Source organism: Esox lucius, chromosome 14 (genome assembly GCF_011004845.1).
Source record: "Esox lucius isolate fEsoLuc1 chromosome 14, fEsoLuc1.pri, whole genome shotgun sequence".
NCBI classification, from domain to species: Eukaryota; Metazoa; Chordata; class Actinopteri; order Esociformes; family Esocidae; genus Esox; species Esox lucius.
This window is the reverse complement of record NC_047582.1, coordinates 32,458,009-32,714,109: the sequence shown is the minus strand read 5'-3', so window position 1 is coordinate 32,714,109 and position 256,101 is coordinate 32,458,009. Positions and strand designations below refer to the sequence as shown.

At 44.2% G+C, this 256,101-nt stretch overlaps 7 protein-coding genes and 1 long non-coding RNA gene across 21 annotated transcripts; 1 reads left to right on the top strand and 7 right to left on the bottom strand.

Annotated features, from left to right (window-relative positions):
* Positions 1-1,607: 1,607 nt before the first annotated feature.
* Positions 1,608-44,802, bottom strand: LOC105021675 (rho-associated protein kinase 2). Of its 7 annotated transcripts, XR_003782849.2 has the most exons (35): positions 43,902-44,802; positions 36,782-36,863; positions 33,372-33,472; positions 31,435-31,572; positions 31,043-31,303; positions 29,974-30,118; positions 29,439-29,577; positions 27,673-27,764; positions 22,569-22,728; positions 21,871-21,964; positions 20,155-20,234; positions 19,909-19,957; positions 19,678-19,813; positions 19,193-19,284; positions 18,789-19,035; positions 17,518-17,624; positions 14,981-15,140; positions 14,413-14,573; positions 13,766-13,950; positions 13,518-13,587; positions 12,728-12,831; positions 11,360-11,546; positions 10,070-10,163; positions 9,280-9,374; positions 8,497-8,688; positions 7,801-7,975; positions 7,256-7,501; positions 6,610-6,677; positions 6,180-6,268; positions 5,876-5,954; positions 5,461-5,725; positions 4,610-4,886; positions 4,037-4,100; positions 3,611-3,716; positions 1,608-2,598 (listed from the first exon to the last, which is right to left on the bottom strand). XR_003782849.2 is itself a non-coding variant. In XM_029125016.2 (34 exons), the coding sequence occupies exons 1-33, from the start codon at positions 43,998-44,000 to the stop codon at positions 4,067-4,069; spliced, it is 4,503 nt and encodes a 1,500-aa protein (XP_028980849.2). In that variant the 5' UTR covers positions 44,001-44,802; the 3' UTR covers positions 1,608-2,598; positions 4,037-4,066. The 7 variants fall into 7 exon arrangements, 4 of the variants coding, with proteins under 4 accessions (XP_028980849.2, XP_028980848.2, XP_028980850.2 ...); XR_003782848.2 differs by lacking the exon at positions 4,037-4,100; XR_003782850.2 differs by lacking the exon at positions 4,037-4,100 and having other exon boundaries at positions 3,627-3,716.
* A 3,867-nt stretch (positions 44,803-48,669) lies between these two features.
* LOC105021676 (sine oculis-binding protein homolog B) lies at positions 48,670-60,919 on the bottom strand. Of its 2 annotated transcripts, none has more exons than XM_010889484.5 (7): positions 60,617-60,919; positions 57,791-57,929; positions 56,862-57,053; positions 56,370-56,521; positions 54,267-54,368; positions 52,110-54,146; positions 48,670-49,382 (listed from the first exon to the last, which is right to left on the bottom strand). In XM_010889484.5, the coding sequence occupies exons 1-6, from the start codon at positions 60,707-60,709 to the stop codon at positions 52,119-52,121; spliced, it is 2,706 nt and encodes a 901-aa protein (XP_010887786.4). In that variant the 5' UTR covers positions 60,710-60,919; the 3' UTR covers positions 48,670-49,382; positions 52,110-52,118. The 2 variants fall into 2 exon arrangements, with proteins under 2 accessions (XP_010887786.4, XP_019908654.3); XM_020053095.3 differs by having other exon boundaries at positions 52,110-54,125.
* A 28,898-nt stretch (positions 60,920-89,817) lies between these two features.
* On the bottom strand, positions 89,818-97,565 carry LOC109616609. Its single transcript, XR_002197811.3, has 3 exons — positions 97,338-97,565; positions 93,020-93,717; positions 89,818-92,784 (listed from the first exon to the last, which is right to left on the bottom strand). It is a non-coding gene; the product is annotated as an uncharacterized LOC109616609 (long non-coding RNA).
* A 37-nt stretch (positions 97,566-97,602) lies between these two features.
* On the top strand, positions 97,603-112,308 carry LOC105021677 (reticulon-4-interacting protein 1 homolog, mitochondrial). 2 transcript variants are annotated; one of them, XM_029125179.2, is made up of 9 exons: positions 97,603-98,258; positions 98,413-98,564; positions 98,903-98,971; positions 102,412-102,536; positions 103,024-103,072; positions 104,055-104,191; positions 106,070-106,253; positions 107,894-107,986; positions 111,862-112,308. In XM_029125179.2, the coding sequence occupies exons 1-9, from the start codon at positions 97,967-97,969 to the stop codon at positions 112,054-112,056; spliced, it is 1,296 nt and encodes a 431-aa protein (XP_028981012.2). In that variant the 5' UTR covers positions 97,603-97,966; the 3' UTR covers positions 112,057-112,308. The 2 variants fall into 2 exon arrangements, with proteins under 2 accessions (XP_028981012.2, XP_028981013.2); XM_029125180.2 differs by lacking the exons at positions 107,894-107,986; positions 111,862-112,308 and adding an exon at positions 107,146-107,353.
* A 108-nt stretch (positions 112,309-112,416) lies between these two features.
* On the bottom strand, positions 112,417-159,991 carry LOC105021679. Of its 3 annotated transcripts, none has more exons than XM_034297090.1 (23): positions 159,987-159,991; positions 150,465-150,469; positions 144,591-145,181; positions 138,306-144,204; positions 137,399-137,548; positions 137,242-137,280; positions 134,847-134,965; positions 134,049-134,208; positions 133,528-133,667; positions 130,762-130,888; positions 128,122-128,157; positions 127,233-127,384; positions 126,386-126,512; positions 125,533-125,678; positions 121,903-122,029; positions 121,690-121,719; positions 121,445-121,557; positions 120,628-120,760; positions 119,430-119,569; positions 115,775-115,898; positions 114,873-115,031; positions 113,419-113,581; positions 112,417-112,938 (listed from the first exon to the last, which is right to left on the bottom strand). In XM_034297090.1, the coding sequence occupies exons 3-23, from the start codon at positions 145,130-145,132 to the stop codon at positions 112,850-112,852; spliced, it is 8,715 nt and encodes a 2,904-aa protein (XP_034152981.1). In that variant the 5' UTR covers positions 145,133-145,181; positions 150,465-150,469; positions 159,987-159,991; the 3' UTR covers positions 112,417-112,849. The 3 variants fall into 3 exon arrangements, with proteins under 3 accessions (XP_034152981.1, XP_028981011.2, XP_010887790.4); XM_029125178.2 differs by lacking the exons at positions 150,465-150,469; positions 159,987-159,991 and adding exons at positions 147,021-147,096; positions 147,333-147,575 and having other exon boundaries at positions 144,591-146,014; XM_010889488.5 differs by lacking the exons at positions 150,465-150,469; positions 159,987-159,991 and adding an exon at positions 148,320-148,580 and having other exon boundaries at positions 144,591-146,014.
* A 4,379-nt stretch (positions 159,992-164,370) lies between these two features.
* On the bottom strand, positions 164,371-177,766 carry LOC105021796 (melanocortin-2 receptor accessory protein 2). The gene is made up of 4 exons (XM_010889721.4): positions 177,700-177,766; positions 177,213-177,371; positions 176,078-176,177; positions 164,371-165,128 (listed from the first exon to the last, which is right to left on the bottom strand). The coding sequence occupies exons 2-4, from the start codon at positions 177,337-177,339 to the stop codon at positions 164,621-164,623; spliced, it is 735 nt and encodes a 244-aa protein (XP_010888023.2). The 5' UTR covers positions 177,340-177,371; positions 177,700-177,766; the 3' UTR covers positions 164,371-164,620.
* A 22,788-nt stretch (positions 177,767-200,554) lies between these two features.
* Positions 200,555-201,392, bottom strand: LOC105021680 (protein ripply2). The gene is made up of 3 exons (XM_010889489.3): positions 201,180-201,392; positions 200,961-201,034; positions 200,555-200,829 (listed from the first exon to the last, which is right to left on the bottom strand). Exons 1-3 carry the CDS (start codon positions 201,315-201,317, stop codon positions 200,661-200,663), a joined length of 381 nt encoding a protein of 126 aa, XP_010887791.1. The 5' UTR covers positions 201,318-201,392; the 3' UTR covers positions 200,555-200,660.
* Positions 201,393-233,490: 32,098 nt separating this feature from the next.
* Positions 233,491-254,812, bottom strand: LOC105021681 (single-minded homolog 1). 4 transcript variants are annotated; one of them, XM_034296751.1, is made up of 13 exons: positions 254,620-254,812; positions 253,720-254,275; positions 249,919-250,001; positions 249,762-249,782; positions 249,446-249,535; positions 245,896-246,004; positions 245,709-245,794; positions 245,287-245,486; positions 244,720-244,826; positions 243,077-243,224; positions 239,736-239,901; positions 238,861-239,254; positions 233,491-234,356 (listed from the first exon to the last, which is right to left on the bottom strand). In XM_034296751.1, the coding sequence occupies exons 2-13, from the start codon at positions 253,892-253,894 to the stop codon at positions 233,557-233,559; spliced, it is 2,379 nt and encodes a 792-aa protein (XP_034152642.1). In that variant the 5' UTR covers positions 253,895-254,275; positions 254,620-254,812; the 3' UTR covers positions 233,491-233,556. The 4 variants fall into 4 exon arrangements, with proteins under 4 accessions (XP_034152642.1, XP_010887793.3, XP_034152643.1 ...); XM_010889491.4 differs by lacking the exon at positions 249,762-249,782; XM_034296752.1 differs by lacking the exons at positions 249,762-249,782; positions 253,720-254,275.
* Positions 254,813-256,101: the final 1,289 nt, after the last annotated feature.

Below are 256,101 nucleotides of genomic sequence, written 5' to 3'. Positions count from 1 at the left end.
TATGTTGACAATTAACTTTTGGCATGATGATATTCTATTAAATCAACTGTTGGCATGGTAATATTCCACTAATTTAATGTTGCCATGATGATATTCTACTAATTTACTGTTGACACAATGATATTCCACTAATTTAACGTTGACATGATGATATTCCACAAATTTACTGTTGACATGGTGAGATTCCACAAATTTACTGTTGACATGGTGAAATTCCACAAATTTACTGTTGACATGGTGAAATTCCACAAATTTACTGTTGACATGGTGATATTCCACAAATTTACTGTTGACATGGTGATATTCCACAAATTGACAGTTGACATGGTGATATTCCACAAATTGACAGTTGACATGATGATATTCCACCACAGAGGAGGTAGCAAAGAAAGGTGTAAAGAGCTCGGTAGAGGTGCAGTTGTAGAAGTATAAACTTCTTCCAGAGCAAATTGAAGAGCAACACCAGTAAAGCCACAACGACACCCAATAACACACGTGGTCTTTTTTTGTATTTATGTTTCTATTTAGATTTTCAACAAGCCGGGCCTTCATACAGGTCAACACAGAACATAAATATAAAATTCACTGTTACCGTCCTGCCTGAGTGCATTGTTAACTGGGGCAACTTTTGTTGTTCACCTTAGACCGCCACAATGACTAACACTATAGCCTGCTTCCAGGTTCATTTGTGCAATCCAGCCCCTATGGGCACCTGTGTTTCACTGGCCCACACAGACACACCTGGAACCAATCGGGATAATATAACAACATCTGAATCAATCAAGTAATACACTAAAATGACTAATTCATGGCTTGAAACTCAAATGTCAGTCTTTAAAATAACTGCAGACTGCTTTAGCAATATGTATATATCTTGTAACATGACAGGGTAGTATGCTGTATATTTATATATCATTCACTCACAGGCCATTTTATTAGGTACAGCGGCTTGTTTACATAAATGACCCAACAGCAAGTCACGAGGCTTCAGCTCAACAGGTAAAGCATGCTGACGTGGTCACGAGTTGTTCGGAAGACATGTGATCTAGGACAGTGGTTCTAAAACCTGTCCTCGTGGACTGGCAGACATCTCACATTTTTGTTGTAGCCCTCAACTAGCTCATCTGATTCACCTAATCAAAAGAATGATAGTTCAAAAATTAAATCTGGCGTGTTGGCTGTGGAAAAGTTTAAAACCATGGAATGGCTGTGGGAGCTAGAGGAGAGGTCTGACAACCACTGACCTAAGACTTTGGCCACGGTTTGACCGACATGTCGGTCAGACAAGTGGTTCTAGCGTCAGGAACAGTCCTCCGATTTTTACACACCACAGTCTTGAGTTTACAGAGAATGGTGAGAGAAACAAAAAATAATCCAGTGATTTTCGATATTACCAATCTTCACAACAGTGACTGCCTAACATGTCGAACCTTGAAGTGGCTGGAGGCAAAATGGGGTCCTGCTTTGTACCAGACAGGAGAATCTGATAAAGTGGCCAATGAACGGATGTATGTAGATTTGCAATGAAATATTTTCACAAAAATAAAAACTGTAACGTAACTGTGTGACAAAACATTTACAGTATTCCATATGTGTATATATATACACACACACACACACACACACACACACATACACACACACATACACACACACATACACACACACACACTCAATCACTCACTCACATATCTAATACTTAACACCAAATCATCTCATAGCAAAGGTTAGCAAGGCCTCAGGCTCGTGCTACACACCCACTGAATGCAGTCCATCCAGGAAGTGACCAGAAATTCCAATAATTACTGAAAAAAAGTGGGGGGCTTTTTTTTGTTGTCAGTTAACGAAAAGGAGATTTTGTATGTTGAAAACACCTTTTAATTTCCGAAATCACTTCCTAAATTGAACTGCCTTCAATCTGAATTTAACAAAACACCGGCAGGCATGTAAAGACGAAGGTAGCCGATATGGCTTGGTCTGTATGCTTTTCACCATTATATTTAACATGTAAAATATACAAAAACATGTTGTATTAGAGCAACCTTAAAAATTGTTTTTCTTCAAGACATTAAATCATGGAAATATACAAAAGTTAGTACAACACGAATACTGTTCAAAGCCTGGTTCCAGGTATTTTGTTTCCCATATTTCCATTGGTATGACAGTGAACCATCAGCTGAGCTGGAAAGAGAGCCCTAACAGCTCTGGAACCAGGTTTGCATGTGTAAGGCCAAAGGTGAAGACTCTACAATGTAACTTAACGAGAAGGCATCAGAGAAACACCAGTGTGTTCCACATCTGGTCACTGGTGACGTGAATGCAAAGTTAACCTGACCCTTGTCCCGTAAAGGCTCTATCCCAACCTAGTCAATAGATCACATCTCAAACGTCACCCTATTTACTTTATGGTGCCCTACTTTAGATCCTAGCCTGGTGCCTGGCCAAAGGTAGTGTAGTACAGATCTGATGCCATTTGAGACAGTGCCTTTGTGTCTCTGAACGGGGCAAGTAGATGAGGGCGTCCCCCAGGGTGTTCCGTCTCCAGTCTGAATCCACACGACGCGAGGAGACCAACCTCATCGGTACTGCAGACGTTAGCTACGACAGCGGGAGAGAAGAAAATCAATTAAGGCGATCCGCTTGATTAAGTTGGATTACTCACAAGCACATGCACACACACACACAAACACAAATACACATGCACACACACACACAAACACAAATACACATGCACACACACAGCAAATACAAATTAACACCACAAAGAGGCAGCATGCATTTGCCAAGGTCTTGTTGGACATTGGGTCCCCATGAGTATAGTTAGACCTAAAACACACATACACACACAAACACAAATACACACACACAGTCTCTTTATTTGGATCTTCTTCTGATGTCTTCAAACTCAGTCTTTAGATGGTACAAAGCGCCTCACTGCTTATCCATTAGTCAATGTGTATAAAACCTGTTCAGGAATCACACAGAGCATTATATAAATGTTCATGCTATTTAGTAGGGGACTGTCCAAAGTGACCTACAGTATGTAGACGACCTCCCACCCACGACCCCGGGGTCACGCTCCTACCAGCAGAGCCACACATGCATCAGGCCTCAAACTGAAAATCCCAGCAGCCACTGCGGATGTTACCCATTTCCCGCTTCCTCAGAAGCCAAACACATCGTCATCAACCGCATCATCATCATCATCATCATCATCATCGACATCGTCCAATGACAAACTCCAGTCCTTCAGGCTGTCAAAGTCAACAATCCACCTGAAACGGTGAGTCGACGGGAAGTCAGACGCTGTTTTGAATTGGACACCACAGTGACCCGGCGCCCCAGTTCTCCACCCATCTGCCCTAACTGGATTCACAGGGGGAAGCCTGGTGGAAGAAACCCGAACCCAGTCCAGCCCACAAACACACACCATGCGCCAGAGCAACGCTTCAAAATCTGTGGGGTGGAGACCTAGATGAAAAGAATCATGGAGCAAAGGGCAGGGAACTGGGAGGTGGGGTCAGCCCTGTGGAGTTAGGTCACATGCACAACATGAGGCGGGTGGGGGTTAGCGGATGTTAGCAGAGACGTCGTCAGACAGAACACTTACAGGCTATGCTACTCACAGTCTACCAGAGTAATGCTAGTATGAACGAGGGGGTCAAAGGTGAGGAGTCGGGGGTCAGTGGAGGATGATTCTGAGCATGGGACCAGTGCTAAGGGGAGTGGCCGAGGAAAAAGCACCAGTTAGCTGCCAGTTGGACATGTCAGTCAAAGAATTCTGCTGCAGTAAGTCTGTCTTTGGGGACAGACATTTCCCGAGGGATGTTACTAATTAACACCAACCTGACCCTGAAAGTCATGTACGCTGCCTGTCTCTAAATGTTAAAATATTAACTTAAACCCAGCCGTCCCCATGAACACACTGCAGCTAACCCTAACCCTGACCCGTACCAAGAATTAACCAACAAAATAGTACATGTTTAAGGTACGTCTTGACTTTGTGGCTCTTGTATCTGGTAGGAATTGATCTCACATTATTGACAACATTGATTTGGTGTCTTGATTAGATCAGGTATCCTGTTGAGTTGTCAGCACATCTGTAAACCAAAGAGCAGTTTGGGATAGAAAGTATTGTCCATATTAAACTCAAGCAGCACCAACAACAAAAAGCCAACACTGCAGATTAGTTTAAAACTCGTTAGCTCAGTTACCTATTACAAACTTAGATGAAGCAAAGCAAGATACTGTAGCTGTGGTATAAAAAAAAAAAGCTCCTGACTTGAATATGTGGATAAGTTCACTCTTACACCAGCAACACGTTTAAAAAGAACAAGATAAGGATATTATAAATGTCTAATGAACATGGTTTGAGAAAGGCGCTACACCTGAACCTGCCAAACGAAGCGATCACATGTTGCTTTGCGTAAAAACAAAATCTGAACGCTGTTCAGTACGTCACAGAACAAACCCGTCGGACCATTAAATAAAACACATCTATTACATGACCAATCAGTGCTTGATTGAGTGTGCCTGGCACCATGGAGCCAATAGAATAGTCCCAAATGTGCAAATGCGGCCAATCAGGCGAGGAGGACTGCGGCCTCACCTCTGTTTCCCCCCAGGCTGGGTCTGCTGGCGGCTGGGCTGGACCTTGATGGCTCTGCGGTGATGGGACAGGGTGGGGGAGTTGCGGGGGGAGCCGTTGGGCGAGAGTCGCGGGGACGGGCGAGCGGGCGGCTCAGGGGCTGGGGCCGTGGAGGGTAAGGCGGGGGCGGGGCCTCTCCGCGGGATCCGTTTGATTAGCCGGCTGACCCAGTGTTGCTGCTCCTCCTGAGAACCGGCCAATAGGAGCAGGTCTTTGGCCATTGACATGTCGTAGTTCACTGCATAGAGGGGGGTTGAGGATAGTGAATTACACAGTGTTATATGGGGGGAAAAGTATTGTACTATTACAAAGACCAGTAGGTACTGCTGTGAAATGAGCTTTACAATGTGAAAATACCAAACAAGGGACACTATGCAACAGGGCTATTTAACATTCTGGCTTTATCCTCTACTATTAATACGGGGACTGATTCAGACCTGAGATGCCAGGTGAAGCCAATCAACTAGCAGGTAGAACCAAAAACCAGAAGTGTTTCGGCCCTCCAGGACCGGATTTGAATAGACTTGATGTAAATTTTTTAGGAAATTCCTGCGAAGGGCGAAATCAGCACTTCCCTCATGAATCTCTAGCAGAACAGGGTTAAAACCGTACATCATATCTTGGTTTGTTTTCGAGAACATCTGGGACGAATGAAGAAGTCCCAAAAGGGCAAACCACACCCATTAGGCCCTTAACACAGGCTCCAACAAATGCCAGAGACTCTTCTAGTTTTTCCCTCTTCTTTCCCTGCAAGATTTCACATGGTATTCGAATCCCCGCCTCCCCGCCGTGACCTCTGCCCTCCCACTGACCCCTGCATGGAGCGATGACCTCCTCTTTCCGGTCCAGGTGGTCCTTGTGGCACTTGGTGTGGCAGCGGCGGCACTCTAATGCCGGCGGCGGCTTGAAGACGTTCCACAGGGGCCTGGTGCACGCCTCGCAGCTGGACGGCAGGTGGTAGAGTGTCGGGATGAACTCGTGACCCTTGTGCGAGACGTAGGACGAGTCCGACAGGGGCAGGAGCTCCGCCGCAAACTCCTGCTCCCGCTTGCTCTCGCCCTCGTTGGCGTACAGAATCTGGAAGGGGGGGGGTAGGAGGGGCATGAGTGGTCAGGGAACAGTTTGACAGGCGGGAGGGAGATCTCACCCCGGTTTCACTTGGTGGTGGGGCCTTTTCTGGCCAAATGCATTTTAAAGAGTTCGAAAACAAATCTAAAAGAGTGTCACCTGGAATATCCGCGGGATATCTCTGATGTCTGCCCGATACACGTCTGTCTGAGTGACCGGTCGGACGTGGAACAGCTTGCTGCAAAGCGGGAGACACATTTTATTAACGCTCTGCATCTGAATTAACTGGAAGAAGAGAGATTCAGATGTTTGGGACCTCAACCCAAACTCAGGATCACATCTCAAGTGGATCTCTATTCCCTGCATAGTACACTACTGTAGAGCAGAGTCCTGTGGGCTCAAGCCAAAAGTAGCGCTCAATAAGTAAGCATTTGGGACACGGGGACAACCGAGGTCTACTCACTCGATGTCGAGGATCATGAAGGGGTTGGACTGCTCCCGGTCGACGTCGCTGTTGTAGAAAAGGATCTTCTTACTGCTCACCACCACAAACTGGGAGAAGGAGAGAGGAGGAGTGAGTGTCAGAGACGGTGAGTGAGAGAGAGAGAGAGAGGCAGTGAGAGAGCGATGGCAGTGAGAGAGCGAGGCAGTGAGAGAGCGAGGCAGTGAGAGATGGTAAAAGCGAGTGAGTCTGAGGGACATTATTGTTGTTGCATAATTGTAGTCAGTCTGACTGGTGATGTAAAATCTATAGTTTTATTTATAATTCTTCTATGCGGGTTATTTATTTCTCTTGCCACGTCAATAAATATATAAAATATATTGGATTCAATTTAAATGAGTCAGAGAGCAAGACAGGGAGAGATGGAGGGAAGAGAACAAAAGAGACACACCTTTCGGTCCCAGCCAAACCTCTTGGTGTTCTTGGCAGGAAGTGACAACCAGCCCTCCAGCCGGCTATCTGTTTTGCATACAGGAAACAGGAAGTACATTAGTATCACATAACAAGAGCTTCTTAACAGCTGTTACATACATAGAAGAGGTTAGGAGCCAATCCATGGAGCCAACACACTGTGCTCATCATATACATTATACCTGCCCCAAGCCAAGAGGCCTTTTATACACGTGTTCCTTGGTAGGTGTTCTCAATATTATTCACAGATGGTGATTAAAACAAACCAGGCTGTTTCTGAACTCCCATCCCTTTTTTATTGGACACATTTCATTAGTCGAGTAATCAGAGACACAGCCCCAGACCCTGGATCCATTCCAGACAGACAGTAAAAAAAAAAAAACACGTTTGGACGTAGTTAGAGTAAACTCCACTCCAAGGTTACGCGGGGCCACAACATGTTAAGACTTTGTGCACACAGCTGTGAGACAGCCCCGCTGTGAGACAGCACAGCAAGTTGGACAGACAGACAGACGGACAGACAGACAGACAGACAGGGCAAGGCAGGGCAAGGCAGGGGACAGGTGGCGCGCATTGTGGCGACTAGCAGCGGTGCGTTTCAACTCCGAACCAACGTGCGGGTTCACCTCCACCGTGGCGGACTGGCTCCGGGGACGGCTGCTCATAGGTGAGCGCCAAAGGTCGTCGGCCGTGTTCTAACAGCCCGCCATTTCCTTCACAACCTTCCTCGTCCCGCTCCTCGTCCTCGGAGTCGGAGCCAAAGAGAGGTTGAGAGGCCCTGAAGGAGGGCCTGGTGGCAATGTTGACGGACTTCTGCGTGCGCTGATAATGGAAGGACATGGACTCTGAGGTGTGGGAGTGAGTGATGTGCACTGCACCGTCACATGAGAGGAGGGTGAAAGAGAAAGAGAAAGGGGCAAGGGAGTGGATAGTGAAGGAAAAGTGTAAGAAAGGGGTGGGTGTGGAGCAGGGAAAAGGAATATAAGATGATTTCAGAGCTGAGTGTTTAGGAATAGTGAGAGAGGGTGGTAAGAGGCCATAAATGGGGGACACAAACACGGAACACGATAGAAAATGACAGCGAGGAGAAGAGAGAGAACTAGGGCTGCAACACTCTGTGAACCTTCAGTAAATTCCCCGGCGTAACCGGGGACCGCCGAAGAGTTGCTACCTGGGAAACTGCTGTCGTCCAGGTCCAGGTCGTTGGCGCCACTGCTGACGCTGGTGGAGTCCATGGAGTGCATGCTGAGGGTGGTCAGCTGACAGCGGAGCTGCTCGATGTCGCTGTCTTTACTGTCCAGGGCCATCTGCAGCTCCAGGCGCACCTGGCTCTCCTCGGACAACACCTGCAGACGCACGCAAACCAGCTCAAACTTAACCCAAGTTGGCTGGATTCACCGGGGCCTTTATGCCGCTACCAATCGGCGAGGTCACTGCAGGGAACTTAGACTGGCACTAACTGACGGCATGTTGAAGGGGTTATGTTTCATTTATTTTGATGGACTATATATATACACAAGGTTGCATTCGTGTGATGGTTAGTAAACATCGTAGTTGTGTGATGGTTAGTAAACATCGTAGTTGTGTGATGGTTAGTAAACATCGTAGTTGTGTGATGGTTAGTAAACATCGTAGTTGTGTGATGGTTAGTACAAGGTTGCAGTTGTTGTTTGATGTTAGTTAAAGGTTTTATGATTGTTAGTATTAGGTTATGTGATTACTAGTATATGGTTGTAGTTATATGAGGGGTTAGTATATGATTATAGTTGTGTGATGGTTAGTTGAAGGTTGTGGTTATGTGACGGTTTGTACGAGGTTGCGGTTACGTGATGAATAGTAGAAGGCTGATGTGGTGTTTTTGACTGACCGCTTGCATGTCGTTGATCTCTCTCTGATACTTGAAGATGGTGGAGTTGAGTTTGTCCCTCTCAGACTTCAGTTCCAACTGTAGCTTCCGGTTCTCCTTCTCCTTCCTGCGCATATCCAGCGTGTCGTCGCGGCTGTGACCAACACGCATTGTCTCCCTCCGGTTCATGACTTCAGCCAGCTTGTTAACGGCCTGGTGGTGAGGAAATGAACGGGTGAGGAAATTAACGGATGAGGAAATGGACACCACACCGCAACACAGTATATTTCCAATTACTGGCTGGTTTCCTGAACACACAGATCAGACCGATTCAGATAAATAAATTACTATTCTGCACTGAATATGCTTTATTGTCCAGCGAAAGCCAATTTTGCGTTATAATGTATACTCCACATACAGTAGATGGAATATGCATATAGATGTATAATCTGTACCGTGTCTGTGACTTGCTGGAACCTGGACATAAACCCAACAATGTTGTAATCAGGGAGGCCGGAGGTAATGTTGCAAACAGGGAGGCCGGAGGTAATGTTGCAAACAGGGAGGCCGGAGGTAATGTTGCAAACAGGGAGGCCGGAGGTAATGTTGCAAACAGGGAGGCCGGAGGTAATGTTGCAAACAGGGAGGTAATGTTACATGTTGACTATCACCCTTCATAAGATGGTCTTGGTTGGGTGAGTGAGACACTACTTTGTGTTTCAGGGCAAGCCAGGTCAGCCTGCAAGACCCCAGCTATATTTCACTAGACAGGCTGTGCCTGCGTGATAACCTCTGACCTCTCACCTGGATCTTCAGCGTTCTCTCCGTCTGCAGCTGTTTCTCAAAGGACGTCTTCATGGAATTCATCTCCATCACATCCTCCCTGGCCCTCTGAAGCACTGTGAACGAAACCAGAAGCAAGCATCTCTCAAAACATCCACGGAATGTTCTGGACAAGAAACAACATTGACCAACCAAAATACTAAGAAGCAGGGGTCTTCAGACAGATAGAGGGGGTTTCTAGACAGGTAGAGGGGGTTTCTAGACATGGACAGGGGGTCTTCAGACAGGTAGAGGGGGTCTTCAAACAGGTAGAGGGGGTCTTCAAACAGGTAGAGGGGGTCTTCAAACAGGTAGAGGGGGTCTTTGGACAGGTAGAGGGGGTCTTTAGACAGGTAGAGGGGGTTTCTAGACATGGACAGGGGGTCTTCAGACAGGTAGCGGGGGTTTCTAGACAGGTAGAAGGGGTTTATAGACAGGTAGAGGGGGTTTCTAGACATGGACAGGGGGTCTTTAGACAGGTAGAGGGGGTTTCCAGGCATGGATAGGGGGTCTTTAGACAGGTAGAGGGGGTCTTTAGACAGGTAGAGGGGGTCTTCAGACAGGTAGAGGGGGTTTCTAGACATGGACAGGGGGTCTTTAGACAGGTAGAGGGGGTCTTCAGACAGGTAGAGGGGGTTTCTAGACATGGACAGGGGGTCTTTAGACAGGTAGAGGGGGTTTCTAGACAGGTAGAGGGGGTTTCCATACATGGACAGGGGGTCTTTAGACAGGTAGAGGGGGTCTTTGAAGTAGGGCAGTGGGTACTACTCACGTTGCTGTGTCTCCTTCAGCTGATCATTGAGTTCCTCCTTCTCATTGGCCAAATTGGCTACGTCCGCTGTCAGGGTGCGGTTGGATTCCTCTAGCTACAGGGGGCAGCAGAGGACAAAACAGACATTCCATTCAGAACAAGTACTGGACACTGTGTGTGGGGGGGGGGGGGGGGTTGATACTCCTAAAACACCAGACCCTCCTGTCAACCCTAAACTGCCCTGTTATAAGCTGAGACCTGAAGGTCTGGCATTTAGGAGTATCAGGCCACGCCCACTGGATGACAGCACGAGACCTTCCGGTTGCAGGTCTGTCTGAATCTCAGTCACCAGCAGGATACGGCTCTCTGTCAGTGGTCACGTGACACCTGACAGCGTGAAGCAGGGGCTTCCTGTGCCCTTATAGTTGTAGCTGGCGACCTTCAAAACACAAAAACCTTAGACTATAATGTGATTTGTGGATTTAAATTAACCATGTAGTGTGTGTGTGTGTGTGTGTATGCGCATCACTCCCTTTCTCTGTCCATCTGTCCCTCCATCTCTCTACCTCATCTTTGTCATCCCCTCTCCCTCCATCTCTCTACCTCATCTTTGTCATCCCCTCTCCCTCCATCTCTCTACCTCATCTTTGTCATCCCCTCTCCCTCCCTCCCTCTACCTCATCTTTGTCATCCCCTCTCCCTCCCTCTCTCTACCTCATCTTTGTCATCCCCTCTCCCTCCATCTCTCTACCTCATCTTTGTCATCCCCTCTCCCTCCCTCTCTCTACCTCATCTTTGTCATCCCCTCTCCCTCCCTCCCTCTACCTCATCTTTGTCATCCCCTCTCCCTCCCTCTCTCTACCTCATCTTTGTCATCCCCTCTCCCTCCCTCTCTCTACCTCATCTTTGTCATCCCCTCTCCCTCCATCTCTCTACCTCATCTTTGTCATCCCCTCTCCCTCCATCTCTCTACCTCATCTTTGTCATCCCCTCTCCCTCCATCTCTCTACCTCATCTTTGTCATCCCCTCTCCCTCCATCTCTCTACCTCATCTTTGTCATCCCCTCTCCCTCCATCTCTCTACCTCATCTTTGTCATCCCCTCTCCCTCCCTCTCTCTACCTCATCTTTGTCATCCCCTCTCCCTCCATCTCTCTACCTCATCTTTGTCATCCCCTCTCCCTCCCTCCCTCTACCTCATCTTTGTCATCCCCTCTCCCTCCCTCTCTCTACCTCATCTTTGTCATCCCCTCTCCCTCCATCTCTCTACCTCATCTTTGTCATCCCCTCTCCCTCCCTCCCTCTAACTTACGGAGCTGATGGTGGCCTCCTTGTCTTCCAAGTCCTGTTTGTGTCTAGCGATCATGTCTTTGATCTCCAACTCCTTCATGATCTTCTCCTTCTCCAGGTCAGAGAACTGCTCCTCCGCGATGGAGCGCGCCAGCTGCTCAGAGTCGGCCTTGGTCAGGCTCATCTCTAGCTGGGCCGCCAGTGAATCCCTGACGGAAAGAAAACCCGGAATAGCAGAATGTGGGAATGTTTGGGAATTGGATACTTAACTGGAAAATGTTTATAAAGACCAAAGTTAATGATCAGAAATAAGAACATCAGGGAATTTGGGATTTCTGGGAAATTCTCAAAATACCATTTGGGGAAATTAAGTTAACGTAATCAAATGTAGTCTATAAACTGAAGGCCAGGCAGCTCTGAAGGATGGACATAAATCCCAGAATACCAGTAAAATCAGCTTTGTGGGACATTTTTAAACTGAAATAATGTAGAAAACTAAAGCTAATGACATTAGAGTCTTGTAATCTATTTCAGGGCCATCACCTGACCAAGACCTTTATTGCATTGCCAAAGGGGGTAATGCGAGAAGCCTGATCTGAGGTCAGGACTAAGTACATCAATGAGCACCACATCCACTGTTATTAAACCCTTATCCTGTCCCAGTTCAGAAAACCTACGGACCCGTCCTCTGTACCGGACGCTGAAGGACTTTAAAGTCAAGCTGTGGATCTTTACAGTGTGTGCTGACCTTGCTTCACGCTGAACTAAAAACCTGACATAGTTAGGTCAGACCCTGATAGCTTGGTGGTGGTATAAGGGTGTTATGACTGAGACGGCGCCACCTGTAGGACAAGCGTCACGACAGGCAAGCTGGATCGTACAACCTGCAGTATTGTCAGGCCACTGGGATCACCTACAGCATCAATGAACTGAGATTAGGGGATTACCTCATGTTTACATCAACATGCAGCTAATCACAATTTCTGTCTTCTACTAGTTAGTCTACAAGAGATAATGTGTGAGCAATTTACACTAATCTCCAAATACTTGCTTGAGCTGCTTATAAAAGGTTTAAGGTAATGCTTTCCTTTTAAAATGGTCCTTCTCTGCTTGACTCCAGGAACTGTAGGAGATCTAAAACTAAGCCAGCGCAGTAAAGCTCGGCTCAGTTTGTCTCGGCTCAGTTTGGCTCGGGAACAATTGTTGTCTTCTTGTATCATGTAAAGTTGCTAAAAGGCATTAACCTAACTCACAAAGACCCCCACAGATTTTCCTAATGTTCTGGTGGACAATGTGTGGTTTCCTGAGAAACCTGGGGAAATTGGGAAATGTTCCAGGAATTGTACAACACAGGTTTCAAGGCACAGTAGGACTTGATCATAGTAGCTACCTCTCTTCCTGATACTCTTCCAGTCTCTGGTGAACTTCCTTATACAGCTTGTTCCGTTCGTCACACTCCTCCTTCAGCTCCCGGATCTGGGTCTTGTACAGGGTCTGTCAGACAGGAACCGGGCCAACACTCAACACACAACTACTGGACATCCCAAACGGCAACCCTGCTCCATATGTGGCAAACTGCATTTGGCAGGGCTGATCGGGGTCAGCCACAAACTAGTGTACATTTGGAACAGACACTGTTAAAGGGACAAGGGGCCATTTGGAACATACCCTGTTAAGGGAACAAACCCTGTTAAGGGGACAAGGGGCCATTTGGAACAGACCCTGTTAAGGGGACAAGGGGCCATTTGGAACAAACAAGGTGGTGCGATCGGGGTCAGCCACAAACTAGTGTACATTTGGAACAGAAACTATTAAGGGGACAGGGGGCCATTTGGAACATACCGTGTTAAGGGGACGGGGCATTTGGAACAGACCCTGTTAAGGGAACAAGGGGCCATTTGGAACAGACCCTGTTAAGGGGACAAGGGGCAATTTGGAACAGACCCTGTTAAGGGGACAAGGGGCCATTTGGAACAAACAAGGTGGTGCGATTGGACAAACAGGCCGTCGTGGTCTTTCTTAGGAAGTAAATGTCCAGTCAGTCACCGTCCCAAAATAGCCAGGAGTATTCCTAACAGGAATATCTGGAAAGCCTGTACACTTGACGGAATGCTGAAGGGTCCCGTGCAACCCCCCCAGTCTTTCCAGACATTTTGAAAGTGATTATATCATTATAGTACCGTAAAATACTGCTCCGCCTCCAGCTGCTCCTTCAACTCCTTGAGCTGTCCATCAGCCTCCTGTCTCTCCCTGTGATTGGGCAAAATCTCTGTCAATCACTGTTAAGACAAATAGCATCTCAATCTAAAACAGGCGATGCACAGGTCCCACCATGGTCCCACCATGTAGGCCATTGCCTTTACATCCTCATATCTAATAATGGGTAACATCCACAGGCCTTCACATCTTCTAGACATTCGTGTCCTACCTGCGCAACTCCTTGTTCTGTTTCTCCAGGCTCTGCTTCATGTCCAGCAGGTGGTTGAGCTCCTGTTTCAGCTGCTTCTCTGAGGAGCGCAGGGTGGTCACCTGCTGGGCCTGGGCCTTCAAGTCGTTCTGGCTAAGTCGGCGTACCTGCACCTCCTGCTCCACGCATAGACGCAGGTTGTTCACCTAGAGCGTTGGAAAATACAGAGAGAGATAGAGGGAGAAAGGAGACAGAGGCAGGGATAGTGGGTACAGAGAGAGACAGAGGGAGAAAGGAGACAGAGGCAGGGATAGTGGGTACAGAGAGAGAGGGAGAAAGGAGACAGAGGCAGGGATAGTGGGTACAGAGAGAGACAGAGGGAGAAAGGCGACAGAGGCAGGGATAGTGGGTACAGAGAGAGACAGAGGGAGAAAGGAGACAGAGGCAGGGATAGTGGGTACAGAGAGAGACAGAGGGAGAAAGGAGACAGAGGCAGGGATAGTGGGTACAGAGAGAGACAGAGGGAGAAAGGGGACAGAGGCAGGGATAGCGGGTGATGTTAATTGTAAAACCCTACATTTGCAGTCCTCACTCAAATGAACCAGTGTGTGTTTGTGCGCACACACGTACACACACACACAAACACACACACACACACACACACACACCTCCTCTAGGTGTTTGTCTCTTTGCATAACTAGCTCGTCCAGTTTCTGCTGGGCCTGCTTGAAGTCACAGTCCAGCATAGAGTGATCCTTCTCCAATTGCAACAGTCGGGACTCCAGCTGCACCTTGGAGCTTCGCTCCTCCTGCAACGTCCGTTCCATTCCTGACAAGACAGGGAGATTATGTTATAATAGTCATTACTACAATGGAGAGTAAAATAATGTTATGATAGCTATTACTATAATGGAGAGTAAAATAATGTTATGATAGTTATTACTATAATGGAGAGTTAAATAATGTTATAATAGTCATTACTACAATGGAGAGTTAAATAATGTTATGATAGTCATTACTACAATGGAGAGTTAAATAATGTTATGATAGTTATTACTATAATGGAGAGTAAAATAATGTTATGATAGTCTTGACTATAATGGAGAGTTAAATATGGTCATGATAGTCATTACTATAATGGAGAGTTAAATGTTATAAAATGGTCATTTAGGCCCAAACACCCATTTCCTTCCGACCATGGTTTCTACCTCGCCTCCACCTGGCTCCCCTGCTCACCTTTCAGGGCCTCAGACTTGGCCTCCTCGATGGACTCGTAGATCTTGTTCTCGTCTGCGAGGCGTGCCTTGGAGGCCCTGTGTGCTGCCTCCTCAGTGTCCAAACTCTGTTGCAACGACTTGAGTTTGAACGTCAGATCGATCTCCTGATTGCTCTTCTCCTGTGGACCAATCAGAGGTCAAAGGTCAGTTGATGGGACCGTTCAGTGAAAGAGCGCCTACACTTAGGTCCTTCAGGACAGTGGAGTGAACGGGTATTAGGTATCAGCAACATACAGTGGGGCAAAAAAGTATTTAGTCAGCCACCAATTGTGCAAGTTCTCCCACTTAAAAAGATGATTTTCATCATAGGTACACTTCAACTATGAGAGACAAAATGAGAAAAAAAATCCCGAAAATCCCATTGTAGGATTTTTTATGAATTTATTGGTAAATTATGGTGGAAAATAAGTATTTGGTCAATAACAAAAGTTAATCGCAATATTTTGTTATATATCCTTTGTTGGCAATGACAGAGGTCAAACATTTTCTGTAAGTCTTCACAAGGTTTTCACACACTGTTGCTGGTATTTTGGCAGACCTCTTCTACAGCAGTGATGTTTTGGGGCTGTCGCTGGGCAACACAGACTTTCAACTCCCTCCAAAGATTTTCTATGGGGTTGAGATCTGGTGACTGGCTAGGCCACTCCAGGACCTTGAAATGCTTCTTACGAAGCCACTCCTTCGTTGCCCGGGCGGTGTATTTGGGATCATTGTCATGTTGAAAGACCCAGCCACGTTTCATCTTCAATACCCTTGCTGATGGAAGGAGGTTTTTACTCAAAATCTCACAATACATGGCCCCATTCATTCTTTCCTCAGTCGTCCTGGTCCCTTTGCAGAAAAACAGCCCCAAAGCATGATGTTTCCACCCCCATGCTTCACAGTAGGTATGGTGTTCTTTGGATGCAACTCAGCATTCTTTCTCCTCCAAACACGACAAGTTGAGTTTTTACCAAAAAGTTATATTTTGGTTTCATCTGACCATATGACATTCTCCCAATCCTCTTCTGGACCATCCAAATGCTCCCTAGCAAACCTCAGATGGGCCAGGACATGTACTGGCTTAAGCAGGGGGACACGTCTGGCACTGCAGGATTTGAGTCCCTGGCGGCGTAGTGTGTTACTGAAGGTAGCCTTTGTTACTTTGGTCCCAGCTCTCTGCAGGTCATTCAATAGGTCCCCCCGTGTGGTTCTGGGATTTTTGCTCACCATTCTTGTGATCATTTTGACCCCACAGGGTGAGATCTTTCATGGAGCCCCGGATCGAGGGAGATTATCAGTGGTCCTGTATGTCTTCCATTTTCTTATAATTGCTCCCACAGGTGATTTCTTCACACCAAGCTGCTTACCTATTGCAGATTTAGTCTTCCCGGCCTGTTGCAGGTCTACAATTTTGTTTCTAGTGTCCTTTGACAGCTCTTTGGTCTTGGCCATAGTGGAGTTTGGAGTGTGACTGTTTGAGGTTGTGGACAGGTGTCTTTTATACTGATAACAAGTTCAAACAGGTGCCATTAATACAGGTAACGAGTGGAGGACAGAGGAGCCTCTTAAAGAAGTTGTTACAGGTCTGTGAGAGCCAGAAATCTTGCTTGTTTGTAGGTGACCAAATACTTACTTTACCAAGGAATTTACCAATAAATTCATTAAAAATCATAATGTGTTTTTCTGGATTTTTTTTTCTCATTTTGTCTCTCATAGTTGAAGTGTACCTATGATGAAAATTACAGGCCTCTCTAATCTTTTTAAGTGGGAGAACTTGCACAATTGGTGGCTGACTAAATAGTTTTTTGCCCCACTGTATATATAAAGTGCTTTAATATATTGGCAGCTGTCCTGAAATTGCCTTATAGATATAAATCAGGCCACAGTCACAGTCACCTTACAGTTGAGTAAGGTAATCCTGCTAACTGATATACGGTACAGTGATGTATGGTGTTGGTTACAAATCTAAGAGAAGTTGATAGAGTCCTGGTAAGACAATGGGACATGCATGTACTGAACACAGCCATAATCCCCAAAAAATGCTAAATTTGTTTTGTAGTTTGAAAAAACAACAACAACAAAAACAGACTTGTTCCTGGAGAAAAATTATTTCCTGCTTCAGTTTAGAATTTCTTTAGCAATTTTGTTGTACAGTTTTAACTAGTTCTTACTAATATAATATTCTTGTACAGAGTTTTAAATAGTTTTTACTAACAATTTTGTTGTACAGAGTTTATTTGTTTTTAATAACAATTTTGAAGAGCTTCAAACCCATTGAAACCCATGCTGCAGCAGAACATGCACGCAGGAGGCAATGGCTTGGACCGCTGGGCCACCGTAGCCCCAAACCAATCAGATGGAAGTAAACACAATGGAATGGGATTCATTTAAATGTGTCCCATATAAAATCTTGTTTTAATAACAAAACATTTTGACTAAAGGGTTGCCGGAACGAAAACAAAACGAGGCCGTTCCATTCAGTGTAATGAACCCTACCCAGGTTTCTCACAGTACCTTCTCCATGTCAGTGAGTCTCTGCTGGAGTTGGCTCTTCTCCGTCTGCATTTCAGACAGTGAGCCCTTCACCTGCTTCACCTCCTCTTCCAGACCCTGGATACAACCTGAGAGTGTGTGTGAGAGGAGGAGAGATGGGAGAGAGAGAATGAGTGAGAAGAGGATAAGTGAGTGTGTGTGAGAGGAAGAGGATAAGCGAGTGTGTGTGAGCAGGAAGAGGATAAGTGAGTGTGTGTGAGAGGAAGAGGATAAGCGAGTGTGTGTGAGCAGGAAGAGGCAATAGGGATTAGTCACTGAGGAGAGGAAACGCCTGCTCAGGCCCACTACACACTAGGAAAGAAATGAGATCATCATTTACAGGTTTCATCCATTCACATGTTCCCTCCTTTAAATAACAGAACAGAATGGGCTCCAACATGTCTTTTCCTTTTTGCTGATGACGATGCCAGAGAGAAGACCTTACAGGGAAAACTATGATGCATCACAGCAAACAAGTGACTGGCCTGTTCTGTCCCAAACTGTTCCGAATGTACAGGCAACGGGCTTCCACAAATTATTCCAAGGTCAGCGTGGGTCCTAGTTGTGCTTGGTTAAGCTTCCCGTAAGTACATTTAATTGTTCCAAAGTGCAAACTCTGCCACTCTAACAGGTTAAACCTCTGCAATGGAACCAGCTAAACCTCTGCAATGGAACCAGCTAAACCTCTGCAATGGAACCAGCTAAACCTCTGCAATGGAACCAGCTAAACCTCTGCAATGGAACCAGCTAAACCTCTGCAATGGAACCAGCTAAACCTCTGCAATGGAACCAGCTAAACCTCTGCAATGGAACCAGCTAAACCTCTGCAATGGAACCAGCTAAACCTCTGCAATGGAACCAGCTAAACCTCTGCAATGGAACCAGCTAAACCTCTGCAATGGAACCAGCTAAACCTCTGCAATGGAACCAGCTAAACCTCAGCAATGGAACCAGCTAAACCTCTGCAATGGAACCAGCTAAACCTCTGCAATGGAACCAGCTAAACCTCTGCAATGGAACCAGCTAAACCTCTGCAATGGAACCAGCTAAACCTCTAATGGAACCAGCTAAAGCTCTGCAATGGAACCAGCTAAAGCTCTGCAATGGAACCAACTAAACCTCTGTAATGGAACCAGCTAAACCTTGAATGCCAACATCTAAACCTCTGTAATACAACCGATTGAACCACTGTAACAGAACCAATTAAACCTCTGGCGTCTTGTTTCACCAGACAACGTGTGTTCCAGCCTCACCCTGCAGGTCCACTATGGTCTCTGCCCCCGAGCTACGCTCCCTCCGCTCAACCTCCAGGTCAGCCTGCAGGCCCATCAGCTGCTGCTCCAGGCTCATCTTGGTGTTCTCCAGCTGGGTGCACTTGTCCCCCAGCTCCCTGAGGCTGAGCTCCAGGGCCTGGGCTTGCTTCTGGGCCTCAGCCTGGCTCTTCCGCAGGCGCCCAGCGGCCTCCTGCTCCTCCACTAGTAGGGCTGTGGCCTCCTCCACCTGGGCGGGAGTGATGGGCGGTGGGGGTTAGCACACATTTAGTGGTGATTCAGCAGTCGTTTTAAAGTAGCGGGAGAGAGAGAGAGACAGACAGCTAGAGGAGGAGAAAGGGCAAAAAAGAGAGACAGAGCGTGTGCATAAGTAGACACTGACTCACCTGTCGCTGTAGATGGATGTTCTTTTCATTGGACACCTGACTGTTCTGGTTTCTCCTCTTCAGCTCTTCTAGTTGGTCCCGTAGTCCATTCACTAGACAAGAACAACCAGGTGCGTCGGTCAATCAGCGAACAGGTGTGTAGGACAGTAACAAATGTACAGGTGAGGAAATGGGAAAAGGCCATTAAATCTATCTGGATAATCCTATAAAACAGGAATACATTTATAGAAATTCAATTACTGGAATAGCTGACTTCTGTTCATTGTACATGTATATACGTAATCATATGCGCTACCCAAAATATGGACAAACTCTCAATGCAGCAACAGCTAGAAGTTGATTTGGGAAATAGTTCAGACGTAGTGACAAGAAAAAGGTTCTACGCATAGAAATATAACCAATAGACGGAGCTTGAAACCACTAACCCTGGTCCAGGCATCTATTTCTATGGTTCTCCATGCGTGAATCATACAGCATGGGCTTACGTTCGTTCTCCAGACTGCGTTTCCTCTCGGCCTCCAGCTCCGCCCTGCGGAGGCTGTCTGCGCTCTGGTGCTGCAACAGGGCCCGGTCCTTCTCCATCTGCCTCAGGGAGGACTCCACCCTCTGCCTGCTGCTCATCTGCATAAGGGTGGGGAAGGACGGAGGTGAGCGTCCGTCACAACATTACAGAGTCTGACCGAAACGTCACGTGTGGCCCCAATGATCGTCCTCACCTCTTCGTCCAGTTCCTTGACCAGTTTCTCTAGACTGCTAGCCGTGGTCCTGGGAAGAGAAGACCACGTGTGAGAGCGTGTCCGTGAATCTACATGTATCTGTGTGTTTGTGAGAGCGTGTGCGTGAAAGTACGTGTATGTGTGTGTTTGTGAGAGCGTGTGCGTGCATGCAGGCCCTGGGCAGTAGAGTATTTTTCGTTCTGATGTGATTACAGCCAATCAAATCAGTTCAGTGGTGAGCCATACCTGTACTTGAGCTCCAGTTCGTTTTTGGCCTGCCTCTCATGGCGGAACTGCTCCTCCAGTTGACGGATCTTCAGGTCGGACTAAAGAAAGGCACGGAGTGTTAACTAGGACTCTCACAAACCTACCAGCTGTACCAATACCTCCTCGAGTTTGAGCATGGCAATCACAAAGAGCCCAGTCCTGTCAGTCTGAGGGGTTTGTCTGTCAAACACAGTTGTATGTCCAATGTGTGAGAGCGTTTCAGCGTTTTTCTTTGGTCCATCTTTGCCCCTAGGATAATGTCTCAGCTACCTTGCCAGACGACTCCTGGCTCTCCCTGGTCACCGGTACATATTTGCCATGTACTTGTGATCCTCGGTGAGCAAAGCCAGCTGGGTTCGGTTACGTTTTTGAGGCCGGCTTCTCTCTAGGTTCAAACCAGCACGGTTTGTGTTTTCCTTGGTTGTTTTGTCTTAGACGCTGTGCTTCATCGTCTAGAAGTCTCTTTAAGGGTGAGGTTGGGTATGTGTACAGGCACTGTTATACTGCTGATGTAAAAAGGGCTTTATGAAATGCATCTGATTGATTGGCCAATCTGATGGCTCTGGTCAAATGCAACAACCTACCATTTGTACGCTGTTCTGTTTTACCTTAACGGGCCAATCCACCCAAAAATAGACATTCCCGTTTGTTGTTAAATAATATACAACAACAATATAAAAGTATAAATCTTTTCTGTATTTTTGTGTATTTCTTAAAAGGAGCATGTGAAAAATTGTCAAAATCAATTCGTTAGGACTCAGGTTTACTATAAATCCCACAATGCAATGCTCTCTCAAAAGGCTGGTTGGCTAGGTGAATTAATACCCCAGTAGCTAGCTTAGCTAAACAAAAATGTCCATAAAAGAACGTGAAGTGATAAAGTTATAAAATCTCACACACAAACAGTACCACATTCAAATTGGCAGACATTCCAAATGTGCTGGAAGTTACGGGAATCTCATGCATTTTAATAAAATCATCCTGAGGCCCGCGAGTTATCTACAATATCACGGAATATTTCGTCACAAAATAGCAGTAGACGTTGAAGCAACCTCCCTGAAATGAGTTGTTGCAGGTTAGGATGTCTGAATTGGTAACAACACAATCTGTATAAAGCAGCTAGCTATGACAACGAGCAAGTGGGTCTGCAGGAAGGTGGGACACAACTGCTTAGCGTTACAGTGGCCCCCCCAAAAAAAACTGTGACAGAATATGTAACTTTGCGTTATAGCAAGATTTACTGACTTTCGCCAGACAGATGAGTTAAGATTTGTGGATTACCTCCAGCTATCCGAGGAGTCGGATTTATTTTAAGCCTGACAGAATTATACAATTCTAAATCCTCTGACCATTATACTTCAAAAAGTCTGTCCCATGTGGAGTCGAGGTCCAGCAACACTCCCGACTCATTGCACATACGGGTCTCCCCCCGCCAGAGACCAGGGTTCGATACCCACCTGCCTATTTCAGCCTTGCAAAACACTACCAAAATAAGTAAGGAGAGGGTGTGTCCAGAATCTGCTTAATCCATTTTATTCAGTCGGTCTTTCTTAGCGTTTACATTTACATTTGACCTTTTGAACCCAAAAGGTCGTCCTTGTGCCTTTCGAGAACACGCCATCCTCTGTGCTGCCAACAGCGCTTTAAAAAGAAGAAAACAAACCCACAAACACACGCACGCACGCGACAACCCACCTCTCCTTTGATGCTGTCCTTTTTTTCCTCAGTGCTCTCCACACAGCCGTCCAGTTCCTCCACAGACAGCTCTTTATTCGCTCCCCTTAGCAGTCTGGTAGAGGAGAGAAGGAAGGACAGGGGAGAGGGCGTCTTGGGGTCTTTAAACTGGTTTCACCCGAGGTACCCTGCCATGCCAACCACGCCAACCTCCCCTACCCTCGGAGTACCCCTGCCCCTGGCGAGCCCCATACGGTCCTCATTCAGGGACCACGGTGGTGTGGATGAGACCAGACTCCATTACAAACCCATTGGAGTTACTGGAAGGGTTCCTGGAACAAGGATGTAGTGTAAAGCAGTAACAAACTCTCCCTCCCTGACTCCTTCCTTCCTTCTCTCTCCCTCCCTCCCTCCCTCCCTCCCTCCCTCCCTCCCTCCCTCCCTCCCTCCCTCACTCCCTCCCTCCCTCCCTCCCTCCCTCCCTCCTTCTCCCTCCCTCTATTTCTCTTACTCCCTCCATCCCTCCTTCTGTCTCTCTCTCTCTCCCTCCCCTGCCTTTTTTCCTCTCCCTCTCCAAAACTGCCTTAAAACACACGGCACACATTTAAAATCCAGAAAAAACACGACGACTGGCCTGCTAGATGAAGTTATATAAATAGCCTGCATGTGCACAGACGCACAGCAAAAGCCAGTTAAACTGGAGAAACAATGTGTCTTACTGGTCCTCCTTGAAGTAGGTGAAGCCCACAAACGGCAGTTGGTTGCCCACAAACGCCTTTGGTGTGGGAAAAGTCTCCGCGGCGCCTTTGTCATCCTCGATCTCGTCAAAGTTCCTGGTGTCTATGTCACTGCTCAGCTCAGGCACTACTGGGGCCACGGCTGAAGAAAGGAGAGAGAGGGAGGGAGTGTGTGTGAGAGAGGGAGGCAGAGCTGGGAAGTGTGTGTGTGTGTGTGTGTGTGTGTGTGTGTGTGTGTGTTTCGTAGACCAAGCCATCCCAGGCACAGGAGTGACGCCAGACCCAACAACCCTCTCCCCCTACAGTAGACGCTTTGTGCCCCAACACACTGTTACCTTTCACACACACAGCCTGAACACACTCTGGGAGAGAAGAGGACTACCCCCCCCCCCCCCCACACCACACACACACACACACACACACACACACACACACACACCTCTTCAACAATGTAGGAGGATGTAGCTACTGGTGTAGCACATGGGGGCGTGTGTGTAGCACATTCTCAGCCCCTAGAAGTCCACGTTTCCATCCTTCTCAGTGGCACCTAGAATACAGCCGCTTTAAGATGAGGGCCACATGTGTTTGTGAATCAGAGGTCCCCGGTTCAAACCAGTTATGTCCAGAATCGGAAAACGATGTTCGCTACACAAGCGGCTTGACGTCGTTAACACTAGCCAGTAAACTGTGATTCTATTTCTACAACTGGATCCATTTTGGCTTCAGGACCGAATCCAGACAGAACCCTCAATTGAAAAAGATCAGGACATCCAGACATGGATGAAAAAGATGAGAAAAGAGAGGGAATGACAGACAGAGAGAGAAAAGTCTGAGTGGTGTGGTGAGATTTTGGGGGGGGGACAGATGTCTCTCCCGCTCATGCACGGCAGTTGCTGAGCGGCTTTCCCAGCATGCCCTCTGATAGCGGGTGGGTTAATGACAGGCAGCTGTGGCCACAGTGAGCTGAGGGAGCAGGGAGTGACCGCCCTCAAATCTGATCTGGGGCCCGGTGAAGCGGCTTTGGGACACCCCCTCTCATTACTCCCATTCCAAGGCAGCCCCGCCCGTCCCCAGGGGGGGCCTCCCTCCACATGGTCCCTTCATCCACCCATCTCGTAGCCCTTTGTGTCTTCACGGGGAACAGTGCTTGCTAGCACCCAGACTGAACATCAAATCACTCCTATCTAGTGCGCTGTCCTTTGACCGGGGACTGCTGCGCTGCCCTTTGACCGGGGACCCTAGGGGGACCGCTGCGCTGCCCTTTGACCGAGGACCCTAGGGGTACCGCTGCGCTGCCCTTTGACCGGGGACCGCTGCGCTGCCCTTTGACCGGGGACCCTAGGGGGACCGCTGCGCTGCCCTTTGAACGGGGACCCTAGGGGGACCGCTGCGCTGCCCTTTGACCGAGGACCCTAGGGGTACCGCTGCGCTGCCCTTTGACCGGGGACCGCTGCGCTGCCCTTTGACCGGGGACCCTAGGGGGACCGCTGCGCTGCCCTTTGAACGGGGACCCTAGGGGGACCGCTGCGCTGCCCTTTGAACGGGGACCCTAGGGGGACCGCTGCGCTGCCCTTTGACCGGGGACCGCTGTGCTGCCCTTTGACCGGGGACCCTAGGGGGACCACTGCGCTGCCCTTTGACCGGGTACCCTAGGGGGACCGCTGCGCTGCCCTTTGACCGGGGACCCTAGGGGGACCGCTGCGCTGCCCTTTGAACGGGGACCCTAGGGGGACCGCTGCGCTGCCCTTTGAATGGGGACCCTAGGGGGACCGCTGCGCTGCCCTTTGAACGGGGACCCTAGGGGGACCGCTGCGCTGCCCTTTGACCGGGGACCGTTGCGCTGCCCTTTGACCGGGGACCCTAGGGGGACCGCTGCGCTGCCCTTTGACCGGGGACCGCTGCGCTGCCCTTTGACCGGGGACCCTAGGGGGACAACTGCGCTGCCCTTTGACCGGGGACCCTAGGGGGACCGCTGCGCTGCCCTTTGAACGGGGACCCTAGGGGGACCGCTGCGCTGCCCTTTGAACGGGGACCCTAGGGGGACCACTGCGCTGCCCTTTGAACGGGGACCCTAGGGGGACCACTGCGCTGCCCTTTGACCGGGGACCCTAGGGGGACCGCTGCGCTGCCCTTTGACCGGGGACCGCTGCGCTGCCCTTTGACCGGGGGCCGCTGCGCTGCCCTTTGACCGGGGACCGCTGCGCTGCCCTTTGACCGGGGACCCTAGGGGGACCGCTGCGCTGCCCTTTGACCGGGGACCCTAGGGGGACCGCTGCGCTGCCCTTTGACCGGGGACCGCTGCGCTGCCCTTTGACCGGGGACCCTAGGGGGACCACTGCGCTGCCCTTTGACCGGGGACCCTAGGGGGACCGCTGCGCTGCCCTTTGACCGGGGACCGCTGCGCTGCCCTTTGACCGGGGGCCGCTGCGCTGCCCTTTGACCGGGGACCGCTGCGCTGCCCTTTGACCGGGGACCCTAGGGGGACCGCTGCGCTGCCCTTTGAATGGGGACCCTAGGGGGACCGCTGCGCTGCCCTTTGAACGGGGACCCTAGGGGGACCGCTGCGCTGCCCTTTGACCGGGGACCGTTGCGCTGCCCTTTGACCGGGGACCCTAGGGGGACCGCTGCGCTGCCCTTTGACCGGGGACCGCTGCGCTGCCCTTTGACCGGGGACCCTAGGGGGACAACTGCGCTGCCCTTTGACCGGGGACCCTAGGGGGACCGCTGCGCTGCCCTTTGAACGGGGACCCTAGGGGGACCGCTGCGCTGCCCTTTGAACGGGGACCCTAGGGGGACCACTGCGCTGCCCTTTGAACGGGGACCCTAGGGGGACCGCTGCGCTGCCCTTTGACCGGGGACCCTAGGGGGACCGCTGCGCTGCCCTTTGACCGGGGACCGCTGCGCTGCCCTTTGACCGGGGGCCGCTGCGCTGCCCTTTGACCGGGGACCGCTGCGCTGCCCTTTGACCGGGGACCCTAGGGGGACCGCTGCGCTGCCCTTTGACCGGGGACCCTAGGGGGACCGCTGCGCTGCCCTTTGACCGGGGACCGCTGCGCTGCCCTTTGACCGGGGACCCTAGGGGGACCACTGCGCTGCCCTTTGACCGGGGACCCTAGGGGGACCACTGCGCTGCCCTTTGACCGGGGACCCTAGGGGGACCGCTGCGCTGCCCTTTGACCGGGGACCGCTGCGCTGCCCTTTGACCGGGGACCCTAGGGGGACCACTGCGCTGCCCTTTGAACGGGGACCCTAGGGGGACCACTGCGCTGCCCTTTGACCGGGGACCGCTGCGCTGCCCTTTGACCGGGGGCCGCTGCGCTGCCCTTTGACCGGGGACCGCTGCGCTGCCCTTTGACCGGGGACCCTAGGGGGACCGCTGCGCTGCCCTTTGAACGGGGACCCTAGGGGGACCGCTGCGCTGCCCTTTGAATGGGGACCCTAGGGGGACCACTGCGCTGCCCTTTGAACGGGGACCCTAGGGGGACCACTGCGCTGCCCTTTGACCGGGGACCCTAGGGGGACCGCTGCGCTGCCCTTTGACCGGGGACCGCTGCGCTGCCCTTTGACCGGGGGCCGCTGCGCTGCCCTTTGACCGGGGACCGCTGCGCTGCCCTTTGACCGGGGACCCTAGGGGGACCGCTGCGCTGCCCTTTGACCGGGGACCCTAGGGGGACCGCTGCGCTGCCCTTTGACCGGGGACCGCTGCGCTGCCCTTTGACCGGGGACCCTAGGGGGACAACTGCGCTGCCCTTTGACCGGGGACCCTAGGAGGACCGCTGCGCTGCCGCCAAATCAACTTTGGGGCCTAACCGGCCGACCAGAGCAAGGGAGGCTGCATTCCAGTTCTCCACATGCCCAGAAATGGTGGAAAACCAGCCGATGAGTGCACCAGTCGTCCACATGGGGAGTGTGATGGTACAGCCCTCTGAAGAAAGGTGGATTATTGCTGGATTGGAGACTTGCGAGGTCAATAGCGACAGACAGGCGGACAAACTCTTAATCGGTCAGGTCAAACTGACAGAGAGAGATGGAGAGCAATAAATACTATGGACCAACGCTTCCTTCTCCTTCCCCCTTGATGTCATGTGAGATAAAATTGCCTTTTTACGGTGCTCTTATTAGATCAGTGTCACATGAAATCGCCGTCAGAGAGAATGAATGGAAGAGCCCACGTAATGCAAGCGCACGTCCCAGAACAAAAGGACAACAGGAAGTGACTGAAATCCCATCACTAAGCATTCAACCCCCGGGCGCCATACTCATCCAGAGAGGCTCTGCTGACTTAGTGTCTGTTACACCTTTTCGGATTGAATCACATTTCATATTGAGAAGACAATCGTCTTCACTGTGATTGGCAGGATCACATGGACATCAGGAAGTTTCCCCGCCTCAGGCACAACAGCAATTCCCAGACTTCAGATGCAGCACATACCAAGGCTGAGGTCAAGTCCAATCAAATGTACAGTCAACTTAGGGAACCCACACGGATTCCAATTCCCTCCAGTATTTCCCATAGAGGAGCATGTCCAAGGTTTAGTCAACTTTCGTAAAGGACTGAAGCGTAGTTCAGCCCCAAAACCCCCCTGGTTGTAGGGATGTCATGCTGAAGTGCACCATGGGAAGGTTCAGTTAGAGGAGTGATAAGAGTGCAGTGTTTATTACGCCTGGTTCCCCACATGGGAATGAACTGTACTATGTGGTGTGAGAGACCTCCCATTATGAGACCCAAACAGGAGCAGACAGACTGGTACACAGTTACAGCCAGACAGGTACAGCCAGGTGCAGACCGACAGGTGCAGACAGACAGGTACAGCCAGGTGCAGACCGACAGGTGCAGACAGACAGGTACACAGGTACAGCCAGACAGGTACACAGGTACAGCCAGACAGGTACACAGGTACAGCCAGACAGGTACAGCCAGGTGCAGACAGACACAGCCAGGTGCAGACAGACAGGTACACACAGACAGACAGATACAGACAGGTGCAAACACACAGACAAGCACACACGGGTAAGCACAGACACAGGTGGTCAAAACATGCAAGAATGTCAGAACAAATGCGCACACACACACACACACACTTACTCTCGCGGATGGTGCAGAAGGTCCAGTGGTCATTCTTGAAAAAGGGGTGTCTCTTGATCTCCTCCACGCCGTTCCTTCCCAGGCGCACATCCCTGTACACAGCCAATAGGACAGGGTGGTCACACACACACACACACACACACACACACTCAACCTGAACACGAGCATATGACCTGCACCTCCCCCACTCTCCATCCCTCCTCCTCTCCGCTCCGCCGCCACACGGGCCAGAGGGGCGTGGCCGTTTGGGCTGCCACGTGTGGGACATTCCAGCCCCGGTGAAGCGGAAGGGAGGGAGCAGCAGAGAGGGGCGTGTCTAGGCCCCACCAGAGACCGCGGCACGGCAGACACACGGAGCATGTCCCGGAGACGGGGGGGGGGGTGGAGTAGAAACAGAGAGAGAGGGAGCTCTCTTCAACACTACACATCTGTTACCACAATGTTACTTATTTAACCCTCCTTTGACTGAGAACACATTCTGATTTTTCGTCAGTGATCTGGGGAACGATTACAGTAATTACAGGGATGAATGAAAGCTGAAAGCTGGGGGTGAATAGATGGCGTGAGGTTATAGCCAGGACAACAAGGTCAGTACCCCTTAAGTGTCATGGGCTGTTTATTGAGTCATATGTCAACTTCCTGTCTCCAAGGCCGAAGGCGTCATAGGGCAACGTCCCCGTCACCTGAGGCATTTAGATCTCCCGTCTCTTAAAAGGTAGGACAGCAAACCCCCGGACAATGTTTAGAAACCTTCTGAAACCCAAGTGTTTTGAAGAGCATGAAAACTAACGAGAAAAGAGAACGAAAAAATTCAAAGCGAAAGAATGCAAACGCTAGCAAATCAAATCACCATTAAGGCCAACAGCTGAAACGACAAAATAAACATCAGGCCCGGCATAGAAAGGGACACGGTAAAGTCATCAACGTGGGACAGCGAAGGCGGGCCCGATTGTGACAGACTGATCCGCTGAATGAGGCAGTGAACAACAGAGGGACCGGCGGGGAACGAACAGGTTACTGAGCTGGTCTCAGCGAGGCGGCAGAGAAAAATAACCTGAGGTGAAACGAGAGTGAAAGGCAGGCGTTGTACTTCAGCAGGATGAAAGGACTAGTGTTTGACATGGCCCCCGAAGAGCAGCCTGCTAACGTCAACAGGAAGTGGGTCACACCCTAGGGGATGACGGGTTGGCCGGAAGGGCCAGGCCTAAACCAGCTAATACCGCTTTAATACCGCCTTTGTGTGGGAGAGGAATGGGGTGTATGATAGAATGTTTATATATGTTATGTGTTGTATCAGTTAATTCTGTAGTCAGGCGCTAGTTAGCATGCTATCCTTATCTAGCCTGCAATCTTTGTCTAGCCTGGTTAGTTGCTAACTGCATTTTGTCGTGCTGTACTTGTACTGTTCAATGACAATAAAGCTGAATCAAAATCGAATCCTTATCTAGCATGCAATCTTTATCTAGGCCTGCAATTATTATGTAGCCAGGTGCTGTTGCAGCTGCTATATTTTCATATATTTACATTGCAAAAGACTAGCCAACTGGTGAAACACAGTGTTGACAGACAGTGTTGACAAAATGTGAAGTTACCACTTGTACAACACCATGGGAAGTCCCTGAAAAACGTTTTCAGCCCTGAAAAGTGCATTTTTGCTGTTGTGGGAGGGTTCAAGGGTTATGGAGGCTTCAGGAAGCCACTTTCACTTCAGAGCAAAACGGGTAAAGGTCATGGGGTGGTGTTTTCATCACAGGTCACAAACATACCGGTCTGACAGGAAGGCACAAATTAGGTCCTTGACGTCGTTGGACAACTCCATATCGTCTGGGAAGTGGAGATTATTCCTGTGATCCATTATCTTCCCATACGTTCCCACAAGTGACTCTGCATAAAACGGGGTTTCCCCTGCAATGGAACATGACGTGTTAAAAAAAATGGACGTTTTTGGGGCAGTTTGTGTTTTTGATGATAGAGAAGGTAGCAGTGGGTTAGAACATGACTTTGCCAGGTGAACTGACATTCTCAGAACATTTACAGCAACCACCAGCGGAATGGTCACACGTGGAGGAGTGATTGATGGAAAATGTGGCCATGACACCAGTGTTAACAGCCCTTCTAAATGCTGAATGCAATGTAGTGACCACAGGGAGTCAGGACATCCATTTAACATCCCTATGTAGGGCAATGTCCCCCTCATTACTGATCTTTAGACCAGAGGGAACTGTAACCTCTACAGGCTGACCAATTCTTAACATGGAAATGTGAAATGGGAGGGTGGGGCGGCCGACAAACATGACTCACCAACCAGCATCTCATAGATGAAGACCCCCACAGACCACCAGTCACACTCGCGGCCATAGTAGCCGGCACCCCCCTGGGACATGAGCACCTCAGGGGAGATGTAGTCAGGAGTCCCCACCGCCGTGTCACATTTCACCATGCCCTTCTGGAATGACAGACAGACCAATGGACATGTGGGGAGGCGGACGGGAAGAGACACGCAGTGGGAAAGACAGGCAGTTGGAGAAACAGATAGCATGTTGACAAGCAGACAGACGGACGGGCGGGGAAGCAGACAGACAGACAGGCGGGGGAAGCAGACAGACAGACGGGCGGGGGAAGCAGACAGACAGACGGGCGGGGGAAGCAGACAGACAGACGGGCGGGGGAAGCAGACAGACAGACGGGCGGGGGAAGCAGACAGACAGACGGGCGGGGGAAGCAGACAGACAGAAAGAGCGAGAAGTGACATTGTTAATATTACCAGGGGAACATATTGGGCTGGTGTCCCAGACACAAATTAAGCATCATCATGGAGCAAAACTCTAGGTCTAGGCCTACTTGGTGTCTGTGAAATGGGCTATAATGTTTATCTTACAGCTTTTAGCCTATCCAATAAGACATTTTTCAGCAAATAAAACTGATGCTATTGCTCTGAGAAATATGATACTTCAGAATCTGACCACACGGTGGTGCAGTCAAGCAGGGATATTCTCTTGACCCCGGATTTCAGACAGACACAGGTAATTAATTGGCTCGGAAATACATTTTAGTGTTTCCAAATCCTTGTCCTGGGAACCTGAGGTACAGATCAGGTACCTGATGTAAAGCATCTTTTGGTCCCAGAAAAGCGTTATGTAAGTTTAATGTATTATTATTTTTTATAGATTTTTTAATTCCTTCCAAATCAGCACAAGTGACAAGCCAATCAATTGCACTAGCAAACAATCCATAAGAGCAGATGACCAATCACCAATCTTGCCTAGTACAAGGAACATATACTACTTCAAAATGGAACAAAGCCTCACCGGAGTTGGGCAGGCACACCTTTTGCACTGCCCTGGAGCACTGACCGAGACCAAAAACTCACCGAGTCCATCTTCATGCAGGTGCCGAAGTCCGCCAGCTTGAGGTGGCCGCTGTGGTCCAGGAGGATGTTGTCCGGTTTCACGTCACGGTGGATGAAGCCCATGGCATGGATGGCATCCAGGGCTAGCACCAACTCGGCGGTGTAGAAACGGACCCACTTCTCCGGCATGTCATAGTTCATGGTGAGGGTGACCAGGTCTCCGCCTGCCATGTACTCCATCACCATGTAGAGGTGGCGGTTGTCTTGGAACGCACAACACAGCTGCGGAGCACACCGATTGGATGATTCCCCACAACAATGACCTGTTATGCACGTGTCTTATGCACGTTTTCTGTAAGTTACGAGCGTGTGCTGTTCATGTTTGTATACGTGCGGCTCTCAGCCCCTCCCACCTGAACGACCCAGGGGCTGTCGGAGAAGGCCATGATGTCTCGCTCCTCCCAGAAGAAGGCGGAGTCAGAACGTTTGAGCATCTCGAACTTGCTCAGCTTTTTCATGGCGTACACCTTCTGAGACACCTTGTGACGAACCTGGGGGGGCACAGTTATATGATGAGGGACAGAGTCACACTGACACACGCACAGCCTGGCACAGTTACGCACGGCCTGGCACAGTCACGCACGGCCTGGCACAGTCACGCACGGCCTGGCACAGTCCCGCACGGCCTGGCACAGTCCCGCACGGCCTGGCACAGTCCCGCACGGCCTGGCACAGTCCCGCACGGCCTGGCACAGTCACGCACGGCCTGGCACAGTCACGCACGGCCTGGCACAGTCCCGCACGGCCTGGCACAGTCACGCACAGCCTGGCACAGTTACGCACAGCCTGGCACAGTCACGCACAGCCTGGCACAGTCCTGCACAGCCTGGCACAGTCCTGCACAGCCTGGCACTATTTACTTTATTCAAAAACTGCAATCTGGTGTTGGTGTACCTATTTTCAGTAAGTTCCTTAAAAACTTAAAAATGAGTTTTAGTACAACATCACTGGTGGATGAAGGGGTGGGGCCAGTGGGGCACTTGCCCCGCCTGAAAACTGGTTGGCCCTTTTAGTGCCCATCCCAGAATAGCCACGGACTACCATAACCCACATAACTAAAACAAGATGCCACACTCCAATGGTTGGCAGGAATGTAAACAAACAAACAAACATGTTGATATCAAGGACGGTCAGACTACGATGCAGAGCTCTGGTACACATAGTGGTTCTGTTTGTTCTGGAGGGTCCCTCAGGCCTTTACCAAAACAAGGGTGGGGAAAAACTGACAACTGATTTAACTGCTGATTGCTATTTCAGGTTAAAAATATTGGGATGCAATATCTCTACAGATAATGCTCGATTACATAAGGGTTACACTTCCTTTTTAGTCATAATTTCCATCTGTAGATGTTCTATGGACTTTCAACAAACCTCTCTGTTGATATGCAACTACTTGCTAAGGTTAGGTTTAGGTTTGGTTTATAAAAGGCTTAGGGTTAAGGTTAGGATTAAGATAAAGGCCAAGGTTAGAGTAAGGATAAGGGTTAGTAGCTTAGCAGAAAATATTCACGCTCCAGGGACTCTCAAAATAATGTTACCGCATAAGGTTCCGCAAAGAACAGAGTAACACCTTAACATCATAATGAGACAACACACTCGTGAAAAATACCAAATGTGTGAAATATTACAGAATTGCCAAATAATAATATATTATTACCAATATATCATGAACAAATGTACAGCATGTGCTAGCAAAGTAAGGCCTTTAAAACACATTTGTAAACACTCCCACTTAAAGGTCTTCAGAGATGAGACGAAGTGCCAGAGCACACACCTACAGGAGGACATGTAAGCACATGACTATTTTACAACATACAGACCCCCCAGTTCCCCCCTATTCACAGACACCAACACACACAGAAAGAGATACACACACACACACACACACATACATACACAGAGACACATACACAGAGACACACACACACACACACACAGAGACACACACACACACACACAGAGACACACAACATGTCTAAACATGCCCTTATTAGGATGCATACAAGGCATCAAAGCAGAGGAAAACCAGGTGAACACAGCTGGATGTACAGACAGGGAGACAGACAGGCAGACAGACAGACAGGGAGACAGACAGGCAGACAGACAGGGAGACAGACAGGGAGACAGACAGGCAGACAGACAGGGGGATAGACAGGGGGATAGACAGGGAGACAGACAGGGAGACAGACAGGCAGACAGACAGGGAGACAGACAGGGAGACAGACAGGGGGATAGACAGGCAGACAGACAGGGGGATAGACAGGGGGACAGGCAGACAGGGGGTTCTCACCAGCTGCACCTCTCCGTAGGCCCCTCTGCCAATCATCTTTATTCGGTCAAAGTCCTCCAGCTTGACCTGCAGGTCCCGCATCTTCACCATGGCCTGCTCATCTGCATGTCAGGCACAAAGGTCGGAGGTCATGCTGGTTACCATGACATCAGAGGACAAGAGCCAACCGTGTTGAAAAGGGAAGTGTGGCTAGGGTCATCCTGAGGTCAGACACCGTAGGAACTAGTGGTGCAACGGTGTGAAGAAGTCACGGTTCCGTTCGTATCGAAACGTTTATGTCACGTTCACTATGATTTGGGTGAAGTGGAAAAAAAACATGCAAAACACAACATGTATTTTAATTGATTTCGAAGTTATAAACTTTGCCCATTGACACTGCATTTGAAGCATGCAGTAGGCACCAATGCCCGATAAAGAATGACGTTCTGTATAATAATATGGAAAATAGAATTACCTGTTCCAGAAAGAGTTTGACATTATTCTTAGTCTTTCTAACGTTACCTTTGGGTTCCTGCTAGGTAATAGTTTTGCCTGTTTTTTTCCACTGTTCTGAGATCGCGCTGAACGTGACTTCAAAGTTTTGGTACGTACCGAACCGTACCGTTACACCTCTAGTAGGGACACCGGCAGTCGTAATGGTGGGCAGTTACAGATTTAGAAAGTCAGTAATACTTCATGTGACATTGCTGTTTGAACCCATTGTGGCGTCAAATACCACCGCTGGTAAGGTGATCTATTGTGTTACGTCTCGGCTTCCAGACTGGTTCTGATACATACTAGAGGGATGATACTAAACTGATCCTCTGGTTGTCATAAACCTGTACATTTCCACTGGCAAATAAACATTTCACTGTGGTCAAGGTGACAGAGTGTCTTGGTTTTCAGAGTGTCAAGGTGTCAGAATGTCGTGTTTTCAGAGTGTCGTGTTTTCAGAGTGTCTTGGTTTCAGAGTGCACCAGATAGGAATTTTGAACAGTAAACTCAGTTTTGGTAAGTGAGGAGAAACACGATACTCGACGGCAGTTAACTTGTGCAACTGACAGCTCATTGTGAGAATGGTCAGAGCCGTGCGCGTAACTATCGGGGGTGTAGGAGGTGCGGTTGCACCAGGGTTCGCGGTGGGTGGGGGTCCGAGCTTGGCCTCTGTCATAAAAGGATATAGTATTTTACATTTACAGCAGGATCACAAGCGTATATATACACCGGCCCATAAGTCTCGTTGTTGGGGGGCGGGGGCCTGTAAGGATATCTTGCACCCAGGCTCGGCGTCACCACGATACGCCAGTGTTCAGAATGTTTGGTGTAAACTGGTTCGGTCTGACCTAGTCCCCTCGGTCAGTGTCCATGCATCCGTTCTGAACGCTCCGTGAGCAAAACACTCTGGATGGAACTCTGACAAGGCTCAGAATGAACGGACGACACAAGGTCAGGGTAGGGTAGGTTAGGTCAGGGTAGGTTAGGTCAGGGTAGGGTAGGTTAGGTCAGGGTAGGTCAGGGTAGGTTAGGTCAGGGTAGGTTAGGTCAGGGTAGGGTAGGGTAGGTCAGGGTAGGTTAGGTCAGGGTAGGTTAGGTCAGGGTAGGGTAGGTTAGGTCAGGGTAGGTTAGGTCAGGGTAGGTTAGGTCAGGGTAGGTTAGGTCAGGGTAGGGTAGGTCAGGGTAGGGTAGGTCAGGGTAGGGTAGGTCAGGTCAGGGTAGGTTAGGTCAGGGTAGGTTAGGTCAGGGTAGGGTAGGTCAGGGTAGGTTAGGTCAGGGTAGGTTAGGTCAGGGTAGGGTAGGTTAGGTCAGGGTAGGTTAGGTCAGGGTAGGTTAGGTCAGGGTAGGTTAGGTCAGGGTAGGGTAGGTCAGGGTAGGGTAGGTCAGGGTAGGGTAGGTCAGGGTAGGGTAGGTCAGGTCAGGGTAGGTTAGGTCAGGGTAGGGTAGGTCAGGGTATGGTAGGTCAGGTCAGAGTAGGGTAGGTCAGGGTAGGGTAGGTCAGTTACATATTCTGGACAATACTCAAAGGAGTAGATTAGATTCTACTTTATTGTCATTCAACAGTACAAGTGCAGTACAACGAAATGCAGTAAGCATCTAACCAGAAGTGCAAATAGAGGAGGGCAAAAAATGTACAAGTATTAAGAAGTATTAAGTATATTACCAGTGGAATGTGTAGATATGCATTGAAGGCAAATGCAGTACAAATGGTAATACTAGATGTGCAATAAGGCACATAGAGGAGGGTGGAATATTTACAAGTATTAAGTATATGTATATTACCAGTGGAATGTGTACATGAGCAATACTTATGGAATATACCAACTCAGTAATGGAATCAGGTTAATATACCAGGCAACAGGAACTCATCACATTCATTTGTGGGGCTTTCATAGTTGTGTCATAGTTGTCTCAGAGTGGCTCAGATGGAACAAATTTAAACATTCCTTTTTAAATGACTGAATCTAACGTCATTGAGAAACCATGAAGTATTTTTCTCACATACTTCATTTTGAAGTCATCAGTAATCATGTAGTAGGAAGTAAAGGCTTCCTCAATCTACATACCACATTGGCTCTGTAGTAGGTGCTCATGAGCATGAGACTACAGAACGACATTCACTCCCCCAGCTATTCATTATTTAGTTGGGGGGGGGGGGGGCAGTTCAGCGGAATAATTGTAATTACAGGTCATCATAAAATGTTTCTTGCATACTTGTACTCCAATCTTCGTTTTCTCTTTACTTTCTCCTTATGCTTTCTGTTTTTGTGACTGCATAAACATCCCCCCCCCCCCCCCCCCCCCCCCCCCCCACTCAGCCGGAGAAAACCAGAAAACAACCTCTCGAGCCATTCGTCTCCCCCTGGGACGCTGTCAGTAGAATCACCATCATAACATGACATTCCACGTATAGAAGCGACTGGTTACGATCACATGGGGCACATTCAGTATGGGATGGTACACATGTTCTGGAGGATACATTTTGGCCCAACAGCGCCACTTAAACAACCGCTGGTCAGAAATCCTGAAAGGGGAAAACATCTTACCTTCATAGGACAGTGTTTTATCATGATGCCTTTACTCCCCATTCCTCACAGGGGTCTTGAACCTACCTACCGGATCATCATTTGACCAGCAACCAAAAGGTTGTTAGGTCTTTTCCCAAGGTTGTTACTGCAGGTAGAACCCACATTGCTCCCAGGTCGTTGCTATAAATGACTTCTCTGTCAACTAGCCTTGTAAAATCAGGCTTACAAATAATTATAAAACAAGAAACATTTATCTTTGTGACACATATAGCTACATTCATGTGCCCTGGATATATCCACACCTTATTTTGGCACAAACACAGGTATCTCTCAAATATCAGCAGTAAATCAACAAGACATCTGACTTTACCACGCATTAACCTTAGAGAATGCAAAGGAACCACTTACATCTGTTTAAGAAAGCGTCTATGTTTTTGTTTTTCCTTAGGGCTGGATAGTTGAGATCCAGTGCCAAGGCATTCATGGAATCCTGTGAAAAAGGGCAAAGATGAACTTGATTAATATTTTTGCTTTTTAAAATTGTTTTTATGTGTTGTTACAATCCTTTGAAGCCAATAGCTGTTACCCTTCTAAATACAAGCTGAAAGGGCACTGTTCAGTGACGTCCACACGTCTTGACTATGAAAGCTCATTATATGAGCAAAATGGGTGTAATTGCAGAACTCCCTCTTTAAACAACGAATGTTTGACCACAACTGTTCCTCTAACTAATCCACACAGGCAGAGCAGATTTAATAAGAACTAAGCAATGCACTGGGCAGGGCTTCCAAGTAAATTACAACATCGCCTCTGTCTGCCTCATGATCTCAGGCAAACACCCAATGATCCACACCGCACAATTACTATGAATGATTAATAATCAACACTTCTGGAATAGGTCCACAACCAACCCTCTGCCTTGTATTGACCTCCAGAGCAAAGTTAATCAAATCATCCCTTATTAAGCTCCAACACAGCGCGGATGGATAATGAGAGCTCATTGAGGATGGAAGCGTACAACTGTGTCCTGCCTCCAGAGAATGACTGACAAGGCAGTAAAACATGAAAAGAAAATTGCATTTCAATTTCATTTCTCATTAAGTTAGGAAAATTGCATTATGCTACGTGCATACTGTCCACTTGCTCAACACGCAAATCGCTCAATCTCTAGTGAGCTGTCGCTGAGCCTTCCCTAACCTGCACAAGGCCCGCTCAGGTATTTAGTATTTTGCGTGACTCCATTATTAAAAACGTATTACGACGATGCCAAGTCAATGATTTGTGAATGTTCAAATAGCAATTTACTTAGTTTTCCATAATGCATGTATCACTCACCCGTGATCCCAATGACCTCTGAAACCTCTTATGCATCTATTTATAGAATAATATATCTGTATAAAGCCAGGGAAGCATAATAAATAATGGGGAAACCGGACAACGCAATTACAAATTTTTTTGGCCGGACCATGTAAGCGGAACCGGCTGAGAGCGAATGTCTCTTTCTTACTGACTGACTGACTGAGTAGCTAAACTGACAGTCCTTTGTTAAATAGCGTGGTGGTCAGAGATGCAGACTTGTGAACTAAAGGTCCCGGGTTAATATCTCCTCGCAGGCGCAATACGCATTATGAATTATTCCGCTGACTAAAACCTGAAACTGTACACGGTTTTATTGCGACTGTTTCTGGCATGGAATAGTTCATCTTCAGTCTCAATAGAAATTTCTAAATTCTTATGATCATTCCTAGGAAGTTTATAGATACTAGTAAGCCTATTATTGGCTGATAAGCTGTCAAAACGGCCAGTGGCAAAAGCAATACAGTTCATAGACACTATTTGAGGTAGAGGTAAACTTAATAAGAAACGTAAGTCAGTTTCACACAATCCTCAATGGAGTCTTGTGACTGCTAAAACGTGCAATTCTATGGTGCAGTGGTTAATGCCACAGCCTTGCATGTGGGCGACCAGGGTTCCAGTCTCGAGGTGGCAACATTTCCTATTGCGGCCCGACTGAACTAGGCTTTCCTGGTTTCTTGTTTTAGCTAGAGAGTGAGTTTTTAGCTCCAACCTAGGTCACTTCCCGCTGGAAATTAGCATAAAGTTGAACATTTCTTAACTCTCTACTGTCTCAAGATTTTGTCTCAGAGAGTAGTTCTGCCCACTGTAGTTCGCCGTAATTCACTGGCTCTCGTAGGAAATTAATGAGCATGCCTCCTTGTAGCTCTAGCGAGGGGACAGTGTGCATGCAGGGTTCATTTAAAATGTCTCTTCGATTTCTCTGTTCAGGAAAACTGGATCGCGAACTAGCCGTTAGCAATGTTAGCTAGCAATATTAACTATAGCTGAAATTTACATTTTCATTTGCTCATATTATCAACAGAAGCCAGGTGTTAGGTCGCTAACCTTTATAGTTTGGTTAGTGTGGAAATTCAGTTGCAAAGGGTGGCTCTTTTCTCACTTTTCACATTTGAATTAACATTTGAATTTTGTTAACCACAAAGCAGATGTGTATACCAACACATGAAAATACACATGTAAATCACATTACTGCATTACATTTTCTTATCAACTCAAATAATCCAACACCAATGCTATTTTGGGATTGCATTTCATTTTTCAATGTGCATTAACATTTGAATTAAGTTAAGCACAAAGCGGGGCATGACTTTGAAAACGAAATGCCATATGGCTTTTCAATAACATTTTAATATTGACAGTGAATGTGCATACTAGTACATGAAAATGAAAATCACATGCTTGCATTTAATTTTCATATTGACTGAAATAACACAGGCAAAAATGGAAAATGAAAATGCAATGTGGGCTTGCATTAACATTTTAATTAAGTTAACAAAATGTTTCCATAATTGAAAGGTAACAAAAACTGAATTACACAATGACCACTGCAGCTCTGCCTCTGTACCAGGACATGAATGATCCCCTGGAAATTATCATCTTATAACCGTCCCATGGGGAGGGTCTCCTGGACATTATCATCCTATAACCTTCCCATGGGGAGGGTCTCCTGGACATTATCTTCCTATAACCTTCCCATGGGGAGGGTCTCCTGGACATTATCATCCTATAACCTTCCCAAAGGGAGGGTCTCCTGGACATTATCATCCTATAACCTTCCCATGGGGAGGGTCTCCTGGACATTATCTTCCTATAACCTTCCCATGGGGAGGGTCTCCTGGACATTATCTTCCTATAACCTTCCCATGGGGAGGGTCTCCTGGACATTATCATCCTATAACCTTCCCATGGGGAGGGTTTCCTGGACATTATCTTCCTATAACCTTCCCATGGGGAGGGTCTCCTGGACATTATCTTCCGAAAACCTTCCCATGGGCAGGGTCTCCTGGACATTATCATCCTATAACCTTCCCAAAGGGAGGGTCTCCTGGACATTATCATCCTATAACCTTCCCATGGGGAGGGTCTCCTGGACATTATCTTCCTATAACCTTCCCATGGGGAGGGTCTCCTGGACATTATCTTCCTATAACCTTCCCATGGGCAGGGTCTCCTGGACATTATCATCCTATAACCTTCCCAAAGGGAGGGTCTCCTGGACATTATCATCCTATAACCTTCCCAAAGGGTCATTTTACAGAATCTTTCCAAATCAAGTTACAGTCCTGTGTAGCTCTGGTCTACAACTCCATGTAAGTCTGTACACTTCGTTGTAAGATACTTTGGTTCATTGCGCGTTTGACAGCCAACCACATCACTGTTGTCTAGACCCGCCCAATGCAGATATGGGGTGGGGGCGGGGCAAATTCTCTGTCCTGTCACAACGTCATCAGCCCCCACTCCCCTTAACCCCAGCCAGGTCAAACTGGAACTGTTCTCCCTGGCGTGTGGAACAATTCTTAGGGGGGTCGGGGGCGACAGAGCAGTGGCTGCAGTTCCCCTGGTGTCGGTGTGAAAATAGACTGGGGCTCACAAGCTATAATCGGCACACACAGCTTATCGGACACAAGTTCCTGGACTTTAACAAGCACTTATAAGGAAAGCTCATGGTCCATGTAGTATGTAGGACTGTGTGCGCGCACGTGTGTGTGCGCGTGTGTTTGCGCGTGCGACTGGTTCCATGTTGACATTGACCGCATATGTTGCTTTTTTAACAGGGCTGAATCCTCGCATTACATCAACATGATTTAGTTTATTTTTCCGAGCAAAAAAGTGTCTTCCTTACAGGACAGTATTCACATTCATCCAGAAAACAAGAGGCTAATTTGTGGTAAACACACTCAGTACATCTCATTGAAATGTGAATTCCTGTTTCATTAACCTCACAAAAGATGAGTGCAAGAGGCTACACCAAAACAAGCGTGAACAAACAGGAAATACTACTGAGAGGTCCCAGTGGGTTATCTCCGTGCTCAATGCCAGGATGTGATCTCAGCTTCCTGAGGGCCGGTGCCAACATGCCTGATTGTGAAGCCCACTATCGGACCCGGGTGCTGTTTAGTGGGTCTCAGGGAAACAGAAGTAAGAAACGCACAGTAAGCTCCCTACGCAGCTACCACAGCTTGAAATGTCTCAGAGGGGGCTGTCCAACTGGTACTTTCGGGACAGCGCAAATGATGTCAAGGTGGAACAATTTTCAAAGGCTTGGGAATACCCAAAATAGCTGCACAATTCCCCTATGCAAGTATTCTGTGGTCCATAATTTAAACCAAAGACCACTGGTTGTCTGAGTCTCAACCGTCTAACGAAGATCCTTCTCTTAATGTCCTTTTTCGCAACAGCCATTAGGATGTGATCAAAAACTGTGATCAAAACCAGCAAGTTTTATAGAGGACGTCTACCTGGAATGGGCCAATCCTGTTTGGATCATGACAGAGCTGGCGAGGAGACGAGGAGAGGGAAAGAAAACGTAGTACTAATGTAGATGCACCCGGATTTAAACTCATGAAAATTCAGATTTGACATAGTTGTTAAAAAATGTTCATCCTACCAATCCCATCCTGCCCTAGCTTACTGGACAAAAATCTAAAGGCCACAGAATTCAGGTATCTGTCCTGGTTTAACCTTACCTAACACAAATCAGCCCACCCTCCTCAGGGCTGAATACTCAGGAGTTTGTAAAGTTATAAACTATTCTCTAATGCCTCTTTAACCCCCAATGCAACACACTGTACATGGAATACAAATCGCCTCATTAGAAGCTTTTATTAGAAGTCTGAGAGTCGATTCATGAACAGTTTTAGAGAATGAGTGGGAGTACTTTGGTTATTATTATGGAACAATGATAAAAGAGTATTATCAAATAATGTTAAGAAAATAAAGTTCAAAAGCAAGAGAGACAGGGGTACAGGGTGGGCATTTTAGCATTTCACGCATCGAGCCTTTTGTGTCGTTGATGCTGGCATGTTGGTCCGCAACCCCGCCACTGTTGGGGGAAAAAGTAGGGGAAACACTGCAACTGCTTCCTCTTCAGTCTGGGAACTTCCCATTAGTATAATGTTCCCACAATCCCCAGATCTTCCAGGATTTCTGGTTGTAGGGCACCTGATTCCCTAATTATTTCCTTATTCCTTATTCAGGGAATCTTCCAACTGTAGTTTCTGGTAAGCCAAACCACAATAAACAAAAAATGCATCAACCTGCATTATCCTGAAACTGTGGGTTTGTTTCTTTGGCATTAGTGAGACGTCTCTCACGACCAACCTTTACCAACGTCTCCAAGCGTAGGTCTTCCGTAGGTCAGATTCCCTACCTGAATTTAAATATTACAGTTACACATTAGCGGACCACCTAGTGGGAAAAAAATATCAGAATTTGCAGGGATTGTGATCCAAAGAGCTAAATTTATCCTAAAATCAGCCATCTTACTCCGAGCCCCCTAAAACATACGACATTTAAATTTGACCAATGAATCACTTATTTAGAGCAACTGAAAGTAGCACAACTGAAAGTAGTGAGTGCACACTTTCAGTAATTTTTCATCCTGTAATAACGAGCAAATCGAACTCAGAACTCTAGCGTTGCGAAAGCCATGCAACAACCAGCTGAGTTGAACAACACCAACTACCCCAGATGTGAGTCACAGCCAGTCTAGAGACTTAGCTGATACATTCATTCGAAGATCCCATAATGATCTACCCAACAACAATCCAGCAACATGATAATCTGTTTATTCCAAACCTGTTAGACCCACTCCTGGGTGACATTAAGGCCTAGGATTGACAGAGATTAAATATGTCAGTCTACTGACTTGACTTGCCAGATCCAAAGCCTGTTTGTAATCCTGAACCATTCCGTAAAGCAGGAAAGGCCCTTCGTTACTGCTTAACTAAAATAGTTGGTACCCTAAATACAGTACTAAGCACATGCTCGTCTGGAAAAACATGTTAAGCCAGTCTAGACATTTTTGTCATGCTTTCTATTCTAAATGACGTCACAGGTAAACACACAGTGTGCCTCTACAATGTCCGAATGCCGTAGGCTAATTACAGTTGAACTCTCTGTGATCCAAATTTTAGAGGTTCCACTGAGCGTCAGAGTGTTAGGTCACTGGTTCCAAGCCTTATTTTTGTTGCTGTACGACCAACAGAACCTTGCCATGCCCAGGCGCCCACTGAAACCAATTTGTGCCATTTCACTAACAACCCTCTTCTCTTGTGAGACCTCTCCATGTGGACTGGACAGGTATGTCACTGCCCGAGGCTTAAGGGCGTGTACTGAAATGTACTCAAGGAATGCCCTGATTACCCTCCGGAAACAAAGAAAGTGACATTCCCATTGTCTGTATTATCAGCTAACAGTGTGTCTGGTGAGTGCCATGGTTACTCACACACACACACGTGCGCACACACACACACACACACACACAGCTTTTAGAAAGACCAGCAGCACATTCCCGGACGGGTCTGGACCTAAAATGGCCACCGGCCAGGATATCACAAAGGGGCTGTCCAAGCCTCAGTGGTCCCTGGCTTTAAGGGAGATCAGTGTGTGTCTGGTCAATCTTGAATTCAAACCTGAGCCTTCTTCCTGGTGCCTCACAGTGCTTGGGTTGGACTGAAATAGGCGCTCAGTTTGGATGCGGGGGACTATTTATGTTGTTGCAGTAGTCTGACTCATGAGCTAATATTCCATAAGAAGAACACGAGCTCAAACAGAGTTACGTGAGGCTAGGGGGATCTCGTGACCAAAAGCACAGGTGACTTATCAAATGCTTTCTGAGATTCCTTTGCGAAACATCTGGGTCCCACAGAACTGGCCCATAGGCAGCCTATGAGAGCGTATTTTAGCACTTCAATCGTCCCCTCCGGATTTTGTGAAAAGATGGGAAGCCTATCTAAACCATAAAAATGTAAAAGCCACACATTTCTCTATTCATTGTGAATTAGTGTTTTATACATCCCTTTAATCTATCAGTGTGATTTGGAGTCAAATTGTCTAAATAGACGAGACAACGCATTGACCATCATGATAAGGCTATCATAACCATTTATGCGCTAATACACCATACTAATCCTCTCTCTGGTGTCACTGAGGTCCTTTACAAACTTACCAGTAAACTCTCCAAGTTTAACGCCGATTTCGGGTCTCTGATCATGGACTCCAGCTTTTTAAGCCGGTTGTCCAGCCTCTTCTCCGCTCCGGACGACATGATAATAACGTTACCAATCCAGGTCCGTCAGTGGTATGTGATGCAAAGCTGGAATGTACAGGCAACGAACTTGTCAATACCTGCCGTTTGCCCTTTAACGAGGGCGGGCAGCTCTGGAGACTCCGTTATTTCGCGTCTGGTTGGTAAAACGCTCAATAAACTGACAGCTCGATGAACACCGCAAGGCAGTTCTGTCTGTAGGTTATACTGTAAATTGGTCAATAATGTTTTGCACGCGTTCTTCAGCGTAGTATGTTAGTTGAGGTAAATGGTGTTTCACAACTCGAATTGCGGCGAAATGTAGCTTATTCGTCCAGGTCGGCCCACGTTTAAAATTATATTGGCGCACACCTTAAGTGGAGTCGAAAACATTTGTACCCCCCCCAACTCTACGTCGACGCGAAGTTTCTAAACAGGTTCACTGAGATCTTCCTTTCGGCGTCTTCACCGGACACATACTTTTAGACCTAGGAACAAGCCAGAAACTCGTTACCCACAAGCCCTCGCTGAAACAGGAATTCCTCTTCAGTTATCTCACTGATCTTTTTTACCGTCACCGCTCTGTGCTCGCGGCACTGGCCCCACGCAACTTCTAATTATTTTCGGAACGCTGAATAGTCGCTCTCTGGCCCATGCAAAACTTGCCAATGAGTATTGGTTGACTTCACTATAGCCGATTACGTATTTGCGCTATCGGTGACTATATATCTAATTAATCTTTTAGCTCGGTCTTAAGGGATCCGTTTGGATGATGAGATCATGGCCTAATCCATACAGAGAGATTACTTCGGAGTGCTCTAGACAATCTGTCTTTTCAAAGCATGATACGGTTGAGCTACTTAATTATGTAGGTTATCTCTCTCTCGCACGCTCGCGTCATACTCCGTACGCCATGAAACCTTAGTTTCAGTGCAGTGGCTCTGTCTGTATTCAAAACAGAGACCATTAAAAAAAAAACTAAAACGCTGACAGCAGCATCGCCAGTGAGCCATTGGGTCAGGTAATGTGTTAAATTGTAAGAGTTTCATTAACTGAGATGAGGAGTGCATCCTAAATGGCAACCTGTCCCCTTCTCACTAGTGATTCACGTCAAAAGCATTGCACTATTTAGGGGAATTTGTCAGTGTTTCAATGTAGTGCGCTTGGGAATAGGGTGACTTTTGGGGATACACAATACAAGGGATTGCGGAAACCGGAGGGACTGTTATCTATCCCAATTCCTGCGAGGTTACAACGTTTCTGTGTGTAGTTTTGACCTTGGCTTCTATACTTGTAACATTTTCCATGAAAACTTGTATAGGCCTTGTGTTAAGAAGTGACATCAGACGCATTTGATAAAAATATGAATGACCACATCCATTGACTTCTGTAACCTGCTCTCCATCGCCGCCACTTGATTGTTCCGTGTGTTGTAATGATTTCCGCTTCCGTTTTGGCCAGTCTTCCCTTGAAAAATAGACTGTCAATGCGAGGTTTTCACCCGGATAAATTAAGCCAAAAACTTTAGACAAAAAAACACGCGGTAGTAATTGATCTTAGAATAGCCTTTATTTACTTTAAAAATGGGTCTCTGTCACACAGCTCCCAGTTTTTAATTTTCATTTACATATACTCTGTGAATTGTCAACTATACAGTACCTACATATCCTAAGAAAATTCATATATCCATATAGTCTGCAGTCGCTGGGTTTCGGTGCGTTCAAGACGTCTGAGACCTCCGCTAGCATGAACCAACAGCCATCCAATTTCTACAGCTCAAAATTCTCAGTCAGTGGAGCCGATTTTTTGGAAGGTAACCAACTCGATTTCACCTATCGGATATATTAAATTAATAAAAAGAAAATTAATAGAACATGAGTTCCCATTGAATTGAAGGATTCGTCATGCCACAGGCAAAATCCAGATCAGTAAATTTAGAAAATCCAACCTATAAGTATCACTGACATCACGATTTGACAATCTTGCAGAGTTGTCTTGAAAACACATGTACAATTGTTGATGAGAGTCCCTTCGGCAGATTAGGCCGACTGACAATAGGGAATTAGTATGTAGACTGGAATGAGCTTCTTTTCACTCCGCTGACACACACGCTGATTGACATATGCTTTTTGGAATGCAGTTTCAGATGGCAGAGGTGCACGTGTGTATGAGAAAGAGGTGTTTGTGTGTATGTATGGGAGGGGGTGACGTGCCTACAGACACACCCTGGAAGACCAGCGTGGTCACTCCCTCAGAGTAATGAGTCCGCCTTCTAAACAATGATTCAGCACTTTCAGGCAAGGTCACTTCTGCCATAGAAATAGAATGACCCATTATGGCCGCGTTAACTTGAATGGGGACGTCCCTTCTAGTAATTCTATTTATGTTGATCTGGCAATGGTCTACTTTTGGCTATGTGATGGCAACAGGTGATGTTCTGTAGCTGGATCGTGGCATAAATCGAGCCCTTGCTGAAACTGGCTCGACAAAAAGGACAGACTTGTATTGGCACTAAATGTTTTTCACTGAATGAAGGTGACAGATTTTTATATGTAGCCTATACTAATAAAAAATAGCCTATGTATGTACAGATGTGTTGGAGAAAGGCTAAGCCGTGTTTACACATGGAAGTGAATTCTATATACACTGTTTATTACAATTTTATATCCAATTATATATTTTTACATCGGAAATTTGATTGTGCTAATCTTATTGGTCAAAATACAAATGAGTGGTGAAAAGTTCAGAATTGCCCTTCTCATGACCTTTCCAAAGGGAGACACTGCCCTCTAGTGGACAAATTCGGAAAAGAACGCAGGCAAGAGTCTCAGCACTCGCAAAATACAGTATAATAATCATTCAAAATAGAAATCAATAAAGCACTTTTTGAAGATCTACAGAGGCATCATTCATAAGTTAATAAAGACAAAGTAATATCTATTCATAGCAACAACAACAAAAAAATTAATGAAATCTCGTGATGACAAGGGTTGGCAAGACCTTCAGGACCCAGCTTTTTTGATTTTCTCGACCTTGTTGACAACATATCCACTAGATGCTGTTTTAGGCTGATCCCAGATCCGTTTGCGCTGTTTGTCATGACGGCGACCGTACGACTTGGCAAGAAAACATTAACCAAGTCCGGCTTATGGCATCTCATCATTATAAACCCTCAGACTAGAGGCATAAGGTAATACTGATAGCTGCTTTTTGCAGCCTTTGACAGTTCAAAACAATACATTGGCTAGATGCGTGACTACCCTGTGGTCTCTATCGCAGGATGGGGCCCACTTCACATTATCTGAGCGAGATACTGAGCGTTGACAGGCTGTGGGTTTGGAGACCCAAAATACAGATGCTCCATCTTAATTTGATTGCCACGTATTTGCAGGAAATGTCCTGCACAGCAGGAAATGCAACCTTGTACTCTGTTCAAGGTTTGAAAATTATGCTCAAGTTTGTCATATCCATTTTAAAATATCAGACTTGATTTGCCCCAACAAAAATATAAACCCCTACAAAAATGATCCATTATGGTCCCCATAAGGTACCTTTCCTATTGTCGCAGAAATATTGTCCTGTTGTGCGTAGTTGGGGCAAATTAAGATACCGCATCTGTATCTACCTGTCAATGAGTGACTGGTTAGAAACCTGCGACGCTCCATAAGACGTGTTAGCCCCTTGAGCCAAAGTCTTGCCCAAGTCTCTTCAACTCTGCTCCTGGAGGGCTAATACAGTTTTGGGTTTTGCTTCTACCTAGTAAATTTAAATCTTCAAGGGTCCAATCAGAGTAGAAGGACATGCTGAAAGCAGGAAGTGTTTTGGACCTCTACGACTGGAGTTGAAATGCCCTGGCTTTGGCATTATTTCAGGGAGCTAACACGTCTTCATGGGTATATTCATTACGCCGGACCAACTATTTTCATGACCAAACCAAGATAGCCTGAAAGCTGTGGGATCGTTTTGTGATTCTAGTGAAGCAAAGGGAGCAGAACCTGTGGACGGAGGCTGGCAGAGCTAATGTTGCATGTTCAACTTTTTGCAACAGGAAACTGTATCGAGATCAGGTGTTTCATCTCTGAGAAAACTGTCAGAATGTAGGCCGGTTTCATCTCCCTTCTTGGTCTTCCGCAGCCTGGTGTCTGGCCGTCCTCTTGTCGTGTGGACCGGCGATGACAACCGGATGTTTCAGATTAACATGTCTGGTGGACATGTGTCCAATATGGCCAGACTTTCTCAATGCAACTGAAAGGAGTGTTTCTATTGGACACATTTTGGAAGGCCCCCCTCCGTTTCGTTTGCTTTTGCGTCAGAATCTGCGTAATGAATGCCCCCGAGGTCTCACTCAGTCAGCTCACGAGTAACGTCATCATCCTCCCCCTCCATTAATGGCATGTTATAAGTGGATTTCATTATACGACACTGTCTTTATCATATTACAGCGTTTCAAACATCATCCACATTTATTTCCATCCCTCTTCAGAAACTGCCCTCATCCCTCTTCAGAAACTGCCCTCATCCCTCTTCAGGAACTGTTGAGAAAACCCCTCCGGAGGATGACATTTTGAACTGGGTCTGCACTGCCCTCATCCCTCTGGGGCGAAGTACAGAGGAGAGAGGAAGTTAACCTCGGTGTCCGAAGTCACACTGTATTTGGGTGTGTGTGTGTGGGGGGGGGGGGGGGGGGGGGGTGCGGGGTGCAGAGGAGGGCTGGGGAAAGGAGGCGCACATCATATTCCCGGCCCCTCCGTCAGACAAAAAAAACAACAAGACGAACCCCTCCTGAAGCCTGAGCCCCCGCCGGCCAGGTAACCCAACCCCGGAGTGGGGGAGTCGGTTGTGGGATAAGGGGAAGAGGAACAATGTGGCTCTTTGTGTGGAGCCGGCTGGGGAAAACAAACCGCTTCCCCTGGAAAGGGATCGTGTTCGGGCCCCGTCGACGGAGACCACACATGGCTGACGCTCGGAGGGGCAGCTCAGCCGCCGTCCAGCCCCGGTGGCCCCCGGAGTCACTGGGCCACCGGGTCGGGTGTTGCATCTGGCCGCCGTGCCCGTCGGCGCCGTCCCGCGGGGCTACGGCACGGCAGGGATCGCGGACGGAGTTCTCTGGCCATTACGGAGGGTCCGGACGTGTCGTACAAAGGCGTGTATGGTTCACTTGCTCTCTCTCTCACACACGCACACACACACACACACACACACACCGCCATACTGCCAAGGTGGTGGAAGACCACATTGACCGGTGGTCAGAAGAAGGGGAGGGCGATCTCCCAGGTTGGCTGCTTGATTGGCTGCATGATTGGCTGCGTATTGGGTTGGGAGGGAAGGCGTTGGTTCTGGGTTTGTCCAGTAGAGAGCGGGGTCGCTGGGTCTGGCGGCGCTGTGCTGTGTAAAACACTGAGCCTGTTCATGAGAGAGAGAGAGAGAGAGAGAAGGGGTGATGAGAGAGAGATGGAGAAAGAAGAGGGACGAAAGAAGAGACAGAGAATAATAATTTCCTTTTAATTTACATCTATTGATATTCGTCAAAGTGCAAAAACATTGTGAAAATTAGGCTTTAAGATATGTCGACACCCAGATAAATGTCACATGGGGCACTATCAAACCATGAACATCTGTGCTAAATACACACAGCACACATGCACAGACGCGCACACACACACACACACGAACAAGAGGCCAAGAAGCATGGCTCTGTCTCTGGCTCTCTATTCCCAGTGTCCCTCTCCGTTTTAGTTTCAAACACTCTGTGAATACCCATGTGGAGGGGTCGAGTTACACAGGGCAATAAAATAGCCCAAATAAAGGCAGGGAAAAGTGAGACGAAACCGGGCTATTTCCTGAGGTAAATTCTCCGATCCTCCAGTTGGACTGTTGTTTCTGTCAGAGCTTACATACTTCATAGTGTTTTTTTTTTTTTACAAGGCTTTTAGCAGGGAACACAATGAGACTGGACAGCCATGTTCACCTCTGCACATAGAGGTGCTAAACTAAAGTCAGTTGACTCTGAATGCGGCCTGGCTCCCATTACACACACAAACTCACACACACACACAGCGGTTCCCCTTACACAGAACACCGAGCAATAAATCCGTCTGCACAACGCTGGCAACACGCTGTGATTTTCATATGTATTGGTTACTAAGGGGACCGGTCGACAGCTCGAAACCACAACAAAGAGTAAACTGGGACCTGGTTCCCTGTGTAAGGGGATCATTTAATACCTCTGGCAACATTAAACCAGGCAAAAAAGAATAATAATAAATTTTAGGGGTTGTGTTACCCGGCCAATAGCCATGTATTTTTTAACTTTCATACACAACTATTAAGATGACCTTTGACCTTGCAATGTTTTTGACATGAGGTAAGTGGAGGCAACCGGGAATTGAAAACCTCTGTCATGTGTACATTAGAGCTCAGGATGTATCATCGAAACACGAGAACATAACCACACACAGTTCTGGGTGGCAACAGGACCGTTTGAATGAACAATCAGTAAGAGGGGAAACCGGAGACCAGCCGGAAAGTAAGAAGGGATCTGATTGGTCAACTGGGCTGTTGCTGCAATGTACAGTTTGTCTTAAAACATCTGGTCAGCAGCAGAAACCTGGGAACTGAGGGAGGGAAAGGAGAAAACTAACGTAAGGAATAGGAGGACGAGGAGAAGGAGGGCTGGCGGAGAATGAGAAGGAGGAGGGGAAGAGGAGAGGAGGATGAGGATAGAGAGAAAGACGAGATGGAGGAGAAGAGCATGCACACGAGAGGAACGGGGGGGAGATGGAGGGGAGGAGGAGGAGGAGAGGAAAAGGTGATGAAGAATGAGGAAGAAGAGATGGAGAAGAAGTGCATGTGTAGGAGAGGAAAAGGAGATGGAGGAGAGGATGAGGAGGAGATGGAGGATGAGAGGAATAGGATATGAGGGAGGAGGATGAAGAGTAGAGGAAAAGGAGGCGACTGAGGAGAGGAGGAGGATGAGGACGATACGGAGAAGTGGAAAGTTAACAGAGAACGCCACTCGAGGGGGAGAGAGGACTGCACAGCCCCCGGACCTCCTACACGTAGCGAGAGGGAGTGACGAGGCCCGGCCCGGTATAACGTGTCATTATGGCATATGTAACCGGATCGCTCCCGTTCTGCTGCTCCGTGTTCTGATGAAGCTTCCAAGCTCCATCACTGAGCGCTGGCTCTCATACTCACAGTAGACACACACACACATTCGTATGCATGGGCTCTCGTTTTCGCAGCGCCGCCGAGTCTGCCCAATGGCCGCCGTCTCCACGGCAACGCCAGAAAGACGGCTGGTGTGAGGGTTCATGGGACTAATGAGTAGAGCACACATATGCTGGCACTTTGGCAGCACTCAACACTCGATCAACCTTGATCAACTGACCTTGCCCACATCCAGACAAAATGCTACACTCTCGCTCACAAACAGACACGTACAGAATGTTCCTCAAAGTGGGTTAGCTTGCACGGTGCACGGTAAATATAATAAATCATTTAATATACAATTGTGGAGGCAAATTACCATTTACAAAAGCAAGAAAACATTCGTAAATCTAAATGAAGTTGCGTCAGCACAGAATCCAAACGCAGCTGGACGCCTTTAGAAATGTACTGTTGAATCACCATATACTTGCTTTTTCACACAGTGAATAATTGGGCCAGCGGAATAGCACCAAAACATGCGACACACACACACACACACACACACACACACAACACAGGTCACATGACATGTGCATGGCAACAGAACGGCGCCAGAGAGAGAATCCCAGAAACCTGGCCCTCCACACAGCTCTAGAGTTACAGCACAGCCCGGCTGAGGACCGGAGCACAGAGACACCCGGAGCCACTCTGAAAAGACATCAGCTCACCAAGCCAGGCCTGCTACACAGTGACAATGCTAGGTTCGGATGTCGACCTGTTTCCCGCGCGCCTCTGCTCAGGGCACGCAACTGTATGTGTGTATGTGTGTGTGTCGGTGTCGGTGTGTTTCTGTGTGTGCAAGTGCTGGCAACGGACATAGAGTCGACTGTTCACCGTATTTCTTTTTCAAAGGCCCATTTCCATCAGAACATTTAATCTGTCTTTGTCCTTCATATTCCTCCTGACAACCTGAAAACTCACCTCTCTCCTCTACTTGTTCTGATCACGGATGCGGAGGCATCGCCTCTTCGCGGCAGGCTCCGTGTCGCCGATGCTAGCAACCCCTGGTGGGCTACGCAGGGCCCCCTTGTCCCTGAGCTTGGGCAGTAGGAGGGTGGTGGGGCTGCTGGTCAAGACACTGTCTGTCCTGGGGGGCGTAGGAGTGGGGGTAGGCAGGGCATAAGCGTGGTCCTCATCAAGGACATGGGGGTCCTCAGGGTCGCCGCTGGCCAAGGGCTCTTCTGATTGGCTGCTGGGGATAGGAGGGACCTGGCCCCGGTCTCGCCCCAGAACCTGGCCATTAGAGCAGTTTGTTTTTACTGCCTCCAGCTTGCTGAGGGCAGATTCAGGGCCATGGGGCGGGGCTTCTCTCTGAGACCCGTAGGATTCTAGGCTCGGGGATGTGATCTTTTGGTCAGGGACGTCTGGGGAGGTTGGCGTGGAGGAGGTGGCATTATTGCATGGGCTGCTGCCTCCCTCTCTGGGACTTAATGGGGGATGAGAGGGGGGGTACACATTTGGGCTCTGGGGGTGGGCGGTGTCATGTGGAGGAGTTTGGGAGGGTGGAGGAGTGGGTTTTTTGATAATGTCATGGGGATGGTGGTGCTGGTCCCCTTTCATACCGACCACCCAGGTGCCTTGGCCCACTCCAGGCTCTGCCGGACCCAGCGGAACCACAACTGCGAGGGGGTTGGGCTCCAGTTTGACTGGGGTCCTCTGGAGAACCCTCTGGATGACCTGTCTTTCCAGCTTAAAGTCTGTCAGGCCCTCGATCACGGAGGCGGACGAGGGGGAAGCATCGCAGCGAGCCCTGGGAGAGGACGCCGCACTGTGTGGGGTGGACAGGGGTGATGGAGCCTTCCTCTCCCTCTTCACCCAGTCGTTGATGTCCCTTCTGGTGGGGTCAGAGGGCACGCAAAGACCCTGGACGGTAGCTCCGCCCAACCTGTTGGCCACTGAACACCCGGGAGAGGGAAGTCTCACCCCACAGGAACGCCCCCTTTCTATCCCATCCGGCACAGGCTGGATGACACCGCTGTGAGGGGCCCCAGATGGGTCAGGGGGGGGCACCTTGGGATGCACTAGTATAGGGATGGGGACGGGGATGGGTATGGGGATGATGACGGGGTACGGCACCAGGACCGTGGGCTGAGGAAAGAAGGGGCCCATGGACGGCCAACCCATGAAGTTCACCATGGGAGGCATTGGAACAGGGCCCCGGGGCCCCATCACGTTGAGGGGCGGGGAGTGCAGGCCAGGGTAGTACGCACCTGGGTACGGGTGCATTCCGGGTGGGTTCATGGAGGATGCCGACGGTGGCTGGAGGTGGGGGTGGCGCGGGGAGTGAGGCGGCGGCCGGTGGATTGGGCTGGAAGGAGGCACGGGGTGCGCCCTCGGGGGGTTGGCCAGGGGGCTCTTGAGGCTCTGGGCATGGAGTGGGGGACGGATGAAGGGCAGCGGGAACTGGGTCGTGGCCTGGTGGTGCGGGTGGTGGTGCTCTGCTGGGGGACGATGATGAGGAGGTGGAGGGGGTGGGGGAGGGGGAGGAGGAGGAGGAGGCGCGGGATGGCTTGCCACCTCCATGGGCGGCGGGGGAGGCAGAATGTGCCTCTCCAGGTGCCTCAGCCCTGAAGCGTTGACCTTTGACGATGAAGATGACACTGCAGCCGGGGAAACGCTCCTCGGAGCCGCCGTGCCGTGGGTGGGCGTAGGCCCCTTGGGTGACCTGGTCCTCCCTCGCAACTCCCCCACACCACTGCTCCACGACTCAGGGGTTAGGAGCTTCTGGTTCTGAGCCCCCCTGCTGGACTCGGGTCTCCCCTCCTGAGCGGGTCTGCCTGGACTGGAGCTGGTGAGAGCGGCCCTGGCCTCTCTGTAGAACACATCCATCTTGTACTGGTTCAGGCACTTGGTGCTGCAAAACTGGAGCCGCTCCTCCCCAGTGCCAAAATCCAGGTATTCTTTGGTGTGGCGGACGTGTTTGCACCAGTCGCACACCTGCGGTATGGGCGACAGAGACTATGGAGGGTTACCATGGTTCAGAACATCTTCCTAAGGACACATGTTGCATGATGGGTGCTGTAGTGCATCACCCTTTAGTCATGTTCCTGTGAAGTGATATGTGTTCTGTGTTCTTACTCTGGCCCCACCGCTGTTTGCCTCTGGCACCAGTCGGGGTGAGTCCTCGGCATGAGTGTGCTGTGGAGACCTCTCGCCCCCAACGAGGTTCTCATCACGCGCCTGATGGAAGGAGGTAAACCCAATCATTACACACTCAACAACTCCCAAGATGTGTTCAATAATACTTATTTGGTACCAGGGACAGACTACCAGGATTTCCTATTTGTCCAATGAGAAATATTCATTTTATGTTGGAAAATGTTTTAAAACATTGTGTCTCCAAATGAACATGTCCCTAGATGGACTCAGAGCCCTTTTAGAGGAGAGCCTCAAGTTACCCTGTATGAGATTCAAGTGTTGACTAAGTAGTAGTTGATTTAAAGCATGAAATAACAAACTTACATAACAAATCCCAATTAACTACAGTGGGGTTTCGCTTGTTATATGGTTTCAAAGCCCCTGTTGAGAGGAATATGAATATGAAGAACAAAGGCAGGTGATTTACATTGACCTCTGGGCGTTAGCATGCATAAACAAAGGGGAACATCATAAACTTTTTTGTTAATAGTTTTGGTAACTTGGTATGGCAAAGGCCAACCTGAACTCCCATATCACTCTAAATGAATGCTTCCTACGGACAACGCAAAGGGCTGTCAGTGTCTACAAAAGTGACATTTAAATCCAGTTAATTATTATTTACAAATTATTATCATTAACATGCGACGTTTCTGTGCGGATCCGAGATCTGTAATCAATCCTGCCTCTCTGTGACCCATGGAGGCGTGTTGAGTTACGAAACACGAGGCAGCTGCAGGTATGGTATGCACTGAAAGTGGACACCTAACCCCCAGGCCCCCTGCCCTTCTTCCATACAGAGAAACAAGCAGGGACAGGCTGATGGGCCGCCACAGTTCCATCCCAACCTACCCCAGGACTACAGGTCTGTGCAACTCGGCAGCAGACAGCGCTCGCCTCCCCCTCCTGAACCGTCCCTGTGTCTGGGGTAACTACGGCCCTGAAGGAGCCTAACACAGCCTCACATTAACAGATGCTCTTATCCGCCGCAGCCTTACAATAGTCTGCGCGCACCATTTTCATTTGTTCGCTTCCTGCAACCCCCCCAGTCGGAATCAAACCCACAACCCACTCTCTTACCCGACGGAGAGCATTTCAGAATGGGCACATCAGAGAAGGGCAATTTACTAGGTGGAAATTTAAAAACCAAACGTGTGATTTGGCCATCCAGGACTGACGTTGCTTACTCCTGCCCTATCTGTTGTTGTGTGAAAAAGACAGAGTGCAGAATAAACAACAGGAATGGTGAAAGGGGATAGCCCTGGCGGAAACCCCCGCGCCTCTTACAGGGGGTATCCATGTCTCAGATGGAGGGTGAAATATGGTGGTAATATGAATGTGAAAAGAGATGTGTATGTGCAACGGCTCCGAGTCCTCCGGTCGCAGGCCGAATGATGACTGGCTCTTCCACCATTTAGGTGAAATTGATACTATGTGTCCCCAATGAACTTTAACCTCTTTCCACACTCAAAACACTGGTCTGTCTGTTAGAAAAGCAGCATGTGCGTGAGTGTGTGCTTGGAGAAGACCCTACAACACACACATATACTGCACACACACACACATGTCGGTTTTACTATCAAAGTGACCATTAAAAAATTTTATTTTACTCAACCGCAACCGTAACTCTTTTTCTGACCTTAACCTCAATAACCTAACATCTATGCCCAACCTTATCCTAACCCTGACTCCTTAACCTAACCCTTAACGCCTAACCCTGACCCTAACTGTAAACCAGATGGTAAAACAAAAACACAAAAACATACTGTATATTCACACAAATTTTTTTAATTATTGTTGTTTGTAAACCATATATATGGCAAGATGACCTCACTAAAAAGAACAGGGATATTCAATTCCCGGAAATCTGTACACTCGCCAGAGATCTATTTTCAAGTGTGCCGGAGTGAGTGTGAGCCAGCCTTAATGTGTCAGTGTTTCCACCAGAACTACAGCAGTCGACCGGTCAGTTTAGTCAGACATCAAAGTGTCCTGTTGACCACTCATTGAAGCAAAGTTGACCCAAGGTTAAAGCCGACCCCTCACCTTGTTGCGTTTGAAGTATGCCCGTCGGCAGGCGGCGAAGCACTTCTCGCTGCAGAAGCTCTTCAGCTCGGCGCCCATGCAGAGAGAGTAACGCTTCACGCCCTCCTTTTGACACCACACGCAGACTATCTGCACGTTCTGCGCGTCTTCCACTGCGGACGCAGAGACTGACGTCAATGACAGGCAAAGAGGGTGACTGAGATGAGCATGCAAGGGTTTGACCAGCTGTGCATCAAAACCATGGTCTACGTGTGGCACTTGTGGTGAGGATGTTTGAGTGTAGCAGAGGTCGTTGGATGGTGTGTGACGAGGTGGAAGTTAAGGAGCCGTGTCAGAGACCTGAAGACCCCTGTGTGGTTCTCTGAGCAATGCCTAGGCTTTAGCTCGATGTGTTATGAAACGCTTTCGCGGCGTGCAGAAGACCTAGGCTCTCATCCAGCTTGTCTCACTAAGTGTGTGTGTGTGTGTGTTTGTGTCCAGGCCTGTGCCTACCTGCTGATGGCTTTATAAGTGGGACAATAACAGGCGCACTCTTGTGCTCCTTATGGCTGATCTGAGAGGAGGAGCTGGGGGAGGATGAGGAGGAAGAGGGGACGCTGGACAATTCCCGCTCTCCGCTCCTCATGGCCAGGGCCGACGGGCCGACTCGGTTGTTCAGGCTCTTGGGTTTGGGCACTGAGTTTTCTGGAAGTTACATGATAGGCAGGGTCATTTTATTACAGTGTATACATGACCCAACGAGTTTTGTAAGCAACACACCTTTTAGCTGAATGAAATCAGTTGGAGTTTCTCAAGCAGCCCGTTTACCGTTGACAAAACAATGGCACTAGCAATCGAAGAAACAGAATCCTCCTATAATGACTATGTGAAACGTAAGAAGGGCAAAGTAGAGACTATGTCAAGCAAATGCTGAGAATGATACTGAGTTTGGATTGAAAAACCTGAATGCTTTGTAACTGGATCACCGGTGAATTATTTCTGAACCCTGGTGAGTATGGTACCTGTGTTGTACAAATACTTTGGTCCGGTTCATTATGAGGAAAACACTTTGAAAAGTGAAGCCGTGACACGACCTGAGCTAACGTGCTCTGTAGGCAGAAATGTTTTCAATAAAATGTTTATGTGAGGGCCGCCCAACCCTGTTCCTAGAGATCTACTGTCCCGTAGGTTTTCTCTTCAACACCTTTTGTGACTAACTTTGATTTAGCTTTTCATTGAGCTAACTATTAGTATAATTTTTGCTAAATTAGAGTTGGAGAGAAAACCTGCATGACAGTAGATCTCCGAGAACAGGGCAGCCCTGGACTACATACACTACATGCTCTTGGCAAATTCAAATAGAGATTTCCACTCTGTTTTTGCAAGATGTTTTGTGTTTTGCCACGGTGCATATATTAAACAGGCCCCTGGCCTTCTCTTACCTTTAAGCACGGAGACATGCTGCTGGAAATGCTCCCGGTTGGGGTAGTTACGTATCTCGGTGGCCTCTGAGTCCCTGAGTTCCACTTTGTCGTAGCCGTACCAGCCGAGGAGCTCATTCATGGTGCTCTCGGCAAAAGTCTACAAGAAGGGGGGACATTTTTTTTTATCACTGTGCAACTTTATAGTTTATGTATAGCTAATGCTTAGCCAATGTGACGTTAGGGTGTAAGTGATCTAGCGTTGAAGGCTTGTTTGTGGAACTTTTTATCCCACTCTGAGTCAAAGTGCTGGATTCTCCTGACTTCCAGGCCGGCTCTGACTGGGTGAAATGAATAGGGGACACATAGGAGTACAGTGCAGCTCTTTTTTCCATGATGTGTTCCAGTTTGTTTACACTTGCTAAATTGGTGATGGAAACATTTTTTGTACCTAATACCAGTGTGAAATCTATGAATCATCCTTTGTTCGTCTTTTTTAATTGTGGGTAGAAAAGAGACAACGATGAAAGGAAGTGTTCAGTAGATGGTTTGTGAGGCGAACATCTCGGGTTCTTTTATTCCAAACATATGAAGAAGAGAAAACACAAAGGTCTCTCTTTCTCTCCCTACATCCGCCCACCTCTCCTCCTCTGAGGTTTTGGGGGCGAGCAAAGAAGGGATTGGAGCAGAAATCCGATCTGGAATGGGCAGAAATCCGAGCGGGACACCCTACACCACAGCTAGGTCCCACGGTTCTCGGAAATGCCCACGCTCCTTTCCCCCTCTCCCCCCAGTCATCGAGCACTCTCCAGCCCCCTCACTGTGTCCCCTCCCTCCCCTGCCCTCCTCTCTCTCTCTGCCCCCGGCCCCCTCCACCCGAGCACCTTCCAGTCCTGTTACCCGACACTGCACTCCCTCTCCGGTTTCAGCCTTTTCCAGCGTGGACGGTCTTCCTGTGGTAGAGCTGCACTAGAACCACACTACTGACTGCACATTCTTTCCCCCTGCCTTCCACTTCACTCCGACCGACCTCTGCTCTGCACCAGGACTTCGAAGAAACACAGCTTTGTGGCGTGTGTGTTTGTGGTGCGTGGACGCGCGCGCACATAGGTATCATATCCTGCTAAATATCCCTAACGACGATTAAAGTCAAGTATCCAGTGTCCGAAGCTCTGCCGTGGTCTGGCGCGAACGGAACGGACCTAACTGTGCTGAAATAGATACCTTAGCTAAGACAACACTAGACTGGAGCACAACAGCTCACAGACAGACATCCCCTGAAATTGCCGTCTGTCTTTACCCCCTCCCCTTTCCTATTTCATAACGGGACACTTATACCTGTTCAACTGCTTCAAGCCCAACAGCCCAGTTTCATTGCCGAGGTAACCCAAGGACTATTTTGTAGCTCCACGTGCCTCCTTGTACATGTCTGAGAATGACAACGTATAGTCTACTGCCCAGCAGGGGACTAGTCATATCCACACCAACGATTACGTCAGCACAAGCCGTCGTATATTAGGTAGAATTTGATGTCGTTTTGTCTCACTATTTCCTCATTAGGGGTAGACTGTATTTTTTTCTTACCCCTCCCCGTGCTTTACTTCCCACAATATTGTTTTTGTTTCTTCTTGGCAGTTAAGACAAACATCTGCTTTGTGAGAGTGACAAGCCACATCCCGAAACCACAAAGAGAGCTCCGGCCAAAGGCAACAACACAGTACCGACCCCGAGATCCAGGCCGCGCTGACTTAAATCACGCGCGGATAGCGTTTCACGTGTTTTGATTAGAATTAGTTAAGTTGTAATTCTACACCCTTCACTCGATATAAAAAGCCATGCTCCAAACCACCTACGCAAAAAAAACGAATTTCTTCTCTCACGAAAAGTGCTGAATAAAAAAAGATATTGTCCTTTTGGGGTTTAGATTATTCAAACGTCTCAAATAGCCAAGATTAGAACTAATAGTCCTTGAGTACAACTTTTTTTTCCCAGACTAGGCGTGTAACCTAACATGATATATGGTACAGTCACAGGTACTCCAAACCGAAGGCATTATTTTTATTGTCACCGAAAGCATTATTTTCAGTGTCATCGAAAGCATATATTCACGGTAAGAATCGCTTAATGAAACTGTATACATAGTTTCCATGAAGCTGTTTACGAGTAACTTTCCAAGGACACGCACATATTAGCCTACGGACTGCTTAAGACCCCGTCCCGGCCTTAAACAGTTTGTCTCAAGTAATGCAACTAGGTTTTCTCGATTCTTGTTTTGTTTTGATACTGTTGTATCGTAAACATGTACTGTTGCCTACTACAACAAGTGCGCGCGTAAGAGTGGAAGAAGTGATGTGTTCTAGCAGTCTGGTGTGGACCCACATCTGGAACATCTGGACATTTTTGCGCGCGACCACAGCTGAACTGAAATGGCGCGTCACTAAAGAGGGGCGACCATTCAGTGGACACAACTGAATGAAACTTTAATGAAACACTATTCTTTCTCACCTCAAGTAAATTTCCCGACTGTTGGTTTATTGTGGCAAGGACATGTTGGCTAATCAATTGGCTGTAATGTCACCAATAAGTGACTAATGTAGGACTAATGTTAAACATTGGATCACCGCGTTAACTTTGAATGGCAGTTAAAAATACACAACTTTGAAAGGAGATGCGCTATCATTTGAATAAAAACAAATCAAAGTTTGCATCGCGTCGCTATGTACCTCTCCAACTGTCATTTGTGCGCACGAAGCTTCTCGCACTGTTCCAGTGGTCCCAAACTGCCCTTCACACATTTCACAAACAGCATTCTGCACAAACGTAGTCAACAACCACATTTTCCCTCACCTTCATCTCTTGGTTGATCTCTCTCTTGACGGGGTGCGCGGGTTTCCTACTGCGTTTATTTTCCGGCGGTCGTCCTTTCTCCATCTCTGGCATAATTCTGACTCGCTCCGTGTCTCTACTTTGGCGGACGACAGAGAGCGCGTCACGCGGTACTAGTCGAGGTGCGGCAGCAGAGAGCGAAAGCTGTCACTCTCGGTGACAGCGGCTGTCATTCCAAGGCGTCTGGGTCCGTCATCTGGGGACTCTATCCATTGCGTGTCGCGCACTGTGGGCTGCTGCTGCCGCGGTACCGACGCTGACGAACAATCCCCTCTCTCTCTCGGTCCCGAAGAGCAGGGAGGGGCCTCAGCGCAGTAACCCAACACCTGGCGCCCACCCTCCCAAATCTCAACAGATACATTTCATGAGGAATGCGAGGACTGTGCTTTATCTGCGGGGAACACAGTACCAACACTGTCTGCTATATTCCAGTCTTTAAATAAAGAGATGAAAAGCCCTTCTGGGTAAACCATACCACGGCAGAATGTTTGGGGCTTTCTCAAATGACATCTGTTTGATCAAAGCGAGGGGGTAGAGTGAGAGAAAGAGCAAGAGAGAATACTTTCTGATACCAATTTCCCACTTTATTGTGAAATGAGCCTGTATATCAAATCCCACAGCCTGCTAAACTGTCTATTAAATACACGTTTAAAGCTGCGTTGTTACCATTACATGATACCATTATAGTCCTTTTGATGGATGACAGCTGAGCTCCAACACGGACACCTAAAATCTTGGTCCACTGCTTCCCAAGGGTATTGTCTGAAGGAGGGGGCTATAAATGTTAGGTTACTGAGGTTAAGGTTCGTGTTAGGGTTTTGTGGAGGGCATGGTTACGATTAGGGTTAGCGTAAAGGTTCGGGTTACGTTAACGATTGGGCTTTGTACGGTAGGATTTTAAAGTAGACGAACTTTGGTGTCCGTGTGTGTTTTTGAGAGAGAGAGAGAGAGGGACACACTGAAAGAGAAAGAGAGTGTGTGAAAGGCAGAAAGAGAGAGATCTACGAAGCCTGTGATCGGTGTATAACTAAACGGGATAAGATGGTGGTGGAACTTGACTCCTTGTTATTGCTGATGTAAAGGGCAGACTCAGAGGTGTCATGTGACATGTGATGATATTATACTCTGTTATGATTCGTTGGGTCTCTTAGTGATATTGTACTCTGTTATGATTCTTTGGGTCTCTTATTGGTATTATACTCCGTTATGATTCGTTGGGTCTCTAGCTTTCTGCCGCTGCTGCCGCCGAGCGTTTCTGGCCACCGGTGGGCCGCTTTCATTACAATGCCTTCCAACAAAACCCTGATCAGCGGCTCACAAGAGGCTCGGCGGCGGCTGGCCACTTTTATGCACTAAACCCAGCGGGATGTCCCACGCCCCAATATTAGGTTTTATTTATAACAATCCTTTACAATAATTTTGGTCATATCACAAATGACAATGAACTGAATAAAATCTAAACCATTTATTTCAAATAGTGCAGGATGCATACAAAAAAACATGTATTATACAGCAAGCATACAAAATAAACATGTGCAAATGAATTGAAATATATTTTAAACAAATCAAATAGTGCAAGAAAACGTGTCCAGCAACAGATATAGTAAAACTACAGTATTTGAAGGTGAAAAAGTACATAATAAACATAATACAATACAAAATAAACAAGGGCTAGAATGGCAGTAATATGCATAAGTGTGACCTAGCAGCAATCAATAGTTATTGAATATTCTAGATACATCAGTGCAAAAAGCTTATGAATGGTGGCATAGCACACTACAACTAGTCCGAATTAAAAACATTCACACACAGCTTTAAATATATTAAGAGGATAATGCAATCATATATATAACACTGTACATAGCAGCAGTTAAAGATGAAGTACTGTAGATTAGCAGCAATATTGGTTGTGCTGGAGATGTCATTCATATTCACGACAGGTCCCTTGTACAGCCGCAATGTCTTCTCCCACCTGCACGGTCAGCTGCCCCTTTCTGGTACCTGGGGACCTGGTTCTGGACAGCCTCGTCAGTGGCATCCCGGTTGGAAGGATTCTTCCTTATGGCTCCTGTGATACCGTAATCAGATATTGTACTTCAATGGTCTGACATGATTTTGAGAATTGCATGACGTTCAAGAAAAATGAAATGTTTCATGAAGGCAACATGCTAGCGCAACTATAGTCCTGTTTTTACCTGATCGGAGAGCCAGCTGTGCCCTCAGCTCTACCTTCTATTAAGTCAGCCGCTCGATCTTCTCCAAATGTTCTGAAAGTAAAGACAGACAGTTCGAATAGTTCGACAGACTCAAATCGCATAATGTTCATTCTTACCTTAATGTGCAGAGCTAAAACTTCCCCAACCTCTGCCTTCTTGCGCTTAAAATTAAATTGAAAATGACAAATAAAATTGGAAGCAACATGCTTTAATAACAAGTTAAGCATCTGGGTTAAGTGAATGAACCCACACATACCTATGTAGCAGTCCTCCACATGGTGGCGTGGAGTACCTCTCTGGTGTCTTGGGAGTACTGTGCCAGCTCCATCCTAAAAATAAACATAAAAGTTGGTGAACAGGTAAATATGGTGAAACCAAGTTAACATTTCAGCAATATACCTCCAGGCCTGCAATCCATAGGGTTTTGTGGTGTAGATGTGCATCCTTGGGGTGGTAGGGGCCCTCGCTGGAACGATTTTCGCTCCTCTGGCGATACACACGTCCAGTCTCTCACGTGTCTAGGAGACGTTAAGGTTTTGTAAGCATTTACCATGCAAAATATTTTCATTCCAAATTTCAAATTGTTATTACGTTTTCAAATTCACCTGCATGCTTGATGAGCTTATAAGGGACAGCCTCCCAGGTGTCTTCAGGTGGTGAACAAGTTCTGGCAAACTTGTCTTGGCTGAAGGACTTCCTGCTGGTGATGCTGTGTGGTGGCCAGTAGCAAAGTCCCCCTTTGAGCCACAGGCGTGGAACTGCTGCCACACAGTCATCCTCCTCCAGGAACAAACCTACAGAAAACATCATCACCTGAAAGCAATGTTTAGAAAAGCGGTTTAAAAAACCAGCAGCATTTGACACACACAAGCTAGCTAAGAACAATGTGGATACACAAAGACACCTCAGTAACGGAATTGTAACAAGTGCAGGTTTAGTTAGTTTAGCCAAATGTTACTGCCAAGAGTAACATTATCCACATGATGTGTACAACGTTACACAAAGAAACACGATTTAGCTAACGTTACGTATTAGTTGATAAAAGTTACAAGGAATAAAGACATATATTATAACATTGTAACTTGTTGGTACACAAAGAAACACGATTTAGACAAGTTAGCTAAAGATGTTACCACACCTGTTCAACCGTTGATATGCGAAGAAGCACAAAATATGCAAACTTGTGGACACACAAAGAAACACAAGGGTTACTGTAGGTGTTTTATCTCAGGACAACGCTGTTTTTTTCAAGCTCAGTTTCTGTAACTTGTTTTCCCGCCAATAGTTTAGAACTTACGTTCAGTGACTTGACTAAATAATTTTAATGTTAATAGAATATCGCAAACAGTCATTGTTTAATACAAAACAGTCATAACGTTCTTACTCAGTAATCTAACAACACTTAGTTATTTATAATAACGCAGGACAGAACTCACCACAGCTATGTCGGTTACTCCGCGTTCAATAATGTTCAGTCTGATGTCCCAAAAAATCTTGAACTTAGTTTGTTTCGGGAGTTCATCAAATTGTAGTAAAACAATGTCATAATCCACATGTTGTATTGTCCAATTCAGAGCATATAGCTTATACCTTACAATGAAGAGTTCTTCATTTTTCTGAACGAGACTTAAAGAACCAAGTCACTAAAATGACATTACTAGAAAGTGGTATTCCTAGCTACCAAAAATGGCAATTGTTTTGCCTTACGTGCAATTCACATACGCTACAGCGCCATCTATGGGCACGGCGGTGTTTAAACACAATAAAGAACTGTCCCCCATGAAGCGATTAAAGTCGAGGCTATAGGCGAGTAGTTGAGCAGGTACCAAGCAGTGGAAAATGGCCATTAGTTCGTGGAAAAAGTGATGGTAAGCAATGGTGAGAGACGGCTGTTTCCATGAGTTTACTGTACATGTCTACACAAAGGTCCTTTACACAAGCAATAGTGCAAAAGTCAAAGTCTATTTTATTTATAAACTAACAATGTTGACCAAAATTCTTTACACTAAGATTTAAGAATATTAAAATAAAGTCAATACAAATAATCAGTACAAGAATAAAAGGGGTACAATAGCATCTCTGCTGGCAACACAGCAGATACAGCAGATCACAGCGCACGCCCTCTCTTTGGCAGCAAGCCGCCAGCGTAAAGCAGTCGGGCCGCTGGTGGAAAGCCGCTTGAGATGCAAGTTAGCTTACGCAAATTGAGATCAGGAGAAAAACGGCAAAAGCTGGTGGCCCGCTGGCTGTAGGACATTATAGCCTCCTGTGGCCCACCAGCAGCAAAACGCCAAGCGGCCCGCCAACAATTGCTCACTGGGATATTGGTATTATACTCTGTCATGATTTGTTGAGTCTCTTAGTGATATTGTCCTCTGTTATGATTCGCTGGGTCTCTTAGTGATATTATACTCCGTTATGATTTGTTGGGTCTCTTAGTGATATTATACTCCGTTATGATTTGTTGGGTCTCTTAGTGATATTATACTCTGTTATGATTTGTTGGGTCTCTTAGTGATATTATACTCCGTTATGATTTGTTGGGTCTCTTAGTGATATTGTACTCTGTTATGATTGGCTGGGTCTTTTAGTGATGTTATACTCCGTTATGATTTGTTGGGTCTCTTAGGGATATTGTACTCTGTTTTGATTCGCTGGGTCTCTTAGTGATATTATACTACGTTATGATTTGTTGGGTCTCTTAGTGATATTGTACACTGTTATGATTCGCTGGGTCTCTTAGTGATATTACACTCCGTTATGATTTGTCGGGTCTCTTAGTGATATTATATTCTGGTAATAAGAAGTTAGGTCTCTCATCGGTTGGTCTGATTACAGATCTGTCTTCACATCCATTTCTCTATCTTCCATTTGTTATTTTTCTTTCCATGGGATTTTTTTTTTACCAGAGACAGACAGGCATGCAGAGAGACAGAGACCGATAGTCTTCCAGACAGATAGAGACAGGCAGTCAGGCTGATAGTCATGTCATTAGACAGTTAGACAGACAGACAGACAGACAGGCAAGCAGTCATTAGAAATATAGACAGACAGACAGGTTGTCATTTGACAAATAGACAGACAGGCGGAAAGACAGATAGACAGGCAAGCAATCATTAGGCTGGCAGTCATTAGACAGACAGGCATGCAGTCATTAGACAGATAGGCAGACAGACAGGACAAACAGTCAGAAAGTCAGACAGACAAGTAGTCATTAGACAGGCAGGCAGACAGATAAACAGTCAGACAGTAGGACCGGCAAGGGGGCATTTTACAGACAGACAAAACAGACAGACAGGACAGAGGGGCGTTTTAAAATCCTCTTCTACCGCCCCAATCTGCGCTGCTCTGTTTCTGAGGAACCACAGCCCGTGTAAACAGGAACTTGATCCTGTTGCTCTGGCTCAGGTTTCACTCCTCTCGTAGACCCTCTGGTGAAACCAGATCTGCCAGGGCTTTGGGAGCGGGGCTTATCAGATGCCCCAGAAAAGGCCCCACTCTCTTCCCTTCTCAATAACACAGCACATCTGGTGCCTCTGCAGGGAACGCGGGCGGCCCTGTCCCCTTGGGTTCCCTCTGGAGGGGATCAGACCGTCTCATTATTCCCCCAGAAATCCACTTACCAAAATGGCAGGGGACTAGGGCGGTATTTATAGGCCTAAAGTTACAATTCCACACATCTGGATCCTATCATAAAAATGGTAATTTGGTGTAACCCTAATGTATCATTATTTGCATTACTGTCCATGGATGAATGATTATAGAGTATTCGCCCTGCCAATTTTGAAATGTGATTGAAAACGTCGGTGCAATGCTGACAGGTTTCCTCAATTAGTTTGCAACGTAACACAATCCGTCTTTCATTTTGCGTTATTTTTACTCGCCAGCAGCGGGCGACACTACCCTGTTCTTGGATGTAGAAACAGTCCGGTTTCACCAGTTGGATGGTTCTATTCCGCACAAAGTATGTCTCTTCCTCTGATGATACCCATAATTTGGCTCATGAGATGTCTAAGCAGTCATGGCTTGGACAGAAAATGCAGGTATTTCTTTATTGTTGTTTGGAATCTATCCATAGCCCACCATGGTTAAAAAAAAAGTCCCAAAAGACACATTTAGCCTCACTGCCAAGTGTAGCCGGAAGATGTCGCTGTAGGTCAGAATACTGGAAAGTTAAAAACAAGTAAAAAAAAAAAATGCTTAATTTGGAAAGCATAAAATATCCTACCTGTAATGAAACAGGTCGGCTTAGCATACCATGTCATCCAATGAAATGGAACATGAAATGTAACCATTTTAACGACGCATTTAAAAACACATTAAACGTCATGATTTTACTTTTGTTGATGGGTTGTTTCGGTAGACCATGTGACAGTGTCAGAAAGAGAATCACCTTATTTCCCCGCGTACATTTACATCTGCATTAGCTTACATAGTGCTAGATATAGTACAGACAATAAACAACAAAAATAAATAAATAAATCAATATATAAATTTTAATTCCGAATTCTACGCAACCCAGCTTACTAACCAGCCTACACGATTAGGGCTCCATACAGGCTCCACTAAACAGTACAAGACAGTTTTCACAATGTGACAGAAATAATTTAAAAGGATAATATGCTATTTGGAAAACAGATGGGCGTGCAATCGAGGCTACCCGAGGAAAGTGTACGGTTGTGTGTACGAGCAGTGTGTTGTGCTAAGTCTGAGTGATCAGACGTCAGTCATGATGCTGGTATAAAAAGGTACGTCCGACAATTTCAGGGATCACATTTACTGGAGGCACTGTTGGCTGCTCGTTGTGTCTGTGCTTGAAATTCTGGCCAAATCATCACCAGGATGTCAAAAATGACAGTTGTTCATCTCGGAGTGATTGTGTTCGCCATATGTTTGTCTACACAGGTATGAAGAATACATTCATTATTTAAACGTTTATCGTAAAGGAAATGTTTAATCGGCTTTGGTAATTCGATTGTTATTTATGTGCGCTGGTTCGTTTGTGGTTAATCTTTTTACGTAGTAAAGCCTTATTGTCTAGAATGCTGTTTTTATACGGCATGCGTAGATTGGACTATAATTAACGTATTGGCTGGATATTATTTAAAGTATCTTAATGATTATAAGTGAAATGATCTGATACAAATCATATGCCCATATTATGTTTTCAATCACCTTTTTTACTATTATGCACCTTTTTTTACTAGTACGCACCTATCTGTCTTGCCCGTCGAAGATAATTCTAATAGTTGTAATGCATGTTTCTTCTTTTTTATTAATAACATCTAGGTAAATTAATTATTTAAAGCCACAGTACACCGAAGTCTACCTAAGGGGTAAAGTTTCGTTTAGTGCTGTGCGATGAATGAAACCTGAAACAATACATGTCCCCTTTTGTATCCATTCTCTATATAGTGTGACATGATCTGGCCTACTGGCCAATTACTGGGTGTGACCCGAGCGCAATATATCTTCAGGAATTTAAACCCCAGACATTTTTCTTGTGTTTATATTCTTTCTGGCGTAGCTTTATTTGCTTTATTTGGTTGCGTGATTTGCTATTTTGAAAATTAGTAGGATTGTTTTTTGGAAGACGATAATTCAGTGAGAATGTGCATTGCTTTGGACATGCCTTCTGATTTTGGCTGGTCTACAATTCCAGCTAGGGAATTCAGTTATTTTACTACATCCCGGCAGTCACATAACACCCGCACCAATTCCAGATCATATTGTACCAGTCTGCCTTGTCTGACATGTGCTTCGTCATAGATGAGGGACCAGATTTAGTTGAGTGCTCCAGATGTTACTCAACCCAATCTCTTCCTGTGCATCGGCAGGTGTTCTGCATGAACTCAACGGTACCCAACAACGTCACCATTGCAGGTTCCAAGACCAACTCCACCACCATGGCCACCAACGCCTACAGCAGCTCGGTCAACTCCACCTCGCCCTCGGGCCAGGGAGTGTCACTCCAGTCCGGCCTCTTAACCCTCCTGCTCCCCTTTGTCATGACAACCTCCCTCCTGCGCCGCTCCTGTTGAACCCTGAACCCCTCTATCCACTCCCCCCTCCAACCCCCCCACAACACCACCGCCTCCGCTCCTTTTCAGCCACGCTGGACCAAGACCGCAAGACTAACATCTAGCAGCCAAGATGGACACTGCATCGACCCCGCCCCAGTGTTCGCCCCCCACCAACAGCAAGTCCTGGTGATTATATTATTTTCGTGGGTGGGGTTAACCTTTGTTGAAGAGGAAGCTGCTCTACCAAGAAGCTGCCAGACACCTCCCCAGCTGCCCCCCTTATACACGCCCCCTGGAAGCCCCTCGTGGAGAATCAATGGAATGTTTCTCTTTAACATGGCTCCTCGCTTAAGCATCACATTCCGCCATTCCTCAATGCCGTGTTTCCATAGTTACGCCAGCAAAACATCCTGGTTGTCTGTCCGGAGTGTTCTGGGGGGATGTAGGCCTACAGGAAGGTGGTTGTCATGTCACATGTCTCTCTAAAAAAAAAGTAAAAAAAAAAAAAAACTGGACCATTTGAGTGTACAGAAGTTCTTATTGTAGTTTTAATTTCACCTGGGAAAATAATCGGACATCTGTTTTGTATTTCCTCAAAGTGAAGGTTGCACATAGGAGGTTATGAAAGAGCGCCTCTGTTAATAAAAAAATGTAAACTAGGGGTTTTCACGATTTGGCTCCTTTTGAGTTTTCGGTTTTGGAAATGTACCAGATGCTGTGTTGCATGTAAAGAGAAAAGGTTTGACACTGGGCTTGCAGGCCTTGTGATTTCTGAAGAGTTTCTAGTCTTTACACTGAGGGTATGACAGGCATTTCCTTTTCAGTGCCCAGGTTGGCCATACATAAAGTGACGACTTGTTACCCCGTGGAAAGGTTAATGTTACATTTATACCCCGCCCCCCCACCCCCACCACCATATAGTTTATATTTTGTATAAATGGAACTGTTACAATGTTTGTTCGTTTTGGTTGTTTAGCTCTTCCAAAGTAATGGGGAGGAATGAAAATGTATAATAAATTATAAAATGGGTTTATCTCGTTTGTGTCCCCTTTGGTTTATTATTCCATGCTAACCTGTATGTCGTTTGGTGTCACGGAACTGGCTCACTGGATTAAATTACTTGCCTCCCTACGCTATTGAAGGGTCATTCAAATACTACTGTAAACCCTTTTGAAACAGCCAAATCTTGTTTCAAGAATCAGGCTCGCTCGTTGTTTATTGATCCAGCCTTATAAACCCCTCCACCCCTAGGTCACCTGTATTGATCGGTCATCTTCTTCGAATTTCACATTGATCTGTCTTCATGACATCATCCTACTGTAGTTGATCCAATGCAGTAGCAGGCTGATTCGTCTGCATTGAACTGCCACCACGTCTAGACAAACAGCAGCTGCTGAGCTGGCCGCATGGAGCAGAGCTGGACATGGCATTCTTCCATAGCTCCTAGATCTCCTCTGGCTCTTGTCCAGTGACTGTCTGTCTCTCTTTGTCTCTGTCTGTCTCTCTCTGTCTCTCTCTCACACACGGACGATGGTCTGAAGCTGCGTGGTTGTATCTTTTGTGTCCTATATCTTTTTCAATTTAAAGAAAAATACAAAATAAAATCAGATTTTAACTGTAAGGCAATGATTTTCACTCCGCAAAAATAATTCTGTTTTTCACAACTGCTAAAACACATTTCCTGAATGCGTACTACATTTTTCTCAAAACTGTGAACAAATTTTTGCAAAAGTCAAACCATACTGATCCAGAATTCTCATGCTAAATTAAACATAATACTCAAAACCATATCTGTCATATAAATAAAACTTTGAAGTCAGATGCCACACAAATGCCTCAGATACAATGACATCACTGAACACCCTTTGCACAATTGCTGTGAGAAATTTAGAGAACATTTTAAAAGGTAACGGCAGAGGCGACGCTAGGATCACAATACATTCAGGGCTTAGCCCACCCTCAAGCCCCGCCCGGGACAGAAAGTACAGGGTGTTGAATGTACATGCGGAAAATGTCGATGTACACACTAGCGGGCAACACGTCCACATTGTCATAATGCGCAATCGGAATTATAGATGAATAGATCAGGGGGTATTTGAAAAATATATATATTTGGTCTATTTGAGATCCGCGGCTATTCATAAAAGATCTGTGGCTATAGCCTCGGACACCCAGAGCTAACAACGCCACTGGGTAACGGTATTTGAATTGGTGAATCAATGAGCACAATCAGTAGTTCCCCTATGAATTCTGCTCTATACATGGTGTTGTAGACTATAAATTATCTCTAGAGAGTATGCTGAAGTGTTCAGAAGATACAAAATTGCCATGATTTGTCCTTTTTGGCAGGGTTTTGCACAGTTATTCACGGACACTTGACATTTAGCCCAAGAAGACAATTAGCAAAAAAGTGTTTTTAGGCAGGTATATGGTTGTATTCATAAAAATAAATGTTTATTTTGCCTCAACCTCAGCATCTTGTGTCTGACCTGGGCCAGAGATTTTCTCCTTACACCTCAGGTTATATTTTCTGGGGGTCACTATAACTTCACTGGATTTCCCTAAACATATCCATTTGTTTCAACAACCTTGTTTGCAATGGCTAGTACTTGGGCTTCAGAGTACAACAAATTGGATGGTCACTAGTCAGATAGGTTTATAGTAAAGTAACCTGATTTTATTTCTGGAAGTCCAAAACAAGTGATTCAACAGAGAAACGGCTCAGGTTTGGCTATACTTTTTACTTAGCTTCCCTCATTGTACAAGAACATGGTCTTGTTGTTCTACTTCTTCCTTTTCCATCTACTTTCATTCCTCCTCTTCATCTTCTCTCTGATGTTGTCCAAAACACAGTTGAGCACACGTGTGGCCATTTTTATTAATTCCAACATTCCGATTGCTTGTTGATTAGATATGTTAGTGTTTACACCTGGTCAACTGTGTGTTAAGAGTGTTAGAATTGTGATGATTTGAGTTTGGTATATTGAATGGCAGTGTTTTCTACACAACAACATGTTGACAATTGTGCTTTACAAAGAGGGTTGTGTGTAGTGTTTTGCAGAAAACTTTGAAGGGAAGAGAGATTTGTGAATACAGGTAAGTAGTAGTTATGGGTTTAGGTAAGTGGTTCTCTTTGAATTTAGCGAAATGGTTTTGTGTATATTGGTCATAGAACAGGTCTTAGTGTGTTAGCCACTTGCCAAGAGTTGCAGGGGAGGTCCTTCTTAAGGATCCTCTCCAAGTGTTTTAAAGTCTTCATACTCACAAGGACTGCTGCGGAGTTAAAGAAAAAAAATAGTTTTTCAGAGCAACTCACAGGAGCAATTAAGGGTTAACTTCTTGCTCAGAGAAAGACGATGGTATGAATAAAATACAGCAAACAAATGCTTTACATTTTTATAGATAGGTCCTTAGAAATCCTATCAGGTTATTGAAGTCTTTTTCTGTAGCATCTTCGAAAGTGTCTTCTTTTTCAGTTACTTTTTGAAAAGGGTTTGAAAAAACGGTTGCTTCAGTCCTGGAAAAGACACAGAAAAGGTTTTATGGATGTGTATGTCTGAATAAGCTGGGGAGGGGGGCATTTTAAAGACTAATAACTCAGTTTGGAAAATGTAATATCTTATAAATGGAGTAATCATTAATAATTCAAAGGTATTTAGGAAAGAAATGGGTCAGTACGTTGAGTAATTATTAAGTGCTAACAAATGTTTTGAAACTCACTTAGTTGTGCTCCCGTCGTTTCCATTATTTGCTAGGTTCATTTGAAGCATTTTGCTTTGCAAATACCCCACCTATTCTCTCTTTTGGATTGATTCCAAAGGGTCATGCAAAAATATGGGACTGGCACCGTGGAAGATCATGCTGCCTGTTTGTCCCGAAGACACTCTCGAGTCACAAAAACACACCACACACTAAAGACTAAACGTTATTAAAATCTTCTACTCAAATCCTGTTCCATGCATTTACACAATGACATGATTGTAAGGCAGAGGTGGGGGACCTAAGGCCCCCACCTCTGATGAAACGCCTATTAGAACAGGGCAGTACAAATCCCTGACATTAAATCCTTTGAAATGCCAACTATAGATTGGGAACAAAATGAGCAGAAGTGTTAATGTTACTTTGTAGCCTGTTGCAGTGAATAAATGAATGTAAGTAGGGAAGTGGTTCATACACTGGGGGGATACTGTGGCCGGGCCAGAGAAGTAAAAGGACATGCAATGCGGAAGTTCCTTTCAGCTAGAGAAAAGCCGCGGTTTATAAGCCAGTATATCTGCCTACTGTCCCCCTCTCTCTTTCCAAACTACTAACTCGTCACTGCCCTGCTTCTCTAGTCAAATAAGAATCTATATTTGGTCCACTCTACGCCTGTATGTTTTTAAAATTTTGAATTTATTGCAGTTGCGTTATCCAACAGCTGCGCCAACAGCCCTATACTCACCAGGGCTGTCATCGGAAAATGTCTGTCAACACTAACACTAGTAACAACATGATATCTCTCTGGTCTTACTCCCATACATATGCATCATCTAACACTAGTAACAACATGATATCTCTCTGGTCTTACTCCCATACATATGCATCATCTAACACTAGTAACAACATGATATCTCTCTGGTCTTACTCCCATACATATGCATCATCTAACACTAGTAACGACATGATATCTCTCTGGTCTTACTGGTCACTGGTCACCCCTCTGAGCCTGGGTCCTCTCTAGGTTTCTTCCTAAAATTCGACCTTAGGGAGTTTTTCCTAGCCACTGAAATTCAACACTACTGTTCTTTGCTCCTTGGGGTTTAAGGCCGGGTGTCTCTGTAAAGCACTTTGTGACAACTGCTGTTGTAAAAAGGGCTTTATAAATAAAATTGATCTTACTCCCATATGCATCATCCAACACTAGTAACAACATGATATCTCTCTGGTCTTACTCCCATCCATATGCATCATCCAACACTAGTAACAACATGATATCTCTCTGGTCTTACTCCCATCCATATGCATCATCCAACACTAGTAACAACATGATATCTCTCTGGTCTTACTCCCATATGCATCATCTAACACTAGTAACAACATGATATCTCTCTGGTCTTACTCCCATATGCATCATCTAACACTAGTAACGACATGATATCTCTCTGGTCTTACTCCCATCCATATGCATCATCTAACACTAGTAACGACATGATATCTCTCTGGTCTTACTCCCATACATATGCATCATCTAACACTAGTAACGACATGATATCTCTCTGGTCTTACTGGTCACTGGTCACCCCTCTGAGCCTGGGTCCTCTCTAGGTTTCTTCCTAAAATTCGACCTTAGGGAGTTTTTCCTAGCCACTGAAATTCAACACTACTGTTCTTTGCTCCTTGGGGTTTAAGGCCGGGTGTCTCTGTAAAGCACTTTGTGACAACTGCTGTTGTAAAAAGGGCTTTATAAATAAAATTGATCTTACTCCCATATGCATCATCCAACACTAGTAACAACATGATATCTCTCTGGTCTTACTCCCATCCATATGCATCATCCAACACTAGTAACAACATGATATCTCTCTGGTCTTACTCCCATCCATATGCATCATCTAACACTAGTAACGACATGATATCTCTCTGGTCTTACTCCTATCCATATCCATCATCTCGACCTGTCAATCTCAGCTGCATTTGCCATCTCCAATCTACCACTTTCCTCAGAATCCAGCTACTCTCCCTGGTTTTAGCTACCTGTGCCTCAACAGAAACACCTGTCAATCAAACTGTCCCGATATTTTTGGTGCATTGAAAAAGGGAGAACTACACTGCCGTTCAAAAGTTTGTGGTCACTTAGAAATGTCCTTGTTTTCCTTGAAAATTTACATGAACCTAGTTTGAATAGGAAATACAGCAAAATGAAGGCAAAGAGAATGGAGATACTGTCTTCTTCATTCTGGTGGTGCAGGTGGACGGAGAAGGGGGCGGAGAGGGGGGCGGGGAAGGGGGCGGGGGTAAATAGACCTCAAACCAGTGACAATATTGTTTGTTTTTCTTGAAATATTTAAGCACTTTCAGATTATTTACAAAAGCAGGTGTCCTAAGACTTGCACAGTCATGGATATTAACTTTTTTACGACATTGCAAATGGGCAAAGACGCAGCTTTTATGTAATCTTGTATCACTCATGACTCATGATCTCCAACACCGCGACCTTGTATAACAGAGCATTGCTTTGGTGTGGTTTGAGGACAATGCATTCATGTCTTCAAATGGATTTCCCTAGTCACATGTGGTAAATCTCCATTTCCCACTTGGTTATGAACACATTGTTAGGCACACTGGGATAGAGCCATGATCTAGCTCTTTGTCTTTCACTGGTACGGCAGAAGACTGCTGACACCAGTGGAATTCACTCAGAGCTGTAGCCAAAGCTGAGATAGAGAATTAATGACCGACACACACTGTCAATCCTGTCTCAACCACTGGCCGGGTGTACGCTTAACATCCTGTCATCCACAGAGCGTGTTCTGAGGGACCAGAGACAGGATGTATGTCTGTGTGTGGGCGTGTTTTTTTTCCGTTTTACACATGTGGAAAATGGTTTTGGGTTATGTCCCGGCAAGCATTTTGCATACGGGCAATGAGATTGGGCGATGTTGGACCCGCAGGGAGGTGTTAGCCAATCAGAATAGTTGTTTCAGATATGTCAGGATCACGTTCATGAGGAGATTAATAACAGCAAGCCAAGTTAACTGTGGCTTACACCTGCTGTACACTATGGCACTGTACCTCCCCAATAGAGGTGGAAAGTATTTTGATTTGTTTGATTTGCATGCGGTGGCGTGATGCATGATTGAGTAGACAACCCTTCTTGGGCTGGAGAGCACAAGCACAAGCACAAGCATGCAAAATCTGCCTGCTGCAGTGGATGTCCACACATTCCTTTTGAAAGATGAGTTCCATAAGTATGCACACCCTGTGTAATGGGGCGTTGTCGCAATGCAGAGTTTAAATTGCGTATAGGGGTAATTTCCCAGCGCCTTAAAGGGATTAGTTAAAGGGATTTTGGTCAGCCCATCACAAAATCTCCTCCAATCACGCAGGAGTATCTTGAAGGTTTCAATCAATCAATCAGATTTATTTATAAAGCCCTTTTTACATCAGCAGTTGTCACAAAGTGCTTTTACAAAACACCCAGCCTAAATACCCAAGCAAACAACATTAGTGTTGAATTTCAGTGGCTAGGATAAACTCCCTAAGAGGGCCGAAATTTAGGAAGAAACCTAGAGAGGACCCAGGCTCAGAAGGGTGACCAGTCCTCTTCTGGCTGTGCCGGGTGAACATATTAAGAGTACAAATTGTAATAATTAAGAAATGCATGTGGGCTGAATATAAACGTGTAAGACCATGGGGCTGAGACAGGGAGGCCCAGGGACAGGGCCCAACAAGGAAAGGAAATCAGGAAGGAAATCAGTCCACCCACATTGCCAAGCGTTAGCCAAAGGGAAACCCACCAACCGCAACCACCCTGAATGAGGTTTCCTGGTTTCACACGTAGCTGAGATAGCAGATGACATAGTGGAGGATACTATGTATGTAGTGTCAAAGCCTGATGCCCTCAAGGCTGTTCTGGCCCGGCAAGGTGGGAGCCAAATTGAAAGCAAGACCTCCTGGAAACGATTGGAGTGGAGGCCGCTGGAATGCCGACCACACTTACCAATTTCCCAGAAAGCACCACAGTAAGGTCGCCCCAGATACATCGTGGCCTCCCGTCCTTAGCGATGTGCCTTTTGGGTTTTATTTACAGTGCTTTCAGAAATTATTCAGACGCCTTCACATCCTCAAAATTTTGTCATGTTAAAAAATGTTTTGCAGTCAAATCATCAACACAATACCCAATAATTACTAAGTGAAAATACTTCTTTTTATTGAGTGTTGGTAAATACAAACTTCTTCCATTTAAGAATGTTGGCCACTGTGTTCTTCAGAAACTTCAATGCTGCAGAAATTGTTTAGTAGCCTTCTACAAACCTGAGCTCAATTTCCAGGGTCATAGTTTCTGCATACTTTAGTAATATTGATATTTCAGTTTTTATTTTTTTATTCATTTCTACAAAAAAAAATGTTAAACCTGTTTCTGCTTGGTCATTATTGGGTGATGAAGAACATTTTGGAATAAATCTGTAACATAACAAAATGTGGAAAAAGTGAAGGTTCCTGAATAATTTCTGAATGCACCATTCTGCACAATTTCACCTCTATGTTAGTATAACACCCTCCTGGGCCATGAACACCAGCACTCTGTCAGTTTCCTGTGTCTCTCCACAATACAGCAGTCAAAGGTTTGGACATATCCATTCACTTGAATGGTTAGGTGTGTCCATACTTGTACTATACATTTTCATAATTCTAAACTAAACCTACTGTATTTAGGCTGAACAAAATCACAAGTTAGCTCTGTCCATCATCTGTCCACTTGTTCAAGACATCAAACAGCATCTTAGTTTTGTCTTTGTGACCAGTGCCAGCTCTAGTTTTTTGGGGGCCCTAAGCAAAACTTCATTTTGGGCCCCCTCTCCCCCTTTGGTAGGAGGTTTCCTAGCAGTCAGAGGCCCTAATTGTCAGGGGCCCTAAGCGACCACTTCTGTCGTATATGCCTGGAGCCGGCCCTCTCAGTGACACATACACTTGTTTATGAAACAAGGAGGTAACAATAGGCCAGCCGGTAATCAGGTGAGGTTTGGGCTCATGAATAATCTAGAACACATTTCAGACTGCCCGGTATCTCTGTCACACACCTGCCCAACACATAGATGGTTGCCTAGTACCCAGAAGCTCTGCCTCTGTCAGTAGGTTCCCAGTAATGGATGCGGCATACGGCGTCTGAAAGGTCTGTCAAAGGTCAGACAATCACAGTGAAGAACAGCTGCTGGCATACAGCATTTCAGGCTTTCCAAATGACGCACCTTTCTCTTTAGAGTGCACTACAGGGCGTGCGCTGGTCAAAAGTAGTGTACTATATAGGGAAGAAGGTGTCATTTGGGATTATGGAAGTGTAGAAGTGTGGACAAATGGTTATTTGTCAGGATGTTTGTAAGGAGCTGGTACTTTGCTTTGGAATTTAAATGAGGTTGAGATCTTAAATTGTGTGATGTTTAGAAGTTTGTAGGAATGTGTTACATTGAGAAAATAGACTAAAATGGTAAGGCTGTTATAGATATAAAAGCCTCATTCTCTAGTTTGTATCAATATTGTCCACATTCTTTTTGGAACAATTATGTTCAAAACAGGGTTCTAAAGACACAGAACAAAGTGGGATTTAGCGAAAAACGTTTCCTATTTATCTTCAAAACTCTTATCTATGAGGGGAAAATTATTGTGTGCAAGAAAAGCAGAACAAAATATAGGAAGTCACTGTAACGATGAATGACCCTAACCATAAATTGTAAATCAACAGATGTTCTTTGCAGTAAAAAAAATCAAGATTCACACGTTATTTACAGTTCTCAAAAAGTACTCATGTATGGGAAATTACACCTTAGTACACACAGTTCCCACCAGAATGATTGGAAGCTTTAGTAAATATTAACACAACATGTTGTCATTGTTTGCCCATCAGCCTGATTTTCATATGAATCTAACCTTTAGTGTGAAAATTATGCAAATAAAAAATTATCATCATGACATTTTGTTAAAAAACAGGTTTCAAATGTATTTCTAGCCCTGCATTTTATACTTTGTGCACCTTCCCTTTGGCAAGATAACAGCTGAGTCGTCTCCTATAATGTTTCATGAGGTAGGGATTTGAGACCATTCCTCCTAACAGAAATCCTCCTGATCCTTTATAGTGAGGGAAAAAAGTATTTGATCCTCTGCTGATTTTGCATGTTTGCCCACTGACAAACAAATTATCAGTCTATCATTTTAATGGTAGGTTTATTTGAACAGTGAGAGACAGAATAACAACAACAAAATCCAGAATTATTTTTTTTTTTAATAAATTGATTTCCTTTTAATGAGTGAAATAAGTATTTGATCCCCTCTCAATCAAAGAGATTTCTGGCTCCCAGGTGACTTTTATAGATCTCACCTTGTGGAGTTGCAATGATCATGAGAATGGTGAGGAATCAACCCAGAACTACACAGGAGGATCTTTTCAATGATCTCAAGGAAGCTGGGACCATAGTCACCAAGAAATCAATTGGTAACACCCTATGCCATGAAGAACTGAAATCCTGCAGCGTCTGCAAGGTCCCCCTGCTCAAGAAAGCCTGTCTGAAGTTTGCCAGTGAACATTTGAATGATTCAGAGGAGAACTGGGTGAAAGTGCTGTGGTCAGATGAGACCAAAATCGAGCTCCCTGGCATCAACTCAACTCGCCTTGTTTGGAGGAGGAGGAATGCTGCCTATGACCCCAAGAACACCCTCCCCACCGTCAAACATGGAGGTGGAAACATTATGCTTTGGGGGTGTTTTTCAGCTAAAGGGACAGGACAACTTTACTGCATCAAAGGGACGATGGGCGGGGTCATGTACCGTCCAATCGGAACCTCCTTCTATCAACCAGGGGATTGAAAATGGGTCTTGGATGGATATTCCAGCATGACAATGACCCAAAATACACGGCCAAGGCAACAAAGGTGTAGCTCAAAAAGAAGCATATTAAGGTCCTGGAGTGGCCCAGCCAGTCTCCAGACCTTAATCCCATAGAAAATCTGTGGAGGGAGCTGAAGGTTCAAATTGCCAAATGTCAGCCTCGAAACTGTGGGAAATGTTGGCGATTTTTACAAGTAAAAACTTCTCAGAGTCTGGAATAACAGTTGATTATTTCAAGTTTAATTATCTGGATCCATGGGAACAATCGCTTTCACAAAACAGAGTATAAGTACAGAGACCAACAGAGTAGTGTCATAACAATTGTTCTGACTACATATTATGGCTTCAAGCTCTTTATACTCACCCTGTCAGCCCCCAAAATATTATCTGAAATGCTATGAGATACATACAAAACAAGTTGTCATACTTAATAGGAAAACAAGATAGAACCCTATACTGCCATGGCAACCATAGTTCTAGGTTATAGTTACTAGGCCTCCTGGTCTGAGCTACCCCTAGTGTCCCACACGAAAGGAAGAATATAAAGGAGATACAGACAGCTTTACCTTGGCGCCAACTGAACAGGGTCATTGATAAGATAGGGTTGAGGCCTGGCGCCTTGAATGTGGCCCTAATCACTTCTAAGAACAGGGCATGCTGACCTAGGTCTTCTTCTATATGTGGCAACAAATGAACAGTCCAAAGCAATCTAAGCCCTAATCTAAAACAATCCATCTATTACAGTTAATTTGAAGAATAATGGATAAAATTTAATATTTTACAAAACCATAATGACTTGGAGAAAATCTGCAATGAGGAGTGGGACAAAATCCCTCCTGAGATGTGTGCAAACCTGCTGGCCAACTACAGGAAACTTCTGACCTCTGTGATTGCTAACCAAGTACTAAGTCATGTTTTGCAGAGGTGTCAAATACTTATTTCACTCATTAAAATGCAAATCAATGTATACATTTTTGTACATGCATTTTTTTGTTGTTATTCTGTCTAAACACTTTTCAGATAAACCTACCATTAAAATTATAGACTGATAATTTCTTTGTCAGTGGGCAAACGTATAAAATCAGCAGGGGATCAAATACTTTTTTCCCTCACTGTATAATCCTTCCTCCTTGCTTGTGGACTCTCCTCTTCAGCTCACCCCACAAGTTTTCAAAATAAATTTGGCCAGGGTATTATGATGGCCATCGCAAAAGCTTGACTCTATGGTCAGTGAATCCTTTTCATGTGGATTTGGAGGTATACTTTGTGTCATTGTTGTACCAGAAAATCTAACAATGACCCAGTGTTTAGCCTTCTGTCAGAAGTAGACAGATTTAGCCGAAACTCTCCCTGGACTTGATGAGTCCATGCTGCCATGTATCCAAACAAGATTCCATGACCTTTGGAAGTAAAAATGCCCCAAAACTTGATAGATCCACAGATCCACTTCATTCAGTATTAAGTCATTTTTTTTTACTGTTGCTCTTTTTACAACATGTCCACCACTGGTGTTTGTTACCAAAAATCTACAATTTAGTCTCATCAGACCATAGAACCTGGTTCCAATCAAAGTTCATATGACATTTTGCACACTGCAGGTGCTTTTGTTTGCGGTTTGGTGGCAGCAGAAGCTTTCTTCTGCCAACCCTTCCAAATTTGTTGGCATAGAAGTATTATCTAAGCATAGTTTCATAGTTGGTAAGCCCAATATGTAACCAATTTATGCAATTATCCAACTGGAGATTGACTTGCCATTTAAACCATCCTTCTCACTGTGCAAAGTTACTATGTCCTCCTCCAGACAGGTTCATCACAGCTGCAATTGTTTTACATCCCTTAAGGTATATTAATTTACACCTAAACACAACTGAATTATGACTCTAACAGTGGAGCCTCTAGGCATCTCTGCGTTTTTGTTTGGGTTGTTCGCAAAAGAGGCAGCTGCCCTGCGTTGCCTCTAACTGGCAGTGCCGTGCACAGATCTTCTGAGGGGCACGCGATGAATCTGATAAAGCGGGCGGAGTTGTTGGCTCACACGGATGTACGATGTGTGGTAAAAGAGACGGACGACGCATTCCCCGTCGGTGTGTGTGACCCACGTCACAGAGGCAGGGGGGCGCATGTCAGCTGGGAGGAGCACTAGGATAGTAAAGGGGCGTGTGCTCTGCACTGGTTGAGCCTAACCTGTGCACGTGCCTGCTAATTGGGGATGCTACTGCTTATAAGTTCTGTTTCTCCCCGCGATCGTGTGGACCGTCGTTTGTGCTATGTGCCTCCAAGTTCTTGGCTGGTACCGGTCCTTTTGTTTCTGTCACTTTGAAAGACTAATGAAAGGAATGTCTCAGCCTTGCTCTGTGCCTTCTCCCCTGCCATCTGGCAGTGACACGATGCAACATGTGAGAAAAGCAGTGACTGCGCCAAACAAAGTAAATTTCCCTCAAACGGGATGTTTAAAACATTATTCTACATTTTGCTACGGAAATTTTGACTTGTAGGTTTGTCTTCTCACACAAGCCCATGGTATCAGGTGAGGTTGGAGCTCATGAATAATCTAGAACATATCTCGGACTGCCCCGGTATCTCTGTCACACACCTGCTCAACAAAGATGGTTGCCTAGTACCCAGAAGCCCTGCCTCTGTCAGTGAGTTCCTGGTGATGGGAGGAGAGACCCAAGGATGCTGGATACAGAGGCTGAAATGTTTTTCAGTGGTCGCACAATCACAGTGAAGAACAGCGCCTGACCTGAGTGTTTATTGATGTGATTCATTTTTGTAAATACAACTTGGTTGTGTAAAATAAAAATATGTTCTCAGTGTAAAAACCTTTTCAATATAAAAATGATATAAATAATGTACCATGCCATGGAAATTTATTTACCCTGTCCGGATTTTCCCATTTTCTTTTCCACATTTTGATGATTTTAAATGTTGTCAGATCTTCAACCAAATGTTAAGACCAGTTCACTTGTTTGGGCGGTTATGGACTTCGTAACATTTTTGATCACATTTTTCTTTTTTACAAACCATCTACACAATAATGACAAGGTGAAAATATGTTTATAGAAATGGGTGCTTATTTATTGAAAACAACCAACTAATATATCTCAGATTCATAAGTATTCAGACTCTTTGGCATGACACTCCAAATTGATCAAGGATGTATCTTGTGTCCTTCAATCATCCTTGAGATGTTTCCAGAAGTTGATTGGAGTCCAACTGTGGCATATTCAAGAGCATTTCAGAGAAAAATCAAGCCAGGAAGTCCAAGGAACTCTCCGTAGCCCTCTAGAGAGAAAGAATTGAGGTGCCATATGTTGTAATCCGGTGTCAAAACAGGTGTTATCGAGTCTCATCAAGTGCCACCAAGTATCTCAGGGGTCATCAGGTGTCTTTCCTTAAGGTGATGAACAGAGAAGAGCTGGAGCTTGTCCTAGATATGGTGTTGCTAGAACAACGCTCTCTAAGGACAGGTCTGGAGCAGAGCTATATTCAAATACTATTTAAGATCTTTTAAAATACTGTGAGCATTTGCACTGGCCTAGCTTATGTGCCATGGGTTTCATCACAGTGGTCATTTTCAACAGGTCAGTATAATATGACAGTGTATGTCTGTGTGCGTTTGTGTGTGTGTATGCTTGTGTGTTGTGCTATTCATCTTAACATTACAGCCTCGTTAAATCTGAAATATAAAACCACAGTGTGAAAACAGTAGAATATTTTTTTAATTGAGAACAGTCTTCTGTAGTTACATGGAAGGTTTATGGGTAATGATATCTGAGATGCTCTGGACTGAGCTGAGGCAAGATACCCAGAATTCCTCATCGGTTTCACCCAGGGACACACAGCCCACAGACAGCTTTCTAGGAGGTACGCCCGCTAATATTTCTCCGGTCTCCATGGTGATAGTGGCTGCCTGAAGTGAATTGACAAAATGGTATACATGTGAGTCAAAGATAGTATTTAAGCAGCATAGAGTATTTAGAAAATATGGGATTTCTATGGAATTAGGGAATTACCTTTTGCATGTTTTTGTTGTTGTTGATGAACCATTTTTAATACACTGTAATAAGTCACTTCCCTCAGACAAGAATGACTTGAGCAGTAGTTGTAATTAAATTAAAATTGAGATTCACAGGACTGTGTCGTGCTCCAGGAAGGCCCCCAGATTCAGACAACGCATAAGTGATGAATGACCTTTCGTGTGGTGAGACTGAACATGTCGCCGGGGACAGGACTAAGTGGAGGGGCGGACTAAGTGGAGGGGTGGACTAAGTGGAGGGGCGGACTAAGTGGAGGGGCGGACTAAGGGGAGGGGCGGACTAAGTGGAGGGGCGGACTAAGTGGAGGGGCGGACTAAGGGGAGGGGCGGACTAAGGGGAGGGGCGGACTAAGTGGAGGGGCGGACTAAGTGGAGGGGCGGACTAAGTGGAGGGGCGGACTAAGGGGAGGGGCGGACCAAGGGGAGGGGCGGACTAAGGGGAGGGGCGGACTAAGTGGAGGGGCGGACTAAGTGGAGGGGCGGACTAAGTGGAGGGGCGGACTAAGTGGAGGGGCGGACTAAGTGGAGGGGCGGACTAAGTGGAGGGGTGGACTAAGTGGAGGGGCGGACTAAGTGGAGGGGCGGACTAAGTGGAGGGGCGGACTAAGTGGAGGGGCGTCATGGTGGAGGAACTCACTGAAGATGGCTGGTCTTCATAAATGTTCATGTTTCTAACATATCCATATAGGACTATGCAAATGCATTCACAAGGACTATTAAATTGTTTCTTACTCCTGAAAGAAAAACAGTCTGGCAGAAGTTTATTTCACTGAATGTATTCCGCAGCTCAACGGCAACCCAAAGAAGATGAAAATATGTAGCTTTTTGTCAACAGGCTCTTCATTTCCAATGAACTGAAATCTAATTCCAGAAAATATCATATTTGGGGCATTTTATTGACAGGCCACATGGCCTTAAAGGAAACCTCATACGTCCAACAGCCTCAGTTTTTTAAACAGGACAGTAGACATAAAACAGATCAGATCAAGGAAAAAAGTTTCAGCCATCTTGGACAAAGTCCCCTTTAGCAATGCAATAACTGACATAGCCTTGTTAAGAGCAGTACAGGCTTACACCAATAGGGCCCCTTTTATGTAATTTCTGGTAGATTCCACGATTCTCTCGTCTTTTCACTTGATGAAAAAGTTTGTTATTGTGGCCTTTATTGATAGTTACTGTATACATTTCATTCACAAATGAAAGATAAAAGTATGTTGTTTTGCCATGAAAGAGAAAAATACGTTATCATGCCATGAAATGAAATAGCTTTGGCAGACTCGCTAGCAATTGCTCAATTCTTATGACTATTCCAGTAAGTTAATAGATACTGGTCAAGCTTATTACTGGGTAATACGGTGTTAAAACGGCCAGTGGCAAACGCTATACATAGACGCTATTCTTAGTAAGAAACGTTAGTCAGTTTAACAGTACCAATGTCATTCATGAATGGCCAATTAACTATTACAACAGCCAGTGGCAAAAGAGGAATAGAGACAAGAGGCTATACTGACACCCAACATTTCCTATTGCGGTCCGGCTAAACTAGGCTTGCCTGGTATCTTGTTTTTATAACCTTGCCCTGGGATATGCCTTGAGAGTCAGAAAAAATGTCTTTTAGGGTTTTTGTTGATATTGTTATTAAATATAGTTCCATTTATTAAAATACAGACATTGACTCCAGACAACTCCCTGCTATAAATCCACCACTGTCATAACTATCAAAACAACCCTTGTCCTTGCAGATGTTAGAATATAGATGTAGGAACACCTCTAAGAACCTGAATGAGTCTGAGGACCGAGGCAGATACCCTGCCCTATTCTCCATACCTGCTCGCATTGTAGACGTCCAGGCCAGGATGTCATGCTCCATTGGCTGGTCCATGTGACATTCTGCAGGGACGCGTGGCCAGTGGGTGGCAATTGAACCAGACCTAAGGCTGCCTCATATTCATTCCTCATACATATGAAACCCACCAGACAAGTGTTGGAGTAGGCTCCAAATGTATTTTGCCTGAGGTAATAACTGGATAGCAAATTGGAGGTTTCATCAGGCAGGGCCAGCGTGGTTCTCCAACCCAATCATGTTTTTGTATGGAATGCACCACTGAACAAGCTATTTTGGGTTAATTAAATGAATGAATACAGGACACGTTTAAAAATGGTCATTCTCAGTTATATCTCTAGTGTCAATCGAATTTGGAATTTCGAAAACGCTCTTAAACTTCAGAATGTTGTTTAAATTTATGACATTTATGTTATTGTAATACCAATTTTGCTAATTTAGAAGTGTATTTTACTTTTTGTGGATATCCTGCAGCTTATGCATAGAGACATTCCTGCATTTAACTAAAATTTTAATTTAGATTTTATTTATGTATCAGATCTCAATTATTGTTGGTATACACTGTACAGATTGATAGGGATTAAACAAAAACAATGCACTCACCGCTACAGTGTATGCACTACAAGCAGTTCAACCTGAAGAGAGACTTGAAGAGATGATTTGTCTTGTTCTCAGACATTAATCATTTTGGTACCAGGATTTAAATAATATACATTGCCTTCAGAAAGTATTAGAGATCCATTTCTCCATATTTTGTTGTGTTATATGAATTGTTATATATATTAACATATTTCAGAACATTTCTTGAAAATTATGAGCTGAAATATCTCATGTACATAAATAATCAGACCCTTTGCCATGACACACAAAATTGCGCTCAGATTCGTCCTGTGTCCTTTGATCTTTCTTCAGATGTCTCTAACTTGAGTGGAGTTCTCCTGCATCAAATTCAATTGATATATATATTTAGAAAGGAACACACATTATGTCAGCACTAATAACAAATCATGAAGTCCGAGGAACTCTCCGTAGACCTCAGAAGTAGAATTGTGTTGAGGCGTAGATCTGACATGTGACATGCCAGGTTCTGGGGTTCGCCAAATGTTACTTAAAGGACATAAGCAAGAGGAAATAGATTCTCTGACCTGAATGGCAAATCTTAGCGAAAACATGGTAGTGTTCATCACTTGACTAACGCCATCCCTACAGTGTAGCGCGCTGGTGGAAGCATCATGCTTTGGGGATGCTTCTCTGCGGCAAGAACTGGGAGACTGTTCAGTGTTGAGGAAAGGATGTACAGAGAGGTCCTTGAAGAAAATCTGATTCAGAGCGGTCAGGACCAAGTCCGAACTTGAACCCCACTGAACACCTGAAGATAAAATGTACCTATACTCTACATACATATTTTAACGAGCCAGTCCTATCAATGTGGCGTGCTGACTGATGAGTTTTTCAACTCCGGAGAGAGTGCACTAGCGGCTGTGCTGGGAGCAGTCAATAAAATTATGGAACGAGGAGAGAATGCAAGGAGCTGGAACATTCGAGAGGCAGCTGGGAGCTCCACCCTTCCGCACCAGTCTCTCACGTAAGACGATCTGGACTGAGAGACGCCAAAAGGGTGAGAACGTAGCGAAGTAGTGGCTCACTAATGGCCTGTGGTTTGTTTCCATCCCAACAAGCTTTACCTCTGAGTAACTGGGACCGCAGCCTTGAACCTGAGGACAAATTCCATTAGCCACGGAACTGCTTGCCCAAGTTTATTCGTGTTATTCTTTCTTCGGGACAGATTTAGTTGTTGGTGATTATTTTGCATTTTTCTTTAGTGTTGACTACAACTCCCTTGGGGTTTGTACCACCACATTTCACTGTGTTGTTGCTCTGCTCCTCGAGGAGAAAAGCTTGACCCTGACTGTTATACGCCAATCTTGATCCTGCTTTTAGGGGCTTAAGATTTTTAAATGCCTGGTTAACAAACACATTACACACCATGTGGAGTCCAACAGTGTTCTCTCCATGGTTCGTTCGGGATTCAGAGTTGGCCATTGGTGTATCTCAGCACCTTTTTTAAATCCAAAATGCCTTCTGTGACCTCCATCTTACCTATCCAAACATCCTCATCTTAAATGGGTGTAAGTGATGGCCTTCTTCCACCTTGGTATAAGGCATGATTGCTTGACTTAGACTTACCATCCACATAATCACCACTGTCTCTCTGGTTAACAGACCCAGGCTACAGACACAACGCTAGACTCAATGGTAGCAACTGACAACGAACATTAACAACTGGCATTTTAAGTATATGCCCACTCTAAAACAACCTGCTCCATAACATAACATCTGCTCCATAACATAACATCTGCTCCATAACATAGATATCTCACACTCATAAAGCCTATGAATTTCTTTGGTCGACTCTCATTTCAATTTGCTGCTGTCAATGACTGGAACGAATTCCAAAAGACCTTTAAGCTTGACATTTTCATCACTCCTGCAAAAACATATTAAACAAACTATTGGATCAGTGCACCTGCCAAATCGGTCAAATCGTATATGTGTCTTGCTCTTTTTAGAGTAATTGCATGTTTACTGTTTCTTCCTTTGTTTTAGTATTTGTTTTTCATGCACAAGTTATGTTTCTGGTTGGTCATGGCTGTGTGTGTGTTGTCTTGTCCTCTTGCCACTTAATGTCTTTAGCCAGGTTGTCATTGAAAATTAGCATTTGTTCTCACCAGTCTTAAAAATGGTCTAGACCAATTTGTAATGACAACAAGCATCAAAATAAATCCTAAAACGCTTAAGAAAATGCCTTGTTAGTAACAGAACTTGGTTCTGACGAAGTTCAAAGACATTACGTCCCAATTAACATATTAAAACTGTTTGCATGTGAACTCGCACAAATACACACACACACACACACACACACTCGCACAGACACAATTTAAATATTTGAAATCCACATTTCACGTAACAGTCCTAGGGATTCCTACAGTTGAATCATAAATATATACACACCTATGTGTACAGGAAACAGGTTGTCCATAACCTCTGACACAAAGGACCGCTTAGTGTTAGAAAAGCTTACAATCTGAATGCCATGTACTGTCACCTACACACAAGCACAAACCCACACACACACACACACACACAAAGTGCACTCACACGGATGTGAGGTCTGACTGGTGAAGTCTCATTAGCCGTCCACCAGCCACCCTCACTCCTTCCCCAGAGAGCACAACACTGACGTTACATTTTGCATAACGAATGTGGCGTATTTTCTAATGGGCTCCCAATTAACTGGAAGATGCTGGATGTTATAATGTGTTTTCAACAGGAATATAAGTGGAAGTCAGTTGGTCTGGAGTGTGTTCATGTGTATAACCAGACTTTTTCGCGTAGGAAATAAAAGTGCAAATAACCCCCCCAACCCCCAACTCCAAAACAAGGAACGTACAATCAGAACGAATGTGGCGTATTTTCTAATGGGCTCCCAGTTAACTGGAAGATGCTGGATGTTATAATGTGTTTTCAACAGGAATATAAGTGGAAGTCAGTTGGTCTGGAGTGTGTTCATGTGTATAACCCCATACGCCCGCCAGTCTAGGGGTTTATGTCTTCCCCCCACTAGTGTCACCCCACTGTGAAGTGAGTGAGGCGTAGCGGGGGTCCATGGGGAGGGGTCCATGGGGAGGGGTCCATGGGGGTGAGTCTATGGTTGGGATCTGTGGTGGGGGGGTCTGTGGTGGGGGGTCCGTGGGGGTGGGTTCGTGGCGGGGGGTCCGTGGCGTGGGGTCCGAGGCGGTGGTCCTTGGCGGGGGGGCCGTGGGGTTGGTCCGTGGTTGGGGTCTGTGGCAGGGGGTCTGTGGGGGGGGATCCACGGAGGTGGGTCTGTGGCAGAGGTCCGTGGGGGGTAGCCCGGGCTGGACACCTCCATTCCTCATACCCCGATGAACTGGCAGACGGTGCGCTGTAGCTAGCGGGACTATGCAGGAACAGAGCACTGGGCTGCCCCACAGAAACCTCCAGGTCTCTGAGAGTATGTAGAACTTGTAGGGTGTGTGAAGAAGAGAAGAGGGACTCAAAGTCACGGTGTACCAGACTTTTTCGCGTAGGAAATAAAAGTGCAAATAACCCCCCCAACCCCCAACTCCAAAACAAGGAACGTACAATCAGAGAAAATAAATGAATCAGGCAAACTAAAAAGACAGATAATAATAACTGGATACTTTCCATTTGTACATTGAATAAACCATCTGGTTCCTTATTCTATCTTCAGTTTGAGAAAAAAGCAATTAAGCTGCTGGAGACTTCCAGTCATTGTTCTAACATTAGTTAACGATGGCTCCAGGATGTACCTCAGAGGCCTAGTGCTGTAAAGAAAGAACTGTCACATTCCAATTTCTTTTAATGACATTTCCACACTATAAGGTCAAAGTAACAATTTTATAGTGAACATAATTGTAATGACCTTTTCCTTGAAAGAGGTGTTAAACATTTCTGGAATTTCAGCCTGTTTATTTGAGGCGGTACTTTGGCCAACAGCACAATGTCACAAGGATAATTTGATTATAATTGACCAGTGACTGTTCATGGGTAAGGCGATGGTCTCCAGAGCATCCAATCAGGTCTGTGTGTTGAGAGACAGTTTCTTCTCTCTTTTATTTCTAACGCCCGCACAGCTAGGCCTTTGCATTTCATGGGCAGCAGAAAGAACACAAAATTAAATTTTAATAAATGATTACAAATACATGTTGTAGTCACAGTATATAAAAAATAAACACACACACACACATTAATCTCACATTAATAGTTAATTTAAACATCATATCAGAATGACAGCATGGGAACAGTACTGAAAAATGTAGTCTGTTTTTGAAGTAAACAGCATTATTTTTGTGTTTGTTACTGAGCTGAAATAAAAACTAATGAATGTGCCTCACATATACTGCGTTCTTCAATCCTGCAATTTCTAAGAAGCTGCTTGCATTCGTTTGACAGTTACCCATGTGCAGATGACAGATCGCAAACAGATGTGGCAGTTTCACTGTTATGTGGCCGTTTCCTCTCTTATCTAGCATTAAACATTACATGGGAGGACACACCAAAATCTCAAAATATGAGTGAAAGGGACAACAGTTGGGTGGGCTAGCACTTTGAGGACAACTGCGTTGGTTCCAATATCGGATCGCTCTACAGGTTCCGTTGCACAGGCAGTGAGGCAGGTGCAGTCGGGAGCAGCTACAGTTTTGGATCACAAACGTGGCTGGTTTGTCGGCTTGCGCTGTCTCTGTAATGACCCCGTTGCTTCTATTTGTCCTCTGCGAACCCAGGATGCAGTAGCTCACGCGTCAGTACAAACAGCCTGCTAATTCGTAGGACAAACAGAGGCCGGATCATGTATTGTATTGCAGATAAGATGCTATCTGGCTTTGGATGAATGACTGACAGTCCTCACTGAGGAGCGGTGACAATGACGACAGAGCTGTGTGGTGAGAGGTTGTCTCTGTCAGAGTTGGGGGTCAATACCAATTATTTTCTCCAAGAAAGAATTTGAATGTGGGCTACTTTTTAAATGAATTCAATTGAAATGGAATTGACACACTTGACATTAGAGAGACACTATTTCACTGCATTCTTTCCCTTTTTTTCTTGCTCTTATTCCTCCTCTTCCTTTCGGGCAAAGTAAATGCAGGCTTAAAAAATGGGTCTGTGTGATGTTAAATGTAGCGTAGTCTACTGTTAATGTATTTGACTGAATTATCCGAAAGCGTGGAAAATGAGTTGCCAGATAAAATGGATGAGCGAACGGAAGTGCTCGTAGCGTTCCTCGCCATTCTGTGAGAGCCAAGAACCTCTCGCGGTCCACCGTTGAACCGGGTCCAGCGCCGCTGTAAAGGAGGAACAGAAACCACTGCAGTGATCACAGAGGGGGTACACAAGCAACCGTCACGTCCAATCCAGCTCTCCACATCAATGGTAGAGTCGGTCCACTTCGCCTCCCCCTGGTCGGCGCCAGCCCGCTCCGGAAGGAAACTGCAACACATTGTTCCACGGCTCCCTCTGCTACGTTCTAGGTGGTTGAAGACTCCAGAGAAATGAGGCGTGCTGGATAGATCATCGCCTACCCATCCCACCTCAGTCACCACGTTCCAAAAATTCTCCTCCGGTAGGTGGAGGGGAGTTCAGATCCAGGATGACTAATAACGTGCAGTTCAGATCCAGGATGACTAATAACATGCCACCTGAACATTTTCTTTCGTCATGCTGAAGCTCTCAGCATCGAGACCACTATTGATAAGACAGCATATAAGGTCTGTATGAATTATAAATGTGACTCACAAATCTCATTGTCTAGTATTCACTTTTGTGCTCAAGATGCCTATACAATTTTTACAAATTTTAACACGTGAAAACTATGTTCTATGAACAATATACAGGAAACCATTTTGTTAAGTTCCAGAAAGGAGTCCATTCACCCAGAAAAACCATTTCGCGAAACTACAATTCTCACCATTGTTGTCTAGAAAACACTGTAAAATTGACCGGTCAAATTATCACACTTCTGACACAGTTACACACAGTTGTTGAGGTGTACTCATGATCACATTTTAGAGAGAAGTAGCAGAACAAGAACAACGAGAGGAGATGCACGAGTTAAAGAAAGCGGAAGAAACACAATGACCTGTTTTCTGTCCTCTAAATCTGTATGTATTAGCATACACAAGACAGTACAGGTAAACTACATAAACCTTAGATATTCTACAAAATGTAGGAACTCAATACAGCATGTATGGCAGCTATACACTTTTTCTTATTTTTGTAGAACTGAGAGACACCAGCTGACAGTGGTTGAGTGTGCGTGATCGGTGCTTTTGTCTTAAAATAGCTCAGCTATTAGGTTGAACTAGACACAGAAGCAGCGGTAAAACCTTCCCTCCACCAACTGTGTAGGGCCGACCCTGCCTGCCGGGCATGATGGTTCAACAGCATGATTGTTATGCCACACAAACAATCCTGGCGATCCACCCACCTGCCTTTGTGTCACCAACAAAGGGGACGGGGTAAGTCTTGGCTGCACTACTACCTGATCAGCGTGCCCCTCCCTATGCCATAGTGGAACACAGAGACTGACCCTGGTTCAGCCTGGCTACATCCAGCTACACTAGCACAGTGTCAGCCTGACCTACTAATGCTGACAGGGGCTGACCCTGCCTAAAGGGGACTTTGTGGCTGCGTTAAATAACTGGCGCGGCTAAACTCCCGTTATCATTACCCCTTACCAAATCACTGGAGGCCAACCAGCCTCCATATGAGGCCCTTTCTTCCCTCCCCGGAGCCTCTAGTAACACAGCAGTGGCCGATCCTGGCTCTCTCTCCTCTGGTTCCCCACTCAGTTAGGTCTTGATGTTTCCTCCGGCTTTAGTACCAGTAGCCTGAAATTAAATATTATATAGTAGCATTGAAGAGTCAAATTGGGTACAAATTATTTCCTAAACTAAATTATAATAGCCGCAACCATGGCTACTCCAGGTATTACAAGAGTCTATCCGCATTCTCTTTAAAATTAGGTTTCATTTGATGACATAATATGGGCAAAAATGCATCAGCGCTTGAAGCTAACAAGAGCTTGGTAAGAAGGCAAAACTAAACATAAAAGCAGTGGCATACATTCACACAGTCACCACCTGTGTGGCATTGTTCCAGTCATCCCCTGCCTGTTGGTCTGGTTGTTCATCAAACAAAAGGTCCCGCAAGACAAAGAATCCTGGAGTTCTACCCTCAGATCATCGCATCCAGGTAAGATCTGCCTCCAGGTCATGTTTGTGAAACTCGCACATTCGGTCCGATCCATTTAGACACATGGGGATCAGTGAAGGACAGCATAGATAATTGAGATACAACCACAGTGTTTTTTCCTCGATCAGTCTGAATATAGTATCTTCATCCGGACCTTTCCAGATTCACAAGGCTTTCTGTGGAAACTCTGCACCTTTCTCAGCACATTATGGCAAGGCATCCACAGATATGATGATTAACAGGGCCGCTCGTCAGCGTTTCTGTGGAGATCCAAACTCATTAGGAATATTGGTCGTCAGTTGACATTCTGAGTGGGACGAGACAGAAATGCGGGGGCAGGGTGAAAAGGATAAAAAGGAAGTGGAGATACTTGAGAGGAGAGAAAAAAAAAAAGGAGAAAAATAAAGACGGATTCACAACGAGAAGAAGTGAAGTGTGGCTAACCCTGGAGGAGGGATCATAAATCACTCTGTGGCTGAACGGTCAGCACAGGTCCAGTCCTCAGAAGTCTTCGCCTCGATCTCCCTGGTAAAGCAGTGTCAGAGCACAACAACCAGCCCCTCTGCACCCTGAAATAAAACAGTAAATGGGATCAATTACAAGCGAGTCCATTTAAGCGGTAGTTCAACACGACCAAGTGATATGGGTTATCAGTCCCTGGGTGACTGATAGCCCAGATAAAGAGCTATACCAGGCTGGTATAAGATTAAGAATCAGGACACCCCCCCCCCCCCGCCACAGTCCAAACGCATTTGGACTGTGGCGCACAAACGCATTTTTAAAGGGACACTAGCGAGTTTGACCCATTTGTGTACTCATAGGTCTCAGAGGGAAAGCCATATTTATTCAGTTCATGCATCAAATAGTGAAGAAAGTACAAAATGATGCCGCCACAAACAACAAAGGGAGCGTTCCAATGAGGAAACAAATCAATCGCATAGCCATTTATTTCTAACCGTCCGGACAAGTCGAATGGAGGGACCTCTGACTTCTTCATTCACTGTGTTTTGACACTATCACAGGGGACACACAGAGGAGATCTTTCCATTACCCTTATCTCAGTTTTGTCTTATATCACCTTGGGACTTCTTCCCACAAATCTAAATGCATTGGATTGGAGCCATGCTACTGGGAATTTCCGCCGTATCTCTAAAGCCAGACCAACCATTGGAGAACATACAACGAATCACTATGGAATACTTATTATATGGTTCCTGTTGATGTTTCCTAATTGGTCTGTGCACGTGCTGCCCTTTTCTGATTCTACTGGGTTTTTTAACTTGTGACGTCGGCCTGTGGAAAGTTCAACTAGTCTGAACCTGCCGTCTGTAAACATGGATGTACATTTTCTAGACAGTCATCGCCAACATACAGCTCCTGTCGAGAAAGCATTGAATAGCACCCATACCCAGTCATTTACTTTCAAATCAATGAATGGACAAGTGCACACTTCAGGAGATGGCGCTAATTGGGACACACTGCTTTTTTATAACGAGTCTTGCCCCCTCACACTTCGTTAGGCAGCCTTTACTGTAATGAGGCGGTCTGAAACGAAGCATCCAGTATGCATTCTCCTTCTGTTCCCCTCAGATTGATTATAATTCAAGCTCCGTTTGTTGCTCTGGTGTTATGCTGGATCACAGGCAATGTCCTAAATGATATCCTGTTTCCAGTCCTTCACTACATTTGACAAATGTTCCAATTGGATCTGGCCAAAAGGAGTGCTCCACATAAATAGTGCAAAAGGATATGGCAACTGAACCATGGTTCTTCTGCTTTAGGGGCTCTGAGCACACTTCTGGAGCTCGCACTAGCACTCATTTGAGGCAATGTTTTAATTAAAAATTCTATGGGCCTATCTGCTGACTAAATTTGAAGCAACGCCAAGGGTTTTGTTCACTGCTGCTGGTGAGCTCATTAGTGATATAAATTTGGCAACCGCATTTTTCTGACTAAGTTTTTTTTCACTGCAAACAGGGAAGCAGACCAATTTTTTTTACTTACAAATGGTATATTGAGATTTCAGTTTGGTCGATATTTTATTTTAAAACACTGAAAGTCAAAATCAGTGATGGCATGGTGAAGTTGTTTATATTGGAAAATATTTGTAACAAAAATAAAAAAGAGAAATATGTAATCTCCGCCTACTGTGTAAACAGCTAACACCAAGTTGACCCTAAAGGGTGGTTATGTAGGAGTTTGTTGTAGTTTTGTGGACTACAGAGCCAGAGACGGGATGTCCTTCAGGAATTGCTGCCATAACCTGCACAGAAATACCATCCGAAGACCACAGAAATCACTCGGTTTACTGAATCTTGCTCAGTGGACAGCCAGTGCATATTCAGAGCAAGGTGAACAGGTTCCAAAAGATGCCATGCCAATGGGGACCAGGGTAAATCACATTTTTAGGGGTGGGCAAACTTTTGACTCCATACTCAAACATACTGTGGGCCAGGTTGAATTGGCTGGTGGTGCTTCCAGAGAGGTCAGGCATCGGTGAATGAGTTGTCTATCTCGACTTTTCACTTGGATCCACTTAAAAAGATACAAATCTTTTATGGAAATCACACAAACAAAGCATTATAACAAGCTACATTTACAGGGCATTTGGCTTCAAATTGCAACAAGTATGAATGGCATGTAAGCCTAGCATGTTGCAAGTGTTGTCTTTCTGTGGATATTGCACTTCCGTTGTTTTATTCTTATTAATGTTGCTACATGAGTGTCAAGTTCATGTAGTCACTGCTGTCTAGGGTCGGATTTCTAGATAATTTTGACACCCAGGGAAAAAAGCTGTAGCTCAGGCTGCATATCGCATTCAGAATAAGACGAACAGTAATCTGTTGTATTAGATTTTACAACTACACATATTTTATTTGCTGTTTATAATTGTATACAATCAGATCATGAATTAACCTGTGTACACTTGTTTCTTTAAAAAAAGACTTCGGTGTCATGGTTAAAAAGAGCAGGAAATGTTCTTAAAAAAATATATATATCTCGATCTTAAAGTAATTGTGACAGTCACACTGGACAACGTCCATATCACGTCTGGTTAAACATTTTACAAAACTAAATTGATCACTGCATGAGTTCACTGCACCATCTGATAAAGCTCAGTATCCCTGCGTGCCTCAAAGATCTGGCTCCAGTTCAGGTCTCTTCAACCCGTTCATGCCAAGCCTCTATCCTGTAGGTTTTCACTCCAAGCCTCATCCATCAGACCTTATTCTAATACCTAGCCAATGAATTGAATCCGGTAAATTAAGACTGGAGTCTTGGGGCGAAAACAACCAGGGAGGGTAACACTCCATTAACAGTGTTTTAGAGCCTTGGCCTAGTTAATTTGATGAATTAGTTGCCTTTAATTAGCTTGCATGACTCTGAGGTTTAACTACATGTCAAGTGTCTGACACCAAACAGTTGCTGTTTGCAACATCTGTGTCAGCAGATGGATGAGGCCATCCAACAGGTGTACGTGTGAGCAGGGGTGTAGCACAAAAGTCTTGGCCCTGTGCACAGGTGGTCTCTGAGGGCCCCTCCCCTCTTTACTCAAGAGTCAAACATTTCTTAAGGGCCCCTCTAAACATCAGGGCCCTATATACTTCATACCCCTTTTCCCCAGTCCCAGGGCACTGCGTGTGAGACCGGATAGAACATGGGCACGCCCTAACCACTCAAACGGTAAGCAATTTTCAAAAGCTTACCAGCAGAAGCCTGAAGCCATCCATGACAACATTTCTTTGGCAATTCACACAAGCTCAAAGTAATTATAGAGACAATTTGATAAATAATATTTTCAAAACTGGATTCACTAAGGTGATTTGATTAACTTGGCTCGGGTTGGGATGTTATGAAGAGGGTGAAACTTGGCAGACAATGAACCATGCTGAACAAGACTGAGCGGCGAGTCGGCGATAAGGTTTCTGATTTGAGATTTGCATGTCTGCTTTTGCCCGTTCAATTCATCGCCAGAAGACCAATTCACCGTGGCTCAGCAGAATCGAATCCGCCCATTGGCTTGAAGTCAGAAATGCGCACATTAACATAAAAAACACGGATCAATATATTCTATTGTTAGGTATTGTAGCAGGTGCTTGAGGTACACAAATGTGATACTTCTCTGAATATTACATTACAAGAAAGATCAATTAAGAAACTGTAAAACGTTCCGTTTTTCCATTTGTACCTTTGCTGCATTGTTTACAAACTTCGAAATTGTAGAACTCATAACACTATCGTCGCGAACATAGATAACGTCTTCGTTCATTCTTTCATTAAATATTGGGGTATCCTCTAAATAATTTACCATATATGTAAATAGAAACGTTTCGATTGGTTTCAAAACAACCTTTGCAGAAGGGCGCATCCATCTTGCTTCTAACACAGGGTAAGTTTTTTGCGCAATCCTATTGGTCAAAAGATTCAGACAAAGCTTCCTTATTGGTTAGTGACGAAGAGGTCGAAGGTAACTAGTACATTATTGTGTTATGTAGCTGGGGCGAGGATAGTAACGCATTTACTGCTAGTTATTAAATTCAGTAATTTTAGGGAGATTCGCTCCTGCATATTGTCGGGTACCTTTATCGTTATCTTATGTTAAGTTAGTGAAGCTATAAAGTTGAGCTATATGTGCATGCATATAGTTGTTGAAGCAAGTGCTGTCAGCTTGACACTCGTTATTGTTGTGTACAGTTCTGTATAGAAACATGTAGACATCCTTAAGTCACCGTATCATTTTAGAAAATTGTATAATAGAGCCTAGTTTTCAACACGGTTTACTAAATTGACACAACAGGTAGATAATAACTAGACGCCATGAGCTCTTTCAAAGTCATTGCCTGCGGCAGACAGCTATTTTTACCTCATGCAAGAGGACGTGCTTTGTCTAGTTCTGGACACACCATACTTATGGGACGCCTCAAAGGAAGTCTCAGCGCCTTTTCGAGACTGCAGTCCAACATGTCAGCTTGGGTGATTGACGAGTATGGCAACAATGGCGTGCTGAGGTTTACTGAAGAGGCCACCGCTCCCAGTATCAGTTCTGGAGATGATGTTTTAATCCGTGTCCACGCCGCAAGCCTCAACCCCATAGACATAGCCATGAGGGGTGAGTATATGTCGAAACTGTCATGCTTCAGGACCCAGTTCGTAGGATGTCCATCAACTGGACATGATCCTTGTTTTTAATAACATACGATCCAAATATATTTTTTACTAATCTGTGATCTATTTTGGTCTCTCTTTGGTCTCTGGTTTCTCAGCTGGGTATGGGTCAATACTTCTGAAACTGAGACGGGACCTGATGTCTTTGGGTCAAAACGCCAGTGAATTTCCCATCATATTAGGTCGTGATGTCTCAGGTGTAGTGGTGGATTGTGGATCTGGAGTGACCCATTTCACACCAGGAGATGAGGTGACAGTTATCTATAACATTTGAAACAATATTATAGCACAAGGTTTTGATTCATTCCAAAAATATTCTGACTACATTCAGACCAGTGGCTCCAAACATTGTCAGTTGCTAAACCACCAGCTGAATTTGGCCCTGTTCAGAGTACCCTTTTAGTACCCCCACTTGTGCATTTTACCGGTAAAACAATGGTCTCATTCCATGGCAAGGGGTCCGCAAAGGGTTCTGCAAACGTGTCCATTTCACTCTTATTCATCTGATACCTTGTCTATTACCTAGTTAATGAGTGAATTCACGGGATGACACTAAATTATGGTGTTCTTTGAATCTCTTCTCCTCAGGTGTGGGCGGCCGTCCCTCCGTGGAAGCAGGGCAGCCTTGCAGAGTTGGTGTCTCTGTCTGAGTACGAGGTAATTCTCTGTTTATTTGCGTCCCCATTAGCTATAGAGATACAGCCTGCAAACATTCTCACATTTCCTCTTGGGTGGTAGGAATGATTATTGTCTGGGACAACATGTTTACTCTGGCCCTCTTAGTTAATGAAAATATTATCCAATTTATTTAATCAGTTCATCTAAGCATTTTTTTTTTTGTTGTTGAAATGTGAACAGCATTATTCACGGCAAGTGGGTTTTTATTCAACTATTTCATGCAGATTAATTATCTGGGAAAGTAAAGCAATGACATGCCTGATGGGACAAGCTAATTTGTCAGTGAAATGTTTAAGTGTTGCCGACAAAATGTGAGATGAGTTGGGACCTTCTCTTTCTCCATTGGTGAACATAGATTATACGGAAAGTCATTCATGAATCACACGATTACGCATTGTATTGACGTCAAATACAGGCGCCGATAACAACTCGTCGTGATATTCTCCGGTGTTTACCGAACAACCGCTGCTGTTATATTTGGATACCAGGACCTGCTTAGACACGCAATTGAAACTGATTGCAGTGTATGAGGTACAGGAATGGCTGCAGTGAATGTTGATGATGATTCACGTGAGGCCAGTACCAACAGAACAAAACACAAGCAGGAAAAAAGTATGCGCTTACTAATGCCAGTTGTTCTGGATAAGTCTTTTGCTTCTGCTAAATTACTGAAATGTAAATGTAGCCCAATTCCACCTCAATGTGGAGAAGCGGGCACTTTAGATTGATGAATTCATAAATTATGGCTGATTCCCAATGATGAAAGTAATGCATATTTGTAATAAATTGAGAATTCAAGGTATTATTTGACTGTTGGTTACATAATGTTCGGTATTTGGTTGTGAGCCTGGAATAATTAGGGCGAAGTTGCTTAAGGGTAAAAAAACTACAAAAAAACAGCCTTTTCAACTGGTTGGCTTTCGTGTCTCTTTGCTAACACACACACACATAGGCATACTGCCTTCTTACTCACATTGGGCTTAGGTTTTGGTGGGAATCCCCATTGGGGACGTGTGTGTACTTTTAATGCATGTTGTATAACATTTGCATGAAATGCTGCTGCAGATTTGTTGGACACCTAGCAATTAAGGTGGACCTAACTTCCATTGGTCACTTCTCCGTACAACAGTGGAGTGTTGGCTGTTTCTGATTTTAATGGTCTAGGGGACATTGCTTCCAACCAGCACTGGCACACATCTTATGTAACCAGAAAATCAGGTTGCCACAATGAGTGCATAAGTAATGAAGTTCCATGGTAACACTGTCCCTGAGAACAATTAGGCTCCCCAGACAAGCTGGTCTCTGTGTGTTTGTTGTGTGAGTGGTTGGGTTCATCGCTGGCTTTGCTCCTCCAGCATGCTGCGCAGTCCTGTTGTGCTGTTCCTCTTTCCCATCGTGGCCAAAATTCAATGAAAAGGCACCGAAACAGTTAAATATTTGTGTGTTTGTCTTTGAGAGTGGGAGAATGTGTGATGGAGAGACAGAAAGAGAGAGTGGGAGAGCATGTCGGTAAGCGAGCATCACGGAGTGTGAAACTGTGTGTGTGTGTGTGTGTGTGTGTGTGTGTGTGTGTGTGTGTGTGTGTGTGTGTGTGTGTGTGTGTGTGTGTGTGTGTGTGTGTGTGTGTGTGTGTGTGTGTGTGTGTGTGTGTGTGTGTGTGTGTGTGTGTGAGATAGCATGTCTGTAAGAAAGAGAGCGCCTATGTGAGGAAGGGAGAGGATGTCTGTGAGGGTTTATTAAAATTATTACATTATTGACTACATTATTGATTATTTCCCATTTTTAAATGGAAAATAACAAGAAATATCAAACATTTAATATCAAACAAAAATGTCAAACATTTAAACCTATGCTGATAATCTGATTCTATACTAAAATCATGATATTCACATTTTGTTTATCAGCTGTCAAGCGTGTCACTTCCTTATTTGCTGACCCTTACTGTGGTTATGTCTATCAAAAAGCTGGTCAGATTACCACAACAAACCTGGATCTTGAGTCTTAGCCCTAATAGGCAACACACACCCACACAAAGACAATGTGCAGCCATAAGGACGTGAGTATACTGTTAACACACTTATTTGAGAGAGAGCGATGGAGAGTCAGTCAGTCAGGCCGTGAGCGAGGGAGTGGACCACAGCCAGAGGAGATCTAGGGGCCATCAGGGAATAGTGAGTCCAGCTCTGGGCCATTAAAAGATTGTAGGAAATCCCACTAACAGTAACAACGGAACAACAGAAGTCTGTTGTCTTTATGTATTATGTTGGGAGAGAAAATGTCTTAAATATTTATTTTATAAGGAAATATCTAACTTCATGCAATTAGACTCAGTGTTGAATGTTGTCATCTGAGCATTCTCTTTTTTACTTCAAAGACTCAAGAAATGATGTATTATTATATTTTGTTTTCAAAGTTATTTTCTAATTAATGGTGTTTGTTGGGAAAATGCAATGGACTGTATCTGGATTATGAAACAACCAAACTAAGCCAGTACAACTCCTTTACAGGTTTAATATGGGCTGTAATTTATATTATTTTATTTTAAAAGTATATTTTCTAAGAAATTCCGGCTTTGGGGAGGAGGACATATACCTCCGTAAGATAGACTGACATGGGGGGTGTACTAAACACTAAGCATGATTGATCAATACAACTGAGCTTGTTTCAGTTATTTAAGGTGAAGTCCTACCCTGGACAGCAGTATGTCTACTTATTCCAGAAAGAGACACATAGAAAAGTCAGCCCACATGTTATTATGTAAACCAAAAATGGATCATTTTCACGTCTCACAAACAAGTGGGAGTAATACAACAAATGAATAGCTTATTTTCTCTCTCTCTCTCTGCTCTCTCTCTCTCTCTCTCTCTCTCTCTCTCTGCTCTCTCTCCTTCACTCGGCTGAATAGAAATATGTGTTTGTGTATGTTGCTAGTCTGGGCTAACATTCAGGAGGCCGATTTGGTGTACTAATCTGAACAGCATTTTGACACTTATATTAAGCGTCAGTGTTATGGAAGTGTAAAACCTGATAGCCAATAAACTTTTATACAATAATTTCATTGTATTTATACATTATCACTCCCTAAGTTGTTAATGTCTTTTACAGCATTATTATGTAATAATCAATCATTATTTTAGTACCTTAGTACATCATGTGCAAAAATGTAGGAGTCATTTTACACATTACTGTTGAGTTTTGGCATTATCAGCAGTTACTGCATAAACTATGTTTATAACATTACAAAATGTGTGTGTGTGTGTGTGTGTGCGTGTGTGCGTGTGTGCGTGTGTGTGCGTGTGTGCGTGTGTATGTATGTGTGTATGTGTGTATGTGTGTATGTGTGTATGTGTGTGTGTGTGTGTGTGTGTGTGTGTGTGTGCGTGTGTATGTGTGTGTGTGCGTGTGTGCCTCTGCACCAGGTCTCTCACAAACCCAGCTCTCTGAGTCACACGGAGGCGGCGTCTGTTCCATACGTGGCCTCTACGGCCCTGTCTGCTCTGGTCAATGCCGGCGGCCTGGGCAGAGACAACTGTGCTGACAAACGGCAAGTAACTCCCAGACGTCATGTCCCGGGCCACAGCTCAGCAACGGGACTTCAGACCATGACAACAAAAACACACTTTACACTTCCTGAATTACATTCTATCCAGTCAACGTAAAACAGTGGATTGAGTGCTGCATGATGGTTGCTGTTGTGCTTGACTGACCAGCCTGAACATGTCTGCCTCAAGTGCTGCTCTAGAAATGGATGGGCCTTCTCTGTGGATCCTGACCTGTGTGTCTGATCTCCCCCCCACCCCTCCTCTCTCCCCCACCTGCACCCCTCCTCCTCTCTCCCCCACCTGCACCCCTCCTCCTCTCTCCCCCACCTGCACCCCTCCTCTCTCCCCCCCACACCTCCTCTCTCCCCCACCTGCACCCCTCCTCTCTCCCCCACCTGCACCCCTCCTCTCTCCCCCACCTGCACCTCTCCTCTCTCTCCCCCACCCCTCCCCTCTCTCCCCCACCCGCACCACTCCTCTCTCTCTCAGAGTTCTGATCATTGGGGCCTCAGGTGGTGTTGGAACATTTTCCATCCAGGTGAGAACACTAGTGGAAACAGAAGCAGCACCAACACTCAGCACTCCTTCACCTTAACACCAACACTCAGCACTCCTTCACCTTAACAGCAACTATCAGCACTCCTTCACCTTAACACCAACACTCAGCACTCCTTCACTTTAACACCAACACTCAGCACTCCTTCACTTTAACACCAACACTCAGCACTCCTTCACTTTAACACCAACACTCAGCACTCCTTCACTTTAACACCAACACTCAGCACTCCTTCACCTTAACACCAACACTCAGCACTCCTTCACTTTAACACCAACACTCAGCAGTCCACTTTAACACCATCACTCAGCACTCCTTCACCTTAACACCAACACTCAGCACTCCTTCACTTTAACACCAACACTCAGCACTCCTTCACTTTAACACCAACACTCAGCACTCCTTCACCTTAACACCAACACTCAGCACTCCTTCACTTTAACACCAACACTCAGCACTCCTTCACTTTAACACCAACACTCAGCACTCCTTCACCTTAACACCAACACTCAGCACTCCTTCACTTTAACACCAACACTCAGCAGTCCACTTTAACACCATCAGCACTCCTTCACCTTAATGCAAACACTCAGCACTCCTTCACCTTAACACCATCACTCCGCACTCCTTCACCTTAACGCCAACACTCAGCACTCCACTTTAACACCATCACTCAGCACTCCTTCACCTTAATGCCAACACTCAGCACTCCTTCACCTTAACGCCAACACTCGGCATTACACTTTAATGGCAACACTCAGCACTCCTTCACCTTAACGCCAACACTGGGCACAACACTTTAATGCCAACACTCAGCACTCCTTCACTTTAACACCAACATCTAGCACTCCACTTTAACATTACCAGCAACACTCCATCATAACCCCAACAAACAGCACCCCCTTTACCTTAACATCAACACACACATGTCTTTCTACTAGAATTTGTTTGTTTTATTTTTTAGCTGTTGAAGGCCTGGGGTGCCCACGTGACAGTGACCTGTTCCCACAATGCCGAGGGGCTGGTCAGGGGTGTGGGGGCGGATGACGTAGTGGACTACACAGCAGGAGATGTGGCGGCGGAGCTGGGACGGTTGGAAAAGTGGGTTTCATTATTTGGAATGGTGTTGGCTCGTGGTATATTTATTAAGTGGTGTTGTCAATCAATCAAATTGATTTATAAAGCCCTTTTTACAACAGCAGTTGTCACAAAGTGCTTTTACAGAAACACCCGGCCTTAAACCCCAAGGAGCAAACAACAGTGGTGTTGAATTTCAGTGGCTAGGAAAAACTCCCTAAGAAGGCTGAAATTTAGGAAGAAACCTAGAGAGGACCCAGGCTGAGAGGGGTTACCAGTACTCTTCTGGCTGTGCCGGGTGAGATATTAAGAGTCCAATTGGAATAATTTATAAATGCTTGTGGGCTAAATCCAGAGTCTATTTAAATGTAGACTAGGTCAGAAGTATGACCAGGTGGACAAGGACAGGGACAGCAACGGGCCCCCCAAACCAGGTACTCCGCAGGTGTGGACCAGGACCTCATGTCCTCCTAAAGTTTAAAACGGGAGGAGACCTCATATCAACAACGATTTATAGTGGAGAAGGAGAACTTATTGGGGAAGGAGAACTGACCCAATCCCAGAGCACAATTCACGAATGAAAGAAAAAAACAAGTTCTTATGCCATGAAATGAAATTGCATTGGCAGACTCGCTAGCAATTGCTATTCCAGTAAGTTAGTAGATACTTATTACTGTCTAATACGCTGTTAAAACAGGGGTGGTTAACTTAGTAAGAAACGTTAGTCAGTGTAACTGTATCAATGTCATTCACATGTGGCTAATTAATTAATTGTGGTTAACGACACTGCTTTTCACGTGGGCGACCCGGGTTCGAATCTTGAGAGGGCAACACTTTTTATTGCGGGCCGGCTGAACCAGACTTGCCTGGTTTCTTGTTTTAACAGGCTGGAGATTAAGTGGATTTTTATGCAAAAAGCATTTTCCTTAGCTCAGTTGCGGTTGTTGGCCAGAAAATGCACTGCCCTCTACAGCAGAGGTCTCAAACCGGTTCCCCGGAGGGCAGAGTGTCTGCGGGTTTTCCCTCTCACCTTGTACTTGATTGATTAATTAGGTCACTAGTTGGTTAGTTTCTGCCCTCACCAATTAGGTCGGAACTGGGAACCAATTTGAAGGAAAAACCAAAAACATGCAGACACTCTGCCCTCTGTGGAACCGGTTTGACACCCCTGCTCTACAGAATGTGTCATTCTGGTTGAGAGAGCAGTGTGAAGTTTAGAATCAGAACAGTTTGGCAACGGAGGACACGTCTCCCCCCAAACCTGTGGGAACACGCCTATCCACCACTTGGTGGCGCAATAACAGGCAGGTGCTTTGTTATTGTAGGTTTAATTTATGCCTAAAGGGGCGCCTAAAGGAACTGCACGTCCCTCATCTGCCTTGTTTTCAGCTTTGTGTTCCAAGGTTGACGGGTTAACGTTACTGAGACAGAAATCTGAGGCTGTTGGATACGGCTAGATTCAATCAGTCAATCACATTTATTTATAAAGCCCTTTTTACAACAGCAGTTGTCACAACGTGCTTTACAGAGACACCCGGCCTTAAACCCCAAGGAGCAAACAACAGTAGTGTTGGATTTCTCCCACAAACCCCCACCCCACGTTGTTAACTGGACCCCCTAACGAGGGCCGTGGAACACCTGCATGCTGATTCACTTCCTGGTTTCCATGGCAATGTGGCTCAAGGACCAGAGTGGGAGGCAAAATGCTCCATGTCTGTCTACCCACTGATCTGTAAGAAACGCGCCTCCATCACTTAGGCCTGGCTGGACTTCTTGGTTTACTTAAAGCTGGATATTTGTCCCTCAAATGTAGGTGAAAGAACACGTTATGCCCCCCCCCCCCCACACACACACACACACACAGATAACCAGTGTTCTGTTTCTCTGTGTTCCCCGCCACAGGTTCGACGTGGTCCTGGACAATGTGGGGGGGGGCTCTGAGCATTGGGCCCCGGACCTCCTGAAGGCCTGGTCAGGGGCCAAATACGTGACCCTGGTGACCCCACTGCTGGCCAATACGGACTCCATGGGCCTGCTGGAGGGAGGGGTGCGTTCAGGACTTGCCCTGAGCCAGGTTGCTGTTAAGGTGAGTGGGCCGAAAGCCGTTGCCGTGCTGGCACTGTCAGGCTGCTCACTCTGGGGCCTGTATTGACACAGTGCCTCAGAGTAGAAGTGCTGATCACTCATCCGCTCCACTAATGTGCCGTACTGTCGGCCTAAGATCAGACAGCGCACCTCTGTACTCATAGACAGCGCACCTCTGTACTCAGGGCACTCTTTGTGAGTGTGGTCTCAGGTATTTTGTCTGTGCTGTGGTAAGAGTGACCTCAGCGGAGTGGATGACTGTGCAACAAACAGATGGGTTAGATTTCAGCAAGCCATGACATCGTCCCGAGTTATTTTCTGTCTTTAGAGCCAGATATGATTAGCATTTCTTCAGCGTAATTTAAAGGAAAGTTGGATGTAATTTTGGTTAATGGTTGGCGCTGAAATTGCACTGAAATCGGCTATTTTAAATTTCAGGATTCACATGACACTCGATTAATGTGGTACCCAATGCCAATTTGGACCGAACGTCTTCCTACCATTAAGACATGAAATATTCAAAATTAATGGTCACATTCTGCCCAAAATCAGTCACGGCAAGTCTGTGGACCTAAATTCCCCTCCGGGGACAAAAGTACGACCTGGTATCACCTGGTCTACATTGGCAGGATGAGAGTATCACCTGGTCTACATTGGCAGGATGAGAGTATCACCTGGTCTACATTGGCAGGATGAGAGTATCACCTGGTCTACATTGGCAGGATGAGAGTATCACCTGGTCTACATTGGCAGGATGAGATTGATGTTATTCTGGCACTGCTTTAGTGTTGACATTGCAGCAGTTTAGGTCTTTGGTGGGGCTGTCCTGACTTCTTCCTTTCCCTCTTTCCTTTGCTGACTTCCTGACTGGTGTTTGACGGTTTGTATGTGAGATGTGTGTGTGTGTGTGTGTGTGTGTGTGTGTTTGTGTGTGTTTGTGACTATTTCCATGACACACACAGGGCTGCTGAAATGGCAGTATTTAGGCATTTAGTCAGATTACTAAATGCCTGTGTGTGAGTGTGTGTGCGTCTGTGTGAGTTTGTGTGTGTGACAGTGTATGTCTGTGTGTTTCTGTGTGTGTGTGTGTGTGTGTGTGTGTGTGTGTGTGTGTGTGTGTGTGTTTCTGTGTGTGAGTGTCTGTGAGTTTGTGTGTGTGACAGTGTATCTGTGTGAGAGTCTGTGTGTTTCTGTGTGTGACAGTGTGAGTGTCTGTGTGTATGTGTGTGTGATTCCCGCCAAGCCTCCGGCTCAGAGTTCTATTGTTTAGGTGAGCAGCCGGCTGGCCGTACTGGTGACTGCAGGGCCGAAGCATGAGTCACGCTGGAAACCCCACTCAGACCGTGGGCAGTGCTGAAGCTGGACACGTCCTCCGAGGGCACAGCCAGACGGGTCCCTCTAGTGGCCCCACGCAGCATTGCTACTCTGTAACCAAGGGCGTTTTCAAAGCCTGGGGCTGCTTTTCCATGAATCTTGATGTTCCCTTTCACACTATTTGCTGAGATATTTACCGAATAGAACATGAGTCCCTATTCCAAATACATTTCTCCGTTAGTTGGCCTGGAGGAGTTCAGTACTATGAGCGTCTGAATATTATTAGTGTTTTGGCCTTCCACACTCTAACACTTGTCTCCCCCTCAGAACATGTGTAATGGAGTGTTCTACCGCTGGGGTTTCTATGCTCCAGATGGCCCCGTGTTGGATGACGTCAGCAGACTGGTGGACACAGGGAAGGTACTGCTAATGCATGTTCTAGTCTAAGCATCATGTATACAGATGGAAATTAGCCTGGTAGATGGGTCTACTAATCCGGTGCAAATTTGCTGAGGAATATACAGAGTACATGCTTGCTGTACTGTTGCCATCCACTGCATACCCTACTAATGTCAATGACTGCTTGCTCTACCAGTGTCAGTCACTGCATGCTCTACTGTTGGTCACTTAATGCTCTACTGTCAATGACTGCTTGCTCTACCAGTGTCAGTCACTGCATGCTCTACTGTTTGTCATTTAATGCTCTACTGTCAATGACTGCTTGCTCTGCCAGTGTCAGTCACTGCATGCTCTACTGTTTGTCACTTAATGCTCTACTGTCAATGACTGCTTGCTCTACCAGTATCAGTCACTGCATGCTCTACTGTTTGTCACTTAATGCTCTACTGTCAATGACTGCTTGCTCTACCAGTGTCAGTCACTGCATGCTCTACTGTTTGTCACTTAATACTCTAAAAATGTCAATCACTGCATTCTCTAGAAGTGTCAGTCACTGCATTCTCTACAATTACTCACTGAATGTTCTACTTTGGCAATCATAGAATGCTGTACTATTATCAATCTCTGCTTGGAAAAACTAAAAAGGGAAATGATTGTGATCAATCAAATCCATTAATCAGATATATTCTCTTAGATTACTTTTACATTAAACAATTGTGTGCGTGAAATCATGACACCTTCCATGTTGGATCTGCTTTCTAACAGTAATACCATGCTCCAATAAATGATTGTGAGGAGCTGTTCGCAAATCAACAGAATAGGCCTGAAGTAGCCTGTGTAATCCAATAACCATGGAACCGACGTGTAGCCTAAACATCAACAGCATATTGTAGCATCTTGGTCTATCAATGTATCACTGTCTTGTTATTTGAGGTACAAAAATAGATATGTGATATTTTTTTAAGATGAGTCATCAGTGAAAAAGTAAGTACACCCCCTGGGAAGTTGTGCTTTCTTTAAAACATACAACACATTTCCAAAAATGTTGGGACTTTGTGTAAACTGTATATAAAAATAGAATGCAATGATGTGCAAATAATCTAAACCCTATATTCAATAGAAAATTGTACAAGGACAACATATCAAATGTTGAAACAGACATTTTATTGTTTCTTGAAAAATAAATGTTTCCTTTTTTTTAGGCCAGCAACATGTTTCAAAACATTGGGACAGAGGCCACAAAAGACTAGAAAGGTTTTGTAATGCTAAATAGCTAAACCTGGTGGAATATCACACCACAAATTAGGTCAACTGGCAACAGGTCAGTAACATGATTGGGTATTAAAATATAATTCCAGAGAGGATGGGTCTGTCCGAAGTGAGGACGGGGAGGGGTTCACCACTCTGTGAAAGACTGCGTGGGCAAATAGTGCAACAAATAAGGAATAACGTTTCAAAACGGAAAATTGTTAAGATTTGCTATGCTGCCAGATGACATTCTATTACAACAGCATGGCTTCATAGTAAAAAAGTCTGGGTACTAAACTTGCCTGCCTGCAGTCCGAGACCTGTCACCCATTGAAAACATTTGGTGCATTATGGAACGAAAAATATGACAAAGGAGACTCCGAACTGTTGAGCAGCTGAAATCCTTTCAAGCAAGAAAGGGAAAATATTTCACAGTTGGTCTCCTCCGTTCCTAAATGGTTTCGGAGTGTTGTTAAAAGAAGAGGTGATGCAACACAGTGGTAAACATGCCCCAGTCCCAACTTTGGTGAAACGTCTTGCTGGCATCAAATTCAAAATGGGCATGTATTTTTCCAAAAACAATAACATTTCTCAGTTTCAACATTTGATATGTTGTCTTTGTACTATTTTCAATTAAATATATAGATAAATGATTTGCACATCATTGCAATCGTTTTTTATTAGAATTTTATGCTGCGTCCCAACTTTCTGGAAAACAGGGTTGTATTTGGACACTGAGCAAAATGTCAAAATATTTATAATTTCCTGCCATCACATGGGTAGGTACTGTAGATCCCTACAATCACATAAATTGGCCAAAAAAAGGGCAAATTATAAAATGATTATAAGATAAGAATTGGATCATCTAAATATTTAGAAAATTCCAGACCATTGGCAATCTAAAGGGTAACCAAGGGATCCACAGGCCTCTCCACAGTCATCGTCAAAATTCATGAGTCAACTGTCAGAGACTGCAGTCTTGGCCTGTATGGAAGGTCAGGAAGGAAGAAGCCTCTGCCCTCAAAAGAATATCAAGACACGACTGACATTCACCAGACAATACCCAGGTAAAGACCAAAACTACCAGAACAAGGTGCTCTGGACAGATTAGTGGAGTTGATTTGCCACAATGCCAAATTTGTCAAAAAATTAAAAACCATGGAGGTGGTGGCCTATTGGTTTGGAACTGCTATGCTGCCTGAAGGCCAAGTTGTCATCATTGAGACAACCATAAATTAGACGTTGTACCAGAGAATTCTCTGGTTAAACCAAACATTCATCATGCAACAGGACAATCTAGAACACACAATCCAAACTACAACAGAATGGCTCAGAAAGAAGAAATTGAGGTTTTTGGAATGGCTGAGTACAGCTCAGATATACAACCAAAATGCTGTGGGGGGACTTGAAGAGGGCTCTGCATGCGAGCCAGGGGGTGTCATTTTTCACATGACCATTCTAATTATTACTACTTCTTTTAGATTTCTTCTAATGTCTGTTATTGGAATGTTACCCAAAAGTGTGTTACTGGTTTTGGGTAATTCAGATGTTGTGGAACTGATTAACTTTTGGAACATGTAACTTGTATCTGTAATAGATTATATTTGTATAGCAACCTACCCAATCCCATTCACTACCCTGTCAACTACAGTGCTCTACTATATCCAACCACATGCTCTACCACAGCCTTCAGAATGAGTGCTCTGCCACGTTAACCACTGCATGCTCTTGTATCGTCAACTACAATGCGTGCTCCACTATCGTTCACTACCGCCAGCTCTGCGGCGCAAACCACAGTGCGTGGGGGCTGTGAGGAGGAGGATATTCTAGGAGGGGGGGGGGTTAAACAACATTTACGGTAAGAGACACGGCGAAGTGAGGGTGCCACCTGACAACCAACGGTCACCAAAAATGCCACACATTCCAAGCATGGCGGCGTGCTCCAAGTCCCCCGTGTCGGTGCGCCTGTGGCCCGCGAGCCGGATCCTTAAAACACCGGTTTTCCATCAGCGCTACAAGCAGCCGTGTGCTCCAGCTCACGACGTGCCCCCACCCCCGGTCACCACGGTAATCCATATGCCCTTTGTCCCGGGGCTTAGAGGGAGGGTGCAGCTTTCTGGAGGGGCGGGGCTGGCACGCCAGGAATCCATTACAACACACGCACTAGAACAGGCGCACGCCCCCCTCCGCCCCCCCCCCCAGTCTGTGGTGGCCGGATGTCTGCTGTCTGGCCGTGACGCCAGCCTCATTGTCAACTACAAGAGAGACGCTGACGATAAAAACATGTTGGCTGCTGGGAAGCGCCCAGGATTCTCTCGCCTCATCACATTTTTTACCCCCCCCCCCCCCCCCCCATCCCTCCCTTTTATGTTGACGGTTGTACATTCATTTTGAGATGATTCGGCACGGGTGGGTGGGGGGGGGTAGATAAACGTGGAGAGAGCATTGTAGGATTCCCAGTTTCAGTGATGGATGTCCGTTGACTAGTCATTTGTCAGCGCTGCTGGAGCGGGTCTCTTCTGGTTGGTTGAGATCCCAGATGCCCGGCTTGCGTCAAAAAAACGATCAAGTAATTTAGTTGTTTTTACTCTCTGTAACAAATAAATAAATAAATAAAGCCTCACGAACGCCGTTGTTTCTTTCCCTAGATCCTTCCAGTGGTGGAGGCCACGTTCCCTTTCGCCCAGGTTCCACTGGCCTTTCAGAAACTGGAGGGGGGTCACGCTAGGGGAAAGACTGTTATCAGCGTGAACCAGGAGGCGCAGGAGGGGATGGCAGGGACAGAGGGGGTGGAGGAGAACACATCAGAGGCCGGGGGAGACGGTGCCAAAGAGCTGAACTGATGTGGACGTCGTGCCCCTTAGGGCTTGAATGTCTGTTTATGACATGTAGGATCAAGGTTTCTCAGTCCCGCTTTGCTACGTTTTGTGCCTAATGAACAGCATCATGGGAGAATGCTGAACTTTGCACAGCAGCGCCTGGGATTGACACTGGTCTTTTTCACATATTTTAAGGTCTGTAAGGGCAGGGGAAACTGATTCTAGATCTATACCTAGGAGAAACTTTAAGGACTAGAGTAAAATATTTTATTTTAACCTTGTGTGCAATTGAGTTATTCTTTTAAAATGTTCTTTATCTTCTATGTTCTCTGTTGTTCCAAAGGTTTTTTCCAAATATTGAAGACCACACATCAACATATCACATCACATTTGATAAATACCCACTTTTATTTACATGAAGGTATTAATGGCAAACTGGAAAAAAGTATATAAAAACAATACATACTCATCAAAAAGTTAAAGCATACAATATCAACCACACGACATCAGATAGATATGTGAAAGAAATGGAGTCCATTTAAACTTAGCTCATACGAGTCCACATTGTCTTACATTAGTATTTAATACTACTGTTCTGTCCCATGTTTGTGCGTAAAGATGTAACACAATGTTATAGATTCTCCAAGAAGCTTGACATATTTCCATGTTAACCCTTTCATAGGAAATATACTACATATAAGCTCCATTTCCCGCAGCAAATGTTCAGTTTTTGTCCTTGAGCCCTGAATGGGTCCACGCTGCCGCTGATGCCCCTGGTCAAGCTGCACTTCACCCCACTCTGCCATCTAGCAAGATCTCAGAGAATCTCCACTGTCCATCTTTGGTTGGGTTTGTCTGGATCAAATGTGTTGAGAATAACCTGTTTTTTGTCGTAATTTTGCCCACCTGAAAATGACAGAAATATGTCAGGTCCTGTTGAAAAAAATAACATTCCACCCTCAGGATCTGGATTAAAGAAAATTTGCAAATGGCTGATTAGTGAAAGCAACATTGTGACAACCTTGCTGTAACTCATTCACTTACAGATGAGTAATTACCTCAAGACATTACCCTTTCTGTCTCAACTCAGCCACAAGGTGTCGCTAACGCACAATCGTTGCAGACAAAGTACCAACGTTAAACCCCAGGACAGAATTTGAGCAATCGGGCTGACACACAGACAGGTGGTATAAGCTTTATTGCAATCATTTTCTCTTGCTTCTGATTGGCAAGCCTTATTAGCCAATACGGAAGCACATTGCTTCCAGCTATCCAATGACTGGGCAGTGGGTCGCTAACTTAGAATCTGGAAAACACAGGTCATTTCAATTAGTGCACATAGTATCCTAGAGAACGTGGCCAGGACCGCCGTCCTTCCTGCCTCACCTTTGACCTCCAGGAGCAGGTTGGTAGACGTAGTGTAGCGGATGAGGCCGTCGTGCGTGATGCTCCAACAGGACGGCTGCTTGGCGGGTTCTGGGGACAGGCCCATCCGACTTCCTGGCATGGCCAGGCTGGTGCAGGGAGCCAGACAGCACTCCTCCAGCATCTGACACAACCACAGGAAAAGAAAGTCTTACAATCTAAAGAGGAATCCATCTGACACAACAGAGAAGAAACCCTTTTTACACTCCAAAGAGGGATTCATCTAAAAGCCACAGAATATAAATTAAAAAGAAAACCATCAGACATAACCGGAAAAGGAGTATACATTATACAGGAAATCATCTAAAACAGTCAGAGAAGAAAAAAAGCAATCTTCTAAACAGGAAATCAACCCTCACAAGCAGAGAAGAATGACCTAATAAATCATGTATAGGTGGTGTGGACTGCAGAGACCTGCTGTAAAGATATGCTCTAAAGGCTATAAACTCCATTGTTTTATTCATGGATCTGAATTTAAAGTTCATGAATTATTAATCAATAATGCTCTCTTAAAGGTTATCCTCAAACTTCATTGTACTCCCCAAAAATATTTGGGTGCTGGATACTAAGTCATCATGCGTTATGACTCATTGGACATGGAAGTGGTTAATGCTGGACAAGGTCAGCGGAAAGAGCAGTGGTCTGGACTCAAAGCCAGGCTGCAGCTGATCCTGTGGACAGAAGGCAACTGCTTAGGCCACTGGGTCACCCTGAGCCTCCAGGTGCTAGATCAATAATCAAACAAAAGTAGTAATAGTGGTGGCAGCAGTAACAGTGGTAGTGGTTGAGTGGTATTAGTAGTAGCATTAGTAGTGGTAGTAGTAGTAGTGGTGGTGGTAGTAGTAGTATTTGGAGTAGTAGTAGTACTAACTGTAGTATTTGCAGTGGTAGGAGTAGTAGTATTAGTAGTGGTAGTAGTAGTAGTAATAGTTGTAGTATTGGTAGTAGTACTGGTAGTTGTAGTGGTAGTATTAGTAGTGGTGGAATAAATAGTGTTTGTACTTCAGTGAGACTGAAATATACATCAATAATATATAAAAACGAATAAACTAATGTTAACGGAGTACAATGGTACAGTGTTGGGACAGGTTGGACTGAATGAGCCTGGGTCAATGCATCCCATTACATCCCATTACAGGTAGTACAGACAACCAGCCGTTTAACTCCTCACACCGCAGCCAGCCCACCTCCTCTAAACACTGTGTTGCCATGACGACGATAACTTAACCACACCCCTTCAAATCAAGCCGAGCCTACACACTGGTAGGCGGGGTCACCTGGCGTTCCCACAACCTTTCGATCCCGTCTGTTAAAGGTATCTGGTGGTGCTATGAGTCTCCTGTCAATTCCACTTCCTGGCTGGCCGCGCGCTCCAGAAGCGATGGGCATTTTATCACTGTGCTACGTGACCATACCTTGCAGTGTATATGTCCGTCCTGATAGAACCAGATCTGTTCGACTCCGCCCGTCTCCTCCGTTGCCTGGATACGCATCAGCTTGATGTCGTCCATCTCCCCGGTGACGGACATCAGAAGGCCCGCCTCCTGGCTTCTCAAACGGAAGCACACCTGTCGCTGCTCAAGTAACACACACCGACATAGACAAATGGACATACACAAACACGCACGGACATATACAAACACGCACGGACATACACAAACAAGCAGGGACAAACACAAACAAGCAGGGACATACACAAACAAGCAGGGACATACACAAACAAGCAGGGACATACACAAACAAGCAAGGACATACACAAACAAGCAGGGACATACACAAACAAGCAGGGACATACACAAACAAGCAGGGACATACACAAACAAGCAGGGACATACACAAACAAGCAGGGACATACACAAACAAGCAGGGACATACACAAACAAGCAGGGACATACAAAAACAAGCAGGGACATACACTGGATTAGTGCCTGTTTTCGGTCAAAACAGCAGAGTTTATCTCTGTTTTTCCACCCAACAACACCTTTGGTATCAACATCAAAGAATGTTCTAGAAAGACCTTTGACAGGCTTAGACAGCAAATCCAATTCAAGTGCAGTTAAAGTGCAGTGTGCAGGAGAACAGATATCCTCCCTATAAGAGGCATTTTGCCCAACTTTCACCAAGCTCGCTTTCACAGAACGCCCTATTATTGGCATAAGCTTTCATTTCTGTTAAAATCCCTGTGTGTTTTAGTGTGCAGCTCTGAAATGAATGTCAGCCTCAATCTGGGTCCCCAATCAGAACCACATATGACAACCAATCAGATAACCACGTACGACAACCAATCAGATTACCACATGTGAGCTTGGCTTCTTACCTGGATCAGTGGGCGTAACGATCCAATCCGCTGCCAGCTACTGAATGTGCGCCAATCCGACACCTCGCTGGGCTTCAGGATAATCTGTGCACCGCGGTAATTTATTCCTTCATACAACACCCACCTGGCAATTAAAAAAAGGTTTCAGCTCACAGCCAAATATGTCGATTTAGATGTGTCCTGGCAGCATTTCCCATCGGACTCTTGTATCGTCAAAATCACATAATCATCCCTGGCTTCCTAAAAGAGCTTGTAGCTAGAGTACTCTCCTATCTCCGTGTAACAATACAAACTAAACAGTAAAGTGCTTTTAACACTAACACATGTCAGGTGGAGTATGTATGTTGCTCTGAATAATAAAGTACTAAAATGTTAATGCAATGTTAATCAAACCTGAGTGTTAATTAAAAAAGTACCAATGCCCGCTAACAGATGTAACGCATACATTAGAGATAGGAATTTGTTTATTGCTTTGCTCTTCTACTCTAAATTACTTTGCCTTTCACACACTCAGTCTCCAGGAACTAAAACACACCAACACAGTATATGTTTGGGTCTGTGCCGAAGTCCTCACTGATGAAAAGCACCATTCATTTGGCCTCTGCTGATCTCATCACCAGGAAAAAAAGTAGTCCCCCCTGAGTTATCGTTCTGACCCCGCCAGGTCGTCCTGTGTCCCTGTGTGTTGCAGGGGTACGCTCACAACTCCTGTCAGAATGTCACACCCCTCTGGGACATTTCTACTGGTCTAGAACCAGGTCTCACTACCTCACAACATCCAGCTGTGTCAAGACCAGTGCTGGAGCCCGAGGACTTTGGCCTTGCACTTTTTACTAGTTCGGATCACAAATCTCTGCCATGCCATATTTGAAAAGAAACTGCAAGCTAGTTTAGCACATTTTATATAAGCTGAGTTTCAAAGGCACTAGTCACACAGGCTGGCTTCATTTACATCCATGAAAGATGATTTGAATGAGATTCACTTCCTATTGACCTTGTATTCCACAAACACATCCATCCCAGCCTCAATTGTTTTCATCCTACACTAAACTTGTTCAACTCGAAGCATCACTTTTCTGTGAACTGCATTAAAGGGGCCAACTGACTAAATGATGCAATAATGTCTACCTACACAGGGTCCTTGAAATGCAATATGTTCGGTAAAAACGTTGTCAAAACGTTGACTGCAGGTGTTCATGGAGCAGGGAGAGCAGGTGGGTTAGTGCTATGACTCAAATTGATTCGTTTGCTCCCATTTTGTTAACCGTTGTCATGAGGCACAGACACACTATCTCAGTCAACGCAAAACAACAAAAAATGACCACAAATGCCTTTGTCAGTACTGTTGCTGGATGAAGGATATGCTTTTGTTTCACATGGTAGTGCTGCTTCCAACAGCCTCACCAAAGACAAATGACTGTGAAAGCAGTCTGTTACTGTCCTGGTACTCTGTTACTGTCCTGGTATTAATCTGTTACTGTCCTGGTATTAATCTGTTACTATCCTGGTACTCTGTTACTGTCCTGGTATTAATCTGTTACTGTCCTGGTATTAATCTGTTACTGTCCTGGTATTAATCTGTTACTGTCCTGGTACTCTGTTACTGTCCTGGTATTAATCTGTTACTGTCCTGGTATTAATCTGTTACTGTCCTGGTACTCTGTTACTGTCCTGGTATTAATCTGTTACTGTCCTGGTATTAATCTGTTACTGTCCTGGTATTAATCTGTTACTGTCCTGGTACTCTGTTACTGTCCTGGTATTAATCTGTTACTGTCCTGGTATTAATCTGTTACTGTCCTGGTATTAATCTGTTACTGTCCTGGTATTAATCTGTTACTGTCCTGGTACTCTGTTACTGTCCTGGTATTAATCTGTTACTGTCCTGGTATTAATCTGTTACTGTCCTGGTACTCTGTTACTGTCCTGGTACTCTGTTACTGTCCTGGTACTCATGTACTGCAGGGCCGGGCAACTACATTTACCCGTGTGCTGGTTTTATTTCCAGCAGAGTGTCAAAACACCAGAAAGTATAAGTATTTAGTTGAATCTTCTCCAGAGCGATGTGGCGGTTGCTCCACGTTGTGCTGCGTGCCCTCGGCCTCTCCGGCAGAAGATGATGGCAGCAGCGCAGCCCGCCGACACACCGGCTCTTCATCACTGATAATATCGTCTGTTTTATCGTCTCCATAGAGGCCGTGCGGTACCGTGCGGTGCGGTGCGTCATTTTGTTGTTTTCATTTTTGCCCCTCCTTTACGCCCTTGCTACTCCCGTACCTCACAGGTAACACATTGGTCCTAATAACAGTATTATTGTTGTTTTGCTTCAACACTGCCAAGGCCCCCGGGTTTACAGTGTGAAATAAACATCAAGCCTGAGATCCATTCACATTCTCCAGAGATGTGTCTATCTGGTGTCTATTCACAATATGCTCACATTCTTTAAATTCTGAAAAGTCAAGTTGACCTCTAAGGGGGTCACCCTGGCTGTACCCTAGTATGTACCCGAGAAAATACCTGCAAGGCTATGGGTTGAACACGACAGTGCAGGTTTGATTTAACAGGCTCCTGAGTTAGTTACTTTAACAAATGGCACAAGCTACTGATGTTGTGATGCCTCAAATCGCTTGCCTGCAACTCAATAGTGTACAAGACAACATACTACACAACGTCTTCTGTCAGTACACCAGGTGAATAAGGTTTTAACCAACACGTTAAAGCAGTAAATGGACAAGCACACACATGCACACACACACACACACACTCAAACGCAACAGCTCAGGTTGTTCTGAGGGGATGATGGCCACAGTGGGTCTCAACGTATGAATCTGGAGTACATAATATCATAAAAGAATTCAGAGAATCTGGAGAAATCTCTGTATGCAAGGGACAAGGCTGATGCTGGGGTGCATTAGAGCATTAGTTCACATGGCATGGGTGACTGGCACATCTGTGAAGGCACCATTAATGCTGAACAATATATACAGGTTTCGGAGCAACAAATGCTGCCATCCAGACAACGTCTGTTTCAGGGAAGGCCTTATTTATTTCAGCAAGACAATGCCAAACCACATTCTGCATGTATTATAACAGCATGGCTCCGTAGTAAGAGTCCGGGTGCTAAAAAGGCCTGCCTGCAGTCCAGACCTGGCATCCATTGAAAAGAAGAGGTGATGTAAAACAGTGGTAAACATGTCCCTGTCCCAACTTTTGGGAAACAGGTTGCTGGCATAAAACTCTAAATGGGCATGTATTTTTACAAACACAATAACATTTCTCAGTTTCAACATTTGATATGTTGTCTTTGTACTATTTTCAGTTAAATATAGGTGGAAATGATTTGCACATCATTGCATTCTGTTTTGATCTGATTACACAGCGTCCCAACATTTTGGGGAAACAGGGTTGTACTTAACAATTTACTATTTTCATGGGGACCCAAGCATTGTTCCTGTTCAAAACCAAACTAGCCAGTTGTAACGTTTACCATAAACATAACCCCTAATCTGAGCATAGCTTTAAATCAAACATTGAAACCAAACTTGAAATGTTTAATGAAAATGTTCTTGCTTTTACTATCCTGGCAGAGATTTTTGGTCCCCACCAGGACAGTAAATACACACACACACACACACACACAGTGTATGGAACTCACATGCCTCCCTCCACCAGGACAGACTGGACCCGGCTGCAGCCTCCAGCCAGTTGCAGGTTGACGGAGCCGGCGGTCAGAACCAGCCTCTTGCCCCGGAGACCTGACCTCTCGAACAGAGTGATGGAGGGAAGAGAGAACTCCTACCGGCAGGAAGAGGAGGAGATGCAAACCGCGAAAGATATGAAGAGATGTAGAGAGAGGGGGCAGAGAAATGGACAGAAACCAGGAGCAAGAAACATAGAGATTAAGCAGGAGGCAGGGTTAGGCAGAGAGAGGAGAAAGTATGTCTCAGGTTAATTACACTTCAAGTTGAGCAGGAAGGCAGTTTGAGGTAATTTATTCTTTGAATGACTAGACATTTTTCCACATTTGCATTTGGTGACCTTCTCCGTTGTGTCTGACCTCAAACCTTCCAGATACTAAATCACTTAAACATTTTCCCAGTCGAGTGGCGCGCACACACACGCCGTAGAGATGGTAACTATTCTAATGGTCACTGTTTCACCACACTTCTGTAAAACATTTTCTTGTAAAACAGAGATGCTTCACCTACTCTACTTCTTTTTAGTCACCTGATAATGTCCATCCAATGTGCAACACGATAAACAGGAACAACTGATGTTTCTTTGAGCCATAAACACTCAACTCTGAAACTGTCTACCTTCATGAGGATAAGCAAAAAAGGCTGTATGAAACAAACAACACAGGAAATGAGATATTCTATCGTTCTGCAGCATCAGGAGTACGCTGTATTCCATTAATGGTTGAAGCGGATGAACCAAAATTACAGAGCATTTTCCATTACTATTAATTGGTAGACAGGAGAACACATTAGGAGGTATTTCAGACCCTTCCTTCATACATAACATTCAAATTTGCCGGCAGAAGGATCAAATAGCTCTATTTTAACACCATCCAGCTAATGCAAAGTACGCGGTTTGCTAAACAGTCCCGTTTATCATGTGGCTTATATCCAGTCCTTTGGCCGGATTACATTAAAATGTCACCACGTACCAGTGGTCGTTTTGCCGTTAAAATACGAATCCACAAGCAGTAAGGAAACCCGGGCCTGCAGCGAAATGTGCCAGTGGATCTCATCACGTCATGAGGCTATTTGGCTTCATGGGCTTTAACTATGCAAATGTGTGCATTCAATACTCAGTGGCTCCGGATCAGAGGGTCTCCTAAATGTACTCACGAAGCCAGTGGTCTGCAGGGACCGGACAGGGGAGTTGGGGTGCACACACCCCATGGCCCTGAGGTCGGGGTAGCCCCCTTCCTCTAACAAGTACATCTTCCCCTCGAAGCCATAGTCCTCGAACGCCAGCCAGCTGAAACAAACAGGAACAGGGAACGAGGACCTGTCAGACACGTGCAGTCGAGCTCCCTTTCCTCATAGTTTTCAAACTGCCTGAGATAATTGACATAATGAATAATGTCGCAGCGCTGCTGTGGGACCCACACAACCAGCAGAGGATGACATGTCACACAAGCCCTGGTCCACGAAACGGGACATTCTTTGGTGTGACTGAACATGACGACACAGCTTATTGTTTGCATTTGTTAAATTACATTTAAATTATTAAATAATAACATACAATATGTGATTATGCAAATAGTAATGAGATTCTCCTCGCTTTTTCTAATGCAAATGTGGTACAGGGTATAATCTAGAAAATGCTGATAAAAGTATTGTTTATGTTATTATCTACACGCAGTGGTTCCCAACTCCGGTCCTCGAGTACCCCCAACAGTACACATTTTTGTTGTAGCCCTGGACAAGCACACCCAATTCAACTCAATGAGAGCCTGATAATTAGTTGAATCAGCTGTGCTTGGCTGGGGCTACAATGAAAATGTGTACTGTTGGGGGTACTTGAGGACCGTAGTTGGGAACCACTGATCTACAGCTATAGGACAATGATATAGAACACAAATAGAGAACAGTCGTATAGAATGCAAATATGGAACTGTGATAAAGAACTGAGGAGGAATAATTAAAATGCTGCAGTCACCTGCCAGCCAGCACTTTACAGGAACCCAGGGAGAACCCCTGTGGCAAATTAGGAATACTGTCCTCTAGAACGTGGACAGAACCCTGGAAACCAGGCTCAGAGAACAAGTGTACCTGAGATAAATACAACATATAAATTAACAGATCAATTACCATAAGACATTTGAAACAGATATTGTAAAACCTGGAATGATTAAACGAATAAAAAAATATATATATTGGTCCAACTACTTCTAATTTACTTACTTTAAACTTGGCAGAATTTCCCAGGTTATTCTAAAATAGATAACACATGAGAACATTATTTGGATACTTGGTTCAGCCTATTAGTCATACCATATTCTGTTGTCAAGTTCACTTTATAAGATTACTTTGTTATTGTCAATATCCAATTGCACAATATAACCCCTTTCAAAACACTGTACTTCAGAATGCTTCTAATGTTTTATTTGACTTTACCAGAGTGACAGGCATGACAGAGTTCATCTTGGAGCTGAGGGCCCCCCAGTCCTCTGGGTTTCCGTAAAGGCCCTTCTCCAACAGATACATCTTTCCAGAGAACCCTGCCTCCTCGAACGCCACCCACCTAAGCCAGAGAAAAAACATGTACATTAAGGCATAAAATAACAAAGCATTTGTAAAGAAATGTGTTGCTCAAGTTCACTTGATGTATCAGTCTGAGGGCTTCCATTTTGCGTGAATACTTGGCAGTACAGTTAAGGAAAAAACATGACTACATGTTTGTGTTAAACACTGCCATTTGCTTGTGTATCACACGCATGACTGAATTTCAACATTCTACAAATATTTTGGAGTCTTTCCAGTAATCCGGAAATCTCTGTTCAAGGTTTCCCCAGAATCAGTAAGTAATAATAAGAACCTTCTAGAGGAATTTAGGGGGAGGTACAATATTTGGCACCTCTTTGATGCACCTCAATAAACATGAGAAATTATAATGAATGTCCTTGCATCTTCTTGTATGCAATACATTTGATTTGATGGAAAACACCTGAAAACTCACTCTAACACAAAAAATGTGTAAGTAAAGCAACCAAAATCGAGGGTAATATTGAATGTTAACACTGACAGTTCAGTAGACTGTTCAGAGTGCACTGATAGCAGTGTGCTATGCTCCTACTCACACATTTATTTCATATTTTCTTTGATCCGTTTCTTTGATGGCTGTGTCTGAGCATTTGTGTGTGTGTGTGTGTGTGTGTGTCTGTGAAACAGTAGACAGTCAAGAGTGTGCCCGCGTGTTGAAGACCAAAGACAAGTCACATGGGCTGAGTCAACTCACCAAATCCCAGAGATCAGTGAAAATTGTCCTGAACAGCAGCGTGAAATGAGCATGGCCATGTAGTACAATATAATAGTTATAAGTGCTAAAAGACGACAAGGAAAGGACCAGAGATGTGCCTCCAAAATGCCAGGACAAGGGCTCCACTGAACAGGGCAACGGACGTCAAATAGCAGCAATGCACTGTAGCTACGTTTTAAATATTTAAATTTCATATATATTTATGTTCTTCCGCTGTACATGTAACTCAGCTGGTAGAGCACAACACTGGCTGGTTTGTGGGTTCGATTCCCACGGGGGACCAGGTCGGAAATGTATGAACTCAGTTCTAAGTTGCTCGGGCTAAGGGCATCAGCAAAATGACTAAAATGTTAAAAAATACAATACACAACCTGTTCAGAATGTAAACCGTATAACATCAATGGGACATCAAATGTTTTAATAAGGATTTTCATTCCCCATCGCAAGGTCTGATTTAGGATTTGTCACACAGATGCGGTAGGAGCAGTCTATGAACAAAACCTAGCTAAAATAAAGCCTCAGCACAAAACAAGTCAAACTAGACACTGATAATTGCAAAACTCCAAAAATAAATCGCCACCAATCCACCTGGTTAGCCCTTGACGTGGAACCATTAAGCTCAGCAAATCCCAGTACATGACCACATTGCTGCAACTGAAATTGGGGGCTATGTTGCCATCCACCATACTCTGACTGCCTGACTAATTTCAGGACTACTGCTCTGCTTTGCTCCAGCCCCACCCAGCTCCCAACTGACGGAGCGACACAAGGAAAAGGGGATTGAAGTGAACGTTCCCAGAGGCGGTTTGCCCTGCCTCAACGTGCCGAGCCAGAAAACCGGAGCCACTCTTCAGACAGAAAGTCAAAGTACCGCGGTCATGTTCGTTAGGTTCCAAAATCGAGTGAACAGATTAGATCTACCTGATGTCAACACTTGTTGTGTTATTTCCTGTTTTAAAAATATGTCCTATAATGCGCCCCACTGAACTAAGCTGTAGAGGAGGAAGTCAACAGTACCAAACGCACATGAACGAACCCGTCAGACATAGCTCGGAAACAAGAAAAGTGAGAATCAACGATGTACCGCAGTACCACATTAGTGGTGAAACTGTGAGGAACAGCATACCCATGACTCACTCCGCTTTCAGAAAAGTGTCTGAGTGGGGGAGTTTGAATATGCACAAAACAAATTTCCATTTCACAACTACACACCCATACAGATTCCTCATACATGTGAAACAGAAGAAATACGAGCAGCCCCCCCATTTGACCTCTGATTTGACCTCAGCGGTGGTTTGGCGTATATGTCTGCACATGCTACATGACACTGTGTGCTAAACTGTCGCGATACACCAATAATACACCAGACCGCCACGTCTCAGCCACGCTTACTCATAATGCCGGAGAATTGGTCACGAGGACGATACCAAGGTACGAGAGCTGATTTAGCAGACGAGAGCAACGCCAGTAGACGCACTCACAGAGGATGTGCGGACGCCGTTTCGACAACCGCGACGTGACACCTGACTGAGGAAAACAACAGAGAGCTACACAACCGCGCCTCCACTCTTGGTTCGTTTCGGAAATCAGCCCAGCGTTTGGGTTGACTCGGAGCCTCGCCGATGGCAAGAAGACATGGCATGCAGCTCTACATTTAAGGTGTCAAAATCTGAAGCTGCTAGGCAGGGCTGAACGCTTGAAGCTGATGGCTAAACTTCCACGGTTCGTGGGTCCGGTCGCTGTGATGATTGTAGCAGCATGAATCACAGTCGTGCAGGTTCCCTGTGTCTCGCAGAAGTCATGCATTTCACTCCAATGCCTGCAGTGGTTTTTCAACGTCATCTCACAGAATGTACATATAACTGAGCTCAAATGTGCTTTAAAAAGCTGCATTGTTCGTACATTACTTCACGACTAGCAGAAAACTGTGGTCGCTTCTGTTTATTAGAACACAAATATCTCCAACTCTGTACGTTTGATTTTTAAAGAATATGAAGTCAGCCAAGCCACAGGAAACATTGATTATAGTTCAACTGGAAAGCCTTGTGACTCCTACATTAATTCCCAGTGTGTGGTTAGGTTCTTCAGATGGTGTGACCCATTGAAAATCATGAAAGATTGGAGCTTGCTGATACGGCGAAAAATATGTAAAGAACACACAAATGCAATTAAATGAACGGTCATTTTATAAGAAAGTACACCAGTTGTTTAGTTTTTATCCTTTAAACTTCTTCTACTATGGTTTTAGTGTTGTTGCCACTAATTGTTCCAATATCAATCACACAGATTAGCAGATTGAAGCAAAATCTTGCATAAAAATGCATCTGCTAGAAGCTACTTATCATTAAAGAAAATCTCAGCTCCATGAAAGACACAAACAGTCCGTCTGTTCGCCAACTTTTAAAATGACGTTTTATCTCATTATCTGTTATGGCTGTTATGATGAAATGGCCCTCCGGTTGTTCATCCTGCTTTAGTATTAGACTCTGAGGATAGACTCTCATTACATTCACATCTGAATAGCAGAGAACAGCACTGGCATTCCCTTTTCAACCAGTCATTTTCCGACAAGGCACAAATGACTTGGCCAAGGAAATACAAAGCCACAAGCCCTTCTGTTGTTCAACGGTCATTTTCATGAATGCTTCCAGACGTCTGTATGAAGACGCCATACATTCCCTCAGACCTACAAAGTGCCAGGGTCGGGCTGTTGAAAGCAGACGGGTAGCTCTCAACGATGCACATCAAAGGGGAGATCTTAGACTTACACTCCGCTTACGACATCAATGGACTGCGTCTTCGTTCCATAGCCCGTGCCCTCCAAGTCGACAATAGGTTCTAGGAGATCGATGTTGGCGCCCAGCGCCCCGAAGTCTCTGTCGCTGAACATCTTAAGGTGAGGTGACATGAAATCCTGCAGTTTGGAAAATGAAACGAATATTATTCCCAGCCTTTAGCGCAGAAGTGAAATTACTGTAAAGTTCAAAACCCCTCAGGACACAGCAGCTGGTGGTAAACTTGTGGTCGGACTCATCAGGCGTATCGCACTGACCTGAATGGGAAAGCCTGTTCTGGCATTGTACAACAAACTAACCAGGTGTGGGTGTTCCATAACTAACAACATGCTATCATGACTTGATTTCACCCACCAAATACAGCATCAACACTCCATACATCCCACATCAGAGATGCTCAACCTTTCTCTTCCAACAAATCTGGCCTCCTGGTAGCTTCCGGTCTGGCCCTGAGCTAACCCACCTGATTAGTTTGACACTGATTGGCTGAATCAGGTGTGTTTGTGTAGGGCTTGGCGAACATCCAGCAGGAACTTTCCAAGAGGAAACCGTTATTAATAATTTCCTGCCAGAGCACGTTCCACCATTCAGTTTCAGGTCACAGTGTGATACTTACAGCCAGCACAGGTCACAGTGTGATACTTACAGCCAGCACAGGTCACAGTGTGATACTTACAGCCAGCACAGGTCACAGTGTGATATTTACAGCCAGCAAAGGTCACAGTGTGATACTTACAGCCAGCAAAGGTCACAGTGTGATACTTACAGCCAGCACAGGTCACAGTGTGATATTTACAGCCAGCAAAGGTCACAGTGTGATACTTACAGCCAGCACAGGTCGCATGGAGAGCAGCTGGTCAGCCCCTCCTCCCCAGTCCCTCCAGTCCAGGTACTCTCCTTCCTCCAGGACATACTGTTGACCTTCAAACCCTGGTTGGTCATAACCCACCCAGCTGGGTTGGGTGATAAAAGGGGATTATAAACTGGGTGGTTTGAACTCTGAAGGCCGATTTGCTGATAGCTGTGGTACGTGAGATTGTATAACGGGAATGACGAAACACAACTTCATTCTGCTCAGAATGCAATAAGGGATATTCAGGGTTTGTGATGGCCAATGTGATGGCAATGTACCAAGGCTCAGGGCATCTGTGAGACGCTGGGCAAACAGCTTAGTGTCAAGGAACAGTTCTCAGACATGGTATATTATACCACACACTTTAGTGCCTTGTTGCTTAATTGTCAGCTGGGTAGGTTGGGACCTGGATGTTCAATCAAATTTAATTATAAAGCCCTTTTTACAACAGCAGTTGTCACAAGTGCTTTACAGAGACACCCGGCCTTAAACCCCAAGGAGCAAACAACAGTAGTGTTGAATTGGCTGTTGATTGGCTGACAGCTGTAGTATATGAGACCATTCACCATAGGTCTGAAGAAAATACACTTTTTATTGTTCTAATTGCGTTGTTAATCGGCAGTGCGCCCCACCTCAGAAAAGCCTTTAGTCACGGCACTTCATTGGCGATATGCCACACCCACCGTGTCTTATTGGTTAATTAGACCATGGTCTGGTACTACACCGATACTATTTATTACGTCATATGTACTCATAAGCAACCAGCAATAAAGTATTCCTTTACATGAATACATTTTTATGTTTTGAGACGTGAACTTACAATCCTCCAAGAACCTTCACAGAGCCCACAGACTTCAGTCCAATGGAATCCACGTTTGACGCCTCGTCATCTGCTTCACCCCCAAAACGGAAGACGTCGCCGTCGATTTCCAGGGAGGGTCCCTCAAAGCCAGGCTGTTCATACACCACAGCCTGGGGAGACAAGGTTGAAAGATCAAAGGTCAGTAGGTGTGTTTCAGATGTTTTTCTCTAGGAAGACCTATGGTACACAGAGGGTGTGGCATGATCCTGGCATGACAGCGAATCAAAGTTGGCCTCAATGGGAGCAAACGAATCATTCCCAGGGACTGACCTTGCTGACTGTAGTATTTGGCGTCGCTTCAATTTTGCTAATGAAAATACTGAGAGGTGTGGCTATAAATGGAGCTGTGTTTCCCAGGTTTGATTATGTAAACAAACACTCTTTGATTAAACACAGTGTAGTCTGAGTCAGCCTACATGATATAGTACAGAATCCAAGCAGCTAATCACATACAACGTTAAATGCAATATTCCTTCAATTAGCTAACTGTCTCAATCACAGGATGACACTTCTATTGAATTTGGTCCTTAAGATTTTCCAGGGGTTGCCTACAAGCTTTTGAGAAGAATGTTTTCCTTGACTAAAAATAAATGTTTTCTTCGCTAATCTTAACCACAACCACAGGGTTACATTTGTGTCATATACTGTGTCTTAGTCCAAGCTGAGAAGCCACAACAACCATTTTTAACCTACTGATCATTTCCAGGGGTGCCAATAATTGTGGACAGCACTGTTGAGTACCCAGGAAGTCTAGAGGCTCATTTATCAACAGCTAATTAGGGTTCTAATAAAAAACAGAAAAAAGAAAAACACAAGGGCAACAGTGAAGCAGGACATAATGGCATACCTTGACTTCATTAGGATTCTCCACCTTGAAGCCACCCTGCAATGCACAAAAGAGATAATCACTCACAGCCCCTGAACGTTCCACTAATTAAAACCAAACAGCGTCAGAGTGGAAGTGTTGGCATATGCAAATTCTGCCATTCGCAAACATGGCATGACAATCTGCCGAGCTGCAGGGGCGCGGATAGAAGGAATGAGAGATGGTGAGAAAGGCACCGCGGCAAGCACCGGACTAGCCTCCGGGATACGGAATGAGTGGACCCATCAGTAATTCCATACCAACCTTTGCACAGCCTGTCCCGCCCCCGGAGGTCCTGATTGGAGACACACTTTGGCACCCCCGACCCCTGCCAACACACCCGACCCCAATCTCCAACGAATCATAATGTTCCGCTTAGAATGCAGAGAGTTCAATCAGGCGTGCTCGACATACAATCAGGGCCTCAATGACTGCATCTACGTGAAGGTGGTGAAGTTCACTGTCGTACAAGGTGTTAACGTGGAGGGGTTTAGAAGTGGACGTCCCAGCTCCAGTGAGAAGTTCACGTTTTGTTGTAGCCCTGGGCAAGTACTGACGAGTCACAGTACACATGTTTGTTGTAGCCCCAGACAAGTATTGACGGGCAGAACCAGCTTTTCCGAAACACAGAGGAAATTGCGACGTTTGTGCCGAGGCTTTATGCACAAAACATTTGCTTGACAGTGACCGCTGCTGATTCTAAATTTAAAATCAGATGTTTAATGTTCACAGACGTAAAATACGTTATGTTGGTTTGGTGTGTGTGCACATTGAAAAGGTAAATTAGAATTGTATCCTAAGTTTCTCTTGTCTTTCCAGTTTGCTTTTTATGTAACCATTCATCTATTATAATGTTTTGGTTAACAAAGGCGATGCAGTGGAAAAGATGGGAGAAGTATTGAGCGTGAAGCCCACTACTATAGACAAGCACTGCTCTGGGTTCCACGGGGAAATCACTGCAAGTGAACCGAAATTCCAATTCAGTTACTGAAGAAAAGTGAATAGATGTTTTGACTTCTGAATTATCTCAAAAAGAAAAGATATTGATGTTTTGTGCCCCCAACCTTTGTGCTCTCTAAAAAGTTACTGGAGAATCGCAAACTTTGAAACTGTGGGAGAAACCCTATATGATCTTCAAGGAAGATTTTAACAAATATTGTGAAAAACAATTTATACTTTTTTATTTTTTAAACCATATGAACTACCTACCTGCTAAAAGAAAATATAAGAAAAGGTTCTTCAAAATGGTTCTTTGAGGAATCTTTGAAATGGTTCGTTTTAGGGGTTCTCCAACAGGTTTTCTGAATTGACTGCCGTTAATATCTAGTTAAGCACAACACTCAAACGCTGGTATAGGACAGACGGCAAATGTAGCCAGAACAACTGACAATTGCTCAGTAGTTCCTGTCAGAATAGGCGTGTCGACCAACCGCTTAACTCAAGACAGTCACAGGTATTTGCAGAGAACCCATGGTAATCCCATGGTAATTATAATGTGCGAATGCACATACTGCACCTTCAGGCAAATTTACACAATTGAATAACTGAAGAAAATCTGTCATATGATGCTTTATCACATAGACAGGCAGTGGATAAAAGAAATAACCTAGCTATTTTTAAAGCTTTCAGAATGAATTTTCTAAAATGAAAGAGCAAGTTCAGCAGACAGAGCAATGACATCAACAGCAACCTTGTCTGCATGCAAGCAGAATTTAAAACCTTTCAACAGATATTTTCAATGTAATGGGCAGAATAAACCCTTGTATAACACTTTCTGTGTCTGTTCAAGAACAGTCCTGTGTGTTAAGCTGCTATAATTCAGCCTGAAATTACTGGAGATCATGGGAGCAGCCGAGATGCTCTGAAATGGCCTCGGAGCAAAAAGGGCGAACACTTAAATCTATCTATATAGTGTCTTTCTAGGGGGGTCTGAAACATTTGCCAAACGGGAGTTTGGCTATGGGACAGTACTATTTGTGTCAAATGGGTCACTACCTCTGTGAAAGGGGGGTGTGTATCGGCCACCTTCCAGAGTGATTACTCAGTTGAACACACAAGCCAACACCTAGGTAATCAGAGAAACAGCAACCAGTAGCAAAACAGTGTGAAGGAAAGGGCCCTTGGTGGACTTCTGAAACATCAAGCCTGGGTGAGGTGTTGGCTGTGTTTGGTGCTTTTTATGAAAACGGAGATTCACAAGAAACTGACGATAAAGACTTTTGACAGGAGAAGTTAACTGACTGCTATTATTAAACGATCAACAGATTGCCTGCAATATGACTAGCGGCTGATATAACCTGCTGGGGCAGTGAGGGGGTGGAACCCAGGGATTATAAAAAAGCTTGATTCATACTACTTGGTTGATCATTTGCATGTTCTGTTTCTCTGCTTCAGGAAAGATTAGCTAAACGTTTGCAAATGCTTGAAAAGGGAATAAAACTCTTGCGACCAGAAAGAATAAGGGTAAAAATAATAAAAATAGTAATGATTTAGAAAGAAAGAAACATTTTATCTAGCCCAAAAGTTAAATAAGTACACAAGCCTTGTTGATGGTTCACTGTCCTTCCTGCTGTAAGTTCAGGATCTCCTGGACCAGCAGGGGAGTCCGTGTGGATCACTCACCATTTTCAGGGGTCTGAGGGATCCAATGAAAGGTGTGGGGAATCCCCAGGTCTCGGGACAGGGGTACTCCCCCTCCTCCAACACTGCCAGGAGGCCCTGGAACCCCGGCTCGCTGAACACCAACCACCTGCGTTGGGGAGGAACAGGAGTCACTTAACATTATATGCCCCCCAACGGACCCGTTCTCGCCCTGTGGTTCAGTCGGTTCTGCAGACGGCCGATCTTCAGACCGCAGAGCGAACGTATCGTGTCAATGTGCCGCATGCTGCATAACAGCGTTTGTGGACGAGATTTCCCTCCGCGGGAATTCTAAAGAATGAAACAGATCCCCGTCTGTCGTCCGATTCTGCCGTCCCCGGGCTGCTGAGGGTCAGGGGGGTCATCAGGGACTAACAACATACAAACATCAATAAATGATTCATGTCAAGTTCCAAATCTCAACTTTGAACCGGTCCACAGCGCAACTGAGATTAGAGAACAATATTAATTCACAATATGCCTAAACTGAGGAGTGAAACCTTGTGCTACTGACACTTCTCAAGTGTACAATAAAACACCAGTGTTAGATTCAAAGCTGAAGCCGATTCTCTAAGCAGGGCCTGGAGACAGTATTTTTCCGACAAGCTGTCCGACGCCAGCTAACCCTGGGTGAGGACAGAAATACTCCACATGTGCTACCCAGAATTTCCATGGATGAGTCAGAAATGGCAACACAGGGGAGTTGCTAAGGAAACACAGACTAAAGAGTTCAGAGCCACGGCTGACTCGAACCGCAGGCCAACCTGAGTGGACGCCGCATGCTCGACACGGAGATCAACCGCTCTCGCACAAACGCCAGTGTTCAGCAACGAGTTTACATTTTAGAAAGAGATTGTAGGACAGTGTAGCACAGAAAAACGTGAGAACACTCAAGTTGCTTTTAATACCAAACGCTTTGATCACAAGTGCCAAAGCAAACCAGCCATTAGTAGCAGTCTGACAATGAAGTGGGAAATGGTTTACTGCAGTATACTTCCGCTTTGAGGCAGGGCACGTAAGATCCTGAAAAGAAATTATGGGAAAAAATATATATTTGACAGATTCCCTCTTAATTTCCCCTTTTCTCTACCCTCTGTCCTCTTGCCACTTTTAGCAGTTCCTTTTTCCCTCCCACCGCCCTCCCTCCATCCCCCACTCTCCCTTTCCTCCTCTCTCCCCCCTTTCTCTACCCCACCTCCCTTTTTCCACCCTCCTCTATCTTCCTCCCCCCTCCTCTTTCTTCCTCCCCCTTCTGCCCAGAGTCATGAAATGTTCAGAGTGCAGTCAGAAAAACAATGGCATTCGATACATGTAAAAAGATTTACATGTTTCGCAAAACATTTTCGGGGCAGTTTCCATCATCCACTGCCAATATGGGGCTTTCCAGGGCGGGCACAAGGATGGAGAGAAAGAAGGAATCCACAGAATGAATAAACACATTGTGTGGAAGACAACAATCATTAACTGTCCACACTCTCGCTCTTATTCTGGCCCGCCGCTCCTCTCTCAAACTCCTTCTTCCTCGCTTTTCTTTCTCTCGTTCCTCTGTTTCTCTTTCCCTCTCTCCTACCCTCCCTTTCATTCTGCCTCTCACTCTTTTCATTTAATCCTCGCTCTCACTTCCTGTCCTCAGTCTGCAATTCAAGTATATACTGTAACAAAACACCATTGCACAACAACATGACATGAAAGCTACAATAAAGACTAATCCCTACTGCACAAACAACAACAAACCCATCAACATTTCTCTGGAGACCCAATCGGTTACACGTTTTGTCTTTCGGACTTGGAACCAACACAGCACTAATCAACTATGTTAATGCTAAGGCAGAAACCTAACTGTGGACCCTTTGCAAACCCTGATTTAATTGCTTACTGACATCCTCTGAAGAAATGACAATCCGTCAATCTAAACGCCCGTATCGTATGATCTAAAAGGAAACAAATGCTAATGAGCAAATACTGTGGAAACCCAGGGCTTAAAACAGACACTGGATCTAAAAACACAAACAATTTGATTACCTAGGCAGTCTCTCACATATTACATTTAGCATTTGGTGCCTAATGAATACGACCCAGGTGTAATTCAATCAATGCCGACACATTGTTAGAGTCCACAATGAAATGCCGTTATCTCCAACCATGAAACCGTAGTTCCATTTGCTGCCAAAGCAAGTGGTGTCGCATTGCAGTGTGTTTCAAATTCTACCTGATCATCTGCTGCCTACCTAGCTAGCTGGAAATCTCATTATGAGATAGCAATCTCATTACATGTGCCTTGGGGAGAATGTGGGTTGTTTTCATTCGTCCACCTGTAGAGTACATCCACAACTGATCAGGACACTAAACACACACATACACACACATCTGAAGAGACACAAACAAACAGCAGTGGACCAGAACGCAACCAGAGACTGATAAAGCATCAGTTAGTATGGCGTTTAGAGCATCTGACCAGAAACCAAAAGGTTACTGGGTCAAACCCCAAAGACAGAAAGGTGCAGTAAAAAAAAAACAGATGTTCTGTCCGTGAGCGAGGCCGCCAACTGCTAATCGTGGTAGCACCTCTTCAGGTCGGATGGACTGGGTCAAACTGAGGAAGCCGAATCCGGATTGGACTCTCACATGCTATGTAGACAAGGAGAATTAATGAAGACAAGGAGAATTCCCTCCCTGAGCACGCACACCCCAGAGAAAGGTCCCCATTTTGAAGCTCCGTTTAAACGGAACAGCCGTGAACACACTTACACTCCGGAGTGGACTTTGATGGAGGCTGTGGCGTTGGGGATGCCGAAGGAGCCCAGCTCTACGGTTTCGTCGTGGTACACAGAGAGCCGGCCGTGGCCCGCCGGCTCAGTGTACAGGTCGATATGGGGGAGGCTGTAGTCCTACAACAGGGGGAGTCAACACACAGAGCAGTCAGCACAGTGTGGAGGGGAGAACTAGGACTGCTTTCATTGCGGGCAACACTATTTCTCCCCCCAGGAATTGTTACGCTTAATTTTACAGAGACTGTGGGTGATAGAAAGGGAGTTTTTGGTGAAAGTGCCGTGGACTGAATTCAAAAACCTGTGAGGTGGCAGTACATGTGCACAGGTGTCACCGGCTCAGACCACTGGACCAAACCAATGCCCGCGACACTTCACGGCTTACACATTATGCATTATAGCGTGTATTAGCCTTTAATGGCTTATTATAAGTCTCTTGGTAAGAACTAAATGCTGTATAGTATCTCTATTAAGCAACATTCAGTAGGAGAGAAGACACACCCATACAGCCAGCCGGATAGAGCCGATGACCATTGGTTGGTCGACTTGAGGGTGTGAACCTAGTGACCCTTCATTCGCCCAGACATTGGTCAGCTCAATAGGCCCCTCCTCCAGGGCAATGGAACGCCCCTCGAACCCAGGCATTTCGTAAAGCAACCAGCTGCAGATAAAAGACAAATAGGGGCAGATAAACAAAACACAACGTATGAACACAACTGACTTGTTGGAAAAATGTGACAGACCAATTAAGTGTTTGTCTCTATTTCATTTCACTTCACTTCATCCTGTCAACTGTCCGGAATCCAGAACCTGTTTGGCCAACTTACTATCCAATCCTAAACTCCGCTCCGCGTATTTTGCATGACAAGCAATAACAACGGTAGGACTGACTGGTTTCCTGTGAATTTGTCTGTACATTGTTTGTGCATGTCCGATTCAACACGTGCTGTAGGACAGTAACTCTGGGTGGTCGATGAATAAAAATGAAGAGATATAACTGATTAAGAGGCAATATAATTGTTATCATGTCCGCGCATGGTATTTCCTGCCATGAGTCATAGGATGATATTTTAACCCCTGGAATGACTAAGCTGGGCATACCAAATATTCTCTGCCAAGAAAGTTCTATGCTGCATGTGATCTAAATAGGATTTCTACAGATGCAAGACAGAGCACAAAAAGCTATGTGTTTTCTCTAGGTAAACAGGCTCTTCCCATTTCCAGACCTGGCTTGAACTTTGAGAAAGCGAATAATTTTCTCAGCAGTTAATAAGGGCCGGTTCTGGCTGTGCGACTCACCATCCTCTCACCACCTTAACAGAGATCACAGGAGACAGCCGGAGATGCGTGGCATCGACCACATCTCTGAAGACTTCGTAGGCCTCGCCACTGAACTGGCCATGCTCAAACAACACCATCTAAATCAAAAGGAACAGGGAGGCCATTTGGTCATTTTAAACATCAAAAGAGGAAAAAGTCATGCTGTTGTAGCCTCATTTTCCGACGTTTTGTGATGTGTTCATAAGAACATCACGTGATTTTCAGACGTTTTGCGATCTGTATATCTGAATATCACAAGCGCAAAGCGGAACTTAGAGAATCTAAGGCAGATGATTTCCATGATGACTCAGTGGATGACTCATTAAGTCCCTGACTTTGTGGAGCGACAACGAGAGTTTGTTTGGATGTTTCCACCACTCATTTTCTTATGTAGACAGGGAGTCTTTTGAGACCTATAACTTTTTCTCCAAATGAGTCTTGCATGACAACACATGAAAAAACGACAATACAAAGTCACTCCTGAACAAAACACAATACAGTAAAACACATCACAGCCCCCACCCCCAGAAATAATCAGTTACATTTCTTCATTAGTAGGTCTCCGATCAACATAACAGATGGCCAGAGTGGTACAAGAACATTAACATAATTTTTTACTTCTTTCCAGCAAGGTGGTGATTAAAAACTAAAAGCGGATTTAGCCAACTCAGTTAACACTCAGACAGCAAAACCTGCTTTCAAAATCCTTAAAATCTTAATTTGTCTGAGGTTCCCACATATTAACTCTCTAAATAACTATACAAACCCTTTTTTTTCTGACAGTATTGAAAAACTATGTATGTGAAGATTCTGTAAGAGAATACTGTGCTAAGTATTCAGCTTTAGTGCTCTCGCATGCAAACATAGTTAGTGAAAATTGGAGCCCGAAGAATATGAAGTACCCGTTTAAGTGCCCCCCCCCGCCCCCTCACATTCCTCAACGCAACGCTTTACCACACAGTCAGAACGCCTCTTGGCAGTACGGAATATCTTATTCTTAAACATATCCAGCTGTAGGTTTGTGTAGCTTCTTTCTCTTGTAGCCTTGGCCCAACATGAAACCATGCAAAGCACACAATTCTCAAAGCAAAATGGAGGTGTCATGAAAGACACCTTACTACCTATAACTCCCAGAGAAATACACTGGGCACCAGCCCACTGACAAAGAAATAATCAGTCTAGAATTTTAATGGTAGGTTTATTTGAACAGTGAAAAAATCCTGAAAAACGCTTGTCAAAAATGTTATAAATTGATTTGCATTTTATTGGGTGAAATAAGTATTTGATCCCCTCTCAATCAGAAAGATTTCTGGTTCCCAGGTGTCTTTTATACAGGTAACGAGCTGAGATCAAGAGCACACTCTTAAAGGGAGTATTTTAGAGACCTGTCCAAAGAAGCAATCAATCAGATTCCAAACTCTGACCAAGACCAAAGAGCTGTCCAAGGATGTCAGGGACAAGATTGTTGACCTACACAAAACTGGAATGGGCTACAAGACCATTGCCAAGCACTTGGTGAGAAGGTGACAATAGTTTGTGCGATTATTCGCAAATGGAAGAAACACAAAATAACTGTCAATCTCCCTCGGTCTGGGGGTCCATGAAAAATCTCACCTTGTGAAGTTGCAATGATCATGAGAATGGTGAGGAATCACAGTACTACATGGGAGGATATTGTCAATTATCTCAAGGCAGCTGGGACCATATTCACCAAGAAAACAATTGGTAACACACTATGCCGTGAAGGACTGAAATCCTGCAGCTCCTGCAAGGTCCCCCTGCTCAAGAAAGCCTGTCTGCAGTTTGCCAATGAACATCTGAATGATTCAGAGGAGAACTGGGTGAAAGTGTTGTGGTCAGATGAGACCAAAATCGAGCTCCCTGGCATCAACTCAACTCGCCTTGTTTGGAGGAGGAGGAATGCTGCCTATGACCCCAAGAACACCCTCCCCACCGTCAAACATGGAGGTGAAAACATTATGCTTTGGGGGTGTTTTCTAGGAGAAGATCTGCAAAGAGGAGTGGGACAAAATCCCTCCTGAGATGTGTGCAAACCTGGTGGCCAACTACAAGAAATGTCTGACCTATGTGTTTGCCAACAAGGGTTTTGCCACCAAGTACTAAGTCATGGTCGAATACTTATTTCAATTTATAACATTTTTGACATTTTTTCTGGAGTTTTTTGTTGTTATTCTGTCTCTCACTGTTCAAATAAACCTACCATTAAAAGTATAGACTGATCATTTCTTTGTCATTGGGCAAATGTACAAGATCAGCAGGGGATCAAATACTTTTTTCCCTCACTGTAGGGAACGGGCCGCCATTCAGAACACATCTGGGGTCTTTCTAAATGCCAGTGTAAAGAGGCGTTTACCTTTCCTGGGCGTCTGTGGAATCCATTCACTCTGTCTCTCTGCAACATAAATTCAGCACAAGTTCATTATCCAAACACTAGATTGTTTTCCTCAGTGTTATTAAATCCAGATTCCAGAGTTGTTTGTCAAACACACACACACACAAAACACTCTTACATGTCCAATATGAATTTCAGCCAGTCCATCTAGGTGCGTTTTGACTTCCGCTGTTATGGATGGAGGAATCGGAGACAGACTTGGAAGGAGTCCAGGCCTGATACTGACATCTCTTACACCTACACCGCCTGGTGGCTTCATCCCAACAACCTGTTACAGTGACCAATTAACCATTACAGATCAATTAACCAATTAACAATTACAAACCAACTGACCATCACAAAACCAGCAGAAAAAAGGGGCAATGTGGGAGCAATTATATATTCTGGTATAAAACTGACTGAAAAAACAATATAATTGTTAGCATTTGTCCAATTACTTTACTGCAAGCCGGCGGTATGAGATTATGTTGGACTGGATTCAATTTAATTTTGGGTAGAAGATACACTACAATATCATCTAGTCCCAAGGGAAAGCGCTAAAAATTATAAACTAAAACACTTATTTCCAAAGCAGTGCTCGATGTTGCAGCCATACACAAAGTGTCGTATTATTTGTCATTGACGGTATAGAGGTTTGTCTTTCATACAATTCACTCAATGTTTTTGTTAACTGAACAGCTTATAAAAACATCTCAGTGGCATTGTTTGCCCAAACATCTCCTTCAGCGCCCGTAAACCCGGGATGCCAATAGCCTATCCACCTGGGAGTACCAATAGCCTTTCCACGTATTTGCAAATGCCAGCATAGTTGCACATCTGAAAGTTTAACTCCTTGTGTAGCATTTGGACTAAACTACCAGGTGTGCTACTACTGCAATAGAATGAGTATGGGAATTTGGCTGGTAGTTTTCAAAGAACAGGTTTGGGAAACACTGCAGTTGGCATGTTCAAAAGTGAAGATTCAACATAATGCTGTGGGACACAAGCTCTACTCCATAGAGTTAGGAGCTGTGTACAAAACTGACCTCTGATAGGAGTAGTTCCTGCCCTGTGCTCAGCTCTAGTCTCACAACAGGCTCCTGTGGGGGAAGGTACTTCTCTAAATACTCTGGCAGCTTGATGTCGTTAAAGGAGGGGAGCGGAGGGCCTGAGTCACTGGCCACAGATCCCTGGGCATCGGGCCCATTCCTGAGTTTCTGGAAGTTAGCTTCACCAGGGGAGACTGGTGAAGGGCCGGGCTGTTTAGCGGATGCCTGGCTGAGCTCCCGAGAGAAGGTGAATGAAGTCTGGGATGGCCTTTCAACCGGTGAAGGACCAGGCTGGAGGCGAGGGGACTTGGTGGGCGATCCCTCCCCATCTGAAGTGGCATTCAGCTGGGGTTGATCTCCGGGCCTCTTGCCCCGTGTGGTGGAGCTTATCAAGCTACTGAGAATACAGCTACCCTCCAAGCGCGATGGACGGGATTTCACCACCGTCACTTGCTCCTCTTTCTTCTCCTCCCGATCACCCTCGTCTGTGGTCTTCTCCCTCTCCAAGAGTGGCCTGGAGTGTGTGTCAAGGCTCTTTAATAGCATGCTGCCCCTGTCTATCAGGCTGGCTCTTGCCGGCTTCAGCTCCCCCTTTACCTCGTTGCTCTTGAGCTTAGTCAAAAGACCCTGGGTCGTATCAACTGAGAACCTCTTCTTGCTCAGGCCAAACTGGAACTCCTCGGGGTCAAAGGGCTTCTCGAAACGGTCCTCCCGAATGGCGGGCAGGGCGAACGGTGGCTTGGGGTGATGTGAGTGGTGGTTCTTCCGCGGCGGCAGTGAGAAAGGCGTGCCGAGGCGTTTGATGTTCTCAATGAAGTCGTCGTCCAGTTCTCCAGACGTGTCCAAGAGGTCGCTGTCACTGACCGACGAGCTGAGCTTGGTTTCGGGGGGGCGGAGGTGCTTTGGCTTAAGGAAGCGTTGGTCCACGTCCAGCCAGCTGGATGGGCTGTCCCGCTGGGGGGGCAAGACACCGCCGCTGTCCCCCTGTAATGGAAGCTTAACCAGGGCAGGATGCTGGGAAGACTCTGGGAAATGTCTGGTGGTTTCAGCAGAAGATGGTATTTTCTGAGCTTTATCTGGACTAGTGAGCCATGCTGATTTGTCATTGGTTTTCTGGGGCTGTGTTACTGGGCATAGTTCACCATTCCCGATCAGTGGAGGCTTTAATACCATTATCACTGGCATTTCATCAGCTGTCATACTACTAGTAGATGACTGTTGTTTGTTTGCTTTCTCTTTTCCACCCTCCACCTTTCTAGTGGGCAAAGTAATTGCTTTTTCCAAGTCCCCACTCTCTGATTGGCTTGGCAGAGTGATCACTTCCTTCATAGCCTCAGATTTGTTTTCCTCTGGGACTACACACTTTACAGTTGAGTTCTCCTTCCCAACATCCAGCCCCTGACTGCTCTTCGGCTCCGGCCCAGGGAGATTCCCATTTAGTGCGTTCAGACGTAATTTCTCCCCTTGACTTGTCTGTCCTGGGGCTTTGGTCTCCAAAGGACTCTGAGGGGAATCTACCACTGTAGGTTTTGAGGCCTCCGTGTCCTTCCCTGCTACTGGCACTGTAGTGGTTGGCTTTAAAAGGGTCAGTTCTGAGGCAGCGCTCATTGCATTTGTCAGTTTGTCATGGCTAGATTTATCTGTTTTCGCCTCAGATGATGTGACATGCTTCTCTGAGTCCCAGCTTTGTTGCTTTTTTAACAGAGTGTCCTGATGGCAAAATTTGATTTTATGTTCAGGCACGTGTGTAGACAGTCCTTCTGTGGGATGCTCGGCCGCACATCTATCACTCTCTGTTCCCTTTGTTGTCTCATTGACCAGAGTGGCAACATGATTGGCCGACTGAAAATGCTGTGTCGGAGTAAGTGAGGCTGGAGGCATGATAGGAGTTAAAGTCGGTGCGGAGGCGGGATCTAACTGCTCCAACACTGATTTGGGTGAGACTGCCGTCATAATGAGCTTTGGGTCCTTTGACTTGATAGCGACTGTCTCCGGGGTGTCTTGTCTATTGCCTGAGGGCAAATCCTTTGTGTCACCTTTATCTGTCTCCGCTGTTTTCTCCTCAGGACTTCTTGATGGGTCAACTTCATTGGGCTGGACAAATGAGCCCTGCTCCAAAGGAGTGAGATCTTGGACCTGGGGTATTTCTTTCTCAGGCATAAGTGAAAGCAGGGCTGTTTTGTTGTTCTCCTTGGAAACATGTGGTTCTGTCTTAACCATGGACGTCTCCCCAGAGCTGCTTCCCTGTGTCTTTTCTGGCCTAGAACCATGTGATGGTAGAATGTCAACAGTGTTGCCAAGGACAGGGCCCTGTGTTTTATTGTCCCCGTTTCTCTGCTCCTCTGAGAGAGCTGGTTTTTTACACACTGCTTCCTGGACGTTTTCCCCAACTGACTCTTTTTTTAACTCTGATTCAGTGTCTACAGACTGACCAGAGGCCGGCAACGTGACTGTCTTTACATCCGGCTCAGGCGCAGTAGGCATTTTCTTTTTCATGCCTGTCTCTACTTGTTCACTTTCATTCTTACTGGCTGTTTGTAGGCTGTTTTCAATCAGAGAATGTTTTTTAACAGTTGATTTAACGTCTACAGACTGACGAGAATGTGGCGATATGACCATCTTTGCCTCATGCTCAGACTCAGCAGCCATTTTCTTTTCAGTGTGTATTTCTTCTTGTTTACATTCAGTCTTTCTGGCAGTTTGCCAGCTGTTTTCATGGACAGGCTCTTTTTTTATATCTGCTTTCAATTCTACAGACTGACTACATTGTGGCAATGTTGTGGTCTTAATCTTCTGCTCAGATATAGCAGCCATTTTCTCTTTTGTATAGGCCTCTTCAAATTCACTATCAGTTTTACTTGCTATTTGTGGGCGGTTTTCAATTAGTGATTGTTTTTTTAAATCTACAGATTGACTGGAATGTGTCAATGTGATCCTCTTTATCTCCGGTTCAGGTGTTTCTTTTTGTTTACCTTCAGTTTTTCTAACTGTTTGACGTTTGTTTTCATGGACAGACTCGTTTTTAAAATCAAATTCAACCTCCACAGATTGACTACGTTGTTGTGACATTATGTTCTTTACCTGCTGCTGACAAGTTGCCGCCATTTTCTTTTTTGTCCCTGAATCCCGTTTACTCTCTTTTTCACTGGCAGTTTGCTGGCTGTCTTCACTGACTGGCAGTTTTTTAACATCAGATTCAATGTCCACAGATTGTCTAGGTTGTTGTGATGTTACATTCTTTACCTCCTCCTGAGAAGCAGACACCATTTTAGTGTTTGTGCCCGTCTCTTGTTTACTTTCAGATTTTTGCGGGGTTTGCTGGCTTTTCTCACTTACTGACTGTTTTTCAACTTTTGTTTTAATATCTACATGTTGAATAGATTGTGGTAATTTGACTTTTATTACATCCTGCTCAGACACAGCAGACATCTTTTTGGTGCCTGTCTCTTGTTCACTTTCCATCTTACTGGCTATTTGCTGGCTGTCTTCACTGACTGACTGTGTTTTAACATCAGATTCAATGTCCACAGATTGTCTAGGTTGTTGTGATGTTACATTCTTTACCTTCTCCTGAGAAGCAGCCACCATTTTAGTGTTTGTGCCCGTCTCTTGTTTACTTTCAGATTTTTGGGGGGTTTGCTGGCTTTTCTCACTGACTGACTGTTTTTCAACTTTTGTTTTAATATCTACATGTTGAATAGATTGCGGTAATTTGACTTTTATTACATCCTGCTCAGACACAGCAGACATCTTTTTGGTGCCTGTCTCTTGTTCACTTTCCGTCTTACTGGCAGTTTGCTGGCTGTCTTCACTGACTGACTGTCTTTTAACATCAGATTCAATGTCCACAGATTGTCTAGGTTGTTGTGATGTTACATTCTTTACCTCCTCCTGAGAAGCAGACACCATTTTAGTGTTTGTGACCATCTCTTGTTTACTTTCAGATGTTTGGGGGGTTTGCTGGCTTTTCTCACTGACTGACTGTTTTTCAACTTTTGTTTTAATATCTACATGTTGAATAGATTGCGGTAATTGGACTTTTATTACATCCTGCTCAGACACAGCAGACATCTTTTTGGTGCCTGTCTCTTGTTCCCTTTCCGTCTTACACGCAGTTTGTTGGCTGTCTTCACTGACGGACTGTTTTTTAACATCAGATTCAATGTCCACAGATTGTCTAGGCTGTTGTGATGTTACATTCTTTACCTCCTCCTGAGAAGCAGCCGCCATTTTAGCGGTTGTGCCCGTCTCTTGTTTACTTTCAGATTTTTGGGGGGTTTGCTGGCTTTTCTCGCTGACTGACTGTTTTTCAACTTTTGTTTTAATCTCTACATTCTGAATAGATAGTGGTAATTGGACTTTTATTACATCCTGCTCAGACACAGCAGACCTCTTTTTGGTGCCTGTCTGTTGTTCACTTTCCGTCTTACAGGCAGTTTGCTGGCTGTCTTCACTGACTGATTTGACAGTTTTTTTAACATCAGATTCACCGTCTGCAGATTGACAAGGTTGTTGCGGCATTACCTTCTTTACCTCCCACTCAGAAGCAGCCACCATTTTCTTTTTTATACCTGTCTGTTTTTGTTTAATTTCAGATAGGTTATTTTCAACAACTGATTGTTTTCTTACATCAAAGACAACATCTACAGACTGACTAGGTTGTGGCAATGTTACCTTCTTTGCATTATGTTCAGAAGCAGTGGACATTTTCTTTTTTGTGCGTGTCTCTGGTTTACTTTCAGATTTAATGGCTGTTTGCTGGGTGTTTTCACAGACTGATTGTTTTTTTACATTTGACTCAATGTCTACAGATTGATTAGATTTTGGTGATGTGAGCGTCATTACTTCGTGCTCAGGTGCAGTGTCCATTTTCTGCCTTGTGCTTTTCTCTTGTTTACTTTCAGTTTTACTGACTTTTTGCTTGCTTTTTTCGCTGACTAGTTTCTTTTTAAAATCTAAATCAACATTTACAGATTGACTAGCTTCTGGTGATGTAATGGCCTTAACACCGTGTTCAGATGAAGCAGACATCTTTGTTGTGCCTGCCTCTTCCTGTTTGCTGTTGACGATCTCCTGCTCTGGGTGTCTCACGTCCTGTCTAATGTCACAGCTCAAATTGGCTGACTCTTCTCCTTTGCTTTTCCTTCTCTTGGATCTGGAGTTTTGCCTGCCGGGGGCTTTGGATTGTTGACTGACAGCATTAGTTGAGCACACCTGAGGGGTCAATGGGGTTGAGTTTGGATCACTCCCCCCTTTAGCTGAAATATTTAGGTCAATATTGGTAGGTGTCTTTGGTAAGTCCACCGTTTTAGTAGCCTCTTTGTCCTTTGTTTTGGAGTCTGTCTCATCTTCCTTAGGAAACAGAAGGACGGCTGCTTTGGAGGCATCTGCCTGTGGTTTGGATGTTATCCTTGCATTCAGGGAGGTTGGAGTAGAAGTATTCTCTGCGCTGGCCAGTTCATCCTGAATGTCCAGTTTTATGTTTAACACAGCAGGAGCAGGAGAAAATTTAGCATCTCTGGTAATTCCTGCCCCACCAGAAGTCAGTTGGAGCAGTGTTGTTTTGTCCCCCATCTTGTGAGCCTCCGCCGAGTTCTTCATGCGCTCCGGCATCAGTACTTTGTTTTGGATAGGAGGGGCCGATCTGGACCTGACGCTTTCACGTTCTAATGACTTTGCCCGCTGATTCGGAAGCTCTGCCTCTCTTTCTACATCTGTCCTTAGTCGCTCTGTGACTTTCCGAGCGGGAGAAACATTTGCGCTCCTCGGATTCGTTTTGCCGGGACTGGAAACCCCCGTTGCCCTCCCCTCGAACAGGCTGATCCTATCTGCGATCCGCCCAATAGGTCGAGGAGGGGTATTGGTTTCCTCATCCACTTTCTTCAGATGAGTTGGTCTGTGAACGAGCAAAGCAAGTTTGAATACACCAGTATTTTCTGTCTCGATGTGAACGAAATGTTTCAAAATGTTTCACTTGTAAAGTTCACTGCATTTAGTTTGACACACAAAAGTGATCGCAGTCTTTCACAGAATAGTAATTGAAGTGGAAATAGTGGTTGGAATGCCAACAAACGTAGGAGATATTGTGATACACCTCAAAGATAGCTTTCCCCCTATGGGTATAATATCATTATTTGACTCAAGAATCTTTTCCCCAGGCTCTAAACTGGTATTTTAGGTATTTAAATAGCATATTTGAGTTCTATAATGTTTAATCACAAAGTACCATAGGTACTTGTATTGATCAGGTAAAAATTTAGTAATTCAGGTAAAACCACTCACCTCTGCTCTGGTTTCAGATTCCCCTCATCCATTCCCTCTGAATCCTTTCTTGTTTCCATTCTTTCATTGCTAAAGCCCGGGGCTACGTGTCCACCATCTTCCACTGGACTCAGAGGCTGCTCCGGGTCGACAACCACTTTCTTTGCAAAGAACTTCACCTCGCCATGGGACACTTTCATGCTCCGCCGTTTGGACTCCGCACTCTCTGTGCGCCTCTCGACCCGGCACGGGCTGGCGTCATTGGACAAGTCCACGTCCCCTTCCCCGTCCACCACTGTCACCAGGGTGGCGTGTACTGGCTGGTCTTGGTCCTGCTGGGGGTTGTCTTGCCCCCGGCCACAGACGGAGGGACTATTGGCCCTCTGCGATATGCCTGAGGCCTGTTTGTCTTTAATGGAGGAGAAATGGGTGGAATCTCCGGGCGTGGGTAGGTTGTAGACTGATGATGTAGAAGCAGGCTGGAGTTTGGTGGGTGTGTTCTCCTGAGAACTGGTTCCTCCGTCTCCAGAGGAGCTCTTCCTGGAGCGCCTCTTTTTCCCCATTGTGTCTGTGACTCTGTCTGTGACTCTGTCTGTGACTCTGTCTGTGACTGACTTCTCAGGGATTATCTGTGAGCTATTCTGTGTCTCTGTTGGAGACTTACGCAGCACTCCCACCGGCGCGCCGTAACCGCTATGACATTTGACCCCGGGGGTGTGCTTCTCAGTCCTCTTGATGTTCTCTGATGAGAGGTCAACACTCTTGTATGACTTTGCTCTGGAGACACCCTGGATGTTTGTCTTCACCCGGGTGGTGGTGGTTTGGAGAACCCGGTTCTTTGTCTGGGCGTCAGTTCCGATCTGGGTCACACTGGTCTCCTCCAGGTACACATTCAGCCTCTTGCCTCCCTGGATGGGGGCTCGGAGCAGGGCCTGGGTGTGTTCCCCACGGTCAGAGTCCTCACAGGCCGCTCCCTTTTCAAGGCAAGATGAAAGCACACGTGTTGGAGGGCCGGAATTCCTCTCCGGGGCAGGATTCTGGCACGCTCCACTGCTCCGTCTCTGAGCCTCCTCCCTCTCCTCTACTCGAGAGGCAATCAGCCACTCCTCCTTGTCCCCAGGACCTCCTCCTCTGGGCTCTCTGTGGCTGCTGGTTGCGGAGGGAAGGCTGTCCCTGTGGGTAGACTGTCGGGCGTCTGTCTTCTTAAAATCCTTAGAGAGATTCCGCTTGGAAGACTGGGAATTTTGTCCCTCCTCTTGCCTTTCCCCTCTTTTCACAGGCTCCCCCTTGGCCCCCTGTTCCTCTGACTTGGGGCTCTGGCCGTCCGATGGGGAGTTAGATGCATCGTTACTGGAACTGCCGGGGTTCCCCCTCTCTCTCCAAGGGGAGAACCAGCTCCCGATTCGGCCCAGGACACCAGGACTGGTCACCTCGGGAGTCTGAGACTGTGTTAGTAGACAGAGAAATCCTTAGACATGTCTCTACACACACACAGACACACACACACACACCTCCAGACATCATACAGACTGCCGGTCCCAATACACATGCGTACATTGCACATGCACAAGCATTAACAGGTAACACCTGATGTCTGCATGTTATTACATATAATGACTTGTTATAAGCATGCATGAGCCTTTACATAGGCCTGTGTTACGTTGTGTTACGTCAATCTAATGCGGGATTGTCGAGAAAAAGCGTGCCCAGAGGGCCGAAATCAACCATAAACCAAGTAACGGAGGCCATGATAGGTGACATTTTATCAATTTATCAATTATCATATCTACACAGTTTGTGTTTGTTTAAAATAATTTTAAAATATAACAATTGCTTCACTATATATATATATGTGTGTGTGTGTGTGTGTGTGTGTGTATGTGTGTGTGTGTGTGTGTGTATGGAGTAAATTTTCAACTGAATGGCTATTATTTAATAAGGATAATATGATAAGAAAGCAGTGTAAAGGAGTCTGGATTATCAAGTTATCACAATGCATTCAGGCCTTAAGTCATGCCTTTACTGCATACAGTGCAAGTTAGAGGTTGGAAACCTCAGAAAAGACTCTCAAATAACTGGAATTTCAACTAAGTGAGTTTAACTCAAGGCATCTTATCAACTATTTCCCCCCTAAAATAAAATACATTAGGCTATACAACTGCGTCAATTTAATGCAGTAATACAATTATAATTATTCTCAAATACACTATTCTCAAAGTCGTGGTCAATTTGTATCAATAACTTTTATAATTATTATGGTCAATTTTTGGGTCCGTACTCTCCGACAAAACCCGTCCCGCGGCTGAATTGTCAACCGCTGACGTAGAAGTATGAAGTCCAAGTTGCAAATAAGAAAAAGGAAGGAAATGTGAGTGATTCCGCAGGTTATTTGTGCAGCTCTCAACATAATGAAAGCATGCAACAGCAGTAACTAACCATCCCTCAACTCACCCAAGAGCCAAGTACCATATCATTCAGAGTCTTTATGCCGCTTGTGAACATGTTTTAGGGTTTAAAACATTTAAACCTATAGATCATAAAACAGAAATGTAATCATCCTACAATAAGTCCTAATTAGCTTTGTGTAGCAAATAAACATGCACGGATGCAAATAATTTACATTTGAAAGCATTAAAACTAAATAATAAGTAAATATATAAACTAAACTAAATAAAATGTTTTTTGTAGGCTAGACGAAAATAAAAGGAAAAAGACCTGAACGTTCAACTTCTACTCGCTTCACACGTCTGAAGAACAACTCACCAGATGGAAAACTTTTTTGTCCAATCCAAATTTGTGAAACCTGAATAAACAGCTGTACAGCCTATGCGGCGAAAATAACAGTATCACAAAACATTCATTATGTAGTGTGACTTCGTAATATTATTTCCATGTCTGACACAATGAACACACAGAACAAGAGACGGACGATGTGACAGCGGAATCGTAGGTACATGCACCGCCCGCGGGTTGTGTTGAAGTTAGTTAATTATTCTCGTGACGAGCGAGCGCGCGCACACGTAGCTTAATAGTAAAATCCCGTACACCATGCATCGGGAAATGACGCATTGGATTTGCTTGGGCTGCATTTGTTCAGGCAGCCCAATTCAGATTATTTATTCATACAATGTGATGTGATTGGTTAAAAGACCTATCAGTGGTAGGCGGTAGCCTACACATATCCGAATTCGGTTGGATGTGTAAACTAGGACCTGAATATGAGCCAGTCAAAATGTGTGCTACTGTTGGCGGGCTGCTATCTTTCCATAAGCATTTGAGGAATATAGAAACACTGCAAATACCCTGCTGTCCCAGGAAAACTTACAGATTTCGATTGTCTGTTTGTTTTGTACATTTGTTGTTCTAATTTTGAATAGATTGACAGAACATAGCCAGTTTTCCAGGCCACATGAATAAAAGTACCAGTAATGTACAGTTTGATAGAAATAAAATAAAATAGAAATGTCTGAATGGGTCTACACGTTGAGCAGACAATGTATTTGTTACATGCCCCAGACAAATAAATAAAAAAGTGTATTTGCATTCTTTAGATCTAAGACACGTAGCCTATCACGCATTGTACAGTCCTTGTGAAAACCCTTAGCGCCGACCAAAATGTCAGGGTGGCATTCCCCACTTTTTCGCCTTATTTTACACGCCCAATGTATTTGTTGGACAAATTCACAAGTTCAGACAGGCGCACGCCATACCCCAATTTAGTATAACAGTCTAATGTAAGAGAGATCTTACCATAACGCCCCGCTGTTGATTCTGTTCCAGTTTTCTCAGGAATTTCCAAGTGGAATGTGCACGGAGCCCTTTAAAAGAATAGCTCGTCCTTGGCCTCCTTGAGCACTCTGATGCGATGTTAACCCGTCTGAAGCACCAGTACTTTTTTTTTCCCAAAACCTGATTATGTAAAAATATTCCAAATGTCCTTCTCAAGAGTTAAGACAGCATTTGAATGAATTCCAAAACACTGCATTAACCATGTCGTTTGAGCGGTTTTTGTCAAAATAGTGCTGAAGGCTACAGGTGGAATCTGCCCATCCCAGGTCACACACCCCTGAAAGAAAGACTTGTGACAGCAGGTAAAGCATCTGTTGTGCAATACCTTTCGTCAAACACAGACATAAACACACAAAAAAAAAACAAGCAATGTCACAAACAATGTGACACAAACACACACACACAACCACACACAACCACACACAGTTGATACCTCTCCAGCCATGGGCAACACTGATTAATTATTTATATATTGCAGGTGAAACCTGCCTCTCTCCAACTCCATGAAACATTTAAACATGTTTTGCATCAACATTGTTATAACAAGGCTTGTTGGTATATAGCATAGGCCTAGCATGGGTAACAATTCATGTACGCCTTTAGATACCATTTGGTACCACTTTTCAGCGGTCCAAATATTAGTGTAGCTAAATTGTAACAGGTATTGTATTTAATTGTAATAACTCATAGTTACACTGGGCCATAAACCGAAGCAAAGCTCGCGGGGGTGTGGTGATGGCCAATATACACTCACCTAAAGGATTATTAGGAACACCCGTTCAATTTCTCATTAATGCAATTATCTAATCAACCAATCACATGGCAGTTGCTTCAATGCATTTAGGGGTGTGGTCCTGGTCAAGACAATCTCCTGAACTCCTAACTGAATGTCAGAATGGGAAAGAAAGGTGATTTAAGCAATTTTGAGCGTGGCATGGTTGTTGGTGCCAGACGTCTGAGTATTTCACAATCTGCTCAGTTACTGGGATTTTCACACACAACCATTTCTAGGGTTTACAAAGAATGGTGTGAAAAGGGAAAAACATCCAGTATGCGGCAGTCCTGTGGGCGAAAATGCCTTGTTGATGCTAGAGGTCAGAGGAGAATGGGCCAACTGAGTCAAGCTGATAGAAGAGCAACTTTGACTGAAATAACCACTCGTTACAACCGAGGTATGCAGCAAAGCATTTGTGAAGCCACAACACGCACAACCTTGAGGCGGATGGGGTACAACAGCAGAAGACCCCACCGGGTACCACTTATCTCCACTACAAATAGGAAAAAGAGGCTACAATTTGCACAAGCTCACCAAAATTGGACAGTAGAAGACTGGAAGAATGTTGCCTGGTCTGATGAGTCTCGATTTCTGTTGAGACATTCAGATGGTAGAGTCAGAATTTGGTGTAACCAGAATGAGAACATGGATCCATCATGCCTTGTTACCACTGTGCAGGCTGGTGGTGGTGGTGTAATGGTGTGGGGGATGTTTTCTTGGCACACTTTAGGCCCCTTAGTGCCAATTGTGCATCGTTTAAATGCCACGGCCTACCTGAGCATTGTTTCTGACCATGTCCATCCCTTTATGACCACCATGTACCCATCCTCTGATGGCTACTTCCAGCAGGATAATGCACCATGTCACAAAGCTCGAATCATTTCAAATTGGTTTCTTGAACATGACAATGAGTTCACTGTACTGAAATGGCCCCCACAGTCACCAGATCTCAACCCAATAGAGCACAGGTGTCAAACCGGTTCCACGGAGGGCCGAGTGTCTGCAGGTTTTCGCTCTCACCTTGTACTTAATTGACTAATTAGGTCACTAATTGGTTTGTTTCTACCGCCACCTGGTTGTTTAGGTCTGAACTGGGAACCAATTTATAGGAAAACCCAAAGACCTGCAGACACTCGGCCCTCCGTGGAACCGGTTTGACACCCCTGCAATAGAGCATCAATATGGGCCAACATTTCTAAAGAATGCTTTCAGCACCCTGTTGAATCAATGCCACGTAGAATTAAGGCAGTTCTGATGGCGAAAGGGGGTCAAACACAGTATTCGTATGGTGTTTCTAATAATCCTTTAGGTGAGTGTACAACGGCTATGAGCTGTCCTTAAACACAACTCGGCGCACCGCCTTAAATGCTACGTGCACAAGTAATCGTGCACAACTCCGCTCGCTCAACTCGCCAATCGCTCCATCTCTGGTGAATAATAATTTTAGAATAATATATCTATATGAAGCCAGGGAAGCATCATAAATAATGGGGAAACCGGACACCGCAATTATAAGTTTCTCTCTATTTTTATCTAACGAGAGACTTTTTAAAGGGAACAGACTTCAAGACGCAGAGAACATCTGTCCAGACATTGGTAGTCGCGGAACTCCGTCACAGCCCGCTCGCTGGAAATGAAGTTGAAAATCTTTCAGCTCTCCACTGTCGCTGTCGCTAGGGGATTTAGTCTCAGAGAGTAGCTCCGCCCACTGTCCCCGTGATTCGCTTGTTCTCGTTGGAAATGAGAGCGTGTCTCTTTGAAGCTCTAGCGAGCGGACAGTGTGCGCGTAGGGGTCTAGACAGAGCTGCTGTTCCTGGCGAATGCCTGTCAACACTAAGACGTGTCCATCACAGCTGACCACTCCACGCTAACCCCCTACCGGAGCGCTAACAATCTCGTGGGGACCCTGTACAACTTCCTGTTATTTTTCTGTAAAACATCAAAGCAGTGACTCACTCCTGCAGACTCTTGCTGTGTGCCTTCCCTCTAAGGACCATGACGGCTCTGGCATACTAAACAGGCCTGGCTGGTATGCGGCGCGCAGTATTTGAGCACCTGGTCACCACGATGCAGCTTTACAGGGATTTAGCAGTGACTTGGACCACTGTGCCACTACACTGCCTTTCAAACATTTCTCTCTCAAACCCAGGACCACTGACTGACAGGAGCTATGTCGTCAGATGTCAGCAATTACAGCAAATAGATGACATTTGTATGTGCCATCGGCTAGCAAAGCAGGACCTTCTTCGTCTGGGTGCCTGTTATTTTTGAACGGCCTTTTCTTTCTCCTGAGAAATTTCGTTTTTTAATTACAATTTCTCTGCGGTATAAAACTGAATTGCTTTAACATATTCAGAACATGATCAGTCACCCATTTTCATTATTTATTTTAGTACACATTGAGGCTATCGGGAGCAATTACTTAGCATATTTTATATTGGTCTGCTGTCCATGAACCATGGGGGAAGATCATCTGCCAGTAATTTAGTGTAGAAATGTTTTGCTTTTATTTAGAATTTTTCCTGAGTGCCTTTGAATGTTCGACATTTGGAGTCAAATCCATGGGAGTAAATTGAAAACACTCCGTGTGAGACAGCAAAAGGGTTGCCTTGACCTCTTGCGGAAAGGTTGGTCACCCGCAGGCTAGTTGGTGTTTGCTGGCTGGAGCGTGAGCGTAGGATCTGGCCCTTGTGTCCTAGCTGGGCAGGCATTGTGATGGAAAGCTTGGAGAAATGCGCATAAAAAAAAACAGTCCTGATATTTGACTCAACCGAGCCTGACAATAATTGGGTACAATGAAATTGAGAAAGGTGAGTGAGCAAATGTATTAAGAAAAACAGGTGTTTTCAGGAATCTTTTTTATGGTCCCTGGTTTAAAAAAGGACTTCAAGACCACGGTGCAGACCAATAGACCAGTGAGGGGAACTGGCCCTCCTAACCTTCACACTATGACCCTCCATTCCACCTGGTGCACTTCCTTCTGACACTTCCTTGACACTCTTCGAGGAGCATGGGGTCGAAATTACAAAAATGGCCTCCCAAGATAAATGTCTGCAGGGGAACTTGCACGCCCGTCCGAGTGGATGAGGCGCATCACGCAGGCAGAAAAGGGGCAGTTGCATTGTCCCAAGCCCACCCGGGGGGTTTATCTGGGCACGTGCCTGCAGCTACCATCAGCATCACCATCCGAATAAACACAACATTTGTCTGGTATCTAAGGGGCTCTGCCATACTGAACTAATAACTCATACCGTTTACCGAGTTGTATGGGACAATCAATCATTTACTGTGAGTGAGGGAGGGTCCAAATGAAGGTTTTCCTCCCCAACTGTAAAAGTTATTCACATCCTCCCACTCATACAGTTCGTAAAAACACCAAAGGTACCTCCTAAATAGCTGTAGTGAAACGTTTGACCACCTTCCTCCATTTTGGACCAGCCCTCCTCCAACAAATTGTCCCTAAACACTCAACAGCCTATCTGGGCATAAACCGTAGCCTGTGAGCGTCGAAAAGAAACCCATAAAAAGGACAACAACTTGAGCCGCATGTTTAGAAGGCGATTCAAGGTCCCACTGTTCAGCAGGAATTAGGACAATGTGGATGTAATTCCAGGAGGCCCCAGGCTGTGAAATGGAGAGCCACAAGACCCGGATACATTCACCCAGTAGGACACAGTGACTTTGAATACATGCAAAAGGAAATGCGTGATGTGTAAACCGACTTTCCCGTTTTACTACGCCGTGTGTAATAGAAACGACTGTGTTTTGGGTGTACGTGTGCTGACGCGACGAGAGGAATTTCCATGAAAATGGATAATAGAGACCTAGTGATAGATTGTGTAGAAGTCTGTTTTGGAGGTTTACCGACGACACTGCTGTGAGCTAGGATGTAAGAATCAGACACAATGACAGCAGGGCGCAGGTGTCCCAAGTGGCAACGTATTCCCTATGTAGTGTACTATTTTCAGGGCTTATGACTGGTCAACAGTAGTGCCCTATGTGAGGAACAGGACGGAACTGAGGACTCAGGGAAACTGGCAATGCATATTCATGTTTGGGAAATTAAAATTCCACTGAGTTTACCACCACTTTGTTGTCTGTTTAATGACGGGTGAAGACAATTTCCTCAGGGAGCGAGCCACCCAACCCTGCCATACTGCATTCTCGTTACGACACAAATTGTTTACCGTTTCTTATTCTTGCTGCCTTATAAGCCTAAAAGAAAGAAAAAGGCGACGCTGCAGGTTTAGCCTCTTACTAATGCCAAACATGCAATTTGTCCAGCCTAGAGGGAATCCAGAAAACACCACACCTTTTACGGCACATTCACTGTTGACCAAGACTTCCCTGTCACAGCTCTTGTGTGACTGTCAGTCACAGTAACGGGGGACAGCCGTCCCTCTCAGACTCAAGATGCCGCTATACGATCAAATTCATTATTTCTGTGTTCGTAGTAACCGGGGCCTCTCCAGGTTGAGGCTAGACTCATCCATGAATAAAAATAATAATAATTAGAATGGATGATTCTGAGACGTGCGTGTGCGTACGTGCGTGTGTGTATGGACGGTGCTGTACGGCTAATGTGTTGGTCAGATGGTAAATGTTCAACGCATAAACAACGCATGCTCTTGAATTCAACATGCCTTGATGGAATTTGTACATTTTCACAGGCAAAAAGTTCACTTGAGTTGTTCATCTGACTTCCGCCTGCTGAATGGGAGCCGACACTCCGGTGACACGAGAGCAGTAAACCACTCCCATGCCAGGGCATCTCCCCGAGCGGCAGTGCTGTCTCTGGCTTTTTGGGGGCCCTATGCTAAATTTGATTGGGGGCTCCCTCTTCACTATTAAGTCCTTGGTTCTGTTGCCTGCCACTATGCCTTTGAGCAGAGCAGTTAACCCCACATTGGGGAAACTATAAAAAAAATTATCTGGGTGTCCATCTATCCTCTGGTGATCCTCTGACACAGTAAGATAACCGCTGACTGTTGGACTCTAACAAGCCAGCTGAGGTAATGTAACACCGCAGGTCCCAGGCTGAGGACAGGAACAGTCTACCATTTAACTGAGCAGCAGCGGGCCACTACTTAGGGACACTAATGAAACATTGCATTTTAGAATACTGTGCAGGAACTTTAGAGTAAAAACAGCGGTTAACTCTGCACCCTCTGGGATGGTTTCCTTCACACAGATTAGGCTGGGACTTAAATGAAAGGTCAGCAGAGAATATTCAATGAAACTAGGTCCAGGAAAGCGACCCAGTGAGCAAAAAGTGGTACGATTTCTTTTAAACCTCTTTTCTTCCTGTGCTCACAGGCTACGATTTAGCCTGTGAGCACAGGTAGGCTGTTGAGTGTCCAGATAGGCTGTTGAGTGTTTAGGTACAATATGTTGGGGGAGGGCCAGTCCAAAATGGAAGAAGGTTGTCAAACTTTTCGCTACAGTTATTTTGGCGGTACCTCTTGTGTTTTTACGAACAGTATGAGTGGGCAGATGTGTATGAGTGGGCAGATGTGTATGAGTGGGAGGATGTGTATGAGTGGGAGGATGTGTATGAGTGGGCAGATGTGTATGAGTGGGAGGATGTGTATGAGTGGGCAGATGTGTATGAGTGGGAAGATGTGTATGAGTGGGAGGATGTGAATGAGTGGGCAGATGTGTATGAGTGGGAAGATGTGTATGAGTGGGCAGATGTGTATGAGTGGGAGGATGTGTATGAGTGGGAGGATGTGTATGAGTGGGAGGATGTGAATGAGTGGGCAGATGTGTATGAGTGGGAGGATGTGTATGAGTGGGAGGATGTGAATGAGTGGGCAGATGTGTATGAGTGGGCAGATGTGTATGAGTGGGAAGATGTGAATGAGTGGGAGGATGTGTATGAGTGGGAGGATGTGAATAATTTTTACAGTTGGGGAGGAAAACCTTCATTTGGACCATCCCTCACTCACAGTAAATGATTGATTGTCCCATACGACTCGGTTAACGGTATGAGTTATTAGTACAGTATGGCAGAGCCCCTTAGATACCAGAAAAATCTTGTGTTTATTTGAATCCCCATTCGCGGATGCCAGGATGCCATCTAGCCTTGGGAATTCGACATTCAATACAAAGAAATAATACATTTCAACACCGAACAAGACTATATTTAACAAAACAATTAACATGAACACTTTTCTCTCTTAACGTGTAGACATTGCAAACATCCCTTATGATGAACGTTTGTGACCAGGGATGGAAAACATGAACTGAATTTGTGCCTGGTGAAATATCACATGGCACAGAATTTTTTACCCAGGTTGGGAGACATTTTAGTGGACTGGTGGCCCGAAACCAAACAAGCATGTCCCCTTCTGTGATTAGAACAGCACACAAGACAGATGGGCTGAGATGATGGTGAGTATATGGTAGTTATTTGACATTTATTCAGTAAGTATGTTAAAAATACTTCGGGTGGGTGTACTCAAACTACTACATAATGATTGGCTCCAAGCCAAACCGAAAAAATGATGTTTTCTGCTGGCAAATGCCCAATCGTTGGCAAGCAAACATTGTGATCTCGGGGCAAAGATTCAACCACTGGAGAATGTGTGAAACTGCTGTGCCTTTGTTATCACTGAAGTATGACTGTCGGAGAAACACTGCTGACAAGGCGTTGGACCGGATGGAATCACATTCTGCCACCGTGATCTGACAGCTGTGCTGGCAATAGCAAAGGACTGGTTTGCATCCTGCATAAGGACTACTGGTGAACCGAGTTTCCGAACATCACAGAGTACTGCTTACCCCATCTGGGGTGCCTGACACTAAAACACACCCTTCCCGGGGTCCCCTCAAAACACGACATGCTACATAAATGTCATTACAATACACAAGCATATGCTAACACTTAATTTTGAGAGTCCCAAAACGGTTTCTTTAGAACCAGTACAGATTATCTACCAACTATCAGTATCAGTGACATTTTAACTATCTAACTATCTACCCCCAAACCTTTCCCCTAACTTTAACAAGTAGTTGCCTATCAACAGAGAGTGGTACTATCAACAAACTATAAAACATCTACAGATGGAAATTGGAACTCTCAAAATTAAGTGTCTATGTGTATTTTCTTTAATTGGCTTTGGCCACAAATATGAATTGAGAAGGAGATTCTGCTGCTATCTACGCAAAGCTTTTTCAAAAGATAAATTTTCTTCAAGAATATGTTGTCAAACAAAATGGTTAACTCACGAATAAGTCCCATGTTGGGTAAGAGCTTCTGCTAACAGACAAAAATGTCAGCTACATGTTTTTAGACATATTTAAATTTTTTATGAATAATCACTGTTGCACTCTGAATACATTTCCTCATTCCAACGAATCATGCAGGTGAACATGTTTTCCTGTGGTGTGATTGACAACACAAAAACAACACTCTACTGTTTCCTTCCACCACTTGTGTTCTCAGAAATCAGAGCGTGGTCACATTTTCTCATTCTCACGTTACTGAGTCACCACTTAACATACCAAAATCTCAACTCAATCAACACCCTGTCAATGCGAAAGGTGAACCAGAACTTAACATCCTTTATCCACAGTTCTAACCATTAGGGTACCATTCTGGAACTTGAATTATGAGAAACCTCATCCGACTTCAAACGTCAGACTTCATAAGGGCCACTCCACTGCCCCACCTGCTGGTCGTACGTGGTTATTACACCTTCAATGTCAACACAAGTGGACATAAGTCAGTAGAGGACAGGAACTACACATCAGATGGCGCTCATATCTGGTGATTGGGGGAGCTATTGAAGGCGTTTAAAACTCCTCTTGAATTCGTCAAGCAGCGTGTTTCAGGGCAATGTTATCCTGGAACACTGGAGCATCGTGAATGAGCAGTGTTTACACCACAGTGTTCGCTGTGCAACGTAAAATGGCCTCATATTCCTTTGCTGTTATACGATCACACAGAGCAATCATCAGAACCAATGACTCCCACGAGATGGCTGCCTTTATCAGCACAGGTCCCCACCGTCACAGCTGGGCTGAAGGCATCGTTTGGCTTTCTCCTAACTTAAAACTCATTGGAAAATAGGGTGAATGATGACTCATCAGACCGTATCACTTTTTTTCCATTGCTCAGGTGTCAAGGTTTTGTGCTCTTTGTGTGTTGGCCTTGGATACTAGCAGTTTACAAATGGCAGCCCTGCCATATACAGTGGATATAAAAAGTCTACACACCTCTGTTAAAATGCCAGGTTCTTGTGACGTAAAAGAATGAGACAAAGTCAGAACAATCATGTCAGAACTTTTTCCACCTTTAATGTGACCTATAACGTGAACAATTCAATTGAAAAACAAACAGAAAACTTTGAGGGGAAAAAATAAAAAACTCACAATAACCTGGTTGCATAAGTGTGCACACCCTTAAACTAATACTTTGTTGAAGCACCTTTTGATTTTATTACAGCACTCAGTCTTTTTGGGTAGGAGTCTATTAGCATGGCACATCTTGACGTGGCAATATTTGCCCACTCTTCTTTGCAAAAGCGCTCCAAATCTGTCAGATTGTGAGGACATCTCCTGTGCACAGCCCTCTTCAGATCACCCCATATTTTCTCCACTTGATGATGACTGTCTTCACTGTGTTCCATGGTATATCTAATGCTTTGGAAAGTCTTTTGCACCATCCTCCTGAATGATATCTTTCAACAATAAGATCCCTCTGATGCTTTGGAAGCTCTCAGTGGACCATAGCTTTTGCTCTTAAATGCAACTAAGAAAATGTCAGGAGAATCCAACCAGAACAGCTGAACTTTATTTGTAATTGATCAGAGTCATTTTAAGTGATGGCAGGTGTGTAATGACTTCCATTTAACATGAGTTTGAATGTGATTGGTTTATTCTGAACACTGAGGGTGTGCACACTTATGCAACCAGGTTATTGTACGGTTTTTATTTTTAATTTTCCCCCTCGAAGATTTCAGTTTGTTTTTCAATTGAATTGTTCACATTATAGGTCACATTAAAAGTGGAAAAAGTTCTGACATGATTTGTCTTTGTCTCATTCTTTTACATCACAAAAACCTGGCATTTTATCAAGGGTTTGTAGACTTTTTATATCAACTGTATTCCAGCTTTTTGAAACTCATGACTCATAGTTTTTATTGAGACGGAGGTGCTGATTCAACTCTATAGTAATCATCGAGGCTGAGCTTTCGGCTCTATCCTGTGGAGTGTCCATCCATCCCTATCGGTCAGTTTCGCCTTGTGACCTCTGTTCCTCATCGCTGATACAATTTGTCCATGTTCTGTATACACTGTCATGATTTTATATACTGTTACCCTTAAAACACTGATTCATTTTGCAGTTTTTGTGACCGATGCGTCACTGATGAAAGCTCAAGGTCACCATGTAGGACAACAATTGACCTAAACGGTCAGGATAGCAGAGGGTGTGACAGCTTTCTAGCAACCACCAAGTGGCACACTCCATCAATATCCATTCATTGATTGTGTTTCCAGACTGGATTCTGCTTGGCTGACTGACACCTTAGGGGGAGGACCAATGGCACTCCCCGCCCCTTTTAGTGCACTAACCCGGATCAGAGCCAGTCTGGCTGGGGAAGAATGGGGTGCCAATTGAGATGCTGCTGAAGGCTGAGAGACACCTTTCCTCAGATTAGATCTAAGACACCTGACTTAATACCTCCCACTCAGTCTGGGGTTCCCATGGAAACGTGCCTGCTCAAAAGACACATAAACACACACGCTGGTGCGTATTCAACTTCTGCTTTTGTTCAGGCGCTAGCGAAAGACAAGCGTCTCTGTGCCAGGTTCAGTAACTAGTGAAACTTTTCAACTGGAGTTTCTTACGTAAACTGGCTGTTGACTTTGTAGAAAGCTTAATGACTGAGTGCTGCTAGCGGTTTGCCCGTTAGATTACAAAAGACATTACATGAACAGTAGGGATTGGTCCTAGATCAACGATCCTACCCTGACAAGCATTTTGAACACAAACCATTGGCTAATAGAGCATGATGCTTAAAATGCCAAATGCTAACTGTGGGTTTGCCTCCTGGGGCAGTCTTACAGTATATAAACGTGATGTATGCACATTCAAATGCCTAACTTACAAGTGGTGTTCAACAACGAATATGCTAAGGAGCGTACGTACGGAAATGTACGTTTCTCAACAATGTTAGTTTACTATACAATAGTGCAGGATAACAGCTGTAATACCCAGTGTAAGCTAACAGGACATCTAAAGATATGAAATGGTTGTTAGACAGAATGCTAACAGGACGCAAACTTTTAAATGCCCCAAAGCTATCTCCCTCATGGGACACAACCTCTGAAATGAGGTCCGACTTCATTCATGTATTTTTAGGAAAACGTACGCCAGTGCTACCGGTCCTGCCTGAAGCAAAACAGACACCGTTTTTTTTAGAACATTGGATTCATTAATGGAACAACTATCTGCGGGGGTTAGTGTTTGGCGAATTACCCCCCCCCCCCCCCGTGGTCAACGATAGCAAAATTAATGGAATGTTTTTCTCAGCATCCAGTTGCCTGATTTGAATACCTTAATCGACATCTAATGCTGATTGGATGACTTGTATTCACTGCACACCAACTATTATGAATCCCAAATGGCACACTATGTAGCACACTGAGCAACGAGAGCTCTACGTACGGTGGTTGAAATTGTAGTGCACTTGAGAGGGAACGGGTTCCCATTTGGAACGTTCATTCTAGTCTGTAAGGTGAACACAGATAGCTTGTATTCAGCTGATGATCTCCATCTGTCGCAGATATTAATGAGGAAAATTTTTCTTGTTCTCGTACATCAAGCCCCCATTGTCCTTTTAAACTGTGACTGACTCTTTATGTAACGGGGTAGGTAATTACTCATATTCTTTCATAAAGGAAACAGAAACAAGAGATGCGGCTGCAGCTTCCAAGCTAGCAGAGGAATTGAATGTGCTCTTTTATTTATGATTATGTTTACATTTTTCATTTCAGTCAATTAGCAGACGCTCTCATCCAGAGCAACTTGCAGGAAGTGCATACATAATAGGAAAGCCAGGTGAAACAAGCAAAGTAAAACACTTGAGGGGAGGCTGGGTCTTAACAGTACTTGTCTACATGTCTACGTTTACATTGTTATGTATATTTCTTTTCTATTTTTTTCTTTCTATTTTACTTCATGCTACTGCGTATATGCAGTGTGCCATGTCATAAGAATTTCAGAACGACACTGTGCTAATTTGTGTATTTGACAATAAAAATACTTTGACTTTGAGATACATTGAGCACCTGCCTAACCTCATCTGGGTGGTGTATGCACTTTGTGACCTTTTCCTTTGTTTCCGCTGAGCCATGCAAGCTAAATCAACACAGCTATTAATTGTAGGCCAAAAACAAATACAGTTTGAACCCACGCCTGGAGATGTATGCCAGACTTGTTTTTCGTTCAACAAGCTACGGCGCCGTGACAAAGGTGCCCTGAAATGTGCCTGACAGACCCTGCCTCACAGGCTGATGTCTAAGCAACTCTTCGGCATCATCCATTTAAACGTCAAACGTGTAAGCACATGTGAGAAGAAAAGCTAAACTTAGCGAATCGTAGCTATGCAAATTTGGATGATTTGCTTTAAAATATAAAAATGTGCATGTCCAGTTTAGGCATGTAGCAGGCTCATCCATATTGACTGACACATTTTGGGTAACTAAGGAAGAACATTTCAATATTTTCTTAAGAATCGATTTGGATACATTTTGGTCACCACCTTGACGCCATAACCACTAGGCTAACTTGATGCTACCTTCTGATACCAGATGGATGAACAAGCAATTGCGTTAGCCTAACATTTGATATTTGAAATCGGTTGGCTGATTCGGAAGAATGGGTTGCTTTAAACTTGGCGAGGTTGCTTAAACAAGCCACGTCGCATTCTGGGCTACCTTTGTTCTACAAAGGGGCTCCACCAAGAACCTATATCTTATACAATTTATGAAGCCTAGAGACAAAGGAGTTTCTGAAATTAACCACTGTGCTTCAACATCATTTGGTCCTAGTGGTTTTAGACTAGGTGTTGGCATATGCCGACCACTAATGTAAAACATTTAAGAAATGGAAATACATTAGACTGATCGATTCAAGATCGTTTATTAAAATAACAGCAATTAAGGTAACGTGAAGTCAATACCCTTTCACTTGATGAGCATAGGAACCAATGACTGCCCTGAGCTCATATAGACATGCCTGTACATTTAACTCTCAGCTCACCACAGAAACACAGGACATCGTGACTCATGCTTAGTCTCGCTCCATCCTTATACCGGAGCGTGTTCCGCACACACACGGCCACAGGCACACACAAAACGCACGTTTGGACAGGTAGCCAGACAGACGGGGCACTCAGGCACGCACACGCTAGCGCCCACATACGCACGTGTGTACTGGTTCACACCTAATTAGTTTCTGGCAAAAAATCTCCAGACCGCGGTTGCTTCGTTCACTTTTATGCTTGGGTTCATGAGCACGGCAGGTGTTTAGGGAAGTAAGCTGTATTTGTGTTTTAATAGCGTCTTATCCGGTTCTCCATTAGCAGTTGCCAAGGCAGCAGCTACGTGTCTCGTGACAGACAAAGATCAGCCTTGTCAAAGCCCCAGGCTCGTCGCTCTCATGCCAGGGTGGGGTGTCCTGTGTGAACTGTGCTTTCAGGATATGCCTTAAATAGCTTGGTATTAAAATGGCCTAACTGAAGTCCCCTTTGCTTTACAGAAGCACGTCTCAGTAGGTGATCTGGGGGACTTGTGAAACGGCAGGACTGACGCTGGATGTTAGATACAGGTGCACTGGGTGATACGGTTAAACAACTGACATCCTGTCATGCTCGGTGGCACCTATGAGAATGCAGGGCAGGCCCAGTTGTCCTTGATTTTGGATCAAGGTGGTGGGTGGAAAGGATCTAGGTGACACTGAACGAGGGTTCATTATTGGGTGTCTTCCAGGGTGACCCAAAAATGAACCCACAGGTCACAAGAATGGGCCCGTCTCTCCAGTCGAGATCCGGACACTCGTAGAATCTATGCCAAGGAGCATTGAAGCTGTTCTGGTGGCTCGTGGTGGGTCAGAACCTCATTAATCACCTAATTAAATCCCTTTAATTTGCCTGTATATCAGATCTTTGAAAGCAGAATGTTGTGCATCTTGTTCACATAATTACTGTTAATCTCTGGGTTTTCAGCTAGCGCCCAATTTGCTCACATTCACCCAGACTCACCCATAATGCACTTCATGGCCCATTGACAATGTACACATGACAAAACCGATGGGCATTAATACAGCTCCGCAGAACCTTCTGTTAATTATGTTCCATTGTTAAGATGTCAAATACCTTAGCCATTTAGCAAGCACAGAAACGCAATCACTCTCCCCCTTTACACTAAGTTGAAACTCAACAGAGGTTATGCCACTTTGAAGGTGAAACGTCCCTGGTGCTGAAACAGCATCATGACCCAATATCAAGACATCTCACCTGAGAACTTGGTCACCTCTGACTGAAACCTGGCCTCAAGACATACAATTGTACTCATAATGATTTCAAAGTAGAGGCAACACAGCCCATTAGTGGACAATTGTACTCATAATGATTTCAAAGTAGAGGCAACACAGCCCATTAGTGGACACGTAATGTTTGCAGCTGTATCTCTAAAACACTAATGTTTTTTAACCTTCAGTGTGTGGAAGTTACACTGTGTTCATACTTGGGTAATGTCTTTTTAAAAGAAACTGATGAACACTTTATGTTCAAGGCCCCTGTGTGTGCAATGATGATGGAATGTACCTATAAATAATACCAGAGAATCAGTCTACATACAGCATGTTAATTGTTTTTCGTCATCTGTACATTGACAGTATTTATTAATCTACTGCATGTAACAGTCTCACGTGTATTATATAAAATATAATACATGTGAGATTTACAACCTGTTCCTTTAGCGTGCAGTCTGACACTGTTTTACTCAAGACCCAACTCTAACGATCATCACATTTTCCAGTCTTATTCATTCTCTCCTTTCACTTTCTTTTGCTCTGTCTGTCACTTTTATCGCTTGCCTTCACTTAGTCACACTGCTTCCAGTGTTCAGTCTTCATGAGCTGGTTTGAAGCATTTCGCTTTATCTCTCCAGTGCAGTTCAGCCGACCAACTTATACCTCAAACCGAGATGAGAATCGAATAAGGAGTCAGCCCCTCTAGGAAGCCCGTTGGGTCATGGTCACGCACGCTGCGTCCACAGCAGAATATTCTGCAAAAACAACCTTGTTCATTCTGCGTCCACCCACTGGTTCAAGCTAACAAATTCATTTAAATGTTCAAGCTAAGAAATGCATCTAAACGTAGGTTGACGGTGCCGTGTACAAACAGTATCCTCAGCCGATAGCCAGACAGAAGAGATCCGGGGTGAGCTCAAGCTCAAGCTAGTTTTGAAAGTGAAATGTTTTCACATTCTTGCTTGATATAAGGATTTCAGGTGTTTCATAACGCGCCAAATGTTTTCAATGGGTGACAGGTCTGGACTGCAGGCAGGCCAGTTTAGCACCCGGGCTTTATGGAACCATGCTGTTGTAATATGTGCAGAATGTGGTTTGGCATAGTCTTCCAGAAATAAGCAAGGCCTTCTCTGAAAAATACTTCATCTGGATGGCAGCATATGTTGCTCCAATCCCTGTATACAGCCCTGGAAAAAATGTACAGACCACTGCACCTTTTTCTTTCCTTTCCAAAAAAGTTGAAAACCTTATATTGTTTATATATGGTTTCTTCTTTGCATGGTAAAGTATTAACTGGCATTTGTGGATGCAGCAACAAACTGTGTTCACAGAGTCCATGCAGTGATGTCCACTGCAGAATCTGCTTTTAATGCAGTGCCCAAAGATCACAGCCATCCAATCATGGTTTTTGGCCTTGTCCCTTGCATACAGAATTTTGGTGAACCCCTCCCTATCTTTACTCCTGAAAGACTCCTCTCTGGAATTATCTTTTCATACCCAATGTTGTTACTGACCTGTTGCCAATTTACCTAATTAGTTTTGAGATGTCCACCAGGATTTTTTAGCCCAGCTTTTTTGAAATGTGTTGCTTTAAATGAAAGGGAGCATATATTTTCCAAGAAACAATAACATTTCTCAGTTTCAACATTTGAAATGTTGTCTTTGTACTATTTCCTATTGAATATAGGGTTTAAATGATTTGCACATGATCCCATTCTGTTTTCACACAGCGTCCCAACTTTTTTGGAAACAGGGTTGTATAATCAACGTTGTGCGCCCCACTAAACACAATCTGATAGCTAATGAATGTGCAACTTTGGTCCAGAAAGTAGCATAACAGAGACTAACTGTGGATATAGCAGATGCAGTTTGTAATCTGTATTCCAATTCACCTGCAGAAAATCTCCAATGATATGACAGAAGTCTCTGCAGTTGGGCGTCGCCTCAACTGACAACGTTCCGGCTGTCCTGACTGCTCGATTGGCTGTCCCGGAAGACGGGCGGCTCACTAAGCCGCAGATCATCGTCTCCCAGCGTTGAGCTGTGCTCCGAGTTCACAAAGTTGGGAATGTCAAAGTGATGCGACAGGAAACGGTTGTCCCTCTCCGACTTTTCCTCTTCTGGTCGTCCCTGGGAGTTGACACCGCCGTCCCCCCTCTCCTCGGCCTCGCTCATCTCTCCCATTTCCTCCAAACCGAAGGAGCTGTCACCGCCCAGCCTCCCGCGGGCCCTCTGCGACCCGCCACGACACCCTGCTCCTCCTCCACGCGCTCCCTGGCTCCCTCTGCCCTGCTCCTCCTCGCTGATGTAGAAGTGGAAAAAGGAGTGTGATTCGTCCAGAAGGGGGCGTGAGAAGGCCTTGTCCTCGTTGCCCAGGGAGTTCTCCTGTGGACAGCGGATGTCCACTACGCAGTTCCCCAGGCGGTGGCGTTTCTCACACAGCTCTGGGTTTCTGTTGGGGAATGAGAGAAGAGAGGGAAGAGGTTAGAATGAGGAGAGGAATAGAGGGAATGTTAGCATGAGAGAAGAGGAGAGAAGGAAGGAGCTAGCACAAGGACTGGAGAGAAGGAAGGGGCTAGCATGAGGAGAGAAGGAAGGAGGTAGCATGAGGAGAGAAGGAAGGAGCTAGCATGAGGAGAGAAAAGGAGAGAAGGAAGGGGCTAGCATGAGGAGAGAAGGAAGGAGCTAGCATGAGGAGAGAAAAGGAGAGAAGGAAGGGGCTAGCATGAGGAGAGAAGAGAAGGAAGGGGCTAGGATGAGGAGAGAAGGAAGGAGCTAGCACAAGGAGAGGAGAGAAGGAAGAGACTAGCATGAATAGCAATGAGAAATGGCCAACATGAGTAATGAATAGAAAGCCCAATGCTAGCATATGGAGAGAAAAGAAGAGGTTAGCCAGCTAAGAGAAAAGAGAGAGGAACATGGGGTTATTATGAATTGAAGGGGAGGAGAAGAGAGAAGAAATTCAATTTAATATTTTTTGAAAGTAGAAAAGATTAGGAAGAAGGACTGTAAAGAAAGAGTTAGCAGAGAGAAATTAATGAAAGAGGATATAAGATACAAAGCAGAAGGAGCTAAACACATCCATTAAACACTCAGTAAGTATATTTGAAAACATAGTTTTAAATTAAAAACAGTTTGCAGTAGAATAGCAAATCCTGTTTCAGTTACGAGATTTTTAGTGCTCCCAATCTGCTATTTTTTTGTGTAGGTTGTGTTGGAGTACCGTTGTGGGTAAACGGTTCATTGGCCAAGGGTTCTTGAACATTCTAAGAGCCATTTTAGGAAGAAAGGGTTCTTTGATGATTCTTCGAAATCATCAATATAAAAATTATACGGTTCATTCTTAAGGATTTTGGACCACATATTGTTGTGTTCGACCCATATTCTAAAATTAATTAACAAAAAAAATTGAAATGCAATTGCAAAGAAAAAAGGTATTCAGACTGTTGCTCTAACACTTATATTGAGCTCAGGTGCATCCTGCTTCCATTGTGCATCCTCTGTGTTTCTACAACCTGACTGAAGTTCCCCTGTGGTCAATTTAATTAATTGGGAGTGATTTAGAAAGTCTCAGGCCTGTCTAAACGAGATCTCACTGTTGACAGTGCACGTCAGAGCAATACTCAGGGTCCCCCCAAAGGCTCCCCATGGACACAATAGCCTTGGTCATTCTTAAATGGAAGCAGTCTGGAACCACCAAGAGTTGGTCGCCTGGGCAGACGGAACAACCCAGGGGGAATAAGGGCCTTGGTCTGGGGGGTGACTGAGAACCCGATCACCCATAGGGCGAAGCAAGGTGGAGGCAGCATGTCGATGTGTGGATGTCAATGGCAGGGTCTGGGAGACTAGTCCGGTTCATAAACCGATAAACGGACCGAAGTCCAGACAGACCCTTGAGGAAAACCTGCTCCAGGGCATTCATGACCTCAGGCCGGTGCAAAGCTTCTCCTTCCAACAGGACAACGGCCCAAATCACACAGCCAAAAAAACAGAAGTGGCTTCAGGGCACGTCTGTGAATGTCACTGAGAGACCCAACCACAGCCCGGACTTGAACCTCATCAAACATCTCAGGAGAGACCTGAAAATGGCTGTGGAGGGACGTTCCCCATTCAGCCTGATGAGAGAATCGGTAAAGATGGGGAGAAACTCCCCAAATACAGGTTTGCCAACCTTGTAGCTTCATCGAACTCACAGTTATAATCGCTGCCAAAGATGCTTCAACAGAGTACACAGTGCAGGGGTCTGAATACTTATGCAAATGTGATGTTTCTGTTTATTTTATTTTCTTCTTCCCGAGGTTCCACATATCCAGGGTCCTCCTCCTGCAATCTCAACCAATGACGTAGTGCGGTTTTTAAACATTTCTGAATACCTGAATGTGATACACTACTGGAACGTATCACATTTTTTTATTACAACAACTAACTGTGTCTTACCTTTGTTGTTTTTCGCTACCAGAAGCAGTGTCTGATCGCATACAACCATTTGAAAAGATATTATAGTGTCCCTCTCTCATTCCGAGTCGCTTTTCAATGAGTTTCAAATGACGCCTAGTGATAAAGATGTTAAGTATTTGCAAAAAGGGAAGGGGTCTGCACTGGACACAGCATTGTGTCCCATGTACTGGACGATGACTGGTTAATTAATTTTGTCTTACTAAGAAATATGTTTTTTACGAACAGTTCATATGAACCCTGGACTCCAAACACATGGCAGACCAGACACCCTCAGCTGTTGAATTACATCTGACATTGTCATATCCCAGTCTACTTGTGTGTGCACTTCCCTGAGAAAGGGAGCGTGATGATCGACGTTAACTAGCTCACCATGGAGTTCACTACACACTGCGTGCACAATCATTAGGCAAATCGTATTCCTCAAGATTTATTTTATTGTTGAACAAACACAATGCTCTCAGTCAATCCAAAATATCATTGAACCTCAAACCGAAATGTTTAACAAAAGGAAAAAGGAGTTTTGATCTTTCTCAGGGGAATACATCAGTGTGCACAATTATTAAGCAACTAAATTACAAAAAAACTTTCTCCAACTCACTTGTTTATTCTAAATTTCTTGAGTAAGTGCAACAAATAAGTAACACAAAATGAAAATTAAATAACACTTCTGGCCTTTCAAAAATATTCAGTGACCGATATAGCCACCCTTCTTTCGATAACTGCCATGACCCTTCCACCCATGCAGTCTGTCAGTTTCTTGATCTGTTCACGATCAAGCAGCAACCACAGCCTCCCAAATGCTGTTCAAAGAGATGTCTATAGGATTTAAGTCAGGAGGGGAAGGGGGCCAGGTCATTATTCGGGCATCTTTTAGGCCCTTGCTTGCTAGCCAAGCAGTGGAGTACTTGAATGCATGTGATGGAGCATTGTCCTACATGAAGAACATGGCCTTCTTGAATGCTGAGGACTTCTTCCTGTACCACTACTTGAAGAAAGTATCTTCCAGAAACTGGCAGTAGGTATGGGAGTTGAGTTTCAGTCCATCTTCAACCCGAAAAGGTCCAACTACCTCATCCTTATTGATTGCAGCCCATACCAGTACCCCTCCTCCACCTTGCTGGCGCCTGACTGGAGTGGTGCCCTGTGTCCATTAGTGATCCAGCCACAGACCCATCCATCTGGTCCATCAAGAGTCACTCTCATTTCATCTGTCCATAAAACCTTTGAAAAATCTGTCTTCAGGTATTTCTTTGCCCAATCTATACGTTTCAACGTGTGAATCTTATTCAGTGGTGGTCTTCTTTCAGCCTTCTTGACCTTGGCCATGTCTCTGATGAAGCTGCCTAATAATCATGCCCACCTTGATATAAGGTGTTATTCACTGTTGCCACACCCTCCCTCATTACCCAAATACACATCACCTGAAAATTATTCAATCCAATGAGCATTCAAGTTTATATGTTTTGGAGTTGGAAAATGTGCATAGAAATAGTAATTTGATCAGAATACTCACTTGCCTAATAATTGTGCACACAGTGTGTTGTTTGGCACCTCATGAGGCGACTGACAAAAATGTAGCTATGTTGATTAAATGGGACACTTTAAGACCGCCGGCATTAGACACATGACAGCAGTTTCCACTGAATTGAGGGTTATGTCAACCCAGTAAGTGAACTAAGTGGTCCCCTTGGCCCCTGAAGCTTAATCACTAAATGAGGGGGCAACTGGACCAGCTCTTATGATGGCAATCAAAACGGTATCCGGTTTTGATGAGGATTCTCCAGAGGGAACGTTGCTAGGGCAGGCGTTTAGGGGCTGTCAACTTTGTATCAGTGAATCATTCAGATTCCTAGGGGACGATCATCACCCGCAATGCCAGGTTGGAGGACCACATCCCTGCAGTCACCTGAACAGTTTCTCTCCTTGCTCTGTGGCCCTCAGCAACCAGACATTTGTCCCAGAAAAACCAAAAAATAATGTTGCTCGCCCCATCAAGAGACCACCAAACCATTAATCGCTAACCAAAAAGCTGTGCTATATTAGACTCCAAAAACTCAAAAGGTGATTTGGTACAGGAAAGGCGAAATAAACATCCCTTGAGAGGCAGCTGCGTTAGAGATAATGGTGTCAGAGACTAAGTGGTTTCTAGTGAGACTGGTGTGACCAGCCATGGCCAGTCAGTGATGTAATCCACAATCCTGAGCTCTGCGGCAATCCTGGATGGTACTTAAAACACTTCAAAGGTCAACGATGCAGAACGCTGTGTGGCATCTCTCGAAGTGCACACACACTGTGTGTATGAAAGGAAGAGCCCTGCAAGCGTTTGGCTAATGAAACTAAAGCGTCTTCTAATCATCTTTCAGCCATGTGATGTGATATTTTACATTTATTTCTATTGTGTTAACATTTTTTGTCTTTTGTAAAGCACTTTGAATTGACCTGTGTTTAAAATGTGCCGTACAAATAAACTCACCGCCTTGCCTTGCCTGGCCTTGCCTTGCTCCATACTAGACCTTCTGAAATAATTCTACCGTAGGCCTATAATTATACAAATCCAGCTTTTACCTGGAGTACTGTAGTTAACAAGAACGCACTGTTCAGAATATCAGAATTGGTTTGATAAGGCCAGGGCTATCATATTCAAGCCAATATATCACTGAATAATAATAACTTAGAGCGTATTAATAACAGTGATTGCATGAAAGATAAAAACACCCTGCTTGACACATTGGCCGTGGTTGTCTGGCGTTCACAGCCAGCAATGTCTCGTGACTGGTTATTAAAAGAAGTATCTCCCCTATATTTTCTTTGCTGATGCTCACTGAGGGACCGCATTTAAATATTCAGGGCGTACCGTGGGCCACACGTGTCTTTGGTGTCTAACCCTAACCCAAACCCTGTGTTTTAAAGCAACAGTTTGACCGGCTAACAACTCATCAGTCGGCTTACAAAGTGTGTTACAGCCATGTTGTATAATTGAACTAATCACAGTGTAATGCCGTCAGGACTCTATTAACAGTTAAAAGTACTTTCATTTGTTGAATTTCTAGATTTTTCTGTTGATTTTCATCAAGGAAAAGGTCTGTTCACATACCGTCGCTTGTAGCTTGATCCAAAGAGCACAAGCAGTTCTTTACAGTAGCAAAAAAAGCGCTAACTGTGGGGAAAAGCATCCTTACTGAGGGAGACACAAGCAATCCTGTCCGACTGTAAAGATCAAGCTGAAGGTAATGAGGAGTGTGTTGTCCACATTGTCCACTTTGCATTCCAACATTCTACAATCCAAAAAGTGGTGCAGAAACTGCCACATAATGTTTCCATCCTGCTTGTCTGCATTGAAAGTGTCCACGAGGGGTTTACTTTTCAAAAACAGCTCTGGTTTCTTTACATATTAGGCAGACCGCTTTACCTGCAACATCGGCTAATAAATGTTCTTTTATTTTGTCTAGATTATTTTTGAATATCCTGCGTTCAGTGTCTACAGACTCTGGTTTTTAACTCCTAGCTAATAATCCTGTGTGAAAGAACGAATGACAGCTAATTCACCTGACATTACGAGGTGGGAGAATAAAACACTAAAAAGACTTGTGACCGTCAGTTGACTGAAAGTCGAGCAATATGCATTCTCACTGCACAGAAACTCAATGTAGCTCTGACACAACTGTCTTCACACTTGCAAAAATCTATCAAAAATGTGTCCCGGGCTACCTTGGAAGGTGACATCTTGAGCTATCAACATCTGCATGTTTACACAATGGTAAGACATCATTTTTTGAAGTCCCAAACATGTGTTGGTGGATATTCTACAGATAATCCACTGACTATCAGTTACCTTTAAACGAACCTTATAAACCCTATAACCCTAACCTTAACCCTTACCCTAAACCTTCATCTAAACTCAATCCTAACCCTATTTTTCGCAAGCAGTTGCTTATCAACTATAAGAACAATAACTAACTATCTCTGGAACATCTACAGGGGGAAATTGGGACTCTCAAAATAAAGTGTAAGCTACACAATAAATAAGCCCTCAGGCTACAGTACAGTGACAAATAGTAATTAATATCTAGGCCTCAAACACAACCCAAAAAGATACTTGCTTCCATTTGTAATGAGGCCCTATGATGTTAATTACCTACCAAAGCACATCGCACATCAGTGTGAATCCTACAGTGTTGTTATCTAATCTACACTGTCTGTGGGCAGGCTTGAGGATCGATACACTGATTTATATGGCATTGTTTGGAATGCTGTGATTTATATGGCATTGTTTGGAATGCTGTGATTTATATGGCATTGTTTGGAATGCCGTGATTTATATGGCATTGTTTGGAATGCTGTGATTTATATGGCATTGTTTGGAATGCTGTGATTTATATGGCAGCGTTTGGAATGCTGTGATTTATATGGCAGCGTTTGGAATGCTGTGATTTATATGGCAGCGTTTGGAATGCTGTGATTTATATGGCAGCGTTTGGAATGCTGTGATTTATATGGCAGCGTTTGGAATGCTGTGATTTATATGGCAGCGTTTGGAATGCTGCGGCTTCATCTCTGTTCTTTTCAAATGAGGTCAAAAAGTAAATACCAGCTATGTTCTCACTCCTATTTGCTTCCAGCAGTGGCTAGAATGAGTACAGAGGTATTGGTTGAGTCACACTCGATGAAAATCTTCAATTTAGGATCAAGTCTGCACATACAGCAGATTTTATTGATTAGGCCGGTTTGTTCCTGTAACAGAGAAACTGTGTATGTTTATGTTGTACCTGATATTGTCGGTGTATTTTAATGGTTGTTAGGTCTGATATTGTATGTGTATTTTAATGGTTGTGTTGTCTGAAACACAATCCATCACAATCTCTTTTGTCAGAACCTTTTGGAGATTGAAAGTATGGGCTAGGTTAGGTGTTAACATTGGATTAGCTCCGATAATCCAGAGTTACAGTACAGTACAGAGTTAGAGTTACAGCTATTGGCTTTCTTTGAGCTGGCCTTGATCTGTAGAGTTTTTTTTTTTTAAGTAGGACCAGGTGTGTCAACCGATGGAAAATGTTGATTCAAGGCCAGTGTACTGATGCCAGGTTACAAAAACCAGCCTATTAAAATGATTTAACCAACATGTTATAAGGAGGTGTTTTACAGAGGTGTGCTTTGAGACACACAAGCAACACTATAGCAATCACTAAGCTCATGCCAGTAGACTGTAGTGGAGTATTTGGTAGCTGTGTAAATGATAGTAATCTATCAGGTGGGGACCTGCACAATTTGGGAAAAGGTGTCCAACTGTTTTAACTAGCCACTGTGGGTTAACTAGCCAATGTGGCTTAATTTTACCATTGTGGGCTTGGACTCGTATATGCTTGAAAGACTTGTAGGCAGTTACTTTGAAAAGGTAGGCTATAATAAGGAGATATAACAGTAGCGTCACTAGATTCTCAGAGCAGTTCTATCTTAGCATAGCATAGCATCATCTTCCGCTTATCCGGGGCCGGGTCGCGGGGGCAGCAGTCTAAGCAGGGATGCCCAGACTTCCCTCTCCCCAGACACTTCCTCCAGCTCTTCCGGGGGGACACCGAGGCGTTCCCAGGCCAGCCGGGAGACATAGTCCCTCCAGCGTGTCCTAGGTCTTCCCCGGGGTCTCTTCCCGGTGGGACGGGACCGGAACACCTTCCCAGGAAGGCGTTCCGGAGGCATCCGAAACAGATGCCCAAGCCACCTCAGCTGATCCCTCTCGATGTGGAGGAGCAGCGGCTCTACTCTGAGCTCCTCCCGGGTGACCGAGCTTCTCACCCTATCTCTAAGGGATCGCCCAGCCACCCTGCGGAGAAAGCTCATTTCGGCCGCCTGTATCCGGGATCTTGTCCTTTCGGTCATGACCCAAAGCTCATGACCATAGGTGAGAGTAGGAACGTAGATTGACCGGTAAATCGAGAGCTTCGCCTTGTGGCTCAGCTCTTTCTTCACCACGACAGACTGATACATCGACCGCATTACTGCAGAAGCTGCACCGATCCGTCTGTCAATCTCCCGTTCCATCCTTCCCTCACTCGTGAACAGGACCCCTAGATACTTAAACTCCTCCACTTGAGGCAGGCACTCTCCACCAACCTGAAGTGGGCAAGCCACCCTTTTCCGACTGAGGACCATGGCCTCGGATTTGGAGGTACTGATTTTCATCCCCATCGCTTCACACTCGGCTGCAAACCGTCCAAGTGCATGCTGAAGGTCCTGGCTTGAAGGGGCCAACACGACAACATCATCCGCAAAGAGCAGAGACGAAATCGTGTGGTCCCCAAACCTGACACCCTTCCGGCCCCTGGCTGCGCCTAGAAATTCTGTCCATAAAAATTACGAACAGAACCGGTGACAAAGGGCAGCCCTGCCGGAGTCCAACATGCACAGGGAACAAGTCTGACTTACTGCCGGCAATGCGGACCAAGCTCCTGCTTCGGTCGTACAGGGACCTGACAGCCCTTAGCAAAGGACCCAGGACCCCATATTCCCGAAACACTCTCCACAGGATGCCGCGAGGGACACAGTCGAATGCCTTCTCCAAATCCACAAAACACATGTGGACTGGTTGGGCAAACTCCCATGAACCCTCCATCACCCTGTAGAGGGTATAGAGCTGGTCCAGTGTTCCACGGCCTGGACGAAAACCACACTGTTCCTCCTGAATCCGAGGTTCTACTATCGGTCGTATTCTCCTCTCCAGAACCCTGGCATAGACTTTCCCGGGGAGGCTGAGAAGTGTGATCCCCCTATAGTTGGAACACACCCTCCGGTCCCCCTTCTTATAAAGAGGGACCACCACCCCGGTCTGCCATCCCAGAGACACTGTCCCCGACTGCCACGCGATGTTGCACAGGCGTGTCAGCCAAGACAGCCCCACAACATCCAGAGACTTGAGGTACTCAGGGCGGATCTCATCCACCCCCGGTGCCTTGCCACCGAGGAGTTTCTTAACCACCTCGGTGACTTCAGCCCGGGTGATGGACGAGTCCACCTCTGAGCCCTCATCCTCTGCTTCCTCAATGGAAGACGTGACGGCGGGATTGAGGAGATCCTCGAAGTACTCCTTCCACCGCCCGACGACATCCCCAGTTGAGGTCAGCAGCTGCCCACCTCTACTGTAAACAGCGTTGGTAGGGCACTGTTTCCCTCTCCTGAGGCGCCGGATGGTTTGCCAGAATCTCTTCGAGGCCAGCCGATAGTCCTTCTCCATGGCCTCACCGAACTCCTCCCAGGCCCGAGTTTTTGCCTCCACAACCACCCGGGCTGCAGTCCGCTTGGCCTGTCGGTACCCGTCAGCTGCCTCTGGAGTCCCACAAGCCAACCAGGCCTGATAGGACTCCTTCTTCAGCTTGACAGCATCCCTTACTTCCGGTGTCCACCACCGGGTTCGGGGATTGCCGCCTCGACAGGCACCGGAGACCTTACGGCCACAGCTCCGAGCGGCCGCTTCGACAATGGCGGTGCAAGTTCTATCTTGCAGTGGGAAATTCACGCCACACACATCCCACATCCCAATCCCATTGCCAGGTTATTCCAAGTTATTTACAAGACTCTCTCTTCAGGTCCATGAAAACAGCTTGATTCTATTACTTAATGTTCAAAAGATGTGGCACTTCATCTGCACTACCTTTTTTCTTTCTATAGCACTTTGGTGGGAAGCACTTTAAATATAATTTGAATGCTTAACATGCAGGCATTTCAAGAACTACACGTTGCTAATTGCAGACAGGAACAAAACATTTGTTTTCTCTTAACAACCGAGGCAGGGTTGCATTTATGTATTAATCTGCTCATTAAAATGTTTGGGTGAAAAACACAGTTTATTTTGGGCAAATTCAAGTACCTTAGAGTTATGTTCAATTTGACAAAATGTTTTGCAACTAAATGTTTTCTTTGTCTAAATGAACTTTATTAACAATAATTAACAACAGGGGCTTTGACTGGACTCAGACGTGAGGTTAACTGACACAACTACAGGTCATATAACCAGAATTAAAAGCTGCAGGAGTTTCTCTTCACTCTATAAGCCAACAAAACTGCACGTTGGCCAATGCACTGAGAAAGGTGCAAATTCCAGTCCAAAAAGAATAAAATACAAGGTATTAGGTAACACCAGAGCACTGTATCTTTCACTCCGACAATGGCAATGACACAAATGTTGGCGATTATTAGTCGGACAGAAGCACAACAACAACACTCTCTGTCCATTAGCATTAACCCAATTAGTGGGAAATGTGACTCGTTTAACAAGGCCATATTATTAGCCAAAGTTGCTCTGGTGTGCAGAAGAGCAAACTGAAGTGTCAGTCCACAGCTCAAATGGTAATTGTCTGAAATCTGTTCCCTCAATCAATCAATTAAATGTATTTTATAAAGCCATTTTTACATCAGCAGCTGTCTCAACAATCACCCAGCCCCCCCCCCCCCCGCCTCTTTCTTTTGTACTGATTGCAAAATACTTGGGAGGTAAATGTATTGTTAGCAATTCTTTAAGCACATTTTTACCTTGATCGTCTTTTTCTGATGCAAGTGCATATAATGAACAGCACATTGTTGAAAACCTGCTTACTGACACATTAATCCCACTATGCCCACTACCTGGGCTGTCTATGGACATACATGCTGAAACCATGGGATGAGGTTATAGGGGCAGGGATGAGTTAAGAGTAGACACGGATGAGGCAGAAGAGGAATGGATTAGGGAGAGGGTACAATGGTGAGTTAGTGGGGGGAATGGATGAGGTAAAGCGGAACGGGGATGATGTAGAGATGGAATGGTTGAAGTAGAAGCGACAGGGATGAGTTGAAAGGAGACAGGGATGAGGTAGAAGGGACACGGCTGAGTTAAAGGGTGACAGGGATGTGGGACATGGGGCAGGGACCAGAGTGTTAACGTGGTTGGGTTCGTAGGAATGCTTCTGAACTCACTCTTGGTGTGGGGTCCCTGTCTTGGTCAGCAGGGTGAGAACAAAGAACATGAAGATGACGAACACCGCGAGTCCCACCCAGAAGCCGATGACGATGGAGTCTGTAAAAATCAGATCAACAAGGGATTATGGTCCAGCTACGCTCAGTAAATAAACTCTGTGTTGGGAGGGGGGCTGGGCTGGTTGACAGATATTACGTTGTCTCTCCATTGTCATCTCTCTCTCTGACACTCTGCTTCTGTATGTCTCTCTCTCTAACACTCACCTTCTGCCTCACGGTCTCGTACCTCCCCCCTCTCCATTGCTCTTCTTTTGACTCCTCTCTCTTTCTATCTCTCCCTCTTCCTGGTTTCTCCGTGTTTTTCTATCCTCCTCCCCTGTCTCTACTTCTCTTTCCACTGTTTTACTCTCTTTTTTTGGGGGGGTTTCTCTCTACCAGTCTGTCTCACACCACCACACATGCAATCAAACACACACACACACACACATGCAGTCTCCATGGATCAGATAAGTCTTGTGCTCCCAGAGGCTGACAGATAACACAGAGTTGCCATAGTGCAGCAGTTCAGCTTCAAACAGCAGAATACACTACCTGAAGCTATCATTTGAAAAGGAGTATATAATTGCTGAACATTTATCCAATTACATCTACTGTTTTCTTAGGCTGGCGGCTTCAATCATGGTAATGTTCCCTTTGTAGGAGAATCCCACATTGAGCTGCGCTGGGGTGAACAGGATTGACAGAGGTACGATGCCAGAGATGACAAAATACCTAATATGAAAGCCTAAAAGCACCACGGTGGTAATGCCCCAGGGATGTGGGAAATGGTCGCATTTGAATGAGGAAGCAGTTGCTTAATACAATTACAGAAACCAACTCCAAACCCTATCATCCTAAGTGTGGAGTGTAAACACTCACACTCGCAGACACGGCCAGACGCACACAGACAAAGGCACGCGCATGCCCTAACGTATTAGCACACTGCGAGCTTACACACACTGTGCACGCACGTATAACACACGACCACTCACCCACCCGCGGCACACACACTCAATGAATATATGGCAATGGTTATAATGAATGCACTGCGCTCTAACATTTTTTTTACATTGTCGGTACGGAAGCTGTCACCTACATCGATGAGCCTTGAGTCCCTCGAAAGACACCGGCTCGTCGTAATCATAATATTCATACTTCCAGACGTAATCACTTCCACCCTCGCTCTTGGGTCGACTTTGATTGTAGTTACGGATTTCGGACATCTCAAATGGACTGCGTCATGGGACTATCAAACCTAGAACAAAATAAGCCTACAGTAAAAGTGTGTAGACGTTGTGTCTAAAAGAAAAACAGTACTCTCCTCAGAAAAACAGTACTATAAAAAATGTTCAGTAGTATAAGGACATTCGTCAAGTCTACAAACGAAGTTCTTTGCACAATTCCCAAACTGCATTTCATTGACAATTTAGAAATCCTTCAAATGATTCAACGCCTTAATTCATCCAGTATCCAGTCATGGAAATGACATTCATAAGAAATTCCGCGACAGCTATGAGAAAATTTCATTCAAGAAAATACAACACAACAGACAAGCTCCGATGCGTTTCCCATACGCCGGTTACCGGATAGTCAGCTAAGCCGTGTACGCAACATACTGCTGCTAGAAGTCAGCTCGAGGGTTGACTGCAGTTGACGACGCGTGCGAGATACGGTGTGATGTCATCTAGGCTAATATCGTTTATATAGTTAAGGATTGGATATTGGATTGAATTCTGTCCAGTATAAAATATATGTATATATATTATAATAATTATCATATTTAATACATATGAGAATATCAACATATACAAAAAAATAATATTAGGTCAGCATAGCATATACATATTTGCCAGTAATGTACAAAGTCTGTCTGTGGTGTAAATACTTGTAAGTAATATATATAATTAACATATGCAATGACCATGATTCTTACATATGTACTGCAAGTTCCTTTTAAAAAGCGTTAAAGATGCCACAGGATTTGTAAACGTTATTTCCATAGTTATTTCCATCGGACCATTAAGTGTTGGTCCCATGTTTCGTGAGACATAATGCACAATTCCTTTCACATTTTGTGAACAGGCTGTTCATGAGAATTTTACCCTTTGTTAAAGATAACCCGTCTACCTCACAGACGTGGCACATCAAGAAGCTAATTTAGCTGCATTATTATTACACATGTTCCCCTGGTCCTTTGGGACAATAAAAGGCAACTCTATCATAAATGTGCACTTTCTGTCACACAACAACACAATGCCACAGATGTCTCAAGTACTGAGGGAGTGTGGAATTGACATGATGAGCAAATGCTCACCTGCAGTGCTCACTGGAATGCTGGTGAATTGTGCCCTCCAAACTTTAGTCATTTACTAAATATTTTTTTTACTGAATAGGAAGGTTGTTAACACTAAAGCAGGTTCTCTCGCATTATTTCACTGTATTTAGTGTCCTCCATTGTTCCTTCAATTTTACCGAGAAGCCCAAACCCTGTTGATGAGAAACATCCCCACAGCATGATGCTGAAGCCACCATACTTCACTGTAGGGATGGTATGAGTTAGTTAAGCACCACTCACAGCACTTCAAAATATTGCAAGAAGGCTCTATCTTGGTCTCATCTGACCAGGTGGGTAACTCTCATGCTTTCAGGCATTTAAATAATGGCTTATTTCTGGCCCCCCTTCAAATACAAGACAATTTAAACCCCCTAAATTCCAGAAGGTGCTGTTTAATTTCACTTCCCAGCGTGGGACCCCCAGGGTAATTCGCAAGCATCAAGAAATGTGTTGCAACAATATCGGTGAAATGAACACACTCCAGTGGTGAATCAGAATGCTGCAAAGAGTATTTGGATCTTCAAACTGGCCGGTGTGTTTGAATCATGTTTGTCTTCTACAGCCCATGCAAGCTGCAGTTCGCTTCAGTTGTGATTCTGTAAACGGCCAACGTGCTCCACTGTGGCACATTTATTTGTGGAAATAATACCTAGATATATAATGCATAAGTGCCAGAACTAAATAATTGCCTTCAGGCCCTCTAATGTAGCGAGCAAACACTGTCTTTCAGTGCTGCAGAATCCTCACTAATTTATGAACCAATTCGGTCCCCCCATTTCCCTTCAACTCAGATACATCACCCTGAAAACAGTTCTCCCTGCCAACGACTAGGGCTTTGGTGCCCAAGGTTGTCTCGACTGTGGCCCAGCGGGCCAGTGGTAGAACTTGGCCACGTGTCTTGCTGTGCTGAGGGGCGGCAGACATCAAACAGAAGGATTCAGTCCCTTCGCTCCACCACCTTCGCCTATCGGTTGTAGCAGTAGTCAAAGTGCACTGTACTCATTCCAACTCCTAACTCTGTGTTTTATAGGTCAACTCATCATTTGTTTGATTTAGTTTGGTTAGAAACCACAGCAGTACAGGTCTCTGGTTAGTGAGCGAGTTGGTCTGTGTTGTGGGGATCAACACGACTCTGTGCTCCGATTGCAATTTCAATACATTTCATGAATGTAATGCGAAGACAAGTAGTCACAAAACATAATACGCTATAAAGTGTATTTACCTTCAAGTATACAGTAAACGTATGTATAATTATTTTGTTACTCAGCGAGAGAGAACATATAGTCCAAGTCAAACACCTGTATGTGCTGTTTGGCCAACTGCCTGTTTGGCACGAATCCAGCTGAATAAGAGATTGGCTATTTTAGATATAGATCTGGAGTTTACAATGTCAACAGTTATAGTCTCAGCTTCACCCAGGCCACCACACACAAATCTCGGCCTCCCAGAAATGCTTAATATACTGCAGCAGCTAGACGGATGACTCAACATTGCAGAGAAGAACTGGGCTCAAAATTGGGCTGAACTGAGAAAGGCTTAAATAAATAAATACATACATATTTAAAAAAAAAAAAAAAAAACACCCAGTGATACATCCTTGACATTATATCAAAAATGATTACAACATTTTTTGTTTTTGTCAAACTAACTGGTTCTGAAATTTTGGGATTAGCTAAATTGATGAATGTATTCAATCCACTTTTTTGTGTTTTGTAATAGAAAACACGTGTAACGAATGGGTGTAGTGTTGCGGGGGCAAGGTACCAGGTGCAGGCAGAGGTAGTCAGTGTGGATATTTTAATTGAATAAACGAAGACCGAGCAAACAAAACAACAAAAGAAAAGGGCTGACTAAAGCAGCAAAACGTAGGTAGGCAACGGGTATAACGTCCTTACAATTAACAGCGCCAAACATGACCATGATCCACACTGTGGGGAGCAGAGGGGAAACATTTAAACACTTACAAACGATATGAATTGGGCCCTGGTGTGAATGATTGAAGACATGTGACAGTCCGGGATGTGTTCGTATGTGTTGGAAGCTGAGGATGTACGGCACGGTGGCGCTGCTGCTCACCGCACCATGACAACATGTTTTTGAAAGCCCCCACGTTTTGTGAAGAACATCCATGTTCTTCATCTATATAATAAGAACATGTACCTTAATTTTAGTAACACATGGAATTGCAATTACAGGTGCATTTCATACACAGACAGCGAAGAAAATAATGCTAAAACACCTAAAGGACTAATTAGCTATATTTACATTGGGGAAAACAAGTATTTGATACACTGCAGATTTTGCAGGTTTTCCTACTTACAAAGCTTGTAGAGGTCTGTAATTTTATCATAGGTACACTTCAGCTGTGAGAGACGGAATCTAAAACAAAATTCCAAATAATCATATTGTATGATTTTTAAATAATTAATTTGCATTTTATTGCATGACATAAGTATTTGATCACCTACCAACCAGTAAGAAATCCGGCTCTCACAGACCTGTTAGTTTTTCTTTAAGAAGCCCTCCTGTTCTCCACTCATTACCTGTATTAACTGCACCTGTTTGAACTCGTTACCTGTATAAAAGACACCTGTCCACACACTCAATCAAACAGACTCCAACCTCTCCACAATGTCCAAGACCAGAGAGCTGTGTAAGGACATCAGGGATAAAATTGTAGACCTGCACAAGGCTGGGATGGGCTACAAGACAATAGACAAGCAGCTTGGTGAGAAGGCAACAGATGTTATTGCAATTATTAGAAAATGAAAGAAGTTCAAAATGACGGTCAATCTCCCTCGGTCTGGGGCTCCATGCAAGATCTCACCTCATGGGGCATCAATGATCATGAGGAAGGTGAGGGATCAGCCCAGAACTACACAGCAGGAACTGGTCAATGACCTGAAGAGAGCTGGGACCACAGTCTCAAAGAAAACCATTAGTAACACACTACGTCGTCATGGATTAAAATCCTGCAGCGCACACAAGGTCTCCCTGCTCAAGCCAGCGCATGTCCAGGCCCGTCTCAAGTTTGCCAATGACCATCTGGATGATCCAGATGAGGAATGGGAGAAGGTCATGTGGTCTGATGAGACAAAAATAGAGCTTTTTGGTCTAAACTCCACTCGCCGTGTTTGGAGGAAGAAGAAGGATGAGTACAACCCAAAGAACACCATCCCAACCATGAAGCATGGAGGTAGAAACATTATTTGGGGATGCTTTTCTGCAAAGGGGACAGGACGACTGCACCGTATTGAGGGGAGGATGGATGGGGCCATGTATCGCAAGATCTTGGCCAACAACCTCCTTCCCTCAGTAAGAGCATTGAAGATGCATTGAAGATTGCTGGAAGACCTGGCTGGGTCTTCCAGCAAGACAACGACCCGAAACAGCCAGGGCAACTAAGGAGTAGCTCCGTAAGAAGCATCTCAAGGTCCTGGAGTGGCATAGCCAGTCTCCAGACCTGAACCCAATAGAACATCTTTGGAGGGAGCTGAAAGTCCATATTACCCAGCGACAGCCCTGAAACCTGATGGATCTGGAGGTCTGTATGGAGAAATGGGCCAAAATCCCTGCTGCAGTGTGTGCAAACCTGGTCAAGAACTAAGGAAACATATGATTGTGTAATGCAATAAAATGCTAATTAATTACTTAATCATACAATGTGATTTTCTGGATTTTTGTTTTAGATTCCGTCACTCACAGTTGAAGAGTACCTATGATAAAAATTACAGACTTCTACATGCTTTGTAAGTGGGAAAACATGCAAAATCGTCAGTGTATCACTTGTTCTCCCCACTGTATATGAACTGTTTGCGATACTTTTATGACCAGCACCTGTGAATATACCAAAATGATCCTTAAGAATCAGTATGAGGGAAACTGAACTGAAAATATAGAGAAACCGGTAATTATAATTGGTTATTCATGCTAAACTTTTCTTACTACTGTGCTGATTGTCTTCTGTACTTCAGGTTCTGTATTCAGGTTAACAAAATGTCATGTTTATGTTTTCACATAAAAATGTGTCTATCAACATTATCAATATTCAATTATCTGCATTCATTATTGTGACCTATGTCCAATTTTCAGCTATAAACACATTTATAATTCTGCCTAGCTTGATCCATTTTTCTCTGCAAACATAAACTGCCTTTTGTCGGATCACTCAGCTGTCCAAACCGATTCACTTTCAGTGCGAATTCTGCCCCACCGGGCCGTCATGAAAAGTGACTGGGAGGCGATGTAATGATGACAAATGACTCCACAGACGGAGACGAGCAGACGAGCTGTATCGTAAGGGTCTAATGGTGTGTTGTCGTGTGTTCTTTTCAGTAACAGGCTTTCAGGGTGTTTTTTTTTAGCCAGCTTTTCTGTCAGTGTTTATCTGAAAGAGACTTCACAATTGGTCCCCTAATGACTTTCTAAAATGCTTAAAAATAACTAAATAACTACATCACCAATGTAAAAGCAGGAAAGTTGGCTAAAAAGATGTTGGAAAGTGAAATGCACGTTGAAATAGGTAACATCTGATATGCACTGATAAGTCCAAACATCATGAAAACCTGTCCGCTATGCTGTTGGCCCTCCACATGTATGGAGCTAGATATCTGCCAAAAGGTTAAGTTCACGTATTGTTGGGATCGTAAGAATATCCATACGTAACTTGGTATGATCGTAAAAATGTAATACTTAAAACATCAACATTAAACGTGAAACTACCCAGACCAAGGATGCCTCTGGTAGAATAACTTGCTGGCTGATCCAAACATAAATGGAGGCGGTTTGCAGCAATTAATGTAGCCTTTGTTTATCGCCAACCGCTAAATCACGCTAGTTGCGGGTAGATTTGGTTGTCGTTGTTCCAAACAGCCACTACAATCGACCACTACATTGTAGGATAGCCAGCTGGACTCATTTCCTCTTGCTTTGTCAAGACTAAAGCCCAACGGTGGCCCTATGTCCTTGTCAAACGATGTCCCCACAGATATTTGGGAGCTTTTTTATACAGCGAAACAATGATTGCTATGAATTGTAACTAGGACGTGTCACAGATGGCCCACTTCTACCAGTGAAACACAGAAACGCTCAAATTTGCATTACGTGAGAACTTTCACGATTTTGATGGCACATGTGACATGTTAATGTAATGGTATATGTCCATAGAGAAGTATATGTCCATAGAGAAGTATATGTCCATAGAAAAGTATATGTCCATAGAGAAGTATATGTCCATAGAGAAGCAATGACGTCTCCCTTTGACCATGATCAGACCACCATCTGTTTCTTCATCACAGTGCCACAACTCAGAGTATATAAATGATGTATGTTGATCTGGGATCTGGGATGCGGGTCGGCAGTGAGAGTCGAAAAATCCAATCCAAGTGAAGATTTATTTTATGTGCACTATCAAAACATTCTCTACCGGCCGGTGTCTCAGAATGTATATACCTCGCTCTGTCTCAAAATGTACAGTATCTCACAAAAGTGAGTACGCCCCTCACATTTTTGTAAATATTTGGACATTACTCACTTTTGTTGCCAGCAGTTTAGACATTAATAGCTGTGTGTTGTGATATTTTGAGGGGACAGCAAATGTACTCTGATATACAAGCTGTACCTTGTAGCAAAGTGTCAGTTCTTCCGTGTTCTTCACATGAAAAGATATAATCAAATATTTACAAAAATGTGAGGGGTGTACTCACTTTTGTGAGATACTGTATATTCCTAGCTCTGTCTCAGAATGTACATTCAATAATTCCTTTTTTTCCCAACATTATCACTGCGTCTCAAAGAAAGTTTTTTAAGGTTTGTGTGTGGGTGGGTTGCCGTCAGAGCTGCGGCGGATGAGTGGACAGGTTTCCAATGTCGAAGAGGCTTTTAATGCCGACACAAAGCAGACGCTACTGCTGAAAGACACACTGGGGTCTGAGGAGATGCACGGCGTTGCGTCTGACCAGTACACGGGATTTAGGTTGTGATTCATATGTGGGTTATAGAGAGTTACATTTACAGTTAGTCTGTAACTCAAGTGTTGTTCAGCACAGGAATACTACCACTCATGCCACCCTATTAGAACACTATGTATTTCTATGTTATAGTTTAAGTTTTAAATTAATGCATATTCATGGGTAATTAAATCACATTACTTAAAAATGCCTAATGAGAATGACTGATCCCATCCGGACTCATAATAACTTCTGTGCTTACCTGTATGCGATTATGCGCATTAAATCGTTGTTAATTTAAAAGGCATTTAAACAAGCCTCAATGCTCTTAAGGAAACTTAAATTCATTGCTGTATAGCTTCAACAACCATTATCTAATAGCTGCCCAGGGCCTTTTATACGTTTGAGAGTTGCATTTCTCCAGCCCCACCAGACACGTAAAAACAAAAAGAAGTGATTCAGTCTAAACAAATGTTATTTATCACATGCTATGTTACCAACAGGTGTGGTCTAGTAGTGAAATTCATACTTACAGGACAAATGAAAAACAAATGATAGGGACATTCAGAGAATGCCCCTGTACAGCGAGGGAACAAATTATTTGATCCCCTGCTGATTTTGTACATTTGCCAACTGACAAAGAAATTATCAGTTTATAATTTTAATGGTAGGTTTAATTGAACAGTGAGAGACAGAAAAAATCCAGAAGATTGCACCAACTGTTGTCACCTTCTCACCAAGCTGCTTGGCGATGGTCTTGTAGTCCATTCCAGCCTTGCGTAGGTCAACAATCTTGTCCCTGACATTCTTGGACAGCTCTTTGGTCTTGGTCATGGTGGAGAGTTTGGAATCTGATTGATTGCTTCTTTGGACAGGTGTCTTTCATGCTCCCTTTAAGAGTGTGCTCCTAATCTAAGCTCGTTACCTGTATAAAAGACACCTGGGAGCCAGAAATCTTTACGATTGCAGAGGGGTCGAATACTTACTTCACTCATTAAAATGCAAATCAATGTATACTTTTTTTTTACATGCGTTTTTCTGGATTTCTTTGTTGTTATTCTGTGTCTCACTGTTCAAATAAACCTACCATAGACTGATCATATCTTTGTCAGTGGGCAAATGTACAAAATCAGCTGGGGATCAAATATTTTTTTCCCTCTCTGTAGGTATTGTAGACTGTTGTGGCATTCAGAAAGTTGATGGACTCACCCGCCGTGACACTGTTAGCAGCAGCGTGACACAACTGTGGGAGAGCAACATGTGATTGTGCATGACAACAGCTTCAGCAGAGCTAATGCAATATTCATTGATTCTGCTAGTGACCTACCACCATGGCTCCTGGATAATTCCAGCCTTGTTTCAGATTTATTTATTATTTTGTTATTCTGTTTTTCTCTCTGTGCCGGAGATGGCATTTCCTCCTTCACAGCTCAATGAATTAATCAAACAAGGCCTGACACCAACCTGTCTCTTTGATCATTGTATTAAATATACTTGGAACTATAGGGCTGGTGACGTCAACTGGTTTCCAAAGGAACAGCTTGGGATTCCATTAACAACTCCCTCTCAAGAGCCCCTAACCAACCGGAAAGAAGCACTTCCTGGAAAGACACTTACTCAACAAAGTCCACCCCAGATCAACGGGTATATTTGATGTCAGGCCAGGTGGTAAAAACTCATATTTAAATGACTGGCGGTTGGCTGGGTAGCTGCTGTGCTTAGGGACAGTAGATGGGCACAGCCTGTGAAGATACTGTCATTTTTTCAAATACTGAATTGCATATGACAATTTCAGGTATTTTACAGATATTAATACACTCCAAACTATCCACACAGGAAAGTGTCTAGTTCAGTGTTTCCCAATCCTGATCCTGGGGACCCCAAAAGGGGCACGTTTTGGTTTTTGCCCTGGCACACACACCTGATTCAACTTAAATACATGATGATAGGTTGATTAGCAAATCAAGTGTGTAAGTGGTAGGGCAACATTTGAATCAGGTTGGTGAGTGCCAGGGTAAAAACAAAAATGTTCACCCCTTGGTGTCCCCAGGCAAACACTGGTCTAGTTCCTCCTCCTCCTTAATGCCAATAGCATCTGTTGAGGTTGAATTGACAGAATAAAATGTGTCATACAAACAACAGATTGCTTGACCTCTTGGTAAAGATGAGCTAAAATGGCAATGAAACATGTAATTGTCTTTTTACTTGATCTAACACAGAAAATTACTGAAAAGCTTTAACTGAAGCAAAATTTTCGGAATAATTGTTCTTTTATCAAGGAATGTATGTTTCTCAAAAACTTTTATTTTGTTTAGATTATTGGACCACCAGGAAATTCTTATGAGCCAAATCTAATAGAAGTCAAAAGTTGGAAGTCATTAGGAAGTCCTAAGTTGTCAACCATGGACATACATAGTGAACAATCAGAGAACAAAGGAAGGAAAGTGTCGGGACAGCAGGAACCCCAGAAGAAAGGGTGTTTATGTTGAGTTAGGTTTTGTTACTGCTGAGCTGCGAATGTCCATTTAATTTTGTCGTGAATTTTTCCATTTGTATAGTCATTCTAAGGCTCCACGGGAACAAGACTATGTTTTCCCTGGTTTAGTTGAGTTTGAGGCTCTAAAGGATCTGGGGAGGTTCTACATGCAAGAATGGTCTCAGATCTTCAGCTGTTATACTGGTGAAGACAGTTATTCAAACAAATACACACACACACGTAAAGAAAGAATACATGAAGTCCAGCTTTCGTTTAATCAAATGCAAAGATAAAGTCCATACCAGTGAAGAACCACCCACACCACTCATTTATTGTCTGGTCTAACCTCTAAACTTCATTAGGTTGGTTGCTTCATTAAACATTTGTAGTATTATGAATGGCACCACATTTCTTATATACTGCACAATTTGTTTTACCAGAGCCCTTTGAAACCATTTGAACCATGGTTAAAAACTGTGCTGTATTCAGGACACGTGCCTGAAACTCAAATGGATGTAATAAAACAGATGAAATGTTATCAAAGCGATAAATGTGATGAAACTGTCATGTTAAATCCCCAGTTCCCTAAAGCCCTATCATATCCAGACTCAACAATTCACAGTCTTGATTCTAAACTGTACCGGGCTTCTCGACAAGACCAACATTCATCACTTGTTCTTCTGTATTCAAGCAAGGTAGTCTGTAGAGGATTTTTCCACATAACAGTGGGTGACGCTGAAATTGTACCCTAACACCAGGGAAGATGGGGTTGTGGCCACAACTAGTGTACTATTTATACTCTATGTAATGGGGTGCCATTAGCTGTGTTTGCCAGCCAGAATGTGACTTGTGCCGAAGAGGAATAAGCTCTAATAATAAGGCTGTAATATGAAATGCGAATTGCAGGTCTGTGAGAAAATGATATTGTGCTTTGATGTGACTAGCAGATTCCCTACAGACTGACCCCCCGCCCCCCCATGTGTTTACGACAAATCTACAGTGGGGAGAACAAGTATTTGATACACTGCCGATTCTGCAGGTTTTCCTACTTACAAAGCATGTAGACGTCTGTCATTTTTATCCAGAAAATCACATTGTATGATTTTTAAATAATTCATTTTCATTTTATTGCATGACATAAGTATTTGGAGAAGGTCTGTATGGAGGAGTGGGCCCAAATCCCTGCTGCAGTGTGTGCAAACCTGGTCAAGAACTACAGGAAACGTATGATCTCTGTAATTGCAAACAAAGGTTTCTGTACCAAATATTAAGTTCTGCTTTTCTGATTTATCAAATACTTATGTCATGCAATAAAATGAAAATTAATTACTTAAAAATCATACAATTAGATTTTCTGGATTTTTGTTTTAGATCCCGTTACTCACAGTTGAAGAGTACCTATGATAAAAAGTACAGACTTCTACATGCTTTGCAAGTGGGAAAACCTGCAAAATCGGCAGTGTATCAAATACTTGTTCTCCCCACTGTAATACAGCTGTATAATCAGCCATTGGGAATCACATTGTGGCCTCTCCGCTATGCAGTCAGGTTTCCGAGCTGGCCATGGGTGTACCTCAGCCATGCTCAAGGTCTTAAAATTATATAATAACTGCCATTCATAAAAGACACTACTATGCCACCGACTTCATCAGCCAAGCCTTGTTCACTAACTATTTCTCAGACAGGGTTCAGTGTGTTAAATTGGAAGGGCTCGCTGTCAGGCAGTCTCCATGGGTGTGCCACACGGTTCGATTCTCGGGCTGTCCCTTTTCTCTGTATACATCAATTATGTCACACTTGCTGCTGGTGACTGATTCACCTCTATGCAGATGACACAGTTCTGTGTACATCTGGCTCTTCATTGAACACTGTGTTAACTAACCACCAAAAGAGATTCAACAACATACAACACTCCTTCTAAGACATCCAGCGGCTCCTAAATTCTGGTAAAACTTGAACGCCCCTCAAACAAACGCTGCCCAGGCCTGCCAGCCCAAATAGGGTCACATTTCTAGATGGTCCTGGAATATGACACCTACTGCTCGCACTGCTTCCTGAACCATGTTTACCGCCTCCAGTGTTAAATTAAATCCCTGTTCCGCAACAAGGCCTCCTATCACTCACGCTGCTAAACATGCCCTGGTGAAAATGACCGTCCTACCAACTCCAGACTTCGGGGATGTCGTTTACAGAACAGCCTATAAGTCTCTCGTGAACACACTAGATGTAGTTTACCCCAGCGACATCCGTTTTGTCACCAGCGCTTCATACAACACCCACCACGGTGATCTCTACACACCGGTTGGCCAGTCCCTCGCTACACCCCCGACGTCAAGCTCACTGCAAAATAACTGCTAGATAAATCCCAGTTTTACCTAATTCTCTATAACAACACCCTCCGGTACTCTGCATTCCAGCAGGTATATCTCTCTGGTCATCCCTAAAGCCAACACCTCCTTTGGCTGTCACTCCTTCCAGTTGCTTGCTGCCAATGACTGGAACGAATTGCAAAACATCCTGAAACTGGAAATTCCCATCTTTCCTCACTGCCTTTCAGGAACTATTGTTACTGTTAAGCTTTCTGATCATTGCACATGTTAATTCTCCTAAATATTTTTCATTTTTGCACCTTATCTCTTGTGCGTTTATGCCTCAATCTCTCTGTACTTGCACGTCATCCCCTGCACAATTATTTTCACTGTAAGACATGCTCATGTATGCTTCAGTGTACCTCCCGATTCCCATTGCTTTGCCCCCTCGGCGTATATTTATTGATCTACCTCTTTAAACAGACATCTTTTGCACAAACTGTATATTGATTTTTCTGTTGATTACTGTGCTTATCCTGCATCATGTGTATTTTATGTGAAATTTTGAAAATAAAATTTTAATAAAGTAAAATAGGTTGAGAGAATGTAAAGAGTGTGCAAAGCTGCCATCCAAACAAAGGCTGGCTACTTGAAAATAATCATTTATTTTGATTTGTTGAAAATGATTGTCGGTTGATGCATGATTCCATATATTATCTCATAGTTTTGATGTCTTCACTATTATTCCACAATATGGAAAACTGTATAAAATAAAGAAATACCCTGGAATGACTAGGTACATCCAAACCTTTGACTTGTACTTTTAAGATTGTTGAGATTTCATTTGTTTATGATATGTTTTGTTCATAATCTAATAGGTGCTCTCATTTGTGTTTATATTTTGTATTCATTATTACCCCTTGTTGTCCCTGTGAGCCAAACAATCACATTGTGACTTGTGTATCATGTGACCTAATCAGTGAATGAACAATTGCACATGTTTCTGTTCAATACACAATAAAAAGAGTGCCGGTCAGAGAGACGGGTTGATTGTGAAACCGGTATTCGTTGTCTGTGTGAGTCACTCTGCTAACAGGTTATGGGCCCAGAATACATAGTGTAATATTGTAGTGAGGTCGAGAATAGAAAAGGCAAAAGGAAAGGCCTCAACGAAAGACAGGTCCGAGAGAAGTGTCTCGTTATACGGTCATGAGCATAAGGTCGGATACAGTGGTACCAAGGCACCGTTGGTCAAGACTGGTCTTTGACGGAGATGAAAAGAATTACTAGTGGGGGGTAAATGGGTCTATGCGATTAAAAAGAACATCGACGGGACAGACAAGTACAAAGCGCGTTATGTTGCCAAAGGTTATAGTCAAGTGAGAGGTGTGGACTATGATGAGACTTTTTCTCCAACTGCCAGTATGACTAGTATCAGAGTGTTGATACAGAAAGCCGTACAGGAAAACCTGGTTGTGCACCAGATGGACGTAAAGACAGCGTATATACATGCGCCGATAGATTGCGACATTTATATGAAACAGCCTGAGGGTTATGAGATATTACAGGCACATACTAAACTGGTGTATAAATTAGAGAAATCCCTGTATGGACTTAAACAGTCGGGCAGGAACTGGAACCGAATGTTGCATGATTATTTATGTGACATGAAGTTCACTCAAAACCCTGCTGACCATTGTGTTTACACAAAGGCTACAGAAGCCGAGAGAGTATACATAATAATATGGGTTGATGACTTGATAATCTCAGCCAACAATACGTATGTGCTTAATCGTGTGAAAGAGATGCTCAGTGCAAAATTCAGAATGAAGGACTTAGGAACACTGACACATTTCCTTGGTATTGATTATAAGCAGGAGTTTGAATGTGTCAGAATGTCGCAACAACAGTATACTACGAAAATCCTGGAGAGGTTTGACATGCAGAACTGTAAGGCCAGAGCCACTCCCTGCGAACAGCAATTGAACTATACGGACAGCGCAGAGGAAATGACTGACGTAAGAAAGTACAGAGAGGTAGTAGGTAGCCTCATATACCTGGCGACGTGTACAAGACCGGACCTCAGTTATGTCGTAAGCAAACTGTCACAGTATTTTACTAAGCCGACCACAGAACAGTGGAATACTGTAAAACAAGTTTTAAGGTATTTAAAAGGGACAAACGACAAAGAACTGTGCTACAGGAAAGGAGATGATGAAAACCTGATACATGCATACTGCGACGCAGATTGGGCAGCTGATGTGACTGATAGACGCAGTACTACGGGGTACTGCATTAGCCTAAACGAAAAGGGTCCGTTGGTCTCATGGAAGACCAGGAGACAGCCTACTGTCGCATTGTCCACCTGTGAGGCAGAATATATGGCGCTGGCCGCGACTGTACAAGAGTGTTTGTTTCTACAGCAATTGCTGGAAAACCTAGATGGTCTGAAATACAAAACCAGGGTCTACGAAGATAATCAGGGTGCCATAGCTTTGGCCAAAAATCCTGTGCAAAGACAGAGGTGCAAACATGTGGACATTAAGTACCATTTTGTAAGATCGGTGATAAAGGAGGGGAGAGTTAGTCTACAATATTGTCCAACAGACGACATGGTTGCTGATATACTTACGAAACCAGCGACGAGACTAAAGTTAATAAAATTTGACACATTTATGTTTGGTGCATAAAGACTTGTATGACAATAGACATGTGAGAGCAAGTGGGGGTGTTGAGATTTCATTTGTTTATGATATGTTTTGTTCATAATCTAATAGGTGCTCTCATTTGTGTTTATATTTTGTATTCATTATTACCCCTTGTTGTCCCTGTGAGCCAAACAATCACATTGTGACTTGTGTATCATGTGACCTAATCAGTGAATGAACAATTGCACATGTTTCTGTTCAATACACAATAAAAAGAGTGCCGGTCAGAGAGACGGGTTGATTGTGAAACCGGTATTCGTTGTCTGTGTGAGTCACTCTGCTAACAAAGATTGGTGTCAGAATTATTTCTGAAGGCTGTGTGTGTGTGTGTGTGTGTGCTTGTGAGTGTGTGTGTGTGTATGTCCCTTTCATCTAGGCCAAATCTAGTGTAGAAATCTAGAGTAGAAAAGCAAAGAAAGAGATAAAACTAATAAAGATGACATAGGGATTCGACATCTGTTACTCACTGAAAGGGCCTTTCTGCATCTTCTATTGAAAAGACGCTGCCAAGAATTCACTGTTATCACCTCTGCAGTAACCAGATGGAAAATATTCTCAACAGACAGTACACTGACTAATGGCAACCTGAACCTTTATAATATATGTATGTTTCAGGGAGAAAACATCCTCTTGCAATCTGTAAAACTTTGAATGATAATGTGTGGTAACTAACAGGTATATATTGGTCGTAATATATGTGTTGCCCTGTAATAGCTCCATGTGAAAGGATGGCTAACTTCCATAAAAGAGCTAGCAAACTAATAGGTTTAAAAAAGTTTTCTTGTGCCATTCTGTATTGACCTACAGCTGAATGTGAATCCCAGAAGAAATAAAAGACGTGTTTTGCCTGCTCACTTATGTTTTCTTTACAAATGGTACATATATTATCAATTCTCCAAAGGTATGTAAACTTTTGAGCACAACTGTAAATACGAATTCCGTACCAGAAGTATAATGCCAAGCTAGCAAGATGTTTTCCAATGAGCTCCTATACTAGACTAAAAACAGGGGAAGCTCGATGTATCTGTTGTTCAACCCAACCTGTTGGGTATATGTTATACCACAAGCTGGTCTATGAAAACCATAATTCCCTACCAAACATTGTAGCTTTATAATATAAGGCTATCTACACTTGTAAATATATAATATATAATAAGTTTTTTTAATAACCCAACCATAACTATATCAGATATTATCGCATAAAGAGGAATAATAACCAGGAACTACAATACTACAGAAGAGGACAATGTGTAATGTGGTCTGAGCGGCTTTAGCTACAGGTGATCGACAACTGTGTTGCTGAGCTGAAAAAGATATGTGAGATCTCTACAGCTCCTTTACCAGCATGACATCGTAGGATCAACGGCTGGACGCTTTTCACAAGTATGGTGAAGAAGAAAGAGACAAGCGTGTTATAACGTAAATAAGCACTGTGATAAGGAAATCGAAGAAAGATCGACCAACAAAAATATCAGAATAAATATGGAGAACAATTATTATTAATAGAGCAAATGAGCAATACCATGACAGGACAGTGTGTGTATTACTGTGTATTTTTGCAAATGGTAATTGAGTGAAAGAGCGATTGAAGAAATGTAATGTAATTACAGGGAGCGGCAGAGGCTGGAGAGACCACGTGAAAACAGACCTCCATAAGAGGAAAAGGAAGAAAATAACAGTGAAACATTGCAGCCAGATTAAAGGAACATGGCGTGCCCCGACCAATGCTCAGCCTTGCTCTCATAATGGAAATTCGATTAGTTGAAAGCCTTTTTCCTTAGTACTTCTTTACTTCCAGGAAAATAAATGTTCTTTATCTCCGGCCTTTCGTTGTTAAATGGCGGCACATAGGCAGCTTTAACCCAGAGGTCTAGCTCTGTGTTTTAATGTACTCCTGCTAATTATTAAATAGTTTCACCTTTCCATTATGTTTTTTCCCTTTATACTATGAAAAGTGGAACGAAAGTCTGCTGTACGCTGCTGTAGTACCCAATGCATGTGACAGTAGTAGAAGAGCATATGGCAGATGCTGATGTCTGCTTGAATGTGAAACTTTTCATAATATATAGGAGTAAATGTGTTGTAGACTACATTTCAGTTTTTTTCACTGCTTTCTGCATTTCAAGAAAGCGCTTGGCATGTTTCATTTCATCTCTTGTATCTCAGTCTGAGTGTTAGGAGCAAACAGATGGTTTGTTTTCCCACCAGCATCTTTGAATATTGAGAGAGTGGAAACACACAGCAAGAAAATCTGCTGCATTGGCACACACACACTTCTGTCTTTCTGTCCATGTGGGGACCTAAAATATAACTTCTACCTTTTTTAGAAATCCATGTTCACTAACTTAACCTCAATAAACAAACCTTTTATCCCAACATTTAACCTAGGCCTAATGCCTGAACGTAATTATAGCTGGTAATGCCTAAGCCAAAAATAATCCTAATTGTAACTCTAAATCTAACCCTTTTTCCCCAGCTGGGATCTGACATAAAAATATTGCAGAGAGCTATTTGCAGGTTTTGGTATCTTTGTGGGGACGTCATGTACACTGCCTGAATGTGAATCCCTCTCACACAGACACACATAAACAGACCACAAAGAATAATGATACTCTGCCTGCTTGTGAATCCCCCTCACACAGACACACATAAACAGACCACAAAGAATAATGATACTCTGCCTGCTTGTGAATCCCCCTCACACAGACACACGTAAACAGGCCACAAAGAATAATGATACTCTGCCTGCTTGTGAATCCCCCTCACACAGACACACGTAAACAGACCACAAAGAATAATGATACTCTGCCTGCTTGTGAATCCCCCTCACACAGACACACATAAACAGGCCACAAAGAATAATGATACTCTGCCTGCTTGTGAATCCCCCTCACACAGACACACGTAAACAGGCCACAAAGAATAATGATACTCTGCCTGCTTGTGAATCCCCCTCACAGACACACGTAAACAGGCCACAAAGAATAATGATACTCTGACAAATGCACAAGATGAAATCTCAATCAGAAGAGTGGGAAAAAACATTTCTCTATCAGGACACTCAAAATTGAGCTGAGATTCATCTCTTATCGTGACAACAGACACAACACACATCCAGCCAAGACAATGCTGAACTGGCTGGTAAAGAAATGATTTAGGCTTTTTCAAGTCTGTGAAAGTACTGAAAAATGGGTCGGAATACTTATGGACAAAACATTTTTAAGTTTGTTTATTTTCAATAAACTTGCACACATTTCTATAAATGCACGTTTGCTTTGTCCCCCTGAGGTAATGTGTGCAGATTGATGGCAAAAACAAAGGACATAATGAACAATAAACAAAGTCTATAACACAAGAAGATGTGGAGAAAGTGAAGGGGTCTGAATACTTTCCGAAAGCCCTGAATGTATAGTGCAGTTTGCAAGTTGCTTGTTTCCATGGTTTCCATGGTTTGGGGGCAGAGCAGGATACAATGATCCAGCCACCGACCAGTTTGGTTTCAGATGGACAAAGGGATCTCATCGCTTCTTGGCATGAGAACATTGTTACATGATACATTTCAGCCATTTAGCAGGCGCTCTCATCCGTGAGTGACTCATAGAACGTTTTCTATATTTTTTCATATAACTCGCCGGGCGAAAGCTTGTGCAGGAACACACGCACGTCTAACTCAGTTCATTTCATTTTTACTAACCCTAAACATTAATCCTAATCCTAACATTACATTAAACCCAAATTGGGATCCTAAACCCAGTTATACTCTGAACCTACCATTTAATCCTCAGGATTCTTTGTCCATTTGATTTCTGCCTGGTGCGTGTGTGCTTGTGTTAATACAATAGGACTAGTAGTGCACTGCTTTTCACCAGAACAAAGTCCCATTGGTCCTGGTTAAAAGCAGTACATGATTAGAGTCCCATTGGTCCTGGTTAAAAGCAGTGCACTACTAGAGTCCCATTGGTTCTGGTTAAAAGCAGTGCACTACTAGAGTCCCATTGGTCCTAATTAAAAGCAGTGCACTACTAGAGTCCCATTGGTTCTGGTTAAAAGCAGTGCACTACTAGAGTCCCATTGGTCCTAATTAAAAGCAGTGCACTACTAGAGTCCCATTGGTTCTGGTTAAAAGCAGTGCACTACTAGAGTCCCATTGGTTCTGGTTAAAAGCAGTGCACTACTTGAGTCCCATTGGTCCTAATTAAAAGCAGTGCACTACTAGAGTCCCATTGGTTCTGGTTAAAAGCAGTGCACTACTAGAGTCCATTGGTCCATTACCAGACATTTTAGATTGTATTTGTAGCATTGTGATATAAGACAATGTCCATAAAATAGTGGAATGCTTTTACACTGGAGTTCATCTACAAAAGCTGATCCTAAAATGGCAAATTTCAGTTGTCCGGTGTGTCTTCCATTGTGAAATGAAAAGGATGCACCTTCCCTCTCCTGCACAGTTGTCACTGAGACACACAATTATTGCTTCTCCTAAAACCAGAAGACGAGAGCCAGCGTAATCCCTCTTTCATTTCATCTTTGGCAAAATTCTACACCATGTCTGATCTTGTCAGAGAAGAAGCACTGAAAAGTGAGAAAACAAGCACTGAATAGTGAGAAAACAAGTACTGAACAGTGTACGGAGGAGCCATTGCTAACTAAACTCTGTGAAACAAACAAAACATGGATGCTGTTAGGTTTAGTTGTGGTTAAGTGTTAAACTTTGGGAAATGCTAAAAACACACAAACAGAAAGATTGCCTAACACAGGGATCAGAAGCTATTCTTTAATGCACGACTCGCCACTCCAGGCACTTTCCCAGCCCCAGGTCTTAGAAAACGACATTCTAGGAATTCTACAGACATCCAATTCTTCTGGGGAACTGCCCTGTCGGATTCCACCCATTGAATGGCCAGTCTATTCACTACACTGGCTACTGTAGCGAAAACGTGTGGCTTCAGGACAGATTCTAGTCTACCAGAGCACTTGAATGTACAACAAACAGTGCTAAATAGCATATCATTTTAGATTTCTAAAGATTGGTGTAGGTCAGTGTGTGTGTGTGTGTGTGTGTGTGTGTCAACGTAATTGTGTAAACAATGTTAAGAAGAAGAATACAGTATGTCAAAAACCTATGAATAATCCATGGTAACGCAAAGTCAGGAATTTTTCACGTTAAAATGTCTAATAGTAGGAAACTGTGTTTGGTACAAAGCTGTCCTCCCATAGAGTGAACAGATTGACATTTTAAAAATAAATCAATATCGCTGAAGAGCTCCAATTTCTTGAGGTTTATACTTGGTTTAACAAGGCTGCTACTGTGCCCAATGCTTTAACCAAACCAGTGCACTTAACCGCTTGGTAAGCGCATTTTTTATTTTCCATGGCTTTGAAAAAACCCCACAGTGCACATATAGGTGGCCATTTCAAAACGACTAAAACCAGGCAATGAAGAGTGTTGAAGCTGTGTCTAGGGAATAAAACTCCCAGGAAACACACAAATCATATCCTATCAAAATTTGGTGAAAGCTAATGTTCGGTGGTTGAAAAAAAAATGTTCGCCATTAATTTACTTCAAAATGGTCTGGGTGAAATAATGTGTCATAGCTACATATTCTGGTTCCTGAACGGGGGGATACTCACATTTCATTACACTATTAAAACAATTACACTACTTCTTACATTTCCTACCGAGATAGAAAGCAGCTCCCGTGCTCACTGTTTGCCTCCTAGCGGGCTTGCATGGATGATGCATTTTTATGCAATTTCATGATCCAGATATTGACTTGGGTATTATTTTGTAAAAAAAATGTATCCCTGTTTTTATACCTGATTTATAACTAAGGCTCTGCTTCATCGCCGTCAATTCAAGTGAATTAGGGACGGTTGATGTTGAGATGTTTCCAACGTAACACATTAAACTCTGTTCGGGTTCTTACCACACTCGCTGCTTGCTCAACCAAAAAGGCTCTACCAGAATCAATGTGCGTCGGTGGGAACACCGCTTCTATACAACCCTGTTTCCAAAAGTTGGGACGCTGCCTAAAATGTAAACAAAAACAGAACGCAAGGATGTGCAAATAATTTAAACCCTATATTCAATAGAAAATTGTACAAAGACCACATATCAGATGTTGAACCTGAGACATTTTATTGTTCCTTGAAAAACATATACCCACTATGAATGTGATGCCAGCAACCCGTTTCAGAAAAGTCGGGACAGAGGCCACAAAAGACTGGAAAAGTTATGTAATGCTAAAAAATGTATCCTGATGGTGTCACGGTTGTGGACGCAGGACACTGGTGCAGAGACATGGTCGTAAAAATCCATCTTTTAATGTGGTGAAAAGGAAAACCAAACCAAACCAGCAACCAAATGCGATTGAGCAGGAAGCACAAACAAACAAGCAAACAAACAATACTCCACACCAGGTGTGGACAAGAACTGAACTTAAATAGGATCACCAATTGGAGGCAAAGATGTTGCTGGTCCAAGGAGAAAGATGGATCATTTTGAATTAAAGTAATACAATGTAGGACGCAAAGTGAAATTCCAATTCAATAATTTTTAACTAAATATATATTTTTTAAATAAACTGAAAATAAATTATATATTTAGCTAAGTGTTTCATATTACATTCAGATAACTTCCTGAACTGAGTGATTTGAATTCTGAACAAACCCTACCCTGAAGAAGTCAGCTACAAACATCATATAGCCAGTACGGCATTATAGGGCAACATCACCACCTACTGGTTGCTATCAACATCACAGGCCTGTAGAATAGGCTCAACAAAATGTTTAGCTAAATTAACTGTTTATGTTAGGAAAAAGGGTAACAGAGTTTGCCACAAGAGGAATAAACAATATAAGCTTAAACCAAATCCTAGATCCTAACAGGGACTCTCTTTTGTTCTGGTTCCCTCTCTAAGAGCAGACAGATTATCCCTGGTCAAAACAATGCATTAGAATTTTCTATCAAGATTAGGAATTGTCCTATTCTTATTGGAGGATGTGTTCCAATGAAAATCTGGATAGGATTGGTTATCTGCAAGTGATAATCTGATATGACTAGTTCCTATAATAATCTTAAGAATCTTAAGAAATGTCCATGCAGAATCTCTCCAGTGTCCTTGGCATTTGCTTGTAGACTCTCCTCTTCAACTCATCCTACAGGTTTTCAGTGGGGTTTAGGTCAAAATCTTGATTCATGAACATCCTGCGTTAGACCCCCAACCATCTTCTGTTTGATGTGGAAAAAAGCTTTTATTTTTGTCGACACTGACCACAAAACTCACTTCCTATCAAAGTTACAATGAAGTTTAGACATGTCCTGGTATTGATGTTTGAAATCTTGATGAGAATGAGGCTTTCTTTTGGAAATAAATCCAAATATCTTGTTGGAAAGGTAGTGGAATCTTTTGTAGTTTCGAGGCTTGGTGACCCCAAGAATCAACCAACTTCTGCAATTCCATTTAGGTACTTCACATTATCATCATTGCCATAATAGTGGAGATGGGTTTCTTCAGATATGTAGCTACTTTTGCAGCCATTCCATAAATTAGAAAGGTGACAACCTTATTGACAGATGAAAAACGAATTCACATGTGTGTAATTTCAAACTGATACACCTGGGAAACATGATTGATCACTGAAGAGTTCCTAATGACTCAGATGAACTTGGTTTCATAGTTCATTAATAAGAATATCCAGGTGTGCCTATAATGTGACACATAATAATGTGTATTTCTCTTTGCAAAATTAGATATTAATCATAGGTTTTATGTACATATGCTTCATATTTTGATTGTAAGCTCAAGTTTATAAATAACAATAGAGTGTATTATTTTGTTTTGAATTCAGGAAGAGCAGCCATTGTTTAGCCGGTGGTTAATAAGGACCTTAATGAATTACCAAAGTATGGAGTATAATAACCTCTCTTTTATAGTTTAATTAATTACAACGTTTATCATGTGTAGTGGGGTCAAGCAATCAATTAAAAGCATGTGAAACGTGCGAACTCAGACTTTTGTCGCGATAACATTTGCCATTGTTCGGGTAATTAAAGCTTTCTCATAGCTACTGCCTGAAAGTTTGTGTATTTACGCACTGTGTTGTTTGGATGAGGAAGGGGACGCTCACGCAGACACTTGCACGAGCTCCTCTCACCTCCGGTGGCCAATAGGCGAGGTGCCAACTCAGCGTCTCACGTGATCCATTAAAAAAATATGTAGTTCGAATACCGCTCGAGCGTAGCCAGTTTCACCTCGTTAAATCAGTTATTATTTATGAAGCCATTCATTTTGTAACCTGTCTTGATTACACCATTCCACAATATGAATATTTGTCATGGTTTGTCAACCAAAGCCCGAGATGACTTCGTGATAAAGCGATTACAAAATCTTATTGTTATTGCGAAGATGTATTTAAAACAGTATAATTAGATTCAGAGTAGTTAGTGTTTTTGGCTTCGAGGACCGTAAATACAACTAATCAAATCGTCTCGAAAGTGATTGTGCAACAACCAGTATTAAAGATTCAAATAGCACATTTCTCATTTTTAAGTTGTTTATTACACTTTTCTCTTTTGGGTACAACATTAAATAAAAGTAACTGTGAAATATAAATTAATGTTTACACTGACAAAATTAATAAGTAATTAGTTGTTCTTATGGCCTATTTACATATATTTACAAAAATAAATTACGCAGCAATATATTACAATTTGATATTAAAATATACATTCCGCTTTTTAAAAATTTGGATGATGACAGTTTTTTTTAATTAATCTCCTTAATGGAGTCCTCTTCCTCTTCACTGCCGTCCTCTTCGTCATCACTGCTAGAGTCTTCGTAAAGGCAGATGGACGCTTGAACGGGATAGTTGCGCAGAAGCATCTCTGCTTCCTGGTACAGATAATCGAAGCACCTGGATTTGGGCCAAAACAACCTAGAACACGAGACAATCTGGGATTAGGATTTATAGAAAATACAAATGTGGATAAGGATGAGAGAAAGGGTAGACAGCCCATCTTGTTTATCCGTAGGCTACGCACAGCCAGAGAGGAAATTGCGACTTACTTTACTGGGTGTGTGATCTTTGGACTTTTGCTGTCTTTGCAGTCAGAAACTCCTTCAATCGGGATGGTGTAAGGCTGTGATGAGATAAAGATACGCTTGTTAGCATAAATCGATAGCATATGGTTGGCCTACGTGTAACTTAATTAATGTATTAGCAACTTTAATTAGTTAAATCCACACTCATTATTTCGTTTCAAAATTCAGCTGGTCTCCACTAACCGTGCGGGCTGCGGATCTGAGTTTCCTGTCGGCTTTGGCATCCCAGGGTCTCCACAAATTAGCGGGTTGTTGAGCAAAGTTTGCTCCTCCAGCAATTCCGTTAGTAGAAAATCCACAATGGGCGATGATATTCTCCATGGCTTCCGATAATAGTGTCACTGGAAAATCTTCTGAGAGTTTGTGACTAAGAGTGATGCCAGAGTTGAGTGGACGCCTTCTATATATCCGGCCAGGGAGCGCGTGCCAAATTGCGCTTTGACACTCCGAAAGTGTGGATGTGCCACAGCGCTAAGGTGTCAAGTCACACTTTGGCAAACTTGCTCCATGTGCGTGTGCAGACGGGGCTTGTTTGGGAATATAGTTTAAACATCTGTTGCTGGATATTTTAGAAGTTTCGGAGACTATCTGCCAAATTCGTTGTGTGAATAGGCTTAGACCTATAAATGATTTGGCCTAACATATGATTTGGCCAATTTGGATTGAGACCCGTTGAAGTTTTTTTTAGGCAATTTTGAGTATTTGTAGCCTATTTAAACGAGGGATAGGCATACAATAGGCAACTTGTGTTTATAATAAGTAGCATAATTAGTAGGCCTAGTGGTAGTAGCGAAGTATTTGTAAAAAATAACAGCTAGGCCTACGTGATAAATCGTCTAAGCATGTAATGGCAAACATACCAGTTTTAGTTTACGTAATCACCATGACAGCCTGTGTTCGTTATCTGCAATGTGTTCTCCATTGACCCATTTGCTTTTCAAGTGTGAAATAGCACGTGCCGATATGTGGACAGGGTCAAGCTGCGCTCTGCGACCAAGAAAGGGAGGGGGGACTTCTGGAGGACGGCACGCGTTAGGTTTCTTTTTGCAGACCATTGTATCTCAGGCCATTTACGGTTTACCTTTACGACAAATGTTGTGTCATCATATCGGAAAAAAACAAACCTCTTCACCTTTTGTGCTTCTAATTAATTAACAGTGGGTCTATTGCGAATTAGCCCAGCAAGGGGTGGAAGAGCAAACATCGCAATGTACGTTAGTTACATCAGTTCAGAAATATCAAACAAAGCCACAAAAACAACGCTAAAGCTATTAGGACAAAAAAAAAAAGCACAACCACCCCAAGATAGCGAAAATAGTGTATTATAACTAGTTTGAAAGTATACAAGTTGAATACATTACGTCTTGACGAAACATTCTAATGCTTTATTGCCTTTATGATTCAATTGTTAAATTCACCCCCCCCCCCCCAAAACTGCTTCTCCTCCTTGCTCATTTGAAATGATACAAAACTCTTAAAATTAACACTGAAAAGTTAATCACAGTAGATGGATACAGATGTGTGACAAAAAATAAAAAACTACATAGCGAAAGGTGTTAGGCCACTGAAACAGGTCCTACTCGGACTCAAACCTGGGTCTTGAACCTGAGGCTAAAACCCATGGGCTCTAGCGTCTGTCGCTTGAGCGCCTCTTGAGGCAGTGGCATCAGTGAGGGAGGTTTTCACTCATAGCACAGCGTGCGTGGTGCGTTATACACACTCTGTTACACCTCCACGATGAGCCAGAACAGCGTTACAAAGATTCTAAAAGTCTCTCCAAAAATATATATTGCCTCATTTGGTGTTTTGATGATGGTGGCGGACAGCTCTGTCCAACATGCGCATTTAAAATCTCCCATAGGTGTTCAACTGGGTTGAGATCTGATGACTGCCAAGGCCATAACATGATTCCAATCATTTTCAAATTCACTCGCATCATTTTCCATAATTGATCTGGAGGGTGACACAGGCATGCTGGGAGTCAATGCACTTCAACACCAATCCGTCTGGGTTTTGAGGTTCCCAGAGTGTTATCTGCTATCGCCTGCAGCTGAGAGCGTTCATCCCAAATGGCAACCCTTTTCCCATTTAGTGCACCACTGTTTGACCAAAGCACTGTTGGGCCTGGCCCAAAGTAGTTCGCTGATTCTTATTTTCAAAGGGGCGAATACGTTGGACCCTAACTGTGCAGTCCGGTCCTGCCTGTCTCGAGGATTTTAACGTCTGGTCAACAAACGGCTAACCAGCCGCCTTGAGTCTGGTTTTGGTCAAGCTTCCGAGCTGTTCATGGGTGTATCTCAGTGTCTCTAAAGGTCGTAGACTGTTGTGGCTGTTTTCATTGATTGGGCTAAAGTCTTTGATGCCCTCGACTGTATTGTCCTAATCAATGTACTTTGTAACCGTATGTCCTCAGAGGATTCTCTGGCTTGGTTTCTAAATGTTTCATCTGACTACATTTTTGACCGACATGGTATGTAAACTGATCTTGGATGAACGTAGTGTGTAAACAAGGAGTTTTGAACTCCTTTCCAGTGTTTCAGAGGGAGACATGTCTGTGGTATTGTGCTGTCTGCCTAGAGGAGAGTGACATTGGTCTGTGTGAGCCAGCATCACACCAATGCCCAGTTATCATTAACTAACCCAGTCACAGTTTCTGACCTGATGCGTCGAATGGACAGAAATACCCCTGCATGGACGCTGGCTGTGCTATCACCTACGATCACAGAGTGCCGGCCAGCAACCTCTGGGTGTTGAATCGCTCCTGTTTGTCAGCACCCACCTAGCGGTTCACCAAGCGTGGCTGACCTTTGACCTTTGGAATCCACCTGGTCACCGCTGTGATGTAGGCTGAAACCGGTATTACATTTCAGAAGTGGAAACTTGTGACCTCGTCGTCCTCCTCCGGTCGTCTTTCCCAGGGTGTCTGGGTGTTACCGTGGGAACTGGGAACCCTGTTCTGTGTTCAGTCAGATGTGGGCATGGTTGGGGTGTGAAGGCTGCACACCTCCGGGGGTGGAACCAAAGGCCACTCTGGAGGAGCCCGGAGCTGGCCCATGCACTGAACACGTCGTCGACCCGATGACCTGGTACTGAGGAGGTCATGGGAAAAGATTGCACAAGGCAGATATGTCGATATTAACCGTCAGCTGTAGGCTTCTGTTTGGACATACATTTGCCACACAGGTCCTTGGGCTTTGACCAGCTGACCCACTCATCCTGTCGCTGCCATTCTTTCTTTGTCTCTCGTTCTCTTTTTTTCTCCTTTGCTCTCTTTCTCTCTTTCCAATTCGCTCTTTCACACTCCCTGTCTATCTTTTGCTCTCTCTTTTTCTCTGTTTCTAAGTCCTTCTTTCACACTTCCTGTCTATCTTTTGCTCTCTCTGTTTCTAACTCCCTCTTTCACACTCTCTGTCTCTATCTTTCGCTCTCTCTTTTTCTTTCCTCTACAAGGTTGTGTTTCCTTATTTTGTCTTTGTAATCCCAATGTCATAATCTAACATGGTTAAGTACTCGATTAAACTAGGAATTTGATTAACATTGAGATCTGCCCGTCAATCTTTTCCCATGGGTAGGGGTGAGGGCTGCTGATTTTTGGGTGTAGTCGCGCTGCCTGCATGGGTGTGAAGCATGCACACCTCCGGCTTTGAAGACCATGCAACACAGAGTGTGCCGCTGAAGAGACACGGCCTCCCTGTGACCCGCAGCATCTCAGAACCAGAGAGCTAACGATTACCATGGCCTAATAGATAACTATCAGTATGTTTCCTCGGACCAAAAACTATATTTTGTTATTCAAAAAAGTCCCAGACTGCATCTTTAAATCAGAATTAGCTGGTACATTTGGAGAACATGGCTTTCTGCTAGTGTGAACCTGCGCCTGGCTAGGTGTGACCAGTTGGGTGTTACTGGCTTGTTGAGTGTGGGCAGTGGGAGGGTGTGAATCATTTGCACTTGCCCGGCCAGGGCGACAGAGCGGGACGGCCATGCTGCAAGTCACTGCCGTGGAACGCCATGCATTCTGGGGGGTTTAAGTTCCCGGAGTCTCACCCATTATCTCCTGTAGCAGCAAGTTGGACTCCTAAATGGCACACTTTTCCCCTATTATGTGCACTTCTTTTCCCCGTATTTAATGCACTCTTCCCCCAATTTAGTACACTCCTTTTCCTCTATTTAGTGCACAAATTTTTCTCTATTTAATGCACTCCTTTTCCTCTATTTAGTGCACATCTTTTGTCCAGTTTCTTATGGGTCCTGCTAAATGAATGGAGGAGTTTTTGTGTGGGGAATGAGAGGACGTAAGGACTCATTCTAAGATGCAATTAATTCATCCACATATAAAGTCTTAATGTGTCGTTACGGGTGGAAGTAATGGCATGAGGATTCTGCAGATATTTGCTATGAAGACTTGATTTGTTCAATATTTCATAGCATTAGTGAGGGAAACATTTTCTAGGCGTGTGACTTGATTGGACCTCGTTGGTTGAATTTGAAAACCCTCTGTTCATACCGTTTGATGAGACAGTTTCATGGGGTAGTAGAGTAATTGACAGTTTCATGCAGAAGCAGTGTTGCTACTAGTCAAAAAGCGAGCCCCCGCGTAATAACCTGGCAAATTGCAATATCGCAGAATCTTGTACAGACTATATTACCTAATTTTGCTGTAGCTATCTGCTGTAGAGGGGTCATGTGGGTAGCTCGATTGTATTTTAATGGCCTGGCATCTTTGTGGAAGCCGTGACTAATCAATGGGAACCTTCTTATATTTAGCTGGTAAATGCTTCAGTCCCAGTGTTGCTGAGTGGAGCTTGTTGCAGCAGGATCATACAAAAACATGTAGAAAGTCATTGTTGTGTAATTGCCATTTTGTTTTCAGCTTTCTAGGTGAGTAGGATATCATTTATTTTTCTTGCTATAATTGTTAACACCAGAGGGAGCTAGATAATGGAAAGTAACGTGTCTGCCCTCTTGCACATTTGAGTTGTAATGCTCCCTTTCCTCCTCTGGAGGGCGGTGTTGCACTTCGAGACAACATCTTCGCAAGCTGTCGTTTGGTTTGGTTAGACGTGTGATGTGTCGTTTTGGATTTGATACCAGCTTTAGCGTTAACTCCTACTACTGTCTACTGTTGTAGCACAGTGATGGAACTGTCGCTCAGTTTGACCGAGAAATATTCTACTTTACATTGCTGGACATCAAACTCACAGCCAGAAAGACATGCGCACCACAAATGATCTTTTGTATCCCCAACCTTAACCAAACAGCCCCTCCTTCAGTGCCATTGTTCGGTTTCAGCGAAACAGTGTCTCGTATGTCTCTGTTTTCTAAACAACCGGATGTGTGGACTACAGTCAGGGGTTCAACTCACGCCTGCGACTTTATGTTCGACTTTAAACCAGATGATTACCAAAAATCACATTTTCACCCCCCCGCCCTATAATATGGCAACGTTTGTGGTTTTTTGTCTGTGTAATCTATTGGAAACAAAAAATGGAGTGGTAAATGTTTCTGCTTATATCTTTTTGAAAAAAGCACTTTGTTGTGCTGCAGAACAGATGCACATCCACTAAGCCAAGGATCAAAAAGTGTGCAAGAGAGAGGGGGTTATTTTTAGCACACCGAGAGCAGCTGTGAGGGCAAGCACCTGTTGCGGAACCTGTGAGATGGTGGTGAAGATGATGAGGAGGAAGACGACAATGTTTGTGATGATGTCAAAGAGGATGGTGATAAACGACGAAGATGATGATGTAGACGATGGCCACGGTGATGGTTCTGTGGACGATGATAACGACGGCGTTCCTCTGCTGATGTGGAAAATGCCAGATTGGTGATCAACACCAACGAAAGAGCGAGCAAGAAATTGAGGGTTGAGAAAAAAAAAAATGAAGAAGACGGGAGAAAAAATACAAACTGTGAATCTTTTAATGGAGCCAGACCAACTTGTTATCTGTCTGACAGGAGAGAGCGACCTGTTCCCCTCAGCCACACTATCGTCTTTCTGTTACACCCGCCTCTGCTGCATCTGGCTCTTGTTCTTTTTGTTTTGAACACCTTGCTGTTACATTTCACCCTCCACAAAGGGTTTGATATCCTCCTCTGTGTGTGTGTGTGTGTGTGTGTGGGGGCTAGTTTTTCTGTGTGCGTGGATGTGTGTGCTCCAGATAATTACAATCTTGGCAAGGTTTGCCAGGTGATTACCCCGATAATCCCCTATCTCATTTGATAAGTCACGCATTGATTTAAGTCAGACTTGGAGCCTAATGGAGTATCTTTTCCAGTGCTACAGTGATTTGTAGGCCCGGGGCCGGAAAAACAGTCGCTCTCCTCCCTTTTCAGCTGACGGAAGAGGGATGAGGGAAGAGGGATGAGTTTGTCTGAATTCAAACACTAAATCTTGGCAGCAACCCGCACACTAAGGTTGCCAGGGTTACGTGAGTAACGTCAGGGCCTGTGACTCTCCTCTCTTCATCTCTTCTCTTGGTTATTCATCTCTGCTGTTGTTTCTTCATCTCTTCTCTTGGTTATTCATCTCTGCTGTTGTTTCTTCATCTCTTCTCTTGGTTATTCATCTCTGCTGTTGTTTCTTCATCTCTTCTCTTGGTTATTCATCTCTGCTGTTGTTTCTTCATCTCTTCTCTTGGTTATTCATATCTGCTGTTGTTTCTTCATCTCTTCTCTTGGTTATTCACCTCTGCTGTTGTTTCTTCATCTCTTCTTTTCTTAATCTCTTCTGTAATTTCTTCATTTCTTCTGTTCTCTGTCTCTGCAGTTCTTTCATCTGTTCTTTCTTCATTAGTTATTTTCTTTTTCTTTTCTTATATCAGCTCTTCTCTCATTAATCTTTTCTTTTTCTTTATATTTGTTTCTTCTTCCTTCTATGCTCTTTATCTCTTCTGTTGTTTCTTCTCTTATGTTCTTTATCCGTTCTTTCTTTCATTTTGTCAGTTGCTCTTTCTTCATTTTGTTAGTTCTGTTTCTCTTCTATTCTTCTCTTATAAAGGTCTATGGACCTTTGTGTCTTGAATAAAGTTGATTGATTGATTATGCTGATCATCTCTTCTGTTCTTCACCTCTTTTGTTCTTTCTTAATCTCTTCTTTTCTTTCTTCTCTTATATTATTAATCTCTTCGGTTATTTCTTCATCTATTTAGTGTACTCCTTTCCTTCTATTTAGTGCACTCATTTCCCTCTATTTAGTGCACTCCGTTCCCTCTATTTAGTGCACTCCTTTCCCTCTATTTAGTGCACTCCTTTCCCTCTATTTTGTGCACTCCTTTCCCTCTATTTAGTGCACTCCTTTCCCTCTATTTAGTGCACTCCTTTCCCTCTATTTTGTGCACTCCTTTCCCTCTATTTAGTGCACTCCTTTCCCTCTATTTTGTGCACTCCTTTCCCTCTATTTAGTGCACTCCTTTCCCTCTATTTAGTGCACTCCTTTCCCTCTATTCTGTGCATTACTTTTGTCCAGTTTCTCCCCATAAGACCGGGTTTGATTTTTCTCTCCTGTTCTTCTTCTGTTCTGTTCCTTTGTCATATATTCTGCTTTTCCTTCATGTCTTTTGTTCTTCATCCCTTTGTTCTTCATCTCTGCTGTTCCTTATCTCTCCTATTATTTTTCATCTCATCCTTCCTTCCTTAATTTCTTCTCTTAATGTTGTTCTTCAATACCTTAGTTCTTTCTCTTGTGTTCCTCATCTCTTCTGTTCTTTCCGTATCTCTTCTGTTCCTCATCTCTTCTGTTCTTTCCTTATCTCTTGTGTTCCTCATCTCTTGTGTTCTTTCATTATCTCTTGTGTTCCTCATCTCTTGTGTTCTTTCATTATCTCTTGTGTTCCACATCTCTTGTGTTCTTTCATTATCTCTTGTGTTCCTCATCTCTTGTGTTCTTTCATTATCTCTTGTGTTCCTCATCTCTTGTGTTCTTTCATTATCTCTTGTGTTCCTCATCTCTTGTGTTCTTTCATTATCTCTTGTGTTCCTCATCTCTTGTGTTCTTTCATTATCTCTTGTGTTCCTCATCTCTTCTGTTCTTTCATTATCTCTTGTGTTCCTCATCTCTTGTGTTCTTTCATTATCTCTTGTGTTCCTCATCTCTTGTGTTCTTTCATTATCTCTTGTGTTCCTCATCTCTTGTGTTCTTTCATTATCTCTTGTGTTCCTCATCTCTTGTGTTCTTTCATTATCTCTTGTGTTCCTCATCTCTTGTGTTCTTTCATTATCTCTTGTGTTCCTCATCTCTTGTGTTCTTTCATTATCTCTTGTGTTCCTCATCTCTTCTGTTCTTTCTTAATCTCTTCCATTAGATAAAAGGATACACAGACCAAAATTTACACTTTCACAAGCAAGGGCCACACTTCAGTGCGGATACACACACACACACACACACACACACAGTGGCCTTACATTTATGCCTAAACTTAACCTAGATCTAATCTCTAACCCAAACCTAACCTCAACGTCAGTAGCCTAACATACCTACACTTAATATATCCGTAACGCCTAATCCAAAACCAAACTCATAGTGCCTAAACTTTACCTGAATTCTAACACTCTCCCTAATTGTAAGTTTAACCCCTAAACCTAACACAGATGCCGGAATTGGACATGTCCTCATGGGGACTGTTATAAGGGTTTTGAAGGCTTCTGGGCCTAATGTGACCTGTTAAACCAAACACACACACACCTGTTTGTTATTCACCTGTCTCCCTCGATCAATAAAGTTCATTTGTGCTGATGCCTTCTTAGAAGACCTAAGGAGAAAGCAGTCAGTCACAGCTGAGCCTGATACACACACATACGTACACACACACACACACACACACACACACACACAGCTATCTAAATTCTACTTTTACTAATCCTGACCCTTAACCTTGCCTTATCATACCAACAATTCATAGCCCAAATTCTAATCTTAACCAGAGCTTTGAATGTTTCCCTAAACCAAGCGTTTAGGCCCAACAAATTGCCTTTTTCAACATTAGGCACATTAGGCACGCCTGAAAGGCGAGACTCAACACAGACACCAGCAAACGTTTTAACTTCCCAAAAGGAACATTCGAGCTAGAACATGGATGGGGCGTGGGGACAGAAGACGTGGGGTTACACTGAAATGCAACGCCACCCAATGGGAGACCCCAACGGGTTTCACATTAGATTTGTGCTCCAGCGTGTCCTGGGTTTCATTTTGGCAGAGGAATGAGCCAGCGCTAAAATGCTGGTGGAGGTCTTGCGCCTCTTCACAGGATATGATCTCAAAGGGATCATGGAGCATCGACACCTACATATAAAAGTACCAGCACTCAAAATCTGGTGGTTGAAACCCTAAACGCTGACTGGCGTAAAGCCATTGTATATCAGATATTATAAACTGGTGTTCATACTGTTAGTGTTGATTGGCTGAAAGTGGTATAAAAAAAAAAGTAAAATGTAACATTTATTATTATTCTTGAATAATATTGAGTCCTGGTTGGCTCTCTGTTCCCCACATATAACGTCTTACGTTAGACCAGGATTTTATGGGGAGTGAAATGTCATTTAGGACGCAGTTCTAACCTTTCTTTAATGGATAGCCTTAAACCCTCACATAACCTGCTACAGAGTTCAAATGGGGGGCTTGAAGCGGGCTGGAAGGGGGGGTTAGAGGTCAGAACCATAAATTACCATGGAAACGGGAGGTGTCGGGTAGAATGAGAAGCAACCTTTTGACCGGTGCGTTGATTTAGTCTGACAAGCATCTCTCTCTTTCCTACACTCTCTCCGTCTTTCTCTCAACCTCTCACATACTTTCTGTCTTTCCCTTTCTGTTACACACTCAGTCTCTCATCCTGTCTGTCAAACTGACCCTCAGACACTTTTTCTCTCTCTATATCTGTTTCTCTGCCTTCTATCACTTCCCCTCAGGGGCTGGCCGGGGGTTGATGAAACAGGCAAAGCACCTTGTGGAGAAGCATTTTAGTGGCATGCCCTGTGATGGCAGAGGCACATTTCTTTACTACAATTTTACACATTTTAGCCATGTTTATGTTTATGACACTTCTCAGCACTGGTTATTATGAGTTTTGACTCATCTTCAAATAGACACAGGAATTGTCAGATAATGAAGTCGCTGATATAAGTAAATTACTGCACAACAACATCTTGAATTAAAATCCCGGCATAATTCCCCAAAATAACCAGTTTGATGCTTTTGCCTGGCGCTAAACAGAACTGGTAATCGGCCTGGCGTATGCCGTGGGTCTTGCCGGGCCACAGGTCTGTGAGGAATGCCCCCTGTCAGGGGTGGGGTAAAGATCGGTCTGTGTTGGGGTGGGGGTTGGTCTGTGTTGGGGGGGGAGTCGGTCTGTGTTGGGGGGGTGGAGGGATCGGTCTGTGTTGCGGGGTGTCGGTCTGTGTTGGGGGGGTGGAGGGATCGGTCTGTGTTGGGGGGTCGGTCTGTGTTGGGGGGTGAGGGATCTGTCTGTGTTGGGGGGGTCGGTCTGTGTTGGGGGGTGAGGGATCTGTCTGTGTTGGGGGGGTCGGTCTGTGTTGGGGGGTGAGGGATCTGTCTGTGTTGGGGGGGTGGAGGGATCTGTCTGTGTTGGGGGGGTCGGTCTGTGTTGGGGGGTGAGGGATCTGTCTGTGTTGGGGGGGTGGAGGGATCGGTCTGTGTTGGGGGGGTGGAGGGATCGGTCTGTGTTGGGGGGGTGGAGGGATCGGTCTGTGTTGGGGGGGTGGAGGGATCGGTCTGTGTCAGGGGGGTGGAGGGATCGGTCTGTGTTGGGGGGGTCGGTCTGTGTTGGGGGGGTGGAGGGATCGGTCTGTGTCAGGGGGGTGGAGGGATCGGTCTGTGTTGGGGGGGTGGAGGGATCGGTCTGTGTTGGGGCATCCCTGAAGGGAGGGGCCTTGTCAGATTTAAACCAACAAGGGAAGCACCCACCTAACCCCCTCCTTATAAACACACACACAAAGATAAACACACATACACAGGAAGCATGCAATCAGAATGTCCATTCATGAGCACACACACACACACACTAAGGCACAAAAATACATTCAGGAAGACGGGGCACTAAGTTAAGACCCTCAGCCGGCTGTAAAACAGGCTTTATGGTGTGTGAAGTAGCTGTGGGACAACGAGGAGATTCCTTCAAACGTAAACCCAACGTTATGATGTGTGAAACAGCCTGTTGGGGGAAACAGACCGAATCCTTCCAACTCTCCCACGTAGCTAATGGACTGTGAAAGAACCAAAGTGCCATCAGAGTGAGTCTTCACCACCACAACGAGCGTCTCAAATCTGTCCCATAAAAGATCGAACTAAAATCCTCTCGGATAATATGTGATTTGAAATAGTGTCTCGTGTAGGTAGGCCTGTGATGACCTTTCATGACTGACATACCGTCGAACGGCGTGGGTCAAATTATCCACAGCGACACGTTGGGTCATCATGGCAAGCTGAGACGGAGCTCTCACAACCACCCATGGGAAATATTTACATTTGTTCGGATAAAATCGTCTGCAGACAGGGACGTATTCTAATATAATTTTCTTGCATTCGTTGTGAGAATCTGTTATGTAGCACTCTAGAGTGCTTCTTTCTTGTCATTCAACTTCATTTCGCACAAAACGGCATTCTTTTCTCGATCCAACTCACAGACCAGCTCTGTGCTATTAACCGAAAACCTAATTCCCATTCCCATACCATGACCTAATCACCATATATGATTAATATTCATATGAAAACAGTAATTAGAAAAATCTGGTGAGCCTGATTTATGCTAATAGAAACGTGAATATGCGAGGGCTGTTTTAATCTAGAAGTATTGGACCATGTGCTGGTGTTAACTGTGATTAGCATGTCATTATCATAGTGTGGCTTATTTTTGCAGATGCCGTATCCTATTTTGATCTACTATTTTTGCAGTTATTTTGCGATCGTGTGGTGAATCTTAGAGGTGGATCATTTCTGTTTCTAGCGCTCAGCCATATTTCAGCCTTTGCCCTAATCCGTCACTTCATATTTTCATAAATATTCATTTTCAGGGTGGATAAAATGTTTTGAGTGCCACAGAGTCAGGATTAATTTATGTAGCTCAAATCTGCCTCTCTCAAAAAAATAGACTCGTGGAAGGCATTGACCCTTTTGAGCCTATTCAGGTGTGGTTATTGACGAGAAATACCAGGATATTTGAGGAAAGTGTGCAGTCCACAGGAGCTCTTCAAACCGGGAAACATGCAAAAGAGCATCTGCTGCTCGATTTGAATAAAGCTAATTAGGAACATTTAATTGGAATATAACTAACTTGGCTAGGTGAAGTAACTTTCATAATGTGTTACGTATCTCATAGTGCATCTGCAAGCAGATGAGAATCAGTCAAAAGGATTTTATAAAGCCCTTTTAACATCAGCACTTTTCACCAAGTGCTTTTATGAAAAACTCAGCCTGAAGAGAATCCCTCTCTTGGTGTGTTCCGAGGAGCTCCTAACATAACAAATGTCAGTGGCTATGTTGAACCTTTCGGGGTGAAGAAGAGCTATTTCTACTTCTCAATATGACTTTTGGACTGCAGTTTGTGTGTTCAGAGTTGATTTCAAGAATGTTCAGAGTTGATTTCAAGAATGTTCAGAGTTGATTTCATGAATGTTCAGAGTTGATTTCATGAATGTTCAGAGTTGATTTCATGAATGTTCAGAGTTGATTTCATGAATCGACCTGTTCAAAACATGCCGATGAACTCTGATCCACAGAGGGATTCACATTCCCTGTTGCAGGCAGATTTGCGGGTGTAAGAACCCGGGTCAAAGTAAGACACTGCATTTGTACTGGAGACTGGCGTCCTCGTCATCTGGGTAGAAATGTGAACCGTGATGGGTGACAGACACTCCTGAGTCCCCGTGTCACGGCTCCAGACAGACACCAAGAGTCTAGTCTCCATTTATTCCACGTATTCCACAAAAAGCACACCAGCGTTTGGCGCCGTGCGCAACATAAACCGGCTGAACTCTGTTTATCGATGAACGTTCAAATGTCTCCTCAGCCAATTGTAGGGTACACACACACACACACACACACACTTTTCTGACACCATCTGCCGTGGGGACCCCAGCAGTGACAGCGACCAGGAGGATGCGCCTGTTTAAGGACAGAGAGCACAAAGAGAGAGGCAGCCCTTCCTTGTCTAGATCATTCTATTGATAGGGGTACCTACTCACACACACACTCACACACACACACACACACACACACTTATGCTAAGCTCCCTTAGTGTGGCAGGCCAGCCTGGGTCAGGTGGTTAGGACCCAAGCACATGACCAATGAGGAGAAGATTCAGGATGCAACAGATTGGCTCAGAGTGCACCTGAGGGGCAACCCCCCACAAACACACACACACACACACACATGCCTTACCACCCCGCAAACACACACACACACACACACACACACACACGCCTTACCACCCCAGCGACAGACCAAAGGCAATCCCTGTGTCTTCTCCATTCAGGCCCAAATTGCCTGCGTGTAGTGGGCTCGGGAGGCGCCGCTGGCTAAGCTCCGTTGAAAGAACAAAGTGCTGTGGAGTGCTGCTGTCCTTTTCTGACAGGGGATTAAAGAGGCCGGTCCTGTTTGGAACAGACACGTTCAGATTAGGCCGTGAGAGAGTAGTGGGAAGAGAGAGAAAGACCTGGGTGGAGATATCTGTGTGACACCACCACCGCGGGTATGTGTGTCTGTGTGTGTGTGTCTGTGTGTGTGTGTGTGTGTGTGCAGTGGCGTTTTCGCGGGCATGTGCATGTTTTTGTCATGTGTGTCACTATATATGTGTGTATGTTTGTGTCATCCGTGTGTGTGTGTGTGTATTTTTGCGTGCGTTTCACCTGTGTGTTTGCCATCTGCCTGCATGTGCATGAGCGTGTGCGTCACCTGTTTGTCATCCGTGTGAGTGTGTGTGTGTATGTGTGTTTTTGTTTCACACAGATGACATCAGGGCCAGAAGTCCTCACTGACAATGTACAACCTGCACAAGCTGCCCTCATTAGGACCTTTTCCTCAGAAGGACAAGTACATTTCTGGTTTGTTGGGTTTCTGAAGTTAAGGTTAGGCTAAGGTTAGGATTTTTTTTTTTTCTGTTTTCTGGTCCCCACAAGAAAAGAAATTCAAGGCTGTGTGTGTGTGTATGTGTCTGTGTGTGCGTATGTACGTGTGTGTGTGTCCGTGCGTGTCTGTGTGCTTCTCCTGAATTAAGACGGACCAGAGAGGGTCTGGTCTTAATGGCTTTGTTCTCAGGTGTTGGCTCCAATGAGTCCTGTAAGGATGTTGTTTGCTATGGGGAATCAGCCCCTGCCTCCCTCCCCTCGCCCATCCTGGCCTCCGGCCTCCACCCTCATCCACCCGTCCCTCCCCTCCCTAGCCAGCACCACCGTCATTACTGAGATATCGATCGGACTCGGCCGGCGTGGAGGGCTCCTTACGCGGTCTCTTCCACCGTGCCGCTCTGCTTTGTTTCCTCTTTCCTCTTCCCTTGTCGCTTCTCCAGCGTTCACATTTAGGTCATTTGGCTAGTCTCCATCCCATTATACACACCGTGCCCTGATTGGACCTGTTGGGATGACATGCCTGGACGTCTTTACATTTTGGTCACTTGGTCACATCTTTACATTTTGGTCAGTCTTCGTGAGGGCCTACCTTTGTCCTTTCCTCCGTGTGACCACTGTGTTGTTTCTCATGCCTTCCTCTCGTTTCTATGTTTACGTCTCTTATCATCTTCTGTGGTTTCACACGAAAACAAATTAGGAGCAATTAGGAGCGTTGATGAGTTGGCATTAAACACTGCCAGGTTGCGCTGAGTGTGGGCGGATGTGCTCCTTATTGTGCTCTGCTGTAGTCTGTCGGGCCATGCTGTGGGGAATTGTTGGTTGTTACCCAGGCTGCTGACAATCATTCTGCCCAGGCCCAGAAGCAAAGGATGGGAGTGAGGAGGTCTCCAAATCAGGACAAAAAGGGGAAGTGATTTATTGAGATTCAGTTGTGGCCTGGAGTGGTCTAAAACATACATATCTCTGTTTCACTTAAATCTTCCATTGCCTGAATAGACCTGCGAGCCAGACATTGCATGCATGCTGCAGTTTATTTACTGCTGCTCTAAACAATATACTTTTAACACTAGTAACAAAATACTCTAAACACTAGTTACACACTACTTTTAACACTAGTAACAAAATACTCTAAATACTAGTAACACACTACTTTTAACACTAGTAACACAATACTTTTAACACTAGTAACAAAATACTCTAAATACTAGTAACACACTACTTTTAACACTAGTAACACAATACTTTTAACACTAGTAACAAAATACTCTAAACACTAGTTACACACTACTTTTAAAACTAGTAACAAAATACTCTAAATACTAGTAACACACTACTTTTAACACTGGTAACACAATACTTTTAACACTAGTAACAAAATACTTTAAACACTTGTAACACACTACTGTTAACACTAGTAACACAATACTTTCAACACTAGTAACAAAATACTCTAAACACTAGTAACACACTACTTTTAACACTAGTAACACAATACTTTTAACACTAGTAACAAAATACTCTAAACACTAGTAACACACTACTTTTAACACTATAAACACAATAATATAAACACTATTAATACAATAATCTAAGCACTAATAAAACAACAATCCATTCAGTGGTTAACAGGAAATTGCTCTCTCCCTTTCTGTCTCTCCCTTTCTGTCTCTCCCTTTCTGTCTCTCCCTTTATCTCTATCTTTTTCTCCTCTTCTACTTTCTCTTTATCTCTCCCTCTCTCCCTTTCGCTCTGTCTTAATCTCTCTTTTTCTTCCTTATTCCCTCTCTCGATATCTCCCTCTCTCTTCTCCTCTCGGTCTCTCTCTTTCTCCTACTCCCTCCCTCTCTTTTTCTCCCTCTGTCTCCCTGAGCCCCTCTCTCCTCCGCCTCTTTTCCACATCTCAAGGGATTCAGTGTCTCGTATAATAACACCCAATTATTGGCGTAATCTGTGTGAAAGTAACCTGCCTTGTGTGGGGTAAACTGTAAACCAGCTTTGAGACGCTGTTTGAATGGGCCGTATTGAATTACCAACCTCTCCGGAGCGGCATGCCCGAATAAAACGGAATGGGCAAGTACACACACTCATGCACACGTAAACATGCACATATACTCATGCACGTACACGCACACAGATGTGCACATGTTCGTAACATTCACAGGCAAGGACACGCACACACAATTTGGAGGAATGAAAAGCAAAGAGGATTGGGTCTGATTTTAGGGGGAATCCAGCCTGTCAACTTAAAGGGTTTTTGGCTCTGTCGGCCTCTTGGGTGGCAGCGCCTTCCAAATAGCTTGTTGGAGAAACTCCCCCTGGATTCATTACCCAAGACCAGGTTTATTCAGTAGATAACCCTTGTAGGTTGCAGGGCTTGTCTTGTCAAGGGATGAGGAGATGGGTAGGATTAAGTTTTCATCCTAAGAGAGGGACCACTCATCCTGGATGATCACAATTAATGTTTGTCATGACACGTCTTGACCCAATGACATATGTATCCCAGCATGCACTACAAAAAACTCAGCCTAATACCAGACAGCTGCACTGTTGCAAATTCATTCATTTTATATCTTTACATTTCTCTCAGGTACAACCTTCTTGTCTTTCTTTAAAGCTTAAAGTTGGATTCATAACATATACAAAATGGACAAGGTAGTAGACAACTAGTGAATGTTGTACACAACTAGATCACCTTATACACAACTAGAAGACTTAGTTCACAACCAGATGACTTAGTACATGACTAGATGATGTAGTACATGACTTGATGACTTAGTACATGACTAGATGGCGTAGTACATGAATAGATGACGTAGTACATGACGAGATGACGTAGTACATGACTAAATGAAATAGTACATGACCAGGAAATTGTGTTGTTTACACAGACGTTTGTATGCCTTTTTAAGCTTTCCATTATAGGTCACCTAATCCTGAGCTTAATCCTAACCCCAACGCCAGTCTGAAGCCAAACCGTAACCCTAAATTTACCATAAATGTTATTCGTAACGAGGCGTTCTTCACTTTGAATCGAATTACGTTAAGGACCAACAAAAATAATGCACAGATTTCTGTTCATGCGGAAAGTCCTCTCGGTTCGCAAAATAGTTCCTCCGAACGTAACTCCGGAGAGGTGTGGTTGCAGCGGTCGTTTACACCCCTTTGGGATCTGACTTGATTAAATTAACGGCGTAGGATGTTTTACAGTAAGACTGCATTCTTGCTCTACTGTACAATTTCACGTCGTAGTGGTGGACCGCTGCTCCACAGGTGGGGGGGACCTCTGACCCCCCGCTGCTCTACGTCTTTGTTTCACGGCTGACAGAAGGAGTGCCAGAAAGTCCTACAGACCCTTAGTGATTTATGACCAGCAGCTGCACAATCTGGCAACCTGCGACCTCACAGCTGGTAGTCAGATGTGGTCTCCCAGAACGCCCAAACCTGGCAACCTTGCTCCAGAGCAAGTACTGAGCGTGGGGAGGGGGAGAGAGAGAGGAGGGAGGACAGAAATGTGAAGAAGAGAGAGAGACGGGGGGTGGGGGGGGTGTCCATGTTTGAATACTCCTACCTCCTTTCTGAACAGAAGAATGTTTGCTAGCATGTGACATTACTGAAATGGAGTGTGCCTGGAATACCAGTGGGATCAGACTTGTTTCAGATCTTCACCTCATGGAAAACAATTACCATGAAAGAGTGTGGGTCTGGAAAGACCATTCATGTTTGTCAACAGCTCGTGTTTAGATATGTGCACGAGCTGCGACAAAATGAAAATACAGACAGACGTGAGAATCAATTTAAGCGAGCGTTAGAATATTCGAAAATGAATTCTCAATAAGGATGATGATGTTGGCATTTTTAGTTTCTGCATTCACTGATACATCAACTGAACGTCATTTTCCTATGAAGATAGTAGAGTGAAGAGGAGGATGAAAAGAGATGAAGAGAATGCGAGAGAGGTAAGAGAGGCTGATTGATTAAGGTGAGATTTCCACCCGGAGAGAAATGCATTGATGGTAGGTGGGAAGAAACAAGGGAACGTGCAAGAACATACCTGACAAAAACAATCTAGAGTATGGACTTAGGATGCATAGGTATCACATTCACACCCGAACGTAGATGCCGCCAATTGGACCGTGGCATGAATCATATGACCCTGACCCATTTAGTTTTTGGCAACGGGGAACGGGCCGTGTAATGTTTACAGTAATGTATTGGCTACGGGTTAGTGTGAATGGAGCAGTAACCCGGCGGTGGCGTTTTTAATGCCCCATGCGCTGTAACTTCAAGGTCACAGGGAAGAACTTTCACAGGGGTGAACCAATCACAGGGTTTCACAGCCTAGCCTGTGGATTTAGCCGGCCCGGGAAGGTCAAAAATCTACTCTCAACGGTTTGGGCTGTGTTCCTCGTGCTTCCTTCCAAAAAGCACTGTCAACACCAAACTGTGCAATAATTAATGCTCCTTTGAAGTATAAACTACTGAGGCTAACGCTTCCAAACTTAGCCAGCATTAGTTGCCGTAACTCTATTAGCTGAGTCAATCCATTCAAGTAAGGGAAGATAACTTGTATGAAACTGAGCACAGAACTGTGTAATAATACATTTTTCATTCATGCCCAGAACTGAAGTTGGAGTTGGTTTAGCCATTTAGGCATTGGTTCGTTAGCTGCTAGCACAAATGTTAGCCAACTCTCGGGCTAACATGTTACCATGCTATTGGTAAATGCAATTCCTGTCTACCGCAGTGTCTGTCTAAAATGCACATGTGCAAAAATTGGCAGAAACATTGTCTCAACATGTCTGAAAGGTGACTTAAATAAACAGGTAATTCTTTGAAACAGTCCTGCTATTCCTATCAGAAATAGATAACAGAGAGAGATATGGAGACACAGAGAGACATATGGAGACACAGAGAGACATATGGAGACACAGAGAGACATATGGAGACACAGAGAGACATATGGAGACACGGAGAGACACTTAAAGATACAGAAAGACATATGGAGACACAAAGAGATGTGTTGAGATACAGAGAGACATATGGAGACACAGAGAGACATATGGAGATAGAGAGAGACACTTAAAGATACAGAGAGACATATTGAGACACGGAGAGATGTGTTGAGAAACAGAGAGACATAAGGAGACACTGAGTGTCACCGAAAGACATATGGAGACACAGAGAGAAAAAGAGGGACATATTGAGACACAGTGAGACATATTGAGACACAGAGAGACATATTGAGACACAGAGACACATGGAGACATGGAAAGACACAGAGTGACTTATGGAGACACAGAGAGACATGGAGAGACTTATTGAGACACGGAGAGACTTATGGAGACACAGAGAGACATGGACATATATGGAGTTAGTTACAAGGTAACCAAAGGAAATATACTGAGTCACACCGTACACCTCAAAACCATTGATTTGCATTCATTGCCTGAGCTCTTCATTGATCCCCGCTTGTGCAGGGAAAGCAAAATGTTTAGCTTATTTCATAAGCCAATTAGCTGTGAGGAAACTCCCCTTCCTCTATGCCATATTGACCCAGAGCCTGTGGCAGAGTGCTTATTATCTGGCACGGGGGGGGGGTTGCTCTATAAAAGGTCAATAACAGGCATGTGATTGGATTATAAGGTAATCAATCGCCCAATCAATGCATTGTGCTAATGCTGTGTATCAATAGGGTAACTATGGGACTCTGACCAATGGGAGGTCCGAGGATGTGTTAACGACATCACAACCCTGCTGCAATATGAAGGGAGATAGGTGTGTGTGTGTGGGGGGGAGGGCAGGGGAGGCTGGGGGTAACCTCTAATGTATATGTGTGTGTATGTGTGTGTGTGTGTATGTATCTCGTTTGTATGGTAAATACATGATAGGTCACATGGTTTCCCTGTTACTTTAAGCATTTAAAGACAGTGTGAGGTGGTCCAATCAGAGTTCTGAAGACAGTGTGAGGTGGTCCAATCAGAGTTCTGAAGACAGTGTGAAGTGGTCCAATCAGAGATCTGAAGACAGTTTGAGATGGTTGAATCAGAGATCAAAAGGCGACGTGAGGTTGTCCAATCAGAGAACTGAAGACAGTGTGAGGTGGTCCAGTCAGAGATCCCTGCAGTAACATTGTGCCTAAGTAGATTTTAGGAATCAGAAGCACTCTTGGGAGAGAAAGAGAACAACAAGGAAGAGTTAAAAAGTGACAGAAAGATGGCAAGATAGAGTGAGTGTGCGCTGGAAAAGGAAAAGCGAAAGACGGTGATAGATTTTTTAAGATATAGATTGATACAATGAGAGAGATGACTTAATAAAGACCGAACAAGAAGAAGAGATGGAGAGGGCAGGACAGAAAAAAGGGAGCGAGTGAAATAATATGTGAGAGACAGAAAGCAAGACAGATGGAATGTCAGAGAGACAGAAAGCGAGACAGAGTGAAAGCCTGAATTGCAATCCGTTGTCTAGGAGATTGAGAGGAGAAACGTGGCCAGCTGTTGTCACTGCACCGCGATACTTAAGTGATTGTCAGACGATCATAATGAACCTTTTCAGGAGCAATTAGCTGTGTTTATCAACACGCACCAGTCCATTTACTGTAACTGAGTGACTGATAGCCGCCAACATCAACACTGCCATTTGCAATTCAATCGATTTCGAGTGTTAAGTGTTAAAAATAGAATTGCCACCCCTTGTCACCGACACACACTGCTGGTGTCGGGTAGAAGCCCACTGAATCATAATCAAACACTTAAGGGGTTTCAATGTGGCGGTGGGAGAACGTCTAGTGGTTAGAGCACTGGGCCACTAACTGAAGGGTTGCCGGTTCAAATCCAGATGCTGACGAGGTTAAGAAAATGAACCAGATTCTCAGGACTGTAGTGTGGTTTTTAATGCTATCTATATGTCCGTTGATAGATAGAGAGATGAGAGTACCATATCAATGCCCAGAGAGCAAGCTGGTGGACAAAACCGGGGAAAGAACGCGATGCATCTTGGAGTCGATCCATCATGTCTTTGTAGAGGAGCATCTTTTGTCTGCCTCTATCTGGAGCTGCTTTGTGTTGTGGCTGCTGGGTGAGGAGCCATATGGGGGGAATGTATGGAGGAAAAGTATCTGTTTGCTCAAGAGTTTACTGGGCTTTGCTGGACTTAGGGACTAAACACTCTGACTAGACAGGTGGGAGAGGACAGCCGTGACCGTGTTCAGTGTATTAACCATACAAATGTGTGTCAGGAAACGGCACCGCTACGAACAGCACTTCACTTAATTAGGATTACGAAGGAAAACAGAGGCATTTTAATTCATCTACGCTGTGCTGTGGTTAATACTGATTTAGGCACGTGTTCACAGTTCCCTGGACATTTCAGCCGGGCAGATCTTTTGATAAGCCGTCATCTAGTCTGTTTTTTTCCCTGATGTTTGCCCGAAAGGATTTTGTGTTATGGCCTCATTTGAAACGATTTGCCATTTCTTCGACAGAGCTACATTTCGATGACATTTTAACGGTCCATCTCACAGTAAACCGACATCAATCAGTGGCTTTGTCTCTATCTACATGCTAAACCGCGGTCCCCTTTCACGTGGCATTCACACAGGTTTTTCATCAGGCAGATGCTCGGAGGACCATGTCTGTCTCAACGATGCTGCCACTCTGCCTGGCTGTTTAAGTGCCCGTTTAAAAGCCCCTAAAATCCCAGAGGGCTCGTCTTTTACCCATCAGCCCCCGTAGAGAGTGCTAATCAGCGCACAAAGCAGAGGGGCCGGGCCACAACGCTTGTTGCTTGTTCGCCCGTGTCCCAATCTCGCCGCCCTCCCTCAGCCCCGCGCCCCTGCTACCTCCCCACCCCCCCGGCCCACCCCTCCCTTTGACATCCACACAGGCACTTAATTCCCCCCTATTATGTTCTTATGTTTCTATAGCGATATAATGAGATAAAAAGGGGAGGACCAGTTGTGTCGTGTCCATTGAGGCTGGCCGCGGCTGATCCGCCCGCTGTGCAGGCGTGTGTTGGATGCGTGTGAACGCATGTCTCCGTGCGCTCAGCCATCTGCCTAATGACAGAGAGGAGAATTGCGGCGTGAAGTAATAACAGAATCATGACCACGGAGATCAAGCCCCCGGCCCCCCAGCCCAGAGGGAGGATCCCCCTGTATTCATGGGGCTTTAACCAGTCACGGGGTATGGATGCGCCCCCCCCCCCCGCCCCCCCCACCACGTCATCACCAAATGCCCCCTGACACTTCATGTTGCCAAGGGAGACGCTGACCCGGGGTCGGAGGTGCTTGTTGGAGGTGAGGAGCAGACAGTGGGGCCATCTGATAGGCCCATCTGGACGAGTGACCTGACATAATTAGTTATTAATCCTCCTCTGGGAGGAAAGTGGAGGAGGGGGGAGGAGGGGGGAGGAGAGGGGAGGAGAGGAGGTGGCCCAGCATACGTTATCACTCATATTGCTGCTGCTGCACTCTCATAGCTGACCGGCACCGAGCCCAGTCAGAAAGGGAGAGAGGGAGAGAGAGAAATGTAAAAATAGATGGAGGAGACTGCTGCTACCACAGCAATGCCCGGAGACCGGCCGGAAAGAAAGAGAGGGAGAAATAGATGGAGGAAATAGAGGAAGAACAGGCCAAAGAGAGAAATACATAATGATAGATCTTCATGTGTGTCTACAGTCGTTTCTTTTGGCAATAAAAGCTTCTGTCATAGGCTTGATTTTGTTACAATTCAGGTAACTTTCTGGTAACATTTTGCTAACGTTCCAGTAATATTCTGTTAACATTCTGATAAGGGTACAGTACTTTTCTTATAATATCCTGGTAACATTATAACGCCATGGTACTGCTCTAATGACTTTCTAGTAAAGTTCAGCTAAATATTCTGGTAACTTCTAATATTCCACCATTGTACAGTTTCTATTTCAGGGCCCTCCTACTGCTCTGTTTCGAGGCCCTCCTACTGCTCAGTTTCGAGGCTCTCCTACTGCTCTGTTGCAGTGGAATCTCCTCAATGGGATTCAAGAAGCGTCTGGGAGCTGCTGAGCACAGGGACCTTCTCTCTGGGGACTCTATCCCTCCTCCCATCCTCTATCCTGTACACTCCTCTATCATTTCTCTTTGATCTCCTGCTACTTTACCCTGTCTCACTGGAACTAAGACCATGAGAGGGCTGGTGTGTTCAATGGCCATCCATAGCATTTCAGTTGGGGGGAATTAATACAATCAACGAGAAAACCAAACAAATGCACCGCTGTTTGAATTCAAATGTGAAAACCTCAGTGGAAAAACCAAGCTCCCAAGATATGCAGAATGACAACTGCAGATCGTATCTCCTCTATCAGGTGAATGGCACTAAACCAGTGCTAGCATGGATGAAGCCAGGATAAAGATATACAGTGTGGTGTTTGTGTGTGTGTTTGGGAAAGACGGGCTTCTATTGTGTATATTTCGGTTTGCAGTCATACATTTCTATCGAACCCACTTGATGCGTGATGCTTATTTAATGAGTAAAACAAAACATCTAATTTAATTTCCACTGTGATGTAAATCGAGGGACAGATTAATGTTTAGATTTGTTAATTCATTGAAATGAATGAGATGTTAATGAACCCAAAAATGAACTGAAAAGCATACAAATCAATAAAGAAACAAGTAAACAAGCTAAACACAACAACATGTGTTACAAAGGCAACCAGCACGACACACAGCCAAGAAGAATTGCCAGGGATCCAGCATGGTGTGGGTGTGTGAGTGTGTGTGTGTGCGTGTGTGTGTGTGAGTGTGTGTGCATGTCAGTGTGTATTATTTGGCAAGAGTGAAAAGCAGAGAAGCTCAGCCAAGTGTGAAATCAGGAACAAAGGGATTCACAGGATTGGGGAGCATTATGATTCACACACACACACACACACACACAGTCTGAGAGTTAGTGTGTGTGTGTGTGTGTGTGTGTGTGTGTGAAAGATGGAATGAGAGGGAAAGGTGGAGCACAGTGTATGTTATGTTGCCAATGATGATAATAATAGTAGTATTAAAAGAGCCTGGTGTGTTTAATGTCTTATTGCTTTAACCCTTACCGTTTGCGCAAAGGAAGTACTCCTGCCCGCTCTCACGCATCATTACCTGCCAGAGTGTGTGAGCGTCGAGAGACATAATTAGAAACCTAATTTCCTAGGTGACCACCTCTGTCAACCAGCCCTGACCTCAATCTCCTGGTCTAGCCAATCAGAACATCTAAATGGTTCCAATGCACTCAGGTCTGACTTGGAGAGTGAAAAGGTGCCCCGTGATAAACATTTTACAAAACATTTTGCATTTTGAAAGCCTGTTGTGTTTGCATTAACATTAATAACATGGAAAGTTCAGGTCCTGTTTCGGAATGAAGAATCTGTGTGTCGAACATGTACCTGCCACAAGTTTTCACAATGATTCTATAGCCATTATCACTCTTTTGTGTTTTATTTTTGTGTAATAATAATTACAGATCTCCCAAATTTTACCTCTTATCTTACTTTTTCAGAATATAATTTTTTACAGAACACAGAGTACTGGAATAGTTCTCAGGATTGGCTGAGGGGTTATTTTTTTGGGGGGGGGTGTCAATTTTCTGGTGCTTTGTTGTTGAAAATAGTGGGTCAAGCATAAAATGCATTATACAGTACTGACAAAAGCTATCTCCCTCCCCCCTAAAAAACACCCTGCAGGTGTTAAACTTTCTCATATCAACTTTTAAACACGCTCAGTTATGAATTTCTATGTGTTTGTATTTTTTTTTTAGCATTTTCCAGAAAAGACAGAAATCCCAATACATCTGTAATTTGATATCTACAGTCATTGAATAGGTTCCATGTTCTGAAATTATAGAGATACACGCATGTTACATGCACAGCTGGAGCTACGTACAAATTAGTTCAGAGTGCCAACGACTGTTTTCTGAAGAATGAGCCACAATCTATTAAATACATGATGTACTACTGATTGGAGTCTTGGTAAACAAGCTAAAAGGTAAGCTAGTTACCTTTACTCTGAAAATAGCTAAGGAGACCCAAAATAAATAAATATAGCTGTAGGTAATGAACTGCAAAACAATCTTCCCCTCAAAAACTTGCAACAATTTGTCATATTCTGGATTGGTGAAAGAAAAACATTTTGGGTAGGTTCTCTGCATTTTTTTAAAAATCCTGATCACATTTCTGAAGTGTTCAAAGTATCAAAATTTTAAACAAATTCCACACCCTTGCTTAGTACATAATCTAAATTAAAGGACAAAGGGCAAAGACAAGCAAGAACAAGTCATCACATTTTGTTATTCAGGTTTAAATTGTCTAGCCCTGGGATTGGACCTGCTGTCCACCTAACAGAAACAGGTGGTTTCCGCTTCAGCCTCTTTCCTGAAATGTTCAAGACCCACACAGAAAAGCGACCAACCTTCCATAACCCAAATGACTGACCAATACGAAGTAGAAACACGCTGTGGTTATAGATGTATTGTCATCTACCTGTCGCCCCCCTGTAATGTGTCCACTTTCGGTCCCAACCCACAGTTTTAGAAACACTGTTCAGCCCAGTTCCACGACACCTTGCTCCATGTTGTCGCATCGTATGGTATCGAAGGAATCCCCAGACAAACGTTGCCTACTGCAGTCTGTGTGCGTACGATAAGCTTCCGTGACATGCTATTATGGCTCAATGTATCGGAAAACTAAAACCTGTCATCTCCGTTACTTTAATCGGCACTTAATTAAAACTCACTGTAGTCATTGTTCTTAATTTACCGTCTTCAGATGCATTCTTATCGTGACAGTATGTTAGTGCACCCAGCATGCATTGCGTCCATCTGTGTCTACAAACCCGTCTCATTGTAATCACTCGCAGTGGATTCGGGAGAGTTCGGAGGAAGCCTTCCCCCGCGGGCATCCAAACGCCAAGTCCTTCTGCTCTTTTACCTCACCGTTCTTCAACCGGGAAGTCCTGCGTGAGGATACATCAACGAACATCTCCGACAACTTCGGTTACTGTGACTCTGCAGTAACCCAGGAAGCCTGAGGGGGTCGCCAGAGTGACGAGACCAGGAAATCCCTGATGGCAAAGCCTCCATTCATTTAATGTTAAATGACATTAATGCTATTCATGTTTTATTTTTTCTTGGAAGTTATACTGCAGTCCCAGTCGTACCAGAGATCATCCAGGGACAAAGCTTATGGATGACTAGTCTCTCCTAGCCTGAGGGGTTAGATGTTATTTTCCTGAAATAAAGTCATTATCAGCCATAGGTCTTTGCAAAGGGTTTAGATGTTATTTTCCTCAAAAGAAACCTATTACCAGCCATAAGTCTTTACAGCCTCAGAACACCGGATTTTCTCACAGCAGGATAGATAGTCAGTGCAATGCAAGCACACACACACACACACACGCACACACAGACACACATACCACCATACATGCGTATACACAACACAAACAAGCATATACACAACACAAATACACACATACATGGAACAACTGGAGATAACGCACACACAGAACACAAAACACACAGACCAAACAAATGCACACAGACACTCAAACACACAGAACATATAAAACACACACGCATGCACATAAACACTGAAACCCAGAAATCCATGTTCCCCTAGCCCTAAATCTAACACTAAACCTAACCTGAATAACCTAAACTTCATGCTTAACCTTAACCTAGAAACACACAAAGACCTGTAGGCACTCACACAAGCACAGACAAACAAACAGAAACCCCAGCATAATTTCTATTTGAGATCAGCGCTGTTTTCCAGTATTAGAAAGCACCAATATAGCAGATTCTAAGGTAAAACATTCCCTGTTTCCAATCCCACATAGTATTTAACAGCCTAAATTCCCTGAAACATCTTCAATTAGGATCTCATCTGTGGCTGATTAATGAGGATGGACGATACACATGTCACTGTTAGGGAACGGTGAAGTTCTCTTGTCCAACCAGAATTCTGTTCCTCAGAACAGTTAACATGCAGGCCAAAAGTGAAAAGATTATGGCCAAAATTACAGCATATACAGCAACTGGGAATGTGTAGGACAAAAGAGAAATAGTTAAAATATAGCCATTTGTCTCTTGATAGTCATGCTCTAACTTTTTTGGTAAAATGTATTTTAGGGAAACAGAATACAGCACATACTATATAACAATACACTAGGCTTACTTGCCTTTTACAATACATACTGTAAATTAGGTAACAACAAATGGCACGGACAGATAAGGGGTGGTTAACCAGGTGTTGTGAAAGTTGGTTAACCAGGTGTGGTGATAGTTGATTAACCAGGTGTGGTGATAGTTGATTAACCAGGTGTGGTGATAGTTGGTTAACCAGGTGTGGTGATAGTTGGTTAACCAGGTGTGGTGATAGTTGTAGTTACTATTAATTTGGACCACTGTGTGTAGGGGGTGTAGGTTTATATTGGGGGGGTCAGGGTTAATGGATCCCAAGAGTTTCAGACTTTTCCAGTGGGGCCAAATTTACACCCAATATAAAACTGAGTTCTGCTTATTTCGTAGAGAGTTATTTTTTCTATTTTTCAAACATTTGCTTAGCATTGGCATTGCATGTGAAAATTATAAGAAATTACTGGGTGTTCTTTTTTTTTAAATTGCAATGTTCGTTAGTTTATCATGGAGATCTGGACCCCAGATTCAATAAAATAATTTTAGGATTAGCAATTGAGAAAAACTGATATTGACACATGAATAGGGAATAGCTCTTTTATCCCTGAGCCAAAATCAATCATGAATATGGTTGTGTTTGTCCAGAGTCCCCCATGTACAACTTCAACTCATGGGGGACATTCCAACCCCCCCCCCCCCCCATCTTGTGTGCAAAATCGTGATCAGAGCTAAAATTCGACCCCCTCCTCTTTTGTCTGAACCCAAAGACTTAAGAGGAGAAAGGCTGGAGCCTCACTTACCACAATGCGTGCAGTCCTGTAATATGCCATAGGTCTGTGGCTTTATGATAGACGTCTTCAGTAGATTTTATTATTTCCTGAAGGAAAACACGTCATAGTCAGCCATTAGCTGACACTTGCTGGCTGGTGATGAGGGTCACTGTGAGTTTTGTTATCACATCAGTGGTTTTGTTTCCTAGGAATGATGAATTATTGAATTGAACAGGATTGTGAATGTGATTATAGTCTGTACCTCGCTGAGATGACTTGCCATGTGGATCAAGCGTCATCAAAAATATTTTTTGGTAATAAAAGTTGAATTCTAAATTGATTCAACCAGTTTTTTCTTTTTCAGTGAGCTGGAGAATCAGATAATGTAGTTGTTGTTATTACAGCTGTTTAAGTAAAAGTGTTAACGTGTGTGATGAATTTAAAATGCTTAACGCTGTTAATGTTTTTTAACTCTTGTGTCAGCTCCCGTACAAAACAAGCAGCAATTAATTTATCCGTAGAATTCTGAGTTGCAAAAAAAAAATAACAGTCAGTGACAACTTCCGCTCAAGTCAAGCACTGACTATGGATACCCCTGAGGCTCAAAAAATAAACATGCCTTAAGGTAAATCTGCCTAACAGCAGGTTAGTAGCGTAACATGGGGCAAAACGCCCCCTGGAGTAAGTCACCCCCCATGTAGCCCTCACAAAAACCACAGAATGTAACAATTGTTTTCCCAACACCTCCTCTGGCTGCCACTAGTCTTAATCAACTACAAATTCCCTCTGTATCATCACACCCGCTCAGCCAACTTTTAAAAATGATTGTTCTGAATCTCATTTTAAGGACTGCTGATATTTAAAATAAAAACATTTTGTTGAATCATATGAGATGGCGTGCAAAGAAAAGGTAAGTGTGGTTAAAAAAAATTCAATTCTTTAAAACCCTAAGGCATTATCTTCTAATGGGATAAAATTCCCAGAGGGGCAACTAACCCCATGGGGGGCATCTTACACCAGGAGCTGAAAAAAATGCCCCATTCCTAAAAAATAAATTTGATTAAATACAAATTACTCTCTCAGTTGTAGCTATTTACTTTACTTTATAATCCATTACACTAAGCATAACCATCTTCAACATACAAAAAAAATCACTAAACTTAATTTCTCTGTTACAATAAATAGTCATTGGGGGGCGTTTTACCCCACACTACCCTACACATGCTTTAATACATATGATGCGCGCTGTTCCAAGTTATTGGAAATCTATCCTTGTGGCCCACATCCCTGTATCCCGAAAATAAACACAGCGAACAAAAAGGCCAGCGGTATCTCCACTCTGATCTTCTTTTACAACTGGCCCCGATCTGCTGTGTGCGCGAATCCACCTACTTACAACTCGTTGCATGGTAAGTTGTCATAATGTTCTTGCTAGCCTAAGCTAACCATTAATGTTGTCGCCAGTCGCGTTTCAGCTAAAACATACTATAGTAGCGGAATTAACAAAAATATTTCCATGCTGTGCATCAATTTCAGATCTTTCCTGATTAATGTTTTTGGATAAATAATATACAGACGCTTTGCCTGCTTTTTTCCTTTGCCTATTATTCTAATATATTATGCATGTGGTTGGATTTAATTAAGGCACAGGTAATTTAATAAAGGCACAGGTATTTGGTTGTGGCCAACCATCCTGAAACCAATTTTCCACATTTTAGCCTAAACAGCAGAGAACTATAAAAAGTAAAGGCGTGATCAATTGTTGAATCAAATGCCTGCACACTGAGTGACATCTGATTGTAAACAACCTATTATATTTGAATGACAACATCAGGCCACCTAGCATTTTTTGTTGTCATCCAATTAAAGTCACATACGTAAATCTACTTACTAAAGAAGAAAAAGGAACAAATCCTTTTACAATAATTAAGCATCACCTCATAAAAGTTGTCATTCTGCCTTCAATGCAACCAGTTTATCTCTTTTTCATTGGTGCCAGGATCCCAGAAGCCTTTTGCCTCTGATGGATTTGAGAGGCTGCTTGAATATGTTAAGGAATTGTGGACGGGTGGAGGCGGGGCTGGGTTATTAGTGAGGGGTGGAGGTTCTGGGAGAGCGGGGCGGCCGGAGGAGGCGGGGCTGGGTTATTAGTGAGGGGTGGAGGTGCTGGGCAATGGGCCCAGTTGTGGGCTGCTCCGCATGTGAAAGCCTCAAGGGCATCGGGCAGCGGGCCAGCGGACTGCAGCTCTGACCCTCCTTTAGATACATTAGAACACATACCACCCCGTTAGTTTCCACACACACATGCACGTGAATACACACACACACACACAACACTTATTGCTTTGATCTGAAGATGACAACAGAGAGCGTCAGTGGAAGCTCTACCCCCTGGAACGTCAGTGCCGTCTGGGGACAGGCGGTCCCTGGCAGACCATCACAAGCCCCCACGTCAATGGTGACTGATGGGAGCTCGCCCCTTAAGGGCCCGACGGACGGACGGGGGCTTTTAATCTAGACAGGCAGGACGCCGGACGACTAGATCAGAATAACTTAACGTTACAAAACATGGAAGGACTATTATGGCTAAGGTGAGGTCGACTTATTTTAGTATGCAGGTCAGAATGGTAGGAGTATGTGCCTTCGCTACTTATACTGCTGGCGAGGAAAAACAGAAACACTTAACAGTGGTTAGCAGTGGTTGTGTTCTGTGATTGGGCAATATGACTCTAGCTACACCACTGGCTTCAGACATACCTTTTCTATAACAGTAAAACAAAGTGTTGTAGTTTTACTTTTAGTTTTACTATTGGTTTTACATGTGTCCAATGATTTGATCGAGATCAAACACTTTAAAGTCCTTGTAATTGTATGTTTTAGTCATTGCTGTATGTTTAATAATTCGCTGTTCGTTTTATTAATACAAAAAAACCTGGAACATATGTTTTTAATCATTTATTTGCCTGTGCCTCCTTTGTCCCTTAACCCCACCCTGATTTGGAAGAAAAGTAACACAAAAAGGGCATTATCATAATTTTCATTATTTCTTAGTGTTATATCATTCTCCTTGTGTGCAAATATAATAAACAAAAGCATGAAATCACTGGGCATTTAAAGACAAAAATAAAACCATGAGATCAATGAGGGTTTGATTGCACCTGTATTTAGAATTTAAAAAAAGAATTTATATCTTCAGTTAATAAATACACTTATGACCTGTTCAAAAAAATGCAATTTCTGAACATATTTACACCATAAATAAAGTTAGACAAGATATTTTACAGATTTTCCGAGGTATGATAGGTGAAACAGAACAACATGATTTTCTCAATTCAAACACATGATGAAACATCAGATGTTTAACATGATAAACCTTGTTTAAATCTCTCCTAACAGGGACACTTGGGCAAAATTATACATTATCCTTCAAATTATACATTATCCTTCAAATTATACATTGTCCTTCAAAGGGGAACACAGATTAAAATGATTTGGGGAGAAAAGCAACCCTGCTACCACATTTATGTGAAATTTGACACAAAATTATTTGACAGTTAAACATGGAAAATAATTAGCAGTTAAATAAAGAATAGATGTTGGTGCGTTCGTGATGAAAATACACTATGCCATATCAGGTTGTAGGTTATGTGGGCGTACTTCAGTGGTTCTCAAACGTTTTGACGCCCCCTAACAATAAATGTTCCAAAGGTTGTGACCCTGTGCGCAAGTAGATAAACAATCACTGCCGTGAACAGTAGTATAGTTGTACGCATTTAACGCTAGAGACCAAAATAAACAAGTCTTTACCACTGCATTGTGATATAAAGGTAATTAAATGAATTTATACCATTAGGTTCACACTTGCAACCCATGTAAAGCTAGAGGCGGGAACCCAGTTTGAGAACCACTGGTCTATGCAGTGGAATTGCACATTGACTATTGCCATGGGAAAATGTGACAGAGTTCATTTCAGTACTGGCCTAGTTACTGATGCATGACACTATGTTGGGACAGAAACACTGGGTTTATCTTTAACCCAGCTGGAAAACACACTGAAAACCTGTCTTTCCAAAGTGTCTCAATTCAATGCAGAGGGAAAATGTGATTGCTCAGGGGGGCAGCAGTAGGCATGGAAAACCATAATGACCTCCGTTTCTGCCTGTAAACAGATTTTGTTGCCGAAGTGACGTCATATTTTAGTGGTTGTGATTGGGCGATGTTTTGTCTGACATCGACAAACGATGGGAAAACTATCATACTTTGGTTGCTAATTCATTAGGTAACTGCATGTCAACCAGCTTAGGACAAATTTTTCTGGTCGGAAAAAGGACAATTTAAACGTTTATTTCATAAACCTTATCTAACCTGGCTAAGGCATAACAAAAGCTGCCAGCCTGACATTATGGCGACCAGTTTTGCTCGCTCGGCCTGAGCTCCGCTGGGCCCAGGAAAATGCGACAGGGCAGATCTGTGCTGTGGGGACACGTACCCCAACCCCCCCCCCCCCCATTGTACGCACACGTCCTCCCTCGCTCAGGATTGGTCGTTTTTCAAGTCATTCATGTACGGTCAGCTCCCGTTGGTGATGATAACCGACGTGCCCTTGTGTCCTTGCATCTGTTCGGCCTGCATCCTTATGTGCGGCGCCATGTCGTACTGGGCCCCGCCGCAGCCGAGCCCAGAGTAGCCCCGCAGGGTCTCCCCGTCGTATAGCTGCTCCAGGGAGTAGCCGGTCAGGGCGTAGGCCGCGTGCCTGTCCAGGGGCTGCCCCTCCTGGGCGGGGTAGAGCAGGGGACTCCCCTGCTGCGGGTGGTGGTGGTGGGGGGGCGACACGCCCGTCTGACCCTGCAGATAGTCTTTGGAGGCGGGCAGCCCCGCCCTGGCGACCCCGTCAGAACCGGGGCTGCTGAGGCGCGTCATGGAGGCCGGGCTGGCCGTGGTGTTGTCGTCGTTGTCGCGGGGACCTAAAACCGTGCCGCCGTCGCTGCGGTGGCGGAGGTGCCCGGGGCCGAGGGTGAGGTCGACGCCGCCGACGGCCCCCGGGCCGCGGCACACCACCCCGGGCATGGCGGTCTGGGGCGGGGGCAGTGAGGAGGGGGGGAAGGAGCAGGGGCTGTGGCTTTTGTTGGAGAGGCCACCCACAGGGCCCAGGGAGTCCAGGGGCCCTTTGTGCAGCTGCAGGCGGCTCTCTTCCTCCTTAATCATTTGCTGCGTGGCGCGAATCAGCGTCTCCATCTTGCTGGGCTCCTGGGGGCTTGACCTGAACGGGTCGCCAGTGCCGCCGCGGTAACGGTCGCCCGAGTCACTGGTGGAGCCGCCGCCCCCTTCCGGCGAGCTGACCACACTCTCCTCGTCCCAGTGGCCCCGTCCTGTTGGTCCAGAATGACAAAGGAAACACTTTTGCATTGATGCGTATGTACAAGCCCCTCCTACTGGAACTATTTTGTATTGATGCATATGTACAAGCCCCTCCTACTGGATATATTTTGCATTGATGCATATGTACAAGCCCCTCCTACTGGATATATTTTGCATTGATGCATATGTACAAGCCCCTCCTACTGGAACTATTTTGCATTGATGCATATGTACAAGCCCCTCCTACTGGAATTATTTTGTGTTGATGCATATGAACAAGCCCCTCATACTGGAACTATTTTGTATTGATGCATATGAACAAGCCCCTCCTACTGGAACTATTTTCTGCCATCCCAAGTTCAAATAACTGGTTTCTTTTTCTGCTTGTCATTTAGCGTCTTGTCTGATCCATAGTTTACAGGAGCAAAAAGTGTGAGCTGTCTCGGGCAAGGACAGTCCGTGGACTCGAGCTGGCAACCTTTTGGTTTCCTAGACAGACGCACAAACTATACGCTGTCTGCTAGCCTGGCGTTTTATTAGGATTTTCACGGTTTTATTGAAATACCAACGTATGACGGGAACTAGGGTTGCACGATATTGGAAATAACTGACATTGCGATATTTTGTGATATATATTGCGATATGAAAAAATACAGGAAGTCTTCACCAGATGACTTGAAAAGCCCTATTTGAGAATAATTAATTATTCTAGAATGATTGGGGAGATTTTGTAGGGAACAGCATCTGCATGGAAAATGTAAATAAAAAAATGAAACTAAAATGACTTTTTACCTTTTTACTTATTTTGGGTAGTTTAATTTATTATATTAATTAATACACTGTTTAATTCACCTTGGTTCTACTGTATTCATGTAATACTCTCCTATCAATTCAGGCTAAAGTCAATGATCTAACATGTTATGTTATTAATAATGCATGTTGCTTTCCCTCAAATAAAGGGGCTCATTTGTGAATGAAGAGGTGTGGTGTCTATAAGGGCTCCAGGAGATTACAGGAGGCTTTATCTCAGTACTCCAACCAGGTTAAAACAGAGCATTCTCAAAGGAGGAAGTTTCATCATTACAATAGGGAATTAATGTGAATGACAAAATCTAAAAGTAATTTAACATTTTATTACATTACAAATTAAATTACAAACCTCCTTTTTGAAAATAGAAACATATATTTTTGAATTTAAACCATTTGAAAAATGAAAATGAGCAGCTATACACCAATTCTGAGTGGTTCACAAAAACAAAATACAGTGTTTATAAAACAAATCATTTGATATAATAAAAGCCAAACCTAACAAATAAATAGAAATGAACTTAACATGAATAACAAATATCAACACAGAACCAATGTATTTCACAAACTTTTGTTTTTAAAATAAACTTTTCTTAGCAACAAGTGCCTAAGGAAAACATTGTTGATCATCATGGCCAGACAAATGCCTAGTAAAATAAATAAATGTATTTCTCACAACTGTAGAATAATATAGTACATCTACATTCTATTCAAATATAATAACTTGACTTTAAGCATGTATACATTGCTCACTCAAAAGGTTTTTGGCCCAGAATACCAGTCTATTCGCCATTACAGGCTTGAGACATGACTGTTGGCAAGTGACTATGTTGCTACTTGTACTGAAAAGCCTCTCTGAGGGGGAACTTGTAGCGGGAATGGATAAATACTTGCAGGAAAGCTTGGCAAGATGTGGAAATCTTACTGTGTTTTCCACCATGCAAGTGGATCTTCCTCTTTGTCTATGGAAGGTGTTAGCAGGTAGTTGTTTAATTCTGCTTCCACAGCATCCTTGTGGGTCAGAGAGGAATCACCCTTTGCTGCAGCTCTGCTCTGTTTAAAGAAACTTCCCAAGGTCTTCTTTCTTTGCCTGGGACGTATCAGTAACTTCAGGCCCCACTTCAGTGCTGCTGCTTGACGTCTCCTCCTGGCATTCCATCATTTCTGATGCCACTCTGGCCTTGACTTGGGGCATGTTTTCTTCACTGATGAAGTCCATCTTGAACCGGGGGACCAAACAAGAAGCCACATCTTGCAGTTCCTGAGTAGCTTCATCTCTATATTTCTCGTTGATGTAATGCAACATCTCAGCTTTCAAGGTCTTGGTCAAGTCTGTCTCCCTCTTGTATTAGCAGCATTGAAGTGTTTAAGAGGTGAAGAACTGGCTTCACATGAGACACTAACATAGTCTTGTCCTGAGAGTGCATCTGTAAAGTCCAGCAATAGACCCAGTGACATACTGATAGATTCCAGGACATCCATATCTTGCCAGGTTAGAATTAGATGCTGTGTCTTCCTGTCCTCTGACAGGACCTGAGTTATAGCCTTCTGCTGCTCTAGTATCCTGCCGATCATCTTCTGTCTGGAACCCCATCTTGTTTGCATTCTGATATGAGGGAATGTGAAGGTAGATTGAGTTCCTTCTGGGCTCTTTCAAGAGCGCTTCTGTCCTTCCAGCTGTGAGAGAAGTGACCCACCTGCGACACGGTCAATGCGTCCTTCCCTTTTCACTGCATTTTCTAAGGTTAAAAACAAAGGCAAAATAAAGTACTTATTATTATACACATTTAATACATTTACTTTAATAAATTATTTCTAAAAATGTATTGCTCATGAAACTGTTTTGCAAATGATTACACAATTAGTTATTTACAGATACAATTCTGAGTTTCAGCATGCTTTCTTTATGTTTTAAAGACCTATAATAAAACACATTCATTCTCATATAACTTATATCTCATGAGTTTTATTTTACTTAATGATAACCCAAAATATAGGGGCATTTAATTCCATTGTTTTTTATTGTAAACAAATGCAACATTTAAACATAAAAAAGATATCAGAGATATATAGAAACATTAATGCCATAGGATATCAGCCCTGGCATTCAGAGCTTTGGCTATCAACCTGACTGTCTGTATCCTTCATTCCTCCCCAGACCCATCCCCTACAATAAAAATATATGAAATGTTTTATTTCCGAACAGGTTGCTAGGTAACAATATGCAACAGTAGTAGTATAGCAACAGCAACAGCAATAGTAGTAAAATAGAATTCGCAACTGGGGATAACTTACCAACTGCAAGATGCAGTCTGCGGCCAAAGCACTGCAATCTGGTCCACTTGTTCAGGTGCAGCCTTCACCATGTTCGCGGCATTGTCTGTTATTATACAGACTAGACGACTCTCATCTAAGCCCCAATCAGCTAAAGCTTCTCTCATCCCTGTTGCGATTTTCTCGCTTGTATGATCCTCGGGGGAAAATGCAGTTTGCAAACAGCGACTTTTCAGGTGGAAGTCCTCATTAATAAAGTGTGTACGGTCAGACTTATTTAGAGCTCCGTTGTCCGCCTGGAACACAAGTCCGTTGTTGCTGTATAATATTCCACTTGTGACAGCGCTTTTTCAACTTGTGCCTTGCATTTCTCGTACAACTCTGGGATGGCATCTTGAGAAAAATAGTTGCGTAATGGCATTACATACCGCTTGTCAAGCGACCGGATGTTTTTAAAACTCTCTTTGGTAACTGTGTTAATTGGTACAATGTCTTTGGCGATGTTAAATGTTATTGAATCGGTGATTTCTCTCTAAAGTTTGAAACCTTTCTCGTATGTTGTAATACTGTCAAAGTAAATAGATTTTTGCTTTGGACGGCATTGAGATGCTTTGCACTCGACGAAGATTTGTGGTGCCGCCTTAAATGATCGAACACATTTGTTGTGTTGCCTCGTGTTGTGGCAACAATTGCAAGGCACTCTCGACCAAGTACCTGTTTGTGGTCAACATCATCCGGTCTGTAGCCGCAATATTTCCATATAATTGACGATGCATTTCTTTTTGCAACCAAATAATTGCCTGTTCCTCGGCAAGCAGAGCCTGCATATCAACCACGTGCAGCAACGAACTCCGTGTTTAAAATAATAATAATAATAATAATAATAAACTGTGTATCCAGTAACCCATAAATCGGAGTAAATTACGTTATATCAGACATATAATGCTGGTTTAACATTTAAAAAATATTGTAGACTGATATATGTTTACCTTACTAAATCGCATGTTCTGCGATGTGACTATTGCGGATGCGTACATCGCAATGTCGATGCTGAAACGATGTATCGTGCAGCCCTAACGGGAACAGGGGATTACATTCTGTGATACACAAACAGATGTACTTAGTAATCCACAGGACAGAAATGGCATCTGTTTAAACCGTGGTTTGTGCAGTGTGGGTGAAGTGATATCTGATAACCGGGTGGACCTGAAGTCATGTAAATCTCGAATAAATTTATCTCGTTCCCTGGCAACCGCACCGTTTGCGGAAGTGAAATGCGAAATACTTGTATACAGATGGTAATGGTTGACGTGGTGGCCAGACGCTCCACACGGACCGAAACGCCCGTGGAAAACAAGCTACCAGGGATCAGGCATCCCAGACAATGTGCTGTCCCGTGCATGTGATGGTGTACCAATTTGGCATGCGTCTCACCTAGGGCCGCGCTGTGATAGGAAGTGAGGTCGTAGCCCTCGTGGCTCTCCAGAGAGGACTTGGGCAGAGAGAGGACGGAGCGCGTGGCGTCCCACCATGCTTCCCGCCCGGACTGTGGCGCGGCGCCCAGGAAGTAGCGGCCTGCTTGGCAGCGGGCCCCTCGGTCACAGGCGGGTGGTGGGGGGTGGGCGTGGCCGTGGGCGAGGGCGAGGTCATCCTCGGTGAGGGCCAGGCCGTAGCACAGTGAGCCAGCATCCGGGTAGAGTCTGTAGGCCCCTCCTTCTGCTCCGTCTCCTTGGTCTAGCAGCTGAGGGGAGGTGGAGTCCGTTAGAGGGCTGCCTCCCCATTGGCTGTCCTGGTCGGACTCAGAGCGCTCAGGGTGAAATGCTGAAAACTAGTGTAAAAGACAAAGACAAAATAGACAAAAATAGAACTTGGAATACAAGAGGTTTGAGTTATGCACTCGAGTCTTAAAATATGACTTTACGTTTGCATAAGGCAACAGTGGACAAACGTACGACAGCACGGGAGCTCCAGGCTAAGAGAGAGAGAACCAATCACGTTCCCTTGTCATTACTGTGCAACAGATCTTAATTTAAGCCATTTTCGCACGTCAGGAAACTAACAGGATACGTGTGGTGTCACGCGGATTACAATTAATGGAGATTATTTCTGGGGACTGATACGTTCCTCGTTATCGCAGATCAGGCATTTTCACAGCAGAGATAAACAACAACAACCTCAGAAGCCTTTTTAAATGCTGAATACAAGCTTTAAATTACCACGGGGGGGGGGGGGTATTTAAAAAAAGCAATATTTTTTTTAAATGTTAGGAACAGTTATTGTGTAGTAGGGCGGGGGGCGGGGGCTCTTACCTGCTGTGGGTAAGGGGACACTCTGACTTTGGCCTTGGAGTGAGTTATACGGGACTTGGGCCCCTTCCTGTCCTCTGTGCTGCTCGGAGTGCTGGTGTAAGAGAACGCTGGCTTGCTAGGAGTCATTTGGTCTAAGGACATCTGCATTCCCTTGTACTCAGTATCTCTAAACACACAGACACAGACACACACACAGAGGAGAGGTCCAGTTTGGAGTGAGCAAATTTGATGGAAGAGTGCAGCCGAAAAATGAAACCTGCTCATGGATCCGTCAGCCAATGTTTTCGGTTGACAGACCACGAGGCGTGAGCACATCTTCACCATGATCCGTCACAGAAGCTATTGCCAGGCAAACACCGGCATCTCTGCCATTATTTACTATTGACGTTGAGTGGGAAATATTTCATCGCACCTCCTGTCGGATGTTGCTTCACCGGGTGAAAGTATAAAAAGCTAGAAATAAAACGTTTACGTAAAGATAATCTTTGTTTGTTAATTGGCCTTCGCTTGTTTTCACGGCGTGAAAACAAACAGACACCCAAAGTTAATGATTTCTTGAAGGCACAGACATTGGCAGAACACACACGCGGAGGCCCACACAGCCTCCCCCAGACTGAATAACTTCCCCCCCGCCAAACACTGACTATTCATTTGCCACCTGTATGCGTAATAAGAAAACATCGGGCACCTGTAGAATTCTAGCACTGTGTCCTGTGACTGAACCCTTGAAAACACTCCCAGAGTCAAACCCCGGGCAAACACGGCCCTATTGTCCCCTGATCACGTAATACCAGCCCCGCGGTCATCTCAAGCTCTGTGCCCTGTCTGCGACCTCACTCGACTAGTCAGTTTATCCTAAATATGACCCGTTCCTCATGTGTGACACCTCGCAATGGAAAGGCAATATTTGTATAGTCAGGGTTTTGTGCGAAACAAACTTGCACCCCAAATGGCGCCCTTTTCCCCTACAGAGTACACTTCTTTTTTTACCAGGTGGTCGGGGGGACGACGACGACGACGACCGTGGTGCCACCTGGTACAGAGGCGCGGCGGTTCGCGTGGCCAACGACGGCGGAGGTGATCGGGTTCTGCATCCTGCCTGTCCGTCTATGGACTCAAGCCTGAGCCAACAGTGCTGCGGGGGGGTGGTGGGGGGGGGCTTTTGTGCAAACTCAGCTGTGTTGGCTGAGTTCCACCCCGGGGTTGAAGTCAGACCACCTTGCGTCCCCAACGCCCCCAGGCTGTTGTTTATTAATGGCACGATGGGAGCGGAGAGATTGGAACGCTGCAGGTTAAGGGGATGGTTCCGCCCGTCTTCCGTCGGCCTGTTTACTCCACATGCTCAGTGTTTATCGAATGCAGGTGCTCTACTGTACATCGTCGTGCTGATGTCGATCGAAGCGTGTTGGTTTCTGGGTACAGGCTGGAGAACGGACGCCTAGCATGAACGCTCTAGAGAAGCCGGAGTCCAGACTGAGTCGTATTTGCGAGAGTGTTTCAAATGCCCTGGCAATACGAACGGACAGAGAAACACAAATACACACAAAGACACACACAAAGACACAGACAACACACACACGAACACATTCGTGGATTAAAGAGCTGTTTCTGGATCAACAAAACCTAACAAGGAAAATCCAAGGAGCCAGCGGCTCTGAGATGGCTATTGATTTCAGGTTCCACCATCGTATTGATCTTGTCTTCTTAGACACCTGGTCAATTCTTAAGTAGCCCTCCCTCAACCCGTGTTTATCTTACTGCTCTCAAAAGGCCTTATTGCACCTGGGCTTTTTTTTTACTAACATTTTGGGTACCTAGGTGAGGTATCATTGTACAGATCAGTCAATAAATAAAAAGAAAGGCCTATGCGAGAGATACCGTAGCCCTGCCAACTATCAGTCCAACTGCGGTCATGAACTCAGTCTTTTGGTATTTTCCTGCCACCAGGGGCCACAAACTGGTAATATTTGTACGTATTTGAACAATTCTGTGTGGCTTCTACTAAGGCAATGAGACTCAATATGCCCCGTGGGGATAAATAAATGTGGGTCTAAATACATTATCATATTTACTTTAAATAGCGCCTTTCGTTAAATATGAACACTGGGACATTTGTGATTAACAAAATGATTTGTGAAACCTCCCATTTTGTCCTGAATGTGTAATATGTTGTTCATATGCGCATGATCTATAAGCACAGTCACTATCATACCTCAGTTAGCCAAGAAATTCCCTGAAAGTGAGTGGTTTTCATGACAGCGGGCACATATTGGCACATTGGCACAGACTACACCATTTACGGGGACCCTTGTCGGCTCAGTAGCGCATCTTTTACAACCAGTGGCCAGAAATTGCACACCTTCTACGTCCGCGTGTTTGAAACCCCTGGATGAAATGTTTCTCCTCACCACTGGTCCTCCTTGGTTGGAGGTGATGGAGCCGTGTAGGACGGGAGCAACGATGACAGGGTTGAACGTACTCACGACAGGGCTGAACGTACTCACAATAGGACTGAACGTACTCACAACAGGGCTGAACGTACTCACGACAGGGCTGAACGTACTCACGACAGGGCTGAACGTATTCACGACAGGGCTGAACGTATTCACAACAGGGCTGAACGTACTCATGACAGGGCTGAACGTACTCACGACAGGGCTGAACGTACTCACGACAGGACTGAACGTACTCACGACAGGACTGAACGTACTCATGACAGAGCTGAACGTACTCGCGTCAGGACTGAACGTACTCACGACAGGGCTGAACGTACTCACGACAGGACTGAATGTACTCACGACAGGACTGAATGTACTCATGACAGGGCTGAACGTACTCACGACAGGACTGAACGTACTCACGACAGGGCTGAACGTTCTCACGACAGGACTGAACGTACTCACGACAGGGCTGAACGTTCTCACGACAGGGCTGAACGTTCTCACGACAGGACTGAACGTACTCACGACAGGGCTGAACGTTCTCACGACAGGACTGAACATACTCATGACAGGGCTGAATGTACTCACGACTGGACTGAACGTACTCACGTCAGGGCTGAATGTACTCATGACAGGACTGAACATACTCATGACAGGGCTGAATGTACTCATGACAGGACTGAACGTACTTATAACAGGGCTGAATGTACTTGCGTCAGGACTGAAGGTACTAACGTCAGGGCTGAACGTAATGTCAGAACTGAACGTACTCTCTTCAAGGGTGAGAGTATTCATGTCAGGGCTGAATGTACTCATGTCAGGACTGAACATGCTTACAACAGGACTGAACGTATTCACAACAGGACTGAATGTATTCACGTCAGGGCTGAATGTACTCACGTTAGGACGTAGTTGACGCTGACAATACAGTGGGGTCGGGAGGAGCGGCTGTTGTGGACGATGGTGGCGTAGCTTTGCACCCACACCCAGCCCCCCGGTTTGGCCAGAAAACGGTAGTACTTAGTGGTGACCTGACCCTTGACCAGCACTGAGAAGACCCACGGGGAGGCAAGGATGTAGGGGAGGAGAAGAGGAGAGCAGAGGAGAGACACGTCAGTTTGGATCGTTTTGATGGGTAATTGGGCACTGTGAAGCAATCCCCATACTGGTTCCAACACTGGCCTGTTGTAGAGACTACCTGCTGTAGAGGCCATCTGCTGTAGAGGCCACCTGCTGTAGCGGCTACCTGCTGTAGAGGTTGCCTGCTATAGAGGTCAACTGTTGTAGAGGCCATCTGCTGTAGAGGCTGCCTGCTATAGAGGCTGCCTGCTATAGAGGCTGCCTGCTGTAGTGGCTACCTGCTGTAGTGGCTACCTGCTGTAGAGGCTGCCTGCTATAGAGGCCACCTGTTGTAGAGGCCGCCTGTTGTAGAGGCTGCCTGCTATAGAGGCTACCTGCTGTAGAGGCTACCTGCTGTAGAGACTACCTGCTATAGAGGCTACCTGCTGTAGAGACTACCTGCTGTAGAGGCTACCTGCTGTAGAGGATGCCTGCTATAGAGGCCAACTGTTTTAGAGGACATCTGCTGTAGAGGCTGCCTGCTATAGAGGCTACCTGCTGTAGAGTCTACCTGTTGTAGAGTCTACCTGTTGTAGAGGCTACCTGCTGTAAAGGCTACCTGTTGTAGAGGCCATCTGCTGTAGAGGCTGCCTGCTGTAGAGGCTGCCTGCTGTAGAGGCTGCCTGCTGTAGAGGCTGCCTGCTATAGAGGACACCTGTTGTAGAGGCCACCTGTTGTAGAGGCCGCCTGCTATAGAGGCTACCTGCTGTAGAGACTACCTGCTATAGAGGCTACCTGCTGTAGAGGCTACCTGCTGTAGAGGCTGCCTGCTGTAGAGACTACCTGCTGTAGAGGCTACCTGCTGTAGAGGCTACCTGCTGTAGAGGCTACCTGCTGTAGAGGCTACCTGCTGTAGAGGATGCCTGCTATAGAGGCCAACTGTTTTAGAGGACATCTGCTGTAGAGGCTGCCTGCTATAGAGGCTACCTGCTGTAGAGACAACCTGTTGTAGAGCCTACCTGCTGTAAAGGGTGCCTGCTGGATTCTGATAAGTGGTGGCGATTTTAAATAACTGAACATGAAGAAATGACGGGAATATATAGATAGTACAATAAAGTATAGTAAAAAACCGTACCGAATACAGTAAATAAACTCTAAATTGCAATAAAGCAGGTGAAAATTTAGTAAAGCCAGCTAAAGTATAGCAAGGCAGACTAAAGTACAGTAAAGCAGGCGAAAGTATAGCAAAGCAGGCAAAAGTATAGTAAAGCCGGCTAAATTACAGTAAAGCCGGCTAAATTACAGTAAACAAGGCCGGAGTACATGTAAACCAGGCTAGAGTACAATAAAGCCGGCTAAAGTACAGTAAAGCAGGCTGAACACAGTAAAGCAGGCTAGAGTACAGTCAAGCGAGTTAAAGTACAGTAAAGCAGGCTAAAGTAGAGTCCGCAGAGGCAGGGCCAAACCTGCTGTTACTAACTCACACAGATGGTGGGCACATCGCAGATGGAAGGTGTCACAGCTGTGGACGTGGTGGTACAGGGTCTTCTCAATGAGGTCCTGGGGTTCATAGCCTGTCAGCTCTGCCACCCTGGAGTGAAGCAGGGAGGGAGGGGCGGAATGGTGAGAAGAGCACAGTGCCTCAGCAGAACGGTTGTTGTTTCAACACCTCAGGTCTTCAGTGGTGCTAGGCGGTCCTACACTCCATTCTATGTGCTTCAAGTTCAATTTGATACAGACTTTTTTTTTCCGTCCAAGGAAAATAATTATCTGTTAAGTGTTCTCTGGTGGCTTGAGGACTGATTCAATAAAACGTTATTATCAAATGTGGCATTTTGTTTCAGTGACTTTTATAATGTTTTTATCCCCATTAAGTAGTTATTTTTGTGTTGACATTATCACAGAAAAAATGAAAGAAAATGAAAAAATAAATGAGAAAATATGTATATGTATTTATGTAATGCTTGGCTCATCAAAACATACTGGGTACGTCGATAGTTCCGGCTAACGGCTTCAAGTCACGATTTGTTGATATGAATTTGAAGTCATACCTTGAGTCAAGGAAGATGAGTTTCATGTCGAGGCTGGCTCTGAACATAAACATGTTGCTGTGCAACTTGATTTCCGTCACTGCGCTGGGGGGCAGAGAGTGTCCCACCGCCACCAGGCCCACGTTCTGGTAGCAGCCGTCGAAAGGCGACATGTCGAGGCTGTATTGACGGATCTTGAGGTAACCACTGCAGTGGATCACCTAGGGGGTTAAGGCAACCATTGTAAGGCTTGGCATACAAGGCTTGTCCACTGTATATGTTTAATGTGCCTAAATTATCCAGACAGATAGGCCTTCCCCCGTGAGTCATTACGCTAAAATCAAACTGGTAGCCTATCGATTACATCCATAGCATTGTTATGCCACAAAATGCAATGGATGTATTTAATGATCAGAAAACAGTATACATTAAATATCCTCTACCTTGTATCCACCACTAGTAAGACCGGCGTTTCTCTTCGCCAACACGCATTTCATCCTCAAGAAGAAAGAGCGCTCCATCTCGTATTCTGGAACAGGAGACGGAAGATAACGTTCTGTTCATCCATGAACGAAAATGAATTCGATTCGCGGTTTCTCTGCGCGATGGACCTTTATTTATATACCCTACCTTGGACGAAATGCGAGTGGTACGATTGGTGTGGAGTCAGGACTGCTGTCATTTCGTCGTGGTCGGCGGGGTGGACATATTCATAAATACTGTTTCCGGTCAGCTCTACCTGTTAAGAATTACTTCGGTAGTTAAATTATATTAATAACTCAAACAATTGAAACATAATTCAATAGGCCTATATCTAATTGTAAAAACGTTTTAACCCTCACGTTACCAACGGGGATTATTTTGACCCAAGAGGCATATTTTATCATACCTCAAGGATCAAATTAAGTTGTCAATCAACGTGTTCTTAACACACCTACATAGTGTTGTGGCTTCATTTTGACCCCAGACAAATAATAAGTTATCCATAACATGAAATAACGGTTGGAACCTGTACAAGTTATTTCCTTTTATATATATATATATATATATATATATATATATATATATATATATATATATATATATATATATATATATATATATTCCGTTTAAAACGTGATATAACAGCATTTCAAAACACAAATACACTCTGAATCTACCTGCACAATCAGAACGTTTCTCTGTGCTGGCACCCCATTGATAATCCCTGCCCATTTTACGAAAACTTTACGAAAACAACCTACCTAACTTAACTTGGCATGTCAGTTTTGGAACGGCAAACTCAACAATTGTTTTTATAATTTTTTTATTGCAAGCTAGTGGCCAATACATGACACGCACTAACAGAGACAAGCCCGTATGACATAAAACTTCCCCAGCCGACAGCGAGGCCGTGGAGTTAACTCCACACCACCTGACCACCAACCTTTTTGGCAGAGACACAGTTAATTCAGACTAATTTACTGCATTTGTTAAACCACCTCTGATTTCAGTTAAAAATCATCTGAATTGGAAGAGATGGTATCATGGACCCTCGACATTATATTGTATCCCCTCATAGAGAAAAGTACGTGAGGTAATTAAACATATATGTTTTATTTCAGCGGAACATTTTTTTTGCTAATGTAACATATAAAGGGCAATTATATTTAAACAATGTGTATATGCTGTGACATCGTAGAAACAATAAATTGGTTGACAATAGCTTCTCCCTAGCGTCATGAGTTGAGATTAAGTGACATTTTAGTGATTTTTTTCTACACTTCAGTGTTAAAATATAAACAAAGTTATTTTGTGGATTACAAAAAGATACGTACTTTTTTAAGATACTTCCAAGTTGGTGAGGATGTGGGCTGTTTTTAAGATGATTCATTATAATTTCATGTGTAGCCTTAAGACGTGTTTGGTTTGAGTTACTGAAGTAACAATCATGGATAGCCATTCCAACTTTTCTGATGAATTGTCACTGGTGTTAGTTGCACTGCCATAAACTGTCACTTGTGTTACTCTCAACAGAGTATTTCTAGTGTTAGTCATCATTGGTGTTATTGATCCTGCTGGTGTTGTCAGAATGTTCTGTTAGTGTTAGTATCACTGGTGTTACACAAGAGAAATGTCCATATATATTTTAAAAAACCTTTAGTCCAGTTGCATTCTGGAATGGCTGACTTTTAATCTGAAGTATGGATAACAGCAGTGACAAAATGGCAGAACAAGCATTTCTTTAATTACATGTAGGATTAATGATAATAACACTGTATATTAAGCAGTGATTTATGTTGATTTATACAAATTAAATGTACAATGTAATTAAAAACTGACTATACATTAGGGTAAATTATTTATTTAATTATTTTGGTCAAAAACTAACATTTTGTAGATTGACCCAGCTAACATCTGCATATAGGGCTGTATTTATATTCATTTAGAGAAGTTATACTACTGAAAATACTAAATTCTTATAATATCCGTCAAACATTTTTGTTAAATTGTTATGGTATTTTCGGTGTCTTACAAATTTGGTAAGTTAACCAGATTTGGGCATGTTTTTTGAACTTCTTCCAATGTTTTCCTACATCAACAATGATAAAATTGGATATAGGTTAAGTAAATAAAAACACCAATGACATTTTCCCTCAACATATATGGATAAATACTTTGTTGGCCCAACAAAATAGGTGTTTCAAATGTGACTTTCAAATGTGACTATTGTATTAGCCCTAAAAATGTAAGACTTCTATACAACATGGATATTAATGACACGATTAATAGTTTTTAGAAAATTACCTTTTAAAATCATACACTTATTCAATAAAGGTAAATCCTATGTAGTACTAGGGTGGCTTGGGGTTAAACGCCTCCCTGGGTAATTCTCCACCAAATGAAGGCACATTTTATTTCCACACATTCCTTGGTTGCCAGTATTCTTGTTCATCTAGAAAATACACAAAAACGATTTTGACGTAGGTTTATCTTTTTTTTGTCATTTAGAAAACATTGACATGTGATATGATGAAGTTAGACCTCTAAACTGAGTTTGGTATGTCAATAGGAAGGTCTTAGGCTAAGTAATCCAATTGTCCAGAGAAAAAAATGATATTACTTTTTTTAGCAATCCTGTTTTTATGGTGATCACGTTTGGGGCTAAACGCCCCCTCTCCTTAAGGGCAAAATGCCCTGGGGGTATTTTACCCCTGAGAATATATTGGTAAAATATAACTAAATTATAACAAAAAAATTGCTGCAATATAAAAAAAGTTGAAGATATAGCCTAATATAAGTAGTTTTCAGTTTAATAGCTAGTTTACTGAGCATTAACATCAAATTGAATAGGCCTATCAATTGGCACTGATACTGAATTAATTGCTCAATATTATTGATTTAATGTTTTTAACTCAATACGGTTACCAAAACATATTTAAAAAAAAATAATCAAAAGTTATTTGAAATTTGTAATAAATAAATAAATAAATAGCTTTTATCCTCTGAATAATGGAATGTGCACGGTAAAAAAACATTTTTGGAAACTCACTTAAAATATTGCTATCAAGACTGAATTATTATAAATGGTATAGATTACATTGATATAATGACTTTAACACCTAAATATGGAATAAATCTTAATTGGGGGTAAAATAAATTAGGGCACTTTTTACCCCACAGGGAGGGGTATTTTAGTGGGGTAAAACGCCCCATTTACATAGTTTGGCATTTGATTAAGTTGCAATAAAATAGAATCATTCTGTCCCAAAAAAAAATCTAAATGTATTTGTGTGACTAAAGTCAACATGTTCATATAAAAATCTGTCAAACATTGCTTTTTTTAGTCAGAAAATACAGATTTCCCTTAAGGGTGGCGTTTTGCCCCAAGTTACCCCTACTATGGATTGTAGTTTGAATAAAAGTACTTGTATTTTGGTTATAATTTATTTTGGATGATATTAATTGCATATTTTATTATAATTTGCTAAGAAACGAGTTGATACAACAAATACGTTGCTGTTTTTTGCAGTGACGCTGGCGTTACGCAGGTTTTTTCATATTGGTAAAAATTGTTGGAAGCTTAAAGGTTACTATCCCTGTCAAGCGGTCTTAGGCCTCGACTCACTACACCATAAGGCACCTGAAAAACACACAAAAAAGCCTAAATAGTTTATTATGAATTCGACCAGGAGCAGACCTGAGAGAGTCCCAAATGGACTGATGCTGTCTCGGAGATGTACATGATCTTTCCATCCGGGGCCACAACAAATATGAAGCCGTCTAACGTCTGAGGGGGGAAAAAACAGGTATTTATTGTACAGATCCAAGTAGGATACTATTATTTTCAAAGCACTCATCGCATTTGACGTCAGTCAGTTTTACTTGATTAAGAAACAAATATTACGTTACACTTCTACTAAGGCCCATACATTTTAGTAATTATTTTCGGTATAATATTTTACATAATTTACAGTAATTTTGAAAATATTCAATTAGTAAGCTTTCTAAATTACCTGGAGTATGTGGGATCCCACCTATCAAATTAAATCAAATGTAACATGTCTGCATATATCTTAAGAATTATTATCTTCATTATTAGTAGGCTATTTAAACCAATCATAATTTACAGTGATTTGCTATTAAAATAGTAGACTAAACATTCGTAATTACCTGGAGAAGGTGGGACCCGAGTTCACGTCCTACATTGTCCAAAGATCTCGTTCGACTCGTGTGACCCCAAGCCTCACCCAAACCTAAAAAAAAGCGTCAACACATCAGCCTGAGGTAAACCATAGCCATGGAAAAACACACTACGCATGTGACAACGTAACTATTTTATAGCTTTTAATGCATTTATCTTCTTTTCCTCCGGTGTAATAACAGGTTCTAGTACTATCCCATAGCTATTTATACATATATATATATTCAATATATAATCGCATTCAATTCAAAATCAAGCGAATAATATTAAAACTGCAAATCCATTGAACAAACGATAACCTCGGGGGAACCAACAGAACTCGATAAAGCAAATAGAAGAGGCTCTTCCCGGCTGTAGAAAAAAATGCAAATCATACAAAAACAATCAGTGTCTGAGTAAAGAGTCGAATAACCCACCACTATTTCACATTTCAATATTGTTCAAAAGATCCCGTGGCGTTTACACAGCTCAACAAAAATACACAAATGATTTGGTCAACATTTGAAATAGCTTCTAGCAGTGGTCATTCCCGTATTTATTTAGAAGTGAAACGAGCCCTCCAGCTGCTGTGAAGAAATGATTTTTACATTCTGCACGCATGCAAAGTAGCCCCATCCACCCACAACACCATGCAGGGTTGATTTACACTGATCTTGACGCAGTCATGCCCGATGCATCTAGCATAATGGATAATCAGACTAGGCTATAACCTACACTTTAAGAAGAAAAAGGGTTCTAATGGGGTTCTTCGGCTGTCCTTATTGGATAACCCTATTTAGTGCCAAGTAGAACCTTTGTGGTTTCAGGTAGAACCCTTTGGGTAATCATGTAGCGCCAACTGTGCTAAGGGGATCGGGAAAGCCACAGAACCCTTTTAGATTCGATATATTTTTAAGAGTATTATATATTGTCTTTATTAATATTTAGACGTTCGAAATTTACTTTTTATCTGAGTTTCAAACATGTCAAATATATATTAGACCTGCAGCGTAAAGACACATTCGAATAATCATAGTGACAGTGAAAGCAAAAATAAATAAAATAAAACATCAAAGTGTTAATCGATTGTGATTCATTTTCATATCAATCAATCAATTAAATGTTTTTCTTTACATCAGCAGTGTTCCCAAAGTGCTTAGGCTACTGATACCCGAACAACACACCACCGAGTCTAGGAAAACTCCCTAGAAACCTAGGAAGAAACATAGAGAGGTGCCGCGCTCTGGTAGGTGTCCAGTACTCCTCTGGCACAATCTACAAAAATAGCCTATAAGATAAAAATATGTAAGCTATTCATTGTGTATGCCTGGCTGCAATCAGGGGCGGCGAGATGCTCGAACTGTGCTTTGCTCGTACTTCAGCTCACCTACAATCACAGGAGTCACAATAAGTGCAGCTTTAACTAATTAGTCTGATGTATTCAAGAAGCGAAGCCGGATTTAATGAGCATTAGGTCTACATTACAAACAGCCCATTCTCTGCTTACAAATAATATAATACGCAAATTATAGATTCGCCCGGCGTTTGAAGTGCTGTCTAACCGACGTCAAGTGCTCTAAACAATAGAATTATTGTTGGAGCGGTTAGCGCATACGACCACCTGAAACCTCCAGGTTCATTGGCATGCCCAAGCCCAAGGAGAGAAATATGTCGTGCTGTCCTTCACCAAGTTCACCTTTATCGTGTTTATAGGTCGCTCCGGGTAAGAACGTACGCTACCAGGTTTAATCGGACGCGCTTGGGTTGTTTCCCAGTTAAACCGGCCTTTACCCATTACACGTCGTTAACACATCTGTCCAAGAGCGGCTGCTGGAGATACAGCCCCGACAATTAGCCTATGCTTATAGAAGCCCACAGAAGTTTAAGGATGTCTCTTATGCTACTATTTGACTATTTATTTTTGCCTATTGTTTTTTTTTTTACAAGAAATATATGCAGGCTATACATTATTCTGCTAATGTATATACTAAAACATTTAAAAAGGAAACAGGCCTATCAATACTCTTATAGTCTTTTGATGTAGATAATATATTGAACCACTATATTTCTATTTTGTAAATTTCTCCTGTGGCCATTTTGGCAACGTTTTAACTATGAGGGATTAGGCCCTGAAAAATAGATATTTTGAAAAATTTCAGAATTTAACACTAACATATAATGTCGACAATTTTAATGATAGAAACCTCAAGTAGATAATACACACACATTTGATTGCCAAAATTAGGACAACAGAAAAACCTATTTTTCTGATGAGCAAGAATCCGAAGTTTAAAAACATCAGATGTAGCCTCTGCAAATGCCAAAAACCTATGGCATAACACCGATCAGCACATTAGACCATTCACAATGTAAATATAAACTGTTTTTTAATGAAAGGCAATTATCATAACTAATTTCGTAATAGCCTAGTGATTTCTTGCAACATCCATTTGTAATAAAACATCTAACTACTTCGGAACTTGTCAGTTTAGGTGACCCTCGGACACTTCCATAGCGCTGTTATAAGAATGACATAACGGCTGTCACGTCGTGACAAGGGTGCAAAAAATAGACTAAGCAACACACACCCGCCACTTTTAAAAAAATTAAACCATTTGTTTCTCGATTATTTTGGCCAAATCTCTTTGTTTCACAATAAAGGAATGAGCATACCTAAACACAAACAGACAATGAAGATATAAAACCCGCACAGGCTTGAATAGCCAATATATCCGTCTGCGCCTATACCCTGTGAAGATATTATTAACACCGTCAGTCACGACCCAGAAATACATGCCTTCAGCAATTTCACGTAGTTCAAATATTCCCTTTTTTATTAGGAATACGAAAAACTGCCTGAGTGGATCAATTGGGCTATACCCGCCTCTCGCTCAATCTAAGTTGGGTCTCGAGCTCACAGGGCTCTGTTCCGCGCCTCGGGTGATCAGACACCAGTGGCGTGTAATTGGTGCGGCTTGCTCGCAGTCACGCAGCCAAGCAGCCTGTTGAGACCGGGGGAAGATGGTGGCTAATCACCTTCCTTACTGACGCTTTTCGATCCCCTGACCCGGAATATAGCCTAAATGTATGCGCGCTGATACGTGGCTCCTCAATTATGATCCCCACGCGCCCGCACACGCACGCATGAATTTGCTTTACATGTAGGCTTACGGTAGTGGTATCGTGGAAATAACTGGTAGCTGAAAAGACAGCCATAGGCTTCTAAGATAACAAATCAGACAATGACAACTAACAATGAAGACAGCAGCTGCCAGGTGTTGTCGTAGTAGAAAAATGTAGTAGGCCTATAGCCTATCATTGCACAATATGACGACATTTTGTTAATATGCATTGTAGAGCTATACACAATAAACACGATAGGCTATAGCGGGGTAAGCATTTTGTTTATATTTTATTTTATTTATACCTGTTAAATGGCCTCATCTGGTGTCACAGGTCTCAATAAGTCAATGGCTAGAAGAATGGGATGAAAACCACAAGTGTTTCAGCCCCCAATGACTGGACTTGCCTGCCTCTAAGCTATAGGCTACAGTTGGCCTACTGTCAGCCGTGTAGTGTTAAAAAAATATCTACAAATAAAAACAGATGGGTAAACTCGTATCGGCTGCCCGCGGTTAACAAAGTAACACTATTAATTACAATTATTTTATGCGAAATGGTGGGCAAACGTTAACCCACTACAGTGTACACAAGAACGTATTGTTATAGCTCATATAATAGCAAAATATAAAATGAAAAATAAAATAATACTAAAATGTAAATATCCTTACCCTGAGGGAAGAAAATTCTCATCTTTAGATAACTCGTCGTGAGTCGTATTATAGACGCCTTGTCCAGCTGCGACGTGATAGCGGAAGGTAAAGGCAACATTTTTGCCAGTTCATAGAATTCGCTGTTCTCCTTTTCACGTCTAGTCCTTGCGGCAGTTTTTGATTTCTCCTTCATTTTTCTCTCTTCTCTCTCTCCCTCCTTTTATTAAATGTTAGGCTATCATTCCTTTACTCCTACGTCGGTCCATCAAACCCCAGTTACCGAATGATTTCCATTTCGTCTGTTTGTCATGGTTTCGGCTTTTATTTTTCAACTAAAACAGCCTTCGAGCACGCTGTGGACACAGTCATATAAAATGAATGAGACACTTCTCAGTAACAAACAGAATCCAATGCACTTCAGACTCTTCCCGAATTCCTTCACCAAATCAACCGCGGAATGGATAATTTGATATCCCCTGTTCTTCTCTTGACAGATGAGAATTTCTTGAACGCACTCGCCATTAATTCTCAGGGTCCATCGTGTGAACTGCCAAGACTGGCATTCCTTCATGCGCTGAAAAAACAGGGCATAATAGAAGCCATAATATCATTACAGGCCTACCAATAGATTGTTAATCAACAAGTAGCAATGCATTCTCATCCCCAAATAGCATAACCGGACCATCCAGCTACAGAAACATGTAGATTATCATGGTGAAATAAAAAGATTGAATAGGGGTCTGCATATGGTTTTGCTGTGCTTATACTGTATACTTGAATAACCAAACAAACAAAAAACAACACATCACAATAATAACGACAACAATGTCAGTAATCGACACAACATGTATAATCAAATGAATGACGATCATTAAACGGCCAGGATTACACTGAATTTCGTCGATGTTTTCTACTTACCTTAGAGAATGAAAAGATCCCATAACCTTCACTACTCTCGCACTGCCCGCAGGGGATTTCACCTGTCCTGAATCGAGTTCACCACTCGAGCCAGTTAGTCCCAGCTCCTCGCGGAATTCCAACTGGAAAGGCGCGAGTACCCCTCACTGCATACACTTCTCCAAATTAGGAACGCGAGACGAGTGGAATTCGTGTTCAGACCTCGTCTACAAACTATCTCAATCTCGCTCTCGAGCTGATCAGGACCAGCCCACTGCTACAAGCGTTCTTATTGGGCAGCAAGTTTTGATGCCGACTTGCTCATTGGACACTCGATACAAACACACACCAGCCTGTGGTGAAAATGGGATTTGTGTGAAACGCTCCACTCTGACCCAGACAGAATTCAACTTCTAGAAAACTGTGGACGGACCACAGACGTCACTGTTTTGCCTGGCATTTGCTGTAGTATATGCGGTCATCATACAGCTAAAGCTAATGGGTTATCCATGGGGAATGAGTCAGCGCAATAGTCGGTTTTACATAGCTCAGTCCACCATGAGATATTCAGTTACCCCCATATTCCTTTTTTATTTTTTTGAGTGGACTGCTTGTTTAGTTCGAAATATGGTTGTAATTACTTGAATAAATCTATTTGCCCTTCCTCACGTTTAGTATTTTTTGTTCTCCCGCTTGGACAAACCAAACTAGTTTATTATAGGACATTATAGGACGTTCCAGCCAGACATTCATCTTTTTAGAATCGTGTTTGCGACGCTTCACGTTGTCAAAAATAGGATTAGTTAATTATTGGCCAGGCAGTCTATACCCAGAGGGACCCATGTAGTGCCAATCGGTTTTTAAAGTTCAATCTGAAGTAATTACGTAGCTTATTACACGCATTTAAGACTATTATTCACTTGTATTTGATAATGTTGACATTCATTTTCATAACCGTTCGTTAATTATATTCGAAGGTATTGTACAACGATAGCCTACTTAAAATCAAATTTGAAACGTTGTGTAACATGGGTGTTGGCTAGGCCCACATGTTTATAGTGTAGGCCTACTTTCTAACATAGACTCATGAGGCCTAATATTGGTTGATATAATCACATGTATTCATGTATTATTTATGTATCACAAATCATTGACTATGTAATCGATGTCTCTGTCTGGAACCCCCCACCCCCCCAGCACATATTCACTCACACACGCGCGCGCAAACACACAGCAGGGCTGAATCATTTCTGACCGCTTATTTGTTTTTTTATCTATTGCTCATCCTAGATCGACATCTATAACTCTTTGGTTACGGATGTCCAGTTCCTAATGTAGAGTTCACCTACCGGCCTGAGAGGCTGAGAAAGTCATTACAGCTGCACGAGGAGCACGGAATAACCAAATGACGCGGGTATATTCCCATTAAAGACTATATGTACTGCCCATTAAAGGGTTTCAGCGGAGAAGTAAATAATTTAACATACGCCTTTAAGTCCATTT

Bases quoted from the DNA above. Each gene is read 5' to 3' on its own strand.
- LOC105021675 (XM_029125015.2), bottom strand. From the start codon at position 44,000: ATGTCGTCCGGAGCGGAGAAGAGGCTGGACAACCGGCTTAAAAAGCTG. The intron at 19,036-19,192 runs GTGAGTCAGTGT...ACTCCCGCCCAG, and splicing joins ACATCCATCTACAGCGACAG to GTGGAGGAGGCCACAGCCCT. The intron at 10,164-11,359 runs GTAAGTTAGAGG...TGCCCCCTGTAG, and splicing joins AGGAGGCCACCATCAGCTCC to CTAGAGGAATCCAACCGCAC.
- LOC105021676 (XM_010889484.5), bottom strand. From the start codon at position 60,709: ATGCCAGAGATGGAGAAAGGACGACCGCCGGAAAATAAACGCAGTAGG. The intron at 57,054-57,790 runs GTAAGAGAAGGC...TGTAACTTCCAG, and splicing joins GCATGTCTCCGTGCTTAAAG to AAAACTCAGTGCCCAAACCC. The intron at 54,369-56,369 runs GTGAGGGGTCGG...TCCTTCCATCAG, and splicing joins CATACTTCAAACGCAACAAG to GCGCGTGATGAGAACCTCGT.
- LOC105021677 (XM_029125179.2), top strand. From the start codon at position 97,967: ATGAGCTCTTTCAAAGTCATTGCCTGCGGCAGACAGCTATTTTTACCT. The intron at 104,192-106,069 runs GTGGGTTTCATT...TCCCCGCCACAG, and splicing joins GAGCTGGGACGGTTGGAAAA to GTTCGACGTGGTCCTGGACA. The intron at 107,987-111,861 runs GTACTGCTAATG...TTCTTTCCCTAG, and splicing joins GACTGGTGGACACAGGGAAG to ATCCTTCCAGTGGTGGAGGC.
- LOC105021679 (XM_029125178.2), bottom strand. From the start codon at position 147,071: ATGTTCACAAGCGGCATAAAGACTCTGAATGATATGGTACTTGGCTCT. The intron at 134,966-137,241 runs GTAAACGCCTCT...CTTTTGATTTAG, and splicing joins TCCACAGACGCCCAGGAAAG to ATGGTGTTGTTTGAGCATGG. The intron at 122,030-125,532 runs GTAAGTCTAAGA...TCTCTGGCTTAG, and splicing joins ATTGATGTCGTAAGCGGAGT to GTGGGTGGCGTTCGAGGAGG.
- LOC105021796 (XM_010889721.4), bottom strand. From the start codon at position 177,339: ATGTCCGAAATCCGTAACTACAATCAAAGTCGACCCAAGAGCGAGGGT. The intron at 176,178-177,212 runs GTAGGTGACAGC...TGATTTTTACAG, and splicing joins GGGACTCAAGGCTCATCGAT to ACTCCATCGTCATCGGCTTC. The intron at 165,129-176,077 runs GTGAGTTCAGAA...ATTCCCCAACAG, and splicing joins ACAGGGACCCCACACCAAGA to AAACCCAGAGCTGTGTGAGA.
- LOC105021680 (XM_010889489.3), bottom strand. From the start codon at position 201,317: ATGGAGAATATCATCGCCCATTGTGGATTTTCTACTAACGGAATTGCT. The intron at 201,035-201,179 runs GTTAGTGGAGAC...ATCTCATCACAG, and splicing joins TCAGATCCGCAGCCCGCACG to CCTTACACCATCCCGATTGA. The intron at 200,830-200,960 runs GTAAGTCGCAAT...CTCGTGTTCTAG, and splicing joins AAGATCACACACCCAGTAAA to GTTGTTTTGGCCCAAATCCA.
- LOC105021681 (XM_034296751.1), bottom strand. From the start codon at position 253,894: ATGAAGGAGAAATCAAAAACTGCCGCAAGGACTAGACGTGAAAAGGAG. The intron at 250,002-253,719 runs GTAAGGATATTT...GCTTTTTTTTAG, and splicing joins GAGAATTTTCTTCCCTCAGG to GTTTGGGTGAGGCTTGGGGT. The intron at 245,795-245,895 runs GTAGGGTATATA...CTCCTGTTCCAG, and splicing joins CCACTCGCATTTCGTCCAAG to AATACGAGATGGAGCGCTCT.